The sequence below is a fragment of the Dipodomys merriami genome, unplaced genomic scaffold (genome assembly GCF_024711535.1).
Source record: "Dipodomys merriami isolate MVZ:Mamm:240054 unplaced genomic scaffold, mDipMer1.0.p SCAF_40, whole genome shotgun sequence".
Taxonomy (NCBI): Eukaryota; Metazoa; Chordata; class Mammalia; order Rodentia; family Heteromyidae; genus Dipodomys; species Dipodomys merriami.
The window spans coordinates 5,781,625-6,035,000 of record NW_027205604.1 but is presented as its reverse complement, the minus strand read 5'-3'; the positions used below and the strand labels follow the sequence as shown (position 1 = coordinate 6,035,000).

The 253,376-nt window shown below is 39.9% G+C and overlaps 1 protein-coding gene across 14 annotated transcripts; it reads right to left on the bottom strand.

Annotated features, from left to right (window-relative positions):
* Positions 1 to 12,086: 12,086 nt before the first annotated feature.
* Positions 12,087 to 167,370, bottom strand: Tbl1xr1 (TBL1X/Y related 1). Of its 14 annotated transcripts, none has more exons than XM_069991874.1 (18): positions 167,081 to 167,370; positions 165,256 to 165,304; positions 96,686 to 96,761; positions 68,962 to 69,080; positions 53,417 to 53,519; positions 40,969 to 41,114; positions 37,980 to 38,202; positions 37,212 to 37,344; positions 36,578 to 36,719; positions 35,217 to 35,280; positions 35,021 to 35,118; positions 33,702 to 33,762; positions 25,272 to 25,393; positions 25,111 to 25,185; positions 22,326 to 22,453; positions 20,583 to 20,748; positions 17,730 to 17,831; positions 12,087 to 16,958 (listed from the first exon to the last, which is right to left on the bottom strand). In XM_069991874.1, exons 5-18 carry the CDS (start codon positions 53,472 to 53,474, stop codon positions 16,932 to 16,934), a joined length of 1,545 nt encoding a protein of 514 aa, XP_069847975.1. In that variant the 5' UTR covers positions 53,475 to 53,519; positions 68,962 to 69,080; positions 96,686 to 96,761; positions 165,256 to 165,304; positions 167,081 to 167,370; the 3' UTR covers positions 12,087 to 16,931. The 14 variants fall into 14 exon arrangements, with proteins under 14 accessions (XP_069847975.1, XP_069847974.1, XP_069847972.1 ...); XM_069991873.1 differs by lacking the exon at positions 167,081 to 167,370 and adding an exon at positions 166,324 to 166,403; XM_069991871.1 differs by lacking the exon at positions 167,081 to 167,370 and adding an exon at positions 165,931 to 166,045.
* Between the last annotated feature and the right edge of the window lie 86,006 nt (positions 167,371 to 253,376).

Sequence of the window (253,376 nt, the reverse complement as noted above, 5' to 3'; positions counted from 1 at the left end):
TGATTAGAGCCTCAAGAGTGGTCCAAGCCATGCCCTTTGCTGGCTCAGGCACACATGCCAGCAAGCTCCAGTGTCCAAACGCACTGATTGCTGTGAGTTGCCAAAATGCGTTTATTCATTCCTTCTTTCATTCAAACCAAAAGTCTATTAAGCTCCATTCAGGTGCCAACTACTTTCTTATATATAAGTGATCCAAAATAAATTATTTCTCTCTCTCTCCTTCCTTCCTTCCTTCCTTTTCATGTGCTGGTCCTGCGGCTTAAACTCAGGGTCTGGGTGCTGTCCCTGACCTTTTGTGCTCAAGGCTAGCACTCTACCACTTGAGCCACAGCTCCACTTCCAGCTTTTTGGTGTTTTTCATTGGATAAGTCTCATAGGCTTTCTTGCCAGGGCTGGCTTTGAATGGTAATCCGCAAATCTCAGCCTCCTGAGTAGCTAGGATCACAAGCGTCAGCCACCAGTGCCCAGCCACAATTATTTCTGGAAATAGGAAAAAAAAATTATCTGTGCTAGGGAGGAGCTTGTACTTTTACAACAGCTTCTTGTGTATATCACATGGCACCAAACATGCCATTTTAAAGTCCCCACCTCCTAGTACACCCCACCAGCTTCCTTCCTCGGCCCATGGTGAGGAAGATGGTTTCATTGTCCTCAGAATATTCAAGAAGTAATCTTTACTCAAACAAACAAATCCCCAATTTCATTTTGGAAGACAGTATTGCAAATGAAGTGATGCTATTTCAGGCTATTTGTTTAAAATGCTGTCATTACCTGTCAAGAAACAATTCCAGAGAATTTCTTATAAGGGCATGGTGAATTGCTTGTAAAAATGGTCAGGTTACAATATTATGCTTCAGAGGACTGAAATTTAATAAGTTAAAATTCTCATGGAACTTTCCAGTCTACAACTGTTCCCTAGTTCATCTGGAATCATGTTCTGAAGTTCCATAAATTTCATTTATCATAGGATTAAGAGACAAACATAAACAGGTTTCCATAAAGAGGTCTGTATGTATTACCAGTGGTGGGGTCAAACTCAGGGCCTGGGTGCATTTTTGCTCAAGGCTGGGGCTCTATCACTTGAGTCACAACTCCACTTCTGCTTTTTGCTGGTTAATTGGAGATAAGAGTCTCACAGACTTTCCTGCCTGGGCTGGCTCCAAACAGTAAATCCTCAGATCTGAGCCTCTTGAATTTTGTGTTTTTATAAAGCTTCATTTCTGACTTAGAACTACTTTCCAGGCTACCCAAAACAAATAGAACAGAAGTCTTAGTACTTTCCAGAGTTCCCACCAGCCTCGCAGCGCCACAGCTCAAGGGCAGGCCTGAGGCTCTGCCCCAGCATGGGAGAAGCAGGAATGGCTTTTTCCTGTAATCTTTCATTGGTGGCCCAGGCGATCACATCCCTCCTATGTACACAGATGCTCCTGGGAGATTTTTTGCTAGGCCCTAAGATCCCATCTGTCTGCACATAGCTTATGGCTGTCTCTCTCTAGGTTTTGTGGACCACACAGTGCTGTCATCCACAAGCAGGAAATGGTCTTCTGTGATCTTGGAACCCTGCAGCCTTTCAGTCTCTAGTCTCTCTCTTCCCAGTCCTAGCTACCAGCCTAGAAGGATAGGATGTTGAAAATTCATTGTTTTCCTAAGGACCTGGAAAATACTACTGTGTGGACCTGGTAACACGCCTTCCCTAAGGCAACGGCACGGCTCTAGCTACCTGCCAGAAGGTTAAGGAATAATTGCCATAGCTTATTAGCTCTTGATATTAAACAATAGCAACAGCTGCTTAAGCAGTAGGAAGAATAATTCCTGGTTCTGTACTCTTCACGTTATCGTCTTTCAAATACCCTTCTTTTTTTTTTTTATGATACGGAGGTTGGAACACAGGCCCTCATACTTGCTCTGAAAGCAGAGTTTAGCTGGCTTCCTCAATTTGTTCTGCTGTTTGCTTCACTGGTGCTTTCACTTAAACCAAGACCACATCCCTACTTTTTGCCTGTTGTTTTGAAGGTGGAATCTAACAGATTTTTTAGTCTGGGTTGACTTCCCAAATGTCACCATCTAGATCAACCTCCTTAGTTTTACAGGTGTGAGCCACCATTGTCCAGTTTTTTGTTTTTTTTTTGGAAGGGGTGGGGGGGGTCAGTCATGGAGCTTGAACTCAGGGCCTGGGCACTGTCCCTTAGCTCTTTTGGTCAAGTGCCACTTCTGGTTTTTAAGTAGTTAATTGGAGATAAGAATCTCACGGGGATTTTTCTGCCCGGGCTGGCTTTGAACCGTGATCCTTAAATCCCAGCCTTCTAAGTAGCTAGGATTGCAGGTGTGAGCCACCAGCGCCTGGCTGAAACAGCTTTTTTTTTTTTTAAGTAATAATAATAATATATTATTGTAAAGATACTGTAGAGAGGGCTTACAGTTACATGAGTAAAGCAGTTACCCCTCTCCCTCCTTTTTCTCCTACCATCTCTTCCCACCCCAACAACCTAACTCCCCCTCAAAGTTGTAAAGTTCATTTTCAGTATAGTGTCTTGTACATCTCATTGTTACAGTGAGTCAACCTCTATCCTTATTTCAGCTTTTCGTTATTCCCCTTTCCTTCCAGGTCTGTTTTTGATTTTAGTCCAGTGGGTTTCTGAACTACAAAAGACTCAGATAATAGAGTTGTTTTAAGCTATGTTCATAGTCATTTGTTACAGCAGTCACAGGAAGTAGATGGATGCTGTCAGTTGTAGTGACTACACCTGGGTTTCAGTCTCTGCTCTATATCTAACATCTCCACCTCCGGTTCTCAGGAACCAGTTGAGTTCACTCAAAAAGTTCAAAGTTCAGAAAGGACTGGCTTGGTCTTTTCCATCAGTTTCACTCACCACCAGCACATCAGTAATACTAGAACATCTGAAAACAGAATTCACAGGCTACCTACCTGCCACAGCTGAGGGCAAGGATGTAGCTCAAAGATCAGAGACACGATCTGGCAAGTCCTATCAGCTCAGTAAACATTTAGCGATGCTTTTTCTAAAACAAGTATTATTCTACCTTAGATTACATTTAGTTTTATGAAAAACATTGTACATCTTAATGGCAAAATGAGAGGAATGTGGCATAGTGATCCATACTTGTAACACCAGATACTCCACAGGCAGAGATCAGGAGGACTGAGGTTCAAGGGCAGCCAGGACACATCCTCCCCCACCCCGGAAAAAAAAAAAAAAAAAAGCTGTTTGACCCCACTTCAACAATCAAGCTGGCCAAAATGGCAAATGCCTATAATCCCAGAAAATATAGGTAGAAGGATTGTTCTATAAGGTTAGACCAGGCAAAAACACAAGACCTTGTCTGAAAAATATTTAAACAATAAAGGGCTGGGGTATGTATGGCTCATGTGGTAGAGCTCTTGCCAAGCCACAGTGAAATCCTCAGTACTTTGAGAAAGAGAGCGTTAGACAAACATTTTCACTCTAGCCACTATGTGTCAGAGAAAGAGCAGAGGGTCAGAACTTTGGGATCAAGGGCGGTTAATGCACCCACTGAATGGTTTTCAGTCACAGGCTGGAGACTGAGATGAGGCAAAGAGTTCTGTGGACAGGAAGTCTATTGTACAGGATTTATGCATCCTGATAAGGACTTGTTCAAAAAACATATACAAAGAACTACCAAAGCCTAATCCAAGCTGGGCACTCGTGGCTCACACCTGTAAGCCTAGCTACTCAGGAGGCTGAGATCTGAGGATCACCGTTCAAAGCCAGCCAAGGCAGGAAAGTCCATGGAGTCCATGAGACTCTTATCTCCGACTAACCACCAGAAAACCAAAAGTGGTGCTGTGGCTCAAAGTGGTAGAGCCCTGGTCTTGAGTGAAAAAAGCTTAGGGACAGTGCTCAGGCCCAGAGTTCAAGCCCCATGACCAACATTAAAAAAAAAAAAAAAAAACTCAATATAAAAGAAAAACAATCCACTTAAGAAACAGGCAAAAGTTATGAGCAAATACTGTACCAAAGAGATATACAGCTGGCAAATAAACACATTAAAAACTACTCAATCATTAATCACTAAGGAAAAGAAAAATATACTGAAATATGGCTACACATCTATTAGGATGGTTTATGAAAAGAAAATATAACTTAAAATTACAAATGCTTGCTAACAAGATGTGGATTGAGAGACTTAGGGGGGAAAAGTGGTGTCCAACAATTTAACTGCTCCTAAGTTTTATGTGTGTATGTATGTGTGTATATATATATATTAAACTACACATTAATGTTAATAGATACAAGTTTCTTTAAAAATACTTTAAAAATAAATTTGATAATTTTTAAAAAACAAAATTTAAAATTAACCAATGAATGTACTAATGATAGAAATGCCCAATATACTCTTGCTTACTGGTAAGGGCAAAGAACTGAGAAACAGCTTTGACTAGATACTGTCAGGGTAAAGATAAAAGGAACTGTATAATGTATTTTAGTTAGTAAATTTGTTTTTCACAAGGGTACAGGTCAGTAAACTGGAAACTAGTCTATACCTGTACTACAACTGGAGAAACAAGGGAAACAAACTTGGACAGTGTGGAGCCAGGTTACCAGAAAGGGTAGCAAGTAAACAGGGAAAAGGCTGGAATAAACCCAGTGGTACAGGCCTAGGCAGATATCATCAGTTTCATTTTCAGATACATAGAGAAATAGAACTAGATTAAGCATCTCAAAGTTAAATATACATACATGTATAACTGCATATTAGGGAGCAAGAAAACAACCATAAGTAAAGCGTGTAAAACTGCTTATGCAAATAAAACAGTAATACCTATGAACTAGTCAAACTAAATCAGAAAAACATGGGTGTTTAAAACTAGTATACAAGAAACCAGGGCCATGAGCTTATCACACACACCAGATCAACAAAGGATACAATCCTCCAGCAACACCAAGTCCATGGGCCCATCATCAGTACTGTGTGCCAGGAACAAGGGTGAAATAACGGTGTCCCTAGGGTTTCATCTCAGTATGATCTCCCTAATTCCTGTTGCTCAGTTTTCTGGACCCACTACATCCAGAACCAGGTCTATGCTTTGAACTTTCACAATATGGTCTGAAAGACCAAGACTGTGTTATGTTAATCTTATGTAATCACTGGAGGTGAGTGTTTGCATCCCTATCAGCTCTCTTGCCTTCAAAAGGGCCCCTCTGAACTCCATAACCTTTCTTGGTCATTCTGTAACCTAAGTTTCGTTGTGTGAAGTGTGCTGTCCAAATTACCATTGGTAATTAACTAGAATAAAAAATAACCTATTTGCAAATGGACATGAATACCAAGTGAAATCAAAAGTACGTGGCAAGTTAAAGCTATGGAAATTGATATACCCTGTGAATTTTGTTAAGTAAGTTCTGACACTGCACAAAGGTGGATGTCAGTGTTCCTGAAATAGTTCATGGTACAGATGACTGGGAATGCTGCACTTGGGTGTCTACTGGACTTCACCCATGTGCTTCTTTCTTAGGCTTGTTTTCATCAGTATCCTTTAACTGAAAAAAACTATAGCAACAATTTTGCTGATTTCTGGTTATCTTTCCAGGAAATGAATAAACCTTGAGAATGCTGTCTGCTAGTTGGTGTCAGAAGTGAAAGTCAGCTGGGTGCTGGTGGCTCACACCTGTAACTCTAGCTACTCAGGAGGCTGACATCTGAAGATCAAGGATCAAAGCTAGCCCAGGCAGAAAAGTCCTAGTGAGGCTCTTATCTTCAATTTACTACTCAAAAATCAGAAGTGGCACTGGCTCAAAGTAGTAGAGCACTAACCTTGAGTGAAAGAGCTCAGAGACAGCACCCAGACCCTGAGTTCAAGCCCAGTACGACCAAAAAAAATTGAGAATAGTCTTAAGAGACTTGCAAGCTACACTGACATAAATCTCCACAGACAAATTCCAAATAAAATGCAATAATAAATGAGAAAAACAGAAAATTATGCAGTAATGGAAGTGTCTGTGTTTGTATTTTATTAGTACTGGGGACCAAAACCAAGGTGAGTACTCTATCACTGAGCTACCTCAGCCCCTCAAAACATTTTAAAGGAAAATCATGATTAAAACTGTATGTGCATGTAAATTGCACCAATGAATGTGAAAATTAGGAGGCCAAACATGTTAGCTGAATAGCTTCAAACTACCCTCCCAGAACACATGTGAATGCACTCAAGTCTACACATTGTTGGATACCTTTTCCTTAAGGTGTGGGTAGCAGTACCTTGTTTCTAATAAATACTGTGAGGAAAAAGGTAATTTTTCAAAGGAATCTGGGAGACACCAACCTTGCCAAATATCCACAAAGGCAACATGAGTAAATCATGTACTCTCTTGTAATGATAAAAATTCAATGCTAGTCTCCTCCAAAACCTGTAAAACCAGCCTGAACATTAAACATCAGAAAAACTCATTAGGGATATTCTATGAAATACATGGCTCATGTTTTTTAAAAATGCCCAGGGTATCTGGGCAAAATGGAAGGAGATCAGAGGACCATGTTTCAAGGCCATTCAGTTTGCAACTCTATCTCACTCACCTGCTGGGTGAGCATGCCTGTTATCCCACTTACAGAAGAAGCAAAATGGCTGGGCATGGTGAACACCTGTGCACTTGTTACCCCGGGCGACCTGGAGAAGCCTAAGAATATAGTCCAGGGAAGTTTGGGCTTACCTTGAAAATAACCAAGACAGAAAGGAATAGGAGACTCAGAGTTCAATGCCCATCAAAATATATAGATACAGATTTTTAACTGGTGAGGGAATTGTTTTTAACAGTATCAAGTTGGAAGACAAAGGAAAAGTAACAACTCCATACAAATATGGTGTCCTGATTTGGATCCTCAGAAGACCAATGATGGAAAAACTAAAAACATCTGGATCTTATTGGGCTTGAACCCAGGGCATGGGGTCTGTCCCTGATTTTTCACTCAAGGCTGGTTGATATTCTACCATTTGAGCCACAGCTCCACTTTTCTGGGTTTTCTGGTGGTTAAACCAAAACAAGAGTCTCATGGCTGGGTTGGCTTTGAACCACGACCCTCAGACCAGTGAATTTTTCTTTTTCTTTTTGGTGGTAGTGAGGATTAAATCTAGAGCCTTATGCACATCAGGCAAGCATACCACTGAGCTACACACCCAGCCTCATCTTCTAATTCTTTATAATGAATTTTACAGAAGCACTAGTTAAGGGCAAGTGGAAACACACACACACACACACACACACACACACACACACACACACACACGCGCACACACACACACACACACACACACACACACACACACACACACACACACACACACACACACACACACACACACACACACACACACACACACACACACACACCCACTAACCAGCTGCAGGCAAAAAATGACATATTTTAAGACATCTCATCATAACAAAATGCAGTTGTTTGCTCAACAAACCACTTCCACATTGCTGCCCATAGCAGTAGTGTGTGTAAATCTAATTGCAACTTATTTTTAACAAATGTTTTCTCTGGCATGTCAATAAGAGCAGTAAAAACAGTAGCAATACTAATGCCAGACACTGTGCTTAATGATTAACATGACTATAAATCCATAAAACCACCTGAAAAACAGGATATTATATAGATTGAAAAGCTGCAAGCAGAGTTGTGGCTAAAGTGGTAGAGCACTAGCTTTGAACAAAAGCAGCTCAAGGATAGTACTGAAGCCCAGTTTAAGCCCCAGGACTGGCACAAATTTTTATCAGTATGAAGGGTTTATGATATCTTCACTTTTATTTTATCTTTACTTTTATTTTTCACAAAGAAATCAGTGTCCAAATGTAACCTAACCTGCTCAACTCAAACCCATAAAAAAAAAAAAGTGGTGTTTCTTTCCCTACAATGTTTTTACCATTCACTTTTCAAGAGAACCTAACTTTCTACTTATTATCATCAATCATTTTTTTGGAGGGGTGGGGGGTCCAGTCGTGGGGCCTGAACTCTGGGCCTGGGCACTGTCCCTCAGCTTTTCAGCTCAAGGCTAGCGCTCTACCGCTTGAGCCACATCGCCACTTCCAGCTTTTTTTTTCTGTTTATGTGGTGCTGAGGAATCAAACTCAGGGCCTCATGAATGCAAGGCAAGCACTCTACCAATGAGCCACCTTCCCAGCCCTCATTAATCATTTTATTAGAAACCATCTTCTCTTGTCACTATCTCATATTAACAAATATCTACTATTTTACAGGCACTGAGGACCCAAAGATAAGTAACCCAGTCTGGGGTGGCGGGTGGGGGAAGCCTAAGAAACAGCAACAATCTACAAACAGAGCTGAGGCAAAGAAGTGGGGGCACCTAATTCAGAGTGCAGGCAGACAGTTTGAAAACCTCATTTAACTGACAGAGCACATAATCAGTGTGCATGAGACCTAAGATTCAATAGGCTGCACACACAACACAGCAATATCAAATGCAGAGGAGCAGGCCACAGCTCCATAAAAGGTAGAAAGCTCACAGGAGGCACATGTATTTGAGTAGGGCTGAGCATGTGAGTGCATGTGGGGAGGCAAGGTTTCAACTACTACTTCCAAGTACTAACAGGACACCCCTCTCCCAGCCCCCGCTTAGCCTTGACCTCCAACCTGCACAAGAATCTTAACTGTGAGCATGCTGTATACCTATCTGATGGATCTCCATTGCAGCTTAATTTCTAACCCACTCCAGAAAGTCTACACACCAGTCCTCCTTAGTTCGGACTTGTGACAATTGTCCTTGCTTTCTAGGTGCTTGCTTCCAGAAACATGGGCATCTTCCCAGATCTCGGTAACTTCCCAAGTGACTGGCACCAGTTCCAAGTGTATCCTACCTAGTCTCCATCCAAGTCCTTGAGAGTGCAAATTCTCTTGTGAAATGTTCTTTTAAATAGTCACTGCCAGCCCTTATCACAACAACAAATCATCTACTTCCTCAGGGTGGGGAACCCTAGTGGGAGAAAAAAAAATCATAGTTCAAGCTAGTGTTATTTATAGTTCCTCACTCCAACAGATGTGCCTCAAGGGAAATAAAGACACAATTATTAGTCTCTTCCACCAGTTTAAAAAAGGGGGAAAAAAAGGTGGCTCATACCTGTAATCCTAGCTGAGGCAGGTGAATTGAGAATTTGAGGTTAGCCAGGCCTACACAGTGAGACACTCTCAGCTGGGCTCCAGTGACTCATGCATATAATCCTGGTTATTTCGGAGGCTGAAATCTGAGAATCACAGTTCAAACCTGGCCTGAGCAGGAAAGGGTGTGAAACTATCTCCATTAAACCACCAGAAAACTGGAAGTGGCACTATGGCTCAAGTGGTAGAGAACTAGCCTTGAGCCTTGAGCTGCAGGGCAGCGCCCAGGCCCAGAGTTCAAGCCCATCGACTGATCAAAAAAAAAAAAAAAAAAGGGTTAGCCTAGTAATTCCATGGAGTAATTTGATTTAGCCTACATGTTTGTATTTTGCAGTAGGAAAAAGCTTCATCCTGCTTAACAAAATAGCAAGTCATAGCTTTAATAACTAAAAGGCTTTAAAAACTAGTCAATTCCTCCCAGCCTCTCATTGCTGTATCTAAGAAAATAAAGTATATTTCCCAAGAATTTCCCTACTATAAACTCATAAATGATTGTTTCTAAAATAAAGTTCAGTTAGTGGCAGAAAGTGAGGAGGAGGGAGGGGATAACAAGTTGGCTCAATACTCAGAAGTGGTATGATTAACTGTTTGAATTTCTTTTTATGTATGTGGCTTTGAATTAAATTAGACATATGCCTTAAATAACTTCCCTTTAGACTTCTACAGTACAAGTGAACAGGCATAAGACAAAAGGCACACTTACCTAGGACAGCCTTCAGGGAGGGGTCACACATTGCATTTTAAAAGGGGAGATCTGATACACACTCCAGGTTAACCAATCGTTTTGTAAAAATTACTTACCTCTTAGTTTTGACTTACAGTAAGATTTTATTTACTTCAACACCATGCTTATTTTCACATGTCGTTATCTCAATGACATCAGCTGGAAATATTAAGACCAATACTACATAGGTACATTTTTATATCATATTCAACTTAATTTGAATTGATGATTTACTCATCAGAATAATGTGCAAGGGTTTCTGCTAGTTTCAGTTACTCCTTACCCTTCATTGGGATTACCCTTCATTGTCCCTCATGTAACCACATTGAAAAATCAGGTAATTAAACTGGTAAAGTAGTAGATGTAAATTAAGCTAATATAGCAAATTCATAAAACGTCTTGGCAGTGTGGTATGTTCTTCTAAATTTCCTAAAATGAGTAAGTTTCTGGAAGCTTACATTTTTAGACGTCTGATCTCAAACTGAACCCCGACTTAGAATGACTGGATTGTTAATATGCAGGTCACTCATGTGATGCTCATTTAGCCAAAGCATAACCACTTAAAAAGCCCTTTCTGACACCAGTCTGTTAGAACACTGTTTTTAAAGAACTGAGTTGTTAACAAAGTTGTGATTAAGCCTGGAAGTGAGTAAATAGATATTAAAACTAGGACTTCTTTCCCCCCAATATATATTTACCCCATTACTCCTAGTTCTTAAGATGTGAACTATCTTCCCAATTGAGCATACAAACCCAACAACCAAGAAACATTAGTAATGGTCATTCTGTACTTTACTAAACACTTTGTGTTTAATATGTCTTAAAATTATAAAGAAATTACAAGGAACTCCTAAAAAAATTTAATACAAAAATATTACAAGTTAGGACAATTAAGCATTGAGATATGACATTTAAGAAGCATGCAGTAGAAGTAGCATAGGGTTAACATTTCATTGTTGACAGAGAGCTTCAGTACAGCAGAGAAAAGCACCATAAAACCACTGTCCATAGTGGCTTTTCCTCCACTGTATTTTTCAAATAAATATATTGCAAAAACAGTAAACTTTAACTGGCTACATATTATAACAGGTAAGAAATCTAATCCATGATAAAGTATAAGAACTATGAAATTAAAAATAACCCTTTCAATGACTGCTCAAATTAATTTCAGCTCAACTTCAAGCTCATATGGATTCTAATCCTTAGTACTTGAGTACTTTGAGGAAGTATAAAATGCAGAGTATTAATAACAATCTATGCCATGCAATAAAAGTTAACCCCTTGAAAGTGAAAGGCTGTTAGTTTTTTAGCAACGGCAGTGGCTTGTTTCTAACAAAACACGAGGAGGCTATGCCTGCACTTTTTTTTTTTTTTTTTAAAGGGAAATGGCTAGGAAAAAGGCAGGAGATGTGGAGAAGACAAGTTTTTGAAAATCAGAGGAAAATAACAAAAAAATGTGCTCAAGGGTTCTCTTTTTAAAATCTCTCAAGTAACTGTAAAGGAGTTGTGATTAATTAAACCTGAAAGGAGTGGTTAGTAGCTTTGCTCCTAGATTATTAGCTGGTACTAACATAAGCAACTAGCAAAGGAAGAAAATGATTAAATAATGGGTCTATGTGAAGGGAAAAATGTTACTAAGAAACTGAACCTCCTGCCCCCAAAATCTTCAACAACATATACTCATTGTTTTGTGCTCAACTGCATGCATCTGTGGTCTCCTTAGTTATGTGAGATAATGTCCTTTAAATACATCATCAGTTTCTCTAGGTAAGTTTCTCTAAAGCAAGGGATAATAACCTCTACCCCTTAGCTGGTTAGATGCTCTATTATTCTTTAATAAAAATAGAAAATAATCCCTTCATTTTAAAAAATCTTATCTCCTGCAAGAAGTAATAAAATAGCAAAAAATTTCATTCTATCTATGGGCTTAAAGTATATGAGTTGGAAAGCGATGCTCATGATAAGAGTGGTTTGGTTCTGATGGCGGTTACTGTTGTAATTGCTCACACCAGTGAGAGAGAACAGATTTTTCTGTCATAAAGACTAGCTCAGAACAAAAGGTTTATTCTACAGTAAAACACTGGAGGAATAAAAGCATGAAAATGTAAACAATAAATTGTAAACAAGAAATACTATCCCTCTCTTTACTTGACTAAGGAGTCTATACAAACTACAGAGATATCAAAGGTTTTATATATGTACACAGCCAACATAATATCAAAATATATTTTATTCTGGACCTCTTTCAGATCTGATTCAAATTACAGTTGTCAAAGCAATACAATGCAAAGGGAAACTGCAACAACAACAACAAAAAAATGTGCCTAGAAAGGATAAAAGAGTCATTGGGGACAAATCATTGTGATGTGGAACCAAATACATTGTAAGTGTAATTAACATGGTCCAGGACAGCATAGAACATCTTCATCAGTCTTCCTTACACAATAATCATGAAAACTGAACAATAAGTTCTTTAACATGTACAAAAAACTGTCATGGGCTGGTTTACACTTTTACAACAGTTTTAAAGTTAACCGGATAACTAAAGAAATGATGCAGACATTTTAATCCAGTGCTACAGGTAGGCTCACAGAATTAGACCCAAAGGATTTGGAAAAATCAAAATGAAAACATTATAGCTACAATGTCAAAGTTAGGAAAGAAGAAAATTACTTCTGTATTCAAGGATTACAGAGCTACAAAATGCAGTCTGTGTGTTTTTGTCTGTAATGAGATGGATAAGTACATCAGACTAGATACAACATGCAGAACATTTTCTTGAACTTATCCAGAAATTCCAAAGAAAACATCATGAAGCAGCTCACTAGAAAAGAAAAATATGCCCTAGTTTAGTTATTCACCCTGCTTCAACACTGTCAACGTAAAGGCAGAAATAAAAGATGCTATCAATGCCTCAGAACTACTGATATAAGACATCAAATTTCTAAATCAGTGTATTAAAAAAGTGAATACTTCCTCTTTTTCTCTCTCTTCTACACTTAACTAGAATCATGTTAAAAATTGATATTAAACGTGACACTCAGAGCTACTACTGGAAGGAGTAATTCATAAGCTCCCTACCCTCCAGCCACCCCTGCTGATTCAGAGAAGGGAAGGGAAGGGAACCAAAAACAAACAAACAAACAACAGCAACAAAAACAACAACAACAACAACAACAACCAGGGTCTCTGTAGGTTTGCTGCTATTCCACAAAATGTTGGCATTTGCTGCCATGCCACAATGTTGGTCCAGTGAAACAAGATTTCTGCAAAACTGTCAATAGTAATTCACCATATGCAAGTACCGTCCTTAGTATGTGAGCATGAACACAGGTTCTGTAGAAACATACAATGTGCTTAAGAAAATGAAAATGGTCTTAAAAGAGTAAATAGCACTGCATGAGATTTGTTTTTCTAAGCATCTAGTAAAACTTGTCATTTTTGCTCTCTCAAAGTATGGTCATTTATGATTCCTTTAAATAGCAAAAATGCACAGCCCTCTTTAGGCCTCTACTCATTAATAGTTTACATTACTCTTAACAAAATCATTCTACATAAACAGATAGCTCCTTAAAAATAGTACTCTCTCATTAAATCTAATTTGACAGAAAGAAGTTTAAGGAAAAAAGGAGTGCTTTATAAGTTAAGTGAAAAAGTACAAATCTTTGGCCTTTCTCTTGACATTTTTATGTCAAAAAGCAAAAAACCTTCATGTAATTCAATCTAATGATTACTTTTTGCACCATAATTTGTTTTTTACACCACAAAAGGAGGCACTTTCAGTATCTGTAAAAGGTGTTTAATCCTAAAACATACTTTACCTAGAGAATAATTCCTTAAAACAGAATTTGATACACGCTAAGACCTATTAGGAAATTACCAGTTACCACTTCTAAAACTCATTTTAAAATCAATGATATTACCTGATCAATTACAGGAAAGGGGGATTAGAAGAAAGATAAGTACTTAAGAGACTTCCTACATGGAGAAGAAAAAAAATATTCCTTTATGACATTTAAGAGTGGCAGCTGCTCCTTATTTTATTTAAATCAGTAAGAATTCATTCAAGTTTTCCTTCCTATTTTTCCTTACGATTAAATTTCATAATGGTAGCATAAAAAATAATGATTTGTAGTGAACACTATAGAAAAACTACTGCATTCAGCTGATCTTCAGGAATAAATTGTTCTCATGAGAAAATGGGAGGAAAAATGAGTAAGAACCTCAAATATAGAACTTTTACAGGCTGTGAAACTTGGTCTCTTGCAATCATGTTACTGCTCAATTAGAGACAATCTTATTCATGTCTATTGGAGCAGCATGGTGGCACACAGCAGGCAATGGTGATGTTGAGAACAGCAGCAAAACCCAACACATGGATGCTCATGAAGAACCAGCCTATGAGATGGACACCTTTCAGAGAAGGTTATACTTGAAAGACCCAAGACTTCAGGATAATAAAGCTCTGAATTTATACTCTTTTATATGTATGTCCTATTGTGGCTATTATGCTTTAAGTAAAATAGCAGAAGAATAAAAAAAACCAGAAAAGATGACAATATCATAAAAATGTAGCTGTCTATTTTGGCAGCTATATTGCAGAATTTCTTGACTATCTTTTAAATCAGCTGGGAAAAAAGTCATTAACTGTATGCAAATGAATAAATTGTCCATATCAAAATACAAAAGTACTATCAATAATCACCTCTGACTTTCAGATTTAAATTCAGTGCAATTGACAATGCATCGCTAAAGGAAAATGCAGCTTAAACATACTCAAAACATTTGTGTCTATTCCTGGGAGCACATTTAAAAATTATTGCACAGATTTTTTTATTTTTATTTATTTTTTTAAACAACAAGAGAGGTCAAACACAGATGTGGACCTCTAGCAATAAAAGCAGGATATCAAGTGCCAGATACTCAGCATATTAGGTTTCCTACGTAAGTCACAGGGCAGTTAAGTTCTAAATACCTCTAACGTGATCCAAAACCCTAAAAACAACTGGCACAAAACCATCGTGAATGACTGCCTCTCTGGATGTAAATTTTAAAAAACATTACAGTATCATAGCCCCCACTAACCACAACTGGGGTACATATAGCAATGTATAGTGAAATTAAGTGTACGTATTCTTTTTACCAATAGCAAATGCTACCCTACCTTAGTAAACTAAGACTTGCTTCAATCAATGCTATTTTGTAAAAATAGCAAAACAACAGATGCTGAAAATAAAAAGTTGCATTACTTGGGTTAAATCAATTTCTAGTTCAACTTAGAACATAGGTTAAACTTTTACTAGTAAAGCCCTCAAAATAATTAGGAACAGAAATAGTGTTATAAATTTGCTAAGCTTGATTATAAGCAATTCCTTAATTAAAAAATTTTAAGATAAAAATTTGACAACTATTTTCTTTAAAATTGATAGTCCTGGATTCTTATGCAGATCATGACAAACCCTATTAAATCACACACATAGGCATGGCTCATGCTAACATTTATCTATTACTTTACTTTTAGCTGCATGAGCACAAGAGGAAATTTGATTTGATACCTATATTTTTTAAGAAAATACTTGATATAAACAGAGTAAAGGACAGGATATAGTAGTGATTTCTGGGGAAAAAAAATAGCAGCGTAAATCTATCTATATTTGAGAAAATGTAGTCACGAGTACCACAAATGCAGATACAGAGCAGCAGGGAAGTTAGTGCAATCACTTTTTTTTTCTTTTTAAAATTCTGAATCACTGCTATTTAAAAACACCTTGAAGCAAGTCTTTTGTCTTAAAGATTGTTTTTAAACTAAGGTAGCAAACATTTTGCCATGTAATGGCAGTGTTATATGCCGTTATCTTGCTTTGTATAAAGGAAAATAACATGAGAGATTTTTAATACTGGAGTTTGGTTACATTACATATTTAAGCTTCTATACAGAATGATGGACACTTTGAGAAGCTAATCCTCATCCAGAAACATTTTAATCTCTTAAAAATCAAAGCAAAACAAATTTTTAAAAAAAGCCCCAAACTACTTTGCTCCTTTTCACAATAGTGCACATTTTAACCATAATTTACTTATGGTTACAAAACATCAGAAGATTTTTTTTTTGTATCTTCAATATGGTACTTAAAGAAAAACAAAACATTTGTGCCCTTCTAGTATTTAATTGGCAGAAATATGTCCCCCAAAATAACCTATTGTATTTAAGCCACATCACTAAAATAAAACATAGTGAGACAGAGAGAGACAGAGAGAAATAGAGACAGAGAGACAGAGAGAGAAATAGAAATAGAAACAGAAACAGAGCATAATATCCTTCTTTACGGATGTCTCTTCTAGGTTGACATGACCAAAGTCCTATGCTTTCATTTAACTTCCAATGCCCCCTTCCACAATATGCACCAGTTGAATATATGCTCTGGGAGCCAAAAATGTACCAAACATCTACCTCTTCAAAAGAATGCTTTAAAGTATTTTTAAGAAAATTTTTGTTGTTTAAAAGGTGAAAAAAATTATAAACAAGAAACTGATTCACTCCCTTACTTCATGCATCCATAATCAAACCAAAAACAAAATTTAAAAGCAAGAACAAACTACTGCTGCGAGTTTTGTTACGTCCATTTTCTCTGTACATACAAACTGCTCACTACTGAAGGGAAAAAAGAATAGAATCCATGGTGTCTGCTGATTGATTCAAAGGGGAGAAACAAGGCTGTCATTAGTATCCAAACTCTGGTACATATATGGTCTGCTTTTATAGCGTATATTTCTTTCTCTCTTCTGTTTTTCATATCCCAAACTTCTAAATGCTATTTTAGGGGCACAGCAGATTAGATTCCAGCACTTGGTGAACAGAATTCACAAGCTGTGACAAAACTCTGTCATCTTCAGGGTGCAATTTTGTTTATATACATTGTATGTATATACTTCTCTTAGATTTGGCTGTAGTGGACTGGCCATGGTTCAAGTGGGACTGTAGCAGTACATGGGTCAGGGACAGTCATTTTGGCTATGTACACATTCATAGTCGGTCCATGGCTTCCAACTAGTAGCGCTATTTCCGAAGGTCTAATACACAAACCTGTAAGAAATTAAAATAATCAACATACTTAGCATCTTTATTGTACACTCTGAACTTAACTTTTCTGTAGTTCAACTTGGAATCTGTTTCTTAGGTCCAAGTTTATAAAGCTAAAGAAGCACATTCATGGAAAAAGCACTTAAGCAACAGAAGTGAAAACATTTGACTGAGGAAGCACCACCAAAGAGCTAGTACTACAGGAAGAGATATCTAGTTACAATTTAAGGAATTATGCTGTTAATTAAAAGTAGGGGAGAATACACAAAATAGACCAGTTGCTATTAAAAACTCTATTAAGCTAAAGCTTCAGGGAAGAGCTAATAAAAAAATTTAATAAGAAACCAAAAAAGCTAATGACTACGTCCTCTCCATCTTCCCTTTGCTTTTAGAGCAAACTCATCCTTGAAAGTCTCTCAGTATCCCACATTACTCAGCGAAGAATCCAATTGTCTCTAATCTCCCTTCCCTAAGCCTAAAAACTCAACTTATTCCTAGAGTGATCCTCTGTTATATATAACAAATGAAGAAGTACATAAAAAATAATTGCTTACAACATGATTACAGAGATACTCTTTTGGCAAAGGTGGCCAAAATTTGGTTTCCATTACATGATGGCAATGAACATGAAAAATGTATAGCCCACAGGTGGAAAGAAATAATGCATCTTTAAATTTCTTTTGTAAAAAACACTTCCACCGTTATCAAAATAACTACAGTAAATCCCACTGCCACGTGCATGCTGACCCCCTTCTGAAAGCAGTCTGTACTTACTGAACCATCTGATGCACTGGCTCCAACTTTGTCTCCTGCTGCATTCCAGCAAACTTCAAAAATTCCACCTGTTCCCCTATAGCTGTGAACTAGAGCACCTGTCTAAAAATTGAAAGACACAATCTTAAAAGTCATCATTAAAAAAAAAATCAAATAGTGAATAAAATACAATGTTGCTTTATTTCTAGCAAGTAGAGAGAATTTAGCTTTAAGTTCTGGAAATGCTAGAAATGATGTATTCCTTTTTTAAAGACTAATCTCAAAGACCATTCCAACACATACTCAGTTTTTCTAGTAAGTGAACAGTCTTGGTTATTTTTAGCATCTATGATAGAGCTACAGATAAACATTCAATACACGATATTTCTTGTGATGATCCTGGAGCTTGATGGGCCTGGGCCTGGGCACTGTCTCTGATCTTTTTCTGCTCAAAGCTAGTGCTCTATCATATGAGTCACAGCTCCACTTCTGGCTTTTTTGTGGTTAATTGGAGTTGTAAGTCTTATAGCTTTTCCTGCCTGAGGCTGGCTTTGAACAACAATCCTCAGTCTGGGTAGCTAGGATTATTGGCAATTTTTTGCTTTTAATGAGGATGCATGAATTTTGTCAAGATCTCCAGAAACAAAATTCAGTATTTTTTGACAATAACTTTTTGACAAAGAAACACAAGATAATCCTGAACAATTTTATATTCATGTTTATGCTCATGCTCACTGTTAGCTAGGGAAGTACATGGGTCAAGACAGTCAAGAGAAGCTGAAAGAACATAAAATTATTTTTGAAAGATGTTCTAATCTTAACAGAAAAAAACACTAACAATTATCTGAGTCTTAAGTGTAACTTATTTATTTATTCCTTTAGCAATGAAAGCAAAAATGATTCATCTGGCCTCCTTTTTCTACTTCCTGGCTGACACCTCTGAAATTGTGGGCTAAAATAAACCTTTCTTCTCAGTTATGTCAGGTATTTTAGTCACAACAACGAAAGCTAACTACAGAAACTGATACTAGGCAAATGGGGTTGTTGCTATGACTAAGCCTGACCATGTGTCTCAGATGTCTTTGCAAATGTTTTGTGGGAGAAATCTGGAAGAGTTTGGACATGCAGGCTGGAGAAGGTATATAGGCAATTTGCGTAGGTGCTCAGAAGACCAAAATGTGGATGGGTATGGGACAGGAAATGTTGTGTTCATGAGGTTTCAAGATGGAAATGGGAACTCTTATTAGGAAGTAGACTAGAGGCCATTCAAGTACATTGTGGTGAAGCAAAAACTCCGAACCAGAGATGTGGCTCATGGAAAATTCACTAGCTATCATGTTGAAACCTAAATTTAAAGAAGCAAAACAAGACAGGCGCTGGTTGCCTAGTCTTGTAATGTTGTTCTGGTCACTCAGGAGGTTGAAATCAGAGAACTTTAGTTCAAAGACAGGCTGGACAGGAAAATCCGTAAGACTCTCTTATCACCAATTACCTATCACCTCTCTATATCTCAAGTGGTAGAGTGCTAGTCTTCAGCAAAAGAAGCTCAGAACAGCACAAATAACCTGAGTTCAAGCTCCAAAACAGCGACCAAACAAACAAACAAGCATAATAATACAGTAGTGTTTGGGGGTGGGGAGGAGGATCAATTGCTCTTGAAAGCCTACCAGCATTTTCCATTAGCATTTGAGGTTCCATAGTTTAATTTCATTAAAACTGATGTCATAAGACTGTTCCAAACATGAGCAATAAGAGTACAAAGGAAGGGTGCAAAGTCCCAGTACTGGTGCGAGTGTGTCCATATGTGCAAAAGACATTACAAAGAAATTTCTTTAAATATATAAAAGATCTTTTATCGATAAAAAAAAATTATAAAATGCTACTAACAGAATAAAAGACAAATGGGTGACTGAACAGATTAAAAAAAATTCAGTGATAATTTTCCCCAAAACCACACATAAATTTGAGGCAGTCAAAAATAATTTTCAAAACTGTATAGTTGTTTTTTTTTAATATCCAAAGACAAGAAAAGAAAAGCAATTTTGAATAAGAAGGAGGAAGACTTATGATACTGAGGTAAGCTATGCTCTAGTTCAGGCAGATACACATGCTGTGTCAATGGAATAAAAAGAGAATCTATACACCAAACTCATAGCTTGGTTTATGACCTTAACATATATGAAAACAGTACTAAGTAGACAGTGAAGTGCTGTGACAATGGAAAGTGTAACAATTTAGTATCAATATGAAAGATAAAATTTCATCTGTACCTCACAAACTATAGAAAAACAACAAATACAGCTTAAATACTATGAAAAACATCTTTACAACATCAGTGGCATCTACAAAAAGAAATATTAAGCTATGCAAAGCACCAATCAACAATAAAGTCTAAGAACCTAATACTTGCTCATCTTGAGCAAATGGTGGGATGTGCTACCATAACTCCAGTCTTTTTTTGTTCTTCTGGTTACTTTGACCTTTCTGTCTGAAGACGGTTTCAAACCACAATCTGAGTGGCTAGGATTACAAGAGTGAGCTCCCAGCCCCTAGTTCTTCAATTCATATTACTGATAAACAAGGCCTTCAAGGACAATTCTTCTATCTAATAAAATGCTATTTATCTAAAAAACTTAAGACTTTCACTTTTGTGCCTGCAACATTGTTAAAACAAATAAAATAATGAATACTAAAACAAGCAATGTAAATCCATTCTAAATTCTGATCTACATATGAAAATATAACTTCTATCAGTTTTGATGTTTACTTAGCTTTAGAAACATACTTATGTTTTTTAAACTAAATAACCAAAAACAACAAGGCTTATATCGGCAAATGTTTATAGCATTTGACATTTTAACAATGCAGACATACCTGTGTGTTCCAGATGTGCACACATTTGTCAAAAGAACCACTTGCCAGATACCTGCCATCGGGACTGAAAGCAACACTGTACACAGGTTCTTGGTGTTTTGTCAAAGTATGGATGCAAATCCCTCGGTCTACATCCCATAACCTAACAGTAGAATCAAAGGACGCACTGAAAAACAAGGGGGAAAACGATTTTGTAAGTAATAAAGAACTCATTGAGGCTTGCCCAATTCCCCACACTGTGTATTCCTAACAGCTAGCTATAAATCCTTCATGAGAAGTAACTTGATTGTCAAAATCAAAGTATTCTGGATAATGAAAAGTTAAACAAGAGAAAAAAGCAGACTTAAAGGCTTCCCTAGAGCTCTGAGCTGGAAAATATAAATGGGCAAATTCACTGTTTTTTTGGTTTTTTTTTTTTTTTTTTTTGGATCCGGTCGTGGGGCCTGAACTCTGGGCCTGGGCGCTGTCCCTCAGCTCTTCAGCTCAAGGCTAGCACTCTACCACTTGAGCCACAGCACCACTTCTGGCTTTTTTTCTTTTTGCTTATGTGGTGCTAAGGAATCGAACCCAGGGCCTCGGGCATGCAAGGCAAGCGCTATACCACTGAACCACCTTCCCAGCCCCTCAATGTTGTTTTTTAAATTAATAAATCTCTTTTAACTGATCCATAGCTTTGAAAATCAATTTGACTATATTTTAAAATTCATCTTTCTTTTTAAGCTGCTGATAAATTTTTATTATACTAGACCTTACTCTTTCTTTTTTATATTTTGGAAAGAGGATAAGATGATGTAACAGTCTAGGCCAGCCCTGAAACTTCTTATATAGCCCAGGATGGCTTTCTACTTGGACCATTCCTGCCTCAGCCTACTAAATGTTGCTGGGATTACTGGCAGGTAACCATATGCCTTGCCTATTCAATTAATATTAATCAGCATTTGATATCAGCAGTCTACACTTATCTTTGTTTTTTTCTTTTAAAAGTTGGTCATGGGGCTGAAACTTGGGGACCTGGTTGTCTCTCAGAGTTTTTGCTAAAGGCTACCACTCTACCACTTTGATACAGAGTACCACTTCTGGTTTTCTGGTGGTTAATTGGAGAGTCTCTCAGACTTTCCTGCCTGGGCAGGTCCTCCATTATCTCTGCCTCCTGAATAGCTAGAATTATAGGAGTGAGCCACCAGCTCCAGCTTGAGAATCTTTAGATATAAAAATTCTTAAGACATGAGATTGTAATATCAAATTCCCACTGTTTAATCCCATTAAAAATAGAGTCCTTACCTGGTAGCTCATAACCTATAATTCTAGGTAAGTAGGAGGCTGAGATTCTGAGGATCAGGGTTCAAAGCCAGGCCAGGAAGGAAAGACCATGGGTCTCATACCTGTAATCACAGCTACTCAGAAGGTTGAGATCTGAGGATCTAAGCGCTTGCCTTGAGCTTAAGAGCTGAGGGACAGTGCCCAGACCCAGAGTTCAAGCCCCAAGACCAACAACAAAAAAACCTAAAAACTTTCTTGACAATTAAAATAAAAAATAAAAACCTAAACACTTAGTGCTAGCCTTGAGCAGAAAGACTCAGAAATCAGAGCCCAGGCCAAGCCCCAGCTTGAACTGGCACAAAAACAAACAAAAACCCCATACATTCTCATTTCATGGAATCTTCTCTAATTTTCTGCCATATTTATTATGTTTTATTTACAGAAGATTCATAAAAGGAAGAGTAGAAAAGTAGAAATTATCACCTTGCTAACATAAGGTTGGCATTTGGATTATTTGTCCCTGGTCCGGTTGGACTCCATTTGATAGTATAAATTTCTTTATTATGTGCTTGCAAATCATGTACACAATTATCTTGTTTCATGCTCCATATCTAAACAAAAAAAGGAAAGTAATTATTATTTCCACACAGTGGGTATTTAAAATACTGTCTTTCAAGTCAAAATGTAAGTAATATAACCAGAACAACTGTATTAGTCAAGACAATGTTTACAAAGAAACTCAAGTACCTCAGACTATATTTAACATTTATATCTTTGTAAAAAAGTGATTGTTTTAAGCTCCTCAAAAATATTCACCATTGTGAGGCTTTGAAGGCTAAATTAACTGGAATTGTCTTAAGATTACTTGATAGTTTCAGATGGTATCAATATTCAAGAAGCTAGGGATATCTCATTGGTGGAGCACTAGCCTAGCATGTGTGAGCCCCCAGTTCTACTCCAAAGCCAGACATAGACACAAAGTTCTTTGAGTAACAAAGACTTTACAAAATTAGAATCTAACAAAAATGACAATCTATGTCAAGAATATTGTAGTAATCATTCAATAGGGATATAGGGTAGGGAGTTGTATTATCTTGCCAAACAAATACATATAACTCCACAATAAATTAACAATGAAGTTAGAATTCACATTTCTGCAATGTAATTAATAAAAGGAAATGAAGCAATACCAGTGTTTTTGTAGCAAAGATATTTATAATCCTGTGTAAAGAAATTCAAAAGACAAGTTTCCAGAACTTATAAGAGCATGAGATACAACTGGCCACTTTTATCCCTTAAAATATTCTTCTCTACATAAGCTCTTAAGATGTGGAAATTCTTAAGTGTTTCTTGAGATTCATTTTATTCCCTGTTCTCAGAAAATAGCTAGATCCATTACACTTTAAAATCAAGTATAACCTTTAATTATTCTCAGGATTATAGAAAGGCTCCAATTTTCCAAAGCCTAGAGTTTTGGTTCCAACCTCTGCAGCTTGCAACTCAATCATGACAGAGCTCTCTGAGCACTGGACTTCTTTCACATTCTCACATGTTATGCGCTACTCCAGAAGACTTCATGTGCATGCAAGGAAATCAATGACATAAATAAAGAAGTTTGTACTAACCATGTTTAAAAGGGAGCCCAAACTTGAGCAGAGATATCTAACTGAAACTTATTTAAATGAAAACACAAAGGGACAAAAAAAATTAAAATACAAGGTTCACAAGCTCCATTCAGTTTGTATACAGTAAAAGGGAAAATGACTTTCCTCCGCTATTATTATTTTATGAAGCTCTTCTAAGTCAAAGCAATGGACTGCAAAGTCATGGTCAAAAATGTACTCGATGATGGGGCTGGGAAGGTGGCTCAGTGGTAGAGCGCTTGCCTCACATGCTCAAGGCCCTGGGTTCGATTCCTCACCACCACATAAGCAAAAAGAAAAAAGCCGGAAGTGGCGCTGTGGCTCAAGTGGTAGAGTGTTAGCCTTGAGCTGAAGAGCTGAGGGACAGCACCCAGGCCCAGAGTTCAGGCCCCATGACCGGACCCCCAAAAAAAAAAAAAATGTACTCGATGTTGTGGGGCACTGGTACCTCACACACAGGTAATCAAAAGGCTCAGAAGGATCGTGGTTCAAAGCCAGCCCAGGCAAGAAAGTCTGAGACTCCAATTAACCATAACCACCAATAGCTAGAAGTGGAGTTGTGGCTCAAGTCACAGAGCCCTAGCCTTGATATTTAAAAAGCTCAGTGTCAGACCCAGGCCTTTAGGTCAAACCTCAGGAGTGGCAAAAAAAAAAAAAAAAAAAACAAAAAAAAAAAAGGTTTAGGTGTTGATGGAACAAGTACAAGACTTAGGAGATTAGTATATTAATTCTTTTGCTTCAAAATTTTCCATAGCCAGGAATATATGGCGTGCTTACATAAAAGTACACGTAAGTTTGCTTGTAGTCACACAGATCTTAAGTCAAATAGTAATACATGCAAAAAAATGTTTAATTGTACCAACATAGGACTTCTTAAATAGTGAAGTCAATTGAAGACTTTAATTATATTTCTTCTTTTCTGTAATGGTTAATTTTCTATGTCGACTTGAGCCGTGACATAACCCTATCTCTGGATAAGAAACAAAGTAGGGAAGTGGCACTGTGGCTCAAGCAGTAGAGCGCTCACCTTGAGCTGAAGAGCACAGGGACAGCTCCCAAGCCCAGAGTTCAAGCCCCACAACCAACCAAAAAAAAAAAAAAAAAAAGAAAAAAAGAAAAGAAAAGAAACAAAGTAGATTTTGTGAGGGCCTCCATAAAACTCAAAAGCAAGCATCACTCCTGTTCTCCAGTGTCACTGCTGAGCTAAACTGCTGGTCTGTCCTTGGATTGGGTCTTACACCACTGGGACTGACATTTCTGATTCTCAAGCATTGTGATTCAAGACTGACACCCAATTTCCTGAGCACTTTTTAGGCAATACATACATGGTGGGACTTCTCGGCCTCTATAATCATGCACACCAATGCTCATAGATCTTAGAGATCCTATCCCCTCCCACCAGCTGAAGAACCATAACTCACAGCCATTCTATAAACAGAAATTACTACATTCAAGTGTTTTTATATATTTCGAAAAAGAAAACCCAGTAATTAATAGCCACTAAAAAGCTGGACAATAATTCTTTTACTCAAGTCCTAAACATTCAGCATGAGAGCATATTCTAAATGGCCAGAGCAGCCACATGGTAAGACACCCTCACCCGCATATCCCATTAAGTGAATTACCTTCAAAGTCATGTCATCAGAACAGGAGGCCAGAAGATTGCCAGTGGGGTCCCACTTGATAGCATTTACTTCATTCTGAAAGTAACAGTAAGCGTGTACATTTCAAGACTGTTCTACAGCACCTCTTGTTCATTACTGGCTTAAGGAGAAAGGTCTCTTACCGTATGTCCCTGGAATGTTTTAATAGGTCTGTCTTGTCCTAATTTGCAGACATGAATGCACATATCTGTACTACATGAAGCAAAGGTGTTGTTGCTCTGCCAGTCAACATCCAATGCTGGTGCTGAAGAAGAACAAATGTTTAGGTTGTATTTACTCCACATGGATTGAAGTCTAACATCTTGAATTCTGAATCATGATGGGTTACATTAAGAATGCTAAATGACACAGTAGTACTATTTTACTAATACATTTTATGACACTAAGAAAAATCCTTGAGGCTGGGAATATGGCTTAGGGATAGAGTGCTTGCCTAGCATACTTGAAGCCCTGGGTTCTATTCCTCAGTACCACAGACACAGAAAAAGCTGGAGTGATACTATGGCTCAAGTGGTAGTAGAGTGCTAGCCTTGAGCAAAAAGAAGCTCAGGGACACTGCCCAGGCCCTGAGTTCAAGCTCCTGGACTGCCCCTCTCCCCTCCCGCCCCCCATGGCAAAAAAAATCCTTTTTGATATCACAAATAATCAATTTTCGTTTTATTAACTCTATGTGAGAGACAGTCTAACAGGAAATAATTTACTATATAAATTACCAGCACCAAATATTGGGTTCTTTTATAAAATGCTAAAACTCAAACATGATGACATCATTCCCTTTAATTCTAAAGTCCCCTGAATGTTAAACGGACAAAGTTAGTTCTACCAACTGCCTAATTTTAGACCCAAGCATCATCTAAACATCAGGGATAACCGGGCCGGTGGCTCACGCCTGTAATCCTAGCTACTCAGGAGGCTGAGATCTGAGGATTGTGGTTCAAAGCCAGCCAGGGCAGGAAAGTCTATGAGACTCTTATCTCCAATAAACTACTAGAAAACCAGAAGTGGCACTGTGGCTCAAGCGGGAGAGCCTTGCCTTGAGCTGAAGAGCACAGGGACAGTGCCCAAGCCCAGAGTTCAAGCCCCATGACCAACCTCCCCACAAAAAAAGAAAACAAACAAAACAAAGCTGCCCCCCCCAAAAAAAACATGGGGGGGGAGGCTGGGAAGGGATGTGAAGGGTAAACCAAAGGAGGAGGGTGCAATGTTGGGTAAGAAATGTACGCATTATCCTGCCCATGTAATTGTAACCCCTCTGTACAGTATGTTCACAAGTAAAATAAAATTAAATTTTAAAAAAACCATCAGGGATAACATATTACGGTTAAGCTTAGTACATGGATGTTGGTAGGTGGGGGTGGAGGAAAAAACATTCTTGTTTACTAAGGTTATATAGAAACAACCTTGTAAAATAGAGATAAAGAACCAATATTTATCCATTAGTATTAACTTGCCTGCTAACTGAAATAGAGCATATGACTTGCAAATATTCTTCTTGTCAAATACTTTTTAAAAATCTACCCCTTAAAAATTATTTAATTTAAAGCCTCTGAATCCCAAAGTTAGCTGGTTAAAAATAAACAAAACAAAAAACCATAGTCTGCTGTTAACTCTGATACTGAACATTTTTTCCTTTCATTTTTCTTTGCTGCAAGGTATGAAGGCCTTCTATAATTAGCAACATATACTAAGGTGTTGCAGCACTAAGGTGCAATCAACTCAGTTAAGCAACAGGAGAATACAAACACTGAGTTAAAACAAACTATGGCTCATGAGTTAAAAGTAGGCTTTACATTTCATTCAGTTGTGGCAAGGGATATCACAAGAGGCTTTGATGTAAAAATTACATGAGGTTTAAACTTCAATGTCCATGAAGTCTTGCTGAAACCTAGCTAAGCTCAATATTCCTAAGGCTGCTTTTAGATCTCAAGGCAGAGCTGATTGGCTCTAACAGAGATCATATGGCTTACAAAACCTATAGGGGCTACTTTCTGAACCTTGACAGCAAGTTTCTTGATCTCATTCTGAAGGAAACCAGAAACACAAAGAAAAACAAGATGATAAAAGCTCGCCCTTCCCCCCACAAAACAGAATCAACAAAAACCAAAAACAAACAAAAAATTATGAAATTAAACTTGGCATAGAATACTCATCTTTGTAGACCCAAAAGATTTAATAAAGGAGATCAAAGAAAGAAGTCATTATCTCATTGTATATTACATGTATATTCAGTAACTGTCCATGCAAAAAATCACATATTAAAATTTTGTTTGACCACTGCCAAATTAATATGCCCAGCAATATGTGACATGCCTGATTATTTGCAATATAGACAAATGGAATTTTATAAAAAACAGGAAAAAGAAGTCTTAAAGCATTTCTCATAAAAATTTTTAATCAGAATTTGCAAATTTACAGCAAGACTTTTTTTAAGGACAAAAGACAAAAGCAAAACTGATTTTTTAACTGGCTAAAGACAAACTGAAACAGGATGGGAAGAAGGGAAAATGAGGTACAGTCGGCTTACAGCAAATACAGGAGATATTCCTTCATGTACTTAAGATTAAGGAAACAGTCATTTATGGAAAATTAACAGGATAACTTAAGGAAACTGAGGCCTGGCAAAGATAATTCAGAAATATGGTATTTAGATACATGGAAGTGCCAGCTTTGCTGCAAAGAGAAAAAACAGGATGCATTCTTCACCCCAAGAATTAACACTTGTCTGACAGGATGTCAGAAAGTGGAAATGCTTCCTCAAATTTAAGCCACCTCTTGCCCCAAAATGCAGATAGCAGGACCCTTCTTATTTCAAAGGTAAGGATCTGTTTTATGGCAGGATGAAATTTTACCTGCAAACTCAGAAAGTACTACCAGGTGTGATTAGAGCAAAGACAAAGCAACCATCTTTACACTAACTTTGAAACTAGACCCCCTGCCTCTACCATATAAATACCCCAACAGCCCAAGGAGCTGTGTGTTTATCTCCTACCAAGAGTACCCATACTCTGCTAGAGTGTGCCCCTGTCCTTCTGCTTGTCCGTTTGAATGTTTTTGTCTGTATGTTTACTTGCCTGCTTGGTTTTTTTGGGGGGTCTGGTCGTGGGGCCTGAACTCTGGGCCTCTCAGCTCTTCAGCTCAAGGCTAGAGCTCTACCACGTGAGCCACAGCGCCACTTCTGGCTTTTTTCTTTTTGCTTATGTGGTGCTGAGGAATCAAACCCAGGGCCTCATGCGTGCAAGATAAGCGCTCTACCACTGAGCCACCTTCCCAGCCCCCTTGCCTACTTGTTTACTTACTCAATAAAGCTCTTGACAAATTTTCTTACCAACATGACCTGTCCAGAAATTCTTATTGTGCAATTGAAGTCAAGGTCCCTAAATGAAAAGTTCCTGTAATTTTTAAAGGGAAGCTTCACTAAACCTCACTTCTGTCTGCTGACAAAATCAGGTGAAAACTAAGCCTTAAAGTATAGCTCAAGAAAGCTAATGGGGGCCTTGAGCTGAAGAGCTGAGGGACAACGCCCAGGACCAAAGTTCAGGCCCCACGACCAAACACCCCCCCCCAGCCCCCGCCCCAAGAAAGCTAATGGCAGTAAGATCATCAGACAATAGAAGTAGTTTTAGATATAGTTCTTCAATGAAAAGCTTGGAACCAGAATAAGGATTCAGGTGGACCTGTTGCAACAATGAGAAGTACAAAATGTCATGTCAAAACCAACTTTACAATGTCGGTGTGTGGGGGGGGGGGGGGGAGGGAGGAGGGGGGTATAATTGGGTGGGGGGAGGGGGGAGGCTGGGAAGGGAGGTGAAGGGTAAACAAAGGAGGAGGCTGCAATGCTTGGTAAGAAATGTATGCATTATCCTGCCCATGTAATTGTAGCCCCTCTGTACAGTATGTTCTCAAATAAAATAAAATTTAAAAAAAAAAGACAAAAAAAAAAAGAAAGCAAGTAATAGAAGATAGGAAAGGAAGAATTTAATAGTAACTTACTAGAGAAGGAAATGGAATTAAAAAATTAAAAAAAGAAAAAACAGAAATGGAATTCAGACTCTTTAGTAAATATATAGTGAGTGAAATGTTTAACCTTCGACTTAAGGAGACATATGAAACAATACAGTGGCAAATAAAAACAACAGCATTAATTCACCTTTTGTATGAACTTTCAAATTCTGAGAATCTACAACCAAACATTTAAAAAAAACCCTCCAGAACCACACAAATTTAGTTCTGACAACTAAGTAAATTATAAGAGCTATTTCTCTATTGTCACCAAGTAGTGATGATTGGTCCTTTAGATAACATTTCATCATTCCCTAGTTATAGATCTTTTTCCTGTGTTAGGTGTGCAGTTCCTTGCTAAGGGCTCCCAGGGAAAATTTCACAGACCTTCTCTGTGAGGGGCTGCCTGTGACCTTACCCAGTATCCAATGGCTGGTACATGCAGTTTAGGAGATGAGAAGTAAAAACCCAGTATCCCTGGGTAGAGATGAAACATAAACACTGACTTCAATCTGAACCAGGCTGAGACTACAACTTTTTCACCAGAATCCATCCTTCACTGGCTTCTTCCCTCTTTCCCATCCTGCTTCCCTCATCTCCTGACTTGTGGAACAGCTTCCATCCAATACCAATTAGTGGTATTGGCTTAGGGGAGAATCCCAGCTAAGTCAACCAGCAATCAAAACTGCAGGCCAACTTGGGCAGGACAGTATGTAAACATGGTTCCTGTTTGGTGCACACTGCAATGAGATGAATATCCGGCTCATGTGTCTGTTTTCAAATATACTAAGCATCTTCTGACCTCTACCACTCCAGTAGCCAATTCTTGCAAATTTCATTTTCCAGATATGTTTTTCCCAAATGGTTTCCACATAAGTTACAATGAAAGAAACTGTCAAAAGTCCAAGGTCAGGAGAAAGGAAAAGGCAGGCAATAATGCCTGTCTCCTCTTTTGGATAGGTCTCTTGATGTGGTACCTGCCCTTGGCCAGACACCTCTGCTTCAGAGATCAAATTTCTACTGGACAATCAGCTCCTGCCATCTTCTCTAGTCTTAGTTTCCTGTAACTGTCATGTCAGAGTGACCTCACAATCCTGTTTTTCATTCTTCTCCCAAACTTTTCTAATTATTTTTCTTGAATTTCTTGGATTATCTACTTTAGATTCTTTCTTCCACCTACAACTTGACCAATAATATTAGACTTGACATTAAATAGTATTAAAGTATCAGTTTAAAACTAATTTTAGGGTTGGGGGGGGGGGTACGTGGCTTAATTACTGCCTGGCAAACACAAGGCCCTAAAAATGAATACTCAGTACAGTAAAAACTTAAAACACTTAAAAATGTTTAAGTAAAACCTTTGTTATAGCCTTAAAAAGTGGGGAATAGGAGAAGGGTGTTAAAAATTTAATTCCTTTAAGTAGGCAATATATAATAGCCTTTTGAAGGCCAAATATCTGTCATGATCCATCACAGTTTTAAGCAGTGTGTAAAATATGAGAGGACGCCGATGAATGATAAATGTGTGCCCCCCCCCCCCCGGAAAAAGAGGAGGAAGGAAAGAAAGGGAAAAGAGAAATGGACGCCTGGCTACCAAATGTGAGGCCCTGAGTTAAAACCCACTACTGCCAAAATAATTATGATATTAGGAGTAAGGTTATAGCTCAGTAGCAGAACACTTAGCTTAGAACACTCAAGGCCCTAAGTTCAATCCCTAGCACTGCAAAAAAGAAATATTTGTAAGCCGAGTGCTGGTGGCTCACGCCTGTAACCCTAGCTACTTAGGGGGCTGAGATCTGAAGGTGGAGGTTCAAAGCCAGCCCAGGCAGGAAAGTCTGTGAAACTCTTATATCCAATAAACCACTCAGAAAACCGGAAGTGGCATTGTGGCTCAAGCAGTAGAACGCTCACCTTGAGCTGAAGAGCTGAGGGATAGTGCCCAAGCCCAGAGTTCAAGCCCCACGACCCACCAAATATATATATATTTTTTAAAAAAAAAAAAATCAAACAAAGGGGGAGTTATTAAATAGTAAAGGCCAATTAATAGCACTAAATACCCATATCAGAATATCCACATTAGAAATGAAATCTCTGAGAAGACAAAAAGCTAATTAGATTTCCACATTAGATAACACAAAATGATTAATTACAAAATTAGTAAAAAAAAAAAAAATTAGTAAAAATTAAGGACTTCTGGTTTCTCAGGGCCATAGATGAAAGAGTTCAAAGAAAACTACAAACGAGAATAAAATATTTGCAAAGCCTATACCTGAACAGGGCATAATTCAGCAATACTCATTAATAAAAAAACGATTACAACAAAGGACAACAATACCAAAGACAATAAAACATGACAAAAGCACATATAAAAAGATGCTCAATATCAGGTCAATAGAATTGCATATTACAACCACAGTGAAGATACTATAGCTACAATTACACAGAACAACAAAGTGCAGGAAAAGACAGAGGGACAGCATAAGAACTACTGGAGAATGTAAACTACTCTGGAAAGTTGCCTGGCAGTTAATCACACATGTGCCATATGGTACAGTCAATCTACAAATAGCTATTACACAAAAGAAAAGTCGGGCATGCTAGCTCACGCCTGTAATCCTAGCTACTGAGGAGGCTGAGATCTGAGGATTGGTTCAAAACCAGCCCAGCAGGAAAGGCTACTGAGATTCTTATCTCTAATAAAACATTCAGAAAACTGGAAATGGCATTGTGGCTCAAGTGGTAGAGCACTAGCCTTGAGCTGAAGAACAGCGCCCAGGCCCAGAGTTCAAGCCCCACAACTGACTCCCCACCCCTCTCCCCAAAAAGAAAATATATACTCATGTAAAGATTTTTGAATATTTATATCAGTTTTATTGATGTTAGCATCAAATAGAGCAACAAAAATTCTTTTCAATTGTTAACTACCGGGGCTGGGAAGGTGGCTCGGTGGTAGAGCGCTTGCCTTGAATGCCTGAGGCCCTGGGTTCAATTCCTCAGCACAATATAAGCAAAAAGAAAAAGCCGGAAGTGGCACTGTGGCTCAAGTGGTAGAGCGCTAGCCTTGAGCTGAAGAGCTGAGGGACGGCGCCCAGGCCCAGAGTTCAGGCCCCATGACGAGATCCAAAAAAAAAAGGTAACTACCAGTGTTTATAAGGAGTATTCTTGGTAGTAAAAACAAATGGCAATAGTTACTATGGGGCATAAAAATAAGAAGATTAAAAAACCTAGCACAACTGTAAGTGTACACATATGTACATGTTTGCACACACAAACACAACACAGTGTTAAAGAACATCATGAGTAAATAGGATTATTTACTTGTAAAATGACTTCCATACTCTCTTCCTCATCAGGTTCTAGCCAGGATTTCATGAGATAATGTACAGAGTACTACCTTACAAACCTGGTATTTGTTACAGGATAGCTACAAATCAGAGCACACTTAACTAATTTCAACTATACATTATTCCTATGAGATGCTTTTAGGAGGAATAACCAGAGGCCTAAGAAAATTCTATAAAAATTCTGCTATCAACCAAAGTGAAAAATGAAGTATAACAGAAAAGCAAAAACAGATGTGTAAAAGGGCTCTGGTATACATGCATGCTGGTATGTAAGCTTTAACCAAGGTGAGCTGAACAATGTGGAGCATGATGCTTGCAGCTCTCTCTATTCACCCTATTCAGATACTACAGAAAAGTTATTACACATCTTATTTGGCTTGTATGATCACAATAAATGGAAAAGGACAAAAATGCAACTGCTTCACACTGCATGCTTTCATTCTATGTACATGTCTTTGTCAAAGAATGTTTATAAAGATTTGAGAGGAACAAGGTCTATCGTAGCCTCCAAATCAAATTCCAAAAGCTAAATCTTCAGTTAGTATTTCCTAATTACCTCAGTTCACTGACAGAAGATACAAAGATTCTAGTTAAAGAAGTAAGTCAAGTCTCTCTCCTTATCAAGTTGCCTACCATGAACAAGCTTGTATATCATTCAGGAAAAACAACAACAACATTATTTCTTAAAAAGAGAAATTCACCTAAGACAACGAAATTCCAATACAGGGAAAGTTTGTTTTGAACTTCATGTACATAAGAGGACTGAAATATGCCACTTTAACATGAAAAGTTGGAGATACCTAGTCTGTATCTTACAGATATACAGTTTATACAATATTTCCCTACATGACATTTTCTTACTCTCGTAATAGGGCATTAGCCCATATTTACAGGTAGAGTGTGCTCAGTTAAGTGGAGTGGAACTAACATTCAAACAAAATCTTCCAACTCAAAATCTCTATATATTCTTCACACTAAATAATACCTCCCTACTTAAACCAGGCTGCAAACACTTTCCGTATGGTACATTTCACAGCAAACATCTGATGATCCTGACAATTCTAAAGGACAGGATATCAACCCCTGGAAATAGTAACAATACTAGCACTTGATAATTCAAGATTTAAAAATTAATCACATGTTGCTGAATTTCAGTTAGAAGCTAGAAAGTAGGAAGAATCAGATGTCAGACATATTGTGAAGATTTACCTGAATGAAAAGGAAACTGCTGCTTGGCTTCACCAGTATGTGCATCCCAAATAATTGTAGTCTGAAATTCAAAGGCAAAGAGAATGAAACTCCTAATAAAAGGAATATATCACAAATAGGTGAATTAGATGCTGACATGTATTAAAGCAGAATGACATGTGAGAATAGATTGAGTTTTAAATATTTATTCTATTCCAAAACAGTATAGTAAGACTATCTATACTCCACTTGGGCAGAAATGATTATTTAATTTTTCTCTGGTGATTTTTCTGCAATTTACTTAGGATAACAATGACTAGTTGTCAACCAAATGCTAGGAATTTATCAGATTGCTTATAATAAACTCCACTCCAACAGTACATTTAAGATTCCTACAGTTTAAGATTCCTACAGCTGTTGACCTGTAAGATGGCAAACACATGTTAATGGTGAAATCAGCTACTTCGCAATACCGGGGAAACTCCATATACAGAAAGAAAAGGCAACTCAGAGTCCTGTTGCCTTAGTCCTGCCTCAGATCTTTAACAGGGTTCTTCTCCCCTTCCCAAACTTAATACCCTCCCCCCCTCCTCCCAGCTGCCAATCTGCAGCCTGAACCAGTTTCTGTCCACTTCTCTGTGTGATCCTACACAGGTAATTACTAGCATGGTCTTTCCTAGCTAAAAACATTCTAATCCCTTATTTATCTAGGCAGGTACTGGAGGAAAGATCATATTTCCAACCTGTCCACTCACAGCAGCCTCATTAGTGAAGAAAATCCAGCCTAAATTTCAGCTAATTGTGACTCAAGATTTGCCATATTCACTGATGAGGAAATGTCACATTTCATTATGGTTCAAAAACTACCAAAAATGACGGGGCTGGGAAGGTGGCTCAGTGGTAGAGCGCTTGCCTTGCATGCATGAGGCCCTGGGTTCGATTCCTCAGCACCACATAAGCAAAAAGGAAAAAAGCTGGAAGTGATGCTGTGGCTCAAGTGGTAGAGCACTAGCCTTGAGCTGAAGAGCTGAGGGACAGTGCCCAGGCCCAGAGTTCAGCCCCACGACCAGACCCCCCCCCCAAAAAAAAAAACTACCAAAAAGAGGAGTGGTGAGACACAAAAGATGAAGGACACAAGACAGGATGAGTAGGTTGAGGAAAACAAGCTAACAACAACAACAACAACAAAACAAACTTGAAGCATTTCTATTATTACCATAAATTCATACTTCAATTCCCCAAATATGAATGTTATATTTTAAGTGATTAGCAGGAAAAATTACTTTCAATTATACCATCAATACATTAACCTTTAAGAACAAAATTTAATGTTCATTTACCTTATCTACTCCAGCACTTAGGATGAAATTTCCTTTCTTATTCCATTTTAATGCAAATATAGGGCCTTTATGCTGCCCTAAGGTGCTAGCAAGATTACCTAAACATCAAAAAGAAAAAACAAAAAAAACCTTTTAGAATGAATTTGACTTGTTTAACTTGGATTAACAACCAAGTAAAAGGAACTGCTTCATTTACCATCCTTAGTCCATATTCTGGCAAATCCGTCATATGAACCAGTTGCTAGTAGGGTACCTTCACTCTGTTAGGAAAACATATTAGACAATTAATTGTAAATGAAGTGCTTTTTGTTGAAATCCAGGGCATAGAAGACTCTTAAATTCTCTACCACAAAACTGATCAATTTCATCTCTTCATGTACCAGAGGCCTACAAACAGTTGCTTTAAAGCTAGTGTTTGCCATAAGCCTGGTATCCTAGTTTCGATGATGAATAGCAATCTGCTCTGGGGAGGACAGGCATTATCACCCTGAAGCATTTTATACTCTCACAAATGCACGTAACTAAGGAGGAAAGTAGATTTGTGGACTGGACATGACACCAAAAACCATCACTTCAGAGTGATCTCATAGAAATGAAAAGCACAAATATTTCCATTTCCTAACAAATGGGGCAATGTCATTCTCTCTGATGGAGGCATAGAATTCCATTGTGTATATATACCACATTTTCCATTCATCTACTGAGGGGTATCTGGGTTGGTTCCATATCTTAGCTATGGTAAAAAAAAAAATAAATGCTGCAATAAACAGTTGTGCTGGTAGCTTTAGTATGGTTTGTGATCATTCGGGTAAATGCCCAAAAGTAGGATTGCTGGATCATAGGGGAGCTCTATGTGGAGTCTTTTGAGGAACCTCCACACTACTTTGCAAAGTGGTTTGAACAAGTTTACACTCCCACCAACAATGCAGTAGGGTTCCCTTCTGTCCACATCCTCTCCAGCATCTGTAGTTATTGGAGTGCTTGATTATAGCCATTCTAACTTGGGTGAGGTGTTATCTCAGTGTTGTTTTGAATTGCATTTCTTTTATGGCTAGAGAGGTTGAGCATCCTCCAAAATATTAACTTTGATTAGAACTTTTTAATAGTGTAACATGCCCTTAGTTCAACTCCCAGTATGAAGGGGTCAAAAAGCACCCCCCACAACAAAACAGAAACAAAAGGCAGATTGCATTAAACTATTGCTAGGATGGGGAAACATTACAGGAGATACAGGAGACACAGAAGATATGTGACACCTTGCTACTTTGGACAGGACATTCAAAATAGTTACCTATACTGGACTGCTCAAGCCATTCAGCTGTACATGCAAGTATAAACAAACACTGGTTCTAGGAACTACAGACTCAGTCTGGCTAGGATCTGGAAATTCCTTGGGATTCTTCCTGAAGACGGAGAATCATGCTAGAGCCAAAACATTATCTTATTTCCAGATTTTGCACAAAGCTAAGGTTTTTATTTTTAAATTAAGTTTTCTTTAAACTATAAGTTTTAGATGTTTTCATACCTGGACCACTCAACCAAGAAGAGAATACTCACATTCCAGTCTAAAGATGTTACATCCTTGTTGCTCGGTACGTCTTGCCCACCTTCCCGTATACAATGCCTAAGTACTAACTGTGTGGAGCCACTGGTGCTATTTTCACTAAGATTCCATATTCTTGCTGTTGAGTCTCCAGACCTAAAAGTATGCAATTTATTTTAATTTTTTGTGGCATTTCCAAGTATCTCAGAATCAAAGCAATGTATTTATATCTCATTATTAATTGTAAAGCAAAAAAAAACAGTAGACTACCAAGATTTCTATTTCAAATAGAAATCTGCCTTTTGGGACCTCTAAGTATTCCTGAAGTAATTCTAAAATTATTTCATGAAGAAATAAAGATTTCCTGAAGCAAAAAGACCTCAAGGAAACAACAAATGGAAAATATTAATAAGTAAATCAAATATTTAACAGCTACATAAAATATTTTTTAAAGGTACTTGAGTCAGGTTTGGTGGGGTATGCCTGTAATTCCAGCACTCAAGAGACTAAGGCAAAAAGATTATGATTTCAAGTCTAGCCTGGGGTACAGAGCATGACCCTCTGGAAAGAAAAACAAAGAACAAAAAACAAAAAAAAACCCAACAAGACAAAAACAAACTCCCTTCCCCCAGCCATTTTAAAACATACCCTGATGCCAATAGATCACTAACAGGGTTCCAGGCACAGATGAAAACTTCAGATTCATGGCCCCGTAACACAACTGCTTTATTAGGAGGAATTTCAACATCCCCATCCACTTCCATCATGTCAGTATGATTATCTGCACCATGAGAAAAAGTGAAAACATTAGGTAATACTGTCATGGGGGCGGGGGAGGGTGGGGTTCTTAACCATCAAATACTTTCTGCTTCTCTTTACAATATATACCCAGTATAACAGACAGATAATTAATAGACAGAGGATAGCAGACAGACACTATGTCAGGTTAGCTTGAACATAATAACACAATCTTTTCATATAGAAATAAAATCCTAACTTTATACTACAATTATACTATTTTTTGGAATATGTATTTGAGTTAAATATGATGTATAGCAATAGTATTCTGAGTTTCTGCCAGTAGGGGTTGCTGATATCATTCATATGATGTTAGTCACCTTTATATAATAAATAATGTGTGTCAGAGATTTACTGCTTTTTCTAATAACCAATACAAAAAATTTTATTCAGAAATAAATACAGATACAAAACTTCACTGAAGAATGAGAAAAAAAGTGAATGAAGTAAATCTAGATTTTTGGAGCCTTAAAAATAAAAATCTCAACTGTACCTTACAAGTTAAGGGGAAAAGATGATAAAAAATGAAACTCATAAAGTTATTTTAGCTTAGAAGATGGGATATCAGGTAGAACAGAATATTTCCCTGGAAAAGAATTCTAAAAGTCCTCAGCTCACTTGCTATAGTATGTGCTCCATTCTCCTCCCCATTTGCGGTGTTTTCTCCATTTTTCGCAGAACCTTGTTGGTTAGTTGCAGCTGCAGCAGCTGCAGCAGCTGCTGCTTGTTGCTGTGCAAGCTTATCTCTGTAAGCTTGTTGTCTTGTTTGTACTACATCAGGCATTACGGCATCTATCAGGGACAGAGACTCTATGGGTCGACCATCAAACAAGGTACCATCCTAGATTTGGAAAATTATGGAGAAGAAAATCAAAGTTAACATTTAAGATTACTTGCACTTAATCAACAGACACAATGAAAACCTTCATTTTTTAAAGAAGGATTAAACACCCCTCAATATTTTTGAGGATTATTTATAGCACCCTTCACCTCTTTTCAAATCCCCAAGTCTCCAAATGTCCAATTCACATACATGAAATAATGTATTTTAGATCAATCATTTCTGAATTCATGTAAGAAAGAGGGAAGGTAAGAAAATAGGAAACCCGAACAGGCAATAGCAAATGGTAGTTCAAATTTTCCTCTACATTTATTCATATTGTTAAATGTAGACCCAGATGACAGTTTATTAGATTCTAAAATTCAAATAGTGAAAATGACAATATGGAATAAGTCATACAACCAGGACATGCTTGGTGCCATATCACATTCAAACAATTGGATCAAAAGTAACATTTGTACATCATAGCATGTTATTATATATTAATCTAGAGATAGTAAGGAAACATAAGGAAAGATGTGTGTAGTTATGCAAAAATACTATTTCAGAAGGTGAATTGAACATTTGGAGACTTGGGGATTTGTAAAGAGGTGAATGGTGCTGTAAATAATCCTCAAAGATAGTAAGGGATAACTCTCATTCTTAAAAAAAATTAAGAACTTGTAAAAAAAAAAAAGCTTTGGACTCAGAAGTTGTTGTAATTTGCTTAAAATATTAAAAAACAGGTAAATTTCAGACATTATGAAATCCACTTAGTCACCTTATTTTGCTAATGTTGACTAAGCGCAATAAAATTTGAAGACTTGATAAGGTTTCATAGCTAATCATGGAAGCTGAGGCTCCTTAACTTCAAAGTATGAAGGACAGGGGACAAACAGCAACCACCATCACCAGGGAGCTTATGAGTATACAGAGCCTCAGTAGTACAGTGCTCTCTAGCACGGCTGGATCCCCAGCATATGAGGGGCTGTGCACGACTCAGACCTATGCAATCACTCTCTCTCACTGAAAAGAGACTCAGGCTCTAGCAGTTAGGAAAGGCTTTGCTTCTTTAGTTTTGTGAAACTGGCAAAATTTCCAAAACTCCACTTGTTTACATTAGGAAGCTCGTGGATAATAATGAAATTCTCCAGCAAGTAACAAGAAAAGACACAGAAACAGAACTAGTCAGATACAAAAACATTCCAAATGAACAGGAACATACAAGTATGGGACCTAATTCACTTAATGAGTATATACTACTGACACTCTTCAGTGTCAGTGCTATGTGTGTGTGTGGGGGGGGGGGGTGGGGAAGAGGTCCTGTAAAATGTAAAGAGCTGTATACAGTGGTGTGTAGGGTCATGCACAATAGTGCAGGATATGGCTGGGTTAAAGAAACCCAGCACATCAATCTAAACTAAGCAACAATAAAATATTTGAATAAAAGACAGTAATTCAAGTAGGTAAAAAAATACTAAAACCAACCAGATACATTGTGGGGACACACACACACACACACACACACACACACACACACACACACACACACACACACACACACACACACGCATGCACGCATGCACGCATGCACGCATGCACGCACACACACACGAATGAGAGAATGAATCAATCCTGGGGTTGCCTGGGTCCTGTCCCTGTACTTTTATGCTCAAGGCTAATACTCTACCACTTGAGTCACAGCTCCACTTTTGGCTTATTTGGTAGTTACTTGGAAATAAGAGTTTCACAGGCTTTCCTGCCAGGGCTGGCTTTGAACTAAGACCCACTCATCTCAGTTTCCTGGGTAGTTAGGATTACAAGAGTAAGCTACCAAAACCCAGCTATTTTATATTAAACTTAGAAAATAATTTTCAGGAAAAGTTAGTGTTCATCTCTAACGAGTGATGGTATATACTTTTCACCCTGTGCATACTTTGAAAAGAAAAGCAATTAAACACAACGAAGGCACATTTAACTCAGTGACCTTTCAGTCTCAGAAATGAAGAGACCTAAAAATAATTAAATCAATCTTATTATACTTTGTAATTACAGTGACAAATATTGCTATAGAAATCATACACATTTCAGGCAAAATTATACAAAAACAGGATACATGCTGAACTCTCAAATGAAAATGGGAAAAAGCACCACATATTGTCAGTTTTGCTCATACTTCAACATTTTAAGCTAGACTATAGGTTTACCACAGGTAATATACAGGACAGAATATATAGGACAGGTAATATATAACACAGAAGTAAATACGTGTTGCTGTGTTCCAATCAGATGCTATAAAATCAGTGAACAAGTAGGATTCTGCTTGTGTGCCCCAGTATGCAAATATATGAACTGAGCAAATTGCTTCCATGTGGAACTTAGATAAGCAAAAGTGTCAAGAATTGGCTTCAATTATAAATTGGCTTCCATAATCAATATATATCTAAACACGATGAAGTTCCAATTCTCTACCATCAATTCAGTCTCAACATTCCAGAGCAAAATGTTGTTATGCTAATTAAAATTATTTCCTGGTGCTTTCTTAAAAATTATACGCTAATAAATGAACAAATAAGTAATTTATTTATGACAGCTGACAGTCCTTACACTTGGAAGCCACTATGTCTTACAGATATGCCCTGATACATCAACATTTTTAGTCGAAACAAATAACATTTTTAGTAATCAGTGGAGCTCAAGTCAGATACTGAACAAGCAAACAAATAAGAGAGCTAATTAAAGAATGCATTTGAGAGTAAGAATGTGTATTTGAAATGTCTGCCTTACCTCATTAATACTAACTTCCGCCTCTACATACTGTAGACCTTTCTGGATGATAGAAATCAATGCAGCAGGTGGGACAAGGGCACCATTTATATTAGACTGACTTATATGGCTTTCTATACCAAAGGTAAATGCTGAATGAGAAAATCCTAAAAGCAAAAAGAAATAAGAATTTATTTTCCTAAAGATAATACACTAAATGACACAGCAAAACAAAAGAAAAATCCCCAATTCTATAGCTCTTTCAAAATCATATTCTATCATTTTGAAATCCTAGACAGTAAAATGTTTAAAAAGAAGTATCAAAATCTATGTATCTCAGCCTTTATACATTTCCCTTTTCTCTTGATTGCTAATGTACTCTTTAAAAAATTTCTACTAACCACTAGATTGCATGGCTTTAGAATTTCAAAACTTAGTAGTGATATAACTTTCTTCAACTAAAAGCATCAAACCTAAAAATCTGAAAAAGGCCAGGCACCCGTGGCTCACACCTGTATTCCTAGCTATTCAGCAAACTGAGATCTGAGGATTGTGGTTCAAAGGCAGCCTGGGCAGGAAAGTCTGAGACTCTTATCTCTAATTAACCACCAGAAAACCAGAAGTGACTCTGTGGCTCAAGTGGTAGAGCCCTAGCCTTGAACTGAAGAGCTCAGGGAGAGCACCCAGGCCCAAAGTTCAAGCCCCCCAACAGAAAGAGAAAGAAAGAAGGAAAGAAGGAAAGAGAGGAAGAGAGGAAGAGAGAAAGGAAGAAAGGAAAGAAAGGAAAGAAAGGAAGGAAGGAAGGAAGAAAGAAAGAAAGAAAGAAAGAAAGAAAGAAAGAAAGAAAGAAAGAAAGAAAGAAAGAAAGAGAAAGAAAGAAAGAGAAAGAAAGGAAAGAAAGAAAGAAAGGAAAGAAGAAGAGAGAGAAAGAAGAGAAGAAAGAAAGAGAGAAAGAGAAAAGAGAGAAAGAGAAAAGAAAGAAAAGAGAGAAGGAGAGGGAGAGAGGGAAGGAAGGAAGGAAGGAAGGAAGGAAGGAAGGAAGGAAGGAAGGAAGGAAGGAAGGAAGGAAGGAAGGGAGAAAGAGAAAGAGAAAGAGAAAGAGAAAGAGAAAGAGAAAGAGAAAGAGAAAGAGAAAGAGAAAGAGAAAGAGAAAGAGAAAGAGAAAGAGAAAGAGAAAGAAAAGATTTTGGAAATCATGCGATTGGACTGTTTCACTCAAGATAACTAATATAGATGAAGTGACATTTAATATTTCTGTGGCATATTTAGATTTCTATATGTAGATCATTGAACACCTCCAATATTTTGTGTTGTTCAAAATGAAATACTAAGAAAAAATTTAAATGAAAAATATTCTAACACTCAGGCTTAAAAATCAAGGCCTTACAGAGCGCCGGTGGCTCATGCCTATAATCCTAGCTACTCAGGAGGCTGATATCTGAGGATCACGGTTCAAAGCAAAACCGGGTAGGAAAGTCTGTGAGACTCTTTATCTCCAATAAACCACTAGAAAACCGGAAGTGGCGCTGCTCAAGCAGTAGAACGCTCACCTTACACCAAAGAGCATAAGGACAGCACCCAAGCCCAAGCCCAGATTTCAGGCCCCATGACAGACTCCCCCCCCCCCCCAAATCAAGGCCTTGAGTTCTTGCTTGGCTTAAAAAAAAAAAAAAAAAAGTTGTTATTATAAAGATGGCATCCAGAGGGTTACAGTTACATGTTAGGTAAAAAGTAAATTCCTTTGGGGACAATGTCATCCCTCCCCTTGCTTTCCTCTTGGCTTGGCTTTTATGACAGCATTCTACCACTTGATCACAGTCAAGTATTTTGCTGCCCAGGCTGGCTTTGAAATGAGATCCTCCTCAGTGTCCTGAGTAGCTGGGTGCTCAGCTTCATATGCTACTTCAATGTATGAGATGAAAGCTTTAAAAATTGTTTGCCACATTGTACTAACTCATCTAAATGAACTCTGGGGGGTGGGGACACACCAACGAAAAACAGGTTTCTCCATCTCCTTCAACAATTACTTATTTTAACTTGAAATATTTAAAACCACAACACAAAACAAAAACCTTGTCTTTCTTTTTTAAATGAAAGTATAGCTCAAATTGAAAAGTAATTATAAGCTGATAGACACAGATGTAGTTATTTTCTTTAGCAATATTATGGTTTAAGTCCCATGAACAACAAAAAAAAATTGCTGTAATATTTTAAAACAATTCAAAATGTAAAATGACACAGAATATGTTAAAAAATCCCAACATTTAAATGAATGTGATTATATTTTGGTCTTTGACTAAAGTGATTTAACATGCCTAACAAATCTGTTGTGCAGCCTGTTTTACCCTAGTTTTTCAGTGTTTAGTACATGTTATCTTTACATTCTAGTTTTAGGCTACTCCTGGCATTCATGAACAGTCCTATAGTAAAATACTGTGGGCTCACAAACACTAGAAAGTATTTAATCACTTTATTGATAGTCAAAGCACACCTAATTTCATTTTTCTTCCTTCTTTCTTCCTTAGCTCAGATAAACATTCTCTTATCCTACCTACCCTGATTAGGAGGGGTAAGAAATAATTTTTTTAAAAATGCAACCTACAGACAAGATTATGATTAAATATAGCTACAGTATCCAGCTCAATCCTAGCTCACAAAATATAATGGGGGGGGGGGGGGAGAGAGACTGTCATTTTAAATTATTCTGTCAAGAAATCAGCAACAGCAACTTCTTGAGTGTGACTAGATTCCTTGCCAGCAAAGAATTAAGAAAAAGGGTTCAGGATGGCAATGAAAACCCACAGCAGTGATGGTGAAGCTATTGTTTTAGTTCATACACTCTCTAATAACTTCAATAATCAAATAATAACTTCAATAAGCCAAAAAGTTGTAAGTGGCTTAGAGATTTAAGAATATTTGGAGAGAGAAGGTATCATTTCTGGAGGACTTAAACCGGAGACCATAAACATACTACATGACAATCTGGATTAATAGGAAATAGGAAGAGAGTAAGGATTCAAATTCAGACATTCTATTTCCCTAGAAAAGTAAACATGTGGTCATGGACAAAGCTAAGATTGAGATGAAGCTCTTACTTTCTGACAGAGTAAGGGTACATCATATTTCTGTTCTCAACTGAGGGTCTTAGAAAGTGGCATAAGCAATGCATGAAACATGATAACATGTTATTAACTATACTTGGTGCCAGGACTTCAAAAATGTTCTGACTCACTTAAAATTTATCAAATGTACATGAAGTTCATAATTTCTGTATACTCCATCCCTGGGTACAATTTAATAGACAAAACTGTTGCATTTAGACTCTACTGAATTTGCGTACAGATTTATGGTCAGATTAATACGGTAACTAAGTATATCCTGGAAGTGCAGGTGGAACTGTGCTGCTATTTCTAACTGGAGAGCTGTACACAGCTTCAGTTTGTCAGACCTGAAGCCTCCCAGGTACTTATGTGCAAAGGAAGGCATGGCCAAAGTGTTCAGTGAGTGCTCTCAGATAACAAGGAAACACCCTGGCCAAGTTACTAGCATTGTTTTGACACTGCTCATTAGTGTTCACCTAAAGAAGGTTCACACTTACACATTTTGATTAAATAAATGTTCAACTCAACTAAAATGTTTTTATTACAGTATTACACTCAGGCAAAAAATCATATTCAAAAGTTTTTATCTTTCCTTTCCCCCAAACTTTTATCATTGGGAACTTCTGGTCTTACTTCATTAGACCTCAAAGTTATAGTCCTAATAACTTCCACCTCTTTCTTGCCTCTAGCATCCAACCATTTGCCAGATTTTATCATTTAATCTCCAAATTCTATCTCCTTATCTTCTCTAGTCTCTCATTATCTCTCCTTGGCTGCAAGGAACTGAGTTTAGTAGTCTTCAATCAACCACTGCTTGGACTATCCCTGCCATAGGCTTCCTTCTTTCTTACCACATCCAGTACATCTGCCAAACTACTGCTAGATGATGTATAAAACTAAAACTGATCATATCACCCGTGTCCTTCTTAATACACTTCTATATATTACAGCTATTTTTGTAATCTAGACCTGCGTATATCTTGACTCTCATCTCCCCAAACCCACACTCAAGGTAGCCTTCCTCCACTTCACATTTAAAACTTATATGACAACAAACAACAGGTAACATCTTCAATATGCTATGCTACACAACAATATATGGCTAAGCTTTGCTCTTTTGTTCTTCTCCCCTAAAGTGAACAGACATGAGGCCTTCTATTGCCACAGGACTAATCGGTTTCTACCAGGCTGACCCATGTACAGCAAATACCACACTGTGGGCATCTACCTATGCATTCATGATATATACATACTGACTACACTTGGCTGCCTAAGAAAGGGTTGAAATCTAAAATCCTTTAATTCAGGGAACTAGTAGATGAATTGACAAGCAACTCAATAAGCATTTGTTCAATTAGGATACAATTCTTCTAGAATCTGTTTTGTCCTATCTATGACTCTAGACAAAGCATACATAACGTGAACTTTCCTTGAAAAGCAATGTAAAAGGCTTATGCCAACAAACTTTTTAAGTGCTTGTTATCTAAATATATTTGTAAGAGGCACTTTTGTGAAGTTTTTGATTTGCATCATTCTGAAAACTGCTAATATCTAGCATGCTTACTTAGAAACAGCATCCTTTCTTTTCAGAGGTAAGAGCATACCTAACATAAATAGCATCCATGTAAGACTTGTAAAGTAATTGAAATTTTAGCTGACAGAAGAGCTGGAAAGAAAGTCTCGGGGCTGGGAAGGTGGCTCAGTGGTAGAGCACTTGCCTTGCATGCTCAAGGCCCTGGGTTTGATTCCTCAGCACCACATAAGAAAAGAACCGGAAGTGGTGCTGTGGCTCAAGTGGTAGAGTGCTAGCCTTGAGCTGAAGAGCTGAGAGACAGAGCCCAGGCCCAGAGATCAGGCCCCACGACCGGACCCCCCCCCCAAAAAAAGAGAAAGACAGTCTCTCAGTCATAGAAGACCTTTTATGTATTGTTTATTTTAGGGGATGCTTTCCCTTGAGATGTTAGGAAGGTGTTAGGATCTCAAAGGGGTGATAGTACTGCAAAGCCTGGCAACACTAATTTGCAAAGAGAGTACAGGAATGGGAAAATGAACCATGAACATCCTACTTACGGCAGAGGGTATGTGGATGTTTTATAATTTGGGGGGGAAAAAGCAACAAAACAACAACAACAACAAAACAAGCCAGGTACCCACTGTTCATAATTGTAATGCTAGCTACTCAGGAGGCTGAGATCTGAGGATAGCAGTTCCAGTTTAAAGCCAGTCCTGGCTGGAAAGTCCATGAGACTATCTCCAATTAACCACCAAAAAGGTGGAAGTGGAGCTGTGGCTAAAGTGATACAGTGCTAGATTTGGGCATTCAAAAAGAAAAAGAAAAAAACGATTCAGGAACAATGCCCAGGTCTTGAGTTCAAGCTCTAGGACTGGTGCGCATGTACATGCACACACGCGCACACACACACAAATGCAAGTCTCAACTATGAGGACAACAGTGTCCTAGTTTGTAGGGAGAGGGGAGACAACAACCTGATGTATTCAATGTTCTATTTATGCTCAGGGCAGAAAAGCCCAGAAAATTAAATTTCTGTTCATTTCACAATATATTTCCTTTATCCCCAAATCTACTTTCAGCTTTTCCCTCCAGATTCAGGTTTTACAAAAGGTATAAAGGAGAAGAGGAAAATGCTGTAGCTAGCTTGGAAACATGAGGTATACAATTCTGTGCCCTAATTTTACTCTAAAATATAAGGCCGGGGCAAATCTCAGTGGTAGAGCACTTGCACAAATCTCAGTGGTAGAGCACTTACACAAAGCACTGGGCTCAATTCTTAGCACTACCTCTCTTTTGTACCTCACAAAATAACCTATAACTAATTTTTAACTGGATTCAATCTTCTGGAATAATTTCAATAGTATAATTTCTAGCAAATGAATTTGACCACTGAATTATTCACTCCATAGCTTGACATTTGGACTTATCTCACACTTCTGCATGTATTTTTCTCTTTATTAGGAAAGATTCACATGGAAGCTGAAGGGGATATAAGCATTTTAAAGGAGGTCTTCATGATTGCTTTAAACCTCACGTAGATGTGTAGTGGCATTAGAAATGTATTACACTTCTTTCTATCCTTGCTATGCTGACTATTCCTTAAAAAAATAATGATGGTAAGATTACTAATTAAGAATGATTACTAATTAAGCTTTCTGGGTTTTTTGGTGCTCATCCAAATGTGAACTCATCACATTCTTGCTTAGCTTTTTCTACTCAAAGCCACAACTCTACTTCTGGCTTTTTGCTGGTTAACTAAAGATAAAAGTCTCAGTTTTCTTTCTTTTTTTAATTTGCTGGTCATGGGACCTGAATTCAGGGCCTGGGCTTTGTCCCTCAGGTCTTCAGCTCAAGGCTAGCACTCTACCACTTGAGCCACAGCACCACTTCTGGCTTTTTCTGACTATGTGGTGCTGAGGAATCGAACCCAGGGCCTCATGCATACAAGGCAAGCGCTCTACCACTAAGCTACCTTCCCAGCCCCTCAGAGTTTTCTTTTCTTAGAACTGATGTCAAACTAAAACTCTTAGATCTCAGCCTCCTGAATAAGTAGAATTATAGGCTGAGTCACCAGTGTCCATCTTAAATCCAGACATTTTAATGTTTATTTTCTAATGACTCCTATCCTTTGAAAAATGAGTCAAGTAAAAATGTGTAGTAGAAATTCTGTTAAGTGAGTTATAGTTACAAACAAAGAAACTCTGATGTGAAAGAATAAACATATAAACTTTTATTAGCACCCATGACATGTTTCCTGTTAATTGTTGAAGTGCACAACTATCATGTGTCAAAGTAAAAGTAGGAGCCTACTCACACTGTAGCTGGTCATCTACCACAAAAAGTATAAGGTAAACTGAAGGTGGACGTTCAAATCCTGAGCTCTCTCACTCTGGTTTATGGCTAAGGGTAAATTACTGACTGCCAGTTTAACCTGACTCTCCTACAATCCATTCTTACAGTCTGTTTACATTTGGCACTGGGAATGAGGTATGTACGAAGTCCATTATCTTTTCTGAGCCAATAGAAACTGCACTGTCACTTTATTGGTGGCATTAATCATTACAGGGGCTCATAGAGAGAACTATTCAAGGCAAATGAATTGAGCTATATGGTATATAGAACCTTAAGTTACACACACATTCACATGATTGATGTGTACTTGTACACATCAATACTTATGTGAAATACTTGGGGCCAGTATGTGCTTCAGACTCCACATACTGTAGCGTCTGCAAATCCATGCAAGAGACATGCAGGGCCTGCATATCTTGGGACTGGACCCAAGGTGAAACACTCAATTGATTTATAGTTCATACTAGTGTGAAGGTGATTATGGTATTCATACTAGTGTGAAGGTGATTATGGTATTCTAACTCCAGTGTGCGTTTAACTAAGGCCAATCACATGAGGGCAGGTGTGGTGTTTTCTTCTATATGCACCATGACTTCATATTCAGTTTTCTATTTTGAAGCAATCTGGGTTTCCATAAGGGATGTTAATCCTCTGTAACACTTGAAGTGAGTGCCAAATCAGAAAAAGTACTGTGGTGTAAGGTATAGCAGGAGATGTGACACCTTTGGAAAAGGTTTGCGAGTAAACAGTAAAGGAAAGTAGGGTCCAGGAGAGACCCTACTTGTTAAGTCAAGATATATCATCACTTTGAAATAATAATACTGGGAGACACAAAATAGCTACAATTGCAGGTGTGAGCCACTGATCCATGACTAAAAGTATGAGGTATTTCTTTTTTAAGTAACAGTATTCACAAACCAGAATTCAGTTTAGTAATTAGGGTCTTTTGTGTTTGCAAGCTTTGGTTACTTTTTCAAATATAAGCTGTTTCCTAACATCCAACAGTCCAGGAATATCATCAATAGCAAAGTCATTATAAAGCTCTTCACAAGTAAGAGAGTGGGGTCTAGTATAAAATAAAAACAAAACAACAAGCTCAAGCCCCACAGAAGAAGAAAGAGGTCTGTGAAGGTGGATCAGTGGTAGAGTGCATGGTAAAGTGCATGCATGAGACCCTGGGTTTGATTCCTCAGCACCACATAAACAGAAAAAGCCAGAAGTGGAGGTATGGCTCAAGTGGTAGAGCACTAACCTTGAGCTGAGGGACAGCGCCCAGGCCCCATGAAAGACCCCCCTCCCAAAAAAAAGAAGAAGAAGAAAAAGAAAAAGGGAAAAGAACAAAACCAGAAATCTATAGGAGCCAAGGGAAGGGGTAGACCACATGGGATATTAAGATCCGAATCAGCTCCTCTACCCAAGTACCCAGGTTTTATTACATAACTTATCTTGTACCACAAGGTACATATCTACACACAGATACTCATATATCTGTATGAGTAATTATCCTTAGGCAAACTAATGAATCAAGTCAATTGTTACTTATAGTATCACATGTTAATTCCTCGGAATTTTCTATTTATCTAAAAAAAAGAGACAAAAAAGAAAAGAAAAGCACTTAAAACATATGAAATTGGGGATGGTGGGGAGGTGGTAAAGACTTAACAATTATCTTCCAAATAACTTAGGTGATTTTATTTTCCTTGGAGGTGGGAGGCCATAGTTCATTTAACATTAACACTGCTTGGTATGAATGGATGTACTAAACAGGATTTCTGAACCACATTTTAAACAAAACTTTCCTATGTTGTTTCTCAACTTTCTGACTGAAAGCCTTTAGAAAATGAGATAGCTGAGGCTATTTTCTTCTCTGTTCCAGAGTCTTCACAAAAAAGACCTCTGAACATCTCTGCAGAGCATCTCTCTACCATGAGTGTTCCTTTTCTACACATTTGCCAAACCAATACAGTGTTCTTCTATAGAGAAGGCAGGAAAATCTTTCAAGAGAAATAGCTATGAGCTTAAGCAATTTGTATTTCTTAAATGCTTAATCACAAATGACCTACAAATACCCCTTGCATGTTATGACACTAAATACACTGAATCCCCAAAGGAGCCCAGGGAATGAATGCTGGGTTTGACCAGGAGATTCCAAACTATAATCTACTGCAAAATGGCCATATTTACATATAAATAGAAATCACAACCAAGAAAGGGCTTCTGGAGTACAAGGGAAATACACGTATTTATGCCATACTAAAAATTTTGTTGTGGATGAGATTCCAAATTCAATCTGAACTGTTCTGGGTTCTCAGAACTAGCTCTCTACTGTTTCCGTTTCTGAAAGCACTTTCAGAAATCTCATAGCATCCTTTATTCACAAAAACATTCCTCATTATTCCTGTGAACACTGCCCACAAATATAATTATACCAGAATAGTTAGTGGCAGTTCTTTAGAAGTATTACTACAACCTCATCTCAGTATATATACATTTTTTCCTGTTTCTGACTTTTGCCTTTAAACTTTAGTAGAGGTCTATGAATATCTGGGGTCTTTGTAAAATGCACATTCCTGGGCCCAATTTGACAATTCTTAAGAGATCCTGATGTACGAGGCAGCCAAAGCATCACACTTTATAATTCTGCTAGAGAAAGTTCTTACATTTGTGTCGTTATATTCCCAGAACAAGTTTAATCCTCCCATAAATCATAATGTAAATGGGAAGCTACAATTTTTTGGGTGTGTACTCTGGTGCTGGGGGCTTGAACTCAGGGTCTGGGTACTGTTTTTTGACCTTTTTTGCTCAAAGCTAGTGGTCTATCACTTTGAGCCAAAACTCCATTTCCAGCTTATTTTTTCTGTAGTTAATTGGAGATAGGAGTCTTAAAGACATTCTTGCCTGTGCTGGTGTCAAATCTTGATCCTCAAAGCTCAGCCTCCTGAGAAGTTAGCATTGTTACATGTATAAACTACAAGTACGGGTTGGAAGCTACAATTTTTATGAAGGTATTATTCTTATTTAAGAGCTTCTGCTACTCAATAACATACTTAAAATCACCAGTACAGGGGCTGGGAAGCTGACTTAACAGTAAAGTGCTTACCTAGCATGCATGAAGCCCTGGCTTAGATTCCTCAGTACCACATACACAGAAAAGGTGGGAAGTGGTGCTGTGGCTCAAGGTAGAGTGCTACCCTTGAGCAAAAGAAGCTCAGGGACAGTGCCAAGGCCTGAGTTCAAGCCCTAGGTGGCAAAAAATAATAATAATTCATTGTACAAAAAAGTACTAAACTTAAAAACTTCACTTCTTACAATGAACAGACTTAAATTAAAAAAACTGTATTTCTTGATTTATATTGTAACTTAAAACACTTAAAAACACAGACTTTAAAAAAGTTCTTCTCAGAAGTGGCGCTGTGGCTCAAGTAGAAGAGCGCTTGCCTTGAGCTGAAGAGTGCAGAGATAGCGCCCAGGCCCAGAGTTCAAGCCCCACCACCAAAAAAAAAAAAAAAAAAAAAAAAAACTTTTCTGAGAACACAACTTCAGAGGAATTGCTAATATTTAATGACTGAATATTTCAGAAATTAAATCAGAATGTTATCTCACTGCCCCTTTTCCCAACTATATTGTCTTGAAAAGGGCAATCTGAGTTCACTCACTCAACTTGCTCCAGGCTGGTCTACCCTAGCTCACCTTTGCACAGGCTAAGCCACCAGATACAATTGAGTTATCCAACAACAGTAATGTCATAATGGTTTGAACTAAAAAGTTGCCTTTTGAAAATAGCAATAAACCTTTATAATAATCTATTCTCATTTACCAATCCCCCACGATGGTTTTTGTTTGTCCAAAAGCCCCAAAGACTCTGGTCTGGTCAGATTCAAGCAGACACCAGTGTTTTCACTCAATAAATCTTTTCCATTTTGGCTAAATGTACTAAATGTACTATGGCATTCATAGGTTATATACATAATAATCTTTGTGGTCATGACTTTTTGACTTTATCAATCATGTTATTCAGTCCTGGAAGTGTTCATTTGGATCTGTCATATCAGCATATGCAAAAGAATACGTATTAATTTATTCCCAGTTATGTTAATTTCTTGTACCTCTGCTTCCCTATCTTTAAGGCTGAGGACTATTTTAGCAGTTCATATATCCTAGGAATAAAAAACACATTGTAAATAGTTAACACCCACCCATTTAAAAAGGCTCATGATAATGCTTGATAAGAAATGTACTCAGTATCATGCTTGCATAATTGTAACCCCTCTATACGGTATTTTCACAATTTAAAAAACTTATTAATAATAATAAAAAAGGCTCATGACTAGAAACAAATCAGCAACAATGGGAATTATAACCTAAAGCCATATTTGCCTTCCTATAATGGAAAGAACTAGCTCTGCCCTATAAGAATGATTCAAAGCTGGGTGCCGGTGGCTCACACCTGTAATCCTAACTACTCAGGAGGGTGAGATCTGAGGATCCCAGTTCAAAGCCAGCCAGGACAGGAAAAGTCCATGAGACTCTGATCTCCAATAAACCACTAGAAAACTGGAAGTGGCTCTGTGGCTCAAGTAGTAGAATGCTTGCCTTGAGCTGAGGAGCGTAGGGAGAGCACCCAGGCCCAGAGTTCAAGCCCCATGACCGACCCCCCCCCCAAAAGAATGATTCAAATCTCAAAATGATATACACAGAGGGCTTAGTATCCCATACACATACCACTATTCTATCTTTCAGTCTTCTCTCACAACTACTACAATCAATTTTTATATTACACCTTAACTTGCTTAAAAAATATAGTAAACTTAAGGTATGGTTTCTAAAATCCATTTCTTGATTGGTGGTTGTCACTTCCCACCTGTACCTAATAGTCATTCTTCTTTCTCACCATCCTGTGTCCATGTACATCAAACAACTTCCTCTCCCATGCTCAATAAATGTGCATTGTTCCTTCTTGTTTTACAACGAAACCTCTGAAATCTACAAAACTTGACCACTCATTTATTAGTTATAAATGGCTTTCACTGGTCTATATTTACAATCACCCCAATATAGTAATGAAAATTGAAATCAAGGCTGCATATATTCAATTGCAGTAATATTTGTGAAAGCATTCTGAAAAAAAAAATCAGCTAATATCTAATTAGGAACAGTAACATTTAACTGAGCGTAGGCTATGCATATGATGGTTTCTGAGAATTATATGTTCCTTCTACGCAGGTATAATAATATCACTTCATAACAAATTGTAAAAATGGCCTTCGGACAGTGAAAAACAAAAACAAAACTATTACAAGTATTTGCCTATAATGATTGCAACATATTTGAAAGAGTCAGAGAGTTAAACCATGCAGTAAAACACAGCTTTAAAATAGCAGTCCAGACATTAGGAAACATACAAAGGTCAACAGTTTGGACTGATACAAATTTCAAATGCATAAAGAGTATTTTGAGAATAATAGAATAATTTGAGGCCTATTTATTTTATAAAAGTACTCACCTGACTCTTGCAAGTATCTATATACCAAGAAGTTGACCTCATCACTGCTTATACTCATCTTTATTCCCACTTAAACCATGAGGTCACAACACAGGATATAACCCTAAAAACAAAACAAAGGTCATTAAGCATTTTCTCAGAAAATATTTTAAACAAAATGTAAACAATGTTTACAAACTATTATATGATATAATAGCATGATTTTATATTGCCTAACAATAAGCCCTAACAAAGTTACTTCTATAGTTAGTAAAACGATTACACAACCAAAACATGGCAGGTGTTTTTTTTTTTGCACTGTAACAGTAAAATAATGAATAGAAACTTGTAAAAAAAAAAAAAAGTCTTTAGCATCATATTTAACAATTATACTGGGTAACATAAAAAGTTGTTTCTCTTTACTCTTATCAATGAGAAAAATATAGCAAATTTTAAAAATCAAGAATATTAGTTATTTAGGAGAAAAAAACGACTTTAGACCACTGGGTAAGAGAAGAACCACAAGGCAAGTACTGTAGCTGTAAGTACTCTGGTGGGATGTTATGTTTTACTTGTCAACATGCAATATGCAATGCTCAAATCTTAAATATCCAGATATGCATAAAGACAGAGAGGTTAGAATACAGTTCCCAAAACTCAAATGAAATTCTCTTACTGCACATATTTAAATCTTGAACACAGAGGGAGAAAGGACAACCGACAGGACTTTTCTTTGTATAATTATTCTTATCCATTCTCACATCAGAATACCAATTAAAAACTAGCAATCTTTTCTGTTTAGAGCCAGACAGCAAACAAATATTTCCAGTTTTCTCAGCTCTACATCTGTTATAACTATATGCAGAGTTGTCTATATTATGTTATAAAAGCAGTAATATGTAAATAAATGTTGATTCATTCCAATAAAAGTATATAACTATATTGACATTAATATAATTTGAGTTTCATAGTTATTGTTGTACATTACTAGCTCTTTTTTCCCCCTGCTGAACACTTAAAAATGGTAGCTTGGCTGGACTTGGTCCCATAGATGGCAGTTTATTGACTTTTTGGGGAGGGTGCTGATCCTGGGGTTTGAACTGAGGACCTGGGAATTGTCCCTAAAAATTTTTGCTCAAGGCTCTTTTGGTGGTTAACTGAAGATAAGACTTTCCTGCTCACACTGGCTTTGAACTGCAATTCTCAGATCTCATCCTGTAGTCACTTATGTTTCTACTTCCCTTGTTTTAGTCAAGTGAAATTCTCAGTTACTTGTATTATTTTCAAGTGATTATCCAAATAAGCGTTGATTACATGTGTTAGGTAACAAAAAAAGGAAACACTACAAAGAACAAAAGATACTGGCAGATGTGTAGTATCTCATCAGAACTACAAATGAGCACTTTGAATGGAATACTATGACAGAGCTTGAAAATATAAAGGTTATCATGGTCACTTTCCAAGTTGGTAGGGACAAAGACAATTCATTCATTATAACCTGATACAGTAAGAAAACTTGGAACCCATACAACATACAGTTCAAGGTGCAAATAGGTAAAGAATAAAAAAAATGTTGGTGGCTTTAAGGCTTCTATAATAAATAGTGTTAGATAATCTTTTCAATTCAAATTTTAAATGTATCTACTTTTGTTCCTATTAGGAGTACATTATTTCTCATTCATTTGAATATTAAAGAAAACAAAGAGGAAAAGTATTCCCATTTACTTAGTACTTGCTATAACGTATTCATAGGACCTCTTCTGTCTTTCTTCCTCATTTTAATGTGACAATGATGACTTGAGAACACCAATTCTATATATAGATCTATGACTCAGAAATGGTATTCAGACACTGAACTTTAATAACTTCCATTAGTGCAAGGAAACAAACAAACAAAACACCACCACCAACAACAACAAAAACCTATCTCCAAAGGAGTATAAAGAAATCCTAAAGTCCTGTGCCAATTCTAAATCATGACATATGTTGTCAAATCCCCAAGTACAAGGCAAGCTATCAAGGTACAGTTTACAACAGACTGCCATACACAGAAATGACATCCTAAGTGGTCAGGCAAGACTGCTGTCACACAAAGACCACTGTAATTCCACTAAATAACAGCCTTTAAACATGCAGAACCATTTACAAAAATTGTGTTATTTGAGGTGTGCTTTTATTCCCACTGCAAAGCAAAATTTATCAGCTGCCAAGCTACTCACTGGGTCATCACAGCAAACTCTATAAAACTGTCCTTCTGAAACCAAGACATATGAGGACAATACCATTTCTTTAATCTAGTGAGCTTATTATACTTGACTACTAACTCCAAATTATAATATTAACAAGTGTGTGTGTGTGGAAGGGGAGGGAGTTGCTTCAGAATGGGAATGCTATGTGGAGACACATCTGGTCATGACATTAATAAGACCATTTGAGTGTACCCAAGTCCACCATGACTAATGCCCTGGCAAGAAGACAATGTGTAGAGAAGAAATGCAATCATCAGTGAATCAACTAGAGGAGCCTCAGAAGAAACAAACCTTGCTGACACTTTGATCTCAGATGTCAAACCTCAGGATTATGAGCAAGAATATCTCTGTAGTATCTGATACCTTCCAAATCTCTAGTTTTCAGTAATAGTAGCTCTAACAAATGGAGACTATCTCACCATTTTCTGAGATGAGCTTCTTTCACTATTACCCATTCTGATCTTGGAACTCTTATATAATCAAGGGATATTCCTGCCTCAGCACTATGCCTGGCTTCTTAAAAATTTGTAAAACTGCCAGGTGCCTGTAATACAATTATTCAGGAGGCTGAGATCTAAGGATTGTGGTTCAAAGCCAGTCCAGTCTATAGAAAGTCTATAGACTCTTATCTCCAATTAACCACCATAAAACTGGAAGTGGCGCTGTGGCTCAAGTGGTAGAGTGCTAGACTTGAGCTGCAAAGCTGAGGGACAGCAGGCCCAGAGTTCAGGCCCCACAACCAACAACAACAAAAACAACTTAAAACTCTGGTTATTCACTAAAAAACTTGAAGTTTCAAAGTTAAATCCATGATTGCTTAGATCTGCCTTTATGACAATTATTTTTATGAACCTATCCTACTCTTTACACATTACTGAAGGCAAGAGGGACATGCTACAGTAATGTCTAACGTTTTTTTGTCCACCATCGCCCCACTGCCACAATGAAACATTTCCAGGAACAGTACCCACCCTTCACTTCCCTCCTTATTAAAAGCTATAAAAATCCAGTTTAAGGGAACAAATACCACTTGTATGTGTTCAAAACATTATACACTGATTAAATTTTAAGACACCTTTCATACTGTATGAACTATAGATTAAAATGTGATAAAGTAAACATATTGTTAGGCTAAACTGAAATCCGGTTTACCAAAATACATTTTAAATTGTAAAGGGAAGGCAACACTAGGATTTAATTACAAGTGGAGAATCAAGAAGAAACACAGGCTCTATGTGAAATGTTTATTTCAGCTAATTTTTTAATACAAAAATCCCAGCCGAACAGATTTAAATTATTGATTTATTAAAGCATCAGTGGCACGTAGTGTATTAGCACTGAAAACTACAACTGTGGGTTTATTTCCAAACATTTTAACAGTATGTTCTCATGGCTCTGCCCAAAAGTATGTACAAAAAGAAGCAGAATGGATCTATTTAAATTAGTATTAAATGTTCTTAAATACCTTTTTTAAAAACTCAATCTTGTCAGGCACCAGTGGCTCATGCCTGTAATCCTAGCTACTCAGCAGCAGGCTAAGATTTGATTGTGATTCAAAGCCAAGGGGGGCAGGAAAGTCTGTGAGACTCTTATCTCCAATAAACCACCAGAAAACTGGAAGTGGCATGGTGCTCAAGTGGTAGAGCACTAGCCCTGAGCTGACGAGCTGAGGGACAGTGCCCAGGCCCAGAGTTCAAGCCTCACAACCAACCAAAAAATAGAAAAAGCCCCCAAAACCTCAATTTCAGCCAGGTTAACTGTGGCTCCTCTAATCATAGCTCCTCAGGAGGCTGAGAGATCTCAGCTTAAAGCCACCCCAGGAAAGTCCATGAGACTGTTATCGCCAATAAAAAAGCAAGAAGTGGTGCTATGGTTTCCGCCTAGAGCAGCAGCTAAGGGGACAGCACCCAGGTCCTGAGTTCAACCCATAGGACTGGCAAAAAAAAAAAAATTGATTAAAAATTAAAAACAGAAACTTTCAATCTCAATAAGTATTTTACTCACATTAGGACAAGCTATTTTTTAAATAAATTACCATTCTACATTTTACTCATAAATTACACTGTAAGGTATCTTCAGTAATTTGAATGTAATGTTCTAATGAGAAGCCTATAGCGTTACTACCAACAGAAACAAACACAGGGTACAAACAAACAAAAAAAACACTGAAACAAAAAAACACTGGCAAAAACACAAGGCCCTATCTGAAAAATAAAGGTTTAAAAAAAGGCTGGGGGGAAGGGGTATGGTTCAAGTGATAGAATGCCTTTCTTAAAAGCATGAGATCCTAAGTTCAAACTACATGACAGGAGAGAGGAAGAAAGGGAGAAAGGAGAATAAGAGAGGAGAGGGAGAAAATGAGGGAAGGACAGAAAGAGAGCATTAATGCTCAAGTTTGTGAAAAATGAGATTTTAACATAAAGTTCACAGTAAACAGAAGACCCCGGGTTGAATCCCAAGGACTATTATTAAAGAATGAAGAGCAAAAAAGGGGAAAGAAGTATATCCAAATTTATTTTTTAAATGATTTTGACTTGGAAAATTTCCAACTGTATGTGTTTGTAAGGCCAGAGGATTTTTTTTCACTGTTTATTTCAACTATAACACATTCCAACCCATGAATACAAAAGCAGCTGTGAAATTCTGTCATTTATTAAGCCAGAGACTAAACTGGGCAAAAATGTAAAAAAGTATTCCAATCTTCTCATCATATAATTTGTCTTGGAAAATACATGATTTATGTTAATATGTGGTGCATGCTACTATGTTGTGTATGTTAAAATGTATAATTTCATAATGTGCAATAAATGAAATTTAACTCTAAAACATACCAGAAGACTGTAACTTGGAAATTTTCTGACACTATACCTTGTACACAAAGTTCTTTCTAGACAGCCACCATACACAACGATTTTACTAAAAATTACCTCTTAAATCATGAATTTATTTATTATTTTTCTGAGCTCTATCTTCTATGTCTGCTACTGTTTTAGGACCTGAACACTATGATTTTAAGAAATATCAATATTTTAAAAAATGATACTTTGAAGAGTAGGCTTTTTATAACCATATTCTAGACTGAATTCCATTTCCTACCAAGTTCTACTATAAATGTGGACATGGTAAGTAGCTGTGGTATAAAAGCAGAACAGAAGAGCAACTGACAACACATCCACCCACAACATACATCTTTCCCTCATTAGGGTCTCCATTACCCTGAATGGGCTTTCTACCCAGACTCAGCACTTGTGCTGGCAAATGATAAGGTTTTAAAGGGCTGCCAGCCCTTTCCCACCAACTGCAACTTGAAGCTCGTCTCTCCTGTAGGCTTTATTTACCAACTACATGCAGCTATACTTTTCTCCCCAATATATACAACAACAAAGACAACAGAACTTTGTCACTAAGGAAATTCATTTAGTACATACTTCATCTGTTAATAAAATAAGTACAGCACAAGAAGTGATTTTAAAATTCTTTTAAGAGGCTGGGAAGGTGGATCAGTGGTAGAGTGCTTGCTTTGCATACAGAAGGCCCTGGGTTTGATTCCTCAGCAGGACATAAGCAGAAAAAACCGGAAGTGGCACTGTGGCTGAAGTTGTAGAGCGCTAGCCTTGAGCTTAAATGTTGAGGGACAGCGCCCAGGTCCAGAGTTCAGGCCCCAAAGCCAACAAAAAAAAAAGTGTGCATATACACTTTTGAGTGACATTTCCAGGTTACATTTGGCACAATTTCCATACTGCTCTTCTGTACCGTGGAGACACATAAGTGAGAACTACAACAAAGATGTTGAGAGTAGGAAATAGTGTAGAGAATGGAGAAGCAAAAACTGAGCCCATATACAAATGCTGCTAGTCCTTACTACAGAGAAAAACACATTTACTTGACTCAGGGTTTCTCTAACTTGAGTAATACTAAGAGGAAAACCACAAGGAAAGTCTAGGACTTTACTTGACTTGAACAACTAAACTACTGCACATCATGAAACAAGCATACGTTTTTTTTTTTTAAATTTACTGCCAAAATGTATGCAATCCTAACAATTCACACTCTTCAAAAGCAGACATGCATGTATAACTCAGAATTAAAATTTTTTGTTTGATGAAACTTTAAACAATTATATCTGAATGTGAATATAAGTTTATCTGCCAAGCTGGCCAAGAACAAAAAAAACAATCTAAAAATAGTCACTTCAGGTCAAGGCACAGAGTTGAGCTTAGGGTCAGAGGGTCTTACCAACATATGTATGTTTCCTGGCTGGGGTGGCCATGACCAATTTACCACAACAGAACTTAGTGTTCCCATTCAAGTAACCATGAGTTAAAAATCAACTGTGCTGGCAGAGCAATGCTACTTTGAATGAGTCTTAAAGACTCACATGTCCCAGTGCCTGTTGCCCTAGGCTTTCCTTGCTTTGTAACCAGCAGTTTCAGCCTCTGCTCAATTTTCACATAACCTATCTCAAATGGCACTCTATTGCATCTGTCCAGTTACGTTAAAATTGAGTCCACCATTGTAACTTCATTTTAACAACTATATTTCAAAGATGTTATTCCCAAATAAGGTATTTTCCCACTAGTCAAGTATAAAATGTGGTTTCATGCACATTTCTATCCACAGAGAACTAAGTCAAGTATGCTGTAGCTTGCAGAGGGGTAAAGGACCTGAAAACCTGAAGGACTGAGTCCCAACCTGGGCAAACAGAGAGAATCCATCCTCACCCTGCTCAGCAGCTCATGTTGACCCAATCAAACAAACAACTACCCACAGGTTAGTTTCTCCTTAACTCTTATTATTGTATTAGTATTTACTATTTTATTCATATTAATTTAAAACTTCCTATAAATATAATTAAGAAAATAGGTTACATTAATTACAAAACAAAAACTTTCAAGGAAACAGGATATACACAATGAGAAGAAAAAGGTCTGTTCTTGTCTCCTTCATGGTATAGCACTCCACTCTTTCATTTCAGGTAAGTGCATCTGTACAGTGTGATACACAACAGTGTGCCAGAGATTACAAAAAGTGGAAGGACAACTGTGTTAAATTATCCCAGAGAACAATTCTTGATGGTAAATTTATTTTATTTAAAATTTTATGTACTAGAACTGAGGAAAAATATTTTAATGCTTTTATTTAATGCTTTACTCAGAATATATTGCCAGTAAAATTCAGAGTACAAATGAAGCATTCAGTTGTAATACCTGAACTGAAATTACAAATATGCAAAATTAAGCTGGGCACTGGTAGCTTACATGTGTAAATCCCAGCTGCTTAGAAGGCTGCTATTTTAGGATCATGGTTCAAAGCCTGCCAATGCAGAAGTCTGTGAGATTCTCATCTCCAATTAAGCACAGGCAAACCAGAAGCAGAACTATATCTCAAAGTGGTATAGTACTAGCTTTGAGCAGAAAAGCTCAGGAACAGCGTCCAGGCCCTGTACTCTAGCTCTAAGGCAGACAGAAAAGTAAAGTGGTGTGTGTGTGTGGGGGGGGGGGGGGGGGGAGAGAAGGGAGGGAGTGTCTGTAATCCTAGCTACTCAAGAGGCTGAGATCTGAGGATTGTGGTTCAAAGCTAGCCCTGGCAGAAAAGTCATGAGACTCTTACCTCCAATAAACAATGAGAAAACCAGAAGTGGCACTGTGGCTCAAATGGCAGAGTGCTAACCTTGAGCTGAAGAGCTCAGGTACAGTGCCCAGGCCCAGAGTTTAAGGCCTGTAACCACCACCACAAACAACAAAAAAGTTGGAAGGAAAAGAGAGAGGGGGAGAGAAAGGGAGGGGGGAGGGGAGTGGGTGTGTGCAAACCAGCAAGCAAGCAACTGGGACTACCTAAGATCACTAGTGTCAACAAACACCAATTTGAAGGGATTTTCTTAGCTAAACAGGCTGATGTGAACAAAACAATAAACATCATATTGGACAAAACTCTGCACTTACATTATAAATAAAAATTTATCTATCATTGTTTCCTTAGCAGATACATACAGTATCATCAACTCATTATTTTAAAATTTTTTAACTAAGGCAGCCAGGTAAATTCCATCTATTTCAGGATATCCAAAAAATGAGTGGAAAGAGAAATTCTTCACAGAATTTCAGACAAACAATGTAGAAGCAATAACATGATTAGAACATAATCATTTGGTATTTGTAGAAAATAACTGATCTAAAAACAACAATCATGAATCACTGTTAAATCGACTAGAGGAAAATCTAACATTAGAACAGATGAAATTTTAGTTCACCCAGAATAGGATAACAATAAAAACTTTGGGTGCAGTGGTTCAGACCTGTTATCTCTGCTCCTTGAAAGGAAGGGGGAGGACTGAGGTTCAACTAGCCTAGAAAAAAATCAGAGGGACTCTTGGGAAAAATAACAAGAACAAAAAGGCTACGGGTATGACTCATATGGCAGAGCTCAGTTCAAAACTCAGTATCAGGTTACTCAACCCAATTTAAAAAAAACCAAAACACTTTCAACCTGGAAATGAATAAACAACAGAGTTTAATTGATTACAGTCTGCAAGATGCTAACAGAGTATGTGTCTACTTGGAAATGATTGTCTGGTATTGTAGGTGGCTCCTTCGTCACATGACAAGAGAGCAAAGGGAGTACAAATGCACTGTCAAGGGCGCTAGGACCATCAGACATTCCCATCTGCAGCACTATAAAACCACTATTTTCTTTGGGCCTGCTGCTAATTTATTATTTTTTAAAAAAGATTATAGCACTAGGTATGAAAATTATGCCAAACAAAATCCATACCCAATAATGAGTACATAAAATGTAGTTGAGTACAAATGTTCTATTTTCAAAACTTACAAAAATATTTGACTTGGGGGAAAAGGAACAAGAAAATGAAACCATAAAGGACTTCTCTTGTGTTTCTGTGGTTGTCTGACCTGCTACTACTGGATTATCTAATATATGAAAGGTTTAATCTATTACAGCCAGTAAGGAGTCTATAATTACTTTTCTTTCAGTGGTTTTGTATTTAGGAAGCATACTTTTGGGGATTGGAGGTGTGGCTCAGTTCATGAAGCATTAGCCAATGAGTGAAAGCAGCAGGTACCAAGTTCAAATGAGGGAGGGGGGAGAGAGGGAATGGGGGAGAGAGGGAGAGGGAGAGGGAGAGGGAGAGAGAGAGAGAGAGAGAGAGAGAGAGAGAGAGAGAGAGAGAGAGAGAGAGAGAGAGAGAGAGAGAGAGAGAGAGAGAGAGAGAGGGGAGGGGGGCAGGGGACAATGCTGGAGGTATCATTCCAGACTTAGTTTTTGGTACTAGGTCAGTAAAGACCTGAAGATCAATCTAACAGACTAAAACACCCATAATTAAATCCATATACCATTCTGGGAAGTTGGCTCAGTGGTAGAGCGCTTGCCTCACACACATGAGGCCCTGGATTTGATTCCTCAGCACCACTGAAGCAGAAAAGGCCGGAAGTGGCGCTGTGGCTCAAGTGGCAGAGCGCTAGCCTTGAGCTAGCTGAAGAGCTGAGGGACAGCGTCCAGGCCCCAGAGTTCAGCCCCCACAACTGGCAAGGAAAAAAAAATCATATACCTACAGTCATCTTAAAACTGACAATAGAGCTAAAAATCCCTGTTGGGAAAAAGACATCTTCTTCAACAAAATGGTGTTAGGAAAACTGGACATCTATACACAGAAGACTGAAACTGGATCCCTGTCATTTTGTACTAACAAATTCAATGCAGATGACCCCAGTATAAGAGCCGAACCTTGAAACTACTACAGGAAGGAATAGAAAAAACACTGGTTTATTAGCATAGTGAGCAACTTTCTGAATAAAATTCCAAGGACTCTGCAAATATGAAAGAAAATTGACAAGTGGGATTTCATTAAACTAACAATATTCTGAACAACAAATAATATAGTTATAAGCTAAAAAGACAACCTACAGATTTGGAGAAGAACTTTTCCAGCTATACATTTGAAAAGAGCCTAATATCCAGAACATACAAAAAAACTCAAGAAATTAAACACCCAATGAACCAATCACTTAATTAATAAAAGTACAAAGGAGCTAAATAGAGGCTTCTGATAAAGACATAAAAATGGCCAATAAACACATCTCACTCCAGTAAGAATAGCCAATTATCAGCAATATGAATAACCAATAATTCAGGTGGGGATGTTGGGGGGGGGGCGCTATTTACACTGTTCGTAGGATTGTAAACTAGTGCAACCACTATGGAAAACAATACTTCAAAAAACCTAAACACTGAATTATCCTATGGTAGCACTCTTGGGCATTTATCCAAAAGGTTACAAGCCAAGATACAGTAAAAACACTTACAAACCCATGTTCATCGCTACACTATTCACCATAGCCAAGTTACAGAAAGAGCCTGTATCCCCATCAATGGAGGAGTGGATCAAGAAAATTGGTGGCAATGTAAACGGGTGCAACCACTGTGGAAGGCATTCTGGAGATGCTTCAAAAAAGCTAAACATAGAACTATGGTTCAACAAAACCCTCATGGGCATTTATCCCAAAGATTTCAAGTCACTCATGTTCACTGCTGCACTATTCAGCATAAGCTGTCCAGTTATCTACTTTAATGAACAGATAAAGAAAATGTGAGATAGATAGATATAAAAATAAGAGAAAAATAAGAGTTTTACTCATCTATCAGGTAAAATGATACTATGCCATTTGCAGAGAAATGGATGGACCTGGAAAAAAACTACATTTGTGAAGCAATTCAGGCTCAGAAAGACAAAAGATGCATGTTTTCTTTCATATGTAGAAGTTATATCTAAATTATAAATTTATCTGCATTAACTAAAGTATGGTATATGCAGGGGAGGACATCAATGTGTAATTCCTCTGAACAACTAACTTACAGTTTAATAAACTGAAAACCAGAAAGCTGTAATGTGTTGTTGGGTAGAGATTAACTAAGGTGTGTGTGTTTGGGGTGGGGATGTGGATGAATACAGAAAAAGGATGGATGGCAAAAGTAATAATATTCAGTGTACATATATGAAAATGGAACCAAGAAAATTGAGTTGAGTATGGTTGGGGAGACGGGTGAGAATCATGGAGATGCACTGTGCCCATAAACTGGCAAGCTGAATTGAAAACCCTATGTATAACTACTTAATGATAATAAAATGTTTTAAATAAATAAATAAGATTAAAAGTAATAAAAAATTGAAAACTTACAATATCTTACAGGTTACTCTCATATGTTAGAAGTAAATTTTTGTTGGTGGCATGGCTCAGGTAGAGCATCAGCCAATGAGAAAAAGCTAAGAAAAAGATACTTAGCTTGAAACCCAGGCCAGGGGAGCAGGGGGTTGTAGGAAAATAATCCATTCAAACTTTATTATAATTAAAACCATTAGACCCAATGTTGACTTCTTTTTAATCGTCAGTTGCAATATACCTTAAAAGTCATAGACATAGCCAAGCGCCGGTGGCTCATGCCTGAAATCTTAGCTGTGCAGGAGGCTGAGATCGGAGAATCATGGTTCAAAGCCAGCTCAGGCAGAGAAGTCCATGAGACTCTTATCTCCAATAAACACCAGAAAACCAGAAGTGGTGCTGTGGCTCAAGTGGTAAGAGCGCTTGCCTTGAACTGAAGAGCTGAGGGACAGCGCCAGGCCCAGAGTTGAAGCCCCACGACCAAAAAAAAAAAAGTTATAGACATATAAAAGCAGTTTGTAAAAATGTTTATTTTAGAAACAGCTTTTCTTTAGTGTGTGGGTATATATGCTGTTTAAAAAGAAAATATTGGGCTAGGAAGTTGGCTCAGTGGTAGAGTACTTGCCTTGCATGCATAAGGCCCTGGGTTCGATTCCTCAGCACCACATAAGCAGAAAAAGCGGCAAGTGGTGTTGTGGCTCCAGTGGTAGAGCACTAGAGCCTTGTGCTGAAAAGCTGAGGGACTGCACCCAGGCCCAGAGTTCAGCCCCACAACCGAGAGGGGGGGAGGGAGAAGGGGGGGGGGACAGAGGGACAGAGGGACAGGGAGAGAGGGAGGAGAGGGAGAGAGAGAGAAAGAGAGAGAATCAAAATAAATGATGTTTATAGTCATTGAAAATGATATTGACATGGAGATAAAACAAAAGCAAAAACATAAATAGAAAAGCTGGAAGTGGAGCTGTGACTCAAATAGCAGAGGCCTAACTTTGAGCCAAAAAGCTCAGGAAGAGTGCCCCAACCCTGAGTTGTTAAGCCCCAGGATTGGCACCAAAAAAGAAAAGAAAGGAAGAAAGAAAGAAACAGAAGAAGTATAGTCAAGATTGAAGTAGGGAGCACATCTGTAATCCTAGCTCCTCAGCAAATCAGCAAGTAGAGAGAGGAAAAACATAGTGGCCAGGCTAACACAGACATTTGAGAATATAGTTTTCCATTTGTGGTAGTTCTGGAATCTATCCCTCAATATCCAGGAGGGATTAATTCCAGAACTATCATAAATGCCAACATCTAGATGCTTAAGTCCTTTATATAAAATGGTATCATAGCATTCATATCTAAGTGAAGCATACCTCCTGTACACTTAAACCATGTTTCAATTACTTGTAATATCTAGGCATGTTGCACTAAGTAATTTGCTATATCATACTAAGTAATTTGCTATATCATATTGTTGGGTGAATATCTGAAAATATTCAGTGCAAACGTTTCTTAAGAATGTTCTTGGATTTTCCGTCCAAGATAGGTTCAATTCAGAGCTGCAGAACATGTAGATATGGAGGGTGGAAATGTCTAAAAACAATTCTACCTGGGCCTACTCTATGTATGACCTTTCCAACTCCAAAATCAAAATTTCAAGTAACTGTTACACTATTTATGCAACTCAGCATCACTTGCAACGTGTGCTTTAAATTCTTCAATTTGTTTCTCTTCTCTTCTTGTCTCAGCAGGGTTTCAACTTTAGAGTTAGATTGCAGTGTACTGTCCTTTTTTCAGTCATGTATATTAACTATAACAGCCTCAAGAGTCTCCTAGATCTCTTCCTGATAACCAGGCATAAAATGCACAGCTAAGATTTCTCTTCCTGATAACCAGGCATAAAACTCTGGCTGTGCCAATGTGTTTGCAGATACATATTTGTTTGCTTACACTTTTCCTCTAAACCCTTTAGACAGAATCTTTCAAGTTCTCCATCTGTGGTCTCAAAGTCTCTATGGTATCCTATTTAAATGGACTCTACATCAGTGAATATACTGATATAATTCTAGCATGTCCAGATAATTTCCACTATGATGTTCAGATTATTATTGAAATGCTTATTTTCCAAATGTCATTTCTTTTATGATTCCTATCCAAATACCACCACTGAAGACGCTGGATAATTTTCTCCTGTGCTACTAAAGCATTGTATTATTCTCAAAACTAGCAAAAAAGCCAGGCGCTGGTTGCTCACGCCTATAATCCTAGCTACTTAGGACACTGAGATCTGAGGATTGTGGTTCAAAGCCAGCCCAGGCAGGAAAGTCTGTGGAGCTCTTATCTCCAATAAACCACCAGAAAACTGTAAATGGCACTATAGCTCAAGTGGTAGAGCGCTAGCTGAAGAGCTGAAGGACAGCGCTCACGCCCAGGGTTCAAGCCCCACGACCGACCCCCCCCAAAAAAAAAACCTAGCAAAAAAAGATTAGCTGGGTGTTGGTGGCTCATGCCTATAATCCTAGATACTCAGAAGTCAAAGATTTAGGATGGTGGTTCCAAGGAAGTCTGGCGGGAAAATCCATGAGACTCCTACCTCTAATTAACCACCCCAAAACTGGAAGTGGAGCTGTTGCTCAAAGTAGTAGAGCAAAGCTCTAGCCCTGAGCAGAAAAGCTTAGACAGTGCCCAAGCCCTGGGTTCAAAGCCTCACATTTTGGGGGGGAGGGGGATAGAAAGGGAGAGATTATTACACAAGAAATTGGAAGTATTGATGTTTTCTTTTAAACATGATGGCTCTTGACAACAAATTTGTCATTTTAACTTTCCTGAGCCTATTTCTTCATTTGTAAAATAGAAATAAATTGTATTACTCACAGGCAAGAATGCCTGAAAAAGCAAGGCATTATCTATTAAACATTAACACTTTTAAGTCACCTTTATTATGTATTTTTCCACTGCTAAATTATAAACTAAATTATAAAGAGCAGTCTGTTGCCCTTATTCTAAGCACTCCTTTTAATCTCCAGCAGAAGCAGCAGGGTATAAAGTAACCTAACATTCAGTAGCTATTCAAATGTTTTTTTAAAAAATCTTTGTAAGCTTTAATATGTAGAGCTTGTACTCCAGCAAAATAAAAATAGTCCAAGGTAAATTTATGTATAATTTTGCCATGATCAAAATAAATCAACATACATTTATACCTCTTCTCCTCTTAGATATTATTCCAAGAAAATTGCACTAATATAGTATTGTTAGATCTGACTAATTAGTTAACTTGTAGATAGATATGACATTTTACACAGGCCGGTGAGTAATAATACTAATAATAATACCAAATCGTTTTAAAAGTTCCAAACACTTCATATAGTTTTAACACAGTGTATTATTAAACAGCTTATGTGACTGTAGTGGCAGGACTCTGCCCAAGAAATTAATCCATCAGACAGAACTTGAAAAGGTCTTTGAGTTACTCTTGAAGTCAAGTATCACTGTAATAATACTGACTATAATTTCTTGTCAAATAAGAAAACAGGCAAGCTAACCAAAACTAATGTTGTATCAAGAGGACAAAGACACAAACCTGAGGCCAATTTAAGCATTAATACAGGAAAAATATTCAACCTTATAAATATGTTTAAATTCACAGGATAGGATATTTTTATTGCCAACATTGTTGGCTGATATTTCTTCGTATTTTGGTGTTTCACTCACTAACAGTTTTTCTCTCACATCTCATCTGAGATTTCAGCCACACTCGTAATTCATTTTATAAATCTAAATCTAACTTTAACATCTACAAATTAACTCATAAAATTGTAATCTACTGTTGCTTTAGTGCTTAGTTTGCAGAAGTCATTGATAATGAATCATCTCACTAAGAGTTAAACCTTAAAAATGAAAATCAAATGCTAAGAAGTAGGAGCACCAAATTTTGTACTTAAAATGTATATAATATGGTTAAGATTTTTTTCCCCCTCTGACAATGTTGAGGCACTAGCCCAGAGCTTTTAGCACTCTGGGAAGCATAACCAATTAGTCTGTATAATAAAACAGATATGGGTTTAAAAAAAAAAAAAAGGAAATGAGTTAGGCATGATAAACAACAGCAGATGAAGGAATAGCCAATCACTTTGTTTGCTCATTTATATAAAACAATTTTTAAAAAGCTCACCCTGTATATGATGTTGCTGAGTTCCGTAAAGACAAACATCAAGCAGCATGACGTAATACAAAGAGTCCTGGACTGAGTCAGGAGACCTCTGTTATAGTCAAAGGTCTCAGTTTCCTCATCTGTAAAATGAGGGCACTGAATTAGAACCACAGTCCTTCCTTTCCATGTTTTCCTTCAGCTGTGTTAGGTACAGTTAACCCTGATCCAAAACTTTAGATGCAAAATTACAGAAGTAAAAATTCATAAATTTTAAGTAACTTTCACAACAGTGTATCATTATAACTGTACAATTTTCTAAATCCATTGCTGTTGCTAATCTCTTCCTGTATCAATTTACAAATTAAGGTTTATCATAGGTATGATGTATGTATAGGTTAGAAACAGTAACATTCTAGTGGCCTATACTACCCGGGTTCCAGGCACTCACTGGGGGATCTTGGAATTTACCCTGATGGATAAAGCTACTGTGTAGCTTTAACATATAAGTGACTCTCTATAGGTTAATTCAAGAAGAAGTAATAAAATATAGGATTTTTTTTGGGGGGGGGGGTAGGGGAATAAAACTTAACTACTAACTGCAGGAAACAGCAGGAAGGAATAAGGATGAAAAAAGATTTCAGATTACAAAAAGGGAATACAATCTTAAACTGCAAAAGGCAATTTTTCATAACTTTACTGCTGAGCTGTAAGAACATACTAGCCTTAGTAACATGATCATCTAAACAACATTAACGAAATTGTGACTTGTCTCACTTTCAGTCAAACAAAACAAAAATGCCCAAGAAAGCAGATGTCATAATATAGGAACACCTTTAGGCTAATGCTCAACAGTAATGTGTCTTGTAACTGTCTCCAACTGAGCAATTGCACAGTAAAAATGACAAGAAAAATGATTCAAGTAAATTATTTAATCTTAGTAAGCAGTAGGATAATTATATTTGTGATATCCTCTGTGTTAATATCTTCATTTTCCTTGTGCATGTTTTCTCTGACTAGGTCTCAAGAAAATAAAACCTGGATTCATTTCCTGACAAAAATTCTAGCTGAAAAAAAACACAAAACACTTTTCTTTAGAGACATTAAAAAACACCACCAAAACCAAAACCAGAAAAGTGTCTTTGTACATAAACTTTCTATATTGAAAGAAATCAATCATCTATCTGTAAGAAATAATAGGATCATTCTCTTAAAAAACAAAACAAAACAAAACTGCCTAACTTGATTTGTTCTAATTACTTACATAGGGCCTACCAAATTTAACTAGTTTTAAGTTCAAGGCAAGTTAATACTCTACTTCATACTTACTTATACTTATGTTCTTACCTCATAGACTTAAACCTCCAGTAGCATGAAAAATAATAAACGTAACTTTACCATTAAAAAAACCTATCAAAAGGATAAATGGGACTGCATTAAACTACAGAGCTTCTGCATGGTGAATGACATAGCTAGCAAGATATATCGAAACCTACAGACTGGGAAAAGATCTTCACTAGCCATACAATAGATAAGAGCCCCATACTGAAAATATACCTACAGCTCAAGAAATTAAATTCCCCCAAAACAAATGCCCAAAGAAACCACCACCCCATTATAAAGTGGGCTAAACACCAGGATCTGGTGGCTCATGCCTATAATCCTGACTACTCAGGAGGCTGAGATCTGAAGATCGCAGTTCAAAGCTAGCCCAGGCAGGAAAGTCCATGAGACTCCAATTAACCACCAGAAAACCAAAAGTAGCACTGTGGCTCAACTGGTAGAATGTTAGCCTTGAGTTGAAAAGCTGAGGAATAGCAGGCCCAGAGTTCAAACCCCACAACAAACCAAAATAAATAAATAAATAAATAAATAAATAAATAAATAAATAAATAAATAAATAAATAAATAAATGTGGGCTAAAGGCTTTAAGAGAGATCTCTCTGAAGAGGACCAAAATAAATAAATAAATAAATAAATAAATAAATAAATAAATAAATAAATAAATAAATGTGGGCTAAAGGCTTTAAGAGAGATCTCTCTGAAGAGGAAATACAAATGGCTGAGACACATGAAGAATCACTCAACATCTCTGGCTATAAAAGAAATGCAAATCAAAACAACATTGAGATTCCATCTTACAATGGCCATAATCAAGAAATCTAGCTGCACACAGGTTGCTCACACCTGTAAATCCTAGCTACTCGGGAGGCTGAGTTCTTAGGATCACAGTTCAAAGCCAGCCTGGGCAGGCAAGTCCATGAGACTCTTATCTCCAATTAACCACCAGAAAACTGGAAGTGGCACTGTGGCTCAACTGATAAAGAAATCTATTAACAGATGCTAGAGGGGATGTGGCAAAAGGGGAATGATACTGCACTGTTGGTGAGAGTGCAAACTTGTTCAACCACTCTGGAAAGCAGTGTGGAGGTTTCCCAAAAGACTAAACAGAGCTCCCCTAGGACCCAGCAATCCCACTTCTGGGCATTTACCCAAATGACCATAAACAAGGCTATAGTAAAGCTACCATCATGACGATGTTCACTGCAGCATTATTTACCATAGCTAGCATATGGAACCAACCCAGATGCCCCTTAGTAGATGAATGGATTGACAAAATGTGGTACTTACACATAATGGAATTCTGTGCTTCCATTAGAAAGAAATAACACAGCTTCCATTTGTAAGGAAATCGAAAGACTTGGTTAAAAAAATGACACACGTACACACACACACGTACACACACACACGTACACACACACGTACACACACACACACACACACACACACACAGTGAAGTAAGCTAGACCCAAAGAAAAGTAGGCTGCATGATTTCCCTTGTAAAAACTAGAATATGTCTATGATATTAACAAGAGATTCTCAGTAACTCCACTGCTTAGTGCATAAGACCATACATAATGAAGTTTATCAACATAAACTTCAGTATATGGAGACAAGAAATTCTCACTAGACCCTGTATGTAGTTTGTTCTTCTCTATTGTTTTAGGTTTTTTTTCGCTTCTCTTAGTTTTGTGTACCTTGTGTCTCTCATATAAGATAATTCAGTATGTGGAAGGGAAAGAGAATCACAGAAACGCAAGACATAGGATGAACCAAAGCAACATTAACACTCACTTGACATTATGTTGGATATGAACATTACAACTTCAGGGAGAAGGGAATAGCGAAGGGTAAGTAGGAGATAATGATTGGGTAACCGTGATTTTTTTAAATGTACTCATTTCCTTACTTATGTAACTGTAACACCCCCTGACTCATCGCCTTTTTAATAAAGATATCAAAAATTTTCTCAGAGTATCATAGAAGATATAAAGGAGATAATGAAATATTCAATGGGAAAAGGTTGTTAGCTGTTAATTAACATTGTTAGTGTTAGTTGGGAGTTCACATCTGTAATCCTAGAGACCTGAGGAAGCTAAGGACAGGAAGATTTGGTTAAAAGGCTAGCCCAGGCAAAAAAAGTTTTCTCAAGCCTGATTCTCAATCCATAGCTGGACACAGCGGGACACACCTGTCATCTGAAGTTACATGGAGGTATAAGATTAGAAGGATTTCAGTGTGAGGCTGACAGTGCAGAAAAGTCCATGAAAGGAGAGAAGCTAGACATGGTAGCACACACATGCTTGTGATCACTACAATAACTAATTGCACAAAGTGTGTTTTAATACAAATTACCTAAAAGTGATTTTTACACTAACTTAGGATTTCTTAGTCAGCTGAATATTTCTTCTTGCCAATACATATTAATATTCTGAATATTGTGCTAGATACTAAAATACAAAGGCAAAACTACCATACCAATGAAATTTGTTCTTCACGTGTATAGTCACCTATCAACATGCTAAAACAAAAAATATCTGAAACAAAACTGTAATTTATACTAAATATACTTTACTTTTTAATTTTGGTATTATAACTTTCAATCCTAACCAAGCTGATTAAGGAATATTATATTTAGTAGCAAACACAAATTTTAGTACTCTATTTTGATAATAAATTTTCAGCAGTTTTTTTCATCTATCTTCCCTCCCCTATCATCTTTTAATGAGACCTAAACGTTATGATATTTAATAATAAAAAGTATAGGTAAGACAGTATTCCCTTGAACTGAAAAACAAATGTAAAACATTCTGTAAACAGGCTGACTTAAAGACTCTTTGGGACAAAGTATTCTCCTATGATAGGCACTGTCCATGGAGATGAGCTGTGAATCCTATAGCAACATTCTGCCTGCTCAGGGCTGCTGCTGTGGAAGGAACCTCTGGTGAAGCCAAGCAGGATGCCAATCACATTGGGAACTTAGGACAATATATTGAACTCAGTGTCACGGGATAGCAGTGAGAATCACTTCAAAGTGAAAAACGACACCACACCTCAAGAAACTCAAAGAATCAGACTTTCAAAGACAGAAGGTTCCAAAAAAATCACTCAAATTTCTCTTTGTCAGGAAGAAGCAAAGGAAGTTTATCAGGAATAAATGGGGACATACAATGGTTTAGATACAGTATTTCCTTTTACTTTTCCAAAACTCAATCCCTGTTGTTTTAATTGTAATACACACTATACATTACTATTCTCAATGTGCTGATTTTTCATGATCCAACTCGACCCCCTTTATACTACCCTTTCCTTTAAAATTATACATGTGCACAGAGGCCACCTTCTTCATCAGGGCAATGCACTTTTAGAAATGTGATGATAACTAAGAATGACCAATGTAAGTCAGTACAACTGACCCAATGACTATGCCATTGGCCATTACTGCATCAGTCCTGACTAGGATGATAGTTTCTCAAACTGAATTGTGAGGGAAAGATCCTTCCTTAACTTGAAGCTACTTTGGAAATATTTAGGTACAAACTAAAAGAAGGGAATACTGGGTTTGCAGTCAAACTGGCAGATGTCAAGAGAATAATGACTACTAAATCCAAGATTCGGGCTGGGAAGGTGGCTCAGGTGCCTGAGGCCCTGGGTTTGATTCCTCAGCACCACATAAGCAAAAAGAAAAAAGCTGGAAGTGACACTGTGGCTCAAGTGGTAGAGTGCTAGCCTTGAGCTGAAGAGCTGAGGGACAGCGCTCAGGCCCAAAGTTCAGACCCCACGACCTGACCCCCCCCCAAAATAATAATAAATCCAAGATTCAGTGAAGCCATCTAAAGAGAAATTACTTTAAGAATACAGACAACACACACACACACACACACACACACACACACACACACACACACACACACACACACACACACACACACACACACACACACACACACGTCCTCATTAGAAGTTAATAAAGTTATTCATGCAGAAATAGACCCAACAGAACACTGCTCCTTTTGATTTTATTTGTACTTTTTGGCCTGGGACATGGGTAATAAATGGACACTGTCTGTTCCAGTCCCATTAAAATAAACGTTTAAAAAAAAAAAAAAAGAAGGCGGCACTGGTACAAAGATTAGTACAGAGGATTTGCTATTTAAATAACTACTCGATAAGATACTGTGAAGCAAGGTTACCTCTCCTTGGGGGAACAAAGGGAGGCAGTGAGGTCCAAACCCTGGGTCCCCTTCACCAGGCTAGAAAAGTATTCTACCACTGAACTACACACCCAACACTCAAAAATCTTTTACGCCATAAGCATACGTCATCTGTCCTATTTTCTACTCATTTCTAAGTCAGTATACAGTGTAATTTTTCATATTTAGATATAGATAGTATAGAATTCTTGAAACACTATGAAAAGCTAGAGATGAGCATCAAACAGATGCACATTTGCTCTAAGAAAGTTATACCTGAAATGGTGATATTTTAATGTTATTTATTAATTACTGCAATACCTGAAATGGTGATATTTTAATGTTATTTATTAATTACTGCAATACCTGAAATGGTGATATTTTAATGTTATTTATTAATTACTGCAATCCATTTTGAGATGAAAAATATAAAAAGAAGTCCAAATTACAAAACAATAGTTTTGTAAAAGTACAAGTTACAAAACCATTAAGTCAAACAAATTAAATTCATGTTTTATAAAATATTTTCTATGTATTTCCCAAAATAATTCAGCAATTGCATAGTTTTTTTAAGTACTTCTTTTGCCAAAAGAAACTAAGGTGATTAGTGGTTTAAAAAAAATCGAGGGGTGGGGGTGCAGGGGGAGGAAAGGGATGGGAAGGGGAAACAAAGGAGAAGGCTACAATGCTTGATAAGAAATGCACTCATTATCTTGCCCATGTAATTGTAACCCTTCAGTACAGTATTTTCACAATTAAAAAAAAAAAAGAAAAGAAAAAAAAAAAAAAACCCTAGCTGGGTACCAGTGGCTCACATTTATACTTCATGAGGTTGAAATCTGAGAATCGAGGTTCAAATCCAGCCACTCATATCTAATTAAATATTAAAAAGCCAGAAATGGAGCTGTGGCTCCAAGTAGTAGAGTGCTAGCCTTGATTTAAAAAACAAAAAAACAAAAAACAAAAAACAAAAAACTCAGAGACAGTGTCAATACCCTAAGACCAACAGGTACATGTGTGCACACACAGGAACACATATCTTACTTTGCATAATTTCCACCTTCATATCACTTTATTTTCCTTTACAGCGCATTTTAAACTGACAAATTTTAAAATCCAATAAACACTGGAATAATGTTACTAAAAGTAAATTAACAAGGGTAAAACAGTATCATAGCAATGTTTTTTATAGTACTAAACTGGTCTCTCACAACTTTATAGAAACATAATTCTAAACAATAATCATCAGTATAAAAATCAACAACTCATTAACATAGTTACCCTAGTTCTACAATGCTATTTTTTCAAGGTCACGTCACTCCAACTCAGCTGACAGTTTTAGGATATAAATCCATACGTCTTTTCATATGTCTTTCTTGAAATATAAAACATGCTTTAAACAGTGCTAACCACCCTGCATAAATGTTAGTTCAGAAAGGCTAAAAAAATCAAATCATTTTATCTAATAGCACTCTCAATACTAGGGATAAACATACTATTAATCATGCTGGAATCTGAGCAGTCTACTTCTATCTGCCTACTCCAAATACATTAATTATGATTTTAGTCTTGCTATTATTACTCTGACATACAGCAATTCCACTTGCTTATTTGCCAAAGACATATTCAAACATCCCCCAGCTGGCCTGAAACAGTAGAAATTTTTCCATATATATATATATATACACACACACACACCCCTATATATTTAATTTATAAATAAGACACACTGAGAAATTAACAATGGCTAACATGAAAATACAGCCACAAGTGTATCTAAATACAAGTTATATGAGATGTCTCTATCTCAAAATATGTTACTATGAATGCTTTCCACTTTTTTATTTAAAGGAAACACAAGAGCACATCTGAATTGTCAAAATCACTACTCTGTGAGACTTATTAAGTAAAATAATGGTTTGAGTGCAAGCACTATGATACAGTATATTTTGATAATTGTCTATCGATAACACAGGTGGGGTTGGAAGCATCACTCAAGCGGTAAGATTGCCTGCCAATGAGAGAAATGGGCAGACCAGAAGGTGGAGTCAGTCTTGAGACTAAAAGAAAGAGAGAGAGAAAAGGGAAAGGGCTGTAAACGAAAGGAGAAATAACTCAGGTAGCTAACAGTGAAGTGACCAATGAGTGGACAACTATACAAGAGAGATATGCTGAACAAAGATTATTCATATCCTGAGAACAGAATTGGACAGCTCCAAGATTCCATCACACTCCTAAAAATAGCACACAATTTAAAAGCTGTGTTTTTTTATTTCTGTATAAGCCATTTAGTATTTCCTTCCAAGAGGCTATGGTTGATATAGCTAACAACCCTTGAAAAGTAGAACCATGGATAGAGTAACTGCTGTGAACTAATCACTATATGCTTACAATGTATTCTCACTATTTTTATTTATATTTCTGTACCTTTCTATAAACATCCTAAGCTGTTCAGAATCCAGGGAATAGGCAGGGAAAATGTCACTGATAAATTACTTCAAACTATTTCCAAATAAAAACAAACACTAGGGCTGGGAAGGTGGCTCAGTGGTAGAGTGCTTGCCTTGCACGCCTGGGTTCGATTCCTCAGCACCACCTAAGCAAAAAGGAAAAAAGCTGGAAGTGGTTCTATGGCCCAAGTGGTAGAGTGCTAACCTTGAGCTGAAGAGCTGAGGGACAGCACCCAGGCCCAGAGTTCAGGCCCCACAACCGGGCTCCACCCCACCCCAAAAAACCCACTAATTTTGATGATCAATAGACTAGCCTTATATTTAATTAAGTTTATAAAATTTTTAAAATTCTTATACAAAAATAAGAAACAGTTGCCTAAACTTAAAAACATTAAGTGGTACCACACAGCTACTACAACTTAAAAATTAGTATTTCCTTGTAGTGTGAGTGTGTGTGCTTGCACTGAGGCTTGAACTCTGTCTCATTTGGCTAGCACTTGAGCTACACATCTATTTCCAACTTATCACTGAAGATAAGAGTTTCTCAGACTTTTCTGGCTGCTGGCATTGAACTGTGACCCTAAGATGTCTATCTCCCGAGCACCCTAGGCTTACAGGCCAGAGGCAGCAGTTCTCAGGTGCTTGCAATTTTATCAGCAAAAGAAGTTGCAACCATCAGTACACTTTCCCTATAAATACTTCAAACTTGTCCCATCAATAAGTACTTAACAGCTAGATATTTTCTTTTTCCTTCTTTGGCTTTCTGAGAGCTAGGTAGCTTAGGCTCTCCTTGAATTCACCATGTGGTCCCAGACTGGTCCTGAATTCATTATTCTGCCTCTGCTACCCAAATTCTGGGACTAGAGAAATGGTTGCCACACCAGTTCAATGGTTATTGTTTTTAGAGGAAAAAAAATCAAAATAGAATATTATAACATTCAGTTTTAACAAACCTGTATGCCTAAGTAACCCCAATTCCTATCAAGAGTACAGAATATTAACATAAGTCTAGAAAGCTGTGCTTTCTTTCAAACACTTGTTTTTTCATATAAATAGTCTGTCTTCTCTCACCCCCACACAAAAGAGGTTTGCTATTTTAATTACATCACACATATGGGATTATACATCATGTCCTGTTTTGTGTAAGACTATATTCAACAGTTTTGAGATTAATTGTAGTTGCTGTGTTAAGTGTGCTTTCCTTTCTATTGCTGTTTCCTGTTTCATAAATTCAGCAGTTTATTCATTCCTATTGGAAGTTAGAGGTGAGCAGAATGTGGTACTTCACTGCTGTGGCTTTCTTCCTGGGATCTGAAGTCATTGTGGAAAGTCTAAACCACTCTCTGATTCCTCTGCAAACAAAACCCTGCTCTTTGTGCATACGCCTGTTTAGCACTTAGGAGGCTGAAGCAGGATCACAATTTCAAGGACAGACTACAAGGTGAATAAGAGCAACACAATTACATAGCAAAATGCTGCTTCCAAAACAAAGGATTACACTCTACCACTTGAGCCCCAGCTCCATTTCCTGCTTTTTGGTGGTTAACTGGTCCTAAGAGTCTAATGGATGCTCGTGTCCAGGCTGGCTTCGAACTGTGATCTTTACTTAGATCTCAAACTCTAGAGTAGCTAGGATTACAAGCATATATAAGCCGCCAGAATCTGGCTGTAACTCTACTAAAATACTGGACTACTTTTAAGAATACACTTCCTAAAACATCATAAGTGACCTGCCTTTTGGTATTTTTTCACCTGCAATGTCTTTCAGTTCTTTTCAATCAGAAGAGTTAAACTAAGCCAAGGTATAAAATATATGGGAGCTGAGCCAGGCATAGGTAGCTACTCAGCAGGCTGAGATCTGAGGACTGCAGTTTAAAGCCAGCTCAGCAAAGTCCCCATGAGACCCTCCTCTACAATTAACCACTCCAAAACCAAAAGTGGCTCTGTGGCTCCAGTGGTAAGCACTAGCCACGAGCACAAAAGGGGCTCAGGGACAATGTCTAGGTCCTCAGTTCCAGTCCCACAACTGACCAAAACAAAACAAAAAAGAAGTCCCACACATATGGGAACTGAAAAGTGCAAGAAAATATGCAGACTAGAAAGCTCCACTTGGAGATCCTGCAGTTCTATATAATCACCAAACAAAGTCTCAAATTTATCTCAAGGTATGGGGAGAAGAACTAAAGCTAACCACAGTTCAGAGGCCATGTGAAGTCCGGAGAGGCACACTTGAGAAACTGGTCCAGTGCAGCACAAGAAAGGTGCTGAAAACCCAACATTAGTTCACTGCAGCAGAGAAGACATCTGAGCCTAAACTTTAACATTGTTCAGAGTGAATTCAATCAAGAATCACTCAACATACAAAGAATCTGACCATACAAAGACTCTTAACTCCCAATGGGAATGAATAAACAAACTGCTGTATTTATGCAACAGGAAACTATGCAGCAATAGAAAACACACTTAACACTGCAACAACAATCTCAAAATCTTGCGTTGAATGTAGTCTTATACATACAACTGGCATACAACCTGACCAATTCTAAAAGAAAAAGACAACAGCCAATCCTGAGATTGATGAATTATTAAACAGAGAGGTATTTAAAATAACATAATAGAGGGGCTAGAAGAGGGGCTCAGTGGAAGAGTGCTTGCCTTGCATGCATGAGGCCCTGGGTTCAATTCCTCAGCACCACATAAGCAGAAAAGCCGGGAGTGGCGCTGTGGCTCAAGTGGAGTGCTAGCCTGGAGCTGAAGAACTGAGGGACAGTGCAAAGGCCTAGAGTTGTGGCTACATGACCAGAAAAAAAAAAAAAAAAAAAAAGATATAATAGAGATGAAGAAACTATAAAATGAAAAAAAGAGACTAATGGAAACTGAACAACTGAAAATAATATAGGAAAAAAATTTAAAGCATAATGAATACGCTAACACACACTGAACCCTCTCAATACTTAACACATGTTTTTAATGGCTATTACCACTATTCTTTTCCAGATTACTACTCAAGCAAAATCGAGAACAACTGATCTTTGTGAGAATCTAGACTCTCACCCTAGTTCCAACATGCCCACAGTTCCTGGCTCCTTCATCTTATAACAGAGTACAGACATATTCTCATGAGACAGAATACATCTGTGAAGATGTAGCTGAACAATAATGTTTTTCTCCTTATAAAAAAGAAAAAAACTTTACAGAGCTACAGAGACATTTAAATGAGATGTCAAGTAACAGAACATGCACTACTTGTCACTTTTTGTCTTTTATTTGCTCTTATATTTGTCAAAATGCATTTAAATCAAAATACTTTGATGTTATTTTTCCTATATATTTGTATTAAATTTTAATCATATGAAATTCTATTCAATTCATAACCCCTTATGCTCTAAGTCACTTTATTAAAATAATCAGGTTGAAATGAACTCAAAATGATCTCTCTAAACAGTTAACAGAAAATTAATAGCTAATATATACAGTGAAATACAAAATTTAGGTGTTTTTTTTTCAAGAACCTCAACACAAAAGGGTAAATCACAAAAAAAAAAAAGAAAAAAGAAAAAACAGGCTACCCATCAACCTATAATCAAATGACCTTAGGTTTAAAAAAAAAAAAAAGCAAAAAGCCAGGAGCCAGTGGCTCACACCTGTAATCCTAGCTACTCAGGAGGCTGAGATTTGAGGACTGGAGTTGAAAGCCAGCCCAGGCAGGAAAGTCCAGGAGAACCTTATCTCCAATTAACTACCAGAAAACTGGAAGTGGTGCTATGGGTAGCACTAGCGCCCTACCACTTAAGCTGAAGAGCTCAAGGACAGCGCCCAGGTCCCAAGTTCAAGACTCACGACCAACAACAACAAAAATATTTTAAAAAATATAACTGATGCTGGGTGCCAGTGTGGCTCACGCCTGTAATCCTAGCTACTTAGGAGCCTATCTGAGGATTGCAGTTCAAAGCCAGCCAGGCCCAGATTTCAAGCCCCATGACCAAACACACACACACACACACACACACACACACACACACACACACACACACACACACACACGTATATGTAGTTAACTAGATAAGAAAGGACGTGCCAGACACACACACACACACACACACACACGTACACGTATATGTAGTTAACTAGATAAGAAAGGACGTGCCAGACTAAGCAAAGAAACAAGACCAGTAGAGAGCTAGAAATTCCTAATGTTATTATTTTTTCTTTCAAACAAAACAATTTAAAACATATACCATCACCCACTAAGAGAATGAATAGATACAAAGAAAGGAAAGAAGAAGGAAAAAAGAAATTATAGGACAGGCCTGGGGTGCATGCCTGCTGTCCTGACTACTTGCAAGGTAGAAAACAGAGAATTACAGTTTGAGGCCAGTTCAGTGAAAAAGTTTAGTCAGACTCATTCCTCAGTACCATATAAGCAGAAAAGCTGGAAGTGACGCTGTGGCTCAAGTGGTAGAGCACTAGCCTTGAGCTGAAGAGCTGAGGAACAGCGCCCAGGCCCAAAGTTCAAGCCCCACAACTGGGGGGGGGGGGGGAGGGAGGGGGGGGGACACAAGCTGGATATATTGAAGCATGCCTCTGGCCCAATTTACTCAGGAGACAGATTACAAAGTCCAAGTCTACCAAGGCAAAAAGCAGGTGATCCTATCTGAAAACAAAAGGATTGGGTCATGGCTTAAGTGGTAAAGTGCTTGTTAGTGCTTCCCAGTAATTACAAAAAAGGAGGGAAGGCAGGGATGAAAAAGAAGAGGAAAAGAAATGGTTCCAAAAACATTTTCCAAATGGCGTCAATACACTTCTGAAGTAAACTCCTGACAGGAACTGAACCCCAACTGCACATAACAATAACCTACTCTTTAAGACACCCAATATGGGCTTCTTTTATCTTTCCCTTCTCACATCACTTCCTCACTCCTGTCACATCAGAAATTTCTGGAGTTGTCTTTCAAAGTAAAGGGTTACAATCAAGGAGCCAATTCTGCAGGAACAAAACGTAATAATAATTCTAAGTCAAATTAATTTTTAGCATTTGTGGGATAAGCTGGGCATAGTGATTTACATCTGTAATCTGAGCTACTAGACAAAACTAGTAATTTGATACCAGCTGTGGGGGTATATACCATATGGTATATACAGTGGTATATACCATACCTGTCATTCTAGCTAGCAGGAAGCATAACTAGGAAAATCGAGGTCAAGAACACAGGGGCAAAAACTCCAAAGACTATTAGAAAAACCCCTAAAGCAAAAGGACTGAAGAACATAGCTCAAGTGACAAAGCACCTGCCTAAAAAAGTCTAAGGCCTAGTAATGAAACACCAATATTGCTCACCCTCCCCACCCCATCCAGCCACAACAAAGTGGTGGGATGGCTACAGAATCAGAACAAGAAAAAGCAGAAGAGCCAAAGGGATCAATGTTACAAGCTGACAGATTGTGCTGTGAAAAGAATCTCTCATTAGGATAGTTCAAACAATAAAGACACACATAAACTGGTTGCTGGTAGCTCACGCCTGTAATCCCAGCTAATCAGGAAGCTGAGATCTGAGGATCACAGTTCAAAGCCAGCCCAGGCAGGAAAGTCCATGAAACTCTTAACCTCCAATAAAACCACCAGAACGCTCTTGGGCTGAAGAACCCAGGGACAATGCCCAGGCCCAGAGTTCAAGCCCCATGACTGACTAAAACACACACACACACACACACACACACACACACACACACACACACACACACACACACACACACACACACACACACACACACACACACACACACACACACACTCATGCAAACACGTGCACACACACAGAGTCCTAAAGCCTAGGTAACCGTGTAAGTAAGAACTACAATGAAGTAGCATACCAAGAGTGTTTCAAGGTAATCTCCAAAATGTTACCCATATACATATCCTTTGTTTATTTATAATCTTTTAAAAACTAAGACATAATCAGTTTTCTAAACAAAGGGGAAGAAGAAAATAAGATTTAAAAAACCTCATGTTGAAGTAGAACATATAAAATTAGAAAAACAAAATTAAATAAAAATTTCCTATCTTTGATAGGCACCAGGGTTCATGTTTTTATCCTAGCTACTCAGGAAGTTGAGATTTTAAAGACTGAATTTGGGGCTAGGAAGTTGGCTTAGTGGTAGAGTGCTTGCCTCGCAAGCATGAGGCCCTGGGTTCGATTCCTCAGCACCACATAAGCAGAAAAAAGCCGGAAGTGGTGCTGTGGCTCAGTGGTAGAGCAGTAGCCTTGAGCTGAAGAGCTGAGGGACAGTGCCCAGAGTTCAGGCCCCACAACTGACCAAAAAAAACAAAACAAAACAAAACTGAATTTTGAGGATAGTCCATTCAAGACCCCATCTTAACATAAAAGGCCAGACATTGTAGCATGTATCTGTAATTCCAACTACTACAGGAAGCATAAATAGGATTAACAATGTCTAGACTAGCGCTGACAAAAAGACCCCCAAGAAAAGATAGAGGGGCTTGGCACTGGTGGCTCATGCTTATACCCCTAGCTACTCAAGAGTCTGAGATCTGAGGATCACAGTTCAAAGCCAGACAAGAGAAGACAACACCCAGGCCCTAAGTACAAGCCCAATGACAAAAATAAATAAATAAAAAATCTAAATTTACATGTGAAATACCACACACACACACACACACACACACACACACACACACACACACACACACACACACACACACACACACACACACACACACACACACACACACACACACACACACACACACACACACACACCCTCCCTCCCTCCCTCCCTCCCTCCCTCCCATACCAGAAGCAATGCACACCACTAGCCCAAAATTCTTTTCACTAAAGGAAGGAAATCAGGACTCTTAGAAACATACCTGACTGAGACTTGAGAAAAGACTAACAAGGTTAGCAACCTCTTGCTCTAAGAGACAGCAAGGATATTATTAAAAATCACCGGAGCAAGAAGTTTCTGTTAGTAAAAATACTACAGAGAAAAATAAGTTTGATATGATAAGGATACTGTTATTTGTGCATACTGGTGTGGTAATAATAGATTTACATGAGAATCACCAGTGATCATCATAACAGCACAAAACAGGACAGCAAAATTATGCATGTCTTCATGACACCACCTAAGAAAGAAATATTCTCTAATCTCTCAAAATAATGGGAGGAAAAACCTGACTTTGATTAATAAGCTGTTAGATCTAAGTACTAATATACAGAAAACACAAGAAAAAGAGGAATGTTTCAGTACAGAAGGAAATTACCAAAATAAAGAATTTGGAAAACTTTATAGGACAAATAAAAATTAGGTACAAGCATAAACTGTACAGTAGTAACCAAATATAGTGCATATATATGTAAAACAAATGTCTGTTAACAGTTTAGGAAAACAAATTAAATGAATAATCAGTTGGTGATAAATTAACACCTCACACCCATGAGGATGGCTTCCACCAGTTAGACAACAAATAAAAGTGTTGTCATGTTTTATGTAACCACAGTTGGTGGTTATATAAAATGGCATAGCTGCTACAGAAAACAGAATTCAAGTTCCTCAGAAGAGTACAACTAAAACTGCCAAATGATCCAGCAATCACATCAAATAGAATTTTTAAATAACTGAACTAAGGATCTCATATCTGGCCCTCATATTCAAATCTGCACTGTTCAAGAGACAAATGGTATGAGCTATCCAAAAGTCCACCAGCAAATGAATGGATGGAAAATGTCGTGTGTATATGCAGGATTTAAAAAGAAATCATGTAGCCCTTGGCTCATGCCTGTAATCCTAGCTATTCAGGGGAATGAGATAGAGGATGGCAGTCTGAAGCTAGGCCAGGCAAGAAAATCTTGAGACTTTTACCTTCAATTAATAACCAAAGAGCCAGAAGGAGAGCTATGCCAAGTGGCAGAGCACTAGCCTTGAGCACAAAAACTCAGGAACAGAGGCCAGGTTCTTAGTTCAAGTTCCAGAACCAGGCACCCAGGCACATGCACACACCTGCACACGCACACATGAGAAAATGTAGAGATTAATCTAACAAGAAGTATTAAGGAGTTGAATAAGGTAAAAAGAGATCATTTGCAATGATGAAAAAACAACTCAGGCCAGGCACCAGTGGATCACGCCTGTAATCTTAGCTACTCAGGAGGCTGAGATCTGAGGATCATGGTTCAAAGCCAGCCCAGGAGGAAAGTTTGTGAGACTCTTATCTCCAATAAACTGGAAAGTGGTGCTATGGCTCAAGCAGTAAAGCGCTCACCTTGAGCTGAAGACTGCAGGGACAGTACCCAGGCCCAGAGTTCAAGCCCCACGACCGAAACACACACACACAGAGACACACACAGAGACACACACACACACACAAAATCTCTCCACCATTTATTCTACAATACTATGAAATATATGAAATCTATGTAATCACCTAATCTCAATTTTTTTAAAAAAGTGACAGAAGGGATGGGTTAGGAGTGATGTTGTAAGACACATGGTTATCATATACTGTTTTGTAGAACCAGAACTTCAGGTCATAGGGTATAACATTGAAATTGAATACATTAGAAAGAAGATACATTACATCATGTTGCTTATATGAGGTATCTAAACTCATAGAAACAGAAAGTAAAAATATTTGCCAAGAGCTAGAAAAAGTCAATTTTTAATGGCTTTACAAAATGAAAAAAATTCTAGATGGAAAAATTCTAGTGGGCAGGGAAGAAAGTGGGAAACTGAGGGACAGAAAAGGAAGGAGTGACATTGTCTAAAAAGATAAAAGCACTCATTCCCTGATTTATGAAATGGTACTCCTTAATAGTAACAACACTTAAATAATAACAATAAAATTGTTTTTAAAAATTCCAGAAGATGGCGACGGAACAGCAGGGAAACACCACAGCTCTCTCCAACCAAATAGAGTTGGAGTTCCAATGCTGTTTCCCCAAAAGACTGACAACAGCAAAAAGGCAAACACCCAGAGAAATAAAGGAAATGAATAAAGAGAAGGTAAAAACTTCAGAACCTACACAAAGATGGAAAAGCGCAAAGACCCTTCGGCTCATCTGATGCTGGGGATGCAACTCCGTGCCAAGCAGCCAAAGCGGCCAGGTTGCTGGGGACCCCAAAGCTGCAGCAGTCCTTAGAACACCAGCACAGAAAATGCCCACGGCGCCGAACCCGGACAGCATAAACAGAGGGAGATACCATAAAACCCAGACCCACAGCCCCCAAACACCACCACCACCACCGGCCCAGCCCACAATCATCTCAACGGAATGCGGAACGCAGTGACGACCAGCAACCTCCAATGCACAGAAACAGTGATATGACACAGCACTGCTGGACAGCCCCCAACCAGTTCCAGGACAAGTGAGTACCTCACAGGTGAGGCCCCCTCCACCACCACGGGAGACCAGTGCTGGTGGTGACCCCCAGAGCTTGACCCGGACTCCTCCCCCACCACCTGGGCAACTGGTCCCACTGAAGCTGGGTACTTGTGCAAGGCTTGACAAGAGCGCCCGGGAAGGGAGCTCGGATGTGGTCAGTCCTGTGGGCCTCCGCAGCTGGCAGCTGAAGGAGCCCAACCAGTATATTCCTGGCTGGGGATTGGGTAGCTCAAACCACCAGCATCTGGTGGAATACATCCAGCCCACCTGGGGTTTGCAAAGAGTGACCCTGGGAAGGATTATGGTCCTTGGCTTAAGTCGGGAACTGCCTTTGGGCTCCAGTAGGAGGCTTAACAAGGACACCCAGGTGGGAGCCTGAGCTGCCTAAACCACCTGTCCCTGATTCAAGTCAGGAACTGAGCACATGCCTTAGCAGAGGGTAGAGTGTATCTGCCTACCAGAATCTAACAAGAGTGAGCCCTACCAGGATCAGACTAGCAGCTGGATGTCAGTCCCTCCCCCAACAGAACTGAGAGTGGGCAAAGACTCTTTCAGCCAGCCCCGGGCTGAGAGCAGGCTTCAACAATTGACCCAGGAAACACCCCAGAACCAAGCAAAGGCCTATTGACCAAAACAGAGTTTGGGATTTGTCTCCAATAATCCCTGAATCTTCATGCGAAAATCACAGTGAAAAATTACAAGATTCATCAACAGCCAAGACATCAAACAATCCCCAAAGGCCAGTAGCGGCGCAGGGAAGAACTCCAGTTAAATCGAAAAAGAATGGAAGACAAACACTACATCCAAGAAGTGATAGAAGCAATGACTAAAAAGTTAAAGCAAGAAATGGATCCAAAATTTAAACCAGAAACAATCTCAAAAGAGATCCAGGATTTCAAACAAGAGATGCATTCAAAAATTGATGCAGTACACACCAATTTAAAAGAGGAAATTAATATGTTGAGAACTGACATACAAATCATAGATGGTTCGATTACCTCTGTGAAAACCACAATGGAAGCCATAGTCAATAGAGTGAATTAAATGGAAAATAGGTATGTAAGACAAAATGCAAGAACTGGAAAAGTCAGATATAGAAGAACCACTTAAAAGGAAGTCCAAGAACAAGTAGATAGAGGCAAGAAATTTAAGCTTCATTAATAGGGGTCTATGAAGGTTAGGAATACCATAATAAAAGGATGCAACACTTACTTAATAAGATTATCACCGAAAATTTCCCCAATCTTAAAAGAGAAAATCTTTACATTAACAGAAGCATACACAACACCAAACAAGCAGGATCCCATGAGGAACACTTCCAGGCACATCATAGTAAAAACACTAGATTTGAACAATAAAGAAATGTTCTTGCACGCATCAAAAACAAAGAAGGAGCAATACTACAATGGGAAAAAAATCAGAATCACTGCAGATCTCTCCACATGGACATTGAATGCAAGGTAAGCCTGGGAAAGTACCATCCGAGCCCTAAGAACCAGTAACTGCAACCCAGACTGATATATTCAGCAAAGCTAGATTCTACAGAAAAACCAAAATTTTTAATAGTAAAAAAAAGCTAAATTAATTCATAAATAATAATCCAGCACTACAAACAATATTATAAGAGAGGGATTACAATCTGAAGAAAACAAGATAAGGGATCCACATCAGACAGATATCACTAGAAGACCAACTTAGAAAGCACTGGAGGAGAGGAATGAAAAACTTAGCAAAGCAGGAAATGAGAGGAAAACACAATGCACCTCTCTACAATAACCACAAATATTAATGGACTCAATTCACCAATCAAAATAAAAAGAACTTCAGACAGCATCAGAAAACAAGAGCCATCCATTTGTTGTCTTCAAGAGAACCATCTCACAGCCAAAGATAAAAACAAACTTCAAGTGAAGAGATGGAAGAAGATCTACCATGAAAATGCTCCCAGCAAGAAGGCAAAAGCTGCCATCCTGATATCTGACAAAATAAACTTTCACTAAAATCGGGGCTGGGAAGGTGGCTCAGTGGTAGAGCGCTTGCCTTGCATGCCTGAGGCCCTGGGTTCGATTCCCCAGCACCACATAAGCAAAAAGAAAAAAGCCGGAAGTGGCGCTGTGGCTCAAGTGGTAGAACACTAGCCTTGAGCTGAAGAGCTGAGGGACAGCGCCCATGCCCAGAGTTCAGGCCCCACGACCGGACCCCAAAAAAAAAAAAATTATAAGGGTCTGGGAAGGCGGCTCAGTGGTAGAGTGCTTGCCTTGCATGCATGAGGCCCTGGGTTCGACTCCTCAGCACCACATAAGCAAAAAGAAAAAAGCCGGAAGTGGCGCTGTGACTCAAGTGGTATAGCGCTAGCCTTGAGCTGAAGAGCTGAGGGACAACGCCCAGGCCCAGAGTTCAGGCCCCACGACTGGACCCAAAAACAAAAAACAAAAGCAAAAAAAAAAAAAAAAACTTTCACTAAAATCAATATAAAAAGACAAAGAACAGGGCTGGGAAGGTGGCTCAGTGGTAGAGCGCTTGCCTTGCATGCATGAGGCTCTGAGTTCGATTCCTCAGCACCACATAAGAAAAAAGAAAAAGCCGGAAGTGGCACTGTGGCTCAAGTGGTAGAGCACTAGCCTTGAGCTGAAGAGCTGAGGGACAGCACCCAGGCCCAGAGTTTAGCCCCCACGACTGGACCCCCAAAAATACAAATAACACTACATATTAATACAGGGAACAGTCCAAGAAGAGGATATCACCATTATCAATTTATACTCTCCAAAACACTGGTGCGCCCAAATACATTAAGCAAATACTCTCAGACTTACAGGAAAAAAATAGATCTAAATACAATAATACTAAGAGACTTTAATACTCCACTCTCACCAAAGGTCTACCAACCAGAGGTTTGGCAAAGAAGCCCCTGAATTAAATGATGCCATATCTCAATTGAGATATCATAGTTCACACAAAGAATTTAAACAAATGCAAGATTGACATCATCTGTTATATTCTATCTGAACATAGTGGAAAGAAGCTAATTCTCAATAACAAAAGCATACCATAGAAATTACTCAAATACATGGAAATTGAACAGCACACTTCTGAACAACACCTGGATGACAGAAGAAATTTTAAAGTTCCTACAATTCAGTGAAAATGAATATACATCACAAAGAAATCTATGGGACATGGCAAAAGCATTCCTGAGGTGCAAACTTATTGCACACATCAAGAAAATAGAAACAGACCAAATAAATAATCTCATGATGCAACTAAAACTGCTGGAAAAGCAAGAAAAAATTGAACCCAAAGACAGAGCGAGATAACCAAAATAAGAGCAGAAATTAATGAGATAGAGACTAAGTATAAATAAAATTAATTTTTTAAAGGCTGGTTTTGTGAAAATCAAAAAAAAAACAAAAAACAAACTGATTGACTTCTGGAAAAATTATCTAAAAAAGAAAGGAGACCCAAATCAATAAAATCAGGGATGCCACGGGAAAAATTACAACAAACATCCAAGACATCCAAGCAATTATAAAGAACTATTTCCAGAATCTGTACTTAATAAGGAAGGAAAACCTAGCAGAAATGGATGAATATTTAGAGAAATACAAATTGCCCAAACTGAACCAAGAAGAAATCGATTAGATAAGCCCAAAACTTACAATGAGCTAGAGGAAGCAATCAGAAGTCCTCCAACAAGGAAAAGCCCAGTCCTCCAACAAGGAAAAGCCCAGGACTTCTATAAGACCTTTAAAGAGGAACTAATATCCATATTCCTTAAGCTCTCCCAAAAAATAAAAACAGAGGGAGGAATCCCAAACTTATTCTATGAAGCCAAGATCACACTCATCCCCAAACCAGGCAAAGATCCAACAAAAAAGAGAACTACAGACCAATCTCCTTGATGAACACAGATGCAAAGCTCCTCAACAGAATTTCAGCCATTAGATTCCAGAAACATATTTTTTTTAAATCATACATTATGATCAAGTAGGCTTCATCCCAGAGATGCAGGGATGGTTTATAGTACATAAATCCATGACATCAACAGATCCAAGGTCAAGAACTACATGATTATCTCCATTGAAAGGAAAAAAGCTTTTGATAAAATACAACATCCATTCATGTTAAAAGCTCTGGAAAAAATAGGAATAGAAGAAACATTCCTTTATACAATAAAAGCCATATATGACAGACCAATAGCCAATATTATACTAAACGGGGAAACACTACAACCAATTCTCCTAAAATCAGGAACAAGGCAAGGATGCCCATTCTGTCCACTCCTCTTCAAAATAGTTATGGAATCCTTAGCCAGAGCAATAAGGGAAGAAAAGGAGATTAAAGGGTTCTGCATAGAGAAGAAAGATATTAAACTATCCCTATTTTCAGAGGATATGATATCATACCTAACAATCCCAAAACTCCAATCTCAAACCACTACAGCTTATAAATCACTTCGGCAAAGTAGCAGGATATAAAATAAACCCACAAAAATCAGTTGCCTTTCTGTACACCAACAATGTACAAGCAGAAAGGGAAATCAGGGAAATAACCCTATTTACAATAACCTTGAAAAAATAAAATATCTAGGAATTAACCTAACCAAAGATGTGAAGGAACTATCCAGTGAAAACTATAAAAGCCTAAGAGATCACAGAGGATACCAGGAAATGGAAAGACCTTCCATGCTCTTGGATAGGCAGAATTACTATATGGTAAAAATGGCCATACTGCCTAAAATGATATACAATTTCGATGCAATTCCCATCATAATCCCAATGATGTTCTTTACTGAAAGAGAAAACAATCCAAAAATTCATATGGAACATCAAAAGACCTAGAATAGACAAAGCAATTCTAGTCAAAAGAAACAACGCAGGAGGGATCATGATACCAGATTTCAAGCTCTACTATAGAGACATAATAACAAAGACACCTTGGTATTGCCAGAAATACAGACCTGAAGACCAATGGAATAGATTAGAAGACCTAGAAATAAAATCACATACCTCTAAGTCAGCTGATATTTGACGAAGGAGCCAAAGACATACAGTGGCACATACCTATAAGTCAGCTGATATTTGACAAAGGAGCCAAAGACATACAGTGGAAGAAGCATAGTCTCTTCAACTACTAATGCTGGGAAAACTGGGCAGCCACCTGCAGAAAACTGAAAGTGGACCCTAGCCTGTCACCCTAGCCTGTCACCACATACTAAGATCAACTCAAAAATGGATTAAAGACCTTAACATTAAACCTGAAACTACTGCAGAACAGAGTGGGAGAGGCACTTGAACTTACAGGCACAGGCAGGAACTTCCTGAACTGAATCCTAGGGTCACAACAAATTGGAGAGAGACTCGACAAATGGGACTACCTTAAAATAAAAAGTTTCTACCCAACTAATGACACAGCCACCTAATTAGAAAGATAGGCAACTAATTGGGAAAAAATATTTACCAAGAATATATCAGACAAGGGCTTAATATCCATTATATACAGGGAACTCAAGAACTCATCACTCCCAAACCTAACAAACCAATCGTTAGATAAAGGGAACTAAAGAAAGACTTCTCAGAAGAAAAGATAAAAATGGCAAAGAAACACACCATCCTTGGTTGTAAAGGAAATGCAAATAATAACAACCTTGACATACCACCTTACCCCCAGTCAGAATGGCCCAAATCCTAAATTCAGCCAACAATAAATGCTGACAGGGATGTAGAGAAAGAGGAACCCTATTACACTGCTGGTGGGAATGTACACTTATACAACCTCTTTGGAAAGCAGTCTGGAGGTACCTCAGAAAGCTAAATAGAGACCTCCCCCTATGACCCAGCCATACACTCTTAGGCATCTACCCTGAGCAACAGGAACCAGGATACAAGGACACATGCACCTCCATGTTCATTGCAGCACTGTTCACAATAGCCAAGACAGGGAAACAACCCAGATGCCCCACTATAGATGAATAGATCCAAAAGTTGTGGTACCTATATGCAATGGAATATTATGTAGACATTAGAAAGGACAAAATAATGGTTTTCACAGGGAAGTGGATAGAATTAGAAAAAATCATTCTGAGGAGGTAAAGCAAGAGCAGAGACAAATGGCACATGGTCTCTCTGATATGTGGATATTAAATCCAAAATGCAAGGAGATATAACAAAGTAAACAGGACTTGAGAAACAAAGGACCTCCACTCAATTTTTCATATCATTTCTAAATGACTCCATGTTCTCGAACACTGGAACACACACACACACACACATACACACACACACACACACACACACACACAGAGGCACATCTGAGGGAAGCTAGGAGGAGGACACAGAATCAGAGGGAAGCAGGGTAAAATATACAGCAGAGGGGCCCATCAGCTGCACTGGATATTGATAAACACCAACTAAGCAACTCAAGGGCAGCAATGAGAGGGAGGGAATGAGAAGGAAAGAGGGAACAGCTTGCAGTAAGCAAAAGGAAAAAAATGTACATATCACCCAATATGGAAGAAATACTTGTACTGTCAAAGCTCATAGAATTCACAAACATTTTAGACCATGATAATTACAATTGGCCTTGTGATGGTTAAAATGTGTTTCTGACTTTAAGTATCACTATCTTACAATACTGTGAAATTTGTGTAATCACTTAATCTCAATAAAAAAAAATATTAAAAAGAAAAAAATTCCAGCCGGGTGCTGGTGGCTCATGCCTTTAATCCTAGCTTAGCTACTGAGGGGGCTGAGATCTGAGGACCACAGTTCAAAGCCAGCCCGACAAGAAAGTCCATGAGACTCCTACCTCCAATTAACCACCAGAAAACCAGAAATGGTGCTGTGGCTCAAGTGGTAGAGTGATAACCTTGAGCTGAAGAGCTCAGAAACAGCACCCAGACGCAAAGTTCAAGCCCCACTAGCAACAACAACAATAACAAATTCCAGAGGATCTGTTAAACATCAATGTCAACATAATTAATACTGAAGTGTTCACAAAAAAAACAAAAAACCAGAAGTGGTGCTGTGGCTCAAGTGGTAGAGCACTGTGATTTTGAGCACAGAAAGGCTCGGGGACAAAGCCCAGGACCTGAGTTCAAGCCCCATGACCAGAAAAAAAAAAAAAAAAAAAAAAAAAAAGGAAAAGAAGGGAAAAAAAGAAAAAGAATCAAAAAAGAGAAAAAGAAAAAGAATCAAGATGCTGGTGGTATTGTGTATATCCACAAAATATTCTGTGATTTTTCAGAGGAAAACAGTGAGGTACAATAGCGCCCCCTTTACCCTTATGGCTACCTGTAAATACAGGTTAGTGCATACTGGGTATGGTAGTCTGATGCTTTCCTACATATCCTACATAATTGCCACTACTGACTCTTATGTGCCATTATTAAGTAAAGTAAGGGTTATTTGCATGCAAGCACCAGGATACTGTGGTAGCTGATCTGATAACCCTGATGGCTAGTGACTAGGGAGGGAGGAGGAAGGATATGCAATGTGGACACACTAGATACAATCCAGGCAGGACAGAGGGATACAAATCAAGATTTTTATCATGCATGAAATTTAAAACTCATGAAAACTTCCCACTTAGTATTTTCAGATCATGTTTGATCATGAGTAACCAAAGTCTCAAATAATAAAAGATAAAGGGGGGATGGGGATAGGGAGTAGTACACAGAAGAGGCTGAGCCTAGAATAATGTATCATCACAGAAGTTCCTAGAAAACCATTTTTAATCAATATCTATAAACTCAATAGCACTCTGTGCAAATATGTCTGGCTTCACAGTCCTCAGGTAAATTGTAAGCTAGTTTCTTAAACACAAATTTTATTCAACTAACAATGAGCTTCAATTTCTCTGATCATGAGATAAAAATGACTTCAACAATTTTTCAACAAAATTGTCAAATATATGTAAGATGATCTAATCAAAACTAGTCTTCTGAGCTGTTTGAAGAACAGAACAAATGAGACAATGTACAAACAGTTCACTGAGGAACAGACATGGCTTTCCACAGGTGGATGCAGAATCATCAGGCAGGTAGGTCAACACTGATTATCAGGAGAAAGACATCACAACCAAACAAGAAAAATAACAGGTTTCAAATGTGGACCACAAATGAAGAATGCAAAGCTGATATCTCATACAGTAAATGCAGGAGCCTGTGAAAATTTCAAATGCTCCTGGGAAAATAGCAGATTGAATTAGAGTTAATGAGTCATAAAAGCAATCTGAAGAACTTAGCAAGTACTTTGTAAGTCAATGAAAAATCAAGTCATATGTGAAAGGCAGGAAAAGAAAGTTACCGGAAATTTAGCCACTCTTGAGGAAGATGAAGAAGGGGGAAAAGATGGGGAGGAAAAAAGAAAAAGATCTACCTCCCCACCCCAAGAATTCAGAAAATTATTGAGAGAAAAGAAATCTTCTTTGTTAACATAAAAGTTTATCTTAAAAACAAATTGTCTTAGCTAGATTACAAAGGGAAAATACTGAAACAACTAGCTCATCTTATACCTGATTTACTTAGTATTTTTTTCCACATTGATATCAATCATGCCTAATACATACAAAAAGAAAAGAAAAAAAAATCACTAGTAGGGCACTGATGGCTCATTCTTGTAATCTCAGCTACTTAGCAGGCTGAGATCTTAGATTACAGTTTGAAGACAACCAGGGCACAAAGTCCCTGAGACTCTAGTATCTCCGATTAAGCAGCAAAAAGGCAGAAGTAGAGCTGTGGCACTAGTGAACTAGTGGTCCAGAGCGCCAGACTTGAACCACATACAAATGCCAGTACTGGCACAAAAACACACACACAAAAATAAATAAATAAAATAATAATCACTATGAGCTGTAGCCATAGCAAGTGTAGAGCACCTATCTAGTTAGCACACAGAGGGCCCAGAGTTCAAAATCCAGTACTTCACAAAAAAATACTGCTAGAAATATTTTCAATCTTATTCTGATTCATTTTTATTATTAATTTATTCCAGCTCTGATTATTAAATAAAATTTATTAATTTCTTAAATTAAAATAAAATTTATGTAAAAATAACATTTGGGCAATGCATATATAAAAAAGTATTTTTTGGTCAGTTGTGGGACTTGAACTCAGGGCATGGGTGCTCTCCCTAGGCTCTTTTGCTCAAGGCTAGCACTATAACACTTTAAGCCATAACTCCACTTTTGGTTTTCTGGTGGTTAACTGGAGATAAGAATCTCATGGACTTTCCTGCCCAGGATGGCTCTGAACTGCAATTTTCAAATCTGTCTCCTGAGCAGCTAGGATTTCAGGCCTGAGCCTCCAGCACCCAGCATAAAATATTTTTAAATAGTTTTTTTTTTTTTTTTTTGGGGGGGGGTCCGTTCATGGGGCCTGAACTCTGGGCTTGGGCGCTATCCTTTAGCTCTTCAGCTCAAGGCTAGCGCTCTACCTCTTGAGCCACAGCACCACTTCCGGCTTTTTTCTTTTTGCTCTCATGCATGTAAGGCAAGCACTCTACCACTGAGCCACCTTCCCAGCCCCTTAAATAGAAGATTTTTCTGTGTAAGTAATTAAAAGTATTTGGGCTGGGTTGTAGCTCAGTATTTGAATGCATGATTAGGTCCTGGATTCAGTTCCTAACACTGGAAAAAGGAAAAGGCAATCATTCTCCTATTTATTGATATTCCCAAAACATTTTGGTAAGGAATTATGTAAGAGAAAACCATGCTGAATTCTAGTCAAGTAGCAAGATCATATAACCTACAACTAGAAAAACACAATGAAATTTTTAATCCAATTCTATCACCTACTTCCGACAAGTTATCTGAAACTGGTAAAGGCCAAAGCCTTCTAGCATATTCAGGAAATAAAACAATCTCAGCTGCTCCACATCCAGTTGTTATTATTGAATCATATGGTCCCTATCCACAAGAAAGGAATCCAGAAACTTCTTCTAAATAGGTAAAATGGCTCTTAAGCTAGTCATTAGACATAGCTTAAATAAAATGCCCCCCCAATTCACTGAAATGACAGACAACAACAAAAAGGCCATTATTACTATTCAACATTTTAACAAGAAACATCTATTCACAAAATGGACTTAATTTGACACAACTCAAGGCCACATCTATAATACTTTTCATCCTGACAACCAGTTAGTTTTCTTAACACTGCAGAAAACAGAAATCCTCAAAGTAGAGGTTTCTTTGACTAAAATCTGGGATTCATTTCAATGAAATTACATATTTTTTAAAGGTACTTAGTTTAGAAGTTTTTATCAAGCTGTTGAGAAAACTTCAGAACTCTCAAAAGCCTGTCTAAATCAAGAGAATAATAAGCAGACCTATGAAACACTGGGCAAGGGAGTCAGAGGGGTCTTACCATTGGCAGTGCATTGATGTGCGGATGTGCAAGTGAAATATCCGGTACCGCCAATCACAAGTTGCTGTTGCTGACGCTGAGAAAAAGGAAAGTAAAGTATTCAGTGTTCCCTAAAACAGATACAGTTTAAGATTTTCTATATCAAACTTTATGTTAGAAACACTATTTAGACTTCAATGGCCTCACCAGTGACAATCTCCCCAAAGTAATTGCTATCATAAACAGCTGCAACTTGAGTTCCTCATAAATGACAAAGCTTTAGAAAAGTCCTAAGAGGTTAACAGTGAACTCAAGTCAACTCAGAGTGGAAATGCACACTGTCCATGAACCTTTTGTGCAATGAAAAAGCTATCATTTACACAGCATATCAGAAAGAGGGTACTCAAGGTACCTGCACTCCAAAGTGTAGGTTCCATCTATACTAGAATAGAGATCAACTTTAGTGAGAGTGACAGAGTTATGGTAACATCCAGCCAGAGCCCATGATGTGTGGATGGCTTGCCTCCTACCTCAAAGAGGTGATGAGTAAACACTAAAATGCTAACAACAGAAAGAAGTGTCCTCTTGGTTACCTCCAGTCCATGCTAATATTAGTGCTCCTTAATACAGTGTTGAGTAGTTAAGCCACATTAAAAGTAATTTTCACTAAACATAATGCAACCACACTGAAATTATCAACAATATACCACCAGCCTCTAGTGATTCAAGACATGAAAAGGGAGTGAGAGCTCTGTGTCTTGGTATGAGATACACTGGTTTTATGGCATGGGGAACTGGTAGATCTTTCCCAGCACTTACAAGGCGAAGTGTTCTATAGACAATATGATTCAGTCCAAACAAAAACTGGTTACTACTAGCTTCCAATTAACTCAGAGCTACTTGTTATAAACATCATTTATTTTACTTTTATATTTCACACTAAAACTATAGAGGGCTGTTTATTATTTAAAAATCAGCAGAGTACTCTTACCAGGCAAAAAGTTTTGGCACACATGCTTTCTATTTCTTTATAATTAAAATGTTACTAAATTATGTATATATTTAAATATACAACATAGAAATAAAAGATAAATTATTTACTTACAAGTAGTACACTGTTTATAATAGTCTAAGCCTTTTAAATGTCTCCTTAATCACGATTTTATCTTCATTAATTAACATCTTAATTTACTCTTAGAATAAGACTAATCAGTATCAAGAGTGATCAATTCTGTAGTTCAATCTTCCCTTAGTAATCTCATTTTTAGCATCTTCTAAAGTGATTAGAATATAGATGTGAAAACTCCTCCCCACACCAACTCCTAAGAGAAGAGATTACAAGAGCCTAACTATACCAGTAATTTTACCACTGTTTCCAAGAGGCCAAAAGAGGCTGTTGTTTGACCATTAACAGAAAAATTTCATGAGCACATACTAATTATGAAAAACTGCTTTGTGCACGACATAAACTAAATCCATCAGGAAGTGGTGCTGTAGCTCAAGTGGTAGAGCACTAGCCTTGAGCTGAAGAGCTGAGGGACAGCGCCCAGGCCCAGAGTTCAAGCCCCACGACCAACAAAAAAAAAAACAAAAAAACAAAAAAAAAACCTAAATCCATCAGTTCTCCTTATAGTGAAATATTTGCTTGTAGGCTTTTAGTTCTCAAACAAAATACTTGATTTTTATAATCTACATCTCAGAACATTTTATCTAAAATGACGTATGAAGTATTGATTTTATAATATGCCTTTTGCATAGAAAGACACAGATGATATCTAGATCGACCTAACTACATATAATTAGGAGATTTTTTAGATGTAAAAATTCTGTGACATGGGGCTGGGAAGGTGGCTCAGTGGTGGAGCGCTTGCCTTGCATGCCTGAGGCCCTGGGTTCGATTCCTCAGCACCACATAAGCAAAAAGAAAAAAGCCGAAGTGGCGCTGTGGCTCAAGTGGTAGAGCGCTAGCCTTGAGCTGAAGAGCTGAGGGACAGAGCCCAGGCCCAGGCCCAGAGTTCAGGCCCCACGACTGGACACAGAGAAAGAGAGAGAAAGAAGAGAGAGAGAAAGAGAGAGAAAGAAAGAAAGAGAAAGAAAGAAAGAAAGAAAGAAAGAAAGAAAGAAAGAAAGAAAGAAAGAAAGAAAGAAAGAAAGAAAGAAAGAAAGAAAGAAAGAAAGAAAAAGATTCTGTGAGATAAATATATCTTGGCTGTTCTCTAGTGGTACTTTTATTCCATCTATGGATTCCTTTGGAAAGCTAATAGACATTAAAAGCTTTTTCATTATGAAGAAAGATAAAAACAATGAAAATTTTCACATTTACAATAGAAATATAACCTAATCCTAGGCTTCAGTGGCCAGTAACAGCCCCCAAAAGCATATACCTAACATGCTTAAAGAGAAGCTAAAAGTGAACTTGTGTTTAATGTGGAGAATGTGGGGAAATCTGAATTAAAGGATAAGAATCTCAGCAAAACTGATTTGCATATTGAGTTTCTTTTTAATGGGCTGAGGGATTTTTTTTTAAATGCTTAGCCTGCATGCACAAGGCCCCTGGTTTCAAGCTTCAGGATTGTACTGGAGACAATCAGACAAAAGGAGGATAATTTTAGGGGAGGAACCCAAAGGCACAAATCCTCTGGACATCTACAAACTATTTATCAAAACAAAGTCCAGGAAATGAAAGTATGGGGAGGGGGGTTCTTTTTTTGTTGTCAGTATTTCTTTTTGCTTTGAAAGGGGATTTGTCTTTTTAGGGTAGACAAAAGAGGTCCAACAGAAATGGGAAGAGGAAGGATGTAGTCATGGTATACACACTATGTAAAAAAGAATCATGCAATTTGTGGCAGGAACAGGAGGAGGAAACTGGGGTAAAATGAAGGAAGAGATGACATCCAAAAGAGAAATATACGCATTACCTGAATTGTGAAATGGTAATCCTCTATATTCACCAGCTTTAATAACAACAATAAAACTATATTTAAAAGAAAAATATTTTTTATGACTGGGTATTGGTGGCTCACGCCTATAATCCTAGCTACCAAGGAGACTGAGATCTGAGGATTATAGTTCAAAGCCATGGGTAGGAAGTCCATGAGACTCTGATCTCCAATAAAGTCTCAGAAAGAGCCAGAAGTTGACACTATGGCTCAAGTGGTAGAGCACTAGCCTTGAGCACAAAAAGGCTCAGGAAAAGCACCCAGCCCCTGACTTCAAGCCCTAGGACTGACAAATATAAATATATATGTATATGTGTGTGTGTCAGTCTTTATGGTGTCCAGTCTTGTGTGTGTTTATTTATGTGTCCCATTATTAAAGTGAGTTAGGTTATACAGATTCAAGTGTTGTATACTGTGATCTATTTTCTAAGAATTTTCAGAATCACACATCTACAAAAAGGAAGCACAGCAAAAGCATGCACTGGTGTCTAATCATGCAACTACCGCTTTTCAGCTGTTTTATTGGTAGCATCACATATAAGTATCTTATATTAAAAACTTATTAAAACACAACAAAAATCACCTGCCCCAGATAATGAAATAAAAGACAATTAAAGTCACAAACTCAAGTACAGCAACAAGTATTTTAAACTTTGTCCTGAGTACTAGTTCCAAGTGCTAATATAAGTGACACATTAACATCTACACACTAAAAGCCTTCAGGTGATTAACATTTTATCATATTATATTAACTGTATGAAGGGATTTTCCTTATGACATGTCTATCCATACATATAATTACTTTAATCATAATTATTATCTTTGTTTATCCCTACTCTTCCCACCCCAGGTTGCTAACTTTAAATGACAAGGAATTTGAAAATGTAAATATCAACAAACTTTAGCTGCAACCAGAAAACTACTATGAGAATGTATGGACAAATATGAATCACTGTCCCTAACTCTTGTCTTATGAACATACATCATCCATGTGCAAATTTTACTAATTTCCCCACATATACCAAAAGAAAAAAGAAAAAACCCATACCAATATTATTGGTATAACTTACCATGCTTTAGAAATACATAAATCTGACATTTTCTTGCCAACGAAGTTGACAGCTGCTAAGCCAGGGTTTGTTTTAAACTAAACACAGTTTAGAATGAAATCAGTAGAAGAATGAGGTGAGGCAATAGTGAAGATCTAAAAGAGAAAATAACAAGATTGCCCTTCCTCACTTGCCTTTCAATTGCCCTTCCTCACTTGCCTTTCAATCTTTGTGGTCTAGGAAAACAGTTGAGTGCACTAGGAAAAACTAAGAGAAACCAAGGCTCCAATGGAATCTTACCTATTGAGGAGGCTGAGATTTGAGGGTTACAGTTCAAAGTCAGTCCAGGCAAGAAAGGCCATGAGAATCTTAATCTCCAATTAACCTCCAAAAAGTAGGAGGCAGAACTGTGGCATAAGTGGTAGTGGCACCAGCCTTGAAAAGCTCAGGGACAGTGTTTGATACCAAGAGTTTAAAAAGGAATTAATCTACAACACAAAAATCATTTATTTAAACAATATATTTTCAACGAAAATGAGAACACCCCTGCTAAGTTAACTCTGGACTACAAAGTATATTGCCTGTATTTCTTCCTCTAGTAATGGGCTTTATGTGCTAGATTTTAATGTCCTTGAGCCTGGGCAAGTGCACAAGTCTTTTTAAAAGAAACATGGTTTACTTGCACAAAGCTGATCAGTTTTGAGAGATTGTTAATGCCCTTGGTGGTTTTTGTGGGTGTGAAACAAATGGTGAGAATTTGAACTGGTCCCTGTTATTATAGTACTGAAATTAAGTCTACTTAATTTATCAAGTCATGTTCATGCCCTGATTTTATATACTTGTATCTATCAATAAACACTGTGATACTTGAAAAAAAAATGCCTTTTAATGGTGAACTTAACTAACATTCTGGGTCCTTCACTTTTAATTGTTCTTGCATAGGACCTATGCAGTAGTTATACATATAAACTCTGCCCTGTATCTTGAGAACCACTGGCCAATGTAGATGGAGGGAAAGGACAAGATAGGGAATTTTATTAGTTAAGAGTCTATTCGCTAATCTCTTGGGGGAGGAAGAAAGCACAAAGGTGACTTCTTTCAAGTATTAGACTGCAAGTAAATGGTGCAACTAAATGTTTGATCCTTCTAAGTTTACTCTTAAATAAGAAACGAAACAATCTGCATTGCCCACAATTACAAAAGGAAAGACAATATATTTATAAAAATAAAGAGATCAGGGGCTGGGAAGGTGGCTCAGTGGTAGAGTACTTGCCTTGCATGCATGAGGCCCTGGGTTCGATTCCTCAGCACCACATAATCAAAAAAGAAAAAAGCCGGAAGTGATACTGTGGCTCAGCTGGTAGAGCGCTAGCCTTGAGCTGAAGAGCTGAGGGACAGCGCCCAGGCCCAGAGTTCAGGCCCCACGACCAGACCCAAAAGAATAAATAAATAAATAAATAAATAAATAAATAAATAAATAAATAAATAAATAAATAAATAAATAATAAAGAGCTCAGGGGCTGGGAAGGTGGCTCAGTGGTAGAGTGCTTGCCTCACATGCAAGAGGCCCTGGGGTTCGATTCCTCAACACCACATAAAACAAAAAAAGCCGGAAGTGATACTGTGGCTCAAGGGCTAGAATGCTAGCCTTGAGCGGAAGAGCTGAGGGACAGATCTCAAGCCCAGAGTTCAAGACTCAAGACTGACAAAAAAAAAAAAAAAAAAAAAAAAAAAAACCAAATAAATAAATAAAGAGATCAGAAAAGGGGAGAGGAAGAGAAGAGCATGAGGTGACGCAAAAGCAATACCACTGAACCCACATGGAGATAGACATAAAAACTGACTAAGCTTCCAGTTCAAGAAACAAAATTTCCAGTAGTGAGTTATTAAGGAGTTTTCGTTTCTACCCAATATAATGGAACATTGTCATATAAAGCAATAGCAATGGAAAAACTGGACTATGCATCCAGGGAGTTATACAGTGGACAAATATTTAGGCATATCACATGAGATTGGTTATGTGTGTACCCTCTGCCACCGAAGGTAATAAAACAAAATCCCTGACTTCAGGGCTGGGAAGGTGGCTCAGTGGTAGAGCGCTTGCCTTGCATGCCTGAGGCCCTGGGTTCGATTCCTCAGCACCACATAAGCAAAATGAAAAAAGCCGGAAGTGGCGCTATGGCTCAAGTGGTAGAACGCTAGCCTTGAGCTGAAGAGCTGAGGGACAGCGCCCAGGCCCAGAGTTCAGGCCCCACGACCGGACCCAAAAAAAAAAAAAAAAAAAAAAAAAAAAAATCCCTGACTTCACATTCTACATTCCAGCAGAATGGAGTGCAATGTTAGGTGGTAATGACTGTTACTGAAATGCACAAATGACAAGCAGGGCTAGGCACTCAAAAGTTGATAGGAACTGGATACAATGGCACATGCCTATGATCCCAGAAACTAAGGAGGAGGATCAAGAGCTCAGCAAAGTCTGGGCTCTATGAGACCTTAAGTATAGAGCTTAAGCCTCCATAAGGGCTACATACTTACTTGTAAGTAAACTTATGGATAAATGAATGAATGAATGTTGAGGTAGGCAGGTCAAGCCTGAGTTGCAATATTAAGAATGGTCAGAGCCCGACACTTGTGGCTCCTGTAATTCTAGCTGCTGAGGAGACCAAGATCTGAGAGCGGTTCAAAGCCATCCCAGACAGGAAAAGTCCTTGAACCACTTTATCTCCAAGTTACCACAAAAGAGCCAGAAGTGGAACTGTGGCTCAAGTGGTAGAGAGCTAGCCTTGAGAACACTCCTCTCTTCCTCTCTCTCTCTCTCTCTCTCGCCTTGAGAACACTCCTCTCTTCCTCTCTCTCTCTCTCTCTCTCTCTCTCTCTCTCTCTCTCTCTCTCTCTCTCTCTCTCTCTCTCTCTCTCTCTCTCTCGCCTTGAGAACACTCCTCTCTCTCTCTCTCTCTGACAGTGCCCAGCCTTAATAAGTTTAAGCCCTGGGATCAGCACAAAATAGATGGGGGGGGGGGGGGGTGAGGGGGGAAAGAATGGTAAGGGCTAAGGGCTAGTTCTTATTTCAAGTGAATATATGAAAGAAGATATTGTAAAGTACTACATTCTATAAGCCAGATGTCATGTATAAATATGTCCTTTATCATTGTATTGTCAACTTAGTGCTGGAAACCAAACTTAGGACTTTCATGTTCACAAAATCACATTTAATCATTTAATTTATAATCTTAGGTTGACTACATATTATAAAGCAATATGTGATTTTTTATTAGAGCTATTAGGTTTTATAAAGTATTTAGCACTACATTATTATAGAGGCTATCATATAAATTACCTAGTGCTAGAGAAGACAGGCAGTCAGATTTGTTCTAATTGTTTTATGTCTTTTCAAAACTGTCCAATTATTTTACAAAATTAAATAGCTCCAAACTTTTTCCAAGATACATGAACCTTAGGAAAGAGAAAAGTGTGGTAAAATACAATATTATTATTTATTCCTTATTACAATTTAGACAGCAGACTCAACTTTTTTGGGAGGGCAGGGAGGGGGTGGGGGTCAGTCTCAGGGTCTAGGCAATGTTCCTGAGCAATTTTTGCTCAGGGCTAATATGCTACTACTTTGAGCCACAGTTCCAATTTTGGTTTTTTTATTGGTTAAGTAGGGATAAATAAGAGCCCCAAGGACTTTCTTGCCTGGGCTGGCTTTGAATTGTGATCTTCAGATCTCAGCCTCCTGAGTAGCTAGGATTTCAGCAACCAGCACCTCAATCCCAACTCTAAAAACAACCAACATACATTGACCTACAACGCCTACCACAAATTTTTTCACTAGAAAAATTATACTAGAATGACTTAAGGAAGGGGAAGCGGGGGAAGAAAGATGGCCAAAATTTCCTAAAATGCTAAAGAGCCTCTTATCTTGGGTTTGTTTTGTGGGACCCTCTCCCACCCCCCAAAGTCCAGTATTCTTTTTTGTTGGTTGGTCATGGGGCTTGAACTCTGGGCCAGGGCGCTGCTTCTAAGCTCTTCAGCTCAAGGCAAGCGCTCTAACACTTGAGTCACAGCACCACTTCCAGTTTTCTGGTAGTTAATTGGAGGTAAGAGTCTCACGGACTTTCCTGCCTGGGCTGGCTTTGAACTGTGATACTCAAATCTCAGCCTCCTGATTAGCTAGGATTATAGTGTGAGCCACCAGAGCCAGTAAGTTCAGTATTCTTTAGAAAGAAAGCAAGGAAAATTAGTTTGTGAAAATGCACAAAGCTACTATTATAAGAAGACTTTCAATTATAAACACTTTCAATTGTAAAATTTTGGAATTTAATGTAATTTATCTCTGCTATCATACCTTAAACACCACTGCAGATTCCAATAATATTAAATGTGAGGGGAAGGAAGTCGTGTAAGAATTTAGTTAAGAAGATAGTTATTTCTGAAAATAAGAAAATGTGACAAAATCCTAATTCATCCTCATGAGAAAGGAAATCAGAAAAACTATGTGGATTATTTCTTCTAGGGAGAATTCAAAATGCACTTTTTTCCAGAGGAAAATGATCTATTTTGTACGATTGTTCACCTAGATCTTATGTCCAAGTTTATCCATCAGTTGAAAAGTACCACTCTGATGATTCAGGCTTGACTAGACAGATACACAAAACCTAAGTAGGCCACAGCTGGCACCTGTTTGCAGGAAAGGCTGGCAGGGTAGCATAAGGCCAGACATGCAATCCAGGAACTATTATCTTTGCCCAGCTCTCCTACCATCACCATCACCATATGACTCCCCAGGTGCAAGGGGGTAGCAACTCACAGATGGCACAAAGGCTACCTCAGTCAGGAAAGCTAAAGCTCCACAGGGAAACCATTATCATCTTATACACCTCAAGTTATAAGAATGCACCACACTTTCCAGAAGAATTCCTATTCCAGGAGCAGGTTACATGTCAGGAATCACTTCACTGCACACTACACTGGCTAATAATAATAGCATTTCACCATGTCAGTTTCAAATGCATGAAAGCTTTATTTAAAAAAAATAAAAAGCCACACTCATTTCTCCCTCCACAGGGAGTGTGGTAAACTCCCTTCCCCCACACAAGCACATGGGTTTCCTCCTCCACTCTGGCTCTACCATGGTAGCAGGTTTAAGCTTCTATGGGACTGGCTCGACTTTAGAAGCAATGATTGGGTTTGACTGGTAGACTCCTAAGAGTGTTAGGTGTTTTCTCATTGTTTTGGGTTTTGACAGTACTAAGTTTAAAGTCAGGGCTTCGAATTCTCCCAGCTTGATTGCTCAACTGGCATTTAATCACTTGACCCATACCTTACAGCTCTGCCTTTCACTGGTTAATTTGTAAATTGAGTCTCATGGACTTTTTCTGCCTATACTGGCTTCAAAACATGATGCTCCAGATATCAGCCTCCTGAGTAGCTAAAATTATAGGCATGAGCCAGCAGGTGTGGCACCCTCTAAGATTCTTTAAAACCTTCTAAAAAATGAAAACTAGGCACACAGAAATCTAGGCCTTCAGGAAAGAGGAAAACATCTGTTCCTGAGCAGAAATAAAACCAAACCAACATATAAAAATATTTCATAAGTAGCAAAGAAAACCTGTTTTGATTATATGAAAATTAAAAGAAAGTTAAAGGGCTGGATACAGTGTAACACACTTAGAGGCCTGCACACTTATAGCTTGTGATCTCAGCTACTCAGCAGGTGAGAGACAGGAGGATCTTGATTCCAAGGCAGCCTTGGGCAAAATTGCCAGATCATATCTTAAAAACAAACAAAAAAGCAAAAGGACTAGGCTATGACTCAGAAGGCCAAGTCCCACATGCAAGAGGCTGACTTTGATGACTTGCCAAGAGAGAGAAGGAAGGAAAGACAGTGGGAAGAAGGAAGAGAAAAGCAATTTAATTCTGACTTCTTTGTGTTATCAATAAAAAGACTGAGGTCAAGACTGAGGAAACAGATTTTGTTCTTACAAAAGGTATCAAAAATAAAGTCAACCTGCACTGCTTATTTCACATAGTAACATTTAAATCTGTGACCTACTATATTATTGTAGTAGGCATTATTGTTTCAAACACAAGGAAATTGAGGCATGAAGTAGCTGCTAGACCAAGATGACATAACTGATGAGTGGGTGACAGTGGACTTAAGGAGCCAGACCTCAAACTGTTAGCCATTTTCCTCAGTCTTGAAAGGAAGTCTCTTTCCAAAGGAAGTCTCTGCTTGTCACAAGCAGACAATCAACTGATTTAAAAGAAAATCAGCTTAACTAGAGGAAAGACATCCATTTGCCCAATTTCTTTTTGATAGACAGGATGGATCAGTAGAGCAAGGTCACTAGGCACCCTCTAGAGGACAATGTAACTCTACTGACCAGTCAATACTACCTTGTTACCTTTGCAAACCAGGCTTTCAAACATCTAACACTCAAGAGTTCCATGCAGCTAGTTAGTTTTTAAAATACTCTTCTAAGTCTGTGTAATTGGTTTGTTGTTATTGTTGTTTTAGTGATATATATGCTGGTGGTTCATGACTATAATCCTAACTATTCAGATGCTGAGATTTGAGAATAGCAGTTCGAAGGTAACCAAGCAGGAAAGTCCAAGAGACTTTTATCTCCAATTAACCACCAATAAAGCTGGAAGTGGAGCTATAGCTCAAAATGGTAGAGCACAAAAGTACAAAAGCTCCAGGACAGTGCCCAGGCCTGAGTTCAAACCCCAGGGAAGATGCACACACACACAACACAAGGTACATAGAAAAATAAGGGACTTCATCTTATGAAAGTTGACAACTTACATAATTAATATTTACAACACTGTAATTTTAAAATTCCAGTAACACCCCCTTAGAAATTTACCCAAAGTATTAGAAGGTATAAGACACTGCACAGCCATTACTATAGTGAATATTTTGCCACTTGCTGCTTAATAATCAGCCCCAAAGCCTGAAAGTCATCAAATGTCAGTTCTGCCTACTGGCTCAATGTCAGGGTCACTCCTCAGTCCCATTCTCCTACAACTCCAAAGAATTCTAAAGCTCAAAATGAGTCTCACAATTTATAATTGCGCATCACTTAATGCCTGGTGTTTTTTTTCCCCAATTTTGAAGCAACAATGGGTTAGGCTTTTTTAGGACACTGCTTAGTTATTCACTATTGTCTCTTTGTGTACATAATCCCACTTTTGTTCAAAGTAGCAACATGTGTATCTTTTCTTTGTAGGTAGAGGCAGCCATATTTAATAGCTCTGGCTAGTAAGACTTAAACAAAAGCCAATGGGCTTCTTTTAACAGAGAGGAGAAAGTGGAAAGGCTTTTTGCCTTACTGAAAACAGAAGTCAAATTAACACTTCCTGCTTCAACATTATGCTTCCTACAATAGAATTCACTTTTTTTTTAACTAAGGCAGTAAATCCCATGGATTCATCACACTATGAACAATATAAAACAAAACACAAGAAACACCCATTTGCCAACTACCTTATATAGTATATAGCTATTTGAAGTCAAATGAGCACATTCTTCCCCACCACTAGCCTCCATACCCTCCCAACAATTTCAAACTTCCTATGTATATACTTAGGTCATTTAACTATATATCATCTATATTCTAAGCTTTACTACCCTGTGTATTATACGGCCTGAAAGATACCTGTTCAGTTTCATAAGGTGCTAAGAACATGTTAAAATGTACTCTACCCTTCCCAGAAGAGTTAGTGGTTAAAATGAAGATCTTATCTCTACAGGTACTGTTAAAAAAAAAGTGACAATAAAATTTACTTCTACTTCGGAGGAGCTAAGATAAATGCATATCACATTTGAAGTTCAGAATACTATAAATATAATTTTTGTTCCAATGGTATGAGAGCTATGAGCAATTTTGAAATAACCATAACTTAGCTCTGAAATACTATATTACCTAAATTTACATTATCATAACTAGCTATCCAGCAAAACATCATAAAAACATTATATAAAATAATGCTATTGTTACAAATGTGAAGGCAAAAATTTAAAAACAAAAAAACCAGTACTTTTTTTTTTTTGGGGGGGGGGGATCCCCATCCTGGGGTTTGAACTCAGGGCCTGAGTGCTACTCTTGAGATTTTTTGCTCAAGGCTAGCTCTCTGTCACTTGATCCATGGCTCCACTTCCCAGTTTTCTGGTGCTTAATTGCAGTTAAGAGTCTCCTAGGCTTTCCTGCTTGGGCTGGTTTCAAACCATGATCCTCAGCTCAGCCCCCTGAGTAGTAGGAGTGAGCCACCAGTGCCTGGCCAAAAATTTCTTTTAAGAGTATAACAGAGCTAGCTGAGTGTCGGTGGCTCATGCCTGTAATCCTAGCTACTCAGAAGGCTGAAATCTGAGGATCACAGTTCAGAGACAGCCCGGGCAGGAAAGTCTGTGAGACTCTTATCTCCAATAAACCACTCAGAAAACTGGAAGTGGTGCAGCGGCTCAAGTGGTAGAATGGCTCAAGTGGTAGAATGCTAGCCTTGAGCTGAAGAGCCCAGGGACAGTGTCCAGGCCCAGAGTTCAAGCTCCATGACCAACAACAACAATGACAACAACAACAACAAAAAAAACTGTAACAAGGCTATATTCTAGTATACTATACTAGAACTTTACACTACTCTCTAGTCTGTAAAGCCTAGTATCATCTACTTTCAGAGGAACATATATTGTTAGAACTAAATGAGATAAAACAAATCAAGCCTGTAATAAATAGTAATTTGGAATTAAATGCATTTAAGGAATGGGAATCATTATTTTTCCCATATTTTGTGTTTGATGGGAACAAAGAACTATCCTTTCTAGAACTACAGATTTGCTGCACATGCCCAATTTAAATGTCTGAGAAGATTTATACTGTGTACTAATGAACACTATATAAAGTTTACTTTATTAAAACAGAAATAAGACTTTGTTGTTAAATACACTGTAATCCTAATTACTCAAGAAGCTGAAATCTCAGGAGTACAGTTTAAAGCCAGCCCAGGTAGGAAAGGCCAAGATTCTTATTTTCAATTAACCAACAGAAATTCGGAAGTGGAGGTGTGGCTCAAGTAGAGTGCTAAACCTTCAGCACAAAAGCTCAGGCAATGCCCAGGACCCGAGTTCAAGCCCCAAGAGTTATACATACACTCACAGGCTGAGACAGGTGGGCCCTCGCGTGCACATGCACATACTAGCACGCACACACAAGGAATTTCTGAAGTCTCTTAATCTCTTTAGCATCTATGACTTAATTTGCATCTATTGATTAGTCGGGTATGAGTAGACTAATTGGAAAACCAAAGGAGAAAGGCATAAAAGATATAAATGTAAACCTGACTTCACTGTCAAAGATGTGCCTGTGAAAGACTTCATTGTGGAGCAGTGAAGGAGAAGGGTGGAAAATTAAACAAAGTACTCTAGGAAATCAGACAGTTGAGCTGATGCAGGGTCTACTTTCATCTTTGAGTACGTGACCCCCAAGGTCCTAGAAAGATAAAAAACAAACTTATGCTCTACTTGCTTTCTGCAACTGGAAGGACGGAGTAAACACTAAAAAGAACATGTTCCTTGGATGTTTATTATAAAGTATCAACCTATGCATTTTCAAGTCATTTAAGTTTATTTATGGCTATTATGATATGAAACTCATAGAAAATAATTCTATCACTATCTCATTCCTTCTATCACATGTTAATATTATTTCCCTCTCCTATTATGTCAACATTTTATGTTCTTATTCTAACCAAACCACAAAGGTATGGGTCAATAGTCTCAGTTATTCAAGAGGCTAAGGCAGGAAAATTACTTTATGTCAGGACCGCCTGGGTAACAAAGGGAAACTACCTCTAATTTAGAGCACTAGAATAAACTGTTGGCTGTAATCCTAGCTACTAAGGAGAGATCTGAGGATTGTAGTTCAAAGCCAGCCTGGGAAGGAAAGACCAGGAGATTTATTTCCAATTGACCACCAGAAAAACAGAAATGGTGCTGTGGCTCAAAGTGGTAGAGCACTAGCCTTGGGGGGGGGGGGGGGGGGAGAAGCTCAGGGACACTGCTTAGGCCCTGAATTCTAGTCCCATGACAGACAGACAGACAGACAGACAGACAGATGGGAGGGAGGGAGGGAAAAAAGAGAGGGGGAAGAGAGGGAGGGAGGGAATAAAGAGAGGGGGAAGGGAGGGAGGGAGGGGGAGAGGGGGAGGGAGAGAGGGGGAGGGAGGGAGGAAGGGAAGGGAGGGAGGGTAGGAGGGAGGGAGAGAAGGGAGGGAGGGAGAGAAGGGAGGGAGGGAGAGAAGGAGGGAGGGAGGAAGGGAGGGAGGGAGGAAGGAAGGAAGGAAGATTTTAAATTAACTACTTAAAATTCTCTTAACTCTCACTTTTGATTAGCATAACAATTCAGTACCTATAATAGGAATTAATCAATGTCCATTTTTAAACAAAATTCAGTCCACTATTATTGCATTATTCATAGTTCCTAGCTTCTAAATAATAGCTAAGAAGCAAATGAGACCATTGCCTCAATCAGCAACCATGAACTACTGGAAAAGTATTTTTGGTATCAGTTTATAATGGTAAATTTAATAAGGCTTCTGTTAAGCCTTCTCTATAATTATACAGAATTTAAAATTAGTGCCTCTAATTTTATTTATTCACATAGATTACCATATGAATAATTATAAAAATATTTCCTTTAAGATATGACATCAAAATAGTTTTTTAACATTAACAGGAAGTAACTTGAAGGTTCCTATTCAAGGATGTGCCATATATACAGGATATGCTGCTCTTGGTTTTTCCAGATGTATGCTACCTTGGGTAATTTAATGTTCTGTATGAAATCTATTAACACGCATTTTCTCCACTGTAGTCACAAAGATATTAACAGTTTAATTCAATCTAACTTCAAATTCCACTAGTAGTGACTAATTTTCTAATTCCAAGAATGCAGCAAATCCCACTTGAAACTTTCGCAAATTCTGCTTTATTTCCATGTTACTGTCAGGAAGAACTATGAGGCAAAACTGGCTACTTTTTTCAAAGGTCAAAGAAGCAGTACTATAAAGCAGAAGGGGGTTGATGGGAAAGTGAGTAACAACCCAGAAGCACTGAGTATTCTGACCCCTCAGCTTACTTTCTTACATTACTATTTAAGGTAATGAAACAATCTGAAACCAAAAATGTAGAGTCCACATTCACTTATAAATTGCTTTATAGCATATATGAATGTGGCTTGATTTGTATTCCTAACTTATCATTCTTCAAGCAATGACTACCATACATCAAACTTTAGAAATTAGCTCATGGGAAAGAATAATATAACAAACAAATGCTGATGGGGATGTTTGGGAAAAGGAACCCTATTGCACACACTGTTGATAGGAATGTAAACTAGTTCAAACACTCTGGAAAGCAGTCTGGAGATTCCTCCAAAAACAAAAAAACTGAAACTAAAACTAAACAGAATTACTCTATGATCCACCAATATCAGAGCATTGAAAGTCAGGATATGGTAGAGACATGTACATCCATGTTCACTGCTACACTACTCACAATAACCAAGTTATGGAACCAACACAGATACCTTACAATAGATGAGTGGATCAAAAAGAAAAATGTGGTACCTATACATAATGGAATTTTACTCATCCATTAGAAAGAATAATATGTCATTTGCAGGAAAATAGATGGACCTAAAACAAATCATGTTAAGTGAAGCAGGCTGGCTCAGAGAGATAAACAGCACATTTCTCTCCTACGTGGAAGCTAGATCTAAATTACAACTATACATGATAACATATAGAGGGCTCAATGAATTTATATACAAACTGACTAAAGGAGGTTATACTTAGGGGAGGAATCCAAAGATTTAACTCCACTGAATAATATACGGTTTATCAAAACAAATGCCAGGAAGAAAACTTATTTTGGAGGAAGAGCAAAGGGAGATTATAGAAATGTAAGGAGGGTGAGCAAATGTAGTCATTATATTCAATATACAGTATGTAAAACCTGAACTATGTAACTTGAGGCTAGGGATAGGAGGTGGAAAATGGAAGAGAAACAAGGAACAGGCACTGACCAAGACACTGACTTATGAAATTGTAACCCCTTTGTAGGAGTAGAAATAATACACTTTTTAAAAAGAAAGGTCCAAATACTTAAAGATTAATTTCTCTGAAGAGGAAAGAAGGATGGCCAATAGACACATGAAGAAATGCTCAACCTCTCTAGCCAGAAAAGAAATGAAAATCAAAACAACATTGAGATACCACCTCACCCCAGTTAGAATGGCTAAAATCAAGAACTCTAATAACAACAGATGCTGGAAGGGATGTGGACAGAAGGGAACCCTACTGCATTGTTGGTGGGAGTGTAAACTTGTTCAACCACTTTGGAAAGTAGGATGGAGGTTCCTCAAAAGACTCCACATAGAGCTCCCCTATGACCCAGCAATTCCACTTTTGGGCATTTACCCAAATGCCCAAATGTTCACAAACAAGACCACACTAAAACTACCAGCACAACTATGTTTATTGCAGCATTATTTACCACAGCTAAGATATGGAACCAACCCAGATGCCCCTCAGTAGATGAATGGATCAAGAAAATGTAGTATATATACACAATGGAATTCTATGCCTCCATCAGAAAGAATGACATTGCCCCATTTGTTAGGAAATGGAAAGACTTAGAAAAAATTATATTAAGTGAACTAAGCCAGGCCCAAAGAAACACAGGTCCCATGGCTTCCCTTATTTGCAATAACTAGTATATGTCTGAGTCAAGCAGAAATGGTCAGATAAATTGATGTTAGGTGAAATGAACCCTAAGATATGTATTCAAATGTTTTTTTCTTTCATGCGATTGTTTCTAACACATTTATAAGATTATTTCTTTGTAGCTTTGTATGTCCCTCCCCCACGGTATAACCTATACTTTCACTGTATTTGATGTTGTTATAATTTGTGGAGGGGAAGGGAAAAAACAAATTGTTTAAATAGGGATACAGGTGGACCCATTGCAACAATGAGATGTACAAGTCGTTATGTCAAAAAACGAACTTTACAACTTTGGTGGGGGGGAACGTTGGGGGGGGGCGAGAGAACGATGGGATGAGAAGGGGAACAAAGGAGGAGGCTACAATGCTTGATAAGAAATGTACTCGTTATCTTGCCCATGTAATTGTAACCCCTCTGTACAGTATTTTCACAATTTAAAAAAAAAGAAAGTTCCATTCCAGGCCATTATAGAAAGTCCAGATTTCAGAATCTGTTCTTTGAAAATCACTTGATCCCTTCAAGTGATTTTCAAGCCTCTGAAATGATCGTGGGGGGGGGGGGGGGGGCGCGGAGGCCTAGGTTCCTATATAATTAGGACTAGCCTTGATATTACTTACAGATAGATGAATAGATATAGATAATTGGAGGAGAGCAGATTATCACTCCAGAGGCAGAAGAATCAACAGAAAATGGTTACTGGTGTAGTTTCTTTGTTTCTTAATGACTGGGACAGGACTGCTGAAACTGCTCTGAATTCCCAAGGGTGAGTCAGTCACTCAATGTACTGTGATAGGCTGCTAGTCTACTCAGAAGCACTGTTAGCCAGCTTTTGCAGCTCATTTGTTGCTCCACAATCAGTATCATTGTTAGATGGCTGGTTCTTCAGAAGCTATTGAATTAATAACTCCATGTCTAAACAGAAAGTCCCTGGGCTCCTTAAGCCAACTGTCCCTAAGACATCATTCCAAAATTCTAGGGTGAGTCTTTATTTAAATAACTATGTGAGCCATTTTCCTACAGCACCTACTGTCAGTGTCAGGTGCATACCTATAAAGATCCTAGAAGACATAATTGATAACCTTCATTTCTCATTACTTTCCAACATGCATCCCTCCCTTGTCTGTGATGCAGCAGGCTTACTTCCAATGGTGTCTTCTTTATTTCGCATTCTCCTGGTAATGGCTTTCCCTTTCTCTTTCCTCCTGTCTAGAGCTATATATTTTTCAAGATCAATTGTCAGATCAGCCAGCTCAATTACTAAAAGCTCTGATTATTCGATCCTGCCAATGATATTTCTCTCCTCTAAAGAAGACACAAGTCACTTTACAGTGCTGGCAAACAAAGTCTAGCCAGATTTAGTAATTTACCTCAACTCATAAGATATGCTGGCTGGGCATTGGTGGCTTATGTCTGTAGACCTATGTACTAAGGAGGCTGAAATCTGAGGATCAAAATTCAAAGCCAGTCCAAGCAGAAAAGTCCGTGAGACCATTATCTCGAACTAACTTCCCCAAAACCAGGAAGTAGAGCTGTAACTCAGATGGCAGAGTACTAGTGTTGAGTGAAAAAGCTCAGGGACACTGCCTAGGCCCTGAGTTCAAGGCCCATGACTAGCACAAAAAGAATGAACAAATAAGATTTGCTAATATAGACTATAAAAGGCAGACTATAATGCAGAGCTTCAAACTAAGTTTAGCTGTTCTAAACTCTCAAAAATTACTTTCTCACACTAATCTGACCATGTCTCTCCTTCACACTTAAATTTTTCCAGTGGATTCATCACATTTAATTTAGTCAAATTCAACATACACTTCAAATCCCAGGTCAAGAACAATCCTTTCCATTCAAATTTATTTTGTTTTCTTTTCCCAATTTACTATTTTCTCCCTACCCCCATGCCTGCTGTGTGTGTGTGTGTGTGTGTGTGTGTCTGTCTGTCTGTCTGTCTGTCTGTCTGTCTGTCTGTCTGTACATATCATTCTGGGGCTTGAACTCAGTGCCTGGTTGCTTCCTTGAACTTAAGTGTTTTTTTTTGCTCAAGGCTAGTACTCTACCACTTAACTCATAGCTCTACTTCCAGCTTTTTTGGTAGTTTGCTGGACATAAGAGTCTCACAGACTTTACTGCCTGGTCTAGCCTTAACTGTGATCTTTAGATCTCAGCCTCCTGAAAAATTATGATTACAGACATGACACCTGGCATAAATCTTATAATCAACATTAAACAGGGTAGTAGTGTCTTTGAACTTTGCATCTGTGTTAATCTACTTCCAAAACCAACTTTCTCCACAATTAGCCACAATTTTAAGTGACACTAAAATGTTTGGCTATTTGCTTTATACAATTATTCACAATAAAATAAAGATGATGCCTCCAAAGTCTAGGCTGTTTAAATTCATACTACAGTTCTTTTGTAAGAAGAACAAGATTCCAGGCCTAATTCTTGGTCTAGAGTCCATCCATTATAATTTGTGGCTTCTGTTGTAGGAATCCATACTTCTATAGGATTCCAAAACAATTACAGTAATAATATAGTCTAAATCTAATTGAAGAAACAAACACATACAAATAGAAATATTCCTCAAAATATTCAGTGTCATAAAACAGAATTACAGATTAAAAACTGGGAATGAAGCTCGCAGTAAGGTGTCTGGCATAGCATTACTCATCCCTGGGGTCCATGCCTACTGCCACCGAGTAAGTAAAATAATTAATAACTACATATGATGTGTTTCAGTGACTGCTGAATTTAAGCAACAAGAACGTAAAGTTGATTCTTTTATATAGTTTCAAATGTGATAGTGAAAGTTTAAGAGTAATTTAGAAATCTTGCTTGATGTCAACTCATCTTTCTTCATTAGCCTACCTTCTCTAGAAATGTCTCCATTTAACTTCACATTAGCCTTACTTCAAAACAATGTAAAACTTTTTTTAAACTCTCTAATATTTAAAAATCCATTCGCAGCCGGGTGCTGGTGGTTCACGCCTGTAATCCTAGCTACTCAGGAGGCTGAGATCTGAGGATCGCAGTTCAAAGCCAGCCCGGGCAGGAGAGACCCTGAGACTCCTATCTCCAATAAACCACCAGAAAACCGGAAGTGGCGCTGTAGCTCAAGTGGTAGAGCGCTCGCCTTGAGCTGAAGAGCTGAGGGACAGCGCCCAGGCCCAGAGTTCAAGCCCCACGATCGACAAAAAAAAAAAAAAAAAAATCCATTCGCATTTTCCATGTTTACTGTACTACAGGTGCAAGCCCACCAGTGCCCAGCTTTTTCTCACATTTTTATTAGCATCAATTAGTTGTACCACTTTCTCACTCATTTTTAATCAATTCTTCAAGCTCACCCCCCTTCCAGAGAATTCTGGCACTCAAGTGGTTAGAACAAATGATTAAACTGAATGCTGGTGGACAGATTATATCCATAGACCTACAATAAAAGGTGATACTGTATTCTGAAAAACTCTCCTAACCCACTGAGTTGGCACTAATTTACCAGGATTTTTCAAGTTTGTTCCAAGCTCTACTATGTGGAATTAAGTGCTAACCTCTCATCTCCCTTTTAAGATACGGGAAAGGAGAGTGATGGAAGAGGTGACATTAATCAAGATGCACTTTACTCTTAACTGATATGTTGAATTGAAATTCATTTTATAACAAATATATTTATCTAAACTAAATTCATGTAAATTAGAAGCTTCCTATGCATTAATGTTCTCTCTAAACTCTGAAGGCAAGTCTGATCTGGTAAATGACAGCTTTAGCTTTGTGGTCTAACAGAATCATGTTGCACCTTTCCTCACTAACTTGTGAGCACTAGCATATGGAAATGAAACTTGCACAATCCCACTGATCTGCAAGACCTAAGGAAGACAAGGCACCTTCACATTTGACTCATTTTCAGATTTTATTAGTAGAGGTACGGTGTTCTTACCTAAAAATGTAAAATCCATGCAAACTGTAATTAATAGACACTAATTGCCAGAGACACAGCTTAAAGGACATACATATAATGAAGACAAATCTTTATCTTCAACCAAGCAGATGAAGAGACTTAAATTTCAAGTGATGTAAAGATGAAAACAATAAGTGTTGGAAATCTTTATAGATTTTCTTTAGTAAGAAAACTATCAGAAAAGTTTTATTTATTAATACAAGATAAACCTCAATAAATGTTCACTTGTGTAACAGTAAAAATCTACCAAGATGTATTTCAAACATTACTGTCAAAGTTACTCATTCCATAATACTGTGTTTACTAAGGGGAATACATGCTATTAGGTGAAAGAGTAAAACAATTAGAATATTCCCTCTTTCTTTAAAATAATGAGATATTGTAAGTATAATACTGGACAGACAGTCTTGTAAAGGCTATAAGCCTATGTAGAAGCATCTAGGAATTCAGGTAAGGATACTCCTCTAAGCTAGAACAAACATGGTATGACCCACTGAAAAAACTGTTAATCCTAGTGACCCCACAGGCAGATAGGGAAGCAAGCATGGGAGCAAAAACCTCACAAAACCCCATTTGAGCCCCCCCCCCCAAAAAAGCACTAGCATGCTCATTTGTCTCCCAACCTAAACATAAATAGGATCAGAAGCATAAATAGGAAAAACCTAGTTTGGGTCAACCTGAGCATATGACCCTAAGTAGAAAGGACCCAATAAGTTCAATTCCAGTACTGCTGCTCCCCCCACCAAAAAAAAAAAAAAGAATTCAGCATGTTCCCAGTTATAGAATGACAATACAAAGCCCTTAACATTAATCATATTTGTCTCTCACATAGATATTAAATTTGACTACATTCTAATATGAAATCTAGTGAACTTGAAGACAAAATCTCTGGCCTCAAATCTATGAACACTGAAACTACATTCCGTTTTGGGAAGCTAACTTTCAGGCTAGTAGAGTCAAATGCAAAGAACATCAGGAGTTTCTGGCAGGGTAGTATATAACGAAGATGGTTGCAAAGAATGAGTATAGTTATGCATCAAAGACATCATGACACATACACATTAAGACTGGATCAATTATCAGTCTCTTCTTCATCTACAAATGCCAAACAATTAGCATTTCAGTTTATCTTCTATGTTGTAACAAACAGGGAAGAAGTCTTTCAGTATCTCCTTGTGGAATCACGTAGAGAAATAAGGTTGTGTATTTTTAAATGTACAAAAGAAAATCTTAATCAGCATATTTAGTAAGTTTTCTTAACCATATAGTTACTCCAGGAAAACTCATGTCACACTGAAAACATTTTATCCCATTAATCATAAGAACATACACGTTAAGCAAAATTTTTAATCTGAAAGCCAGTCCTGGCGATGTACACATGTAATCCCAGAGCTTCCTGAGCTCTGGGATCACAAATTGTTGCCTAAGCTACGTAGTAAGATTATTCCAAACTCCCATGACTACCCATCCAAAAAAAAAATTACAATTAAGCCAGGCTAGGGTGGCTCACACCTGTAATCCTAGCTACTCAGGAGGCTGAGATTGAGGATCACGTTCAAAGCCAGGATCAAAGCCAGCCCTGTCAGGAAAGTCCATGAGACTTTTATCTCCAATTAATGGCCAGAAAGCCAGAAGTGGTGCTGTGGTTTAGATGGTAGAGCGCTTGCCTTGTGCTGAAGAGCTCAGGAACAGCACTCAGGCCCAGAGTTCAAGCCCCATAACCGACCAAACCAAAAAAATAAATAAATAGATAAATAGATAAATAACATCTTCACATTTGCACGAATTGCTGAGGCATAGTTACAATATAGTTATAGAGTTTGTGTTTGCGGCAAATTATTTCTATGCTCAAAATGACTATTTTGCTCTAAAAATTGAGCAAGATAAAAACTTTAAACCCCAGACCACAAGTAGTATTTTCTATTTTAGATTATCGCAAAATCTTTTTTTACTCATGCTCTTAAATCTATTTTGGGAAACTGAGTACACTTTGAAGTTTGAAAGTTTGAAAGCTATTTAAGCCTTGAAGCCCAAAAGATCCTCCAATTATTTTGCCCCAAACACAGATGTTTAAATTTATTCTTTTGACTCAATTAGATTATATCATGTTTGTTCAAGCTTCAGAAACATGATTCAAAGACACCATCAAAAGAATACATGCTTTAACATTTTCTCCTGAGTAATTCCCTGCATCAATAAAGGTGACTTTATATTCCTCAAAGGATGACAATGAAATTGTTTGCTCTATCACAATTTACATCTTTCTGAAATTTGTAAAGGCTTTCATAGATCCACAATTCATAAATCACAACCATGAAAAATTTGCTTTAAGACTAATATTTTATTTCTAATTCTCTTCTCAACATTCAGTGCTGCTGCTGCCCCCCATTATTCTGTTTCTTAGAGAACAGTATGCTGAAAAGCCAAACAAAACAAACTCAAGCAATGACACCATTTTCAGGAATATCGCATACTACTGCTAATCAAATTTCTTATGAATTACCTAATGGTTTCTTGGAGCACCAAAACCACAAACAAAAGGGAAAAAGTAAACCAACATAAATAGTCTAAGCTTTTTACCTTCAAAAGACAACATTAAGACAGTGAAAACACAACTTATAGAATAGGAGAAAAAACTTTCTATATTACTTCATGGGAAACTGATAATAGGATTTATAAATATTAGAATTCAATAAAAATACCCAATTTTATCAATGGGCAGTAAGTACATGAAAATATGCTTAATAATATTAGCCATCAGAGAAATGCAAATTAAAATCAGAATAACACACTCTACTCACTAGTATATTTATGCCAACAGAAACACAGTAGTGTAGGAAACTGAAACCCTAGTATCTTGCTGGTAGAAATGTAGACTAGAATAGCTATGTTGGAAAACAGTCCAGCAGTTCCTCAATTATTAGAATTTAATTGAAATAATGGATTGCTGTTTCAAAACTTTAGTATATAATTAAGTGTTAAAACTTCATAAAATAAAAAAATCACACATTTCCTGTGTATACATAAGTATTTGTAATTACTGTAAGAACTCATTCTTAAATTCTAGACAGTAATAAAATATCCAATGTACTTGATGTGCTAAGGAAAAGTACTGGTAATTTTCTTTGCATGTAATCACATGCCAACTATACTGCTCACTAGGAATTTAATTTCTAGGTTTTCAATTTTTTTTAGTAAGAAACTTATGCTTCAAACTGAAAGCTGAAAAACAAGTCCATCAAATTATGGATTGATTAATAGTAACATGTAATAAAGGTGATATACATTAATATATTTTACACAAGATAATCTCAGGTAAGAAAAGATTAGTCCTCCACAAAGAAGAAACAAAATTAGTATGCATATATAAGATATACAATGGTAACATTAAAGATCCATAATTTGTCAAACCTCATTTGCCAAACAAGGGTTATATAACTAAGCAATATCAAAGTCTTTATATCCTCAGCCCTTTCTCAGCATGCCGACATCCTTTGCAGAGAGCCTGTATCCATGATCCCTTCAGATAGAAATATACTTGCTTATTTCGCTGAGCCTCACTAATTTCTCACTCACATCCATAAGACACAGATATTTATAAAATGAGTTCCATGGTAGCCTACTGCCAGACATTTTCATATTGCTAAAAAAAAAATCTTAGCTCAGCATATCCATGTTGAAAAAATATGTTTAGTATATAATTACAATATATCCTTGATTTTATCCCAGAACAAAAGACTTTAACAGAAAATATAATCTTTTTAAAGGACTATGTTTACTGTTAATTTTTAATTAGGAAAGGACAATAGAATGAAAGCTTCAACAAAAATTTACATTTTTAGTGGTCAATAAAAATATTTAAAAATTTTGTTATGTTTTTGTAGACGTTTTCCTCTTTATTTCTTTTTTTGGGGGGGAAACAAGTGGGACTAGCTGATGCTATGCAATACAAAAGAAATGTACATATCACCCAATGTGGAATAACTGTATTGCAAAGCTCATAGAACTCATAAATGTTACAGACCAAGATAGACAATTTGCCCCATGAAAGTTAGAATGTGTTTGTGACTTTAAGCATCGCTATCCCACAATACTGTGAAAGTTTGGAAATTATGTAATCACTTAATCCCAATAAAGAATTTGAAAAAAAAAAAAGTTGTATGTGTGCGTGTGTGTGAAAATACCGTACAGAGAGGTTACAATTACATGAGCAAGGTACTGAGTACATTTCTTATCAAAAATTGTTGCCTCCTCCTTTGTTTTTGGTATGTTTTTTTGTACCTGGGATGTCTTGTGTGATTTCATTAGTTCTTATTAAATAGATTCACAGTATAATGTTAGTCTTTTTGTGTGTGTGCACTAGTCCTAAGGGCTTGAACTCAGGGCCTGGATGCTGCGATCCCTAAGCTTTTTCACTCAGGCGGTTTCACCCCACCTCTGACTTTTTGGTAGTTAGTTGGAGATAACAATCTTACAGACTTTGCTGCCTGGGCTGGATTTGAGCTTCAATCCTCAGATCTCAACCTCCTGAGATCTGAGGATTACATAGGATTACATAGGCACCTGGCTATTCCCTTTTTTAATAGAACAGCTGCCCAGTACTGGTGGCTCATGCCTGTAATCCTAACTACTCAGGAGGCTGAGATCTGAGGATCACGGTTCAAAGCCAGCCTGGGCAGGAAAGGCCATGAGACTCTTATCTCCAATAAACCACTAGAAAACAGGAAGTGGCGCTGTGGCATAAGCAGTAGAGCACTTCGTCTTGAGCTGAAGAGTGCAGAGACAGTGCCCAAGCCCAGAGTTCAAGCCCCAAGACAGACAAAAAAAAAAAAAAAAAACATAGATTATAATCAGTATGGGAACTGATGCTCAAATATGTTTCTTTTTATAAGGCATAATTAACACTAAAAAGCATCAACATGTTTGGGAAACAGGGTAATACAGGGGCATGGGGGCTTGTTGCACAGAAATGAAGGAAGGTGAGCAAAAAAGTTATAAAATTAATGAACATTATGTAAAAGTTGAACTATGTAACGAGTATAGGACTGAAGAGGGAAAATGGAGGGGGGGGACAATGAGAGGGGTGACATTCACCAAGATGCAACCTGACATGGATTTGTACAACTACTTAATAATCACGTAAATATAACTACATATGTTATGGCATAAATCATAACATGCTGTTGCCTGATCGATGTAACAGAGGCTCAAATTATGCATGTAGTTTCCACAATTCTCTTAAACACAGATCAGAATTATGCTTTTATGCTGATCCAGAATCCCAGAAAACAACACAAAACAGCAACATCTTTAAAATGTTTCACACTATCCAAAATTCTGCTTTATTGACAATTCTTCTATGGCATTATTATATTACCTTTTATCTGTCTGTCATTCAATTATGAAAAAAAGGGGAGGTGTAGGGGAACTAAGATTATCTGCCCCCCTTCCCAGTCCCCCCCACCACGGTCATGGGGCTTACTGCCTGGGCTGCCTTTGAACTGAGACCCTCAGATCTCAGCCTCCTTTGTAGCTAGGATTACAGATGTAGGCCACCAGCACCCAGCTACGTTATTTACTTTATATGCTCCAATACCCCAGTGCGATTATACTGCACTACTCCAGAAATACACACTATTGTCATTAGTGGTAATCTTCCAATAAAGCTCATGGAACAATCAGTACTTACACTTGGCTATTTAGGGGGGGGAAATGAGAGCCAAATTCTAAGTCAAAGAAAATATACCAAATTGTCAGTTCTATTAAACCTGTGCTGGACTTTCTCCAAGGTCAGAACAGACAATGAAGGAATAACTGAAGCATTATTAAGTCAGCTTCAGGAGTTTGGGGGATTTTGTTTAAATCTATTATGGATGGTAATGCAGAACTGTGAAATGATCAATTTAGATAAAATCAAGCAAATCAGTCTTAACTGATGACAAATATTCTGTAAACTTTATCATCCTATCAAAACAGGAAACTTGGGCTGGGAAGGTGGCTCAGTGGTAGAGCACTTGTCTTGCATGCATGAGGCCCTGGGTTCAATTCCTTAGCATCACATAAGCAGGAAAAAAAAAAAAAAGCTGGAAGTGGCACTGTGGCTCAATTGGTAGAGCGCTAGCCTTGAACTGAAGAGCTGAGGGACAGCGCCCAAAGCCCAGAATTCAGGCCCCATGACTGACAGAAAAAAAAACAAACAGTAAACTTTAACTGTTAGACATAAATTTGGAGCAAACTTAAAACATTTAGTATGATCTATAACATCAGAATAATTTGTGAATTTTTCTTCATAACATATTTTAAGTGCTTTGAAAAGCATCTTTCTTCTGTGGTTTGATGACACAGAGCCAGCATGTTCCTTAAAACCTGAGAAGTCATCATGACTTCTTATCAGCGGCATCTGAGAGCACCGGTTCCCTCTAGCGCAGAGTTCCTGCAAGCATCCGTTTCTCTGAAACAGAAGCCTTCCCACCAATTTGCTTTCATTCCATCTCCCCAACTGCTATCAAGTCTCATGAACAGTAGCAGTTGGACCACACTCTTGGTCTCCCATGTCTTCTGCCATTCATATGTGATTTGAATTTCACTTTATACATTATCACTTTTACCTCTTACAAAGTTCATCTTTGTTCACATACAATGGAACATTCAGAAGACTACAGGCGCGTGGGGAAAAATTTTTAAATGACATGAAAATTAAATTACATGGTGAGGACCAACATTTAGCAAAACCAAAAGCATGACTAAATGAAAAAAGTTATATCTATATATAGGTATAACTGTATATAATAGTTTTATACATATATATAACATGTCAAACAAGTGACTTGAAGAATATTTTGAAGAATAGAAGTTAATAGTTGCCTTCCAGTTTGACAGAAAGTTCTGTCATTTCATAGTGTTCTATTTACACTGCTTGGTAGAAGTTCCAATTGATGGGACTTTCATGAAGACACCACCTGCCAAATTTTTAAATGTACATTTCCTTTGACCTGAAATTTCACTGAATCTATCCTACAAAATATACTTACACATATGCAAAATAACCTTGAGGAGGTGAAAATTTTTTAAAACAAGTTACCTAACCCCTCTGTATATCACCTTTATAATAATAATTTTTAAAAATCTCAAAAAAAGTGGCTATTTGTGCCTAATCTGCTCAATGTTAAATTCTTATCTTTGGATAGACTTCAGACACAATGCTTCCTTTGTTGTTTTAGCCTGGGCATTGTCCCTGAGTTTTTTTTAACGAAAGGACAGCAACACTGTACCAACTGAACCACAGCTCCATTTCTGGCTTTTTAGTGATTAATTGGAGATAACAGTCTCTCATACTTTCCTGACTGGGATTGGCTTCAAATTCAGATCCTCAGTTCTCAAACTCTTGAGTAGCTAGGATTACAGGCATGAGTCCCTGGCACAGACTATGTTTTTGTATGTCAAAATCTCCCTCAAAAACAAATGGCATTCCATTACCTTAAAGACCTTGTAGAGTCAAAAGAAAAGAGGTTGGGGAGGAGGGAGAATAGGCGCTGGTGGCACACACCTGTAATCCTAGCTACTAAGGAAGGTGAGATCTGAGGACCATGGTTCAAAGCTAGTCTGGGCTGAAAAGTCCTAGGATTCTAATCCTCAATTAAGGAGCAAAAACTGAAAGTGGACGTGTGGCTCAAGTAGTAGAACATCAGCCTAGAGCAAAAAGCTAAGCAAGAACATGAGCCCATTAAGACTGCGGCCATTAAGACTGCGGCCATTAAGACCGCGGCCATTAAGACCGCGGCCATTAAGACCGCGGCCATTCCGGCTGGTCAGAATGTCTCGGTGACCAGGCTTAGAAACTGCCCCAATGGGATTCAGGAGTCAGCTCCCAGGTGCTAAAGATTATCTGTGACCCTGATCTGAGAGGGCAAGCTATATTAAGGCCCTAGGGAGGAAAACAATTGTGGTTCACTCTACTTCCTCACTCAACTGTGAGCAGCCTCTGGTAGCCACAGGGCTTGCTCTGAGATGGGTGTACTGTATCTTTGCTTAGCAACAACATAGACAGCAGTGCTCGTAACTCTGGGTGGTTTTTTTAGCAATCATACAATACAAATGAGTGTAATTTAAATAAATAAAAAACTAAATAATGGTGAAAAGCCAAGAAGGGATTTGAGACTATGGTAGGAAAAGGATGAGGTAACATTTGCATAGAGGTCCAACTGACAAAAATACAAGCAGATGACAACCAGGTAAGAGATTCCAAGCAGAAAACCCCATCAGATACATAGGCTCTGAAGCAAGAACAAAGACTGAATCAAGAAAAACATGTGGCCAAGAATAGAAGGAAGGATACAAAATGAATCAGACAGGAAAGTAAGGCCAGATCACCGAAGGCCTTAACAATACAGAATAACTATACTGTAGGAAGGTGTCTTTTTTATTCCTCTGCTTTAGAGGGACTACATGTCGTCTACTACAGTCAGGACTTTCAACACAGTGCCTCTTACACCTCTGGCTAAAAGATGAAAATATATCTCCAGGTAGGCAATAAGACATGTACCTAAATATGCAAACAGAAGAGACTATAAGGGTAAATAACTAGAACTGATTCACCAAAACCCAGAAGAGACTATAAGGGTAAATAACTAGAACTGATACACCAAAACCCAGTTAGCTTACCGATTCTTACAACCTAGATTCTCCATTCTTTAGTTTGCTTTAATCCGGTATATTAATCTGTGTCTGTTCTCTTTTTCCTTCAGTTAACTAGACTCAGTTTCTGTTGTGTATACCTACAATTCCAGAGTTGGAAAAGCAGGAGTCTAACAGAGGTCAGTAAGAATTACAATGTACCAATAACCTTAAAGCAGAGCCTGGGCAGTTCTACTGGTGGAGGCAGAGAGAACTGAGCTACAATGGCAGAATCCCTAGATTTGACAGCCCAGTCTGCTGTTCCTAAGATAGTGTATTCTAGAACACATGCTAATTATCCATGTAGTCAGAAAAAACAACCAGTCATATGCAACACAGTATTGTAACTCTGTCTTAAACACCTGGATCTGTAGCTTTAAAATAATTCCTGATTTTCCTTATCTCCCTTATGACTCCTTAAAATAAAACTCGATTTAGCTAGAGGTAATTTGAGAGATTTTTAATACTTTTAAGGGGAGAAAAAAAAAAGATGCACATAAAATTTTGCCTTGCTGACTTTCTCCTTCAGGTTTTTATACTTCTTATATACTCCAGTGACACCCTCCTCATTGCACAGCAGCTATGGCGATGATGTTACCTCCCTAAAACAAAATGTCTGAATCACAGTGCCTACTGTCATAGAGGCAGATAGTAAAGTCAACAACACTAATAGATGTTTCTAATTATTAGCCATTCATTCCTAGCACTTCTGTGCACTTTGTATATACTTCTTTAAAATTTATAATCAAGCTAAGTAAACTATTTTATTCCCAGTTTACAGCGGCAAAATCAGGAAGACCATTAAACTATAAGAGACTTGATCTATTTGAATCCAAATCCTTCCATCTGCCCAGTATTTCAACATGCCCAGATCTACAAAAGTTTTACAGATTCTAATCAATGTGTAGATCATAGTATCAACTTTGCTTTTACTTTGGACACATGCTTTCACCATATAGCCCAGCCTATGGATACTCAAACTCGCCATCTTCCAATGTCAACCTCAAAGTCCAGAAATCACAAGCATAATCCTTACTCAACAAGTCATACCACTTTTTAGCAAAACAGACAATAATACTACATAAAATACAAATCAGTTTTAAAAGGTTTTATTTAGTTTTATACACCTGTACAAGGGCTCATACAGTAATCCTATCTACCTAAGTAATAGGCCAAGACACAGAGGAAAGCAATTCAAGAGTAACAAGTTAGTGATCCCATCTCAACCATGGTGGCATGCACCTGACATCCTAGCTACATGGGAGGCTGAGATTAGGAGGATTGCAGTTCTAGGCAACCCAGAGGAAAAAGTCTGCGAGACTTGATTTCAGCAGAAAAGGCTAGGAGTTGTGGCCCGAATCTGTTATCCAGCAACAGCAGAAAGCAGAAAGTAGAATGATTGTGGCCCAGGCCAGAGTAAAGGGGGCTAGAGGCACGTATCAAGTAGTAGATCCTGAGCAAGCAAGAAACCTTAATATGGAAAATAAGAAGATGACAAAGATGAAGACAAAGACAGAGGAAAGAGAGAAGAAGGGGAGGGAGAGCAGTAAGGGAGAAAGAAGAAAGAAGAGGAAAAAAGCTGGTGTCAGTGGTTCATGCTTGTAATCCTAGCCACTCAGGAGGCTGATATGAGGATCACAGTTCAAAGCCAGCCTGGGCAGAAAGGTCCATGAGACTCTTATCTCCAATAAACCACTAGAAAACAGGAAGTAGCGCTGTGGTTCAAGTGGCAGAACGCTCCCCTTGAGCTGAAGAGCCGAGGGACAGAGCCCAGGCCCAGAGTTCAAGCCCCAGGACCGACAAAAATAAAAATAAAAATAAAAGAATAAAAAGATCTTTGTCTTCATTGCTAACATGTGCACCGATATATCTTTCGATTAATTCAAAGGTCTAATGTTTTAAGCAGCACAATGCTTCACTTCATGTCCTAAGTACACTACAAAAATATTTAAGCAATATTTAGCAGGTGTTGAGTGGAAAGGTATTTAGGCCATAAGTACCTACCTACACCAGCTAAGTATATACTGAAAATGCATTTTACCACATTAAGATGCCAAGGAGCCAGGTTGCATGTGGCTCACAGCAGTCATATCAGGAAGCTGAGACTTGGAGGATGGTTGGAGGCCAGCCCAGACAGAAAAGTCTGTGCAACTCCATCTCTGAAATAACCAGCAAAGAGCCAGGCTGGAAGTGTGACCCAAGTGCTAAAGTACTAGCTGAGCAATTGAGAGGCCCTCACTTCAAACCACCCCCAAAAAAAACTAAAATGAAGGAGTTCTTTCACTCATCCTCCATCCAAGGTTTTTAGTGAACCATTTTCAAAAAATAGTCCCTTGCTTTGCTATGCTTCACTAAAGGCAATAATCCAATTTTTAAGTTTTCTGTCAGCTTTCATAATATTCTCTAATATAGACTGTTTTCTAAAGCCTTATACACAAGAAAGCTTAAACAATGTAATACTTCAAAAGAGGATATTAAACTATCCAAGTGTACATGATAAATGACAGAATCGTTTCCAATAATATACTGTATATGTCTCAAAATCACACTGAACTATATAAATCTGTGCAATTGTATGTTTGTTAAAAAAAAGTCAAGCAAATTCAGCAAGTAATAGTAAACAATAAGACTACAGTTATATATGTTTAGTTCTGAAAAGGTAAATAATATGCCCACAGAATACCAGTAACCACTGGCTAAGAATTAAATGTTCTTGGCCACTAGGGGGAAAAGTGTTTTTTGGTAGTACAAAATAAGGCACCCTAACAGACAGATACATACTAGAACTTTTATGATCAGTCACAAGCCAAGAAGGTGGTAGAACATGCCAGTAATTCCAGCACTTAATGCAGGCAGATCACAAGTTCAAACTAGCCAGGATTACATGAGAATTATCTCAAAAAAAAAGAAGTATAATTAATTAATAAGTCAACTACAGTTCAAGACTGTCAAATGAGTATTTATGTCTCTCTTTTCGTAAGATCCCACCAAAAGAGCAGAAAACAGACAAGTTAATATGAAATGATAGCACTGTTACAAAATAACATGTCACTGAATAATCATAAATTTTAAAGAATTTTGGGCATTGGACAAGAATGCCAGAGATAAAAGAAACCACTTTTTTTTTTTTGGTCGGTCATGAGGCTTGAACTCTGGGCTTGGGCGCTGTTCCTCAGCTCTTCAGCTCAAGGCGAGCGCTCTACCACTTGAGCTACAGCGCCACTTCCGGTTTTCTAGTGGTTTATTGGAGATAGGAGTCTCAGGGTCTCTCCTGCCAGGGCTGGCTTTGAACCGCGATTCTCAGATCTCAGCCTCCTGAGTAGCTAGGATTATAGGCGTGAGCCACCGGCGCTAAAAGAAACCACTTCTAAGACACAAAAATAGCTCAGTGGTAGAGTGCTTTCCTTGCATACATTAGACCCTGGGTTCAATTCCTCGGTACCACATAAGCAAAAGAAGCCAGAAATAGCACTGTAGCTTAAGTGGTAGAGCACTAGCCTTGAGTTGAAGAGCTGAGGGACAGTGCTCAGGCCCACAGAGTTCAGGCCCCACAACTGGGGAAAAAAAGCTTCCAAAAAATCACTGGAGCCAGGCAGTTGATGGTGGCTCACACCTATAATTCTAACTACTCAGGAAGCTGAGATCTGAGGATTGTGGTTCAAAGCCAGCCCAGGGAAGAAAAGTCCCATAAGATTCTTATCTCCAATTAACCACTCAAAACCGGAAGTGGAGCTATGCCTCACAGTGGTTGAGTGCTAGCCTTAAGCAAAAAGAGCTCATGGACAGTGCCCAGGGCCTGAGTTCAAGCCCCACAAGTGACAAAACAAATAAAAAACATGCTGGGGAAATTCTGTTATATTCAAACTAACTTAATGTACAAAGAGAAAGAAACAAAATGGGTTACTTCATAAGGGTACTGTGGGTACTGTGAATTGTGGACCAATCACCTTCCTTAATCCTTTGACCTTATGAACGAAGACGCAGGGCCTCTGCACTGCCACTAGAAGCCCTCTATATAAAGTGTCATGCTCTCCTGGGTAAGTACTTCCTGTGAGAGTAGTCAGACCGGAAAGTGAAGTAAACAAAATGGAGCCACCTCTAATATAAAAAGAGAAATCAAAGGGTAAAAACAAAGAGGGGTGGGGAAGGGATCTCAGTATCATGTAAGTGAACTATACACCAAAACACGGTTAAGACACCAGACACCAGAGTGGGCAGGATGCCGCTCTACCTCCAACTGCACACACATACACACCTCCCTACAAGTGGTGCTGATTCACATAGGCCCTCTGGCTCACAGCATCCACCACCAAAACCACCCTGCAGAGAGGCCTGGTAGAAAAAGAGCTACTGACTGTACCAGCAACACCCAGCAAGTGCCAATGCTGGTCAAAATCCATCAAACATTGCAGAAACCTAACAGCATAAAAGAGGAGCAAGAGCCAACAGGCAAAAAGAACTGTTAACAGATACCAAGAAATAGAACAATATATTCAAAGAAAACAATGCTAGATAAATTACACCCAATTTTAAAAGGCATTGGCAGTGGCTATTAAAAGTTACTACAGCACAAAAAAAAAAAAAGAAAGAAAGAAAAGGCAGCTAATTAATGAAATAGCATGACTAAACACCAAATTATCTACCTATAACATAAGCTGGGCTCATTCCCAAATGGGGATGGGAGAAAGGGGGAGAGAGAGAGAGAGACTAGGAGGGAAGGGGAGTAAGAGACAGAGGGAAAGGGGAAGGGAAGAGAGAAAAGGGGGAGAGAAGGGAAGGAGAAAGAAAAATGTAAACACCTATTTGTAAGACGTTCAAAAGTTGAGAGCACAAATAAGTGAAATTTAGTTAAACTTTCCAAGAGCTATATAATAATTTTTCAGTTTTTTGCTAAGAACAAAAAAAGGTAAACAAAAAGAAAAGATTCATTTATCAAAGACAAGTAAACAAGAAAAAGTTTAATAAGAATCCTAATATAGCCAGGTGCCAGTAGCTCATACCTGTAATCCTAGGTACTCAGGAGGCTGAGATCTGAGGATCCAGATTCAAAGCAACCAGGGGGATACAAGTCTCCATGAGACTCTTATCTCCAACTAACCAATCAAAAAACAGAAGTGGTACTGTGGCACAAGGGTAAGAGTACTAGCTAGGATTGAGCAGAGGCCCAGGGACAGCACCCAGGCCCTGAGTTCAAGCCCCACAACCAACAACAACAACAACAAAAGAATTGTAATATACTGCAGTTATGCTATCAGAGTGAAAAGAAAACTCCAAAGATAAAACTAAAATGACCTTAAGTATCATCCATCAAAAGCACTGTGTGCTAAATAACAATATAGAACTGGGCTGGGAAGGTGGCTCAGTGGTAGAATGCTTGCATTGCATGCATGAGGCCCTGGGTTCAATTCCTCAGCACCACATAAGCAGAAAAGACCAAAAGTGGAGTTATGGCTCCAGTGGTAGAGCACTAACCTTGAGCTGAAGACAGTGCCCAGGCCCACAGTTCAGACCCCACAACTGACCATTTAAAAAAAAAAAAAAAAAACTGAAAAGAAAGCCAGTGGCTCACACCTGTAATCCTAGATACTGGAGGCTGAGATCTGAGGATTGTAGTTGAAAGCCAGCCCGGGAAGTCTGTGAGACTCATCTCCAGTAAACCACCAGAAAACCAGAGCAGCTCTGGTTCTCAAGTGTTAAAGCGCTGGCCATGAGCTGAAGAGCACAGGGACAGGGGACAGCACCCAGGCCCAGAGTTCAAGCCCCATAACAACAACAACAACAACAACAACAAAAAAAACAGAATAAAACAACAACAACAAAACCTGAAAAGACACAGCAGTAAAACAAACAGGGGTGGCCTCATGCCTGTAATTCTAGCTACTCAGGTAGAAAGGATCATGGTTCGAAGCCAGTCCAGACAGGAAATTCAGTGAGACATTTATCTCCAATTAACCACCAGAAAACCAGAAATGGCACTGTAGCACAAAGTGGTAGAGCACTAACTTTGAAAGAAAAGGCTCAGGGACAGCACCCAGGCTCTGAGTTCAAAAAAAACAAGAGCTAGAACTGGAGGTGTGGCAGAGTGCCAGCTATGCATGGAACAACTGAGGTGTGAGGCCCCACATTGAAGTCCCAAGTCCACACACGCACATAAAGGAAATTAGAGGTTATACTTATCAATGACAAGAGGAGAACCATTTTTAATAGCCAAGGTTAATGATTTGTTTCCTCCTATTATACAGTAAATAAGAACAATTAGTAATTGTTTTTCCATTTAAGAATTATTCTACAAAATAAAAAGTACTGCAAAATTAAATACAGCACTTGCAAACTTTAATCATCATGCAAATTTTTTTTTAAAAACAAATCATAAAGGGCTGGGAAGGTGGCTCAGTGGTAGAGCGCATGCCTTGTATGCCTGAGGCCCTGGGTTCCATTCCTCAGTACCACATAAGCAAAAAGAAAAAAGCTGGAAATGGTGCTGTGGCTCAAGTGGTAGAGTGCTAGCCTTGAGCTGAAGAGCTGAGGGACAGCGCCCAGGCCCAAGTTCAGGCCCCACGACCAGACCCCCCCCCCAAAAAAAAGAGAATCCTAAAAACAAAACATAAGGAAAACTAAACACTAATTTCTTCAGAACTTCCAACACGACACATCATTACTGTATTAGCTTTAATACAATTCAGTATTTAAAGTAACTAAAGCAAACAATTATAAGAAAACACAGCTGAAAGAAATAAGACACTGAATTTTGTTCATTCCATTTTGTACTACGTAGAGCTTTTGCTACCACATGCACATAGTAAATTATTTTCTAAAATTATACAGTATTTGTAGACATTAAAATATTGGACAGCAATTTTTTACCTTATATATGGTATATTCACATACATATCTGTTTGAGGGTGGGGAGAGGCACAGAATCTGTGGAGGTAGGGCACAGAATCTGCAGAAAAGGGGTGAAAAAGTACAGCAGTGGAGTGCACTGGACATTGATAAAAATGGGAATGGGAGAGAATAAGGGAACAGATGACATTATATGAGAGGAAACGCACCTGATGCATGTAAATGCAACCCCTCTGCATATTACCTCTATAATAACAATTAAATTGAAAAAAATATCTATTGGCTAGGGATTAGTGACTCACGCCTATAATCCTAGCTACTCAGTAGGTTGAGATCTTAGAATAGAGGTTGAAAGCCAGCCTGGGCAGGAAAGTCGGTGAGACTCTTATCTCCAATTTAACAACCTGAAAACTGGAAGTGGAGGTGTAGCTCAAGCAATAGAGTGCTCTCTTTTGAGCTGAAGATCTTAGGGACAGCGCTCAGGCCCAAAATTCAAGCCCCACAACCCACCAAAGGAAATATCTATGCATATATATATATATATATATATATATATATATGACAGTAATGAAGAATGAGATAGAACAGTATTTATATGAATTATCAGTAATACCAAGTCATTAACAGAATACATAGGATCTCAAATGCTATTAAACATACAAAATCACCTTAAATACTTTTCACGTAACTTATATGTACACCTAAAAGTGCCTAAAAACATATTTGAAGGTTAAACACCAAACCTGTAACAACATAACTAATAACTCAAATGAGTTCAGGTAATTCTTACATTATCACTTTACCATGTACATCTTTTCTCTAGTTTGTTCACTCATTTTTATAGTATGTTTATATCACATGTAAAAGGTAAAATACTTGAGAGGGGAGAGAGAAGTCAAAGGTATCTCGCATACCCATTTTCATTCACAGTAGCAGCATTTAAAACAGCTAAAAGTTGGAGCCAATCTAAGTATGCTCTAACAGATGAATTAATGAGAAAAACATAGGTACTATGGATTACTTAAAAATACCATACTTAAGGGCTGGGAATGTGGCTTAGTGATAGAGTGCTTGCCTAGCATGCATGAAGCCCTGGGTTTGATTCTTCAGTACCACATAAACAGAAAAAGCCCAAATCAGCTATGGCTCAAGTGGTAGAGTGCTAGCATTTAGCAAAAGAAGCTCAGGGACAGTGCTCAGGCCCTGAGTTCAAGCCCCAGGACCGGCAACAACAACAACAAAAATAATACTTAAAAAGGAAATTCTGACATGATATAATGTAGTGGAATTATGAAAATGTCTTAATAAAATAAAGCAATTCATAAAATGGCCAAATACAGTATATGGTTCCATTTGTGTGCCTCTGCTATCAATTAGCAGTTAAGTTCATAAAGCAGAAAACAAGAACTGTGGTTATTGGGGGCTAACAAGTGGGAGGAACAAGAAGTTGTTCCTTATTGAGCACAGTGATTCAATTTTCAAGATGAAAAGAATTCTGATGACTGGTTACACAACATGTCAATGTACTGAATACTACTAAACTACATTTTAAAATGGTTGATGGTATACTATGATGCAGTTTTGGGGGTTTTTTTTTACAAAAAAAAAAAAACAAATGTAACATCTATGATGGCTGGGAGTATAGCTCTAGTATTCATGAGGCTCTGGGACAAATCAACAGTAGTAATGTGTTGACTAATTTTAACTTAAAGAAGTGAAATAAATATCTTTTAAAATTAAGTAATAATAAAGTATGACCTCCTAGAAAATAGTGAATTCCTACTAATATACTGATTCCATATTTGACAGTGTGTTTATATTAAATTTACATGTAAGGCAGGCACCAGCGGCTCACGCCTGTAATCCTAGCTACTCAGGAGGCTGAGATCTGAGTATCATGGTTTAAAGCCAGCCAGCCAGGAAAGTTTGTGAGACTCATCTCAATTAACTACCAGAAAACCAGAAGTGGAGCTGTGGCTCAAAGTGGTAGAGCACTAGCCTTGAGCTGAAGAAGTCAAGGACAGCACCCAGGCCCAGAGGTCAAGCCCCACAACTGGCCCATCTATCTATCTATCTATCTATCTACCTATCTATCTATCTATCTATCTATCTATCTATCTATCTACCTATCTATCTATCTATCTATCTATCTATACACACACATATATATATTAAGTTCTAAGCTAGTACTTGGGACACTTTTAAGCACAGAAAGATGAAGTTGCACATGGCATACTTGTCTGGCTGAGGTCTGCCACCACACTGCAAACAATGTCATCTGTTTCAGCCATTACTGTTGTGAAATGGCTTATCTACAGTATATTTGGTGCCATTCTTTTGTGCTTTTTATCATTGATTGCATAATTTAAAAGAGAGCTCCCAAGTGCACTGCTAAAATGCTACCTCATATTACCAATGCAAGAAGGTTATGATACATCTTATTACGAAAAAAGCATCTAGCCAGGTATAGTGACTCAAACCTGCAATCCTAGTTGCTTGGGAAGCAAACATGGACAGATGATGGTTTGAGGCCAGACAAGTTAGGAAGTTTGTGGTATGCCATACCATTCAACAGCCAGGTATAGTAGATCGTGCTGTTAGGCCAGATAGAAGCACAAGCTCTGGACATGGTGGCCCACATCTGTTAGTCCCAAAGGAATGGAGGGACTAGAAAGAGGATCACAGGATGGTTCTGACATAAACTAAGATCCTACCTCAAAAATCACCACTGTAAAAGGAGGCTATAGGTGTGACTCAAGTGGTAGGCAGAGTAGCACTTAACAAATAAGTGAGGGACCCTGAATTCAATGCCCCCCACCAACTACCAAAATAAAGTTCAGCTAAACATAACACTTATCTGGCAAACAATAAAATCATTTTAATTACTTCTTACGTGCAAAAAAAAAAAAAAGCAACCACGCATCTTGTTCAATGCAAGGTACACAGTTAAAGTCAGTAAAATATCTCCTTAAATTCTTACCACCAACCTACAAAGTAGGTATATGAGCAAAGCATCAAAACAATGGCAATGTGACAATGCTAATTGATTAGATGTGAATCCATAAAGAATTGAGAAATTATAATGGTTTCTCATAGTGCATTCAGATCATAACGAAATTAACAACTATGACCATCTGTAACCAAGTACTCACTGAAAACAAGCTTGTGTGGCCAAGTGGAAACTGCAGTGAAAAGCTATAAAGAGTATGACATAAACATGAGGATAAAGGAATGGGGCAACTTCTGATAGTGCTGGATGGACAGTTTTTAAAAAATGAATGTGACAAATTCAGTCAATTATGAATTTTCAAAGAAAGCAGTCACTAAGCCTGGCACAGTGGCTCAAGTATATAATCCTAACTATTCAGGAGTCTGAGATCTGAGGATGGTAACCAGCAGGAAAGCCCATGATTCCTATCTCCAATTAAACCACCAGAAAACCAGAAGTGGAGCTGTGGCTCAAAGTGGCCAAGTACCAGCCTTCGAGTAGAAAAAGTTCAGGACAGTAGCCAGGCTCTGAGTTCAAGCCCCATGATGGAAGGAAAGCCGTTACTAGAGTAAAGATTAGAAAACAAACCTTGTTCTTTAAAGGACCAAATCACAAGTTTCTGTCATAACTACCCAATGTATTGTTGTGAACTAGCAGCCATGACTAAGACACAAAATAATAAGGCTATGTTCAAACAGCACTTTATGTAAGAATATCTGAATTTCACATCATTATCTTTTACAAATCTTTTTCATGGTTTAAAATGTATAAGATTTTTTAGCTTGTGGATGTTTAATAAACAGATGGTAGGCCACAAGTAGCCTGCAGGCTGTAGTGTGATGAACCCTTGCTCTAAAAGCTTCCACAGCCAAAATCAAATGCATATTATATTCTTATTCAGTACATGGTAAGGTTAAGAAACAGAGTGAATGTTATCAAACCAGTTTATCTACATAAATCTTGGATAGTCTCTAAAACTGTACCATAAAGATTCTACTACAGACCTACATGATCTACACCCCAAGAGGGATAATTACAATCTATGGTCCAGCTGTGGTCCACTATTTTTTTGTAAGTAACTGAAACACAGACTTCTATATTGCCTAGACGCTTTGGTTATTTTTGTCCATCATGGGGCTTCAACCCTGGGCCTGGGCACTGTCCCTCAGCTCTTCAGCTCAAGGCTAGCGCTCTATCACTTGAGCCACAGCCCCACTTCTGGCTTTTTCTGCTTATGTGGAACTGAGGAATCAAACCCAGGGCCTCAGGCATGCAAGGCAAGCATCTACCACGGAGCTACCTTCCCAGCCCGCCTAGATGCTTTTGTAGCAAAGTTGTAAACAGCTTTCACTATGTATCTCTAGACCCCTATAGACAAAGTTTGCTGAACCATAGAGACACCCTGCAGAGCAGCGTAAGCCACCAATATAGAAAAATCACAGCCTCCAAAGTTTAGGTATAGCAAAAAATCCTTCAGACTGGGCTCTATGATAACACCATCACAAGTCCTGTGGGTCTGAGATCAACAACCACTTCTCAAGGAACCATGCACTTGGAAGATAAAAGTACCTACACCTTTCTGAGATCAGACAATGTAATGACCAAACTAACCCCTGAATCTAGATAATATCATTGTGATACATATATCAAATAATATAAGAAGTTTTAGCCCAAGTCCATTTATCAAATCCTTCTACCTACCTCATGGCTATTCCCAGCTGCTGAATGTATGCAGTAATATAGTGCCTACTGTACCAGCAAGGTGAGAAGACCTTGGGGTGGCCCTCCAAAGAAAAGAAATGATATGGGGGGATGGGAGGGATGGGAAGGGATGGGAAGGGGAAACAAAAGAGGAGGCAACAATGCTTGATAAGAAATGTACTCATTACCTTGCCCATGTAACTGTAAGCCCTCTGTACGGTATTTTCACAATTAAAAAAAAAAAAAGTAATGATGCATTCCTAGAATTATAAACAAATTGAAACATCTCACAAAGGCAGAACTTAGTTATTCCTAAAGAATGAGTGTTAGGGCTGGGTGTGGCATGCACATCTACCATCCTAGCTATGTGAGAGAATTGTTAACATCTGGCCCACAAAGACTGCATCCAAAATATAACTAAAGCAAAAAGGGGTTGGGGGGCATGGCTCAACTAATATACTGTTTACCTACAAAGTGTGAAGCCCTGAGTTCAAATCCTGAGTTCATCCCAAAGTATTTTAAGCACCAACCTATACTCCCAGCCTAGGTACAAGCCTAAGTTTGAAGTCATCTGAAATACAACAGTAAGAGCCTGAGATCTGAGGATTACAGTTGAAGCCAGCCCATGCAAGAAGTACTGAAACTCCTATATCCAATACACCACCAAAAAGCTGGATGTGGAGCTATGGCTCAAGTGGCAGAGCACCAAAGGCTGAGACAGCACCCAGGTCCTAAATTTAATCCCAAGAAAGGAGAGGGAGGGGAGGGGAGGGGAGGGGAGGGGAGGGGAGGGGAGGGGAGGGGAGGGGAGGGGAGGGGAGGGGATTCAAGGAAAAAACCTGACTATTTAAATCTTAGGACAGCTGGTACCCCAATTTGATCTACTTAACACAGTGCCTGGCATGCAGCATAGTTCTGACAGATTTTCTATGTCTACAAACTGAATTCAGAAGAATCCGGTCATCATTTGACTTTAATACATATTCACAATATTGGCTCAGGTTAGCTCAAGTTTCTAATTTTGAGTGCTAATTTTTTGACTGCACCAGTGAACATCACTTGTCTATTACACAGATAATACCAGTCAAAAAGAATTGTGAGGAAGCAGTAGCAATGTAGACACCTTGATAAGAAACGTGAGTTAGAAAGAAAGTGTACCAAGAAGAAACCAAATTCAGACAATAGTAGTTAAGTTCTAGGAGGCCAGTGGACTGAAGCATATCTTTCCCAAATAGAAGACAAGTCACTACACTTTACATCTCCTTCAAGTAATAAAGAAACAAAAGTTCACTAGGCCTCTTTGAGTGTTAGAAACAACACATACGAATTTATACCTGCTACCCTGTTCTACCCACTAAGTGATCTGAAATCCTGCCATCTCCATTGTGGCCTAGAAATTTCTCAACTAATCCAAGCTGCCACCCCACTAGCTCTGACAGCTGACCACAAAAGCCCTGTGACTGCAACACCAGGGCTTGAGCCATTAGCAAACTTTGAGAATTCCAGTTCAGACCCCGAAAAAGAGCAAAGATTCTCTATTGAAAAAAGTGCTTATAATTTTTGCACCTGAAGAGAATGAAGAGCAAGCCACAAGAGACTACACAACCTTGGCTCAACCATTAGAAATTATAACCTTTGCAGGTGGCTCACTGAAGCCATCATGGGTAGAAAAGTCCCTGTGAAACTCTTATCTCCAATTAACCACTCAAAAGACAGAAGGGGTGCTGTGGCTCTAAGTGGTAGAATGCTAGCCTTGAGCCTAGGAGCTAAGGGACAGTGCCTAGGCCCTGAGTTCAAGCCCCACAATCAACAACAACAACAGTGAAAGAAAGGATTAGAGGAAGAGAGGGAGAGGGGGGGGAGGGATGGAGGGTGGGTCACCTGATTTACCAAGTCAAAACTGATATAAAACCAGTGGCTCTTGCCTGTAATCCTAGCTACTATGGAGGCTGAGATGTGAGGAATACAATTCAAAAGCCAGCCTTGGCAAGAAAGTTCAGGACACTCTTATCTCCAAAAAACCACCAGGAAACCGGAAGTTACGCTGTGGCTCAAGTGGACAGTGCTCAGGCAGAGTTCAAGCCCCACAACCAAAAAGGGGGAGGGGGAAGGGGGAGGGGAGGGAAGAGAGAATGGGAGGGAGGGAGGGAGGGAGGGAAGAGAGAGGGAGGAAGGGAAATTAATTTAGAAGCCCAGCAATGAATAGAATATCAAATTAATTAGAACAAATGCATAATGCAACTAAAAACAGAATAGGACATAGGTAGCACTACACACTGAAAATTTAAAGTGTAAATGAGAATTTAGAATAAGGCCATCATTCACACACAGGATCAGTCATCCATATGGTACAATTCTATATTCCATCACATATTAGAAACTGAAAGGCCAGTTGCTATGGTAATAACTTCTAGGAGACAGTTCAGAAGAAGAAACTAAAGCTGCTGACAGGCCTCTAGAGGGGTGCCAGGAAGAAATCAGCTGTGGTACATTTGGCACCTTGGCTGAGAAAATCAACTGGAAAACAACTAACAATTCTAAGGATATATAAACCAAGGAAATTAACTTAATTTCCCTTAAGTAGTACTAAATAGACGCTTTTACGAATAACTAAATATAAATCAATCCATCCTACAGGCCACATTTAAACAGTATCTCTAAAAGGACATCATATCTTCCAACCTCCAAAACCAAAGCTTTTTATAAAAACATAATATTTGAAAGGAAATGTACTCATTATCTGACTCATGTAATTGTAACCCCTCTGTACCTTTATAATAATAATAAAGCAAATTTTAATAAAATAAATTTAAATGTATGTGTAAAATATGGTCTCTAAATTCATTAAAATTCAAATATCTTCAAGTAGGTACAACAGTACACATTTTTAATCACAGTACTCAGGAGAATGAGTTTGAGGCTACATTGTAAGATCTTATCTCAAAACACACACACACACACACACACACACACACACACAACCTTCAATGTAAACACAGCCTGTTAAAAGTGTGAGAAGTGTAGTAAGATTTTTCTCTTTTAATTCCAGTAATGAGAATGACCTTTTAAAATGTATATGACACTTAATGAGCTTACTCCTGCTACTGAAGAAAAAAAGTAAACAGCTCACTTCCAAAACAGAATAAACTACCTCCTTAAAATTATATATCCTGAGCTGGGAATGTGGCTTAGTGGTAGAATGCTTGCCCAAGCATGCATGAAATCCTGGGTTTGATTCCTCAGTACCACATAAACAGAAAAGGCTAGAAGTGGTGCTGTGGCTCAAGTGGTATAGTGCTAGCCTTGAGCAAAAGACGCTCAGGACAGTGCCCAGGCTCCGAGTTCAAGCCCCAGGACTGGGAGGAAAAATTATATATCCTAGCTACTCAGGAAGCTGAGATCTGAGGATCAAAGTTCGAAGCCAGCCCAGGCTGGAAAGTCTGTAAGACCATCAAAAAACCAGAAGTAGAGCTGTGGCTCAATTGGTAGAGTGCTAGCGCTTGAATACAGTACCCAGGCCCTGAATTCAAGCCCCAGGACATGCACATGCACATGTGTGTGAGTGCGCACACACGCACGCATTCATGCACGCGCACGCACGCACGCGCACACACACACACACACACACACAAATTATGCCAATGTAGCTGAGCATTGGTGACTCATACCTGAAATCCTAGCTACTCAAGAGGCTAAAATCTAAGGACTGCGGTTGAGTTCAGAGATCAGGAAGAAAGTGTGTGATACTTACCTTTAATCAATCACCAAAGGCCAGAAGCAGAGTTGTGGTTCAAGTGGTAAAGCACCAACCTTAAGCAAAATTAACAGACAGCACCGAAATCCTGAGTTCAAGCCCTGATGGCCATCATTTTTATAAGGATTCCACATTCTGCTTATTTCCGTAAAATTCCACATTTATCTGCTTAATTTAAAATAACAGATGGGCCCTGGTGGCTATTGCCTGTAATCCTAGCTATTACTTAAAAGGCTGAAATCTGAGGATTTTTTTTTTTTTTGGTCGGTCGTGGGGCTTGAACTCTGGGCCTGGGCGCTGTTCCTCAGCTCTTCAGCTCAAGGCGAACGCTCTACCACTTGAGCTACAGCGCCACTTCCGGTTTTCTGGTGATTTATTGGAGATAGGAGTCTCAGGGTCTCTCTTGCCCGGGGTTGGCTTTGAACCGCGATCCTCAGATCTCAGCCTCCTGAGTAGCTAGGATTACAGGCGTGAGCCACCAGCGCCCGGCTCTGAGGATTTTTTTTTTCCTGTTGATCATGGGGCTTGAACTCTGGGCCTGGGTGCTGTCCCTGAACTCTTCACCTCAAAACTAGCGCTCTACCACTTGAGCCACAGCACCACTTCCGGTTTTCTGGTGGTTAACTGGAGAAAGAGAGTCTCACAGACTTTCCTGCCCTGGCTGGCTTCAAACCTTGATCTTCAGATGTCAGCCTAGTGAACAGCTAGAATTTCAGGCATGAGCAACTGGCACCTGGCTTGAGTATCTTGATTTAAAGCTGGCATGGGCAGAAAAGTCTAAGTCTCTTAACTACTACTAATCTGCAAAAAGCCAGTAGAGATGTAGTTCAAATGGTAGTGAAAGCATGGGGTCCTGAGATTAAGCCCCCATACTAGAATACATACACTGGCATACATGCATGCACACACAATCATTAGGTCAAGTTAATGATCTAATTTCATAACCTCATAGTTTAAGTATAATTTAAATAAAAACTATTAAATAGTGGTTACAAGCATGACTACAGACCAGATTTGTATGTGACACTGAGATTAATCTGAGAAAAAGAGAACAAATGGAAAGGGAAGTAAGCCAGGTGCCAATGACTCATAGCTATAATCCTAGCAACTTAGGAAGGTGAAATCTCAAGATTACAGTTCAAAGCTGGCCCAGACAGGAAAATGCATCAAAAGGCAATTGAAAAAATAGTGCTTCACTGTGGGAAAGCTTAAAGACAAGTAACAGCAGCTTTAGTCCTTTTTTTTTTTTGGCCAGTCCTGGGGCTTGAACTCAGGGAGCCTGGGCACTGTCCCTGAGCTTCTTTTGCTGAATGCTAGCGCTCTTAACACTTGAGCCACAATGCCAATTCAGCTTTATCAGTGTATGTGGTATTGAGGAACTGAACCCAGGGCTTCACACATGCAAGGCAAGCAATCTATTACTGAGCCACATTCCCAGCCCGTGTTTAATACTTTGTTGGACCAGGTAAGCGTTTGTATTGCCTGTGTACAGTCTCCACCAGGCCTTGGTTCCCATTTTGTTTCCAGTTCCAGGACACATCGGTGCTATCTGAAGGAGTCCTACATCCTAAAACATGTCTAAAGACCTAAAATGTTTTTTAAAAAACTATCGTCTTACATAACTCATTTGTGGGTTCTTGCTATTCCTCATCTTGGTTGTTTTAATTAGCTTATATAACCTTTAAGATTTATTTTCCCCAAAATTCTGACTAAAGATAGTTGACTTGGGGCTGAAAAGGTGGCTCAGTGGTAGAGCGCTTGCCTTGCATGCATGAGGCCCTGGGTTCGATTCCTCAGCACTACATAAGCAAAAAGAAAAAAGCCGAAAGTGGCGCTGTGGCTCAAGTGGTAGAGTGCTAGCCTTGAGCTGAAGAGCTGAGCGACAGCGCCCAGGCCCTGAGTTCAGGCCCCACAACCGGACCCAAAAAAAAATAGTTGACTTTTTCAGTAGGCAAACCGATTTTTTCCACACCTATGTTACATTTTATTTACATTATGTCCATTTAGGCCAATTCCATTTTTCAGTTAATAAAATGCCAAGTACAGGGTTTTTTTTAACTCATCAGTAGGCATGTAAAACTCTACATAAAAGGAAATTATTACAAAGTTATCATCACCAGAGTGGTTCCCAGAGCAGTAATGGCCAAAGCCAAGCAGTAAACAATTTGCTATGTAAATGATTGAAGAAAATCCCCCCCCTTAAATTTAACACACCCACACAAACATTATAGTTATTGAACAAGATAAATATGATTTCCTTAACCTAGAGCAATAATACTTCGAGTGTATCAACCTGGAAAAGAATGCACTACTCTGATTTTTTAATCTATTCATAAACTTCAGCACCATCTGAAATCAAGATTCATCTTACAATTAGTTTTGGCTGTTATCCCATTATATTTGTACTCAGGCAACCAGAATCAACATTAACAGACTGGAATCAGTAACTTGAACTGACACCTGAAAAAACAGTGAATCAGTCACTTAACCTTGTTTACAGTGGTGGCTCACGCCTGTAATCCTAGCTAGAGATTTGAGGATCACAGTTCAAAGCCAGACCAGGCAGGAAAGTCCAATTAACTACCATAGAAGTGGTGCTATGGCTCAAGTGGTAGAGGTGTAGCCTTGAGCTGAAGAACTCAGGGACAGCACCCAGGCCCACAGTTCAAGCCCCAAGATGGTCAAAAACAAACAAACAAAAACACCTTTGGAGAAGAGACTCAGGTGAGTTCTTCAATTGCAGTCAGCTTAAAACACAAAGCACTAATGGCTTTTAGTTCCAGCACCAATGTGGTTCACCTAAGAAATATCCCATCTAGCACACTTCAAGGATCACCAGAAAGTAGAGACAGCCAGGACCACACCTGTAATCTAAGCTACTCAGGAGGCTGGAAAATCCAAAGTAATGGGGTTCCAAACTAGCCTAGGCTCACAAGTCCACAAGATACCATCTCTGATTAATCAGTAAAAGCTAGGCTGGAAGCATGGGCTCGGGTAGTAGAGTACCAGCCAAACAATCACGAGGCTAGAACAAGAAAAAATAAAGAAAATTTAAAAACAAGGAAATCAGAAGAGGGAATACAATGGGAGAAGTGATGGAGGAGATGACACTGATCTGAAATTGACATGTTGAATCAAAACCCTTCCACATGACTACTTTAAGATGATTTAAAAAAATAGGAATACTTTGGCTACTTTCATTTTATTCATTATTTTCCCTCTCACAAATGTAGAATAGTAATAGAAAATGCTATGTAATAAAGATTCTAAATAAAACAGTGATAGCTTAATTAACATTTTTCCTATTTTACCAGCATACTAAAATAACAAAACATATTTGATGACATGTTACATTTACATTTAAAATACAGTAATCACTAAAGCATCTTATTTTAAGAATGGCCAATAGACAGACACATGAAGAATGCTCAACTTCTCTAGTCATAAAAGAAATGCAAACCAAAACAACATTGAGATTCTACCTCACCCCAGTTAGAATGGCTATAATCAAGAAATCTAGTAACAACAGATGCTAGAGGGGATGTGGCCAAAAGGGAATCCCTCTGCATTGTTGGTGGGAGTATAGAAAGAAGTATAGAGGTTCCTCAAAAGATTCCACATAGAAGCCAGGAGCTGGTGGCTCACATCAGTAATCCTAGTTACTCAGGAGGCTGAGATCTGACAATCATGGTTCAAAGCCAGCCTAGGCAGGAAAGTCCGTGAGACTCTTATCTATAATAAAACCACTAGAAAACCGGAAGTGGTGCTGTGGCTCAAGTGGTAGAGTGCTCGCCTTGAGCCACAGCACAGCTATGTTTATCACAGCATTATTCACCATAGCTAAGATATGGAACCAACCCAGATGCCCCCTAGTAGATGAATGGATCAAGAAAATGTAGTGTGTGTATTTACACATACACATACACACACACACACAATGGAATTCTATGCCTCCATCAGAAAAGAATGACATCACCTCATTTGTTAGGAGATGGGAAGACTTGGAAAAAATTCTATTAAGTGAAGTAAGCTAGGCCCAAAGAAACATAGGTCCCAACTTACTGTCTAGGACAAGCAGAAAAAGTCAAAAGCTATGTACATATGAACATAGAAGATGATGTTAAGCCGGGCGCTGGTGGCTCACGCCTGTAATCCTAGCTACTCAGGAGGCTGAGATCTGAGGATCGCGGTTCAAAGCCAGCCCGGGCAGGAGAGACCGTGAGACTCCTATCTCCAATAAACCACCAGAAAACCGGAAGTGGCGCTGTAGCTCAAGTGGTAGAGCGCTCGCCTTGAGCTGAAGAGCTGAGGGACAGCGCCCAGGCCCAGAGTTCAAGCCCCACGGCCGACAAAAAAAAAAAAAAAAAGATGATGTTAAGTGAAATGAACCCCAAGATAGGGATACAAGTGGGTTTTTTTTCTTGCTATTTTTTAACATATTTATAATGTACCATGTGATGTTTTGTTTCTTTGGTATGTTCGTCCCCCAAGGTATAACCCACTTTCACTGTATTTGATGTCAGTGCCCTGCATCTTTTTTTTTTTTAATTGTGAAAATACCATGCAGAGGGGTTACAATTACATGGGCAAGAAGATAATGAGTACTTTTTCTTTGGGGGGGGGGGGGGAGTCCGGTCGTGGGGCCTGAACTCTGGGCCTGGGCGCTTCCCTCAGCTCTCCAGCTCAATGCTAGCACTCTACCACTTGAGAGACAGCGCCACTTTCGACTTTTTTCTTTTTTGATTATGTGGTGCTGAGGAATTGAACCCAGGGCCTCATGCATGCAAGGCAAGCGCTCTACCACTGAGCCACCTTCCCAGCCCCATGAGTACATTTCTTATCAAGCACAGTTGCCTCCTCCTTTGTTTTCCCTTCCCATCTCCTACCCACCCTCCCTGCCCTGCATCTTGTATATACATTTTTCTAGTGTGGGGAGGGGAAGGGAAAAAACAAAACGCTTAAATAAGGATACAGGTTGACCCATTGTAACAATGAGATTTACAAGACAGTATGTTGAAAATGAACTTTACAACTTCCGTTGGGGCGGGAGGGAGGAGGGAAGGGATGGTAGGGGAAAAACAAAGGACAAGGAAATGTACTCATTACCTTAATCATGTAACTGTAACCCCCTGTATAGTATTTTTATAATTAAAAACATTTTTTAAAGTATCCTATTTTAAGAGGAAAGGACTTTCAAATGTATACCACACAATTCAACTCGAAGCAATTAAAGAGAATGACAGTGCCGAGTACTGGTTACTGTAATCCTAGCTACTCATGACTGTAATTCTAGCTACTCAGGAGGCTAAGATCTAAGGGTCATAGTTCAAAGCCAGCCCAGGCAATTAACTACCAAAAAGCCAGAAGTGTAGCTGTGGCTCAAGTGGTACAGTGTTAAACCTTGAGCAAAAAGAAACTCAGGGACAATGCCCAGGCCCTGAGTTCAAGACCAGAACAACAACAATAAAAACAAAACAACAACAACAAAGGACAATTATTTCCAACTTTTTTAACTCTAATAATTGGGTGTTTTGGGGGGGGAATGGGGGGCAAGGTCAAAGTACAACACATATTGCAAGGGGCTGGAAATATGGCTTAGTGGTAGAGTGCTTGCCTAGCATGAAGCCCTGGATTCAATTTCTCAGTACCACATACATAGAAAAAGCAGGAAGTGGGGCTGGGAAGGTGGCTCAGTGGTAGAGCGCTTGCCTTGCATGCATGAAGCCCTGGGTTCAATTCCTCAGTACCACATAAGCAGAAAAAGCTGGAAGTGATGTTGTAGCTCAAGTAGCTAGAGTGCTAGCCTTGAGCTGAAGAGCTGAGGGACAGCGCCTCAGAGTTCAGGCCCACGACCAGCAAAAACAAAACAAAACAAAACAAAAACAAAGAAAAAGCAGGAAGTGGCACTGTGGCTCAAGTGGTAGAGAGCTAGCCTTGAGCAAAAGAAGCCCAGGGATAGTGCCCCGGCCCCGAGTTCAAACCCCAGGACTGGCAAAAAAAAAAAAAAAAAAGATTTTAAAAAGAACAAATTCAAGCTGTGTGCCGATAGATATATACTATAATTGATTATATACTACATCCTATTACCTATCAACTCCATTTCTAATATACCAAAAAATAATATAAATATTTTAGAATGTTCACAGCAGTTTTACTCAAACTAGACCAAAGTAGAGAACAAGGAAAACACAAAATGATGTAACATGTGGCCCTGAGGCCAAAGAATAGGAGACAACAGCAAGTTTCAGGGCTCTGAAACTGCTCTGACAGCTGCGAGCAGGACCCAGTGCTCACAAAGGCAAGGCTGAAGATGAATGAGGTGATCCTTGTTTCCAAGCTGGACCAATGGGTCAGATATATAAAGATCAAGTTTCTGGAGGAAATCTACCTTTTCTCCCTGACCATGAAGAAATCTGGGGTAGTTCTCAAGGATGAAGTTTTGCAGACCATGAAAAAACAAACTTGTTCTACAATGGTCAACACTGGTTTGGATATTAAGTAATGCAAGCGTATAGCTACCTCCATCCATTGATCACCTCTTCCACTGCCCCTAAAGGCTGCAGTAAAACAAGCCTGGCAAGCCCCACGCTGCCCCCCTACAAGGTGACAGCCCTCCAACTTGTGTGCCTAGAATCTGATGACCGCTATATTTCAGCCAGGGCAGGCTCTGTCCTGGGAAAGTTGGACAGATACATTTGATATCATCTCCAACCCCACACCAGGAAAGGATTCATCAATCTATGGGTTTTTGATGTAAGAAGAAACAGTTGCAAAAATCACTCAAAAAAAAAAAAAAAAGACATAGGTACAAATCCATCAAAACACAGACAAGAAGTATATGAGAAAAGGTAGTTAAAAAAGAGCTTCTAATGAAATCAAATAGATATTCCATGTCCACAATAGAACCAATATTGTCAAGACGTCATTTCTTCCCTACTTCAACAACAGATTTCATATAGTACTAATCAATATCCCATCAAACTATTTTGTGAATATCAACAAACTGGCTCTGGAATTTAATGAAGTTTCACATGCAAAAGACTTAAGAGAAAAAGACAAAGCTGAACCTCAAGACACACTACAAAACCAAAGTAATCAAAATAGCCAATAAAGAATGGCGAAAGGACAGACAACAAGATCAATAGAACAGAACATTGAGCCCTCAAAATAGACCATCAGGCAACTTTTGTCATAAAAGCAAAACAACTGAGCAGAGACATTCTTTCCAAAAATGGTTCTGAATATTTGCATATCCACAAGCTTAATAGTAAATCAAGACATATATCTCACATTGTTCACAAAAATGAGGCAAAAATAAATCAAAGACCTCAATGTAAAAGACAAAATTAGAAAATTCCTAGATTTTAACATATCTGGAAGTGTAGCTGTGGCTCAAGTGATGAGTACTATTATCCTTAAGTGAAAAAGCTAAGGGACAATGCCAAGCCCTCAGTTCAAGCCCCCGTACTTGCACCAAAAAAAGGGAGGTCTAGCTCCTACCATACAACTTGAGTGAGAAATTGACAAAGATGAAAAGTTAACTTTTTTTTTCTGCTTTTGTCAGTCATGGGGCTTGAACTCTGGGCCTGTGTGTGCACTGTCCCTCAGCTCTTCAGCTCAAGGCAAGTGCTCTACCACTTGAGCCACTGTGCCACTTCCAGTTTTCAGAGTGGTTTATTGGAGATAAGAGTCACAGAATTTCCTGCCTGGGCTGGCTTTGAACTGTGATCCTCAGATCTCAGCCTCCTGAGTAGTTAGGATTACAGGCATGAGCCACCAGCGCCCAGCAAAAGTTAACTTCTTAACGTCTAATATTTAAGATTAATGAAATTGACATTTTAAGATCCATTCATCAATTATCTTTCTACTTGTTTTTTCCATATACTCCAATACCATCTAAGAATCATCTAAGTACACTCCTCTAAGAAAATTACAGTATTCATATGACTCTGAGCTTCCAATATAAATACTAATTTAGTAAAACCTCTTCTAGTCCTCCTCTAAGCACATATCTTTTATTGAAATGTTTGTAGTATTTGGTCTTAAGGGTGAATCTGTTTAAAGCTATCAGCTAGTCACAAAAACATTCCTAAGATAGTAATTCATTCTAATATTTACTTAGCACCTGTCAGATCTTGTCCTAGGCACTGGAAGTAGACAAGTAAGCCTGAGCCAGCCCCATTCTCTATGAAATTCAAATTCCATAGAGGACAAAGATAATCAATGATTAAGTAATTTCAGAAAAAGAGTTAAACACAATCAAATAACAAGAAGGCATGTGACTAAAGGTGGCTGGGGGTGGCAGCTCCCGCAGTGCACCTCTCTGAGGTGGCAGCATTGTAATTAAGACCTGAATGACATCAAAAAGTAATCTATATGGAAGTCAAGGCAGAGCATGAGGCAAAGAACAAAGCAATTAAGATGAGGCAAGAACAAGCTTGTTCAGTGGGTGTGGAGCTGAGAAGGCTGGGCACAAAGAACAAGGGAAGGGTGCTGTGGAAAATGATGTCTGTGAGGTGACCAGATGCCACTGGCACAAGGTGTGGGGTGATGCAGGAGTCAGAGCTCATGAGCTAGGGAGAATCTTTTAATTCTACACTGAGTAATGTGTCCCACCACCCCTCTTTTGGGAGCATTACTAGGGTCTGGTGTCAGGGGCTTCCTGCTTGCTAGGTAGGCAGTGCATCTCAAGCTACATCTCAGGATTTTGCTGCTTTCTCCCCAGGTCAGTCTAGACAGTGGGATGCCAGGCATGCCCCACTAAAGCCAGTTTTGTTTTGTTTTTCTAATTAAGATGGAGTCTCAAAAACTTTTTTGCCTAAGCTAGGCAAGTAAATGTCAGCCTCTAGAGAAGCTGAGCTGACAAGTGACACCACCATGATGAGGTCTAACTTTTTGTCCACGCTTCACCAAAACACAATTCGGCTGATCTCTGTCTCCTGAGTAGCTGAGGCATGAGCATCCAGCCTGGACCTTTATAACATGGATAATGTCCACTGCTGTGAGGGCTCCAACCAAGCCTTATACAATGTGCCTTCATTATAATATTTATCAAAAGATTGGTATGCTGTTAGTTTCAAAAATAAAAAGCCACTTTTCCTGTCACTACCAGTTCTCCCTTGTAGGAAGTCACTTCTATGTTGAATTATCAGACCAAACAAAACCAACCAACCAATGTATCCATTAGCATATTATACATGAGTCATCTGGAAGAAAATGCAGCACAGGCAAATGAGGCTAGATGAAATAAGGCATCCAAATCTGACCCAAAAAATAAAAAAAAATAGATAAATCAGATAGCATACCTATATACAAGCAGCAGACAGCCTAGAGACAAAAAAGATCAAGGGCTCTTCCCTGTGGGCAGAGCTAATGGCTAAACAGCCTCCACAAAAATTAAATTCACCCCCCCCCTTTTATATAGTACCTGCCAGTTTCAATCTCTTAAATGTCCTAACCTTGGCTATTTTAAGTTTACTGATGAGGACTGGAAGCATGGCTCAAGTGATAGAGCACCTACCTGTCTTAACAAGCAGGAGACTCTGAGTTCAAATCCCAGTATTGCCATAAATACATATATTAAAAGATTTAAATTTATTAAGGGTTGGCAGCATGGCTCAGGTAGTAGAGCACCAGCCAATGAGCAAAAGCCTCAGCTATTGACTTCTGAGTCCTGGTCTCAGACCCAAAAAAATAAATAAATAAATTTGCTGATGAATTGTGAAAACTTGTTAAATAGTCTTTCAAATATCACTAAAATATCAGGGCAATTGTTGCAGTTCATAGGTTTGGTTTGGTTTTTTCCCAGTTCTAGGGCCTGAGCTTCTTTTGCTCAAGGCTAGCATTCTACCACTTCAGCCATGGCACCAACTGCAGCTTTTTCTGTTTATACGGTGATGAGGAATTGAATCCAGGGCTTCATGTATTCAAGGCAAGCACTCTACCAACTAAGCCATGTTCCCACCCCCAGAGTTTACAAGTTTTAAACTAAAAATCTTATCTTCCCTGACAGCAAGTTCTGGTTTCAGCTGAAGGACTAGCTCAACTAATTCCAATAAATACTTCCCTTCTGATTTCAAGGCTTCAAATAACAGACTCAAAGGGACCAGAAACTCTGTTCCCAATCTCGACTCCAATGTGGAAGGGATTTTCATCAGTAGGTGGAAGGTCAGCACCCCCCCCCCCCCCGGGCTTACCACAACCCCGTGTTACCATCACCTAGTATTTCTTCCAAATCTAACTTTTCTTTTATCTTCAAGATAAGGATGTCTTGTCTCCAGTAGTCATCACTAAATGAAGATCTCATACCACTGCCAGCCTACACTCAATTGTAGAAACAGTGAAAAAAAAGTACCTGTTGTGTCTATGACAGACTGTGGATAGAGATCTGAAGGAGGTCAGGATGAATGGCCAACCTGGGCCACATAATCACTTGTGCAATAATAACTGGTTTAGACAGACAAAGGGAATGGAGCATACATGTCCTCTGAGCCCTGTGGAATAGCCATAGACAAATGGGAGAGCACTGGTAGGTGTGCAGACTGAAAGCTCATACACATACCAAGTGCTGTGAATATAAGCCAGGGAACGTGCCATACCAGTAACAGGTAAGAGTTCAAATTAAGGAATTAAATAAAAAGTAAGATGGAGTGAAATCAAGAAGAGCTATACAAGGCCTTACAATAAACTATAAAGAGTACACATATCAGAAATAACTGTAAATCCTTTCAACAGTCAGGTTTAAGTGGTAATAGATCAAAGTGTTTCTTTTACTTTGGTTGTGGCATTACAGAGCATTACTACCCTTTAAAAGAAGCATTAAGAGTTTATGTTTGCTTTCTTTTGTTTTTGTTGGGACAAGGTCTTCTTCAGCAGTTCATGCTAGCTTTGAACTCCAAATCTGCTTTCCTCAGCCTTCCAAAACGTTATTTACCAGTTTGTACACCCATACTCAGCTGTATTTTACAACTCTTATAATCCAGAGGTGTCTGCAAATTTCCCTTGCAGAAAGACTCACTACATTTAATAGCAAACTAAATTTCTTATCATTTGTATCTCCCAATACATATCTTACAAACAACATAGCACACCTATGTTGTTGTTCCTAATTAAAATTCTGGAGATGTCAAAACTTAGAGAAAAGGCTGAAAAGTTATCAAGCAGATACTCTCACAATTCTCACAGTACCAACACCAACAGTCCCAAGAGGCAATGAATATATTAAACTAGACGGATCCCTTTTCAGGCTTTCTAGTCGTAAATCACCTTCAGAGTGGCAAGACTATAACTAGGAAATCTATACCTCACTGAGCAAACTTTTACCAACTCAACGTGAATGACAATTTTATACTACCTGGTACTGAGGATTAACATGGGTGAGACAAATGTCCACCAAAAAGGCTATGCAGAATAAATAAGAGGCAACAAATAACTCTTGATCGAGAAATCTGTCAGAATGTCAATGTCAATGACCTATCTGTAACCCAAGACCATCACACAAGGCAGGCACTGGTGGCTCATGTCTATAATCCTAGCTATTCAGGAGGCTGAGATAAGAGAAATCGTGGAAGTGCCCAGTTTCTTTCTCCTTCCTTCCTCTCCCATCCTCCCTCCCTCCCCCCCCCTCTCTCTCCTTCCTTCCCTTTTTCTTTCTTTCATAAGGTTAATAGAGAGGGAAGCTGGATAGTTGACCCCCCTGGAAGTTGGGAGGAAGTCCGAAATATCGTAGGCCTCTTAAGGACTGGGTTCCCCTAGGAATCTCCTATGGACATCCCTGACCATTCCCAACAGCCTAGAGTTCTGAATGTTTCAAAGCATGCAGAGCCTCCTAAGTGCCTCCTTGGGCCCCTCAGATCTTCCTGTTCTGAGTCTAACCAGCTCCACTCTGCCCTCCCTGCTCAATCTGCCCCCCCCCCAACCCCACCCCAGCCCAGGAGCCCTTGGACTTTTCAGATAATGTGAAATACTGAGTGTGGACCAAAAGCAATAAAAACCTCCATTTAAAAAAAAAAAAAAGAGAATCGTGGTTCCAAGCCAGTCCAGACAGGAAAGTCCGTGAGACTCTTATCTCCAGTTAATCACAAAAAAAGCTGAAAGTAGCACTGTGGCTCAAGTGGTAGAGTGCTAGCTCTGAGCAAAAAGGAGCTCAGGGATAGCATCCAAGCCCAGAGTTCAAGCTTCAGGATCAGAAGGAAAAAAAAAAGACCATGACAGAAAAAAGCTTACTTAATCTTTAGTCATTCGGCCAACATGTTAATTTTTGTTTAAAATAGTATAAAACAATAGTCAAACTTTTTCTCTAACAGTCATTCCTCTGTTAACCTATTTCTACCATTTTTTTTATTGTTCTTATAAAGGTGATGTACAGAGCTTTACACAGCATTACTACCCTTTAAAAGAAGCATTAAGAGTTTATGTTTGCTTTCTTTTGTTTTTGTTGGGACAAGGTCACCAGTTCAGGCTAGCTTTAAACTCCAGATCTGCTTTCCTCAGCCTTCCAAAATGTTATTTACCAGTTTGTACACCCATACTTAGCTGTATTTTACAATTCTTATAATCCAGAGGTGTTTGCAAATTTGCCTTGCAAAAAGTCTTACTACATTTAATAGCAAACTAAATTTCTTATCATTTATATCTCCCAATATATATCTTACAAAAGGGGGACTTCAGAGTCCTAATATAACTTCACAATACTATCTCAAAACATGGCAACATTAAATGTGACTGATCCATGTCCTATATCACTCAGAATGGCAACTTCTTATTCTCAGTACTAGTTCTATGTCTATAATAGGAAATTATGATCTCACTCCCTTAAAACAGTATTTTTGGAGGCTTATAACAGTTCTTTTAAAAGGTAAACTAAAGCCAAGCATCAGTGGTTCACACCTATTATCCTAGCTACTCAGGAGGCTGAGATCTGAGGATCATGGTTCAAAGCTAGCCCAGAAAAGTCCATGAGACTCTTATCTCCAATAAACCACCAGAAAACAAGTAGTGGTTCTGTGGCTCAAGTGGTAGAATGCTAGCCTTTAGCAGAAGACCTGAGGGGCACTGCCCAAGCACAGAGTTCAAGCCCCAGGTCCAACAACAAAAAAAAAAGATAAATTCAAGAGTACAGAAAATAGCCGGGCACTGGTGGCTCACGCCTGTAATCCTAGCTACTCAGGAGGCTGAGATCTGAGGATCACGGTTCAAAGCCAGCCCAGGCAGAAGAGACCGTGAGACTCCTATCTCCAATAAACCACCAGAAAACTGGAAGTGGCACTGTAGCTCAAGTGGTAGAGCGCTCGCCTTGAGCTGAAGAGCTGAGGGACAGCGCCCAGGCCCAGAGTTCAAGCCCCACGACCGACAAAAAAAAAAAAAAAAAAAAAGAGTACAGAAAATGACTATCGGGCTTAAGGTAATGTTCTGATATTGCGGCATGAATTTAGTGCCTCATCCTCTTCATTTATTTTTTTAGTTGGTCATGGGGCTTGAACTCGGGGCCTAGGCACTGACCCTCAGCTCTTCAGCTCAAGTCTAGCATTCTACCATTTTAGCTACAGTGCCACTTCTGATTTTCTGGTGGTTTACTGAAGAGTCTCACATACATTCCTGCCTGGGCTGACTTTGAACCATGATCCTCCTGAGCAGCTAGGATTACAGGCATGAGCCACCAATGTCCAGCTCCTCTTGTTCTTGAATGGTGTTCTACCACTTGAGTGTCTACAATTTGTCTACACAGGCTGGCTTCAAATTTGGATCCTCAGATCTCAAACTCCTGAGTAGCGAGGATTATAGGCATAAGCCATCAGCACCCTGACTCCATATGTATTTTTAATCAAAGACTATGCCATTGTTAGCATAAAATGAAACAAGTACATGAAATAACTGACCCAGAAGGTAGCTACTAACAACCAGAAGTGTTTAACTCCTTGTCGACTAGAGAAAAGGAGTATTTTTTAGGAAAGGATGTAACCTTTTTATTGAAATTTCTTTATCAAAGTGTTACTAAATTAAATATATAATATTACCGTGAAAATATTATGTTTGAGGCACATACCAAAGCCCTACAATATTCAACCTCATTCTAGATGAACAGCAAAAGTTCAGTCAGTCCAAATGTAATCCTAGTCCTCTGAACCGCAATGTTAACTATCCCATTGCTGTCCTTCCACACCAACCACCACAGGTTCATAGGCTGTCAGCTGTCAGGAGGGGTGTCACTTTTCTGTCTCACAGCTGTTGCTGCTGCAGTTAACAAAGTCCACTACATACTTGCTAGTATTTCCTCCATGCCAGCCCCTAAGCTGTTTTTTTTAACATACATTCTCCTCTCAATACTGACAACTGTTTTATGAAAGTTAATTATCTTTTATTTCCATTCTGCAGATACAGACACCAACTGGGATACTTGTAACATTTCCCAAAGCCATATAACATAAGTAGCAGTGACAAGATTCAAGCTCTTCACCATAGTAACATCCTAGAGCAAATTACTGCCTAATCAGAGACCCTATCTTCTGTTACTGCTGAGGAAAGAACCCAATTTTCACCTCAGGGAAGGCTAGTGTCAAGTTACAGTGCAGCAATTTTAAGTGTGCAAGAAACACAGGGTGCCTTTCTCTGAATTACAGAAGACACCATTACAAGCAATACTAATTGCAGCCAAATATAGAAATGGCCAACAAAAGTCACCATAAGATCTATGGCATATGAGAATCCGAAGTTCCACAAATCCTACTGTACCCATGACTACCACAATTATCACAATCAACAATAAGAACCCCAATTACCAGATCCCCAACTCTTGGCAAAGTACTGCCTTCAAAGCAACAGCATTTTTGTGCTTCTGGAAACCCAAAACCTCCTTTCAAAATATGCACTAAATTACTTCTAATCATCAAGCTTGAATAAGAAATCAATAATCACCAATTGACCACTGGCCAGATGATCCAGTCATAACATAAAAACTACAGTGTTTTAGCATATAAATACTCTAACTCTGCCAACCAATCTGACAAAGACTGAAAAACATGGAAGAAATGAACTTTTTTTTTCTCTTGAGATTGGCCTTAACTGGATGTTTGAGTCTTCAGTATTTTTCTAAGTGGCATATAAACACACTTAGTTCTAAAAGTTAAATTTTATTTCATTCCAACCCCATCCAACTCTTCTAATGGTCTCTTCTTAGGCATCTTTCTAGAGTCTAAGCATGTACCACAAGCATGCACTCACCCATACACCCATACCTACGTTTCCTATGAATCTTCCTTTCCACTCTCCCCTTTTGAAATGAAACTGACAATAGACTATCCAGAAGTGTGCCCAGCCCCTTTAATTCAAAAGTATCATTGAGAAAATCCTTTTAATTGTAAGAAAGCCCAAATATACACAAATCTATTAAAACAATTCACACAAAAACATTTACTAGGTGGCAAAACTGGTGACTACAGCTGGCAGGACAGGGCAATTTAAAGCCAAAGATACATTCCAGGGAGGAACTATTTTGTGCTTTCTTTAGCTTCTTCTGTTTTTTGCCAATAACAGGAAAATTCTACTCCAAGATACCAAAGAAACTATACTTTTTTTTCCTCAGTAGTGTGGCTTGAACTCTGGGCCTGGGCCCTGTCCCTGAGCTGGTCAGCCCAAGACTAGCGCTCTACCACTTGAGCCACAGCACCACTTCCTGTTTTCTGTTGGTTTACTGGAGATAAGAGTCTCACAAACTTTTCTGCTGCAGCTGGCTTTGAACCACAATCCTCAAATCTCAGCCACCTGAGTAGCTAGGATTACAAGTGTGAGGCACCAGCACCCAGCAGAAACTATAATCTTAACCCCAGTCTATGAATGAATAAATATACCAGGCTTACTAAGAACAGATGTGATTTTCTTTAGTAGGGAAATAAATATATATATAAAGAATGTATTTGTCATATAAAAAAGGTGCTAAAGAACACTGTCCCAGCTACAGTACTATTTGAAAATTAGTTCTATTTCATGAAAAGGATAATTAAGGTAATCCATTCATTAACAATTCTCATTACCTTATTTCAGTAAAGCTTTTTTCTTGGAAACTAATGACATATGAGAGTCACTAAATAAATACAGATATGAGAATCACTAAAATACAGATATGAGAGTCACTAAATATAGAACAAGCTCAGTGTATGCTCCATCCAATTAATCTGTTCAAATTAAAAGGAAAATATAAAACACCTCCAGCATGTAAGCTATGTTCTATGTGTGTCTGAAGACAACCACTAAAATATGCTGTTACTATACCTCTGCAAATTATTCACCTATTGGTAATACCCAATGCTTTCTAGACTATTACTTTGGAGAAGCTTGTAGATTTTTAGTCAAATATCCTAGGTGGATCACTTTTTCCGTACAGAACTCATTCATCATTCATTAAAAGGACCACTGAGAGTGTGGCATAAGTAGTACAGTGTTTGCTGGCCAGCACAATGTTCAATCCCTGTACCAGAAACAAAACGTCAAAATCATAAATGACAGGTCTTAAGTGTTTAACACAAGAAGTACTAAGTATATTCATTCAATTATTGGTTAAATAAATAAGCAAACCTTATGTAGTATTTCATATCATGACTTCAATACAAACTTAGACTTCCCTTTATCTGGTTTTTAAACAACAAAAAGTTTAAAACATCATTTATTGGATTCAATCCCTAGTACGGTTTAATACTGGATCCAAGTTAAAATGCTACACACCAAACAAATACATAATCACAACAAAAATAGAAACATTCACTCAGCTCAAACCCAAATCATTGATTAAGTCATTATAATGGCCTACCTTCTAAAGTACTAAAAAGGACCAAAAAAAAAAAAAAAAAAGGTAAGAAAAATACTAATTAAGCTAGGCACCAGTTGCTCAAACCTGTAATCCTACCTACTCAGTAGGCTGAGATCTGATGATCCCTGTTTGAAGCCAGCCCTAGCAGAAAAGCCCCCATGAAACTGTTATCTCCAATTAACCACCAGAAAACCAGAGGTAGAGTTGTGGCTCAAAGTGGTACAGCACTAATCTTGAGCAAAAGAGCTTACAGATAGCCCTGAGTTCAAGCCCCATCACTGACAGAGGGAGGGGGAGGGAGAGGGGGCAGGGACAAACCACTAATTGATACCTTTAATCTCAGACAAAACAAAGACTATAGCTAAATTCCTAAAGAGTAAAAAAAAAAATCACTGTACTGATTAAAATTTTTAAATGTCTTTAGTCTATATTTATATTCAAAAAGTCACAGAATGAATTCTAAGATACTAGAATAACCACTGCTGAGCCTAGATACACTGTTCTCTTGTTTTTCTAAATTCTACTTCTTAAAGGAGGGGGAGGGAAAAAAACTTCAAAAGGGAAAAGAGCAAATTCCCCAACTCAAACATTCAAAGGCTATTCAGTTCACTAAATCTTCCTTCATCTGGGTTCTGTATTACTAAAATGTAATGGTTGAACTTTGAACAAGACCCCCAGTTTGACTATATTAACTGAGTTATAAATCTAAATTCTCAGAAAGAGGGCAGCACCTAAATTCAATTTGTTTGGCTCAAAATCATGGGGGAAGCTTACATTTAAAAACTCTAAATACTGAAAATTTTGAAAGGATGTAACATCAAATTAGCCTTTAATTACAAAGTTAATTACCATGGTTGGCTCAAACTAATATTGTACAACCTTGCCAAAACCCACTAAAGCAAGATGGCTAACATGACATTCTTCAGGAAGAAGAAACCCGTTCACACTGAATATATACCCTACCCTGAATGTTAGTAAGTTGGGTGCAATGGTAAATACAATTCCAATGTGGTCAAAACACTGTAACAGACTGAAATCTAAAATACAATCTTATTTACGTTACTGAGAAAATAATGAGAAAAAAAAGTACAGCTAAAAAAGGAAATCCAAAATCCTAAGGCATTATTAGCACTTGATACTTAGCATCCCTAATTAGAAAACTCAAAACCTGAAATGTTCCAAATTCCCAATCTTTTGAGCATCAGTATTACCCAAGTGGAAAATTCCATACTGGATTTGGTGTGTCAAAGTGCAAGCACACCAAAATGCTGAAGAAAATTATTTCAAGCTACAGCACAAGATGCATAATGGATAAATGAATTTCATGTTTTGACTTTGTTCTCATCTGCAGATAGCTCACTATGTATATACAAATATGTCAGAAAAACACAAAACCCCAAACATTTCTGGTCACAAGCATTTCCAATACAAATATTTACCACCACATAAAATCTAGTGGTTCCTCTCCATCCGATGATTTCTCTATTATAAGAAGACAGACCTATTCACTCTAAAGACTAAGTAGGGTTTCCCGCCTCCCATCAATCCTGGCAGCATTAAAATTCCAATGAGCAGTTAAGTGTGATTATAATACACTTATTAGGGGCTGGGAAGGTGGCTCAGTGGTAGAGCACTTGCCTTGCATGCCTGAGGCCCTGGGTTCGATTCCTCAGCACCACATAAGCAAAAAGAAAAAAGCCGGAAGTGGCGCTGTGGCTCAAGTGGTAGAGCGCTAACCCTGAGCTGAAGAGCTAAGGGACAGCGCCCAGGCCCAGAGTTCAGGCCCCACAACCGGACCCCCCCCAAAAAAAATACACTTATAATAATATGTGTAGAAGTCTAATTCAAAAGATTCAGCCACATCAGTTACAGTAGAAGTATTGCTCTTGTTTTAAACATAGGTCTTTTAACAATCCGTTCTGATATAAAAATTCTATTTGAGCTTTTATTTTGCTTGTGATGGTACTGGCATTCGACCTCAGGGTCTCCAACTTGTTAGGCAAACATTCTACCACCTGAGCCACATCCCCAAAGCCCCTTCCCCTTTAGCTACTTTTCTGATGGGGTGGATAGGTGACAGAGCCTTGATCTGACCTTGATCCTCCTACCCAACCCAAGCCTCCAAGTAGCTAGGAATACAGAGATGCACTACAACACCTAATTCTTGAGATGGTAGTTTTTCCTGAATTAGCCTCCAACTGCAACCCTCTTGTGCACTATCAAGCCTGGCCATATTTGAATTCTTGATACAAAAACCAATTTGCCAAACTCTACAAAGAAATCAGATTTTCTTCAATTAAGGTAATAGCTGGTAGTTGGGGTGCCATGACACCCACAAAACAATGACTAATTGGTTTGTTATATTCACTAAATACATTGGAACCTCAGACCAGAAATATCGCATAGCCTGAGTCAGGATGGCCACAAAAGGCTTCAAGTAAGAAATGGGACTGAACAAATAAAAAGGACAAAGAGAAAAACCAGGAGCAAAATCAGAGGTTGGGGAGAGGCAGGCCCCAGTGAGGAAGAGTGGAAAATAAAGCTGACTAGGTAGAATAGAGCTTTAAAAGCCAGACTCAGGCATCTGAACTCAAGCCAGTTGGCAAAGGGAATCCATTATAGGTTCTCCAGCAGGGGAGCTGACATGATGAAACCAGTATTTTAAATAAATTACACCGTCGGTAGTTACAGAGGATAGGATAGAGAAGAAAGGTCAGAATGTTCCACTTGAAAATTAACGCAAAACCCAAACCTGAAACTGTTTACTCATTCGTTCGTTCACCAAACATTTATTCACCGCTAGGAAAGAACACTGGCCTAGGAGTCAAACATACAGCCTGAACCCCACTCTCGTATCGTGAAATTCCATTTCTTCAAAGTTAACTTCAGGGTACAGCTGTTTAGTCACAGTGTTTGTCCAGCACCAGTGTAGGCCTGACACATGAAACTTTAGGACCGGTCAGTAGCAACTACTCCTGCTGAATTAGGAGTAGTAAAGAGAATGTGAAATAAAAGTAAGCAAGGTTCCTAAGTACTTGGGAGAAAAAGAACTATCTTGAGAAAGCTGAAAATTATGGGAGGAAAACCCTCAGGTCACAGCTAGAGGGGGAAAAACCTAACTGAAGTAATCACTTGAACCTAAAAGGCAGATCCTAAGTACTGGAGGAAGCCTAACAACAGGTCTCTATCTAAGAACAGCTGGACAATGTTTCAAGTGGTATAGACAGATTTTAAAAGCCCAACTCTTGAGCCACAGAGACGGCAACAAAGGCTTGCAAAAGATCCATCTATGTAATTTAATCAGTAACTCGATACCTTTACTAGTTCAATCTAATTCTTTTTTTTCTTTGGACTGTGGTGGGGCTTGAACTCTGGGCCTGGGCACTGTCCCTGAGCTCTTCAGCTCAAGGCTAGAGCTCTACCACTTTGAGCTACAAGGACCATTTCCAGTTTTCGGGTGGTTAATTGGAGACAAGAGTCTCACAGAGCCAGGCGCCTCACACCTGTAATCCTAGCTACTCAGGAGGCTGAGATCTGAGGATCACAGTTCAAAGCCAGCCCAGGCAGGAAAGTCCGTGAAACTCTTATCTCCAATAAACCACCAGAAAACGGGAAGTGGCTCTGTAGCTCAAGTGGTAGAGCGCTAGCCTTCAGCTGAAGAGCTAAGGGACAGCGCTCAGGCCCAGAGTTCAAGCCCCAAGATCGACCAAAAAAAAAAAAGTACCACGGACTTTCCTGTCCTGGCTGACTATGAACTGTGATCCTCAGATCTCAGCCTCCTTGAGTAGCTAGGATTACAGGCATGAGCCATGCGTGCCCAGTTCAATCTAATTCTTAGTGGTATAAGCTTTACATCACAACTTTGGAAATATATTAAGATAAATGCCCCCACTAAAACTACAAACAAATAAAATGCAATACGAAGAAAACAAACTTCAAAACAAAAGCAGTAGCTTCCCGCACATGGGTGATGTGTGCATGTCCTGCTCAGTCCTCACAGACCACTCTGCACAGAGGGAAGAAGAGTTACTACCCCAAAGTCCTGACAGACCTTGAGTTTGAACCCAAACAGTTCTCCACAAGAACCCTTGCTCAAACCACTATACAACAACATATACACTTAAAATGAAGTTATGTACTCATGGCTTATGTCTGTAATATTAGTTACTCAGGAGCCTGAGAACTGAGGATCTCAGTTCAAAGCCACACCAAGCAGGGGAAAAAAAAAGCCTGAAGTGGAACAGTGGCTCCGGTGGTGCTAGCCTTGAGCATAAAACTCAGGAACAGCACCCAGGCCCTGAGATCAAGACCCAGGGTTGGCGCGCACGCGTGCACATGTGTGCGTGCTCGCACATGTGCGCACACACACAGATTTGTAATGCAGAAGTTTTAAGAAATATACTCTGACAACAGGTATATTCCTAACTGCTTTTCTTCCTTACTTTTAAGCATAGGATATTATTTTTCTGCTGGCAAGATTTCAAGGCTACTTTCACCATTGCCCATCTTAAGGCAGGAAGACAGAGGTGACAAGAACCACCCATCATTTAATAATGCTACAGCATTTAACATAATGATGTGAATCCTAAGACTTTCATTTACCCATGCAATCAGTTGACCCAGAGATACCCTATAGTACTATAAACTTGATTACAAACATGTTTTGGTGAAAACAGCTACAGACCAAGACTGACAAAACAGCTGTGAAATTCTGTCACCAATAGGTTTATGTATAAACAACATGGTCACACTGACCTAAGTTTGGATCCTAGTACATCATCTAATCATTTTGTAGCCCTGGACAATCTACATAACCTCTCTGTGCTTATTTCATACACACAATCCAACACTACAGACCTCTCAAGACTAGCCTGTCATAGCAACAGTAAAGCAGGCAGCGGTGGTTCATGCCTGTAATCACAGCTACTCAGCAGTTAGAGAGCTGAGGATCATGGTTCAAAGCCAGTCAAGGGAACAAAGTCCCTGACACTCATCTCAAATTAACCACCAAAAAAGCCAAATGTGTAACTGTTGCTCAAGTAGTAGAACACGAGCCTTGAGCAAATAAGCTCAGGGACAGTGCTCAGGTCCTGAGTTCAAGCCCCAGGATCAGAACCAATAAATAAATGATTCCAAAAGCACCTCATACCTCCTAACCCTGGCACCCCAAGGCAAAATGGTTTATGAAGAAAGGATGATAATTGTGCTTTTACAGAGTACAATCAACCCCAGAGGCAGCAGAGCGTCAATCAGTTCAACGTTAGCTCTCTAGAGAATTGTGGCTGGCTTTGGTCAAGGTTCTGTTGGTGTGGAGCATGTTACAGCCCATAGTGGTCTGTACCTGAACATTCCCACCTGTTCTATTTTACGCTACACAAATTTTCTTCACCATAGGGACATTTTAATCAAAACATAAATATAGTGTAATCCTAGCTAATCAACAGGCAGAAAAGTCCATGAAACTCTAATCTCCAATTGACCACCAAAAAGTTGGAAGTGGCTCATGTAGCAGAGTGCTAGCTAGCCTTGAACAAAAAAAGCTCAGGGACAGCACCCAGACCCTGGGTTCAAGCCCTAGGACCAAACAATATAAATAAATGCTCCAAGTTAGCTGTATCTCTCTTTCGCATTTCAATGAGTTACACTGTAAATGTCTTTGTGATATGAGTCAAATTCACATGTACTAGAAAAATACAAAATCCAAGACAGTGCCAATATTTCTACCATCTCTTTCCTTGACTTCCTCCAATTCACTTTTTTCTTTATTCTTTTTATATAAATAACAAACCAATTCCCACTAACTCCACTTACATGTGTTGAGTCTGAAATCGTTCAGTAATATAAGCAAAGTCTATTACATACATATGAACATAGTATGATGAAACACACTAAAAAAAAATTTTAAAGGAGAAAAAGGTTTTAAAAAAGGGTAATATAGCCAGGTGCCAGTGGCTCACACCTGTATTCCTAACTATTCAGGAAGCTGAGTTCTGAGAATCATAGTTCAAAGCCAGCCTGGAAAGGAAAAGTCCAAGGGACTCAAATAACTACCAAAAAGCCAGAAATGATGCTGTAGTTCAAAGTCGTAGAGTACTAGTCGGGGACTGTGCCCAGGCTCTGCCCTAGGACCAGCTCCAAGAAGAAAAAAAGATAAATTTCATCAAATTACATCATATACATGATTTAAATATCACAATTAAAATCATGGGTAACACTAATTTATGCTAATGAAAATACTGTAACAAAATGTAAGAAACAATATTATGAAGAAATTCTCTATAATTCTGCTGTAAGCTTTGGAAGGGGACTCCTCAGTCATTCGCCAGAGGAGGTAGTAGATCTTCAGTGCTGTACGTGAACTACCGTGAACTAATGTATTTACTCAACAGACTGCTGTTCCAAAGGTCCATTAATCACACCTCTTTTTATCAGTAACTCCTGTTTATGTAAGTTGCTGCCCTTTCTCCTCATTTGCTTGAAAGGCTCTTGATACACATGAACTAGTTATTTCTTCTCTTGATAGGTATTATGGTAATCATGCAAAATCTTAAACCTCAGCAACACAAACACAAAAAATGATTCCTGGACCTATATAAGAAGTTATTCCATAAGACACCAATGGCACAAAGCTGGACTCCTTAGCTACTCAGGAGGCTGAGATCCAAGGATCATAGTTCAAAGCCAGTGAGGGCAGGAAAGTCTGTGAGACTCTTATCTCCAAGAATCCACTCAGAAAAAACCTGAAGTGGCACTGTGGCTCCATTGGTGGTAGAGTGCTAGCCTTAAGCAAAGTTCACAGACTGCCCAGGACCTGAGTTCAAGCTCCAGGATGACTGACTCAAAAAAAAAGTTATTTAAGCTGTTTAATACTTCTTTGACATAAGAAATACAAAATATAATCTCCATAAAGAATCAAGGGGTATTAGAAGATAAATGTCTTAAAAGTGGTAAGCTTTGTAACAATTTTTAAGCCATTAAGTCGGTTAAATTCCTTTAACAGTAAGAAAAACTTCTTTTCCACACACATTGTTTTCATTCCCCACTCATTTAATGTTGTCCTACTTACAAGTTCATTCTAATTGTTCAAATGGCATAAAAATTGCTTACGGATTTAATGGTTGTGATTCCAAATATCACACAAGGCAGGACAGCAGAACTGAAAAAAAAAAATCCCAAAGGAGTAAAAATGCCTCGGTTTAAAGCAAGAAGTAAAAACACACATCACATGCCTAACTCGGGCACATTTTCGCTCTGCCACCCCTCCCCCACAGGTAAACGCAAACTATTTCTAGAACTCTCAATGATAATTTGGGAAGCCTGCCATCAACTCCCATGATACAATCCAACTGATACACGGTGTATTTTTTTCATAAAGACAAAGCTGCCCTACTTCCCCAGACTATAAACTTGTTAAAATGGTGAGAACATACAGTCCCAGGAAGTCAGGATTACTGAAATACACCAAGAAAGAGCCTTATTTAACAAAAACCGACGTGAACCACACAGAGAAGGCACAGAAAGTCGCTCCCTGTCAGCAATGTGCAATCACACTATTTACTCCGGGTCGTGTGGGTCACTGTGTAAAATCACCAGGCTGGGGCCTGGTGTTGCCCAAGCTGGTCGGGGCCTCGGAGGGGGATGGCTGCTTGACTGTACCGGGGGGGAGGGGCGTTCAGTTTAAAGACTGTCCACCCGGCGTATTTTACTAGCGCGTTTGTCAGATCAGCCCTGAGGTTCTAGTTTGGGAAGCGAGAAAGTCAACAGGAAGTTCCCTTCACCCACCGAAGATCCTCACGGGAGACACTCTGACTCCGGGCCGTGAGCAGCGGCTCCTGGCAGCCAGGTCCCCACACTCTGGCGGGCGTAGCCAGGAAGGTGTTCCACGGAGTTAGACAACCTAACAAAGAGGGTTTCTCAAGACCCACCCGCGGCCCACCTTCCCCAGCTCCGCTGAGTCCCGGGGCCACGGAGAGGGACGCCAGTCTCAGCACATTCGGGAACTTCCAGAACACACTGACCACCTCCGCACGCAGGGCCCCCCCCCCGGCCGCCGCTCAGGGTGAAAGTCTGCTCGGGTCCCGGGGCAGACGTGGGGCGCAGCGAGGGAGCGGGCGCGCACCCCGCGTGGCCCCTCGCGCGGCCGGCAGCACCGGGCGCGGCCTCCCCAGAACTTACCCGGAGCCGGCAAACAACTTCGCCACTTCTACCACTCCGGACCCAACTCCAGGAGGCGCCCACCGGAGGCCTCGCGGCACGGCGGGGAGACTAAGTTACAACCCCGCGCCCCGCAGGCGGCTCGGGCCCGCGCGCCCCTCCCCCGCCCGGCGGCGCCCCCGCCCCGGACGCACGGCCCCAACAGCCGCCCGCAGCCCCCCGCACGCCGGCCGGGGTCGCCGCGCCGGGCGGGGGGGGGAGGGGGAGGGGCGGGGGGAGGGGCGCCCGCCGGCGGGCCCCGGGGTCCTAGCACACGGCCCGGCCAGGGAAGGGAGCCTTCTCCACGGCTAAAAATAGGCTATAAAGGAGTCGGCCTCATGATGGCTCCGGCGTCAACCCGGCGCCAAGTCTCCGCCGAAAGCCTCCCCGCCTCGCGCGCCCGCACACGGCCACACTCGGCACAGAAAGGGGGGTCGGCGCGCGGGGACGGGGCCAGGCCGGGACCACAACAGCACCGTCAGGGTGAGGATCCCCGAGGCCGCGAGCGGCGGGGGCGGGCGGGCACGTGAGCCTCGCAGCGCCGCCGGAGCGGCGGGGGATGGGACGCCCCACACGCCCTCCTCCTCGCTCCCCTCCCCCGCCGGGCCCCAGCCCCCCAAGGGCCGAGCCGGGAAGGCGCGTCCCGCGCGCCCCTCCCCCGCGGCCGAGCCCCCCTCCCCCGCGGCCCCGCCGCCCGCGCCCCCCGCCCGCCCGCCCGCGGCCGGCCCCCGGCGCTTACCTGGGGACGGTGGCCTCGACGCCGCTCCCCCTCCCGGGAACGGAGGCACCAGGAAACTCCCCTCCTCGCCGCCGCGCCGCCGCCTCCAACCACCCCCAAAATAACCCCTCCGGGGGGTGAGAGGCAATTATAACCCGGCGCGCGGGCGCGGGCGGGCGGGCGGGCGGGGCGCGGGTCCCCAGGTGGCGGCGGAGGTGCTCCCGCCGCGGGGAGGGGCGGCGCGCGGCCGGCGCGGGGCGGGGGGCAGGGCGCAGCGGAGAGGAATTGAGGCAGAAGGGAAAAGCTGTTACTAAGGGAAAGAGCCAAACGGTTCGGAGCAGCCAACGGCTCCGACACTCACACCGGGGAGAGGGACGGGGACCAGCCAGGCACAAATGAGCTCGCGAGGCCCGCGGCGGCGGCGGCGGCGGCGGCGGCGGCGGCCGCGCAGCAAAACAAACCCGAGCGGCCTGCGCCGGGCGGGCGGGCGGGGGAGGGGAGGGCGGGGGAGGGGCGCGCGGGCGGCGGCGGCGGCGCGGCGGGGGAGGGTGGGGGAGGGGCTCCGCGGCGCCTCCCTCCCCTCCCCCTCCGCTCCTCCCTTCCCCCGCCCGCCCTCCCTCCCTCCCTCCCTCCGGGCCCGCTGCGGCGGCGCGGGGGGCTGGGCGTGTGCGGCGCATTCTTTTTCAAAGAAAGCCGGCCCCGGGGCGCTGGGCGGCTGCGGCGGGCGCTCCCCGCCCCCCACCGCCGCCGCGGGGCCCGCTGCGGGGCGCCCGGGTGCGGCTTCGGACGCGGACCCCGGCGCGCCCCGGCCCCCTCCCCCGCCCCTCCCCCGCGGGCCCCGGCGGGGCGGACGCGCGGGGCGGGGAGCCACGCGCACCTTCGTGTCGTGGCTGCGTGGGGGAGGGCGCTGCACCTGGAGAGGGGGTTGGGCGGGACCCGCGGTGATGAGCATTTTCCGAATAGAAAACGCACGCCAGGAAAAAGAGGGGGAGGGGCCGAGGGGAAACGCGGAGCTGTCACCGCGGCGCGCGCGCGCGCGTCCCGCGTGTGGAGGGGGTTATCTTCCGGCCGGGCTCTGCGCGGAAGGTCGGCTCCATCCTCTCCGATGGCGCACAAATAGTGTCCCCTAAGTGCTTCCTAAATACACACCTCCGAAGCTTCCGGGCCCAGGCCTTTTGCGGGCTCCTGGCACAGCAGGCGGCTGGTAGGGTGCGTTCAGCGGGCAGGGCCCAGCCCGAGGCGCTTTCTCTAAAGCACATGGCTGCGAACCTTTCCCGGGCCCAGGGAAAGCGGGGTGAGGGTCACAGTCTCTCCCCCACCCCCGCAAGACATGAAGCCACCATCTTTAAATGCTCAGATCAAACTTGAAACTTCACTATCAGTTATTGTCTTCAACTGATAGCTGAGCCAGCCTTCCTGGGTGAGAGGCTCTGGTTTTCACGTGGTCATCCTTGGAAATAGGTATAAATCATATTGAAAGCTGTAGTCCTTTCTGCACCAGAAACCTGAATCTCACACACACACACACACACACAGTGAAGTAACTCTCACCAGCCTGGACACCAGATACCCGAGAGGCTCAGTAACTAGAAAGGGTTCTCAGTCAAGGTCAGATCAGTCTCCCTACTTCTAGAACCCTGGGTAGCGCATGAGAGGGAGATGGGGGGGTGGGGGGCGGAAACCGGACTACTGGAGTCCTTTCCTGACTTGACCTGAGGGGGAGGGGAGGGACAGGAAAACAGCTGCTGAAAGGGGATATAAATTGGAAACTCCCAACCACCAAAAAAAAAAGTTATAAACTCAAGAGTCGTCTGTACTTAGCACTATTTTCATATATGAAATGCTAGATTAAACAATGTCACCTGATGAGAATTTAGATAAGAGTAGGTTTCCAAAACACTGCAGAGTGTATGGGGAAACCAACTTGGTGAAAGCCAGTATTGCATTTCAGTGCAGTAGGAAGGCTCAGACTTATTTACCTCCTTTAGAACTCGGCAAAATTGGCTTCAACTGCTAGAGTATCTTTCTAGATTTGAAATATTTTTTCAGAATTGACTAATGACATTCCTGCCTTCAATTAGTAAACCAGCCAGGGACGATTTGAGTTCTTTATCAGAGCACACACCCATCCCCCACCCCTCAGTGAAACTAATCTCTTGGCCTAATTTTAGGCAGAAGAGAATGCTGGGGATTAGACCTAGAGCCTTTTCAATGCTAGCGAAGTGCTCTACCCAAGAGCTGCATCCCCAGCCCTAGGCTTAGATGTGAAGTTTCCCACTGCTACACTGTGCAGGTCTCTTCCAGACAGCAGCTGTTAAGAAATGAAATCAAGCCAGATGCTGGTGACTTCATGCCTGTACTCCTAGCTACTCCTAGATCTAAGGAGGCTGAGATCTGAGGATCGTGGTTCAAAGCCATCCCAGGCATGAGACTCTTATTTCCAATTAACTACCAGAAAACTGGAGGTGTCTGTGGCTCAAATGGTAGAGCCCTTGCCTTGCGCTAAAGAGCTTGGAGATAGCACACTGGTCCACACCCGTGACCAATAAAAATAAATAAGTAATAAATAAGATAATAAAAAGAAATCAAATCAAGCTGGTGGTGGTGGCTAAAGCCTACAAATCCTAGATACTCAAGAGGCTGAGATCTGAGAATTATATTTCAGAGTCAGCCAGGCAGGAAAGTCCATGAGACTTATCTCCAATTAACCACCGAAAAGCTGGAAATGAAGCTGTGGCTCAAGTGGTAGGACATAGCCTTGTGAGGGAGGGGGAAAAAAAAAGACCTCAGGGACAATGCTCAGGCTCTGAATTCAAACTCCAGGAAAAGTATCACTCCCCCTCCCCCACACACACAAAAAAAATGGCCAGAGATGGTGACTCAAGCTTGTAATCCTAGCTACTCAAAAACCTGAGGTCTGAGGCTCACAATTCAAAGCCAACCCTGCCAGAAAAGTCCTTGAGACTTTATCTCCAGTTAATCAGCAAAAAGCCAGAAGTGTAAGTGTGTCACAAGCAGTAGAGAACTACCCTTGAGGGGAAAAAAAAGCAAGAATACAGGCCCCTGAGTTCAATCTCCAGTACCACAAAAAAAGGCAAAAAGAAAGCAAATCATTCTTCCAGTAGATAGTTGCCAGTCACACCAGTTCCTTGTAGCTCACCCTCCCTCTGAAGAACTCAACCTCCATGCTCCAGGAGAAAAGTTCTATCCTCTTGTCAAAATCATAGGGTCAGCTTACCAGCCTGAAGTTTTTGTGGGCTTTTTGTTTTGTTTAGTAGGGTTTTTTGTGTTTTTTTGCCCATCATGGGGCTTGAACTCTGGGCCTGGGCGTTGTCCCTCAGCTCTTCATCTCAAGGCAAGCGCTCTACAACTTGAGCCACAGCACTACTTCTGCTTATGTGGTGCTGAGAAATCGAACCCAGGGCCTCATGCATGCAAGGCAAGCACTCTACCACTGAGCCACCTTCCCAGCCCCAAGCCTGAAGTTCTTAAGGGCTACACCAAGTTGCCTCTAGAAGTTGAGAAAGGGACTTGGTAGCCTGGCTTGAGTGGTAGAGGGCCTCCCTAGCTAGCTAATGGCCTTGAACTCAAACCCCAGTACCATCAAAAAGTATTTTTAAAGAAACACAGAAGCTATTCGGTGTGGGTGTTAGTTGAACCTTATCACACTAATAATCAAAACCCTTACATTTGTTTACATCCTGTGGTTTGCAAGGTATTTCTATGTGTGAAGTTCATCAGTGTTGGGGATCTAATGGGCTTCTCCTCACCATTATTAAAGCATGCTCACTGGGGAGTCTTGAAGCACAGGTTTTTTGTTGTTGTTGTTTGGGGCCAGAACTATAGTTTGAACACCAGGGCACTGCATTCTTGCTTGGCTTTTTCACTGAAGGCGGGTGCCCTACCACTTGAGCTGCAACTCCACTTCCACTGAAATACAGTAGATACAAAATAGTTTTGATTCTCCTAGCTACCAGGGTTTGGCGACACAGAGCCTATCTCTGAAACAGCAGTGTAGCTTGCATAAATGAATCACCATACACAGGTCGCTCTATTACCTCAACCCTCTGGCCATTCTGACAGATCTGGCACATAAGATCAAAGGCTGAACCAAAATCCAAGCAATAATTTGGCCCACCAGGGGAAGTAAGGACAAAGAGATAACTATTGTTATTAATTTTCAGTGCTTTGTCCTCACCTAAAAACTGTCATTATGTTTTGAATGTAAGTGTCAATATGTTTCTACAAAGGAGAAATTACTGTTACTAAGAAATTCCACAGCAAAAAGGCACATTCTTAAGACAGTTCCCTTGAACTTTCTAGCTAATTACTCCACAAAGAGAACCCCTTCAGACCAGTAACTGTTACCAGAAGTTACATATATTATAAAAATGACTCAACAAACCCTGGCTTGCTTTATTTTAGTAATATGTTACACCCAGGGAGTGTGGTAAGACAAATAGCCTCTACCTCTGCAACTTCCATCCAAGATTTTGAACACTTTCAACTGAAAATGGTTCAATCCCAGCCTATAGGATCTCATTACTATATATATTTTACAAAGCACCAGGCCAATTTGTTTACATTAGCTAGCCTGCATATTTAAAACATTCATAACAAACATAATAGCATGAAAAAGCTATTCAATCCCACCAGTATTAGCCTGGTGCTGTATTTGATCATTTCACTTGGGACTCGGGCTTCTCTGGCTGATCCCCGGTGAAATTTCTGTTTCATTTTGACTGGACTTGTTTTTCATATGTAGTTCTTCCTACTCTTGGCTTCTGCCATCAAGACTCACTCTTTTCCTCCATCTGTGCCTAGCAGGCCACATGGGACCTTTTCTCATCACTGGGAACCTTTTCTGTGTCGCAAAAACTGTGTCAGTTTCCCAAGCCTCTGTGACCTGTTGCCACAAAAATTGATCTTGATTGACAGGGGCTAATGGCTCAGGCCTGTAATCCTACCTATTCAGGAGGCTGAGAGCTGACGATCATGATTTGAAACCAGCCAGGACAGGAAAGCCCAGGAGACTCTTATCTCCAATTATATCGGCAAAAAGGTAGAATTTGGAGCTATGACTCATATGGTAGAACACCAGCCATAAATGAAAAAGCTAGGGAACAGTGCCCAAGCCCTGAATTCAAGCACCATTACTGGTATAGAAAAATAAAAGAAAGGAAAACCACAACTCTCTTACAACTATTTATGCCTCTCAAATTATAGCAGGCCAGAGATTGTGATTCAGTCAGGACAGAAAAGCAGCCACACAGAAAACTGTGTGATCACCTGTTGTGTGATCACCATGATCACCTGCTCACCATGAACCAGTACCCCCATGTATATCGTGTTGATAGCTTTGTTGTTCATTCCACAAGCATTCATTGAATGCTCAGTAAGCATAGCACCGTTCAGGAAATATTTACAGTAAACTTAACACTGCCCCTTCCTGTATGGAATTTACATTCCAGTCCTGTTCTGAGTAGAAGTTAGGAGTACAGACATACTTTCAAACAATGTGTCTTGGGGCTGGGGGTTTAGCCCAGCAGAAGGGCGCACAAGGCCCTGGGTTCGATCCTCAGCCCTGGGGAAAAAAAAAAAACTACAAAAGATCAAACAATGTGTCTATATTGGGTTCCAGTGTGTGATTATGAAGATAATATAAAGTGCGTTAAATAAAAGTTTATTCTCACTGAGCACTAGTGGCTTTTGTCTGTAATCCTAGCAACTCTGGAGGCCAGCCCTGGCAGGAAAGCACATAAAACTCTTATCTCCAATAAACTATTTAAAAAAGAAGAAAAGCCATAAGTGGACCCTTGGCTCAAGTGATAGAACTCTAGTCTGGAGGGAAGAAGCCCAAGGACAGCACTGAGCTACTGTCTCAAAATGCATCTTCCATCCCTTGCTTATTCTAAATTAGCATTTCTAGCTCCAACCTCCCATGCAGACACAGCCATTGGGACAAAACAAAGCTGGAGAAATGAAGGGCTCTGGCTTCCCTATCAGGCCAGGCCTGGCAGTTGCATTCACCACATTTACTCTCTCACTTGGTTCAAATGGTTGGTCAAATGACCACACCTCGAATCAAGTAAATAATAATGAAGCTTAAATAAATCAAGGTGTGGAGGGGCTAGGCTGGTATTATTTTAGGTAGTTTAGGAAAGGTTTCTTGGTCAATATATATGGGAACAGACAAGAAAGCATGTAGAGGAGCAAATGTGCAAATCGGAAAAAGAAACATTACAGCAAGAGTAAATATTAAGTACTGAGGAATTGAAATGAAGCAGTGCATTCTGGGAAAAAAACATGCTGACTTGACCTCAGGACTTGGGCTTTTGACTTGGACCTAGTATTTGTTGTTATTGTTTTTATTTAAGGCTAGTGCTTTACCACTTGAACTACAGCTCTACCTCTGACCTTTTTTTTGTTGTTATTTTTTGCTTTTTTATTGTTATTATAAAGGTGATGTACAGGGGGATTACAATTACATAAGTCGGGCAGAGAGTAAGTTTCATTTGGGACAGTAACAACCCTTCCTTGGTTCTCTCCTGGTTTCTGCCTCCCATCCCACCCACAAGTTGTAATGTTCAATTTCAACAGTATCTAGTGAGTAGCACTGCTGTATTTGTTCACCCTGCTGTCCCTTCATTTCTGTATTCTTGCCTCCCTTACCCTCCAAAGGGACAGATAAATGAGCAAACAAGATAGGAAGAAAAGAAAATACAAACATCAACAAAGAAAAAAAGAAAACAATGGCAACAAAAAACCCTCCTTTTCATTTCCTAGGATTCATTTCAACTTTTTCTTTCTTCTTTTTTCGGCCAGTTCTGGGGATTGACATCAGGGCCTGGGCCCTGTTCCTGAGTTTCTCTGTGCTCAAGGCTAGCACTCTACCACTTGAGCCATAGGACCACTTCTGACTTTTTCTGAGTAGTTTATTGAAGATAAGAGTCTCATGGACTTTCCTTCCCCGGCTGGCTTTGAACCATGATCCTCAGATCTCAGCCTCCTGAGTAGCTAGGATTACAGGCAAGCCACCATCTCCAAGCTTCAATAAATATTATTTTATTTTATATGATCAGTTGCACATAGGCATTACACTTTTATGTTCCACTCTTAAGAGTATCCTCCTTTGGATTCAATGTATGTGAATGCCTAGAGTTCTGTATACCACTGGCTTTTTGGTGGAGAATTGGAGAGAAGAGTCTCACATACTTTCCTGCTAGGGCTGACTTTGAACCTTCATCCTCAGATTTCAGTCTCCTGAGCAGCTAAGAGCTAGCTACCTGTGGCCAGCCGAAGCTTTCTTTTATTGCCAGTGCTGTCCGAGCTTGACATTAAACCTAGCTTAAGCATAGCATCAAAGGTCAACATAAGGTCACATTCTAGTAGCAAGTTCATTGTTGCAGACCATAGGTAATGCCAGTTGCTTCTGTCTATTAGGCATGTTACAAGGAACTTTTTGAAGTATTTTGTTTGTTGCTTCTTAAGTTTTCAACAGCCTGAAAAGGTAGTTCAGTCTGCTGACTAACAAAAATACCAGGTATGGCATTCTGGCTTGTGCTTGTAATCCCAGCTACTCAAGTGGTAGAGATTGGGAGAATTACAGTACAAATCCCAACTACTCAAGAGGTAGAGATTTGGAGATTCAGTACAAGCACAATCTGGGCAAAAGGTTATCAAGACTCTATCTTAACCAACAAATTGAGTGTGTTGGTTCACACCTATAAACCCAGCTACATAAGTAGGAAGGAGGAAAAAGAAACGAGTCCTGACCTGAGTAAAAAGCAAGATCATATCTGAAAAATAACTAAAGCATACAAGTCCTGGGGGAGCTGGGAAGGTGCTTTAGTAGTAGAGTGCTTGCCTCGCATGCATGAAGCCCTGGGTTTGATTCCTCAGTACCACATACACAGAAAAAGCCAGAAGCGGCACTGTGACTTAAGTGGTAAAGTGCTGGCCATGAGCAAAAGAAGCTCAGGGACAGTGCCCAGGGGGCTGGGAAGGTAGCTCAGTGGTAGAGCGCTTGCCTTGCATGGATGAGGCCCTGGGCTCAATACCTCAGCACCACATAAGCAAAAAGAAAAAAGCCAGAAGTGGCGCTGTGGCTCAAGTGGTAGAGTACTAGCCTTGAGCTGAAGAGCTGAGGGACAGCACCCAGGCCCAGAGTTTCAGGCCCCACAACCGGACCAAAAAAAAAAAAAGAAAGAAAGAAAGAAAGAAAGAAAGTAACAGTGCCCAGACCCTGAGTTCAAGCCCTAGGACAGGCAAAAAAAAAAAAAAAAAAAAAGTCCTGGATGGGGGAGGTAGATGGCTCAAGTAGTAGACCATCTTCTGAGCAAGCAGGTTCAACCCGAGTTCAAGCCCCAGTGCCACCAAAACAAAAATCAAAGAAAACAAACCCCTTAGTCTGTACCATTTAATACATGCCAATAAAAAGAAATGTATGTTTCATAGCCCTGAGGGCCTCAAGTTCAACATGAAAGTGTCAGCATGGTAGGCTCCAGTGAGGGGTCTTTCTCTTCAGAGCAACTGATGACCAAGAGCTTCTTGCTGTATTGTGTCCCATATGGTTCAGAGCAGAGAAGGCGAAAGGAAGCTGTTTCCTGTCTCCTCTTAGTGGACTCTAAGCTGGCACAGGAGCCCCGCCCCCACGGCCTAATTACCTCCCAAAAGCTTTAGCTCCTGATACCCTATCATTGGAGGTTAGGATTTCAGAAGGATCGAAATATATAGACTGTAAATAGTAAACAGTAATTTCCCAGGGTGTTGCTGTTGTTGTTGTTGTTGCTGCTGAGGCTGCTGCTGCTGCTACTGCTACTGCTATTTGCTTTTGTGCTAGTCCTGGGGTTGAACCTGGGGCCTAGGCACTGTCCCTGAGCTTTTGTGCTCAAGGCTAGAGCTCTACCCTTTGAGCCGACTTTTTGGTGGTTAATTGGAGGTAAGAGTCTCAAGGATTTTTCTGCCCAGGCCTGCCAGTGTATTTCCCGAGTTTGATAAATGAAGAAACTAAAGAAATAGGCCAAATAGTTAATTGGACACTGGTAGCTCACACCTAAAACCCTAGCTACACAGAACAGTGAGATCTGAGGATTGGGGTTTGAAGCCAGCCCAGGCAGGAAAGTCCAATGGACTCTTATCTCTAACTGGAAAAAAAAAAAAATTAAGGGACAGTGCCCAGACTCTGGGTTCAAGCAACAAACCCAATACAAACAAATCCAAAGCAAGTGTTTGAACTCAAGCTGTTTGAAGGTATGGCATAGCTGACGCTACCAGACCAAGGCAGGAAGCTGCAAGTGTTTGTTTAACAGAGAGAGGGAGAGGGAGAGGGAGAGAAGGAGTGGGGGAGGGGAAGGAGAAGAGAGAAGTGCAAGGGATTTGGGGAGGGACTACTTGAGGAAATGTACATCTTAATCACATTTATATGGCCCACATTTACTAAATTAGGATCTGAAAAATGTTAATTGAATACAGACAAGGTTCTAATCAATCAGTTGGATTTCCTCTGTTGCTGGCCTTGATTCTATCTGTGTCCTGATTAGAAAGGAAGACTGCGTCCCTCCTCCACCCTCCATCAACTCCCTTGCCACCACACTTGGTGAGCAACTTGGCAGCGAGGTATGCTTGTTTTGTGGGCAAAGAAGACTATAGTCATTCGGTTTCATTAACTGCAAATTTGAAAATGTAGTTTTCCTTTTAAGCTTTGAAATTCAACTTATAAATCTAACTGCCCCTTGAAAGAGTATGTTTGCAATTTGGTTAATTAAATTCCCTTGAGTTATTAAACTGCATTTATACATTTAATGCATCCAATCCTTTTATTTTTTAATACTTGAATTACTGGACATATAAAGGAATCACATGTAATGCCCGTTAATATGATAAGGTGATTATAAAATATGAATCTATGTTTTCTTGAAAATGTTTATGGCTTCAATAAAATTATATCATTGCACCTAAAATTACAAATGTAAATTAATTACCATTCACATTTAAATGTTTTGAATTAATATTATAAGGATAACTAATTTTTTTCTTTCCTTTTTTTTGTCAGTACTAGGACTTGAACTCAGGGCTTTGCATTCTTGCTTGGCTTTTGGCTCAAAGCTGATTATCATTTGAGCCACACATTTGCTTCCAGTTTTTTGAAGGTTAATGTCAGAGAAGTCTCTCATGGGCTTTCCTGCTAAGGCCGACTTTGAGTCATGATCCTCAGATCTCAGCCTCTGAGCTGCGAGGATTATAGGCATAAACCAACAGCTTCTAACAAAGGATAACTTTTATCTGGGTGTAGTTTTACAGGCATGTAATCCCAGCTACTCAAGAAATAGAGGCAAGGAAAATTCTAAGTTGGGGATCAGCTCAGGCAATGTTAATGAGACTTCATCTAAATAACAAAATATGAACAGAAGGTTGGGGACATGGCTAGACTGTTAGCCTACTTGCGTTGTAGCATGTGTGAGCGCTAGATTCAGAGATTGGAGAACGAAGAACAAAGATAACTTGGTCATACTAAAATGTCAAATTATCTTAAGGATTACAGAGTTTTAAAATAGCAAACTAAAAATATATACAAAGATTTCAAAACATGAAAACAACTGAACTATGGGTTTAGTTTGTTTTATTGTTTTCATTAGCTTTGTGTTGTCCCGAGCTAAAAGAAACTTAGACTTTAAAGAAACAATTCTAACCCAAGAGACCTGGGATGCTATCTCAGTTCAGAATGCCATTGCAAAATAAGTTGAGTGGCATGCTAAGGACAGAAATGGATTTCCTCATATTCTAGAGGCTGAGAAGTCCAGGTTGAAGGAATTGGCAGATAAATGGTGTGAAGTGATCAGAGATGGTATGCTCTTGCTAGGTCTCATCAGGTAGAAAGGCAAACTCATTCATGCCTCTGTGTGTGTGTGTGTGTGTGTGCGCGTGTGCGTGCGCGCACATGTGCATGCATAGGGATTTAGCCCAAGGCCTGGGCACTGCCCCTTAGTTTTTATAATCCAGACTGGCATTTTACTATGTGAGCTTTAGCTCCACTTCTGGCTTTTTGCTGGTTAATTGTAGTTAGGAGTCTCACAGACTTTCCTGCCTAGGCTGGCTTCAAACCATGATCCTCATATCTCAACCTCCTGAGTAGCTAAGATTACAGGCGTAAGCCATTGGTATCCCACTGGTTCTTGTCTCTTTAATAAGGACGCTAATCCCACTGACAAAACTGTAGCCAAGCTCCACTACTTACTACCAACACCATTGGGGTTGTATTTCAACATATGAATTTCAAAAGAAATATTCCAGGCTAGGAATGTGGTTTAGAGCCAGAGTACTTGCCTAGCATGCATAAAGCCTTGAGTTTGATTCCTCAGTATTACATAAACAGAAAAAGGCAGAAATGGTGCTGTGGCTCAAGTGGTAGAGTGCTAGCCTTGAACAAAAGAAGCTCAGGGACAGTGCCCAGGCCTTTAGTTCAAGCCCAGGACTGGCAAAAAAAAAAAAAAAAAAAAGATTCAGATCACAGTGGATGTTTCTGCAGCAGGCCAAGTGACCTATTGTCCTGATAGTGTGGGCTGTAGACAGACAGCTGAGTTTGATTGACCCTGTCTTGAAGCTGCTGATGAAATATGCAGAGCTGTCCTTAACTCCAAGTTCCTGCCTTCTAGTATATAGTCATGCCACACTTCTGGCCCATAGGTTCTCCTCCCTAGTCCTTGCAACTTGAACTCAGGCCTGGGTACTGTCCCTGAGCTTCTTTTGCTCAAGGATAGCACTCTATCACTTAAGCCACAGTGCCACTTGCAGCTTTTTCTTTGTATGTGGTACTGAGGAATCGAACCCAGGGCTTTGTGCATGCTAGGCAAGCACTCTAGCACTAAACAACATTCCCAGCCCTAGCCCATAGATTCTGATTGCACCATTTTCTGAACAATCTGGCTTTGCATCCCACCTATGGGATTGTTGATCCACATGATCAGACTCAACTAATTTATGTGGTATCTCATTTTTTTTGGGGGGGGAGTCTGGTCATGGGGCCTGAACTCTGGGCCTGGGCACTGTCCCTCAGCTCTTCAGCTCAAGGCTAGCGTTCTACCACTTGAGCCACAGCACCACTTCTGGCTTTTTTCTTTTTGCTTATGTGGTGCTGAGGAATCGAACCCACCCAGGGCCTTGAGCATGCAGGCAAGCGCTCTACCACTGAGCCACCTTCCCAGCCCCTGTGGTATCTCATTTTATCCTAAATAATTTTCATTATTGTTTTCTTTCTGGGTGGGGCTCCAATCCTTGTAGAATTTATCTGTACATCTGCTCATGTTTGTGACTAAATTCTTTCTTCTTTCTTTCTTTTTTTCCTTCTCTCTCTCTCTCTCTCTCTCTCTCTCTCTCTCTCTCTCTCTCTCTCTCTCTCTCTCTCTCTCTCTCTCACACACACACACACACACACACATAAATAAACCTGTAACAACCACAGGGAACAGACTTTACTGAGAACACCCCCCCTCCCCACTTCCCCCTCACCCCCAGCTTAGGCAACGGCCATTATAACTACTGTCATTTGCTTATGGCAGCCTTTTTCAAACTGTGTTGCACTTATTTAGGGGCACATCCTTGCTTCTGGGAGTAAAGAATTCCAACCTTAAATTCAGAGTTGAACAACAGTGACTTATGCCTTTAATCCTAGCTATTCACGAGGTTGAGATCTGTGGATTGAGATTCAAAGCCAGCACTGGTAGAAAAGTCTATGAGACTCTTATCTCCAATTAACTACTAACAAGGTAAGCCACACATCTACTTAATCTTTTTGGTGGTTAATTGAAGATAAAGTCTCAAAGAGTTTTCTCCTTGGGTTCGCTTTGAACTGTGATTTCAGACAACAGTCATTCCTGAGTAGCTATGATTATAGACGTGAGGTAACTAGCATAAGTTAAAAAAAAGAGAAATCTTAGCTGGGCACCAATGGTTCACACCTGTAATCCTAGCCACTCAGGAGGCTGAGATCTGAGGATTGAGGTTCAAGCTAGTCTGGGCAGAAAAGTTCATGAGACTTTTATCTCCAATTAACCATCAGAAAACCGGAAGTGGCACTGTGGCTCAAAGTGGTACAGGGCTAGCCTTGAGCTGAAGAGCTGAGAGACAGCCCAGAATTCAAGCCCCATACTGACAAAAAAAAAAAAGAGAGAGAGAGAAATCTTAGAAAGCTTAATTGATTGCATATTATATCCCCTGACTGCCAAAAATATTAAATATTAAGAAACCATAGAAGATATTTTACCAGCTATGAATGCACTTTAACAAACTGTTCCATAGAATGCTAGCTTTGAAGATGCCTCTACAAACATGTTCTATAGCTTTATAATATTTTTATAATTTAACTTTATACCATGTTTTTAATATGGAAATGAGCATTGGAAATACCCAGAAGAGCAATTTAATGGGAGGTATTCCTAAATTTCCTCTCTCTCTCTCTCTCTCTCTCTCTCTCTCTCTCTCTCTCTCTCTCTCCTTTCTTTCTTTTTTCTTTCTTTCCTGCTATTCCTGGGACTTGAACTCGGCTTGGTCATTGTCCCTAAGCTTTTGTAACTCAAAGCTAGTGTTCTACCACTTTGAGCCATAGCTCAACTGCTAGAGTGCCAAAAGAGCCAAATGAGAATGTGAGGTCCTGAGTTTAAGTTCTAGCAGCAGTAGCAGTGTATGCACATGCGCGCGCACACACACATTTGTGTAGGTGGGAATGACCTCCACCAATGTTATTTTATTTTGAAACAGAACTCACTCATTATATAGCTCAGGCTGGCCTCAAACTCTTGATCTTGCCATAGCCTCTCAAGTGCTGAGATTATTGAGTATCACCACACTAGATCAAAGATATTTTTAGTTTTTATTATTCTGTATGGTAAAAAGCATAAAGAATACATGAACTGAGAAGCTCTTGAACACATTTCACATATTTGCAGTTTGCATTCCCTATGGAGGTAGCCTGGCCTAGGTGCAGGAAAGAACACTTCATCTTGGGCTGTAGTAGCCCAAGTAGGGACCTAGAAAGTGGGGACGTAGGCCAAGACCAGCCACGACATTGCTTAACCTTAGCTTACCAAGCAATAGGAAGAGTGCCCTTCCCCCTTCCTTTTTCTTTTCTTTTCCTCCCTGCACAACTCCCAGTTTCCCTATATTGGCCATTTCTGCTTCTACCTTCTGAATGTTGAGACTACAGATTTACACACATACACTACCAGACCCAGCCTAGAGGTAGCACTTTATTAAGTATTTTACAAAGTGTTTGGCTTTGTTCAAAACAATGTTATGCAGAGTAGCTCACGTAATCCTTACCACAGACCAGCAAAGTAGGAATTCCTTATTATTATTTTTTCTCATTTGAGCAAACCAAACCACAAGCCCATTAAATGACCAAGATCCTCTAGTTGTAAACATTAGAATGGGATTTTTATCTAGGTAACTGAGTTCAGGGTGTACAATGGATAGATCCAAGCTTGACCATGGATGGAGAGAGCTGATGTAGTAGGGCTGGTAGCCAGGCAACAATATGTAGCACTCTGAGTCCAGGTGTCTGGTAAAACCTCTCTTGGACCCACAGGGGGTCCAAAGCAGCCAGCCTCTCCATTGCTCTCTGGTCTTCCAGAAACCCTAGCCTGTAGGAATCTGTCCCTAGACAATGAGATAAGGGGCAATGCAGTCCCACTGTGGAAGCCAGGGGAAGGGGACTAGAGAGAGAAAGAAAAAGATGAAACAGAAGGGCAGCCTTTGCTAGGTGCTAGTGGCCCATACCTATAATCCTAGCTACTCAAGAGGCTGAGATCTGATGATTGAGGTTCAAAGCCAGTCTGGGCAGGAAAGTGTGAGACTCTTGTCTCCAACTAACACCAAAAAAGCTGGAAGGGGAGCTGTGGCTCAAATGGTACAAAGCTAGCCTTGAGCCAAAAAAGCTGAGGGAAAGAACCTAGGCCCTGGTTCAAGCCCAGGACTCTCCCTCCCCTCCCCCGCACCCCCCCCCCCCCCACACACACACGAAAGAAGGGCAGCCTGAGAAGAGATACCCAGTCATTGCCTTCGGGGAAATTAGCTGTCCTTGTGGGATCAATAAACTTGTTGCTGAGGGCGAGGTTCCTAGAGAGAATATAGAGGGCTTCCTGAGGGCAGGGAGGACAAAGGTTCTGGAGCTTGCATCAGTAATATGTCTACTGCCAGATAGTAATCATTTTAGGCTTTTCTTTCTTGTTTTCCTCTTCCTTCACAGCCATTTCAAATCATATAAACTACCAGGCAGTAGTGGTTCACACCTGTAATCCTGGCAATTCCATAGTCTGAGATTCAGAATCAAGATTTGATTCAGCTGGAGCAGTTCAAGTTTGTGACTTCTTATCTCCAGCCACCAAAAAGCCAGTAGAATCATGGGTTTAAGTGGTAGAGTGCCAGCCTTCAGCAAAAATGCCAATTGAGAGCACCCAGGGCCTGAGTTCATGTCCTAGTCCAGGCCCCAACCAACCAACAAACAATTGGTTGCAGGAAGTTGAGTTAGTGAGCAGACTAGTTTGCTGATGGCTGCTCTAAAAGTATTATCTGTGTACTTGAGCTTGGGGAGTGGCTTGGCTGGTATAGTACCTGTGTGGCAAGCACAACACCAGTACCACCAAAAAAAAAAAAAAAAAAGATATAATCTCTAACTCTCACAAAAAAAAAAAAAAAATATATATATATATATATATATATATATAATCTCTAACTCTCACCATCTTCCCTGAGTATAATGCTGTCCTGTGCCCAGGGCTGGCCAAGTCACTTCAAACCTGGCCTCCTGAGCAGGGAGAAGGCACCCAGGTGAGGAAAGGGGCATGGAGATCCGACACTGGTGACACTTCACGACACCTGAGGAATGTTCCACAGAGGTCCTTGAGGACTAACTCTGTTTGGCAATCAGAAGGTTGGCTTTGGGGACTTTTTATGCCATGCACAGATGCACACAGTAGCAACTCTGCAAGAATGAACTTTCATGCCACATTCCATTTGAGAACTGATGCCCAAGATAATATTGCAAAGCAATGAAACTCAGTATTACTCTTCCAGGGAAAATTGTTTGCAAACTTTCATTCGCACTTGCCCCAAATGAAAAATCTAAATGTCTTTGCAAAGAACTGGTCCCAGAAAGAAGGAAGTGTACTCTGTAGTAAAGTTAATGTTGGGTCGTAATCTCTTCTTTAAAGACCCGGCTTTGCAATAAGGAAACCCAGCTGTAAAGACAAGCAATCTTCTGTGTGTGTTTGTGTAACTGTGTGTGTACATGCCAGTATTGAGACTTAAACTCAGAGCCTGGGTGCTGTCCCTCAGCTTTTTCACTCAGGGCTGGCACTCTACCACTTGAGCCACAGCTCTACTTCCAGATAGTTAATTGGAGATGAGTTTTGTGGACTTTCCTGCCCAGGCTGGCTTTGAACCCTGATCCTTAGATCTCAACCTCCTGAGTTCTAGGTTTACAGGCTTGAGCCATCAATACTCACCTTAGGAAAGCAATCTTAGGAAAGTAATTAGAAGGACAACTTTTGTCCTACCATCTGCTCACAACTATCTTTTCTGAACATGAGGTGTCCATATGTGTATGTGTGTGCTTGTGTGGTAATGGGAGTGCTCAGGGCTTTGTATTTGCTAGGCTCACAGGATGCCACTGAGCCATGCCTTCCACCAGATTCATCACTGGTTATTTTAAAGCTAGAGTCTTTTTTCCCCCCAGACCTGGGTCTTGAACTCAGGGTTTGGGCACTGTCCCTGAGCTTTTTTTGTTCAAGGCTAGCACTCTACCACTTGAGTCACAGCACCACTTTCAGCTTTTTCTGCATATGTGGTACTGAGGAATCGAACCCAGTCTTCATGCATACTAGACAAGCAGTCTAGTCCCAGACCCTTAAAGCTAGAGTCTTGCTTCATGATAAGGCATGTGCACTGAGTTGTGATCCACCTACTTTAGACTTCCTGTCCTTTTGAGGATGACAGACTTGAGCCAGCATGTTCAGCTTCTCTAGTGGAAATAGTCTTGTGGATTTTCCTGAACTGTATGGCCTAGCACTGCAGTCCTCTCACTCTTAGCCTCAGCTATGGGTTGGTTGAGAAGGGAAGGGATCTTGTAAAGTTTTTGCCAAAGCTGGCCTCAAACATCGACCCTCCCATTCTCAGCTCCTGGGTAGCTGAAATTATGAGAAGAACCATCTATGCCAGATTCTAATAACTATTCTTTTGTTGTTGGTGGTGGTAGTGATAGTCATGGGGCTTGAACTGGGGCACATGGCACTGTCTCTGAGCTTTATTGCTTAAGGCTTACGCTCTACCACTCTGAGCCACAGCTCCACTTCTTGTTATCTGGCAGTTAAATAATTGCAGATAAGAGTCTCATGGATTTTCCTTTGTGGGCTGGCTTTAAACTGTAATCCTCAGATCTCAGCCTTCTGAGTAGCTAGGATTACAAGTGTAAGCCACCAGTGCCTCATATAACTCTATTTTGAAATCATGCAGTAACATTGTTTTAAGCAAGGAGGTAGAGGGAACTAGTTCATTAAAAAAAAAAAAAAAAAAAAAAAAAAAAGCACAAAAATACATCCTTTCAAAATGAAAGCATGAGGCACTGAGTTCATGTCCCCAAATTGGCACCCACACACACATATACACCACATTTATCTATGGACTGACCAGAAGCCATGGATTCTAACCAATTATTACAACTTTACAATTCATTTAACCCAAGCAAATGTGTGAGAGAGATTACTTAGAATGGACTACAGAGGAAGGTTATTGGATGGAATTAAAGATAGAATAGTTTTGTTTTGTTTTATTTTTATTATTATTATTTTTTGGTTCCGGTCATGGGGCCTGAACTCTGGGCCTGGGCGCTGTCCCTCAGCTCTTCAGCTCAATGCTAGCACTCTACCACTTGAGCCACAGCACCACTTCCAGCTTTTTTCTTTTTGCTTATGTGGTGCTGAGGAATCAAACCCAGGGCCTCATGCATGCAAGGCAAGTGCTCTAGCCACCTTCCCAGCCCCTTGTTTTGCTTTAGTGATACTGAGGTTTCAACTCAGGCCTTGGGCTGGGAGTGTGGCTTAGTGGTAGACTGGGTTGGATTGCTCAGTACCACATAAACAGAAAAAGCCAGAAGTGTTGCTATTGCTCAAGTGGTAGTGTTAGCCTTGAGCAAAAGATGCTCTAGGACAGTGCCCAGGCCCTGAGGTCTGGCAAAAAATGAAAAAACAAAAACAAACAAACAAAAAAAAAACAAGAAACCTCAAGGCCTTCTATTTATTAGGCAGATGCTCTATCACTTGAACCATACTCCCTATTCTTTGTTGCTCCACTTATTTTTGAGATTGAGTCTCAAGTTTTTGCATGGTTCCAGCCTTGGACCATGTATGACTTCTGTATAGCCAGAATTACAGGAATAAACCCCCATGCCTGACTTAAAAGTTGAGGTTGGGGTTTTACTAATGTTTTATCAGACTGACCTAACTCAAAATCCTTTCAATCTGCCGGGTGCCAGTGGCTCATCCTAGCTACTTAGGAGGCTGAGATCTGAAAATTGCGGTTCAAAGCCAGCCTGGGCCAGAAAGTCCGTGAGACTTTTATCTCCAATAAACCATTAAAAAAAAGAAAAAGACGTGGCAGTGTGGCTCAAGCAGTAGAGCAGTTGCCTTAAGCTGAAGAGCACAGGGACAGCACCCAGGCCCAGAGTTCAAGCTCCATGACTGACCCAAAAAAAAAAAAAATTCTTTCAATCTTCACCTCTTTAGTAGCTGAGGTCAGGCATGTACTATGGTGCCCAGCCATTAAAGTTTTAGTAGGAACGTGAAGTTTAGGAAGAAAAAAATAAGATGGAAGAAGAATGCACACTCCCAGGGAAGGTTCTCAGGGACATTTTCACCTATTCCACAGCCCTAGTTCATAGTACATCTACAGGCATCAAGGGGAACCACCTGCTGAATAAAATGTCCCTTCCTGGGCAGCCTCTTCAGATTTTTCTGACATGGGCTACTATGTTCACTAACACATGCCTACCAGACTTGGGATAGTAAAAGTATTTCCCCACTATAAACCTTGAAGTTTAGGCAGAGAGCTGGTGATTCATGCCTGTAATCCTAGCTACTTAGGAGGTTGAGATCTGATGAGCAAGGTTAGAAGCCAGCCTGGGAAGAGGCTCTTACCTCCAGTTCACCAGCAAAAGAGCAGGAAGTAGAGATGTGGCTCAAGCAATAAACTGCCAGATTTAAGTGAGAAAGCCAAATGACAGCTGAGCCCTGAGTTCAAGCCCTAGTACTAGCACAAAAAAAAAACCAATAAATTTTAGAATGCTTTTTTTTGGGGGGGGTGATCTGGTTGTGGGGCCTGAACTCTCTGGGCCTGGGCGCTGTCCCTCAGCTCTTCAGCTCAAGGCTAGCGCTCTACCACTTGAGCCACAGCGCCACTTCCAGCTTTTTTTTCTTATGTGGTGCTGAGGAATCGAACCCAGGGCCTCATGCATGCAAGGCAAGCGCTGTACCACTGAGCCACCTTCCCAGCCTTAAAATGCTTTTTTATAGAAAATTTGAATACTAAGTGATTATGGTTGGAGCCATCTAGGTAATTTAATACCTGGAAGCTCATTCATATATATATATATGTATATATATATATATATATATATATACATATATATATATATGTGTGTGTGTGTGTATGTATGTATGTATGTATTTTCCCCCCCAGTCCTGGGGCTTGAACTCAGGGCCTGAGAACTGTCCTTGAGCTTCTTTTTGCTCAAGGCTAGCATTCTACCACTTGAGCCACAGAGCCACTTCCAGCTCTTTCTGGTTATCTAGTGCTGAGGAATCCAATTCAGGGATTCATGCATGCAAGGCAAGTACTCTACTGTTAAGCCACATTCCCAGCCCCTTTAAAATAATCTTTATCTGTGTATTTTTCTTTTTTCTTTTTTTTTTTGGGTCTGGTCGTGGGGCCTGAACTCTGGGCCTGGGCGCTGTCCCTCAGCTCTTCAGCTCGAGGCTAGCGCTCTACCACTTGAGCCACAGCGCCACTTCCAGCTTTTTTCTTTTTGCTTATGTGGTGCTGAGGAATCGAACCCAGGGCCTTGAGCATGCAAGGCAAGCGCTCTACCACTGAGCCACCTTCCCAGCCCTATCTGTGTATTTTTCTCTAGTATTATGATTGTTTGTCTTGGGGGGGGGGTACTTGAACTCAATAGCTGATGTTTTTGCTCATTGGCTGGCCTACAATCCCTGATTTGTTTTTTAAAGGTCTATTTGGAGTGGCTCATTGCCTGTAATCTTAGTTCCTCAAGAAGTTGAGATCTGAAGATCTCAGTTCCAAGCCAGCTTGAGCAGGAAAGTCTGTGAGACTTTTGTCTTCCATTAAGCACCAAAACAGCCATAAGTAGACCTGTATCTCAAAACATAGAGCACTAGACTTGAGTAAAACTTAGGGACATCACCCAGGCCCTGAATTCAAGCCCCAGGGCCAGGGGGAAAAAAGTTTTATTTGGATCTTAGACTAAATTAGACTATTATCTCTGGCCTGTAATTACCTCCTAAAAGTTCCCGTTTTGGGGGGCTGGGAAGGTGGCTCAGTGGTAGAGCGCTTGCCTTGCATGCATGAGGCCCTGGGTTCGATTCCTCAGCACCACATAAGCAAAAAGAAAAAAAGCCAGAAGTGGCGCTGTGGTTCAAGTGGTAGAGCGCTAGCTTTGAGCTGAAGAGCTGAGGTGTCCAGTCCCAGAGTTCAGGCCCCACGACCAAACCCCTCACCCCCCCCCAAAAAAGTTCCTATTTTTGATTTGAGCTTCCTCCAAAACATTTGCATAAGCCTACTAAGAACCCTCTACTGCTTGAGGCTTCCCAGTAGCTCCTAGGCTGGCCAAGGCCAACCCTTTTCCAAGCCAGAGCCTGGGCTCTGTGGGCGGGGCTTTCCTGCCCTGCCCTGCCCCGCCCACCTTGTGGATCTTCAACAAATCCACTCGGCTCTCCTCCACCGGCTCTCCTCCACCGTGAAGTCTGTCCTGTAGTAGCACTAGGCTGGGAACTTCCTGGTTCTTCTTCTTCAAGTCTCTATTCCAGTATGGCTTAGGAGGATTTTTCTGACCACAGTTTCACAGGTCCAGTTTCTATATTTATTATTCATATAATTGTGTGTGGTGTGTGTGTATGTGTGTGTGTGTGTGTGTGTGTGTGTGAGAGAGAGAGAGAGAGAGAGAGAGAGAGAGAGAGACAATATTAAGGCTTGAACTCAGGACCTCTTTCCCTTGCTTGGATTTCGCCACTCAACTCTGGGGCACTACCATTTGAGCCATACCTTCACTTCTGGCTTTCTTTTGCTGGTTAATTGGAGATAGCAGTCTCACAGACTTTTTCTTTCCCAGCTGGCTCTGAAACATAATCCTCAGATCTCAGCCTCCTGAGAAGCTAGGATTACAGATGTGAGGCTGTAATGGGATCCTGTTTCTTCAGTGGGTCATATCTCAGTCCTTTGTGACAGCCATTTTCCATTCATTTGTGTGATTATTTGATTTATGATGCATCTTATTCACTGAACCACAATAGAGCATGAGCTTCTTTGGGTTTTGATTTTGGGGTTTTCCTTGTCATTTTGTTGTTATTGTTGTTTTTGGTTTTGGTGTTAGAACTCAGTACCTTGGGCTTTCTAGGTCTGCACTCTACCACCTCAGCCACTCCTCAACCCTTCTTTGTGGGTGATAGGGTCTCATTATGTAGTCCAACCTGCCCTTGTACGTGAGATCCAGCCTCAGCTTCCTGAGAGCTGTGATTGTAGTGTGCACCATCACACCCGGCTACAACCATGAGCTGCTTTTTTTTTTTGTCGGTCATGGGGCTTGAACTCTGGGCCTGGGCACTGTCCCTAAGCTTCTTCTGTTCACAGCTAGCACTCTACCACTTGAGCCACAGACCCACTTATGGTTTTCTGGTGGTTTATTGGAGATAAGAGTCTCAAGGATTTTCCTGCCTGGTTAGCTTTGAACCTCGATCCTCAAATCTCAGCCTCCTGAGTTAGGATTACAGGTGTGAGCCTTGCTGAGCCATGGCTTCTTGATTCATGTGCAAGGTACAGACAGGCACTCAACATACTATATTATTATTTTAATGCCTGGAATAGTGGGCCAGCTTTATATTCAGAATCATTTAGAATGCAGTTTGAGTTTATTGCTTGTAAAACTGACAAAAATGGACTATCATTAACCTATGTGTAAGCATGATGCTGAGTACCTCAATCTGGTAAGTCAACAGAAACAGGGAAATGAAGCTATGGGATCAATATAAGGTTTGTTTGTTTGTTTGTTTGTTTGTTGCTAGTTCTGGAGCTGGAACTCTGGGCCTGAGTGCTGTGGCTGAACTTTTGTGCTAAACACTAGTGTTCTGCCAGTTCAGCCACAGCACCACATTTGGCTTTTTTTTTTTTTTTTTTGGGTCAGTCATGGGGCTTGAACTCTGGGCCTGGGTGCTATCCCTGAGCTCTTCAGCTCAAGGCTAGTGTCCTACCACTTGAGCCACAGCACCACTTCTGGTTTTCTGGTGGTTAAGAGTTATATAGACTTTTCTACCCAGGCTAGTTTTGAACCATGATCCTCAGATATTAGCCTTCTGAGTAACCAGGATTTCAGGAGTGAGCCACTTGTGCTATAAATGTAGCTTTTGCTTGGAAGAGTCAATTTATTCACAGGGTAGTGTGGGTAGAATTGGTAAGCTATTTTTTATAGCATAACAAAAATATGTCATGGAGATTTAAGATAAAAGAGAAATTCTAAAAAACGTTTCAGCTCTGGGAAAAGCATTTAGAGAACACTGCAGAATCCCCAACCCTTTTTCTCATTCCAGCCATCATCCAGTAACATGAATTACACCACCATATGCATGTACATGTGTAAAAATATTGAACAGTACTTAAAAGAGAAGCATTCTAAACATGGATGAATTCCTTTTCCTCTAACCTTTTAAAAATGTGAGATTAGAATATTGGTAATAAGATCCATCCCCATAGCCTAGCAATCTTTTAAGTCTAAATTAACACACAGTACAACATTGTTTATAAAATGGAAAATCTCAAAAATATGCCTAACCCCGTGCTTCTATTTGGTGAGCATCTTAAATGAGCTACCCTCACTCAACTTAATGTAAAATAGGTTTATAATAATGTTTGAGCAAATTGTTTTTTACAAAGGCCCACTCTGACCAAAATATTTAATAGTTTTTTTCATTATTTTTTACTTTGATGTGCCAAAGAATTTGAAAATGCCAAGAAAAATAGGAATTGGGAATTATGTTTAGGGTTCTAACCAGCTTTAGATGTGTGTGTGTGTGTGTGTGTGTGTGCATGTGCTTGTGCATGTGTGTGTGTGCATGTGCATGTGTGTGTGTGCACATGTGTGTTAGTACTCAGGGTCTTGATGGGCTCAAGGCTAGTCCTCTACCACTTGAGACTTCTGGCTTTTTGGTGGTTAATTGGATATAAGAATCTCTCAGATTTGTCTGTCTGGGCTAACTTCAAACCTAGATCTTTAGATTTCAGCCTTCTGAGTAGCCAGGATTATAGGTGTCAGCCATGGGCACCCAACACAGTTTTGGATTTAAATTCAAGTTTTTGACCTGAAGCTTCCTTAAAACTTGTTACAGAAATGACTGGTAACTGGTACAAACACTCTGCTAATATGTGTGAGGTATGAAAATGCAGATAAGAGATTAGTTTCTTTAATGTGGAGATTATTTTCCTCCACCCTAGTGCTGTGATTCAGCATCCACACAAAAAATCATTTACAGTTTGAGCAAAATCACACAATATTCCAGCAGAGCTATCGAAGATGACATGTGGAGACCAATAGGAAGTAGAGGCTGGAACAAATGTGCTTAGCCTTTGTTCTACCCCGAAGAGTTGACAGTGTTTAGAAAGCTCACAAATCACTGTTTGTGACTCACACCCTTTCTCCCACGGGCTCCAAGCTTTTAATTCCATGAATTTTTCTTTTTTTCTCTTTGCTAGTACTAGGGCTTGAACTCAGAACCTTGGCCCTGTTCCTTAGCTTTTTTGTTCATGGTTGGTACTCCACTATTTGAGCCACATTTCAACTTCTGTGGGGGTTTTTTTGTTTGTTTTGTTTTTTTGTTTGTTTGTTTTTTGGAGGTTAACCATAGATGAAAGTCTCACAGACTTTTCCTTCTCCAGTTGGTTTCAAATTGTAATTCTCAGATCTCAGCCTCTTGAGTAACTAGATTTAGGAGCATGAGCAACATGCATCTGGCTTGCTATCCAGCTTTTTATAGTCCTCCTTGGAGCAGTATCTCTATAAGGATAAAAGAGGAGCTACTACTACTTATGATTACTCCATGGCATCAGTGTTAGCTCTTGTAAATAGAAGAAAAAGCTGCATAACTTAGCTGTGCAACAAGTGATCTTAGCACTTCCTCTTTGGTATGTGCGAGTGTGTGTGAAGATGCTTTACCAGGGGGATGCAAAGCTAGAGTGACAGGAAGTGAATGAAGGAAGCTGGCAGTTCTTCAGGCCCAAGTAGACTCAGCCAGTGGAGCCAGATTAGAGTTGAAAGTTAAGAGCTAATGCCCAAATACGGAACTAAAAAAAATCAGTGAAAGCTTAGAAAGGAAAAGGGAAGGAGGAGTTGGAGGCAGAATAGGAGGAGCACGAAAAACAACGGGTCAGAGGAAGTAGAACTGTTATGGTATCTACACTGTAGGGCTGAAACAAAGCTTTGCCTCCAGGAAACTAGGTCGGCAGGATCTAGTTTGTAAGAGTGTATCTCTCTGGTTGTGATTTATGTTGTGGATGTCAATCACCCTGCATCTATGTTCTCGTCTGCAGGGCCAGAACGTGGTTCTCTATGGCCAGGGAACCTAAGCAAAAGGTCTACTGCCACCTGCTCCTGGAGGAAGGACAAATGAAATAGGATGGGATAAATACTGCTGGCTAGATTTGAGGAAGCATTCTGATAGGGAACAAACATGACAGGTTTCAAATTGTGTGGAGCCATGATTAGAGAAGAGCACATGGCCTGTGTCTAGCCTGAAGTTTGCTTTCAGATTAGCTGACACCAGGAAAGAAAGGCACTCCAGGTGAGCCCAGGGGATTGTAACCAGTATCATTAGTAACCAGTTAATGAGTCACTTAAGAAATTCTGGTCAGTTTGGGTGGGAGGAAAAAAAGCTGGGTAGCCATTAGCTGACTTGCTTTCTCCTCAACTCCAGCACTTCATGACTACTATCCATGTCAACTCCCACTACCATTGGACAATTCTACCAATAAGAGCGTATAATGACACTTCCTCTGAGCAGGAAGAAATATCTTCCTCTTTGCTTCCCTGACAGCTCCATTCGTTGCAGGATAATTTCTAGTCAGTGATGTGCCAGGGAGTCCACATTTACACTGCAACATGTCTAAATACCGCCTCCTCTTCTTCTTCCGCCTCCTCCTTGTCTTCCTCCTCCCCATACTAGGGCTTGAACTCAGGTCCTGGCAGCACTGGCCTTGAGCCTTTTCACTCAAGGCCAGCACTCTACTACTTGAGCCACAACTCCACTTTCAGACTTTTGGTGGTTATTTGGAGATAAGAGTCTCATGGACATTTCTATCCAGGCTAGCTTTGAACCAAGATCCTCATATTTCAGCCTCTCAAGTAGCTAGGATTGCAGGTGTAGGCTGCCGTCACCCAGACTGAAATGGTATCTTCTTAGGAAGAGACTCAGCAGACACAGAAATGACTTATGGAAGGTTGAGATTCTCACTCCCTGGAGGTACAGATAATCAGGATGGATTATTTGGGATACTGTAGTAGACTAAGGATCCATGATGCCATCATCCACAAATAATATTTATTAAACTACTGGGCATTCATCATACTGTACTAGATTCCATAATATATTAAACAATACTGTTAAGAATGTAACTCTTGCCGGGCGCTGGTGGCTCACGCCTGTAATCCTAGCTACTCAGGAGGCTGAGATCTGAGGATCGCAGTTCAAAGCCAGCCCGGGCAGGAGAGACCATGAGACTCCTGTCTCCAATAAACCACCAGAAAACCGGAAGTGGCGCTGTAGCTCAAGTGGTAGAGCACTCGCCTTGAGCTGAAGAGCTGAGGGATAGCGCACAGGCCCAGAGTTCAAGCCCCACGACGGACCAAAAAAAAAAAAAAAAAAAAAAGAATGTAACTCTTACTCTCAAAGAAGTTTTTAAATTATAAAAGGTTTGCGTGGCATACAATAATGAATGCTAACAGTGTTGTTGTTTTAATTGTTATTATTAAGTAGTTGTACAAAGAATTTACAATTCCATGATAGGTTATGAGTACAATACTTCTTAGTTGATGTCACTCCTTTCTTTGTGCTCCCCATTTTCACTTCCCATCCCTACCCACAAGTTACATAGTTCATTTTTTATATAGTGTACATTGAATACACTGCCTGCATTTGCTCACCCTTCCTCTCTCCATTCCTGAACCCCCTTTTGTCCATCCCCTCATCACAAACAGTGTTTTAGTTTCTCAACACAGAACTCATTTTCTTTCTCTTCTCTCAGCCATTCATCTTGGTTGAGGAGCTTCATACAGCCAGATTTTTAGTAGGCATTTTTTTCTAGCTCACATTTTCCCAAAGTTCATGAATGATGCAGAATATGAGCAGATATCAGAAGAATTAAATGGGGCAGAAAGTACACAGTGGCCTTGATTCTCTCATACAGAAAGGAAGAGGCTGCTGGCTTTGGTTGCAAAGTATTCTTTAGTTTCTAACACCCTCAGATTCTAGGTTAGGGAGTAATTAGGGTAAGGGGGAGGGGGAGGCCTATAAGGATGTAGGACACAAGCAAATTACTGAATTGTTCTCTGTCAGAGTCATAAAATAATGTTGACCAAAAGGGGTGATGATAGCTTGTGTGTGTGTGTGTGTGTATGTATGTGTGTGTGTGTGTGTGTGTGTGTGTGTGTGTGTGTGTGTGTGTGCCAGTACTAAGACTTGAACTCACGGCATTTCTGTGGCTGCTGTCTTTGAGCTTTTTTTTTTTTTTTTGTTCAAGGCTGGCACTCGACCTCTTGAGCCACAACTCCACTTCCAGTTTATGGTTAATTGGAGATAAGAGTATCCTGTGGGGCTGGGAAGGTGGCTCAGTGGTAGAGCGCTTGCCTTGCATGCATGAGCCCCTGGGTTCGATTCCTCAGCACCACATAAGCAAAAAGAAAAAAGCCGGAAGTGGTGCTGTGGCTCAAGTGGTAGAGTTCTAGCCTTGAGCTGAAGAGCTGAGGGACAGCGCCCAGGCCCAGAGTTCAGGCCCCACAACCGGACCCAAAAAAAAAAAAAAAAAGAGTATCCTGTGGGCTGGGAAGATGGCTCAGTGGTAGAGTGCTTGCCTTTCATGCATGAGGCCCTGGGTTTGATTCCTCAGTACCACATAAGCAAGGGGGAAAAAGCTGGAAATGGTGCTGTGGCTCAAGTGGTAAAGCACTAGCCTTGAGCTGAAAAGCTGAGGGATAATGCCTAGGCCCAGAGTTCAAGCCCTATGACTGACAAGAAAAAAAGAAAAGAATATCGTGGATTTTTCTGCCCAGGCTCGCTTTGAACTATGATCCTCAGCTCTCAGCCTCCTAGCTAGGATTACAGGCATGAGCCACTGGTGCCCGGCACTGACAGTATGTTTTCTTTTTTTTTTTTTTTAATTAATATGAGGACTTATTTTTATTTATTTATTTTTTTTTTTGGTCATGGATCTTGAACTCGGCCTGGTCCCTCAGCTCTTCAGCTCAAGGCTAGCACTCTACCACTTAAGCCACAGCAACACTTCCAGCTTTTCCTGTTTATGTGGTGCTGAGGAATCAAACCCAGGACTTCATGCATGCAAGGCAAGCACTCTACCACTAAGCCATATTCCCTACTCTGACGATAGGTTTTCTATAGATAAATAAAATGATGTTCTTTTTTAAAAAATTAAATTGTTATTACAAAGGTAATATATACAGAGGGGTTACAGTTATATAAGTCAGGTAACAAGCACATTTCTTTTTGGACAATGTCACCCCTTCCCTCACTCTCTCCCAGTTTTTCCCTCTGGTACCCACCCACAAGTTTTATAGTTCATTTTCAACATATTGTCTAATGAGTACCACAGCTGCATTTGTTTTCCCTTTGTCATTTCTATGGCTGCCCTTACCTTCCCAAAGACAAAAAAATGAACAAACAAGACAAAATGAAAACAAAAGAAAAGAAACAACAAAGAATAAAGCCTCTTGTTTCTGTTTCCTGGAGTTCATTTCGATAAATATTATTTTAAATGATCAGAGGCACACAGGCATTGTGCCTGTGTGTTTCTCCCCGAGAGTGTCCTTCTTTGGTTAAAACAATGTTCTCTGAAATGCAGCTGTACCACAGAAATGCCCTGTGGCTGAGAAGCCAGGACCTGCTCGTATGCTGGCCCACTCCCTGAGTGTTGCACAAACCCCATGGCTCTGCTATCTGTTTTCTCAAATCTGAGCTGTCCAGAATTTACAATTTACAATACAGAATAGCAAAGTTGAGTTTTCATTTATCCATTCATTCCATTTTCCCTATATCCACTGTCTTTCTCAAAGGACAGTTACTACCAGAGATTATCTTAGCCAGCCCAGGCAGGTCCTTGGTACTAAGATGAAGGACTTGGTCAGGGGGGTATGCTACATTGCTAAATGTAGTCTCCCTCCCCTGTGACAATAATGTGACAGCCTTGTGAGTAGTGAGAGAATTTTGACTATATTTGTGCCTCTGAATAAAGCAAAGTACTGATTAAACATAGTTTATTCTCTGTGCTTAGATATGAATGGATCATACCTCATCACCACTACTTCTAAACAAAAATCTTTTTTTTCCCCAACTAAAACAAACTGTAGCTAGACATTGGAGGCTCACGCCTGTAAACCTAGCTATCAGGAGGCTGAGATCTGAGGATCGGGGTTAGATGCCAGCCTGGGCAGGAAAGTTGGTGAGACTCATCTCCAGTTAACCAAGAGAAAACTGGAAGTGGTGCTGAGGCTTCAAGCTCCATCCACGACCAACAAAAAGAAAAAAAAAAAGAAAAAGAAAACTATAGACAGCTCTCTTCTCAACTTTCAGGTTGTATTGTATACACTACAAGTTATTATAATGTATTCTTCATGTTTAGTATACTGAGTGTTTTCTCCTTCCAGGAATATACAGAAAATAGGGTGTTGGTAGTTAAAGTGGTTCTTTCAATGACTTGAATTTCACTCCTCCTACCTTAATCAGCAGAGGCCATGAATTTCTGAAATTTTTATTTCTAGACCATTTTCATCTAGTAACTTCATTGGCTTTATCATTTATCTTTTTGTTGTTTCTGTTATTTTTGTTGATCGTGGGGTTTGAACTTAGGACCTGGGCACTGTCCCTGTGCTCTTCAGCTCAAGGTGAGAGCTGTCCCACTTGAACCACAGCACCACTTCTGGTTTTCTAGTGGTTTATTGGAGATAAGAGTCGCACGGACTTTCCTGCCTGAGCTGGCTTTGAACTGCGATCCTCAGATTTCAGCTTTCTGAGTAGCTAGGATTACAGGCGTGAGCCACCGGCGTCCAGTGCTTAGAGTATTCTTAAAAGTTCATGTCCTGGGTCTAGGGGCCACAGCTCTCACAAAGGTCCTTTTGCCTCCATCCTCACCACTGCGACTGTAATCCACAGCTCCATACTCTCCATTAGGAGATTCTTAACCTTCCCCCTATAAAGTTCTTCTACACTCAGTCTCTAGCTTCATCCTGTGTTTCCACTCTCCCATCACAGAAAGTCAATTCTGCTCTAAAAGATTGCTTTAGCCATGCAACTTTCCTGTTTAAGAACCCAAATGGACCTCTAGTGAATATGTATTTAATCTACTCCATCTTTAGGTCTAGCTTTCTCTTCCTCTCATTGCCCCTCTCTTTTAACTCTCTTCAGTCAAGAACAGTTCTTCTCTATGCATATTTAATGCTTCTATTCTAGTCCACAGGGATGCTTGTATTGATTTGTTAATACACAAGTGGGCCAGATGTTGTCTGTGTATATCTGGCAGTTTCCATCCCAAAGATCTGTGCTTTTGAAGACTAGAAACTCCAGAGCAACATTTCTTATGTAGGGAACTTGCTGACAGGGTTTTAGGTATACTTTGAGCTCTGCTCAATAGATATATTGGTGAGAAATTTGGAAGGCACAAGACAGTATTTGTCCTTGGCTTTTTCCTTAGTGGTTATGGGCAGGGTTTTTTGGCAACCTTTAGAGCTAGGGAGCAGATTGCTCTCTGATCTTTGTGTCAGAATAGTCAGGCACCAACCCCTTCGCCACAGAAGACACCAGGAAAGATTATAAGTAAATCAAAGTAAACATGCTTATTTCTCCTTTTATTACCCAACTTCTTCCTCTTCTTCCTCCCCCACTCCTCCCCTTTCTCATTGGTTGTATGGTTTGAACTCAGGGGGCCAGGGCAGTGTCTTTGAGCTCGTCAGCTCAAGACTAGCACTCTTTCACCTGAGCCACAGCTCTACTTCTGGTTTTCTGGTTTTCTGGTGGGTCATTGGAGATAAGAGTCCCATGGGGTTGGGGAATTAGCTCAGTGGAAGAGCACTTGCCTGGCAAGTGCAAGGCCCTGAGTTCAGTTCTTGGCTCTGTAAAAAAACAAAAAACCAACAAAAGAATTTCATGAATGTTCCTGCCCAGCCTGGCTTTGAACCACATTTAACAGATCTCAGCCTCCTAAGTACCTAGATATGAGCCACCAGTGTCTTACTTCCTCCTTTATTGTTAATTAGGAAGGGAAAGAACACAGCACAGGAATTTGGAGGAAGCCAAGGCATTTTGAAATAAGTTCATATATATGTATATATGTATGTATATATATATATGTATATATTTATATATACACACATATATTTCTAGTACCTTGAACTCAGGACCTTATGCTTACTTGGCTGGCATTTTATCATTTCAGCCACACATCCAGCCCTACTTTTTTGCTAGTTAATTGGAGATGGAATCTCAAGGACTTTTTGCTTCTAACCATGATCCTCTATAGATCTTGGCTTCCTGAGTAGTTAGAATTACAGGTGTGACCATTGGCAGCTGGTTCTAAGAGTTTTTCGTGTGTGTGTGTGTGTGTGTGTGTGTGTTTGTGTGTGTGTGTGTGTGTGTGTGCACGCGCGCACACACACCCTTGAATCTTTTATGCTTTGAAGCTGTTTCTAAAAATTGAGTAATAATATTCATATTGTCATAACTATGTCAACATCATTAACTATAGAGATAATGTGATATATTTCCTTCTCTATTGTTTTGTCAGAACATTGACAATATTTTTAAATTACAATAATGTTTTCTTGTTCCAGTCTACAATTTGTTCAAAGTCATGTCAAATTTTAAATACCAGTCTTAGGTTTTTTGTTTTGTTTTGTTTTGTTTTGTTTGTTTTTGTGCTAGTACTGAGGCTTGACCTCAGGGCCTTATGCTCTTACTTAGATTTGTTTTGCTGATGGCTGGTGCTCTACCACTAGAAACACATATCTATTTCTGGCTTTTTGCTGGTTAATTAGAAATAGGTGACAGATTTGTCTGCCTGGGTAGCTTTGAATTGTGATCCTCCTGAGTAGGGAGGATGACATAATTGAGCCTGTATCTTCTAATGCTTTTGTTTTGTTTTGTTTTGTTTTCTCTCCCTACTATGGGTTAAAATCTACCAGACACATTCATTCATTCATTTATTCATTCATGCATTACATTTTATTCCCCACTCTAATGGTATTGGATATTTAGGTTGCTTTCTCTTTTTACCTGCTATGAACAATGATTAAATGACTATTTCATCTGTGCATTTGTGGGCACATATAAATTTCTACAAGATAAAAATCTAAAGGTAGATTTGCTAGATTGAAAAGGATTTACAGTTTAACAGTGCTACAAATGGTCAGCAGAAAGAGGCACCTGAGGTCTATATAGAAAGGTAGGACTGAGCAGCATTTCTCTCTCCATCTTTCTTTCCTTTCTTTTCTTTCTTCCTTTCTTCTTTCTTCCTTTCTTCTTCCTTCTTTTCTTCTTTCTTTCTTTCTTTCTTTCTTTCTTTCTTTCTTTCTTTCTTTCTTTCTTTCTTTTCTTTCTTTCTTTCTTTCTTCTTGTGTTAGTACTAGGGCTTGAACTCAGGGCCTAGAACCTGTCCCTTACCTTTTTTCTTCAGGGCTGGGACTCAACCACTTCTAGCTTTTGGGAGTTTTTGTTGTTGTTGTTGTTTGTTTGTTTGTTTTGTTTTTTGCCGGTCGTGGGCCCTGAACTCTGGGCCTGGGCGCTGTCCCTCACCTCTTCAGCTCAAGGCTAGCACTCGACCACTTGAGCCACCGCGCCACTTCCAGCTTTTTCTGCTTATGTGGTGCTGAGGAATCGAACCCAGGGCCTCATGCATGCAAGACAAGCACTCTGCCACTGAGCCACCTTCCCAGCCCCACTTCTAGCTTTTTGGTAGATAGTTGGAGACAAGAATCTCTTTGTCTTCTTAGGTTGGCTTCAAACTATGATCTTCAGATCTCAGTCTTCTGACTAGCTAGGATTGTAGGCATGAGCCACCAGCACTTGGCTTTTTCCTGTGCATTTTAAATTATGCTTCTCACTTTATGTCGCTATTACCCAAAGATAACACTGGCAAGTGTATCACATGCTTTACAAGGCCTTTCTGATGTCATGAATAATTTCACTCTATATTAGACATTTACTCACACATCTACCCTTTGTCTCCAAGGAGTCACACTACAAGGTCTCAACAGGGTCTGGGCCTCTTTCTATGCTCAGGAAGGCTGTATTTCTTGGGTGCCATGGAGTTAACCTGGGGCCATGGTACTCCTTCTGGCAGTTCCTTCTGAGTGCAAATGAGGTATCATGTACACACCTCTTCAGGTAGAGGGGCAGAGCCCAGCAGGTATGGCCTTGCGGCTTCTTTCTGAACACCCACAGTGCATCAGTGGGGCACTGGATGAAGGACAGCTGCCTGCTGACTTGCACAATCTACAGAGGATTTGGCATAGGCAACAAATAAACCATTCTCCATGTCACCACTAAGACATTTGCATTATTTATTACCATACCAGAAGGCAAAGGAGTAAAGTCTGATGCTGCTACCCAGGCAACCTTGATTGGTTTGTGCTCTACTTTTTAAAAAGTTTGATAGCTTTCAAACTTTGATGCTTTCTCATTTGAAACAAAACATTTCCCAAATACCTTGCAAATGATTTGAGAAATGCCAATTTATTTATTCATTATTAAGGGACTCAAACCCAGGCTTTCTGAATAGAGATGAGTGCCAGAGACCCAACCTCTCCTTGTGGAACTTGACAATAATCTTTTCTTTTTTTTTTTTTAAGTCTTAATACTAGGACTTCAGGGTCTGAGTGCTGTCCTCCCCCTCACCCCCCCCCCTTTTTTTTAAACTCAAGACTGCTGCTCTACTATTTCAGCCACATTCTACTTATGTCTTTGTGGTAGGTAATTGGAGATAAGAGTCTCATGAACTTTCCTACTTGGTCTGGCTTCGAACTGCAGTCAGTCCATAGATACCAGACTCCTGAATAGCTAGGATTACAGGGCTTACCCACAACCTGGGCTATTTTAATTGTGAATTTTGACTCTGCCTTTTTTTTTTTTTCTTTTGTCTCTTGTGGGGCTTAAACTCAGGGCCTGGGCACTGTCTCTGAGTTCTTCTGCTCAAGACTAGAGATCTACCACTTTGAGCTATAGCTCTACTTCTGGTTTTCTGGTTGTTAATTGGAGATAAGAGTCTCACTCACTTACCTGCCTGGGCAGGCTTTGAATTGTGACCCTCAGATCTCATCCTCCTAAGAAGCTAGGATTAATAGGCATAAGCCTATTAATCCTGACCCTTAGTATTCTTAGACAAATTAATTAACTATTCTCTCAGTACTTATTTTTATCATCAATATAATTAAGAATAAAGGAATCGCCGGGCACTGGTGGCTCACGCCTGTAATCCTAGCTACTCAGGAGGCTGAGATCTGAGGATCGCGGTTCAAAGCCAGCCCGGGCAGGAGAGACTGTGAGACTCCTATCTCCAATAAACCATCAGAAAACCGGAAGTGGCGCTGTAGCTCAAGTGGTAGAGCGCTTGCCTTGAGCTGAAGAGCTGAAGGACAGCGCCCAGGCCCAGAGTTCAAGCCCCACGACCGACAAAAAAAAAAAAAAAAAAAGAATAAAGGAATCAATGTATACAAAATATTTATTGACCAACAGTAAGCATCCAAAAGGTATTATCATTTTTGGAACCAATGGCCTGGGATATACCCAAGTGGGTTAGGGTATAAAGAAATATGTTCCACAATTATATAAACACCAACAAAATCAAATCATGTCCTCAGCCCAGCAGTGGGCCTCTGGCTTCAGCATGGCTAAAGTTAAATACCATTAGCATGCAAGCATGAACTTGTAAGGCAATAAGAAACTAGTATCATACAATGTTCTTTGTCCTGTCATCACTATATATATTTTTTTTGTTTAATTTTTAAGTAGTCCCAGAAAATCTGACATAAAACAATTTCTTGCCAGGTGCCAGTGACTCATGCCTGAAATCCTAGCCACTCAGGAGGCTAAGATCTGAGGATCACAGTTCAAAGCCAGCCAGGGCAGAAAAGACCATGAGATTCTTATTTCCAGTGAATGTAGAAGTGCAGCTGTGGTTCAAGTGGTAGAATATTAGCTTGAGCAGAAAGCAAAACAGAAAAATAAAAGAGTAGGAAGCCCAAAGTTCAAGGCTCAATACCAGCACAAAATAAAAAGCCTGCCAGACACCAGTAGCTCATGCATATAATCCTAGCTACTCAAGAGGATTAGATCTGAGGATCACAATTCAAAGCCAGAAGTGGAGCTATGACTCAAGTAATAGAGGGCCAACCCTGAGTGGAAAAGCTAAGGGACAACACCAAAGCCCTGAATTCAAGCCCTACTACTGGCACACACACACACACACACACACACACACACACACACACACACACACACACACACACACACACACACACACACACACACACACACACACACAGAGTAAGAACTTTGTGGATAAACAGTGCCTATATACAATATCTAAATTCATACAGCCATACATCATTTAAATAGATTTTTCTATAAAATAAACTAGATTAACTGTGAACCTTGAACTTTGCATTTCCCTGTTATCCAAGGTCACAGAACTCGTCAGTAGCAGCCAACATTACAATCATGAAATCAGCAAGTGCTCTTTCCATCACAACTGTGCCTTGTAAAAGAAATAGCCACCTTTGACTTACTGGAGTCGAAGTCAACACGGAAAAGATAGTAATATATGATACATGCATGCAGTATTATTGCTATGCCATATAACCTTATCTTCAATGGGAGGTTTCAATATTTTCTTTGTAAATATAGCCCATTTCCTTTGTGCACCACCACAGTTAAATTACTGAAAGAAAAAAAATGTAAAATACAAGGTCTTCAAGGGAACTGGAGATCTAATACTGGTTTAATTACAAGATCTCACTCCCTTCCTCCTTTATAAAACTGCTATACATTATTATTTTTATAGCTCTTCTACAACACATCCTAAAACATTAATCAAAACCCTAGAGGAGTAAGAAACTCACATTTATTGTGAAATTCACATTTATATGTTAGGAAGAGTCATCACATGAACATACACCCTCAACAAATACACAATTATTGCAACTATTCATGTTATAGATAATTATATTTTTGTTTTACAGAAAACATATGCAGGCACATAGCACACGTGCGCGCGCGCACGTGCATACACACACACACACATACACACACAGAAATCCAGAGGATTTATGGCTCAGAACAATTTGTTCCAGCTCAAAATTCAGCCCAAACAAAAACTAAAGATGATGAGAAAATTGTATGTCTTCTCCTTGATACACTTTCTGTGGGCTCAAGTGTGTGTCTGTGTTGAGTATAATTAAAATGAGATTGTTGTCCAAAATTTCAGAAATATGAATAAATTCCTATGCTTTCATTATCCAGAGAAATTCACCGTCAATATTTTTATGTGCATATTTCAGATTTCTTTTCATATGTGTGTATTTCATACACATATTTTATATTACAACTATGACATACATTTTATTTATAAGACAAACATTTTATAATATGCAAACACATTTTGTAATATATTTATGATGCATATTTTGGGTATAATACATGATTTTTCCATCCTTAAATACAAGTATAATGTCATATGTTGTATATAATTACATAGCTAATATAATTACATAGATAAAATATTTCACGTATTATAATTGTATACAGTTATATATATATATATATATATATAATGTATACAGTGGTTATATTTCTATACCACAATTGTGCATCTGGGTTGTCATTATTAGTGCAAATGTATTTTTCTCTCATGCCATAACTATCTATTATAATTTCTAAGTCAACTAGCTCATTGTTCAAATAAGTTGTTTCCAATTTTAACTATAATATAATAAATACCCTAGTCCAATTGCTGAGTCAAATCCTTCAATACCAGATACCAGATACCAGATCCTGAGACTTTCTGTTCTTTCCTACATCTGGCCCTTTGGGGACAGTGATCTTAAGAACCAAGGTACAGGAATCTATGAAATCCAGTAACTTTGAATTCTGATCTTAAATTTGGTTAGGAAATATAAAATGATTGAAACCTACATTCTGACTGCTGGCCAATTTTGTGAAAGCCATTTCTACTTATTGCTCTCTAAGCTAGGGGATCTGCGTTCATCTGGATCACATGAGCAGTTGAATGCACACTCCTGAATCCTCACTTGCAGTTATGAACCTGCCTGGCACAGGACTTGACTTGAGAGTCCACTCCGTGACCTGACACTTCATTGTAGATGAGCCCACTGAACGGGCTACCTCCCAAGACTTGTCATGCTGGAACCCATTCATTGTCCTTTCATCCTTTGTGCTCCCTTTCCAGTTCCTCAGGCCTCAAAGATTTTCCTGCAGCCAGGCAGTTTCTATTCAGTGGTTCAAGAAAAACAAAGGGAAAAATTTTTAAATAATGCGTTAATTAAAGCCAAGACAGCTGAGTCTCTGTGTGTGTGTGTGTGTGTGTGTGTGTGTGTGTGTGTGTGTGTGTGTGTGTGTGTGTGTGTGTGTGTATTAGGACTTGAACTCAAGACTGAAGCACTATCCCTCAGCTTTTTTGCTCAAGGCTGGTTCTTTACCACTTGAGCCACAGCCCTACTTCCAGATTTTTTTGTTCTCAGTTATGCGGCTTGAATTCTGGGCCCGGTCTCTGTCCCTCAGCTCTTCAGCTCAAGGCTAGCACTCTACCACTTGAACCACAGCACCACTTTGGGTTTTCCTCATAGTTTATTTGAGATAAGAGTCTCACTGACTTTCTGCCCAGGCTGGTTTTGAACCATGATCTTCAGATCTCAGCCTCCTGAATAGCTAGGATTACAGGTGTGAGCCACCAGCACTTGGCTTACTTCCACCTTTTTTTTTTTTTTTTTTTTCCCCCGGTCGGTCGTGGGACCTGAACTCTGGATCTGGGCGCTGTCTCTCATCTCTTCAACTCAAGGACAGTGCTTTACCACTTGAGCCACAGCTTTTTCTGCTTATGTGGTACTGAAGAATCAAACCCAGGGCCAAATGCATGCACTCTACCACTGAGTCACCTTCCCAGCCCCACTTCTACCTTTTTGGTTGTTTTGTTTTTTTGGTTTTGTTTTTTTTTTTTGCCAATCCTGGGGCTTAGATTCAGGGCCTGGGCACTGTCCTTGAGTCTCTCTGTGCTCAAAGCTAGCACTCTACCACCTGAACCACAGCACCACTCCCCCTTCCACCTTTTTGATGGCTAATTGGAGATAAAAATCTCTGAGACTTTTCCTGCCTGGGCTGGTTTTGATCCTTGATCTTCAGATCTGAGCCTTCTGAATAGCTAGAGTTATAGCCATCAGTATCCATAGTTTTTGTTGTTGTTGTTTGTTTGTTTTGTTGGTCGTGGAGCCTGAACTCTGGGCCTCGGTGCTGTCCCTCAGCACTTCAGCTCAAAGCTAGCCCTCTACCAGTTGAGCCACAGAGCCACTTCCAGCTTTTTCTGTTTATGTGGTGCTGAGGAATTGAACCCAGGGCCTCATGCATGCAAGGCAAGCACTCTACCACTGAGCCACCTTCCCAGCCCCTAATCGAATTGTTTTTAAAAGCAAGCTTAAGATAATAAAATATTCCCACTTCCGCTACTCCTTTATTAGCTCCCTTGTTGCTCATTGGTTAAAATGTTCATAATTTTTTTTTTTTTTAGGGCTGGAAATATGGCTTAGTGGTAGAGTGCTTGTTTAGCATGCATGAAACCCTAGGCTCAATTCCCCATATACACAGAAAAAGCTAGAGGTGGCACTGTGGCTCAAGTGGTAGAGTACCAGCCTTGAGCAAAAGTTCAGTGACAATGTCCAGGCTCTGAGTTCAAGCCCAAGGACTGGCAAAAAAACAAAAAAGAAAAAAAAAAACTAAGACGGGAGCTGGTGACTCATGCCTGTAATCCTAGCTACTCAGGAGGCTGAGATCTAAGGATCATGGTTCAAAGCTAGCTGGGGCAGAAAAGTCCCCATGAGCCTCTTACCACCAATTAACCACTCAAAAATTGGAAGTGGAGCTATAACTCAAAGTGGTAGAGCGTTCACTTTGAGCAAAAGAGGTCAGGGGTGACACTCAGTCCCTGAGTTCAGCCCCCATGACAGACACCCCCCCCCCCATAAAAATCATTTTATTATTTTTCAATGTCTTGTTAAGATTTGTGTGATGTTTGAGCCAAGAGCCATATGACCAGTGGCAAGCAAGCCATCCTGATTACAATCAAAGAGTCCAGAGTCTGTGAAGTTCCTAATGCCTGTGATTTTATTTTAGATATGCTTTTAGGTGCTAGAAAAATATACACACAGTCGACAGGTCCAACTCTGTCTCCATGAGGAACATACTAATACAAGATTGATGAGAAATGCAGCTATTTCTGGGAGCAAGAAACACAACAGACAGATTGTTCGGTACAGTCAGACACCCAATAATAATTTAGCACACAGGGTTTATCTACAATCTTCTGCTTGCAGTTGCTTTTGAATATCTCATCAGCCGCATTACTAGAGAAGGCCCAGCTGGCATATGGAGTAGTTTCACTTTTCATTCTTAAAGTAATACAGATAGACTATTTCTCATCTCAGTTTCTCAATCATTTTTAAATTTTTACTTTATGTCAATAGTGGAGCTTGAACTCAGTGCCTTGTGTTCTTAATTTTTCTTTTCAAGGCTGGTTCTCTCCACTTGAGTCATGTATCTACTTCCTGTTTTTTTTGCTGGTTAATTGGTGGTAAGAATCTCATTGACTTCTCTGTCTAGCCTTGCTTTGAACCTTGATCTAAGTTGCTAAGATTACAAATGTGAGCCACCAACAAGTGATAGTCTCTCAGTATTTGTGTCTCTCCTTTCTTGAAAGAAATAAAGTCAGTGATTCAGAGTAGGAAATTAATTTTTTTAATTTTATTTAAAAAGTATGAAATGTTCCTTTGTGATTACAGTAAGATGAAGATTATACAGATAAATACTTGAAGGAAAAGGAGCACTAAGATTTTGAGACCTAATATATCATCTTTTTTAGTTGTTTGTTTTGTTATTTTTGATTTGTTTGTATTTTGAAACAGGATTTGCTATGCAACCTAAGATGACCTCAAACTCATGATTCTCCTGCCTCAGCTTTCCAAGTATTGGAATCACAGAAATGCACCACTACATCTGACTAAAATATATCACCCTAATTATGAAAAGAGCCATGCTAAATCAATTTATTAATTAAGACAATTCAGGCATGAGAGTCTAATAAAATCTTAGCCTTTGATCCAGAGATCATTCATTAGTGATAATATTTGCATCTGAGTGGACACCCTAAACAGAATTAAAACTTTCTATGAAATATCAGTCCTTTAATGTTTATAACTATATAATATTCTTTTCTAATATAATATAACCTGATACAATAAACTATTTGTCCCATGTCGGGAGCCTTGCCTGCTTTTCTTTCTTTCTTTCTTTCTTTCTTTCCTTTCCTTTCTTTCTTTCTTTCTTTCTTTCTTTCTTTCTTTCTTTCTTTCTTTCTTTCTTTCTTTCTTTCTCCTTCCTTCCTTCCTTCCTTCCTTCCTTCCTTCCTTCCTTCCTTCCTTCCTTCCTTCTTTCCTTTCTATTTTATCTTTAGTTGTGCAAAGGGATTTCAATTCAACGTGCTGAGTTGAATTTTACATTGTATTTTACTTAAAATATAACCCAAATGGAAGCCCCAAAGGCTTCAATAACAAAGCTAATACTAAATATAAAGCCATTTATAATATCACTCACAGCAAGGAAGTATAGTCCAGGGCTCTCCTAGCAAAAAGAAACCTTGGGTTAGAATTGTCCTGATAGGGCTGGGAAGGTGGCTCAGTGGTAGAGCGCTTGCCTTGCATGCATGAGGCTCTGGGTTCGATTCCTCAGCACCACATAAGCAAAAAAGAAAAAAAGCCGGAAGTGGCACTATGGCTCAAGTGGTAGAGTGCTAGCCTTGAGCTGAAGAGCTGAGGGACAGCGCCCAGGCCCAGAGTTCAGGCCCCACAACCGGACCCAAAAAAAAAAAAAAGAATTGTCCTGATAGAGTCAGTTTATTATCTGAAGAGTTGAAGTGGGCAAATTAGGATTTAATTCCCTCTTCATGAGGACACTATCATGGAAGCAGCTGGGCTCCAGTGGCTCATGATGGTAATCCTAAGCTATTCAGGAGACTGAGATCTCAGGGTCCCAGTTCAAAGCCAGCTGAAGCAGGAAAATCCATGACCACTTTCTTCTAATTCTTGTTCTTCTTCTACTTCTTGTTTTTTGTGGGGCCTGGGCAATGTCCCTCAGCTCTTCAGCTCAAGGCTAGGGCTCTACCACTTGAGCCACAGAGCCACATCCAGTTTTCTGAGTGGTTTATTGCAGATAAGAGTCTCATGGTCTTTCTTGCCTGGGCTGGCTTTGAACAGTGATCTCAGATCACTGCCTTCTGAGCAGCTAGTATTACAGGTGCGAGCCATTGGTGCCCAGCTTCCATGACATTCTTATCTCCAATGAACCATCCCAAATGCTAGAAGTGGAGCTATGGCTCAAGTAGTAGACCATCAGCCTTAAGCAAAAAAGCTAAGGGACAGAGCCCAGTTCCTGAGTTCAAACCCCAGTACTGGCATAAAACAAAAACAACAAACATGAAACATATGGACTAAGGGATTTCCCTTTTTATTCTAGAAACCTAGCTTTGATTTTCAGAGAGCCCAGGAATCCTCTTGAGTAGAGAGGAATCACAACAGCTTTGTTCCTTTCTCTCAGTATGGGGGTATGAAAGAAGTGGCCTGGTGGGTGAGGTATGATAATGGACTCTGATACCTGATCATTTGTGTGTTGCTGATCTTCTCCACTAGGCTATAAATCTGCAGTGACATTTGGGTGTGTACTGCAGCTATGGGAAGAAGACTCTGAAACATGAAGAGCCTCTGACATTAAGACGACCTTAGTGAGTCTGGCATTGCAAAGATGAGACTAGAAGTGAGTTTGGGTTGACAGGTGAAGTTGATTGAATGAAAGCTGCAGAATTACATGGTATATGAAACAGAATGGGCTGCTCTTAAGGCAGTCTGAGACAGAGGACTGAGAAAAACAGTGGGGTTGGGAGAGATGGGGGAGAAACACAGAAAGGGTGACATTGATCAAGATGCATTGTACTCATAAATAAAATCAAATGATATGTTGAAACCCCTCAGTACTATTCTTAAACATAATAGAATTAATTCTATATATATATAATTATATATATATAATTCTAGTGAGTGAGGCCTGCCTCTGGTATTGTCAGTGAAGAACTGCTAAAGAGAAATGTCTGGTGCTCTTTGAAGTTGTTTGGGGTGCACAAGATAAATACTACACTGACTCACCATGCGCTCACATTCACCTTGGGTGAGTAGAATTTTGCTTGTGTGGCAGGGGAGGGTGGAAATTAAACAGAGGTTGTATTTCATGTATTTGATGCTACTAGGAACAGAGAGAACACTTAAGAAATGACATGAATATTCATAAACTGCTAGTTCTGCAGAACTAAGAGGGGGGTGCTGAGGTGAGCCTAAGAATACAGCCCCATAATCTTGAGGGCAGCCTTTTGACTTGAGTCATGTATCCAGATTGAAATGGATGAGGAAATCATAGTTATGTAAATAATTTAGAGTATTTTGCCCAGTTCTTACGCAGTAGGTGCTCAGTGTATTTGTCTGAATAGGCTTATTATTACAAGTGGTCCCAAATCTCTGTGGTTTAACCCAAAATCTACTGTCTTGCTCATAGAACAGTCCAATACAAATCTATAGCTTCAAAAGCTATTTTAAAATCTAAAGATAGTAAGCTTCTCAGTAATGAAATCCCAATAAAGTAACTGTTAAGACTCCAATTCAAGCTCACACAAAAAAGACAAACCTTGGACTAGAATTGAGGCGGGGGATGGGAACTACTGAGCATCTCACTTAGAGATCCGTCAGATGCTTTGCAATACTCAGGGAAGCAGTTGCTACCAGCAGAGCTTCACATAAAAGACAAAGGAAATCAAGCATGCGGAAAGAATACCTGTTAAATGCCATGACAGAAAAAGCCTTCAAATGCTCTACTTACAATGCACTGAAAAGAGCTCTTCCCATTCCTGCCTCCCAGGCAAGGGCCTGGACAGTGCAGGCCAGTGATATCCAAGAAAGGCTTCCACATGGGTAGGAAAAGCAGCCAGCCATTCCCTACCAGATGCAGAAAATGTTTGCTAGAGTAAATGAGCTACTTCTCTTCAACACTCATTGATTAAATGGATCATCTGAGGCTTTGCACTTGGGCCTGTATAAGATTGTGGTAAAATAAAACAGTTCCTTGTTTATAGCTCCTGGAGAATGTTAGTAAAACTCATAGTGACACAACGCCTTGCCCTAAACGATGTGCTAAGGATGGTTGGAAAGCAGTAGGCCTGACCTATGTCCTCTTAAGTCACGTTTACATGTACGTGGGAACAACATCCTCCCAGGAAAGAACCACTCTCCTGGTCTTTGCCTTTTAACAGACAATCTTCTAAGCACTTACTAACACTAACTGATCCAATTTGCCTAGGTTTAAGAGTCCTGGACTCAAATCTAGCCTGGGTGGAAAAGTCTGTGAGACTATTATCTCCAGTTAACCAGCACAAACCCAGAAATAGAGTTAATGACTCAACTGGTAGAGTGCCAGCCTTCAGCAAAAAAAGCGAAGGAAGAACATGAGGCTCTGAGTTCAAGCCCCAGCACCAGCATAAGAAAAAAAGATGAAGAAAAGGAAAAGGAAGTTATATACTTTTAGCTCCACCTTACAGTTGAAACAGAAGCACAACGAACAGAAAACTGTATAATAGCTCATAAACAATGTAACAGCAATAAAAAATGAGTTGGGCTAAAGGTTCTGAGTACGTAATCACTGCATCTTGACACCTGTCCTCTTGGAAAGCCCTCTTTCCTCTTTCCCATACTCAAGTTCACCCCAGGACATTTATATACACAAGTAGGGAGTTGCCAAAAGTTTCCATGTCAGTCAGAGGCCTGGTGGCTCACTCCTGTAATCCTAACTACTCAGTAAACTGAGATATCAGGTCCATGGTTTGAAGCCAGCCCAGACAGAAAAGTTCTTATGAGGGGCTGGGAAGATGGCTCAGTGGTAGAGCGCTTGCCTTGCATGCCTGAGGCCCTGGGTTCGATTCCTCAGCACCATATAAACAGAAAAAAGCCGGAAGTGGCGCTGTGGCTCAAGTGGTAGAGTGCTAGCTGAAGAGCTGAGGGACAGCGCCCAGGTCCAGAGTTCAGGCCCCATGACCAGACCCCCCCCCCCAAAAAAAAAAAAGTTCTTGTGAGATTCTTAACTCCAATTAATTACTCAAAAACTAAAAATGGAGCTGTGGCTCAAAGTGGTACAATGTCAATGTTGAACAAAATTGCTCAGAGACAGCACCTAAGTTCAAGCCCCACAACCCCCCGCGCCCCCAAAAAAGTTTCCATGTCAACAATGTCAACATTGATCTTTTATATAATTTCTAATTGGTAGTGACAGGAAGAAATAGAGCCTGACTGACCTGCATCTCAGGCTCAATAATCAAATAGCAAATACTAGGAATTCTTAATTTCCCAATCCAAGTTGCTTTATCAGATGAAACTAGAGAATAAGATTTTAATCCCTAAGAAAGGCTAATGGAAGAGTTAGGTAAAAATGCCTTTTATCCTTACTTTTTGAATCACTCCATTCATTCATTCATTCATGCTATTCAATTCATATATAATATATTTTTGTCAGTCATGGGACTTGAACTCAGGAACTGGGAACTGTCCCTGAGCTCTTTTTGCTCAAGACTTTTGCTCTACCACTTTGAGCCACAGCGTCATTTCTGGTTTTCTGGTGGTTAATTGGAGATAAGACTTTCACAGATTTCCCAGTCCAGGCTAGCTTTGAACTGAATCCTCAGCTCTTAACTTTCTGAGTAGCTAGGATTACAGGAATGAGTCGTCAGCACCTGGCTCCATCCACTTTTTTTTTTTTTTTTTTTTTTTTCCAGTCCTGGGCTTGAACTCAGACCCTGGGTACTATCTTTGAGTTTCTTTTACTCAAAGCTAGCACTCTACCACTTGAGCCACAGCACCACTTCTGGCCTTTTCTCTTCATGTGGTACTGAGGAATCGAACCTAGGGCTTCATGCATGCTAGGCAAGCACTCTACCAATAAGGCACATTCTCAGCCCTCAATCCACATTTTTAAGTCTCCCTAGCAGGGAGACTTGTCATGAGCCAGTAAACAAGATATACTTTAATTAAATATGCTTGCAACTATGTACATAATAAATATCTAGATAGAGTATTAAATATCTATATATGTATAAATTGTGTAAGTACTATAAAAATGCAGAGTGGGGCTATAGCTCTGCTTCTGTGAAAAGGATACAGGGTGGACATGTGACTAGTGAGAGGGACTTACCCCTGAGTTTGATCTCCAGCCTATTACCTGCCTCCCATCTTGCAAAGTATGTTAGTATAAATGTATATCCTGCAGAACTCTGAAGAGTGGGGCAGGGCTACTTTCCCTGAATGTGTGATGTTTGAGTAGGAATTAAGTTGAGGGAGATGTAATAAGGGAACACTATTCCACCATAAATAGTGTTGGGAAAGCTCTTCCTAAGGAAGGAGATAGTGCCACAGAAGGAATGAAAGGAAAGAAAGCTGGCATTCCAGGGGCCAGGAGGCTTGGTCAGGATGAAGGAGCAGAAAATGGCTCCCCAAAGGGCTCAAGGTCAGAAGGAGAATTTAATGTACACCCCGAGAAAAAGAAAGTAGAGATATTAAGTAGAGAAAAGATAAAATCAAATTTTCATTTTACAAAGATCTTTTTGGCTGGATTCTGGCAGCTCACACTTAATCATCCTAACTACTCAGGAGGCTGAGATCTGAGGATCAGGGTTTGAAGCCCAGGCAAAAAAAGTCTGGGAAAATTTTTTTAATCCAATTCACCACCAAAAAATTGGAAGAAGTGGTATGATTTGAGTGATAGAATGCTAGCATTGAGTGGAAAAGCTGAGCAAGAGCATGAGACTTTGAATTCAAGCTCAGTACCAGCACCAAAAACAAAAAGGAAAGGAGGGAATGTTCAAGTGGAAAGAAGTAGATCGTTGAAGAGAGTACTGTGAATGTCTATGCATGCTTAAATGTATACAGTTGACTGCCACAGCTAGTATGAACTTGTTTCTGCCAGCCCCCTTGACACTAAAGATACAACAAGACCTTTCCTGCTAACTGGAAGCAAACACGTTTAGACTTCAAATAGATGGTGAATCCAAGAGAAGAGGCAAGAAAAGACAATCTACAGAAAGGAGGAGCTCTGGCCGACAGGGAGGAGTTTATGCATTGTCTGCTTTTGAACAGCATGTTGTAGAATTGGTACGACATGATGACAGCTGGCCTTTTTTGAAAGTTGTTTCTAAAATCCAGGTTCCTGACTACTATGACATCATTAAAAAAACCTATTGCCTTAAATATAATTTGAGAAAAAGTGAACAAATGTGAATATAAATTAGCATCTGAGTTTATTGATGATATTGAGTTAATGTTTTCAAACTGCTTTGAGTACAACCCTCGTAACACAAGTGAAGCAAAAGCTGGAACTAGGCTTCAAGCATTTTTTCATGTTCAAGCTCAAAAGCTTGGACTCCATGTGGCACCGAACAATGTGGACCAAGTTAGCATACCACCAACTGCCAAAAAGTCACGGATCTAATTTTGCCCTTCTAAAGAGTGTATGATGCCTTTGTGGAAAAAAAAAATTGTTCATGAAAATGGAACCTTAAATCATGCTCTTAAGCAGACATTTATGCATAATGCAATAACAACTGATTGACCACATTGAGATGTGGCCTGCACTATATTCTCAACTTTGATATTAAGCACTCAGGAGAATGTAGGAAAGACTTCCTTTGCTACAGTTTTGTTTAGTATCTTGTTGGGTCTTCATCCCACGAAAGATGGACGGGGTCCGAGGAAAGGTAAGTGCGTGCTCACCCGTTCCCCAGCCTCCCCCAGCCCGGGGGGACCATCAGACACAGCGGGCAGCCAAATCCAGCAGGTAGAAAACTCGTTTATTAACAGAGAGCAGCCCTTTTTAAAGCCAAAAAGGGTGGGTGGCATGAGGTCAATTGGGCTCTGCCCACTCTACTCTCTCTCAGCACCATCTTTGCTACTCATGTGCTCTACAGTAAATTGGGCTCTGCCCACTCAACCTCTCAGCGCCATCTTTGCTGCCCATGTGCTCTACAATATCTAATAAGTTTGATAGATGTATTGGATAATAGTACTGGTTTACAGAGGCTTTTGTATATTTTGAGATCAATTCATGTTGGAAAATATTTTTTCAGCTATGATTTGACACTGAAATTTTTTTAGAAGTTGTAGTATTAAGGGGGATTTGTCTCTACAGACAAGTCCACTAGAGCACACACAGTTTAGAAACATGTTTCTGTGTCTTAAGAATCAGAAAGGATACATTGTTTCAACACTAGATATGAATGAGCCTGATTTTCTATTCTTGACATGCTATACCAGTGCTGGCTGGAGGTATTAAGTTGGAGTTTATTAACTAGATATTTATTTAGCATCCAGAGTAATTTGTGAATTTGTTTTATATTTATAAATTTATACATGGAAAATGTTCTTTAATTTTTTAAACAATTTACTGTGTTTTTTATCTCGATAACTTTCTTAATGATCAATAAAAAAAGGTATCACCTTCTCTTTCCCCTGGCAGTTTTATAGAACTGTATTAAGAGTTTTTATGTACAACTTTTTAAGTGTACAAATAAAAATGATGCTTTTTTTTTTCAAAAAAAAAAAAGTTTAGACTTCAAAACGAAGTTGTTAGCTGGGTGCTGGTGGCTCACGCTTGTAATCCTAGCTAATTAGGAGGCTGAGATGTGAGGATCACGGCTCAAATCCAGTCTGGGCAGAAAAGTCCATGAGACTCTTATTTCCCATAAGCCACTAGAAAACCGGAAGTGGTGCTATGGCTCAAGCGGTAGAGTGCTTGCCTTGAGTGAAAAGTGTAGGGACAGTGCCCAACTCCAGAGTTCAAGCCCCATGACTGACAAAAAAAAAAAAAAAGTTGTTTGGCAGTTAACTCCTCTTTGTCTATTCTAATTTAAGGTTGATACAATAGGAGCATTGGGTCTTATAGAGGACATCCAGATAACTGGATAATAAAAAATTGAAAGGTTATATAAATAGATGGTTGAATATAATAAATATTTATGGTACCCATGAGAAGAAAAAACATATATGGAACAATAATTAGAATGAAAGGCAATTTTAGAATTCTTCTTTGAGGGGAATAGAGCTGGCCTCCAGCAATGAAATTCACTTTCTTTCTTTCTTTCTTTCTTTCTTTCTTTCTTTCTTTCTTTCTTTCTTTCTTTCTTTCTTTCTTCCTTCCTTCCTTCCTTCCTTCCTTTCATTTTTATTTTATTTGCATAATAATCTGAGAAGGGTTGCAAATGCAGCTCAGTGTTAAAGCATTTGCTTAGCAAGTGAAGGATCCTGGGTTCAGTCCCAAGAACCATAAAATAATTTATAATGGCTTACTAGCCAGCAGGAAGGGGAAATGGAGAAGTGAAGACTAAGTCTTTACTTTTTATAAGCAAACCCACAGTTAGACATACTTCTGTTCACATCCCATCACTAAGAGACTAGAAAGTCTACTCTTTTTTGTTGTTGTTGTTGTTGTTGGTTGTGGACCTTGAACTCTGGGCCTGGGCCCTGTCCTTAAGCTCTTCAGCTCAAGGCTAGTGCTCTACCACTTGAGCCACAGCACCACATCCAGTTTTCTGGTGGTTAATTGGAGATAAGAGTCTCATGGACTTTACTGCCCGGGCTGGCTTTGAACTGTGATCCTCAGATCTCAGCCTCCTAAGTAGCTAGGATTACAGGCATGAGGCACAGACGCCCTGCTTTTTGTTGTGCTTTCTTGAGAAATGTTGAAATACACCCATTTTGTATTTGTTTTAAATTGTCCTTCCCTAAGTGGACCAATTGCACACAGCTGTAATCCCAGCATTCAGAAGGTAGAGGCAGGTGGAATGCAAATTTGAGGCCAACCTAGGCTGAGGCTAAGCAATGGGAGTTTGTTCAAAACAAAAGGAAAAACACCACCACCACCACCACTGCCCATTCTGTTTGCTCTGAAGCCAATGATATTTAAACTGTGAAGCTCCCTGACCTTGTTTAACTCATTGAAATGGTTATTTTTATTCTAAAGAACTCATCGCAGCATTATTCACCATAGCTAAGATATGGAACCAACTCAGGTGCCCCTCAGTAGATGAATGGATCAAGAAAATGTGCTACACACACACACACACAATGGAATTCTATGCCTCCATCAGAAAGAATGACACTGCCTCATTTGCTAGGAAATGGAAAGACTTGAAAAAATTATATTAAGTGAATTAAGCCAGATCCAAAGAAACATAGGTCCCATGGTTTCCCTTATTTGCAATAACTAGTATACATCTAGGATAATCTTACTAGACAAGCAGAAAAGGTCAGAAGCTATGTACATATTACCATATATGTTGATGGTAAGCGAACAAGAGATTTTTTCTTTGTCGCTGTTTTTAATGTACTATGTGATTTTTTTTTTTTGTTTCTTTTGTTATGTTCTTCCCTCATGGTTTAACCCCTGTTGTCACTGTATTTGATTCCCGTTCCCTGCATCTTGTATATACATTTTTCTAATTTGGGGAGGGGAAGGGAAATAACAAATGTTGAAATAAGGATACAGGTTGACCCATTGTAACAATAACATGTACAAGATATTATGTTGAAAACAAACTTTACAACTTGGAAGGGAGGGAGGAGTTGGGGAGGTGGGGAAGGAAGGGATGGTAGGGGAAAAACAAAAGAGGGGGTAACAATGCGCAATAGACAATGTACGTTACTCATGTAACTGTAACTCCTCTGTACAGTATTTTGATGATACTTTTTTTTTTTTAAAAAAAGATCTCATTCTTATCAGGTGCCAGAGGCTCATGCCTGTAATTGTGGCTACTCATCTGGAGGATGGTGTTCATGCCAGCCCCAGACCGAACACTGCTAGACTCCATCCTCAAAATAATCAACAAAAACTAGTGCTGGGGTGGTTAAAGGTGTGGCTCAGCTGGTAGAGTGCTTGACTAGGAAGCATAAGGTCCTGAGTTCAAGCCCCAGTACCACCAAAAACTAAAACAAAAAATGGCTTTAATTTGGGATAGGAAGTTGGCTCAGTGGTAGAGTACTTGCCTCGCATGCATGAGGCCCTGGGTTTGATTCCTCAGTACCACATAAGCAGAAAAAAGCTGGAAGTGGTGCTGTGGCTCAAGCAGTAGAGCTCTAGCCTTGAGCTGAAGAGCTGAGGGACAGCACCCAGGCCCAGAGCTCAGCCTCCACGACCAACCAAAAAACAAAACAAAACAAAACAGTGCTGGAAATGTGGCAAAAATAGTAGCACATCAGTTAAGTAAATATTAGGTTCCATGTTCAAATCCCAATATCACTCCCCAGAATGGAAAAAAGGAAGGAAGGAAGGAAGGAGGGAAGGAAGGAAGGAAAAGAAAAAGACAATAATTTCTCATTCCTTCCTAACTTTTTCTTTAATTAATTAACTTATTTATTTATTGCCAGTCCTGGGGCTGGAACTAGGGCCTGGACATTGTCCCAAAGTTTCTTTGTGTACAAAGTTAGTGCTCTACCACTCAAGCCACAGCACCACTTCTGGCTTTTTCTAAGTAATTTATTCAAGATAATGGTCTCATGGACTTCCCTGCCTGTGCTGGCTTCAAGCCCAATCCTTAGTTCTCAGCCTCTTGAATAGCTAGGATTACAAGATGAGCCACTGGTGCCCAGCTTTAGATTTTTTTTTATTAATGGCTGTTAATTAAATGGCTTTTTTAATTCTCTGAAATATCCAACTATTTTTAACACGTGTATCTTTTAACATTGTGTATCTTTTTGAGCTAAAAAAATATTACTTTTGGTCTTTTAATTCATTGGTTTTACTTTAAGTCTATTCCTTAATTACCTTATATGATAAATTTTATTTATTTATTGTGCCAGTTCTGGGCTTGAACTCAGTGCCTAGGTACTGTCCCTGAGCTTTTGTGCTCAGTGCTAGTGCTCTACCACTTGACTCATAGCTCCAATTGTGGCTTTTTGGTTATTAATTGGGGATAAGAGTCTCGTGGACTTTTTTGCTCAGGCTAGCTTTGAACTATGATCTTGGTTTCTCAGCCTTCTGAGTAGCTAGTATTACAGGCATGAGCCATCAATGTCTTGCTGCTTTTTGGTTTGTTTTCCTCAATTGCCTTCCTGAATCTTCAAGTTTCATTGCCTGACCTAATGACAATTCTTCTACAATAAATCAAGCCCCATATAAGTTGTCTATTGCCAAATAACAAACCCTACCAAAATTTAGAGACATAGAAATGGTAAGACACTGAAGAAAGTTCTCAGCTAGCCACTGTTGCTCATGCCTATAATCCTACCTACTCAGGAGGCCAAGATATGAGCTTCAAAGTTCAAAGCCAGTCTTATCAGACAAATGAAAGACTGTTATCTCCATTTAACCAGCAAAAAAAAAAAACAAGTGGAACTGTGGCTCAAGTAGTAGAGCACCAGCCTTGAGCAAAAAAGCTAAGTGACAGTGAGTTCAAGCCTTAGTATTGCCCCAGTTCCCTCTTCCCAGTCCCGAAATTTCTACAGCTTACATGCATCAAGAAATTGTAACTAAGTATTTATGCCTTGGGGCTTTATCATGAGGTTGCTTATCTGGAATTACCATCACCGAATTGGCTGGAGGAAATGCCTCTGAGCTGCCTGACTCCCAGGCTGGTACAAGCAGCCTGTTAAAGAGAGAAGCCTTAGATCTTGACCAGAGGGCTTACTCTGCATATGCGTATCTGATGGCCTGTCCTCAAGGTACAGGGACACCCTTTCCCCACGGTGACTATTCCTGAGAGCGAGGAGGAATCCTATCTTCTAAACTAGTTAATAGTTCCCAAAGCCTTCTGAGACAATGCAAACCCTTCGTTAGTTGTGAACCCCTGTAAAATCACAAATATTTACATGATTCCAAGATTCCATGGCACACAGCAAGCATTTCCATTCCAAAAGAGAGGAACAACATAATGGGGAAGGTCAGACCAAAGCAAGGCCAAAAGCTAGGTCTGCTCTGATGTCTTTCATATAGATCTAAGGCCTGCAATTATTCCCTTACCTGCCACCTCTTTAGCTTGTCATTTTTTGATTTTTAATTAATTTTTTGTTATTATGAAGGTGAGGGTTATAGTTACATAAGTCTGGTGGAGAGTACATTTGTTTTTGGACAATGTCTCACCTTCCCTCACTCTTTCCCATTCTTTCCCTCCTTCCCTCACCCACAAGTTGTGTAGTTCATTTTCAACACAGTGTCCAGTGGGTACCACTGCTGCATTTTCACCCTTTGTCCCTCCAGTTCTGTTGGCTTGTCTTTTTCATTAACTATGTCTGTCATAAAAGGACTTAATTTTAAGAAATCCATTTGACCAATCTTTTATTTTATAGATTTTGAGTGTGTGTGTGTCCCTATTGGGTCATTCAAGGTCACATATGCGTTCAAATAAAGTTTCTGATAGAAGTTTTAGATTTTAAGGCTTTGCATTTATGTCTGCAAATACCTAGTTAATTTTTGTATACAATATGAGATGTAGATTAAAATTTGTTTGTTTTTATATACCTAGTTGTTTCCATATTTTTACTAGGAAAGTTATCTTTGGATGCCTGTAATCCTAGCTTCTCAGGAGGCTGAGCTCTGAGGATTGACACCAGCTTGGTCAGGAAAATCTTGAGAGATTAGTCACCAAAAAAGCCATAAGTGGAGCTGTGGCCCAAGTTGTAGAGTGCTAGTCTTGAGCTAAAAAGCCATGTGAGAGTGCAGGCCCTGAGTTCAACCCCTAGTACTAGCACGCGCATTCTCTCACGTGCACACACACACACACACACACACACACACACAAAGGGAAGCAAGCAAGCAACCAACCAACAACAAAAAGAGAATCCCCCAAAATAGTTGTCTGCAGATGTATAGATCTATTTATGAACTCTCTATTTGACTATCTTTCCATGATGACACATTTATTGCTATAGTTGATAATAAGTCTTGAAATCAAGTGCCTTTTATTCCTCTTTTCAGGTTTAATTTGCTATTCTAGAATTTTGTAGCTCATTAATTTTTGAATCATTTGTCAATTGTGTTTATTTATTTATTTAGTGGGTTGTGGGGCTTGAACTCTGGGCCTGGGTGCTGTCCCTGAGCTGTTTTGCTCAAGGCTAGCACTCTACCACTTTGATCCACTGCTCTACTTCTGTTTTTTAGGTAGATAATTGGAGATAAGAGTCTCAAGGACTTTCCTGGCCCACCTTCCTTCAAACTTTGATCTTCAGATCTCAGCCTCCTGAGTAGCTAGGATTACAGATATGAGCCACCATTGCCCACTTCAATTTCTTTTACTCTTTCTTTTCTTTCCTTTTTTTTTTTTTTTCTGGTTCTAGGGCTTGAACTCAGGGCTTGAGTGCTTTCTCTGGGAATTTTTGCTCAAGATAGTGCTCCATCATTTGAACCACAGTTCTACTTTCAGCTTTTTGGGTGCTTAATTGGATAGAAGAGTCGCCTAGACTTTGTTGCCTGCATTGGCTTTGAACCATACTCCTTAGATCTCAACCTCCTGAGTAGCTAGGCTTATAGTCATAATCCATTGGCACCTGACTTATTTGTCACTTTCTAAGTAGAAAAAGCAAAAACTTGAAACAAACTAGAGTATTTTGATGACAAGATCACCAAATCAATAGATGAATCTAAAAAGAATTTACAGCACAGGATTTATTGTTTTGTTTTTTTCATTTATTCAGGTCTTTTTTATATTTCTTTGAGGAGTGTTTTATAGTTTTCAGTATGTAGATTTCCTGCAGTTTCAAATCTTTAAGGATTCCTAGTGAAGCTATTCTTTGGAGAGGATACGTATTTTAGTTCTAGAATTCATTTAATTATAGTTTCCATGTTTTTCTTCACTGCATTTGTGTTTTTCTTTAGACCTTTAAAAATAATTTTAAAATCTGTTGTAGATTCTCTCTCCAGCATCTCCATCTTATTTCTGGGTCTTGTTCTATAGATATCCTCCTCCCCCCCGCCCCCCCCCCCTTTGATCAGTTAAATTCTGTTTTTCCTTGCATTTTTAAAGAATTTTTTAAAATGTTTGTAGTACTGATGTTTGAACTCAGGACCATGTTCTTGTTTGGTACTCTACTGCTAAACTATTCCAGTTCATTTTTGTGCTACTTTATTTTGAGATAGGATCAGACATATATCTAGATCCTCTCTCTCTTCATTTCATTTCCCATCATAGTTGAGATGACAGACATGTGCCACCATACCTTGTTTCTTCCATGTTTTTGGACTTTTTTGTGGACTTTTTTGCCTTGGTTGACTTGGAATTCCGATCTTGTTTTCAGCCTCACAAAACCAAGATTGCAGATACATGCCACCTCACCCATGTATGGATTGAGAAGGAGTCTCCAGAAGCTTTGAACCACCATCCTCTTGTTCTCCTAATCAAGTAGCCAGTGGGTGTAACCCACTGGTGCCCACCCAGATTTAGAGATGGTAGAGATTGTGACTATGTTTCTGAAAAATTGTGTTACTTTTCTAATTTCCTTTAATTTTGTTTCCTATAAAGAATGATATGGTTTTCCTTTTTCTAATTGGCTTTGTATTTACTTGACTCTTTTTAAAAATATATACTTGCATATGTATGTGTGGTTATATATACTTGCATATATAACCATCTATATAGATATAGATGGTTATGAGATTAGCTCTAAAGAATACTTACTCTAATTAGGTTTCCACAGCAAGAAATAGAAAAAAGAAAGTTTTTCCATTCCTCATTCAAAAAAATGGAGTAGAGCCGGGCGCTGGTGGCTCACACCTGTAATCCTATCTACTCAAGAGCCTGAGATCTGAGGATCGAGGTTCAAAGCCAGCCGGGGCAGAAACATCCATGAGACTCTTATCTCCAATTAACCACTGAAAACCAGAAGTGGCTCTGTGGCTCAAGTGGTAGATCACTAGCCTTGAGCTGAAGAGCTCAGGGACAGTGCCTGAAAAATCCATCATATCCATCCCAGGGGACCACGTGGAAGCAGGCAGGCACAAGAGAAAGATTATTATAAGGTTTATTAGAGGTGCTATATTTCCCTCCAAGAGGGAGCACATGGCACCCTCCACTCTCTAGGTAGCAGCAGGGTCTAGGGGCAGGAAGTGAGGTAGGTGGGAGCTCAGGTGGTCTGAGTGGAGAGAAGCAGGGGCCAACTGTGTGGTGGGAATTTCAGGGCTGAGAGGAGCTGAGGACCAATGGTGGGCATAATGCGTACAGTGCCCAGGGCCAGAGTTTAAGACCCATGGCAGACCAAAATAAAAACAGAGTAGAGACTCAAAATGGTGGTTCTTATTTTTGTTTTTGTTTTTTTATGCTAGGCTGGGACATAAACTCAGGGTTTCCATGCTGTCACTGAGCTTTTGTACTCAAGATTATTGTTCTAGCACAGCTCCACATTTTGCTTTTTGGTGTTTAATTGGAAATAAAGAATCTCAGAAGCTTTCGTTCCTGGTCAGGCTTTGAACTGCAATTCTCAGAGCTCAACCTCCTGAGTAGCTAGGATTACCAGTGTAAACCAGTTGTAGCCTGGCTTATCTATAGTGTTCATGTTTTCTTAGCTGTGGAAATGAATGTGTTGTCCAGCAATTTGTGTAACAATTAGTGTTTTGGAGTGGCTAAGTTGGGTGCTCTTTATTCTAAAATATGGAGATGTGATCTGGGGCAACACAATTCACAGGGACAAAAGGTGAATTTTAGGACTTCTCTTTGCCAACCACGCCTTATAAGGCTGTCCCTATTCATTGGTAAAAGCCTTGTGGATGTGGCATCTCAGAGAACCAAGAAGACTCAGAGAGCCCCATTATGTCTATTGTTCTTGTAACTTAACACCTAAAGTAGGTAATGGGAGGAGAGCTTGTTATTTATTTTTTTACCGTCTGGGTTCTAATTTCTGAATCTGGCTATTTAAATATTTATTAATTTTTAAGACGGGCCCAAGTGGCTCACCCCTGTAATCCTAGCTACTCTGGAAGCTGAGATCTGAGGATCACAGTTCAAAGCCAGCCCGGGCAGGAAAGTTCATGAGACTCTTATTTCCATTAAACCATTAGAAAACCAAAAGTGGTGCTGTGGCTCAAGCGGTAGAGCTCTTGCCTTGAGCTGAAGAGCTGAAGGATAGCTCTCAGGCCCAGAGTTCAAGCCCCAACACAGACCACAAAAACCCCAAATTATTAATTTTTAATTTCTCTGCCTCTTCAATCTATCTTGGCTCAACATCACATAATTTTTCCCTCCTGTGTCTTGTAGCATTTAGTGTGTGTATGCATGCTGGCACTATGGCTTGAACTAAGGGCCTGGGAGCTGTTGCTGAGCATTTTTGCTCAAAGCTTGTGTTCTACTACTTGAGCCACAGTTCTATTTCCAGCTTTTTTGGTGGTTAGTTGGAGATAAGAATCCCATGGACTTTCCTGCCCAGGCTGACTTCAAATCACAACCCTCGAATCTTGTCTCCTTAGTAGCTAGGAATTATAGTTAGCATGTCTGGCTAGCATCTTTTATTTTTTATTGTTTTATTTTATTTTTATTTTTATTTTTGGGGTCCGGTTGTGGGGCCTGAACTCTGGGCCTGGGTGCTGTGCCTCAGCTCTTCAGCTCAAGGATAGCACTCTACCACTTGAGCCACAGTCACTTCCGGCTTTTTTCTTTTTGCTTATGTGGTGCTGAGGAATCAAACCCAGGGCCTCATGCGTGCAAGGCAACCTTCCCAGCCCCTGGCTAGCATCTTTTGTTTTTGTGTGGACTCTGGGGCTTGAATTTAAGGTCTGGGTACTTCCCCTTAGTTTTTTGTTTTTTGTTGTTATTGTTGTTGTTGTTTTTTGCTAGAATTCTACTGCTTGAGCCTTAGCTCCAAGTACAGTTTTTTCAGTAGTTAATTGGAGATTACTGTCTTAGGGACCCTCCTGTTGGGGCTGCATTTAAACCAGACCCTCAGATCTCAGCCTCCTGAGTACTAGGATTACAGGTGTGAGCCTGTAATTTCCATCTTTACATTTCCATCTTTTTCATCTGAACTTGCTTCCTAGTTGTTTATCCTGTAAGTGCCTGGTAGTTATACTTCTCCCTTAATTTTCATTTGTTCAGCAGAGTGGGCCCCTAGCCTATGGAATTAACCATTAAGCCAAAGTTCCAAGAATCCTTTCATTGTTGCCAGTGCTTTAAAACTTCCTGCTTTTGCTGAGAAACATTGACTCCTTACTTGGTCCCATGAATTAATAGGAGAGAATAAAGTCTGAGCATCCCAGACTTTCTGTCTTTTGACTTGAAACATTTTCTGCTGTAGTCACTTCACCATCATCTTGGAATTCTAGAAGACCAGGACCACCAGCCAGGTATTAACTCTCTTATGGTAACATTTGATGACTAGGGAACTTGTCTATGAGCTAGGAATACTTTTCTGATTCCCTGCCCCCAACTCTCCTTAGTTAACCTAAGGCAAGTATTTGTATCTTGGAAGACAGCTGAAGCTGGCTGAAGATGTACTGAAATCTGACTTGTCCTGGCTGCCATGCAATACATTTTCTTTATCCTCCCTTTTCCTTATTTGGTGAATAGAGTCAAATGACTTCATGCCTGGTATCTGAAAACTCGGCCATCTACCTCTACATTGTTTCCTCCTCCCGTACTTTTCAGTTCTGTCAATCTTCCCACAGTTCATTCTCTGTTGGTCATGGTGGAAAATCTGAATCAGATAAAGCCGCCTGCAGCAAACACCAAGATACCTGGGAAGATGTACTAAAAAGCTGCTTTCAGACATTGGGAAATGAATGGTTAAGTTTGCAATTTTGGGGAAAAGAGAAACGGTTTGGTGGCACCAACTAATGAACTGACCTGCCTTTTTGCCTAGAGAAACTTCCCAGCAATCATTTTAAAAAGGTAAAATCCAAGCAGAGTACATGCCCAGCATTAGAAAGTATCTGTCTCAGGAACATTCAACATGGTCGCAAGTTCTTCACTACAGCTCATAGGGAGCTATCATACAGCAGTTGTAACTGAGAGATGTTTTTTTGAGTTCGTGTGTGTGTGTGTGTGTGTGTGTGTGTGTATGCGTGCGTGCTCGCTCACTCCAGTATTGAGACTTGAACTTTAGGCCTCTCATTCTCACTTGGATTTTTCATTCAAATCTTGAGCCATAACTCCACTTCCAGATTTTTGCTGATTAACTGAAGATGAAAGTTTCACAGGCTTTTCTGTCTGGGCTGGCTTTGAACTGTAACTCTCATATCTCAGCCTCTGTAGTAGCTAGAATTACAGGCAGGAGCCTCCAGCAACTGGCCACCTGGAAGATTCTTTTCTTTTTATTTAAATACCAGTATTTGTTTCCAAAGCCTTAGTGATTCTCAAATGCTGTTTGAGGCTTGTGTGGTGCATATGTCAAGGCAGTGTGTGTGAAGACAGTGACTTTGGATGTGAGGGTGGGATATTATTTGTGATCGATAATTGTCTAGCAATTCTTCATTGCTTCCCTGGGCCCCTTTACTCCCTCCTGCATCTGAAAGCTCACTTTAGAGAGCAAGGTAAACAAATTCTGTCCCAGGGACAAGTATGTGATTTATCTATTCTCTTTTCCTTTCTGGTTGTTCCCTAACTCCCTGGAATTTTGAATTACTTCATTGCTCTTCCTTTTCCAGCTGTAACAGCAATGCCCTTACATTCCAGGCACATTGCTCACTTTGGAAGGGGAGAGTAGTGGTAGCTATACTTACTAAATAACACAGAAAAGGGGAAGTTCTGATTCATGTAGTTTATCCAACATCACAATTCAACAAATTAGTCTGTGTAGCTTCAGACCAAAGCTCCCCTGGCTAGGTACAGTGGACCAAGTGTATAATTCTAGTTATTTGGGAAACAGAGATCTGGGCATGCAGTTAATGGCCAGCCTGGACATAAAAGACTATTAGACACACTGTCAATGGCTGGGTTCAGTAGGCATACCTGTTATCCCAGCTACAGGGGAAGCATGATGGCGGGACACAGTGGTCCACACTTGTTATCCCTAGCATCTCAGAAAAGTACAGGTAGGAGGATGTTAGCCCTGGTTGACCCAAGCATAAAGTGAGACGATGCCTGGAAAATAACCAATGAAGAAAGGGATTGGAAGTGTGGCCCAAGTGGTAGAGCACCTACCCAGCAAGTGTAAGGCCCTGGGTTCAATCCCCACTATAAGAAAATTCTAGTAATTGTAACCCCTCTGTATGATCTTTTCACAATTTAAAAAGAAAAAAGAAAATTCTAGATGGGCACTGGTGCTCATGCCTATAATCCTAGCTACTCAGGAGGCCTGAGATCTGATGATCACAGTTCAAAGCCAGCCCAGGCAGGAAAGTCTGTGAAACTCTTATCTCCAATGAACCACCAGAAAATTGTAAGTGAAGCTGTGGCTCAAGTGGTAGAGTGTTTGCCTTGAGCTGTACCCAGGCACAGAATTCAAGCCCCACAACTGACAAAAAAAAAAAAAAAAAAAAAAAAAAAAAAAAAAGAGAGAGAGAGAGAGATAAAAAATAGAAAGAAAGAAAGAAGAAAATTTTATTTTTTGTTTCTGTTGCCTTTAGGCCTAGCATTAACCTGGAATGGGTTTTACTTATGTAGAATTAAAAGAATATATTCAAGGACTGAGATTGTGGCTTAGTGGTAGAGTACTTAGTGGTAGAGTGGTAGTACATGCATGAAGCCCTGGGTTTGAATCCTCAGTACCACATACACAGAAAAAACCAGAAGTGGTGCAGTGGCTTAAGTGGTAGAGTACTAGCCTTGAGCAGAAGAAGCTCAGGGACAATGCCCAGGGTCTGAGTTTCAGCCCCAGGATGTGGCATATGATTTTTTCTGTCATTCTGCTCCATGAATTTTGACCTGAAGCAAACAAATCTTGGATGGGAGATAAAAATCTGCTATTCTTTCTGTCATATTTGGTTCCCATGTGCCTCTTGTTATAAAAGCAATTAGCCTGTTTAGTGTGACAGTCATGATTAAAGATAGCTATCTGTCCATATAGCATAGCTCCTAAATATAAACTAAGCATTGTATCAAATGTTAAGCCAAAGAAATCCTAAGCTGCTTCCATACTAAAGAAAAGTGAGTTGTAGTGGATACTGAAGAAACACTATAGTCATGTGCAATGTGGTTATTTCCCCAGAAATTCTTGAAGGATGTGTGTGAGTGTGTATGTGTGTTATGAGGAGGTGATGGTACTGTGCTGGGACATGAACTCAAGGTACTGTCCCTTCGCATTTTTGCTTAAGGCTTTAAGACATAGCTCCACTTTCAGCTTTTAATTAGAGCTGGTTAGTTGTAGATAAGAGTGTCATGGACATTCCTGCTTGGGCAGTTTTCAAAGTATGATTCTCAGATCTCAGCTTCCTGAGTAACTAGGATTACAGGAATGAAACACCAGTGCCCAATGATACTTTTATTACTATTTTTGGGGAGGGGGGTGAGGGACAGGGTCTCTCCATGTAGTCCAGGCTGGCCTCAAACTTGCTCAGCTCCCTGAGTCCTCCTGGGTAATTCATTTATTGTAACAAATAGGTGATTATACAGTAGTTGGAAGATTACAAAGTTTTTAGTAAATGACACAAGCACCTTGAATGGAAATAGAAAAACTATGTGAGCTGCTATATCCAGATATCCATATGAGACAAAGCACAGTAGCCTTCCCTTGGAACAGAGATTTGCTTGGCCACCATCTTGCACAGAGAAGTTCTGAGAACTCTTTGGTCTTTGTGTGCATGTGCAGGTGTGTGTGTGTGTGTGTGTGTGTGTGTGTGTGTGTGTGTGTGTGTGTGTGTGTATGTGTGTGTGTGTGTGTGTGTATTTGCTAGGGCTTGAACTCAGGGCCTGAGTTCTGTTCCTTGGTGTTTTTACGCAAGCCTGCTTTTCTACCACTTACGCCAAACCTCCAGTTCCAGTTTTTTGGTGATTAACTGAAGATAAGAGTCTCGTGGACTTTTCTGCCTGGGCTTTAAACCTTGATCCTTACATCTCAGCATCCTGAATAGCTAGGATTATGAACATGAACCACTGGCACCTGGCTGAACTCTTAGGTCTTTAAAGATTCTTTTGCCTTTCTCTCAGAAGTTTTCCTTCTTAAGCAGCTGCAAGTGCTCTGGAGATTTTGATTTTGTTTCTAATGTTCACCAGATGCAAACTGACTCGTGACTGCCCGGCACATTCCTGAATGCTTAGGTTAGTAGAGGTGAACCAGAGAGCCAGTGCCCTGGGCTGTTTTTCTAGGTGTGCTGACCCTCTGGCAGCCCTGGGCTTCCTGGACCCATTCCCAGTGCAGTGCCTGTACCAGGCCCAGCAAATGCATGCATTTGTTTAAATGCATAAAAGAGCAAGCAAAAATAAGTCTGCTTGTGATGATCATTTTCTACTTTTCTTTCTTCTTTTTCTTCTTTCTTCTTTTTCTTCTTTCTCTTCTTTTTTCTTTCTTTTCTTTTTCTTTCTTTTCTTTCTTTTCTTCCTTCCTTCCTTCCTTCCTTCCTTCCTTCCTTCCTTCCTTCCTTCCTTTCTTTCTTCCTTTCTTTCTTCCTTCCTTCCTTCCTTCCTTTCTTTCTTTCTTTCTTTCTTTCTTTTCTTCCTTCCTTTCTTTCTTTCTTTCTTTCTTTCTTTCTTTCTTTCTTTCTTTCTTTCTTTCTTTCTTTCTTTCTTTCTTTCTTTCTTTCTTTCTTTCTTTCTTTCTTTCTTTCTTTCTTTCTTTCTTTCCACATCCTGGGGCTAGAACACAGAGCCTGGGCACTGTCCCCGAGGCTCTTTATGTTCAAGGCACAGCACCACTTCAGGCTTTTCCTGAGTAGTTTATTGAAGATAAGAGTCTCACAGACTTTCCTGCCTGGGCTGGCTTGGGACTGTGATCCTCAGATCTTAGCCTCCTGAGTAGCCAGGATTACAAGCATGAGCCACCAGTGCCCAGAATCATTCTCTACTTTAGACATATTCTTTCTCGATTGTGTTTTAGACTAAGTGGAGTTTTTGTTTGGGTTTGTGCACTGACAATTTGCCTTAAATTCAGCATCGGTTTGTTTCTTCCTCAAAGTTCTGGTCAGAAAATGATGCAGTATTTTACCCCTTCCCTTCCCTTCTTCCCTTCCTTTCCCTTTTCTTGCCCTCTCTTCCATTCCCTGCCCTCCTCCCTTCTCTTGCCTTCCCTTCCATTCCCTGCCTTCCTCCCTTCCCCTTCCTTCCCTTCCCTTCCCTTCCTTTTTCGATTTGCTCAGGAGTGGAACACTGTCTCTGAGCATTTTTGCTCATGGCTAGCACTCTGTCACTTGTGCCATAGCTCCATACATCAATAAATCACTCTCTTTTTTTTATTGTGAAAATACCATACAGAGGGGTTACAATTACATGGGCAAAATAATGAGTACATTTCTTATCAAGCATTGTTGCCTCCTCCTTTGTTTCCCCATACCGTCCCTTCCCCTCTCGACCCCCCACCCCCCACTCCCCATTCCTCCCACCCCCCCACCCCGCCAAAGTTGTAAAGTTCATTTTTCCACATAACGTCTTGTACATCTCATTGTTGCAATGGGTCCACCTGTATCCCTATTTAAGCAGTTTGTTTTTTCCCTTCCCCTCCACAAATTATATCAACATCAAATACAGTGAAAGCAGGGCTTATACCCTGGGGGAGGTACATGCAAAGCAACAAAGAAATAATCTTATAAATGTGTTAGGAACAATCGCAAGAAAGAAAAACAACATTTGAATACTTATCTTGGGGTTCATTTTGCCTAATATCAACTTGTCTGACAGTTTCTGTTTGTCTCAGACATATACTAGTTACTGCAAATAAGGGAAACCATGGGACCTCTGTTTCTTTGGGCCTGGCTTACTTCACTTAATATAATTTTTTCCAAGTCTTTCCAAATAAATCACTCTTTATAAAAAAACATTTTGATGTGCTAGGCACCAGTTGCCCAGGCCTGTAATCCTAACTACTCAGGAGGCTAAGATCTGAGAATCACTGTACAAAGCCAGTTGAGGCAGAAAAGTGAGACTGGAAGACTCTTCTCTCCAATTAACCACCAAAATGCTGGAAGAGGAGCCATGGCTCAAGTGGTAGACTTGAGCAAAAAAGCTCAAGGATAGCACCCAGGCCCTGAGTTCAAGCCCTAAGACCACCATTTCCACCACCACCACCACCACAACAACCAAAACAAACATAAAACCATTCTGATGAGATGCTTCTTCCTGTTTCCTAGATTCAGGAACAACATAAAACTCAGTGGAAGAAATATTCTTTGGACAACAAGCAAATGGCTACAAAAAGTCAATTAATGCTGATATAAAATACACTTCATAGATTGTAATCTATAATTATGGCTTTATAAACATGAAGACTAGAATGTTTTCCTTTGTGTTAGAAGTCCAATGGGTACTTGTACCCATTCTGCATTTGATGTAGACAAGTCCATCTAAGTTGTTAAGTAATTTCATAATTCTAAAATTCCCAGGGCATATTGGTTTGGTTAGAGTTTGTGTGTGTGTGTGTGTGTGTGTGTGTTGTTTTGGTGCTGGTCCTAGGGCTTGAACTCAAGGCCCCAGTATTATCCCTCCTCAGTGTCTCTGCTCAAGGCTAGCACTGTACCACTTGAGCTGCAGCTCCACTTCAGCATTTTGGTGTTTAATTGGAGAGAAGAGTCTCAGACTTTCCTGCCTGGGTTGACTCTATACCTCAATCCTGAGATCTCAGCCTCCTGGGTAGCTAGGATTACAGACAGGAGTGAGACTGGTAAGGATTCTTAATTAAAAAGAAGCCAAGTCCTCTCCTACTAATGTGAGCAGCAAAAGGCATTCAGTGAATTCCAGTACTGGCTGGCTCCTATGTATCCTTGCTGCACAGTTGAGTCTTGGTTTACTGAATGTTTTTAATAGCACCCTGTTAGCTGTCAAATGTGGTTTGGTCCAAACGATAAATGACAGGTCCCCCTACATACTGTCACTGAGTTGGAGAAATAGATTAAACTACCTTGAGGCACCCACAGAAGTAAACTACGGAGGGACCTGTCATTTGTCACCACCGCTGCTCAGCCAGGCCCACTGCCTGATCTGTCCTGATGAGAAGGAGGCCAGTGCCAGTGACTCCAAAGTCATGTTTCAGCTCTGATTAAAAATGAAGCTGGGTGCTGGTGGTTCACATCTGTAATCCTCACTACTCAAGAAGATGAAATCTCAGGATCACAGTTCAAAGCCAGGCTGGGCAAGAAAGTCTGTGAGATTCTTTTTTTGGGGTCCGGTCATGGGGCCTGAACTCTGGGCCTGGGTGCTGTCCCTCAGCTCTTCAGTTCAAGGCTAGCGCTCTACCACTTGAGCCACAGCGCCACTTCCAGTTTTTTTCTTTTTGCTTATGTGGTGCTGAGGAATCGAACCCAGGGCCTCAGGCATGCAAGGCAAGCGCTCTACCACTGAACCACCTTCCCAGCCCCGTCTGTGAGATTCTTATTGGCAATAAACTTCCAAAAAGCCAGAAGTAGAGTTGTGGCTGAAGTGGTAGAGTACTAGCCTTGAGCAAAAAAAGCTCAATGACAGTGTTCAGTCCCTGAGTTCAAGCCCTAGGACACACACACACACACACACACAGAAATCCTATGCTAGGTGTGATGTCCCATTCCTGTAATCCCAAGCACTTGGGAAGCTGAAGTAGGAAAATTACATATTTAAGGTTAGTTTGGGTACATGTGTAGTTCCAAACTAACCTGGCTACATAATGAGACCCTATCTCATAAAAACACTAAAAAAAAAAAAAAAAAAGAATTCTCATTCACTACCTCTAATACCACTTAAATCATAAAAAATTAATTCCTACCAGGCATGATGGCACATGCCTATAATCCCAGCTAATTGGGTATGGAGATTAAGAGGCCATCCTGGGCAAAAACAGTGGATCTTCATCTCAACCAAGCATGACAGTACATATCTGTGATCTCAGCCTTGTGGGAATCATAGATAGGAGGATCAAGGTCTGAGGTCAGCCCCAAGGAGAAAAATATGACATTTATTTGAAAAACAAATGAAATGTGACTGGTGTGTGACTCAAATTGTAGACCACCTGTCCAGAAAGCATGAGGTCCTGAGTTCAAACTCCAGTTCCACTGAAAGAAACAAACAAAAACACAGAATTCTCTATGGAGACCCACTGTTTCATATTACATTAATCTCATGTAACTGCTTGAAGTATTTCTATAAGCAGCTATATATAGGAGTTAGAGGGGGTGTTCCATCTGGAGACATAGAAAAAGTAAGAATCAAAAGCGGGAAAAGTATTTGAAATATTTAGAGCAGTCACAAAAGACTGTTACAATCTACTCTTTGCCTGGACACTGGACCATTTTCCAAATGTTAAACACAAATAGCAACAGAAACTATGTTACATTCCAACGTGGTTACACTCTCCCACACAAATGAAAGAATCCACCCTCTTTCTAAGCAAGGAGATTCCAAGACATCTAGTAGCAAAATTGTGTCTAGATCTTATGTGTGTGGTGATGGTTGCATTTCCTTATTTCTGCTTTGATAGACAAAATTATAAGGTAAATGCCGTAATTGGCATCACTTCCCCTCTTCTCCCCTCCCCTCTCCTCTTTCATCTCCCCTCTCCCTTCCTTCCCCTTTTCCCCCTCCCCTCCCCTCCTCCTCCTTCTGTGTTGGTAATAGGCTTGAACTCAAGGTCTTCTGTTTTTGCTCAGCTTTACTTTTCATGGCTGATTCTCTACTACTTGAGTCACATCTTGAATCCCACATTTTGCTGGTTATTTGGAAATAAAATTTTGCAAACTTTCCTGCCCCGGTTGGCTTTAAACTCTTAACTCAGCTTCCTGAACATCTCGGATTACAATATACCCTACCAGCACCCAAGTCTCTTACCTTTCTGACATTTAGCTGAGGCCCTGAACAAGGAACCCTTTTTCTGTGGCCTTTCTGTGAGTTCCTGGTTCTTGCATGCTGGTTAGAGCAAATGGTGAGTCAGATGGGAAATGCATTAACTATTATGACTTAGCTCAATGCTCACTTGGCTTGAAGAGGGAGGAATAAAAGTCCTTAACTCTTCAAAGGAGGCATGCCAAAGAAAAGTATATGGATGGAAAGCATTGTTCTGGCCTCACCACACAAGCCTACCTACTGCATGCACCTGCAAATCATTCCCATAGTCACTTTTCATGTATTGATTTTGTATGTGTGTGTACTGGTACTAGGGCTTCAACTCAGGGCCTTGGCACTGTCCCTTAGCTGTTTTACTTTTAGCTTTTTGATAGTTAGTTGGAGATAGCAGTTTCTTGATTTTCCATCCTTAGATCTCAGCCTCCTATGTAGCTAGGGTTACAGGCATGAGCCACCAGCACTGGTAGTTATTCCTCAGCTCTTCTTTCTCCTTCCTTCCTTTCTTTGCATTTTAGAAATAAAATTATGGTAAGATGATTGCTACTTTACTTATACATTTGGCAGCATTAATAAAATTTTCTCTAAGAGAACATGCTGCAAATACCAAGAAAATTCAGGTGTTTTCTAAGACACATCAGCAGAGATCTTGCTTATGTGTATGTATGCATGTATGTATGTGTTTGCATGTGTGAGTGTATGAGTGGTGTGTAGTATGGTCTGTGTGTGTGTGTGTGTGTGTGTGTGTGTGTGTGTGTGGTTTTCTTCTTATTTTGCCTTTGTAGCAGGTCTTTGAAAGTTTCTCTCTTTAGGCTTGCAGGCACGGAGGGCTCTAGGGGACAGGGTGTGAGAAGCACATTTCCCCTACAAGGTAATTGCCCTGCCTGGGTCATTATGTGGTATTCAAGAAAGGCAGGAATTGCCTCATGAGACTATTCAGGAAGGGCTGCTTCTGCCAGCCTGGGAAAGCTCAGTGGAGTTTTTGGAGCACTTGAGTCATCAGACTCCTCCCCATGTCCCATCTAATTATGGACTAGGAAGTACTTAGAGCAGTGACAAGCAGTGAAATCAGCTGATGTTGTAATTTTACATCCATAGGATGACACTCTGTGTTGGAATTTCAGTTGTAATCACCCTGTGGCCACAGGAGGCAAGGCCTTCTTTTTAGGGCATTTGTGGTTCCATAATTCCATCCAGGTCAAGGCTAAATGTTGCTTATGTGGGTTAGTCAGAGTTCTGTTCTGAGGGGGTAGGGAGAGATTTTAAAAGCATTGGCTCCTCTGATTCCAGGGCTGGCCAATGTGAAATCTGACCACTGAAGGACAATCCTGGAGACTTAAGAAAGAGTGGATATTGTAGCTCTCAAGGCAATCTGTTGGTAGAATTCTCTCTTCTTTGGAGGTCAGTTTTTTGAATTTATCTTAAGAGCTTCAATTGATTAGAAGAGGCCTATTTTTATTAGAGAGGGCAAACTAAGTCCACTGGTTTAAACATTAATCCCATTTAAAAAAATACCTTCACAGCAACATCTGGGTGCTGTCGCTTTGCCAAGTTGACACATAAAATTAGCTATCAAACTGTCTTTTAGTTTCCATAACAATTAGAATCTGGGATGATCTGCTGTGCTTTCTCTCACCTGTCCTGTTATTCTTTCCTTTTTTTCCCCCTGTGCCAATACTGGGGCTTGCACTGGCTTCTCTTTCCTCTTCCCCCTTCTCAAGGCGAGTGCTCTACCACTTGAGCCACAATTCCACTTCTGGCTTTTGGCTGGTTAATTAGAGATAAACATCTCACAGACTTTTCTGCCTAAGCCACTTTGAAGCTCAATCCTCAGATCTCAGCCTTCCAAGTAACTAGAATTGTAGGCATGAGCTACTGGCTCTGCTATTGCTGTGTAACTGCAATTGCTTGGTTCCTGAGAAGCTTGCCTTTCCAAGGTCCTTGTCCCCTATGACCATGCGTTAATTTAACTCCACGGCTGTGATCCTCACTGCCTCCATACCTGACCACATCAGGGCAGGATTTCCTGAGGTTGCTGTTGCTTACCTTTTAGTTACTTATTGGCCAAAGTTCTTGTTTACAAATAACAAACTTCACTCTGTTTTAGGGGAAATGGATTTTGTTACCGTTTCGGATAGCTCATGAGGGACGTGGGAAGATGGTATAAACTGCTAAGTATCCTTAAACTAGGTCCAGAGCACTGAAGAAAGAACCACATGAGAGTCTTGCTGTCATTTTGGCGGCCTCAGCTCCTGCAGGGGAACTCACTCGAAGGAACTTCCTGGATCCAGTTCCATGATAGAGGTCCCACAATGCACCGCAGTGACACACAGGGATGCCTGGAATCAGAATCAGAGAGGGAACAGTCTTTTGGGAGGGTTGCAGATGTTATTCTGAATGATGGAGACAATGACATTACCAGATAACCAAGAAAGGATGTGAGCCTTACCTCCCCCTCAGAGCTATGAACTAGTAATAACCGTTATACCTCTAGTTGTAGGAAGGATCTTGAAGTGGATCCCAAGCCTGTCCCCTGGTGTCCAGGTCCTGGGTGGGAACAGAGGTATAATGGAATCACAGCCCCTGATCCCAAGGACTAGCTCATTTGACCTTCAGTTTATTACAAAAGAGATGATGGGTGGTCCTGTCTCATCAAGTGAGCTCTTCAGAAGAAAAGAGTGTCAGTGAATGGCTCTCTCCTGCTAGCCAGAGAAAGAACACCCTGCCAGCTAGAAGGAGAAGGAGAGTACTCAGCTGGAAAATGAGGGGAATATTCAGGAGGTAATTGTTCCCCTAGGCCATCAGTTAGAAAGAATATGATGACCTCAGTTCTCTGCCAGGAGGAACTGGATTTTCTGACAACTGAGGAAGTTGGGAAGAAATGGAGCTTGATGGGAACATGGCTTGTCTGTCACTGTGATTTCACCCTTCCTAGGTTCTGAGCACCCCATATGCCCTTCCAGATTTCTCACCTTGCGAGTGTGAGGTGATACATAGGTATTGCCAGTAATGCCCGTGACAATTTGTTACTTATACATCACTATAACATGGTTTCTGATGTGATTAGGAGAGGATTGTCAGTGGAATAAACATGCCTTTTAAAACAATCTTTGGTTTGTGTTTGCATTGTGAATAGGGATTTCCTGGGAGATGGGGGAGGGGTCAAAAGAAGAATAAATTCAGAATGCACCAGTGAGCCCAGAGATGTATTTCTTCTTCAAGTACAGGCTCCTTATGCCCTGGCCAGTTGTTTGAAGTATTAAAGCCCAGATGTTGGGGGTCATTCAAAAGGCGTGTCTCCCACTCCCAAGATTTACTACAGAACATGGTCCTTTATTGGTACATTTTAAATGGTAGCTGTTATCATCAAACTCATATATATATGTAGAACAAATTCATTTTTGTTAAGATTTTGAGTAGTATACATTAGTTGCACAAGGAAGTTTTCATTGTGACATTTCCACATATGAATCCCATGTGCCCTAATAACTCTACCCTTATATCACCCTTCCTCGTCCTCCCTCCACTCTTTCTTAAACCAATTTCCAGCCAGAAGCTGGTGGCTCATGGCTATAATCCTAGCTATTCAGGAGGCTGAGATCTAAGGATCATGGTTGAAAGTCAACCTGGCTGAAAAGTCTGTTTGACTCTTATCTCTAATGTGCTACTCAAAAAAAGCTGGAAGTCGTGCTGTGGCTCAAGTGGTAGAGCACTAGCCTTGAACTAAAGAAGCTCAGGGACTACACCTAGACTCTGAGTTCAAGTCACAGAGCTGGCACACACACAACAAAAATAAATTTAAAAAAAACACAAAAATTTGACAGCTTTCATTGTTTTCTTAAACAAAACCTATTCCTTTTCTTTTTACTTGGGGAGGGGGGACTGCTTGCTTGTATGCCTTGGCACTCGTACTGGTGTTTGAAATCAGGGAGTGGGCACTAACACTTAGCTTTTTCCATCACAATATTTACCACAGCTCCATTTCTGGCTTTTTGGTAGTTAAATGGAGATAAGAGTCTCATGGAGCTGGCACTGGTAGCTCACTCCTGTAATCCTAGCTACTCAGGAGGCTGAGATCTGAGGATTGCAGTTCAAAGCTGGCCCCAGGCAGGAAAGTCTGTGTGACTCTTATCTCCAATAAACCACCAGAAAAAACACAGAAGAGGTGCTGTGGGTCAAGTGGTAGAGCGCCAGCCTTGAGCTGAAGAACTGAGGGACAGTGCCCAGGCCCAGAGTTCAAGCCCAATGATTAACCCCACCCCCACCCCCCCAAAAAAAGTCTCATGGACTTTCCTGGGCTGGCTTCAAATTGTGATAATCAGATCTCAGTTCCCTGAGTAGCTAGGATTATAGGCATGCACCATAAGTGCCAGGCCCACACACACACACAAATATAAAAAAAATTATTATAAAGGTGATGTACAAAGGGGTTACAGTTACATAAGCCAGGAAATGAGCACAAAAAAGCCCATTCATCATTTGTTTAGAATTTAAACTTTACAGACCCCTATTGCTTTCCTGATTAGAGATAAAAATATATTCTTTTTAGAGAAATATTACACATATGCACATTCGTCAGCATAGAAATTCTTCATGTAAAAAACATTTTAGACTTTTTATCAGTTTTCAAAGGGAAAAATCCCACAGTTTATGTCTTCCTTTTATATCCAATTATTTATACTAAAATAAATGAAGAATGCATCGTTCCACTAATGTTTCTTCTCTTTTAAAATAATAGACTCATATTTTCAAGTGCTTGATCTGACTCACCAACAGATAATTTGATTTCAAATACTATGTGAAAATACCTAATGGCTGGATAGCAGACTATTTATGCTTTGTAGACCTATCCCAATTTTGAAGCTTTTTTCAATATTAAAACCTTTTATATTCTCTAGTACTACTTATCTGATCACTTGGGAATTTGAACTTGTATTCAGCTTTAAGAAACCAGGAAAACAGATGCTTAAGCAAATCACATTCTGTGATGTCTGGAAATAGTCATTTCAGGGCACGGCTGGTGGCTCTTTCTCTGCCTCTATTCAGCTAGGCCTGCTGTGCATTTTTACCCAGGAGCCCACTGTGTCAATTCTGTCTCCATCATGTCCACTCCAAAGAAAGGGAAAAGAGAAAGGTCAAGGAAAGATTCTTGATAGGTGAGTCTCTTGCTTTCAAAGATGTTTCCTTAACAGCTCATTCAATGGTACCAATTGTATCTCATTGCCCAGAACACACGGGCACTTTCATCAGCAATGAGAGATGACTGAGAAATTTAGTGTGTCTTTAGTTTTGGTTGATTGCTAGCCATTTTTCTGTCCCAAAGTGGAAAAGCATATGGATGAAGAAAATTATAAATCTTTGTCACATATAGCATAGAAAAAATATTATTTAAAGAAGTTATATAGGCTTTCTAACTTTATTTTGACAAAGGGAGATCATGAAAAATTTAGGAATAGAACTGGATACTGTAAAACATTGTGACAATAAAACACAATAGCTTTGATACTAAAAAGTTACTAAAACAATCTTGAAGTTATTCATATAATACCAGGAAACACTAAATAAATTCTAATTAATAGAGTTCTCATAACTAAAATGGTCCGAACCCAATGAACCCTTTGTAGATTCATTGTTAATTATTGCTGAATATATATGTATGTATATGTACACAATTTGCAAGATAAGTAAATATTTTTCCTAAAACAAAGATGAAAATAGAGCTCTAGTTCTCTTTATTAGCATACTTTGGTTGAACAAAGGGGTGCCATTGTGTCCCTCCCACACAAGAATACTATGCACCTCAATCAAATGTACCCTTCCTCACTCCTCCCCCCTTTCCAGACATTTTAACAGGCTTCAATGTCTGTTTTCATATATGCATATGAAGTACATCAGTCCTGTTCATCCTCATTTACTTTGTCCATTTGTTACTGCACTCTAATAGCAGTGTTTTCAGTTCCCTCACTCTCTTCTACTCCCTCCCTCCTATCTCCACCCATGACTTGTATAGTTCACTTTCATCAATGTCCAGTAAGCTCCACTGCTATACTTTTTCACCCCTTTTTTGATTCGGTGCTCTCCCTCTACCCTCCTGAAGCATTCATTTTTTTTTTTTTTTGTATCATAATAATAGTGCTAAGGGAATTTATGTTGGTATTTCAACATTTATAAATTGTATTTAAATCAGAATAACTTCCTCTATTGCTTTCCTTTTCCCCATCTCCCTGATCCCTATTATTTAACAGCTTTGGGTGTGATTTCTTGTGAAATGTTTATTTTTATTTTTTATTTTTGGGTCAGTCATGGGCTTGAACTCTGGGCCTGGGCGCTGTCCCTCAGCTCTTCAGCTCAAGGCTAGTGCTCTACCACGTGAGCCACAGCGCCACTTTCGGCTTTTTTTTTTTCTGTTTATGTGGTGCTGAGGAATCGAACTCAAGGCCTCATGCGTGCAAGGCAAGCACTCTACCACTGAGCCACCTTCCCAGCCCTCTTGTGAAATGTTTATACATACATTATACTTGGATATTATTCACCCTCTATCATTCTATTTCTTATCCTTTCTCCTCATCTCTCCAAATAGTTGCCCACTTAACATACACAATGGAATCAGCCACTGTGCCCAACAACCAATGAATGGTTAGAGAAATATGTTACAGTTTATAGCACGGAATATTACTCAACCATAAAGAAAAATGAAATTATGTTGGATGGCATTGGATAACATTATTCTGAATAGGATAACTCAAGCCCAAAAGGCCAAAAATAGAGCCAGGAGCCAATGTTTCACACCTGTAATTCTAAGCTACTCAAGGGACTCAGATCTGAGAATCACAGCTCAAAGCCAGCCTAGGTGTCTTATTTCTAGTTAACCAGCAAAAGCCAATAATGGAGGTATGGTTCAAATGATAGAGCACCAGCCTTGAGAAAAAAAAAAGAGCTAAAGAACAGAGTCCAGCAATAAAAAAATAAAAATAAAAAAGAACAGTGTCCAGGCCCTGAATTCAAGTTTCAGTACTGGCACACACATGTGTGTGTGTGACACACACACACACAACCATAAATATTGAATATTTTTACTCATTTGGAAATGAACAAAATGACCTGAAAGACATTTTCTGAACCCCAGTTCTTATGAACATTTTTATAGCAATAAATAAGATGTTCTTAAGAAAAATTGAAGTTAATAGACAGAAGAACATGGTGAAAAGGTCCAACACTGACATGTATTTTATTTACTATGAAGATACTATTTTCCTAAACAGGAAAACAGTTAATCCAACTGAGAATAATCTAGCTTTTCACACCAGCTCAGTGAAATGGGAGGAAGCAGGTTGGTTTCAGGGGAGCACAGTTTGGTATGGCATAGTACTTAGGAGGGAAAAATGTAAGTGTTCATACTTTATCAACAGTGCTCATTTAACACACCATCAACAGGAAATACTCCAAAGATGACATTTTTTTTCATCCATATCAAAATGTATTAATGTACAGTGAAGCAAATAAAAAATATTTGCACCTCCAATATATTTGTTTGTGTAATAGGAAGAATAATTGTATCTACCTCATAGAGTTGTAAAGACTTACAAAAGTCAATATGGAAAACCAAATACTAGAAGTTTGTCTGCTATCTATTAAACGCTGTCAGACTTTCCTATTATTTGTTGTTTAAGCAAATCAGAAAATAAGGTTATTAACACATATTCTTGGATGGAATTGGTATTAGGTTGTCATGCGATGATTTATTTATGAAAAATGATGGTTGGAAATGGAAGTTCTGCCTCCCGGTGTTTTTGTTGGCAATCATTTCCTTTTTATTCACTGTGGGCCTCAGCAGGACTTGGTGAAGAGGATGGAGGGAAAAAGCTGTGCTCACCCAGTCGATTGCAATTAGCACTCGTTACCTGGACCCTCTATTTCTTCTACCTACTTGTAAAACCTCTTTTATGCTTGTTGGTTATAAATTTTCTGTTTTAAGTTTCAATACTGCCAATTACCTGATGAGTTTATTAAGAGAAAGCAAACTTTGCTTTCATAAAATGCTTTGTAGTCTTGAGTTCCCAAGGCCGAGTTGTCACTGTTGTTGAAGCATTGGTTGATAGATCATTAGATGACAATATGTTAAAAGAAGAAAACAAATTACTGTTCTAACATGAAAACTATCAAAGGATTGGGAATAAAATGACAGATATCAAAAGATGATTACTCTGTGGAAAATTGTGCAAGTTTTGGAACAAGCATTGTTAGGAAGTTAAAGGAGGTACCCTGGTTACAGTGTGGTTGTGGATCCCACAAGGAATCTGAGATCCATGATGATGGTCATGAATTGACAGAGATTGACCTAAGCTTCTGGAACAAACAGTGCCCCAAATACATTATCTGCCATTATAATGCCTGCTTTATTAATAATTAATTAATTAAATTATTTATTTATTTTTGTCGGTTGTGGGGCTTGAACTCTGGGCCTGGGTGCTGTCCCTCAGCTCTTCAGCTCAAGGCTAGCAGTCTATCACTTGAGCCATAGCACCACTTCTGGTTTTCTGGTGTTTTATTGGAGATAAGAGTCTCATGGACTTTCCTGCCCAGGATGACTTTGAACCACAATCTTCAGATCTCAGCATCCTGAGTAGCTAGGATTACACACATGAGCCACTAGCACCTGGCGCTTGCTTTATTTCTAACCATCTTCCAGCCATAAAGTAACGACTCATGCATACTTGATCAATCAATCTTTTAAAAGGCAAGACTGAGCTAAATAACGCATATTTCTCATGTTTTATTGGCTAGAACTTAGTCACATGAGCCCCTCCAGCTTCAGGGTGGCCAAAGTCACAGCTTTAGCAAAGTATTCTGGTGGCTAACTAAAGTTCCTTACTATGTGTAAGGAAGACAGATATTTATGGATAACCAGAAAGGTGATTTATCTGTCTGTCTACCTCATAGCATTTAGGAGAGAACAAAAATCATAATTGAATGAAAGAACAAGACTAATATTAGTCTTTTTCAGATTTTTTTATTGCTTTTTTTTTGGTACTGATATTAAGTTTGGATTTCAGGGCCTGGGTGCTGTCCCTTTAGGTCTTTAGTGGTGCTCTACCACATGAGCTACAGCTCTACTTCTGACTTTTTGGTGATTAATTGGAAATAAGGTTGCTGTCTGGCTGTGAATGGTGATTTCTTACATCTCAGTCTCCTGAGTAGCTAGGACTACACGTGTGAACCACCAGCAACTGATTTAGTCCTATTTTTTATGCTGTCATTATATGTTTCACAAATAATACACTCAGCACAACTGTGGTGTATAAAAAAGTATAGACCCAAAAATAAGCAGAGAGAGGATAGAGAATAGAAGGGTACTGCTGACCTTACATTTGCATAGTGATGCTGAAATAGAAAAGACAGGGAACACTGTAAGCCATTCAAGCTGCCTTCATCTCTAGACATCCTAATGCTGGTGATGTTCTTAGAGCATTACTATGGGTTATTTTTCCCACATATGTGTGTGCGTGAATGCGCATGTGTGTGTACATGTACACATGTGCATATGAGTAATAGAAAGCTATGTGAATATGGTTTCAACAAAGTATAAGTAAATACATTTACTCTATGGAGTGGAGAGTACTTATTTATGAGTGAAAGATTATTGAAAAGCACTCTCTCTTTTTCTCACTCACACACACACACACACACACACACACACACACACACACACACATGCATATTGGGCTTGCATACAGAACGTCTGGCTCTCACTTGACTTTTTTGTTCAAGACTGACACTCTACCACTTGAGCTATACCTCCACTATGGCTTTTTGGTAGTTAATTGAAGATGAGTCCCATGATCCTCAGATCTCAGCCTCCTGAATATCTAGTATTACAATTGTAGCCATAAGTACTTGATTCTTTGAAGATATTTGTTTGTTTGTTTGTTTTGTGCACTCCCTGCCTGGGTGCTCCCCTTGAACTTTATGCTCAGGGCTGGTACTAGACCATTTGAATCACAGCTCCATCGGACTTTTTTCTTGGTAATTAATTGGAGATAAGGGTCTCATGGGCTTTCCTGCCCAGGCTGGCTTCAAAACTTGATCCTTGCATCTCAGCCTCCTGAATTGCTAGGATTACAGACATGGGCCACAAGCATGAACAACCTAGTGACTCTGAAGCTTTTAAGAGGCAGAAGAAAGTATGGGAACTAGACTTATAAGCCTGTGAGGAGATCCTTATTATAAATTTAAAATCTGTTTTCTTTTAGACTCTGGGGACAGTCAAATTTGGCATATATTTGTACACATTTCCCTTTAACTGTTCTCCAGTCTTCCCAACAGTCTGTTTATATAGCAGACTTGAATTAATAATATATAGTGAAGTAATGAACGATGGGAGGTTGAGTGGCCTTATGTTTTTTGAGACCCCTATATTGTGAAGCCAGCATCACCAGTGACAGCATTACTCCTAAGAAAAAGCAAACAGAGACCCAGACAGAGTCAACCTGACTTAGAATCAAATTCAGTGAGGAGGCAGATTATAGCTCTGGAATAGAAATCAGTTGGCCCCAGATATTCAGAGGTAAATATTTAAGTACTTATTTTTTTCTGAAACAAATGAGAGAGGGAATCTTATTTGTAAGTGAGGAGGGGACTCAGTAATTTTGTATAAATATTAAAGAAAAGAGTGATCCCAGTAGCCTGGTGGCGACCCCTGGGTTTCATGGCAGATAGGCTAGCTTTGACTGTATGTCTGCAGTGGTTAGCAGAATGACTGGTGGCTACATGAATCCTGGAGTTTAGTTCATATGAGGAGGCCAAGGAAGGCTGTTGCTTTTGATGTACTAGGGAAGGAAGACCAAGAGTGGCCACTGTTGGCAGCAAGTAGTGATGGAGTGGAGCGAAAGTGGATGGGGATTGGCTGGTGATCCCTGAGGAGTAAATCATACCTTGAAGGCCATGTCTGAACTGAAGCAAGTCAAATAGCCCAATAGGGAGTGGTGCACCTACAAAATCTGGGTGGAGTGGAGCTCTGGTGGTACAAGCCTGTCATCCTAGCTACTCAGGAAGCTGAGGATCTCAGTTCAAAGCTAGCCTAAGCAGAAAAGTCTGTCAGACTCTTATCTCCAATAAACCATGAAAAAGTCTGACGTGAAGCTGTGACTTAAGTGGAAGAATGACAGACTTGAGCAAAAAAAAGTTAAGGTGGCAGCACCCAGGCCTTGAGTTCAAGATCTATTACAGGCATAATGAACAAACCAAGTCTTGTTGCACCCCAAATAAGCATATATATTTTAGCTGAAATTTTTCCTTTAGGCCAGAGAACCAACATTTCTCCCTTATGGAAAAGAGAGAAAACATCTCAGACAATGCTGAGATCTCCTCTAGCTTAGTAGGTGATTAATGGAGTCTACAGACATTCTTTACTTCTCCTGCAAGTGTATCTTGAGGCCCAGTCCATCCAGCAAATGGCTCCCAGACAACCTTAGGTTTCATCCCAAGATGAATGAACCACAACTGCAGCAGAAGCAAATCTATGACCTCATTTTTTTTCTTTTTTTGAGTGTGCTGGTACTGGGACTTGAACTTGGGCCATGTACTCTTGTGTGGCTTTTCCACTCAAGATTAGCACTCTACCAATTGAGTCATAGCTCCACTTTCGGCTTTTTGCTGGTTAACTGGAAATAAAAGTCTGAAAATTGTCTGCCTAGGCTTGCTTTGAACTGCACTCCTCTATCTCAGCTTTTTGAGTAGCTGTGATTACAGGTGTGAGCCACTAGCATCCAGCAAGACTGCATTTGTATTTATTTAAATTAAAAAAAAAATAGTATTTCCTTTTTTGGTACTGGGGATTGAACCAGGACGTTGCACTTGCTAAGCAAGCACTTTGCCACCGAGCTACATCCCAGCCCAAGATTACATTTTTTATTTTAAACTGCATTTTGTTATTGAAAAGGTGATGTATGGAGGGGTTAGAGCTACATGTGTCAGGTAATGAGTACATTTCCTTTTCGGCAATATCACTCCTTCCCTCATTCTCTCCCAGTTTTTCCCTCCTGTCCCCACCCATGTCATACAATTCATTTTCAACATAGTGAGACTACATTATTATTATTATTTTTTACTGGTCCTGCAGCTTGAATTCAGGGCCTGGACATGGTTCCTGTTTCTTTTGCTCAAGACTAACACTCTACCACTTGAGCCACAGCACCATTTCCAGCTTTTTCTGTTTATGTGGTACTGAAAAATTGAACCCAGGGCTTCATGCATGCTAGGCAAGCACTCTATCCCTGAGCCACATTCTCAGCCCATAAAATTGCATTTTTAAGCAAGTGTTCCTGCTAACTCTTTTGACCAGAGGGTTTTATTATACATTATTTTTTAAAATCTGGTATGGTAACACAAGACTGTTGGGCTGTATGTCCAGTAAACAGGTATGAACGAGTGGCTTTGGCTTGGGTACAGGAAGAGGCTGAGTATCAATAAAATTTAAATGAAATGGAAACGAGGAACATACAAATTAAAAAAAAAATAACAGAAACAAGATTTCTTTCTTTCTTTTTTATTGTGAAAATGCTGTACAGAGGGGTTACAATTACATGGGCAAGATAATGAGTACATTTCTTTTTTTGGGGGGGGTCTGGTCGTGGGGCCTGAACTCTGAGACTGGGCTCTGTCCCTCAGCTCTTCAGCTCAAGGCTAGCGTTCTACCACTTGAGCCACAGCACCACTTCCGGCTTTTTTCTTTTTTATTATGTGGTGCTGAGGAATCGAACCCAGGGCCTCATGCATGCAAGGCAAGCACTCTACCACTGAGCCATCTTCCTAGCCCCTAATGACTACATTTCTTATCAAGCATTGTTGCCTCCTCCTTTGTTTCCCCTTCTCATCCCTTCCCATCCCTTCCCATCTCCTCTCCCCAGCCTCCCCTCCCCGCCAAAGTTGTAAAGTTCCTTTTTCAACATAACATCTTATACATTTCATTGTTGCAATGGGTCCACCTGTATCCCTATTTAAACAATTAGCTTTTTTCCCTTCCCCTCCACAAAGCATACCAACATCAAATACAGTAAATACCATGGGGAGGGACATACAAAACAACAAAAAAAATCATCTTATGAATATGTTAGAAACAATCACAAGAAAAAAAAAAACACTTGAGTCCTTATCTTGGAGTTCATTTCACCTAACATCAATTTATCTGACTGTTTCTGCTTGACTCAGACATATACATAGAATTCCATTGTGTATATTTTCCACATTTTCTTGATCCATTCATCTACTGAGGGGTATCTGGGTTGGTTCCATATCTTAGCTATGGTAAATAATGCTGCAATAACCATAGTTGTGCTGGTAGCTTTAGTATGGTCTTGTTTGTGATCATTCAGGTAAATGCTCAAAAGTGGGATTGCTAGGTCATAGGGGAGCTCTATGTGGAGTCTTTTGAGGAACCTCCACACTACTTTCCAAAGTGGTTGAACAAGTTTACACTCCCACCAGAAATGCAGTAGGGTTCTCTTCTGTCCACATCCCCTCCAGCACCTGTTGTTATTAGAGTTCTTGATTCTAGCCATTCTAACGGGGTATCTCAATGTTGTTTTGATTTGCATTTCTTTTATGGGTAGGGAGGTTGAGCATTTCTTCATGTGTCTATTGGCCATCCTTCTTTCCTCTTCAGAGAAGTTTCTCTTTAAGTCTTTAGCCCACTTATTTATTGAGCAGTTGAGAAACAAGATTTCTTTACCTTAGTCATTTTACATTCTGGGTTTGTCATGTGAATGATGGGGTTCCCCTACCTTTAGATGCTTGTAGGCATCTCAAAGATAGCCCTGAAGGAAGAACCCCTTCCACTCATCACAGCCTCCTCTTCCACTAAGGCAAATCTGCTTGAACTTGATGCTTGTTGAGCTACTACATGAGTTTCAGATAAAATATTCAGCATCTTTTTTGGAAAATGGAAAACAACTCCATTAATGATTTCTAAGGCCTGGCAGCTCTGGAATTCCCAGATCCAGTGCCAGATCTGCGCTACCACAGCAATGGCAACAGCACAGATCATCAGTGCAGAAACAAGCACTGGGGGCTGAGCCTGCGGGCCACATCTGATGCCTCATGTTCTAATACTGACTCAATACTAAAGCCTGCTGGCTTCTATGTTGTGTACTGACAGTAAAGAAAGTCGAGAAGAAATAATTGTGGTATCTCCAGGAACAGAATAACACTACTAACACACACACACACACACACACACACACACACACACACACACACACACACAGAATCAACCCCAAAGGTTGTTATTCTTATAGAAAAAGTAATCATTGTGTAAGGTGCTGGTGGCTCATGCTTGTAATCCTAGCTACTTAAGAAACTGAGAGCAGAAGGATCAAGATTCAAGGTCAGCCAAGGCACAAAACTTCAGACGATCCTATGTCAACTATAGACAGCAAAAAATCAGGGCTAAAGCCAGCCTGGGCAGGAAAGTCTGTGAGACCCTTATCTCCAATTAACTTCCAGAAAACTGGATGTGGCACAATGTCTCAAAGTTGTGGAGTGCCAGCATTGAGCAAAAGAGTTCAGGGACAGGGCCCAGGCCCTGAGTTCAAGCCCTATGAGAGAGAGAGAGAGAGAGAGAGAGAGAGAGAGAGAGAGAGAGAGAGAGAGAGAGAGAGAGAGAGAGAGAGACAGACAGACAGACAGACAGACAGACAGACAGACAGACAGACAGACAGACAGACAGAGACACACACAGAGACAGAGACAGAGACAGAGAGACAGAGAGACAGAGGGGGGAGAGAGAGAGAGAACCAAAACAGGGCTAAAAGAGTGGCCCAAGTGGCAGATGTCCATCCTAGAAAGTATGAGGACCTAAATTCCAACCCTAATCACCATAAAAGATTTTTTAAAAATTGGTTATCTGAATTTGCTCTCCTTTCCAATAGGCATTTGGTTTCAAGTAGCTAGAGTCAAATGCAAGGCCTGCCAAGTAACTTGTACATTCAAACTAGGTGTAGCAAGCAAGGTGTTGGTAGCTCATGCCTGTAATCCTAGCTACTCTGAGGCTGAGATCTGAGGATTGTGGTTTGAAGCCACCCTAGGCAGACGAAGCCCATAAACTTTTAACTCTAGTTAATGAGCTTAAAGCTGGAAGTGGAGCTGTTGCTCAAATGGTAGAGTACAAACCTTGGGCCAAGTGCGAGGCCCTGAGTTTAAGCCCCAGTATAAGTGTACATGCACACATACAGAAAAAAAAAACAAAAAAACCAACCAGCCAACTAACTAAACAAGCAAGCAAGCAACCAACCAAACAACCTAACAAATAAATGTAGCCAGCAACCATCCATGTGCCTGGTGAGAGAACCTGTCAGGACTTTGGAGCTGTCACTTCCCCTGCTTAGACCCTGATACAACTGCATCTTCAGAAGCGAACATCTCTATACAAATAAACTTACTTTTCAACATGGGAGGGACAGACTGCTCTAGTAATTGTTGGCAAAGCAGGTTCAAGTCCAGCTCGGCACTTACTGTGTACTTTGAACACATTACCTATCTTATCTTAAGTGGGGATAATAATATCTACTTTGTAGCACTGCTGTGAGGATTAAATCAGTTAATGCATCTGAAAGCATTTTGTAAATAGCACAAAGTCCTACAAATGTAAAGGTGCATTTATCATAATGAATAATGGCATGATGTTCAAGCAAACATTAGGGGAAAAATTACTATTACATTCACAAGCTATACAAATGCTTTTATATATAATGAGATAATATGCATTTATTAACATATCCATTTATTCATTCATTCATTCTGTAGTTCCTCTGGTACAGCATTAGTCCATAGGGGAGATAAGAAATAATCAAAGACAGTGTGGTTAGATAAAAAGCACAGGGTTTGATGACCAAGCAGGACAATGCTCCAGGAACTATGGCTTCCTTGGGAGAACAGAGGTAAGACTGTGGTAAGACTGCCTGTCTCCCAAAAGGGCTTTTCAGGGTCACAGAAGGGAGAGAGGGGCTTCAAAATCTGATGAGTCCAGAGGGAGGGCAACCAGGACTAGCCTCCAACTTGGCAAAGGATATTGACTAAACAGATTTGATCTCATAAGGCCACTTTCTAGAATGTTCACTGCTCTCCATTTTCCATTTGGCTATAGTAAATCATAGCTTTCCTGAAGTTCTTGTCTCCCAAATACCCTGAATAAATGTCACAGCACCTGGGTAGAGCCCACTTCATCTTTGAAAGGTGACCGACTAGACTAGATTTCTATGCTGTCCTCAAGTAGGGTGATGGTCTTAAGCACCTCTCTAACAGTGCTGAAGGAAAAAAAGACTTTTTAAATAAAAAGTAAAGCTAGCTGCCAGTGGCTTATGCCTGTAATCCTATTTAGGAGACTGAGATCTGAGGATCATAGTTAAAAGCTACCCCAGGCAAGAAAAGTCTGAAAAACTCTTTATTTCCAATTAACTAGCAAAAAGCTGAAATTGGAGGTGTGGCTCAAGTGGTAGAGGGCTAACTTTGCACAAAAAAGCCAAGTGAGAGTTCAACACCTTGAGTTCAAGCTCCAGTACTGGCAACAAAAGAAAAAAAAAAAACAATGAGCTTGGATATGCCCTTTTCATAGAAAGTGCAAATGATTTAGTCCGTACAAGTATGTTTATGTTGAGGGAATATACAAAATGGCTTTTTTTTTTTATTGTGAACATACTGTACAGATGGGTTACAATTACATGGGCAAGATAATGAGTACATTTCCTATCAAGCATTGTAGCTTCCTCCTTTGTTTACCCTTCACATCCCTTCCCAGCCTCCCCTTACCCCCCCCAATCCTTCCCCCCCCAAATGGCTTTAAGTGACAGAAAAAGTAGATGCTGTACTTAATGCCCTCCCCATGTTGCCTATAGAACATTATGTCAGAATGCACCAGCCATCAAGGCCGGTGCTCATGGTTAATTCCAAGCTTGATGTTTCTGCTTTTAATAAGCATAAATAAAAACAAATGTAAGCATGGCCACACATTCCATATGGAGCAGCTGAAATTGGATCAGTGACTAGACCTTTCTAGTCTAAGTGAAGCCTTTCTTTTGATCTCTCTCTTATCTCTCAGAAGACAGGGATCATAAAAATTAAGGCTTGTCCCCCTACTGAGTGCTCTTCATCCCTATTTATTCATTGTGCTTCTTGAACTCAGAGCTTGTTGGCTGTGCCTGAGCATTTTGCTCAATGCTGGTATTCTATCACTTGAGCCACAACTCCATTCCAGCTTATTGGTGATTAATTGGCGATAAGAGTCTCACAGGACTTTCCTGCCCAGGCTGGCTTTGAACTAAGATCATGAGATCTCAGACTTCTGTGTAGCTAGGATTATAGGCATGAGTCACAGGTACCTAGCAATCTCCCATTCCCCCCTCCCCACTTCAACTAGAGGGCTTATAGGTCAGAGGAAAGCATAGCATTTATTTTGGAATCCAGAGAGCTCAAGCAAGGATTAAGGGCGGGATTTCCTGCTTGTATAAGAAGTTTGTTTGTGCCAACTGCCTTCCTCTGAGCCTCAGTAAGATGCCCCTTGACCTGCCCTGAGTTTCTCTGTGCTTTTGACATTGATTAGTTCCAGGAATTCTTGACTCTTGTTATTTTTCCTCTGTGTTAGGAAGCCTTTCAGGCCTGTGCAGCATTTAAGCCTGTGTGTTGTGGTCTGGTATAGACTCCTCAGAGAACAGCTGTGCCTTCTTCCACAGCCTTGCAGGAGGCAAACACCCTGCTCTGGACTCTTTGTTCTGTCCAGGCCCATGGCATTGCTCATTTCATTCCTTTGTTTCATGGTGCTTTTTAATCTAGACATCTTTCTTTTGATTGCTGTTTATCTGAGCTCTTGGATACAGATGAAATGCATTATTTCTAGAGGTCTCCTTTAATACTATGACATTATCAGGCCAGGAACCTGTGGCTCACACCTCTAGTCCTAGTTACTCAAGAGGCTAAAATCTGAGGATAGTGGTTCAAAGCCAGCTGGGGCAGAAAAGTCCCCATGAGACTTTTATCTCCAGTTAACCACTCAAAACCCAAAAGTGGAGCTGTGGCTCAAAGTGGTAGAGTGTTAGCCTTGAGCAAAAAGAGCTCAGGGACAGTACCTAGGCCTTGAGTTCAAGCCCTTATTATGCAGATGCTTTGCTATTGAACTCCCAACTCTAAAATTTGTGTGTGTGTGTGTGTGTGTGTGTGTGTGGTATTTGAAGTTAGGGCCTTATTGCTTGTTGGATTGGTGTTATTTATCTAGACACCATTTTTGATAGTTAATTAGAATTGGGGTATCTTGGATTTTTCTGCTTAGGCTGATTTTAAACCTGATTGTCTAGATCTTATCCTCCTGAGCAGCTAGGGTTCCTAGCATGAGCCAGTGGTGTCTGGCTTCTATAATTTTATGTTTGTTTTTTCCAACAAGCAAGGTTTAAATAAACTTATAGTTGCCTAAAGAGAATGTAAAACAACTTTTGGGAGCTAGTAAGGTCATGTATTTCTGATAACTAAACATTCAGATATCAGTGATCTTATAATAAATCTTAGGATTCTTTATTATTTTTATTTTTTGTGCTAGAACTAGGGTTTTAATTCTCTTACTTTCACTTGCCATTTTTTTTTTTTTTGCTGAAGGCTGGCACTCTACCATTCAAGCTAACACGTAAGCCACATCTCTACTTCCAGCCTCTTCTGGTTCATTGAAGATAAGAGTCTCATAGACTTTCTGCCTGGGTGGGCATCAAACTGTGATCCTCAGATCTCAGCCTCCTGAGTAGCTAGGAATATGGGATTGAACCATGGGTGCCTAGGATTCTAAGATCAAGGTTACCATGAAAACATCAAGGTTACCCTTTCTACCAGAATAGTGATCACAACTGACATTTATCTAATGCATCAAAATTTAAAATATTTCTTTTCAAGCCAGGCGCTGGTGGCTCACACTGGTAATCCTATGTGTGGGACACGTGGGCAGCAAAGATGGCGCTGAGAGGAAGTTGAGTGGGCAGAACCCGATTTGCTTTACGTTCAGTGCATAACCAGCCAGTGGAAACTTGGGTGCATGACAGGGTGTGACCTTGACAGTGATTGGTTCCTCTTCCTCCCCTCCCATGCTACCCACTCTTTTTTGCTTTAAAAAGGGCTTGCTCTGTGTTAATAAATGAGTTTCCTGCTTGACTTGACTCCCCAATGGGCCTGATTGTCTCCTGGGCTAAGGGAGGCTGGGGAACAGGTGAGAGGCAGCACTTATCTTTCTTCCGACCCAGTCTGTCTTTTGCGGGATGGATGAAGACGCAACACTAGGTACTGAGGAGGCTGAGATCTGAGGATCATGGTTCAAAACCAGCCTGGGCAGGAAAGTTCTTGAGACTCTTATCTCCAATAAACCAGAAAACCAGAAGTCGTGCTGTGACTCAAGTGGTAGAGGGCCAGCCTTAAGCTGAAGGGCTCAGGGACAGAGTTTAAGCCCCAGGACTGACAAAAAAAAATGTTTCTTGCCTGTCAATTGCCCATATTGTTTATCATAGCATCATGTTCAAGGTCACTGAGGGGTGCCTAAAGGTGCCAGCATTTGAAGCACAGGTGACCCAATGTATATAACTTTCCTACCTCTCTCCTGGAATCATGAGTTCTGGCCAAGTCCATGTGACAATAAATACAAAGTAGCAAATATCAAGATTCTGTGATGGGAACATCATTTTGCTGCTGACAATCTGTGACTCTGAGTACTTCATTCATAGGGGTTGAACCCCCACTGGCTTTGAACTACAGTCTCCTGGAGTACTTCTTATAACTTACCTGGATCCAGGTTCCTCCTGTTGTAAACCAGAACTGGCCCTTGCAAGTATGCCAAAGGTCTTACTTCCTGGAGGCAGAAGCTGGCTGGCATTTGCCCCAATCATTGCACCATTCCTAGCTCCTGTTTTCATCTAGACAGCGTCTTAGGTCAAATGTTACAAAAGCCAACTCAAAGTATATTGTAGGAAAAACCTACTGGGCAGAATCAACCGAAAGATTCTGAAAATCAATACTGCAGCCTTTACTCCTTACCCTCCTTGGAAAAGAACATAGCTGTTGAAGAGGCCAAGAATAAGTTGGAATATGGGAAGGTTTTTGAATCTTTGGAGAGAGCTGTCTGTTTGCTTTTAAGCCAAAGGGGCTGCCTTTCTCTTGTTTATCACCAGGGAAAAACAACTTCAAGGATGCCACCTATTCAACTTGATTTGTGTCTCCTGGTGTAGTTGGTGGTCCACTAATGGAACAGCATCAGAGTCCACACTGAGAGCTTAGAGCTGAGCTGTGATGATGGGAGGGAATGCAGTACACGAGGGCTGTGTATTTGGAAGCAGTGGAACTCAGTGAAGGAAGGGGGAAGTTATCTGCTTCTGTGACCTAACACAGTCTTAGGAGGAGAAAGAGCTAGCTTGGTGTGGTCTTATATTCTTCTGAAGAGAAAAAAGGGAGGGGGGCGGGAAGAGTGATTGTTGGGGCTAGTAGAAAATCTGTCATCAACCTGAAGACATTCATTTATAGAAGTCACAAGGACAGCAGATAGAAA

Excerpts from the sequence above, each read along its gene's own strand:
- Tbl1xr1 (XM_069991874.1), bottom strand. The coding sequence starts at position 53,474 with ATGAGTATAAGCAGTGATGAGGTCAACTTCTTGGTATATAGATACTTG. Across the intron at positions 38,203-40,968 it reads CGGAAGTTAGTATTAATGAG|GATGGTACCTTGTTTGATGG; the intron begins GTAAGGCAGACA and ends TTCCAAATCTAG. Across the intron at positions 37,345-37,979 it reads TGGAGCACATACTATAGCAA|ATAATCATACTGACATGATG; the intron begins GTGAGCTGAGGA and ends CTCATGGTGCAG.